General features: G+C 32.3%; 10 protein-coding genes and 2 long non-coding RNA genes across 15 annotated transcripts; 5 read left to right on the forward strand and 7 right to left on the reverse strand.

Moving 5' to 3' along the window:
* Positions 1-223: 223 nt before the first annotated feature.
* On the reverse strand, positions 224-22,890 carry LOC127732719 (serine/threonine-protein phosphatase 2A regulatory subunit B'' subunit gamma-like). 2 transcript variants are annotated; one of them, XR_007996407.1, is made up of 14 exons: positions 22,707-22,890; positions 15,404-15,519; positions 14,577-14,626; positions 12,846-12,900; positions 12,309-12,421; positions 11,192-11,360; positions 9,049-9,093; positions 8,368-8,511; positions 7,638-7,774; positions 6,904-6,979; positions 5,811-5,948; positions 5,096-5,223; positions 1,667-3,778; positions 224-1,636 (listed from the first exon to the last, which is right to left on the reverse strand). XR_007996407.1 is itself a non-coding variant. In XM_052241908.1 (13 exons), exons 1-13 carry the CDS (start codon positions 22,783-22,785, stop codon positions 3,670-3,672), a joined length of 1,359 nt encoding a protein of 452 aa, XP_052097868.1. In that variant the 5' UTR covers positions 22,786-22,890; the 3' UTR covers positions 224-3,669. The 2 variants fall into 2 exon arrangements, 1 of the variants encoding a protein (XP_052097868.1); XM_052241908.1 differs by having other exon boundaries at positions 224-3,778.
* Positions 22,891-29,468: 6,578 nt separating this feature from the next.
* On the forward strand, positions 29,469-51,272 carry LOC127732725 (uncharacterized protein C19orf47-like). Of its 2 annotated transcripts, none has more exons than XM_052241914.1 (9): positions 29,469-29,562; positions 42,472-42,680; positions 43,135-43,198; positions 44,446-44,571; positions 45,153-45,311; positions 47,018-47,112; positions 47,511-47,712; positions 48,454-48,609; positions 50,276-51,272. In XM_052241914.1, exons 1-9 carry the CDS (start codon positions 29,529-29,531, stop codon positions 50,383-50,385), a joined length of 1,155 nt encoding a protein of 384 aa, XP_052097874.1. In that variant the 5' UTR covers positions 29,469-29,528; the 3' UTR covers positions 50,386-51,272. The 2 variants fall into 2 exon arrangements, with proteins under 2 accessions (XP_052097874.1, XP_052097875.1); XM_052241915.1 differs by lacking the exon at positions 29,469-29,562 and adding an exon at positions 31,666-31,721.
* Positions 51,273-55,399: 4,127 nt separating this feature from the next.
* On the reverse strand, positions 55,400-70,255 carry LOC127732735 (synaptojanin-2-binding protein-like). The gene is made up of 4 exons (XM_052241933.1): positions 70,149-70,255; positions 64,923-65,059; positions 63,403-63,516; positions 55,400-59,856 (listed from the first exon to the last, which is right to left on the reverse strand). Exons 1-4 carry the CDS (start codon positions 70,192-70,194, stop codon positions 59,653-59,655), a joined length of 501 nt encoding a protein of 166 aa, XP_052097893.1. The 5' UTR covers positions 70,195-70,255; the 3' UTR covers positions 55,400-59,652.
* Positions 70,256-80,378: 10,123 nt separating this feature from the next.
* On the reverse strand, positions 80,379-142,121 carry LOC127732714 (C-1-tetrahydrofolate synthase, cytoplasmic-like). Of its 2 annotated transcripts, XM_052241897.1 has the most exons (25): positions 142,048-142,121; positions 131,876-131,960; positions 131,142-131,255; positions 130,656-130,715; positions 128,558-128,634; positions 127,960-128,060; positions 127,303-127,439; positions 126,706-126,817; positions 125,867-126,036; positions 118,623-118,678; positions 115,532-115,705; positions 114,686-114,822; positions 114,006-114,023; positions 113,698-113,909; positions 112,418-112,520; positions 110,826-110,902; positions 107,387-107,527; positions 103,048-103,116; positions 102,230-102,341; positions 98,832-99,013; positions 98,475-98,575; positions 97,807-97,984; positions 86,498-86,605; positions 85,259-85,411; positions 80,379-83,396 (listed from the first exon to the last, which is right to left on the reverse strand). In XM_052241897.1, the coding sequence occupies exons 1-25, from the start codon at positions 142,080-142,082 to the stop codon at positions 83,307-83,309; spliced, it is 2,802 nt and encodes a 933-aa protein (XP_052097857.1). In that variant the 5' UTR covers positions 142,083-142,121; the 3' UTR covers positions 80,379-83,306. The 2 variants fall into 2 exon arrangements, with proteins under 2 accessions (XP_052097857.1, XP_052097856.1); XM_052241896.1 differs by lacking the exon at positions 114,006-114,023 and having other exon boundaries at positions 113,698-113,927.
* Positions 142,122-151,850: 9,729 nt separating this feature from the next.
* LOC127732734 (peroxiredoxin-5, mitochondrial-like) lies at positions 151,851-166,279 on the reverse strand. The gene is made up of 6 exons (XM_052241932.1): positions 166,134-166,279; positions 161,129-161,263; positions 159,688-159,729; positions 156,525-156,614; positions 155,951-156,045; positions 151,851-153,789 (listed from the first exon to the last, which is right to left on the reverse strand). The coding sequence occupies exons 1-6, from the start codon at positions 166,221-166,223 to the stop codon at positions 153,651-153,653; spliced, it is 591 nt and encodes a 196-aa protein (XP_052097892.1). The 5' UTR covers positions 166,224-166,279; the 3' UTR covers positions 151,851-153,650.
* Positions 166,280-167,817: 1,538 nt separating this feature from the next.
* Positions 167,818-175,510, forward strand: LOC127732727 (uncharacterized). The gene is made up of 9 exons (XM_052241920.1): positions 167,818-168,008; positions 168,380-168,497; positions 169,392-169,492; positions 170,242-170,383; positions 172,059-172,153; positions 172,721-172,826; positions 174,127-174,211; positions 174,467-174,668; positions 175,008-175,510. Exons 1-9 carry the CDS (start codon positions 167,874-167,876, stop codon positions 175,140-175,142), a joined length of 1,119 nt encoding a protein of 372 aa, XP_052097880.1. The 5' UTR covers positions 167,818-167,873; the 3' UTR covers positions 175,143-175,510.
* Positions 175,511-175,666: 156 nt separating this feature from the next.
* On the forward strand, positions 175,667-177,954 carry LOC127732722 (neuronal acetylcholine receptor subunit alpha-6-like). Its single transcript, XM_052241910.1, has one exon. The coding sequence runs from the start codon at positions 175,740-175,742 to the stop codon at positions 176,961-176,963; it is 1,224 nt and encodes a 407-aa protein (XP_052097870.1). The 5' UTR covers positions 175,667-175,739; the 3' UTR covers positions 176,964-177,954.
* Positions 177,955-186,314: 8,360 nt separating this feature from the next.
* Positions 186,315-190,923, reverse strand: LOC127732724 (neuronal acetylcholine receptor subunit beta-2-like). The gene has a single exon (XM_052241913.1). It carries the CDS (start codon positions 190,803-190,805, stop codon positions 189,624-189,626), a length of 1,182 nt encoding a protein of 393 aa, XP_052097873.1. The 5' UTR covers positions 190,806-190,923; the 3' UTR covers positions 186,315-189,623.
* Positions 190,924-193,857: 2,934 nt separating this feature from the next.
* On the forward strand, positions 193,858-198,660 carry LOC127732751 (neuronal acetylcholine receptor subunit alpha-3-like). The gene is made up of 2 exons (XM_052241942.1): positions 193,858-194,482; positions 198,653-198,660. Exons 1-2 carry the CDS (start codon positions 193,858-193,860, stop codon positions 198,658-198,660), a joined length of 633 nt encoding a protein of 210 aa, XP_052097902.1.
* Positions 198,661-222,238: 23,578 nt separating this feature from the next.
* LOC127732752 (acetylcholine receptor subunit alpha-1-A-like) lies at positions 222,239-223,941 on the forward strand. The gene has a single exon (XM_052241943.1). It carries the CDS (start codon positions 222,239-222,241, stop codon positions 223,409-223,411), a length of 1,173 nt encoding a protein of 390 aa, XP_052097903.1. The 3' UTR covers positions 223,412-223,941.
* A 14,813-nt stretch (positions 223,942-238,754) lies between these two features.
* Positions 238,755-245,918, reverse strand: LOC127732740 (uncharacterized). Its single transcript, XR_007996412.1, has 2 exons — positions 245,826-245,918; positions 238,755-239,413 (listed from the first exon to the last, which is right to left on the reverse strand). It is a non-coding gene; the product is annotated as an uncharacterized LOC127732740 (long non-coding RNA).
* A 6,609-nt stretch (positions 245,919-252,527) lies between these two features.
* On the reverse strand, positions 252,528-256,663 carry LOC127732742 (uncharacterized). Its single transcript, XR_007996414.1, has 3 exons — positions 256,618-256,663; positions 254,048-254,153; positions 252,528-252,596 (listed from the first exon to the last, which is right to left on the reverse strand). It is a non-coding gene; the product is annotated as an uncharacterized LOC127732742 (long non-coding RNA).
* Positions 256,664-288,358: the final 31,695 nt, after the last annotated feature.

A 288,358-nucleotide genomic window follows, 5' to 3' on the forward strand; every position in this document is an offset into this window, starting at 1 on the left:
AATCATGCATCCAAGACTAAACTGAAGTCAGAGCGGATTAGAATTACAGATATAAAGATAATTGCAACTGTCTATGCCACTGATATTGGGTCAATCTTTCCATCTACAAAAAGACAAAAAGACAAAACAAATGCATGCTAATGAAATTACTAACTTTTCTACTATTTTCTATTGTCATTATTGATTTGTGTGAACAGGTTTCTATAGATTATGAAAGAAATACTATTATTCACAAATATTTTATTTACAATATAAACACACAATATTGTACAATATCAGGCAGTGATAACATAAAAAACAATTTACAGCTGCTGCCTTGTTCACTGCATTTAAAAATTCCATTGAAATTTCATTATCTGAGTAAAGATCAACAATATTGATTTTCAATTTTTAGCTTTTCACAAAGTATACTACACTTGTTTTTTTATGAAGTCTGTAATAAAATTACATATGTTCCACATGATATCAAGCTCAAGCTTGTCATGGTAACACTTAGCTAATTACAGTTGTGTGTGCTGATGTGTAGTCAGATAATAATCTCTCAATAAATATTTAACATGTATCAGATCATATAACAACTGGTCTTCAAAAGCAATTAAATCTGTATCATTCTTACACATGATAAAATAATCTTAATGTGCATTTTATGAAGAGTTCAATATGCAAAAGCCTGAAAGCAAAATAAAATAAATTTTAGGACATTAGTATTTAAGTATTTTCAAAGTTATTATTGGTTATAATATATCATCTTAGCATATTGTGCATTATACAGTGTAGGGTATTGATATTTCTATTATCCTTTTTAGAAATCAGTAACTATCAATATTGAGGCATTGTTCAATTTTCAGGTTTGCCCACTTTGTTGGGTCAACGAAAAATTTGACAATGTCACATATCATAGATGATAAAATATAAATACTAGCTATTGTACTTTATTTGTTTTTATTTTCAACAGGTTTAATTCTACATTTGTTCAACTTTGTAAATTTTCAGTAATTGATACAACATGTTTTTTCCTTCATGTATTAATATTCTTATTCTCAGCTGCTGGCAAAGTACAAAGAGTAAGAACCGAGAAGATCAATAAGCATAAACAACAGCATGCTTTCCACTTGATATCCCTTTGTTTTAGCAATTTTTTCAAGTACAAATTCATCATCATACATTAAAAAAAAAGGAATTTTGTAAAGATCTGTTAAAAACTGGTTAAACTGAAGTTAACCTGAGACATGCTGATACTTGTAAAAAAAAAATCATAATCAAAGTACCCAACACTGACACAACAAATCCCAAAATCTTCAAAATCAATTTCATGTTAACCCACATATTGTAAATAGGGATTGCAAGCACTCTTGAGTTTCATGAGACATGCTTAGAAATGACAAATTTTTAATGAAAGGCCAATAACTCTGGAAAGACATATCTAAATTTATTTCAAAATTTCAAGGGAGTTTATGGAACAAACATTGTGTAACATTTGATAAATATATGTGAAAGCAAAAATAAGATTATTGTAATATGATTTAATAATTGCTGAATTTTTCAACATTGAAAGTCCTATTAAAGATTGACAAATCTAAAAATCTTCTAAATGGAAGAGAGCATTGCTTCATGGAAACAAACATTTGCAGAAATTCTTTACAGATATATGCCTAAGCAAACATACAGTACTCCATGGAGTGCTCATTATTGCCCAATTATCTATGAATGTAGATTAAATTAAGCTACTTGAGGTATTGTGAGAGGTTTTGAAATAAACCAACAGAATAAAATATAATGTGTCAATAGTTGAACAAGTGTGTAATGTAGTGGAACATACAATCTATTGACAATAACAGAAGACATTGTAATAAGGATGACAAGAAATGACAATACATCACAATTTGAGACAAAACATAGTCTGTATTATATCACAAGTAATTTGTCTTAATTTTTTTTCAGCTATTTTGTGATACATGTATATATTTGTAGAAACAACTAAGAAAAAACACTTATCATTTTGATAATAATATATACCTAAAGTCTAACTTACTTTACTCTAAAAATGAGACTAATAATTTCTAAGTACAATAGAACTATGATGTGCTTGGAGCCTGAGAATACACAAATTTACAATCTCTCAGTACAAACAATGACAAAATACACAAACATTGAAAAAACAAACTTTAACAAGACAAACTATTCAGACAATAACAAAATATCTAAAAAACAATTTCTAATGGTTCATTAAAATTAGGGACACCTAAGAGTATATTGTCACTGTTAGTTTAAATCAGTACACTGCTATATCACAGTTGTAAGTCATTGGGCTTTCTTTATTTTTTAAATATAATTCCTTAAATAGTTTGAAGTAATAAAAGTAAATAGTTTATTTTTGTTTCTAATTTATGGTCAAAATTTGTGGTACGGGTATGTTTCCTTTCAAAATGTTCTCGACAATATGAAATTCTAGGTAAATACAGAATATAAGATCTCATTGCACCTCAGGTAAATAAGTGACTTTGTGATTGGTTTAACGCCGTCATGTGGTGACCCCTAAGAATCTGTAGGGGGTCAGTAGATTTCCTAGGGGTATCATGACGTCACTTCTACTAATATTGGTGATGCCATCTATTAATGTTATTGTATTTCATTGTTTATTTTTATACATAAGTCAGCAGGAAAAGTCATGTGTACGATAAATTTGTTCTACGGTTCACTACAGACAACCTATGATCCATAGAGGCTTAGTAAAATCCATGGGTGAGGCGGAAACAATAACATGTACAAATGTATATCTAATTAAAAAAATAAGAAACTGATGAATAGATCTTCAAAACTAACCTATCTAGGAAAAAACTTAATAACTAGATAAAGCTCTGAAAAACTCATATGATCAATTGCACTAAGAAGTTAGGCAGTGCACAGAAACATATACTGACAAGTTTTTTGTATGTTTTACTTGAAGTTAAGTATATCTTATATTCACGTTATGTTGGAAAATTTCTACTTTGAAACAAATCCATAAAGGTCTTATTTAAGATGATATACAATCAATAAATATTTGTAGTTAGAAATGTTTTATATAAAACATGGTGTTATGTAAGACTGGAAAAGAAATAAAGACATAAATCTTAACTAATACTTATCTGGCAATGTAATTTGGAGCATTAATGTATTTTAGGATTTACTAGTAATGGCACACATTTATATAAACATCACCTTATTATTTCTAAAAATGTTAGGATTTCTACTATATACATCACCATGAATTATTGTACAATTTTTCAGATGAGAAAACAGAAAGCTTAAACAAAATGTGTATTAATTCAAAACCATTGTCTGCAATTTCAACATTATGAAAAATTTAGCTATCCCTTTAAATACTCTATATCTAAATCTGACACGAGACAACTTATCCAATATCTTCAGAAAGTGGACGGTTTCAAGTATTAAATGACTAGTAATGCATGACTTGTATGGAGGAGGCTTATTGTAAAATGACTGAACTGCCCTTTACCATGAATAAATGAAATTGACAAAGTTTTTATGAAGTGATACATCATTATTTGATATTGCAATACTGGTTTTTGTCCTTTTTAAAATTCTAGTATTCTATCACAAATCTAAGGAAACTGCTACATGATGTATTAAGTTGCACAAGTTCCCGTTGATGAATTATAACTGCCATTAGATCTCGGATTCCTCAGCCGTATCTGGGACTAGATATTCTCTGTTTTCATATGTCCAGAAGTCATTCAAATCAGTTAAAATACTGACCACTGTATCACCTTTACCACTGAAATAAATCATTGTATTCAGGATTAATTTACAAGAACTTAAGATTTTACCCACTAAATCCTGAAGATTATTTTAGCATTTGTCTTTTGCTCTCTGTAATTTTTAGTTTATAATAAAATTTAACAACAAATGTTTTGAACAGATAAGGATAGGATTGAGTACCTAAACAGCAGTAAAATCAAAAATTCTGAAGAAGCTAAATCATTTCCATTTGTCTTTTTGTTGATTGCATGATTTGCAATTGACTTACGAAGCTTCATGTATTGTTAGAAGTAACTTTTTTATGGTGTGCAACATTTTTAACCATTTTTGTTTTTCTCATTTGATTGAAATCAATTTAGTAGTGTTAACATAGAACCTACAGGGGCGGATTCAGGTGGGGGCGTGGCGGGCATGCGCCCCCCTCCCCTAAAATTTTCAAAGCATGGGTTATCCTCAACTTAATAAAGAATATTTCTATAATTTTACCTCCAAAAAAATTTATGTTTGCACACCCCCCTTACCTAAAATCCTGGATCCGTCCCTGACTTAGATGTTAAACCAGAAATCAAACTATTCTTATGAATATCAAATACAAAAGCATTTACACAACACACACATCTAAGAGATTTTAGCTGGAGTTAGCAGACTACACAACCATTTACACAACACACATCTTAGAGATTTTAGCTGGAGTTAGCAGACTACACAACCATTTACACAACACACATCTTAGAGATTTTAGCTGGAGTTAGCAGACTACAAAACCATTTACACAACACTAATCTAAGAGATTTTAGCTGGAGTTAGCAGACTACAAAACCATTTACACAACACACATCTAAGAGATTTTAGCTGGAGTTAGCAGACTACAAAACCATTTACACAACACACATCTAAGAGATTTTAGCTGGAGTTAGCAGACTACAAAACCATTTACACAACACACATCTAAGAGATTTTAGCTGGAGTTAGCAGACTACAAAACCATTTACACAACACACATCTAAGATATTTTAGCTGGAGTTAGCAGACTACAAAACCATTTACACAACACACATCTAAGAGATTTTAGCTGGAGTTAGCAGACTACACAACCATTTACACAACACACATCTAAGAGATTTTAGCTGGAGTTAGCAGACTACAAAACCATTTACACAACACACATCTAAGAGATTTTAGCTGGAGTTAGCAGACTACACAACCATTTACACAACACACATCTAAGAGATTTTAGCTGGAGTTAGCAGACTACTTTATAAACATTGAACAAATAAAGTGAAAAGGCAACCTGCTAGAGAAGGAAAACAAAGTTGTACTTATCTCAACTTACCTCACAATTAAATCTTGTAGTGTTAATTTTAATGGATCCTTAGGTTTGACCATGTCAAATATTTCATCTTTCACATCTTGAAATGATATAGGTTCTTGTCCATGAAGCTTCATCTGTTCTTGAATAGCCTGAAACAAAATATATGGAAAATTTAAACAATTTCATGATAATAATTACTTTGGTAGCAAGAATGTATAGTTTCAAATATTGTCTACATCTGAATTCATGTTTCATGTAGAACATAAAAATGACTGAGTAATGGACATCTCATTCCATTAAATTTATTCACAACTTTTATAGACTCAGGACTATTTAGAGCTTGACATATTGATATGGACTCAAATGACTGAATGTTGCCTTTTAGGTGTCCTTTGGTTACTTTTGTTATTTGGTTGGTGTCTAACTGCGTTTTACCCCACATCTTCTTTTATTTATTTATTCCAATAAGAAAACAATCAAACAACACATGTTGACTTAACTATTTAGTTTATGTAATGAGTCCATCTTTTGTGTTATTCTAGTCTTAAAATTTTAAATGAAAAGCATTATTTATTTGATTTACTTTTTTACATATATTTTAGTAAAATGATTATAAATACTTCTAATTAATTTTCTTTTCAAATTCATGACAATCAGCTAAAATTCAATCTTAGAATAATAATCCTAACATTTAGACTCACAATGAACAGGAAAATTGTGGATATCAATCACTTACCCTAAAGAAATAATTAAGAGCAAACACATTCAGGTATCCTTTATGTTGGACATCTAATATTCTAAATAAGTATCTTAATGCTTGTGGTTCCTTCTTATTTTCTAACGCTAATACAAAGTCTAGGTAGGTTTTGTAGTCCTGTTATAAACAAATAAAAATAAACTATTATTGTAAGAAGTCAGTCATTTGTAACAGGAGAGACTCTGAACAAAACCTAAACATTGTAAATGTTTATATTATACTAAATTTCCTTTTTCGTTTCAGCTATCAACATAATGTACATGCAAAGCAATTACCATCTAAAGGCTTCATAATATGAAAAGGTAAGGAGTTGTGATGACAAAAGTGGGTACTGAGATTTAAGTTTAAAGAGGAATAACTCAGGAAAAATTTAATACAACTGAACACCATATGCTTATAGACATGAATAACGTGCTTCATTGAGTCTCACATTATATAAGCTCCATGTAAATATAATAAGCCATGCATGGGGTGGTATCAACAAAGGATGGAAACAGAAATAGGTAAAATAAATAAAAATGTTAAAATTCATAGGAAATGACATTGAAAAAATCTATCCACAAGTAGATTTGCATATAAAGAGAATCTGACAATATTCCAAGTTTCACATAAACATACTTATGCATTACTATGAAAAATTTCAACAAGGTAAGTAATAGATGGTGTCTGAATATCTGTTCATACTGGCATATCTATGTAGGATTACAATCCATACCATATGCACATCTGGATTTTAAATCTAACCATACAACAAGATTCAAGGGTTGCCATTACAATGAACCAGGATACAGGTGTGTGATGACAAGTCAAGTAATGAGCATAATAAAATTTTAAAATCTTAAAGGAGCATAATTCTTAAACATTAAAGGATAAATCTTGTTCACCATAGGTTTGCATATAAAGATCAATATGCATAGATTGAAGCAAATGGGAAAAGACAAATAAGTTGGTAGGGAGAGAAGAATAGACAGACACATTTTGAAATACATCTCCAAAAGAACTTTGATTACTGAAGGTTAACAAAACTTCAACTACTCCAAGATAGTAAATTGTACTACTAAATATATCTCACCATTTCTCCTTCATAAGTTAAACATTCCTGAAAAACTCTATCTAAAAATACATCAGTTAGGGTACCAGTACCATATCTAAAATGAAAAGACAGTAGCTGTACTATATTTTTTGTTTTGTTTGACAAATAGATTATACGAAATTGATTTAATATCTTTACGTTTTTGTCTTTTCTGCAAGAGACAAAAAAACTATTCTAATACAATAATTTGCTCCTTTTGAAATATCAAAATATTTTCACTAACAATCAACATTTATATCCAAAGTCAAAACTTACACTGAATTACATGTAAATGGTGAATTGCTAAAAAAATACCAAATCACAAAGTTCCTTAAAACTTAAATTTCAGGAGATGTTTATAAAAATTAAATATGTGTCTACTACCAAATATTTTTGTCATTCAAACTTCTGCAAATATGGTTTGATCTATAAAGATAACTGGTCAATATTTCAAATACAAATATTTGTTATATTATTGATAAATATTGTGAAGATACAAAATAAAAAAATTAGAGACGAATTTCAATTATATTTGCTATAAGCCCAATTTTATGACAAGCCTGTATGTTATAAACCAACTCTACTGTATATCCATGACATTCTTTCTTGACTATCAGCATCAAACAATTGGTTTTTTTTTATCTCAATTACATCAATAACACCAAAATCCACAAAAATTAATACCCCACAAATAGATATAAATCCACAGTAACATGAACTGTACAAGTACTAACCTTGCTAATTCTTCTTTACTTAACATGCCATTATGGTCTTTATCTAAATTTAAATATTGCCCATAAACTCGTAAAGCTGAAGGTGCAGAAAACCAATTAGACTCCTGCATTTCCTTTGACAAATCTTCATCTCTAAGCTAAAATACACAAGATAGTGTTACCAAATAGCTTTAGATACATAATGGAATGATTTGATGACAGTTAAAAATTATTGAAAATGACTCAAAGGTAGAAGTTATCAAACTGTTGGTGAGTAGTTAATGTTTCATGGATGTTTACTCTGCATTAACTTTATTAATATCAAAATTTATGATAAAATATAAAACTGAAAATTATAACAATTTTCCAAATTTAAAATTGATGTTTTGGAGTATTCCTTCTATACCCCTCTAAGTTTTTCAAACTGCTCACTTCAGAACCACTCAAGTCAAATGTGTCATGAACATTTAAAGGTAAATTGTTTGTGAATAAAGTACACATTCTATTATTTTATTTTTCAATTGTCATTTAAAAGTCCATTTCATGTTTTATAAATATACATTTTAGAAGGGATTTTTTTGATAGTGGCATCTGCAGTGATAGTGGGTGTGTTCTGAAAATTTTCATTCTAGATACAATTATACCAGGAACAAACACCAAAATTTGAAAATGTTATCATGTAAAATTAGTCCTCAATATAAGTCTTTCTAAATATATACTCTCATTTTCTTACAAAACCATTATGTCTTACCTCTAATAAATCATCTAGAAAACTACAAGCTAATATATCCTGAATTTTAATTCTACCAGTCCTCATTGGATCCAGAAAAAAGAAGAATTTTCTAACAGCTGTACATACATAGAATGAGTAGAAAGATCTCTCCAATCCATTTAACTGAAAAATAACCAGGCTTAATTATATTGTAGCTGTTTTAATTAGGTGTTATGCTAAAGGAAATTTTCAGCTGTGCAATAAGCACAAATTTTGTCATTTTAAAAAAGTTAAATCGTGTTTACGTAATTCTGTGTACAATGTGAAAAAAATATCTGCTTAACATGATTGAAAAAAATGTCTTTACTGGCAATCAGGAACATAGATCCTATTGTATCTGTGGTAGTGATAGCTGGTAAAAGGGTTTGATACTTGCAAAAAAAAAGTTTCTCTTAACAATTCAGTACTCTTTGTATATAATGACAGCTATATATACATACAAATTTTGTCACTTATGTATATTTTTCACTGCTTTAATGACAATGATATTTTTGCCATATTGATGTCTGAAGGATCAATCATATTCAAGACAGTTTCAGTAGAATTTTCTTCATGTAAGTGTTGAGAGAATAGGTCTTCTAACCAATCTAAAAAAAATTTCTAAGTCAAATTAAGCATAAATCAAATCACAGTAATGAGTTTAATCCCTGTGTAACCTACCTGTGGAAGAGTTGGAATCAATTCTAGTATGTAATTTTCTAAATCCTACAAAATATCAAATAATATCAATAACTATGACATGCATATTTTTTTTAGCTGCAACATGAGGGTACATTTGCAATTACCCCCAAACTCAATTCCAGCTTTCCCTTTGTGATATGGAACCTTGTAGTACAATTTCATAAAGATCCATACACTTACACACAAGTTATTGTCATGACACTAGAAAAACACTTGTTTTTTGCCCCTTTTATTTGGCCCCTTATTCCTAAAATTTTGAGGCAATTACCCCAAAATCAATCCAAGCATTCCCTTTGTGATATGGAACCTTGTGGTACAATGTCAGAGAGATCCATACACTAACACACAAGTTATGTCTGGAAGTTACAAAAATGCTTATTTTTGGCCCCTAATTCCTTCACTGTTGGTACCATAAACCCCAAAATCAATCCCCACCTTCCTTTTGTGGTATTGAACCTTATGGTAAAATTTCATAGAGATCCATTCACTAAAAGTAAAGTTAGAGTGCGAAAACCAATGTGTCTTCACTCGACGACGACAAATTCTTTGCAGTCGTATAAAAACTGCATTTCACCCCTATGTTCTATTTTTAGCCATGGCGGCCATGTTTGTTGATGGATCAAAATTTCGGATACAATTCATAAACTAGATTCCTAAAGGAACATTCTTCAAAGTAAAGAAGTATTAGGCACAATAGTTTCAGAAGAGAAGATTTTTAAATGTTAGCAAACTTGATGAACACATTTCGTAAAATTGTCTTTAAAGGGCAATAACTCCTTAAGGGGTCAATTGACAAATTTGGTCATTTAACTTTTCTGTAGATCTTACTTTGCTGAACATTATTGCTGTATACAGTTTATATCTATCTATAATAATATTCAAGATAATAACAAACAAGAGGCTCTGAAGAGCCAGAATCGCTCACCTGTATTACAGAGGAGAAGATTTTTAAATGTTAGCAAACTTGATGAACAAATTGTGTAAAATTGTCTTTAAAGGGCAATAACTCCTTAAGGGGTCAATTGACAATTATGGTCATATTTACTTTTTTGTAGATCTTACTTTGCTGAACATTATTGCTGTTTACAGTTTATATCTATCTATAATAATATTCAAGATAATAACAAAAAACTGCAAAATTTCCTTAAAACTACCAATTTAGTGGCAGCAACCCAACAGTTGTTCGATTCGTCTGAAAATTTCAGGGCTGATAGATCTTGACCAATTGAACAATTTTACCCTAAGTCAGATTTGCTCTAAAAGCTTTAGTTTTTGAGATATAAGCAAAAAATTGCATTTGACCCCTACGTTCTATTTTTAGCCATGGCGGCCATGTTTGTCGATGGATCAAAACTTTGGATACAATTTATAAACTAGATACCCTAAGGAACATTTAGATAAAGTTTGAAGGTATTTGGCCCAGTAGTTTCAGAGGAGAAGATTTTTTAAATAGTTTACGACGACAGACGATGACGACAGACGCCAAGTGATGGCATAAGCTCACATGGGGCCCTTCGGCCCCGGTGAGCTAAAAATCTAATTTATCGAAATCCAAAACAAGCTTATCCAGTGAATAGCTCATATTCTGTAAGGTAGAACAAGTCTAACTAGAAAATTGTTTCCAATAGTCATATTAGTCATATACTTACTTTAACAACATTGTTTTGGTTAGAAATGTGTTTAATGATAGGAAAAGAAATGATTCTTAAGTTTTTGATATTATCTGGCAATACTTTATTGCACATTCCATTATGTAAAAGACATAACAATCAGTCATATCAAACTTTATTTCGCACATATAGGCTAATATAAGATGGACGGACAATAGTATATCATGCTCCATTTTTTACCAACCTTTAGACATATGGTATGATCCCTAAAAATCATTTCCTTTTGTCATGGATTGCTGTTATCTAGTACATTTTGTTTATTTAAAATTTTTATTTTGCAGTGAAAAAATTAGTGAAATTTATGAATAAATGTAGCAAAAGATTTGTAAATAAAAAGATTTTATGCAATTATGGAACTTTAAAAAAAAATGAAAATATGACTGAAATTTATTTTACTTATTTAAGCAATTTGCTGAAAAGTCATGAATAAGTTAAATTTTGACAGAACTTACAGATTCTTTGAGATAGCCTTGTCCAGCAACATCATACAAAGACAGACCAATTCTAGTTTGATGTAACCAGACTTTTCTCATCACATAGTTAAAGAACTGCATGATAGATATTCTGCCATAGGGATCTGTTTGTAGAAGTTTACAGAACACTGATGCTGAGAAAAACTGTCTGTAAATAAAATAAACAAACTATGTTTCAAAGAAGAAATTTGTCAGTTGTTGATCAACCTGGACAAAACATAAACAAAAAGTATAACTCATTACTACACAAGTACATATTAAAGTTGGCTCAACATCTGAAAGAAGAGCAACAAAAGTAGCGATTAGCACAGTTTTCATGAAAAGTTCAAGGGCTATATTGATATCTTAAGAAATTAAACCAGAATAATTTAATTTTGGATGTAACGCTTCTTCTGATTGGCTGACGTTGTTATGTTTATCAGCTCATAGACATAATTTTGTCATGTGACCCTGACGTCATCAACGTTTTTTTATTGTTTACTCCGGTTTAAAATGGAATTTAGAATTAAATTATAGGAAATGACTGTAATATTTTTTCTGTCTATTCGAAATAACATAAAAAATGTGGTGCACACTTTAAATAACCCGCTACGCGGGTTATTCAGTGTGCACCACATTTTTGATGTTATTTCTTCATAGACAGAAAAAATATTACAGTCATTCCTTAAATAATAAAATAACTTGATCTGAAATTCATTGTTATCGTATTACAAAACAAAAAAAATTAGAGCAATATCTGAAAGCATTTCAATTATATCTGACAACAAAAGGCTAAACATCTATCACTTTATATATCAACAAATAATTTAACATTTTACAACTGTTAATTCATAAATGTTTGCAAAGTTTTTATTATTCAGACAATTCTGGTGGGATAGGATTTGCAAAAATAAAACCTTGCATTTAAAAATTTCATACCATTATTTGTATTCAGCATTGTATGAAATCGTAATAGCTAAATTAACAGTTTAGTTCAATGTCCAACAAATCACAATAATAAATGCATGCAAACATTTCTGAATTCACAGCATTTACAGTAGTTAAATAGTTATAACAATTCCCCCTTAAAAATGAATGTTATTTCTTAAACACATACTGGCATTTTGCTCCTGCTTCTGAGCCAACTTTCTGGAAATCTTCATAGTTAATCATCTGATCTTCTCCAACTATTGGCGGGGTGTGGTGTTGGTCTAACAGAAACCAGAGACGCTAAAAATATACCAGTTATCATAGAACGATGAAAAACTAATAAAGAATTCTTTGGGGTGATCAATGTTAACTTGGGTTCTATTAACAAATAGTTAATTTAAAATTTTACTTAGTTGACAGAAATTTAGTTTCTTTGAGAATGAGGTTAAAACTTTATGTTTGTATCACCTTAGTAGGAAAATGTCAACTGAAACTTAAAACAAAGCTACCTATAATCCATTTAATTTTACTGAACACATTTTACCCCTTTTCAAATAAGGCATTGTCCATCTATTGTCATTAAGTTAGACTATTTGAGAGAAACAAAATTATAAGCAAAATACTTGTATATAAAATCTGTTAAATTCCTTTTAGTTTTTATTTTATGAACATGTTCAACCCCTTATGTGAGTATGTATTTTAAATTGCTAGTCATACGTCATACCTGCAGTTCATCATTATCTAGAAGTTCTCTACTCCTTCTCTGTAAGAACACCGCTCTGAAATTATTTATAAGTGATATGTATTTTAGTGAAAGCATATGAAGGCTTAATTCGAGCAAAGTTTAATTACCAAAATGAAATACAAAGTTATATTAATTTTGTTCATTGCATTTCTATGACAGGACACAATAACTAACATTTTCTATAAAAAAGGATTAATATCAAGTTATTAATTTAAATGTCTACAAGTATAAACGAAATAGTTGGGATGATTTGATAGTGATTCCAATATAACACTCTTACTGCTTACTCCAGCCATAACTTGATAAGGTACCCTAGATCTGATGTATCAAAACTTAACTTAATATCAGTATACCAAATAAGAAATGTAGTGATTCCAATATAACACTCATATTGCTTACTCCAGCCATAACTTGATAAGGTACCCTAGATCTGATGTATCAAAACTAAACTTAATATCAGTAAACCAAATACAGAAATGCGTCACAAATGCATTGCATTCTATTTTTTTTTTAAATTGCATGCTCTATTTGTGAGATTAAAAATTAATAATCAGCAGCCCAAAGTCCTGATTAATAATATAAGTTAAAGGTTAAAACATTCATTGACTCATTCTCTCCATATCATGAATAATAAAATATGGTCAAAGCTTTGTAAAAAAAAATTACAAATATACATGGAACTTTTACTAACTAGATATCATTGAGATGAGAGCCATCTCTGTGGGCCCCGCTGTGAATAATGTGTGGTAAAAAATTTGTATCTTTATCATTGGACATGGGGTTGTCAAATGAAACCAAAGTTTTTGACCTTGACCTTTGACCTAGGAAGTTGTACATAAATTGTGACACACCCTCTGGTGTTGGTTTATATACATATCAAGTATAAACTTTGAAATCATAACGGTTCTCAAGATATATAGCGGACACGATCTTTACCATAGGACATGGGGTTATCAACTAAAATCAAAGTTTTTGACCTTGACCTTTGACCTAGGAAGTTGTACATAAATTATGACACACCCTCTGGTGTTGGTTTAAATACATATCAAGTATAAACTTTGAAATCATAACGGTTCTCAAGATATATAGCGGACACGATCTTTACCATAGGACATGGGGATGTCAACTAAAACCAAAGTTTTTGACCTTGACCTTTGACCTAGGAAGTTGAACATACATTATGACACACCCTCTGGTGTTGGTTAATATACATGTCAAGTATAAACTTTGAAATCATAACGGTTCTCTAGATATAGAGCGGACATGATTTGTTACGGACGGATGGATGGACAGACAGAGGGACAGACGGACAGACTGATCACTATAGGGCGGCCGCCATTCGGCAGGGCCCTAATAAAAAAGTGGTTCTCTTTATCAAATTTTTACAATTGCCACTTCTTGCCATATAGTTGAGGTAAATTGACATTTCATAGTGTATACAAATGCAACTATGAAAAAAATATTCATAACTATCAATACATGTTATTGAAGGCCTCACTGTGACTTTGAGATGAAGAACAGCAATAAAAATGCTGTTCTTTTGCTTTTTGTGAGTTTTTTTGCTGTGCATGTACTGATTTTGTGTCATGGGTAGATACCCCATATCCGTTGTTTTTCTATTGTCTATTGCTTTCATTTTTATGTGTCTACAAAGGCTCTAATTAAAGTTTCAAAATACCTGTAGTTACAAATCTACACATGTATACATACCTGGATTCTTCCCTGAGTTTAAGTAACAAAGGTTCTTCTTCGGTAGGTAGCTACAAAAGAACAAAAAAATATTTCACAAAAATTTATTTGTTTATCTAATCAACTTTTTAGAGCTATTTTCCTAACGCTTGTAATTTAAAGGTTTGGTTGACTTGCTTGCTTTGTTTGTATAAATGGTTGCTCAAGCATTGTAATTAAGATTGACATCTGCAATCAATAGATAGGCGGGGCTTCAGCTTATGGACAGAATTTCTAAGCCCCCTGCAACACATCGCGCTGGGAACAAAAACACATATTAATTTTTATTTAGAGAAAACAGGTAATCAGAAATTATATGATTACTTAATGCATTAAAGTGGTCACATAATTGCACATTTGTAAATATAATAAATTGCTTCGCTGAGCGCAGCTGGATACGACGGCAGTGTTAAAATTTTATTGATTTCTATTTACTTATACTAAAGTTATTATCCGGAAACCATCTGTCTTCGGACGACGCTGACGACTACACGTCTACGACAACGTGATACCAATATACGGCCAAAATTTTTTTAATTTTTGCGGTCATATAAAAATCAGTCATTAACTTCATTTCATATACATTGTACATATAACATGTAAAAAATGTCTAGGTTAATTGTTACCAGCATAGTTTCAATATGTATACAAACATTTCTTTTTCTATCAGACTGAATACCAGTACTCCTGATTATATAATTTGAACTTGAAAAGACAGGAACCACAGTGCAAATGGCTTTCTAATTTCAACTTTCCTTGTAATGATATTCATGGATAAATGATAGGTCAATATTATATATGTTACAAACCTTAACATAAAGACTAGGAATATTCTTATACTCTTCATTAATTCCACGCCAATTCTGATAGTACTCATTGAAGATTTCGAAATCCTCTGCTTTTATCTCTTCTGTATGTCTTTTTTCTATTATAAATAAAACATAAGATAAAAATCTTCAGAATAAGAAGCAATAGGAATGCATAAACATGATAAAGAGGTCAATTCATATTGAAAATCATTAGTCCAAGGGCTCTCCTCATCAGACACAGTTATTGAGGCTTTCTTAGGGATAATAAGGTTCTTGATTTCTTTTTAAAAACAGATAAAATATTAGTGTGATATTTCTGTAACTTTCACATAGACATTGCTGTATTACTATACATGATGAAACTAAGATCTTTATTGTCTCCAAAAATTAATCTTAAAAGGTTGTTTTGGGGGCATTTTGTATGTTGAAACATATACTATTTTTCTACTCTTAAGAATTTCTTATTGATTTTGAAAACAATTATCATGATTATATGACACTGAAGATTAAAAGTTGTAGAGTGTATTTAAATTCAATTCATAATTTAATATTTTTCAGAGGGCATTGAAAATGTACTTTTTCAACATAAACAAATAAAAAAACTTATTTTCATGAAATGGGGATTCATTCTTAATTGCAGATACACTTTGTGTATTCAAATGACTAAAATTGTGAGACATATGGGGAATAAACTAAAAAAAATAAATGGGGAATGTGTCCATGGGACACAGATGATGCTCCAGCTTGCATATAATGTTATAATGGGCCATAACTTAAGAACTGTAAAAGTGACACTACACAAATTTGAACTTGATCTGAGTTTTGTGGTAATAAGCATTGTTTATAAGTTTCATAACATTTAGTTGACATAAACTTAAATTAGGGAACAGAATGAAAAATTCAGCAATTTTTCCATTTGTAAAGGGGCATAACTCTAGAACAGTAGAAGTGATGCAATCAAAATTCAAACTTGATCTGTGTATTGTGGTAATTAGCATTGTGGATAAGTTTCATAACATTTGGTTGAGGCAAACTCGAGTTAGTGAACGGAAACTAAATAAACTGCTTCGCTGAGCGCAGCTGGATACGCCCGCAGAGGTCCAACCCTGAACAGTTGGGGCAAAAATGGACACAATATTCAAGCTTGATACAGGTCTGAATTTGGATTGTAATTAAATATTTGATATATTATAGGTTTCTGAATAAATGTAGACATAGAACTTAAAATTGGTTATATGAAAGATTTCTTGCTGTTGTGCAATACTTAGTAAATCTGTTGTCAGACTATTAACAAATAAAATCTTACAACTCTGAAATGTAAAATCGAAAATTTATAAAAATCAAAATGGAGCTTACAAAAATAGATATAAACAATTTACCAAAGTCTCATAAAAAATGCTGAAAGCATTTTTGAGTTATTGTCCAAATCCCCCTTTTTGTAATGAATAAAACCCCATAAATATATATTCTGAAATTTATAAAAATCAAAACGGAGCTCATGTCGATAGAAATAAACAATTCACCAAAGTTTCTTGCAAATTGGTGAAATTGTTTTTGAGTTATTGTCTGAAACCTGGAAATTCACCCCTTTTTTAATGAATAAAACCCCAAAACTCGGAAACGGTAAATCCAAAATTTATAAAAAACGAAAGGAGGCTCACGTCAATAGATAGGAACAATTCACAAAAGTTTCATGCAAATTGGTGAAATTTTTTTTGAGTTATTGTCAGAAAACTGGAAAATCCCCCCTTTTTTAATGAATAAAACCCCAAAACTTGAAAACGTTAAATCTGAAATTTATATAAAACGAAAAGGAGCTCACATCAAAAGATATGAACAATTCACAAAAGTTTCATGCAAATTGGTGAAATTGTTTTTGAGTTTTTGTCCGAAAACTGGAAAATCCCCCCTTTTTTAATGAACAAAACCCCAAAACTCGGAAATGGCAAATCTGAAATTTATAAAAAACGAAAGGGAGCTCACGTCAATAGATATAAACAATTCACCAAAGTTTCATGCATATTGGTTTAAGCATTTTTAAATTAATGTCCGACATGTTGACGACAGACGGACGGTCAGCGGTATACCATAATACGTCCCGTAAACGGGCGTATAAAAATCAGCATTTTTGTTCATTTGTAAAGGAGCATAACTCTAAAATGGTAAAAGTGACGACACCAAAATTCTAACTTGATCTGTGTTTTGTGGTAATAAACATTGTGGATAAGTTCATAACATTTGGTTGAGGCAAACTAAAGTTAGAGAACGGAAACAAAAAATTCAGCAATTTTTCTGTTTGTACAGGGGCATAACTCTCGAACAGTAAAAGTGATGCCACCAAAATTCAAACTCGATCTGTGTTTTGTGGTAATAAGCATTGTGGATAAGTTTCATAACATTTGGTTGAGGCAAACTTAAGTTAAAGAATGGAAACCAATTTTGGGACGTACAGACGTATGTACGCAAGTACAAACGGACAAGGGTAAAACTTAATACCCCCTCTGCTAGGGCGGGGGCATAAACATGGTTTGCTCGGGTTAAGAGTTTTGAAATTATACTTACTGTTTTAAGTCAATCACTGATAACCTGTATTATTGAATAAAATGCTCCGCTGGGTGCAGCTTGATACGACCGCAGATGTCGAACCCTGAACAGTTGGGGCAAGTATGGACACAACATTCAAGCTTGATACAGCACTGAATTTGGATTGTGATTAAATTTTTGACACAGCATAGGTTTCTGACACAGAATGAATGTGGTCTAAGAACTTAAAAAAATTTAATTTACCTATTCAAACCATATCATTATTATTTGCTTTTATATATAAATCAGAAATAACCAATTTAAAATGGAAAATTTTAAAGAAAAAAAAAAGGAAAAAAAAATCCCCCCCCCCCAAATTTTTTGAACCCCCTTATGATTCATCACCCCCAACTCAATCCCAGCCTTCCCTTTGTGGTATGGTACCTTGCAGTACAATTTCAGAGAGATTCATACACTTGAACACAAGTTATTGTCTGGAAACTAGAAAAATGCTTGTTTTTTGGCACCTTTTTGGGCCCAAATTCCTAAACATTTAGGGCAATTACCCAGGGCTTCCAAAATTTCCTGACGACAGCCGGACATTTTTCAAAGAAATATTTTTGACGGTCAATGATCAGCTGGATACTTAAATGTAACTGAGAGGATGCATAAATTGATATATGTGTCTAAATAATTAGTAGTGTTATATGCAATAAAATTATTTATAACTGTATTGTTTTTCTTCATTCTAAAAATAAATAAAATATTATCCTCGGTATTGTGTCATTTTTCTGTGTATCGTAATACAGTAACCATCATTGCATCAATCAGCTTCAGTACCTGACTGTTCTCATGTTTTTGTTTCTGTTTATATAATCTATCTTCTCTCTGTGAGTACTTAACACTTTGTAAATTAAGGGTATCTTATTTGAAACTGTTGATGTTGGTTTTAATTGCAGTTCAACTTGATCATCAATACACTTGATACTTTTCTTTTTGTGTATTGATTACCTGACCACGTGACTTTTACAACTGATGCGGTATTTATAGATAACATTGAGGAGGCCCAATGAAGGATATTGTTTTAAACCGTGTAAAATCTACTGAACAGTAATAACATTTTTCTTTGTACAATTTCCCAACCTGATTTAGAAAATAAGGAATAAATAAAAACATACTCAGTTGATAAATAATTTAAACTAATTTTCAGTTCACCAGCTTTGAGGTATGATAAGTACAAAATTAAATGTTTTTGCGTAGCAGATCAGTTGACTCGTCGATCATAATTCCCACGGCGGGTCTTAACTTTACGTCGGACATCACCTCTTTCTCTATAATATCGGAAATTGTCTGAATAAATTCGGAGCAGGCATTGTTCTCTTGATATAATTTAGAAGTGATCACGGCACCATTTAACTTAGTTAAATCATTTATTGACTGAAATTTGTCCATTGGTAAGTTTTCTTTAGCAATAAAGTAAGAAACAAGGAACAAGGTGCACATTGCGTTGTCAGTCTTTTCATGAACTTTCTCAAATACTGATACAATTGGATTACTCTTGGAAGCTGTCTCTAATTTAAGAGCTAGAACGTGGTCATTGCTATTAGCATGCTCTACAACGGCTGACTTTCGAAAAGTTATTTTTAAGTTTATGTTTTTGTCAAATGTCACAAAACATGGCATTTAGCATACTGTCAAATCTTAACCATAAAAACAGTTGTAACCATTTATGAATAAAGTTTCTAGCATTTTTAGCAGATTTCGAATTTTGATCGGAATCGTCACGTTTACGTTTGCCCATGATGGCAGATTTGTAAAGTTCAATTTGAGACAAAGTCTTTATAACAGTCGGAGATTGTCATGATTGGATATTCTTCTTTATGATTTCAATTATAAAAACAGTTTTTAATATGAAAACAAGAATAGAGAACGCCCCCCTTATTTATTGGACAACTCAGCTTGGTATACCCAAGCGAAGCTATTCTCGGTGTTTTTCCTATATATTTCAATAAATTTTCCCCTTTAAGGGTACCCCAGTATTTAACATGATGTACAGTGTTAAATAAAATAATATATATCATACTTATTCATTTATAAATATCCTTATTTGAAGAATAACTTTTAAATATCAGGATACTTTTTTAAACTGAATGCTCATTTAAAATAATATCTATAAAGCGTAATTAAAAAGGATGTTGTTCCATACACGCTTACATGTTTGACCTCGTTTACCTGATCATCTTTATGTACATTGTTATGCATCATTAATTCTATTGATAAAGACAAGCTAAGGACACCTCATCAAAGGTAACAAACCTGTAATCAGTGAATGATTTATGGCTTCAATATAACTTATTAAAAGGGATAATTGTTTGACAGCTTGTTGTTATTTAAATAAAAGAAAACGTGTTTTTTCTACTTTTTATTGATGTACACAAGCTAAAGACCAAGCGGTACATTTATGTACCCAGAGGATTAGACTAACTGAGACACTTCAAAGTATCTGAAATATGCTGCATCTGTTTTATTAAACCCAATTATGACCGAAATATCTTTGTGAAATAGATTGCCACAATTATAAACTAAAATGTCCAAACGGACATTTTTATCGATCGATAGTTGGTAAAAATTGAAATGACCGTTTTATGAAAATGTCTTGAATAACAAAAAGTGGCAAACCAATAATATTTGACCGTTTGAGGCTGAGAGCAGCCGGACTTTTTATGAAAGTTTCCGTCAAGTCCAGAATATATGACCGTTTTGGAAGCCCTGCAATTACCCCCAACCTCAAACCCAGCTTTCCCTTTGTGATATGGAACCTTGTAGTACAATTTCATAAAGATCCATACACTTACACACAAGTTATTGTCATGAAACTAGAAAAATGCTGTTTTGAGGCTGTTACCCCCAAAATCAATCCCAGCCTTCCCTTTGTAGTGTTGGTACCTTGCAGTACAATTTCAGAGAGATCCATACACTAACACACAAGTTATTGTCTGGAAACTAGAAAAATGCTTATTTTTGGCCCCTTATTCCTTAACTGTTGGTACCATAACCCCCAAAATCAATCCCAACCTTCCTTTTGTGGTATTGAACCTTATGGTAAAATTTCATAGAGATCCATTCACTTAAACTAAAGTTAGAGTGCGAAAAACCAATGTGTCTTCGGACGACGTTGACGACAACATCATACCAATATACGACCGCAAAATGTTTATGCTGTCGTATAAAAATTAGATGACTATTGCACAGATTTATCAAGTAAAATATTGACCTTACTTGAATTCCTTTTATTTATTTAGATTTCATATTTTGCTTTCTCTTTTGAAAAAAAAGATCTTGTTTATCCTTAATTGTTTATCTTTCAGATATAATTTATAGAATCACTGTATGTAGTGCATTTCAAAAATAATAGGCAATGAATAAATCTATTATTTTTATATACCAAATATCAAATATATACATTTGTGAATTCAATAATGAGGTCAAGTATTTGTGTATTGAGGTGTATAATGAAGGGTCTGTTTAATTATGTAAGACTGAAGTTGATTAGTAATTTGGTTAATATGATTGGCATTTAAGGAGGTGGGACATTGTAAATAAGGCCCCACCTTGTCTCTCTGATTGTTTGGTGATCATGGCAGTTGTCAATCATACTGGTATTGTATCATTACTCTTACCTAATTAGAATGACAAATTGACAAAACTTAAAGACATACATACTTAAATAAATGCTCCAAATATATATTACAAATTTTTTCAGTTCATATGTGCATATGTACACAGACAAGAAAAAAATATGGAAATATATTTGAGTGTGTATACATTTTCTAGATTTAGTAGCTAATCTATGCTACTTCTTATTTGGAAGGCTGGTGCCTTAGGAAAGACTTGGAACAATAGTTCCAATCTTTCTTAAAACCTTGCTAAACTTTTAATAACAGACAAGAACTGAACAAACTAGAAGCTGGACTAATACCACTGCATCCTGTATTAATGCTATAGTATGTTATCTTTTTTCTATTAAACATAAAAAAATTACAAACGGCTCACAATTTCAGAAGTTTACAAATTTCCTCCATTTATCCTTTAAGAATAAATGAGGTGCTGTATACAGTACATGTGTATTTACCTTTTATGTTATGCGAAAAATTTAAAAAAACATCACCAGACTTCATCTTTTCATCAGATCTGTCTGACATTATTCATGATTGTTCAGTTATTTGTTTAAGAATTGCTTCTTCTTTTTAAAATTTAATGCAATGTAAAAGCTTTAATCCAAGCACATTTTGTATGAAGAGCAGAAGAGCTTAAAAATATGTGCAAACGATCAACAATGAATTGATGTAAAGGTTGTCATGAAGACTGGCCTAGTTGTAAAAGGTACATTTAATTGGGAATAAATTATAATTTTGGAATGAATGGAAATTAGTCTCTGCCAATCAAAATATCACGCAAGATTCCAGCAGAGCCATAGGCAACATATGTCTTTTTAAGTTTTTTGTTAAAACCTTCTTGTCATAATAATGAAATATAAATATTCAAAGTATATCTACACTGACTACAGATTTAGAACAATGAAATATAAATATTCAAAGTATATCTACAGATTTAGAACAACGCTTTGAGTTTAACTATTTACAAAGTTTTATCATCCTTCAACCCATTTCTTCCCAAATAGTATCTAATATTTTCAAATCAAATCATTGATATTTCAGATCAGACGTTTATCGTTCAAGTTTTATCAAGTCCACCTGTGTGTTTTCTTGCAATATCTCACTTTTATTTCTTTCAACATATTTCTTTAAAATTTTGCACCACTCCATGCTTTTCCTTTTCTGTGTTGGTGTTTTGGTCATGTTTTATCAGTAATACATGGAGGCATGGGGCGAAATACCAACAAAATGTTTATAATATCTAGAAACATGTTCCATCTTCCCTCTCCATTTTCATAACAGATGAGCTGATTGGCTGTTATGCCTCATGCGACACCGTTATTGAAAGGGGGAATAATTCATTTCTTGTCTCGACATGCAAACTATTTAGATTTGTATAATTGATTTAAACTTGTATTAACCTGAACATTTTAAGATTTATATTTTTTTGGGGAAAAAGACAGATATCTTATAATAAAAATTATGTTGAAATGGTAGAGTTAGTGTTTCATGTGTCTGTTATTTAAAGGATACCATATTTTTGTTGAAATTAATTAAAATAAATATTTTAATTAATTAATCTGTCTTTTTTCCCAAAAATATTATAAATCTTTAATTAATTTCTAATTGTTGGCAAATTATTTTCAATTGTGGTTAACTCATTTCTAATTGTGGTCAACTCATTTCTAATTGTGGTCAACTCATTTCATGGTCTTTAGGCTTAGCTGTGGTTATGATATGACTGAACCGTTGTGTCCCACAAAATAAAGTTCAATTACAAAGTTTCAATGGTACTTTTTGGTCCTAAAGCTCTTTAACTTTTTCAGTTTGTATACATCCTCGGCTTTCAAATATTCGGCTTTGAGCGTTCTCGATGAAGGTAAATCCGGAAAAGCCGGCTTCGGACGCATGAAATTAATAACGTGTTATTTTGGCGATTTTCTTTTTTCAAAAGTTCCCAATTAAATTTTGTACAAGTTTAAAAATATTCCGTTTTCCTCATCACTGAGGAGTTCTTTACCAGCTAAAAATGTTTATATTAACATTAATTGGTAGAGTGTACATTGTGTGTGTCTTAATGAGCTATAAGCAGGTATAGTGCTTGCTGCTCTTAACCTGTCCACATATCATGTACAGAGGTTGGAATGAACAATACATTTTCTGAAAAAGATGTTCATTTAAGCCACTACAGTTCAACTAGAGTCTGGCGTTAAATTTATGGGCTTTTCTACAACCACTGTATGATAATATGAAGGGACTTTCCTTATATCACGATTTAAATCATTTTTAAGCTAGTGTAATTTTTGATGGATTACTTTTTGTGGAAGGCTGTTCCTTTGACGAATGACAGACAGACGGTAGAAGGAATTTTGAAGTTCTACAATTACTGTTGATGTTTTGCTTTCATAACTTTCTATCTTGTCATGAGTGTACATTCATGACTAGTGTACACATTACTAGCATTTACTACTAATTCATTCTAAAAAAAACCAAAAAAAAGACAGATGAACACTCTCGGCCTTAAATCTACTCCTGCCACTGCAATCTCTCCCGCTCCCACTCAAGTGTTCAACTACAAACAATTCTCATTCCTGCTGCTTTCTTCTTGAACATACATGAAATATTTGCCACTTGACTTTAAGAAACCAACAATCAATCAATCATTACTGCTGACTTATACTTTTACAACAGCTAAATGAAGGTCCTTTAGTCCGAAGGTCCTTTAGTCCGTCAGTTCTAAGCTCCATTAATCTAACTGTTTGCTTGTCCGATGCGTGTATAATGCAAAAATATAGCCATTTAACAAAATTTGGTCATATACAATGTACCTTGAATTGAGATCACCGTTTGGCGGACTGTTAGGGGACGACTATTTGATATTCTGGGGGTGGGGGGGGGGGGGGGGGGGGACAGGAGGATTTGTTTTGGATCCGTTATTTATTTTTGTAGACTAAAAGGACAGATTATTTATTTTCTGTACTGTTGAAGCATGCCTGATTTTTCATTTTCATTAAAACAAGGGACTGATTATTTATTTTCACAATTATATTTATAATATTTGAAAACACACAATTTTCAAATTCATTTTTTTATTCTTAAATAAATAATACATGTAAAGTCAGTCATTATGTACCATTAAATCAGAATTAATCCTCCTCCTCTGGAAGTGAATCTTCTGAATTCTGAACTGCATATATTGCATACGTACAAGGTATTAAAGTTGGGCTGTAACTCGTCTCTTTTAAAAGTAATGGCAAAAATATTTCGGCAAAGGGTTTGGGGGCCGCTGAAGGCCCCAAGAAAATATAGAAAAATGATGCAAAATTGTGCTTTTCTGCGTGTTTCCCAGACCCTTTCTTAATCTGAAACACAAGTTCTGTTTTAATTATTTTTTCAACAATAATTTGGTCTCAAAGCAAAATATATAGATTCAGTGTAAGAGTTTTAGTTTTTAGGGACAACATCAAATATGTAAGATAAATCAGTGGCGTAGCTATCTAAGGCTCGACTAGGCACGTGCCTATACATAAATTTGCCAATTAGAGGTTCCAGATCTAACACTTTAACATTCTGCACAGAAGACAGGCGCTATAGGTTTTGAATATGATGGGCATTTTTTTTCTAAACAATGTAAATATTAAACATATTTCATTAAACTGGTCACAGAATCTGACCTGCACACAAAATATGAATATGCGTTGATTAAAATGAAAAAAAAATAATTCTCAATTAATGTGCTGCTAAACTCTGCTTGTTATTTTCTTTAGAAATCCGTTTAGTTGCACATCTTTCTCAAACAACCATTATCATGATAAAAAAATAAAATTAGAAGAATGTCTATAGGGCCTTTTACGTCTTGCGTCTTCAATTATTTGTCCATTGTTATTGTCCAATAGACAACTGTGTGTGAATGCGTGTAGTTTATTTAACGTACATACAAAACTTGTTTAACCCCGCCACATTCTACACATATACCTGTCAAAAATAATTAATATTAAATAATTTTAAAAGATTTATTTAATGTCGGGTAAACATATAACCAAGGAATTGTATATTTAAAAGGAATGGAAACGCGACAGACTTCAAAGAGTATGATGCATCTCTGTTTCGGGCGATGTGTTAATTACACCCCGTACCTACTTGTCTTACATTAGTTATCGAACTTGGCAATTTATTCTGACGACATTTGTCAAACTTTACTAGCGGTCATTGGTATAATATATATATATGTTAGCGGCAATAAGTGAAATTAGGCAATAAGCTAACACCAAGGCAGTAAGTCTATTCCCTAAATGATGTTAGGCATTATTCCTAAATCCTAGGATTTAAGCTTAAGTCCTGAAAAATGTCTCTAGGCATTAATCTTAATGCCTAAAATGTAAATGCGAGTAAATAAAAAGACATTTTTCAAAGTTAAAATACATTTAAAATTACATGATAAGAACTGAAGTTTAGAATGTCAATCTGATTTTTTTTTCACTGGAATTATGTGGTGAAAAATTGATGAAAACATATATTTAAATATCCAATAGTTTCAGTAAAACATAGTTTCACCAACTGCATCATCAGTGACGTATTCATGATGTCATAATATAAGTGAATTCGTAAAAACCTGATTTTTTGCAGAATTCTTCAAAATTTATGACATTTTTCTTCTTTATAAACCATACTCTTTACTTTTCAACAAAAAGTTCAATGGGCGAGGGTCGGCGCCACATACGAAATCATGAAAAAAGCTGAAAAAGTTGACAAATATATAAAAAAATGGACGAATTTTTTTTTTCTATTTCAGGATATATATTTATGAATATGAAGCAGTTATACATTTTTTGACCATACTTTCAAATATCACACATTTAGCAATACATACACATTAGATTTCTTTAATAATTGCATGAAGTTTAAAAATAAACACATATACAGGGCCCTGGCTCTTCTCCTTTTTCTTCAGTAGACATGTCACTTCAATGCTAAAAATACAGATTATGAGCCTGTTGTTCAGTGCTTGTCGTTTGTTGGTGTGGTTCATATATTAGACCGTTAGTTTTCCATGTTTTCCTGTTTGAATTGTTTTACACTAGTCATGTTGGGGCCCTTTATAGCTTGCTGTTCGGTGTGAGCCAATGCTCCGTGTTGAAGGCCGTACTTTCACCTATAATTGTTAACTTTTTGTACATTGTGACTTAGATGGAGAGTTGTCTCATTGGCACTCATACCACATCTTCTTATTTATATGGAGTGAAAAAGATTGCCTGGGGTTTAACAGTAATTGTTTTACAAATCCAATAAAATCAATGGAAAGATGATGTGAGTAAAAATTTCATATCTACATTTAAAATTGAGAATGGAAATGGGGAATGTGTCAAAGAGACAACAACCCGACCATAGAGCAGACAACAGCCGAAGGCCACCAATGGGTCTTCAATGCAGCGAGAAACTCCCGCACCCGGAGGCGTCCTTCAGCTGGCCCCTAAACAAATATGCATACTAGTCCAGCGACAATGGACGTCATACTAAACTCCAAATTATACACAAGAAACTAAAATTTAAAATGATACAAGACTAACAAAGGCCAGAGGCTCCTGACTTGGGACAGGCGCAAAAATGCGGCGGGGTTAAACATGTTTTTTGAGATCTCAACCCTCCCCCTATACCTCTAGCCAATGTAGAAAAAACCAACGTACAACAGTACGCACAGTAAAACTCAGTTTAAGAGAAGTCCGAGTCCAATGTCAGAATAGGAAACATAAGAAAATAAACAAAATGACAATAATACATAAATAACAACAGACTACTAGCAGTTACTGACATGCCAGCTCCAGACCTCAATTAAACTGGTTGAAAGATTATGTCTTCATCATATGAATATCAGGCACAATCCCTCCTGTTAGGGGTTTAGTATTATACCGTCATAAAATATATGAGAAGAACATAACCCGTGTCATGCCAACAACTGGTTTTAGAATAAATATGTTTAATTCCGATGCAAAGACCCTATAAGTGAATCAATATTAAAGCCAAAATATGCATTTTTTAATGACCTGACAACAGTATCGTAACTATATCCCTTCTTAATAAGTCTGTTTAAAGGTTTTGTTAGCTTTTGAGGTGAATACTGACATTTTTGTGCTTTGTAAAGAATATTACCATAAAAGATTGGATGTGAAATACCCGAACGTATAAGATGTCTGCATGTTGAGTTATATTTACGAATGATGTCCTTATACCGATGATAAAATTTAGTAAATGTTTTGACTAGTTTATGATATCGGAAACCCTGGTGTAATAATTTTTCAGTAATATATAAATTTCTCTCGCTAAAATCTAATACGTTGTTACATACACGAGCGAATCGTACAAGTTGAGATATATAAACACCATAAGATGGTGACAAGGGAACATCACCATCTAAAAATGGATAGTTAACGATAGGAAATGAAAAATCATCTCTTTTATCATAAATTTTTGTATTAAGCTTCCCGTTAATGATATAGATATCAAGATCGAGGAAAGGACAGTGGTCATTGTTAGTATTAGCTTTATTTAAAGTAAGTTCAACAGGATAAATTTCTTTAGTATACATACTGAAGTTGTCATTATTGAGAGCCAATATATCATCCAAATATCTAAAAGTATTGTTAAATTTTTGTATCAGATGTTGTTTCGATGGGTCTTTGCTGATTTTAGTCATAAATTGTAACTCATAACAATACAAAACTGGTCCGCAATAAGTGTTGCACAGTTAGTCCCCATTGGAATTCCGATAACTTGACGATATACGGAATCTCCAAAGCGAACAAAAATGTTATCAAGTAAAAATTCAAGGGCAGATATAGTATCAAAGCATGTCCAATTGACATAGCTCTTTTGTTTGTTGCTACTAAACAATGACCTAAAAGAGTTCGAACATATGTATTCGCATTCCGACTTTTTAAATGCCCATTTAATTAGGTGTGTGAATTTTTTCTTAATAAGAATATGAGGCAAAGTGGTATATAGGGTAGAAAAATCAAAACTTTGAACAGATTCAAAATCACCAATATATGCATGCAATTTATCAAGTACTTCCAACGAGTTTTTGACACCCCAAAAGTAGTTAATTCCACTATTTTCAAAGGCCTTATTTGAACAATTTATTATCAGGTTTTTGATTGTACCAAGTGTACTAGTAAGTAGAATAGACAATTTAGTAGTGGAACAATGACTTGAAGACGAAATAAATCTATATTTGTAAGGTGATTTGTGTAGCTTCGGAAGCCAGTACATAGTTGGGACTTTCATTGTATTTGGTTCTGCTTGTAAAGAAGTAGCTAATAGTTTATGTTTGTTACAGATATCGTTTTCTGAAAATGAAGTCAGTTGGAATGTTGGTGAATTCGTGATTTCCTTTTGCAGAACCTCAATGTAAAATTTACGTCAAACTATAATGATATTTTGTCTATTTTTGACCAGACCAAAACCAGCTCAACCAGTGAAGTGCGTATTTTCTTAAAATCATTTTCAGATATAATCATCAATCCCCCTCTTTTTATTAGATACAATCACTTGTTTGAAAATCAATTTTTGTAATAAATACAAGTAATACTAAAATTTGAAGGTTTGTTAAATTAATATATATCAATATTTGGAATATAATACAAAAAACACTTTATCAAGAATATTTCACCGAATGTACATTTACATGAAAGATAAAGCAAAAATCCCAAAGTTAACTTATTGCCTGAAATTATGTTTGGCAATAGGTTGAATAATCATCATCTGATTTCAGGAAATAAGTTTACTTGATGACTAAAAAATTCAGGCAATAACTTTATGCCTAGGAGTTAGCTTATTGCCTAGGATTTAAACTTAATGCCTAATTTTACTTATTGCCGCTAACATATACACCAAAAGAGTGACCTACAAATGTATGCCTTCTGAGTGGTAGACTTTCAATTTGGGTAGAAATGTTTTTCCCCCAGAAAATGGCAATTGATGAAGGTAATTGCATTGTTTTCAAAAGGTCATATTGGGAACCCGTACGCAAAAACGCAGTTGCATACACATCGAAAATTATTTTCTTTTTATCTTTTATACCTGTCAATTATGTGTTTTTTTCAAATTAAGTTAAGAGGAGGCTGATTATCATTGATATAACTATGTCAGGTAAGTTTTTATAACACATTTCAATTACAACTTGATGTAGTTCCTAACTGGGATACAATTTAAAGAAGTTTGTAAAGTTAGATAAAAAGTCCTTAAATAAAACAAAATTCAATTTTAAAACAAAATTACTAAATTACTAAATTACAAATGGAATGCAACACTAAGAGAATAAAGAAGGGCTATCAATGAACAAAAGACAAACCCGGGAACAGATAAAACACAAAACGACAAACAATAGACAAATAACACTGAAAACTAAAAATAAATGAAAAACATGGATCCCGAAAAACGTGGGCTACGTCAGAGGGTGAACAGAACTTGCTTCTTGCAAGACACTCGCCGTGAATACAATTTGATATGAAGACAAGCTTTTGTTTTTGAAATTTCCTACATGAGGCATTTGCCTAAATGTAGTTACGGCCCTGTAATAAAAGGGAGGTAAATGTTCCTGAGACAATATACCTCAAGTTAAATGAAACCCATTTTCAGGCATTTCAAGTACATTAATATTTATACATTGAATTATTAAAAGATTTGGGAAGTTTTTCCCGAAAAAAAAATATGAAAAAAAAAGAAATTTGGAAGAATCTGGTGCCATCTCATACTAATAGCATTTATAAAATGGCTTAAAAGACCTGCCGAGTTATTTATTTTCAATACATTTTAAGTCAGGTTATTTATTTTCAAACTACCACAGAACAAACCATTCATTTTTGTTATTTTCAAGGCTGAGTTATTTATTTTCAAAATTCTCCCCCCCCCCCCCAGAATTACAAATGGTCGTCCCCTTAGTCCCAAACGGTATCCTCAGCTCAGTAATAGTATAACACCATATATCTAGTATGTCAGAGATGTCTCTGGTATTGCTAATAAATCATTCCGCAACGTTTACCGCGTAATACGAGTGCGGTATTTTTACGGATGCTTTGTGAATAAGGTCCCTGCTGTTCTTAACATAAATATTCTTTATTTGAAAGTTCGTTTGGAAATATCCTTTGCAGACAAATGCTTACACAAAGTTCATGTTATCATTACAGACTCGAACTCTTCTAAATCTTTCTATAAGTTACCTTTGAAAACTGGGTCGATATTACAACTTGAATTTTAGGGCAAACCGGCATTTCCTATAGTATCACTTGGCCATCTGGCGAGCTTTAACTGTGATGCTTCGGTTCAAGTTGATTTTTATATAAACCTTAATATGTTTGTCCGGTTTCCAAGGTATGTAGGCAGTACACTTTTACGGAGGTGCTCGGTCTTGAGCATATTTGATGCTGCTAACAAAATCGGAAACACTGATAGACTGAAAATACGTGCCATCATGAATAAAAAGAATTTCATTCGTCTTAATTATCATTCAGGTCATTTGGTCATATTAAACTCCCAAATTTTCAGCGTATTTACCCACCCCTGGCTTTCAAATATTTAGGTTTGAGCGTTCAACCTGGTGAAGGGCAAGCCAGAAAAGCGCTCAGTCGGACGCAATAGATTTATCTAGTCACGGTTCATTTTTTTCAGTCCAGACATTTTGACAACTTTTGCTGAAACAGATCAATCCAAGCAGGGGTTTAGGAACCGGTGCATGGGCAGAAATGTCCCACTCTCAAAAAGGGGGGACTATATTTATTGAAAGACAACACAAACTAACCTCCCGCACACTTTGACTATATAGAAGTCTTTTTGTTGTTCTCTTGTTTTGAATCCGATTTTGTATCAAATTATAAACCAGCGTATACGTTTCTTATATAAGATTAAAAATTGAATGAAAACTTACTCATAATAACTATTTAGGGAAAAAATCGTATGTTTTCTTCTTTGAATTATACATTAACTGGACTTACGATTTTTAGTACTAACAGAGCTTTGAATATTTTAGCGTTTAAGAGACGTTGATTTTAGAACAAAGATTTCTCGTCATATCAAACGCAAACATGACCTTAAATATTTTCCCAAATCTCGATATTCGACGATGGCTTCACAAGCCAAACCGTCAGGTATTTACACACTCACCTCTTTCAACTAAAACCACATTTCTTGTTGGTATAACTTCATTTCACCCCATTATCTGAACTTATATTTGCTATAAAAAGCGTGTAGTGTAGCCTTATGAAGTTATGTAGATATGCGTGTAAAAAGGGGGGGTGGTTGAAATTATTTGGAAAATAGCTAACAAAGTACAGTCACATGCCAGACGAAAGTATCACAAATTGCTACAATGTCCGGCGGAAACGTCCTAGTTCATTTTGTAAAAAGCAGCCCTTTTTCCAAATGGAACCATTTAAAGTTCGATAATCTGAAAAAAAAACATAAACCACAAGTACAATAATTTTCCTCATCGAACTTCAATTGATAAATGATAACTTCTTTACCTTTTTTGTAAGCCCACCTTGCCTAAAGCGCCAATATGATCTTTTCCCATTAATTGGTATCCGTCTCTGTCGTCTGTCGTTGTATCAATCTTCCATTGTCCGTTAACTTTAACAACAATCTTCTCCTCTGAAACTACTTAGCCAAACTTAACCTCAATCATCATTGGGATGATTAATGTAATAGATATGTCCGATGAACCTGTTTGCCAACCAACATGGCTAAAAATGGAACAAGGGGGTAAAATGCAAGTTTTGTCTATTTTCTTGAAAACCACTATCGATAGAGAAAATCTAATGTTTAGAATGTTGAGATCTTCCTACTGTCTATATCATATTATAGTTCTTGCCCTTGCAATGTAAAGAATGATTTTTGTCTCATGTGACGAAAGTCGCAGTATGCGAGACATAGGTATTACTATCTGGCGGTGGTGGCGTAAACTATTTGTATAAAGCTTTATATTTCAGAAGGTTGAATACATGGATGCTTCTTTATATTTCAGAAAGTTGAATACATGGATGCTTCTTTATAGTTCAGAAGGTTGAATACATGGATGCTTCATGCCTTGTATCATGTGTATGTAGATTCCTTATTTTACGAAGTTTCTGTTTGTAATATGTCCATTGTACAAATGTACATGTCATTGACCTCATTTTCATGGTTCAGTGCAAGGATCCGGAACTTTTTTCCCACAGTTTTTGTCATTTTGAGATGACTTAAAAGCTGGTACCCTTTTTTCAAATTGTTGATATCACACTGTCACTAGATTCATAGCATCAACGAGCTTGTATTGACTGTTTTATCGCATTTACTTCGTGATTTTACTTACCAATTTTCTAAAATCATTCAAGAACAGTTTAGGGAAGGCAACAGTTTAAAATTGAAATGATTTTAATGACTCAAAATGGTAAATTTCTCAGACATCGCTAACGTTTCTGTTGATTTTGAAGATGAAATTAAAACCGGAAGTTTTGCAACAATACAAAAGTTCGAGTAATTCCGGATTCATTTCCGGGATTCGTTTTGTTTATCAAATTGACAGGAAATCAACGGCTTTTTAATTTTATTACCTTTTAAAATGTTTGAATATAACAGATATTAGTTGCAATCGTTAAATTTAGCATGAAATTGTTTTGCATTTTACAATTAAATGTGTAATCTGCTGAAGACAATTTCATGCATGTGTATTACCTAGTAAATAAAGCACATGTGTTACTTGTGAAAAAATACTTTTTTATACGTAATTAAATTAAGTATTAATTTTTATACGACCGCAAAAAAATTTTGTGGTCGTATATTGGTATGACGTTGGCGTCGTCGTCGTCGTCGTCCGGCGTCGTCGTCGTCCGGCGTCGTCGTCCGAATACACAATAGTTTTCGCACTCTAACTTTAGTTTAAGTGAATGGATCTCTATGAAATTTTACCATAAGGTTCAATACCACAATAGGAAGGTGGGGATTGATTTTGGGGGTTATGGTACCAACAGTTAAATAATTAGGGGCCAAAAAGGGGCCGAAAATAAGCATTTTTGTAACTTCCAGACATAACTTGTGTGTTATTGTATGGATCTCTTTGACATTGTACTACAAGATTCCATATCACAAAGGGTCGATGATGGGATTGATTTTGGGGTTAATTTCCTCGAAATTTTAGGAATAAGGGGCCAAAAGGGGGCAAAAAACAAGCATTTTTCTAGTTTCATGACAATAACTTGTGTGTAAGTGTATGGATCTTTCTGAAATTTTACTACAAGGTTCCATTTCGCAAAGGGAAAGCTGGAAATGAGTTTTGTGGTAATTGCCCAAAACGTTTAGTAATAAGGGGCCTAAAAAGGGGTAAAAAATAAGCATTTTTTAGTTTCTAGACAATAACTTGTGTTCAAGTGTATGGATCTCTCTAAAATTGTATTACAAGGTACCATACCACAAAGGCAAGGCTGTTATTGAGCTTGGTTTGGGGGGGAAGGGGGGGTGATGAATCATAGGGGGGGGGGGTCAAAAAAGGGGTAATTATTTTTTTTCGTTTAAGGAATAAGGGGAAAAAAGGTTAAAAAACTAGGGTTTCCATTTTAATAGACAAATAATTGAGTAAAGAACATTATTTAAAAGCAGTGTAAGGTTGGTAATTCAAACTCATTTAAATATCTCACCTGCACTATGTTTGAATTATGTAAATTGGAAATTTGCCAATTATTTTAGTATAATAAACTTCATTGGAAATTTGCCAATTTTATATTGGAAATTTACCAATAGTTTGTTTATTTTTAGCTATGACTATGATGTCATTTTCTATTTAATTTTAAGGTTACAAATTAATTTCAGTTTTAAATATTATTGTAAAATGTTTGCCCAAAACATTTATTAATAAGTGGCCAAAAAAGGGGGCAAAAATAAGCATTTTTTTAGTTTCCAGACATTAACTTGTGTTCAAGTGTATGGATTTCTCTGAAATTGTACTTAAAGGTACCATACCACAAAGGGAAGTGGGTCAAAAAATTTGGGGGGGGGGGATTTTTTTTCCTTTTTTTTTCTTTAAAATTTTCCATTTTAAGTTGGTTAATTCTGATCACAAAGAGAAAGTTGGAATTGAGTTTGGGGGATAATTGCTCAAATGTTTAGGAATAAGGGGCTAAAAAAGGGGTTAAAAATAAGCATTTTTTTTTTTCCAACAATTAATTGTGTTTAAGTAATTGGATCTCTGTGAAATTGTACTGCAAGGTACCATACCACAAACTGAAGGCTGGGATTGAGTTTGGGGGGGCGTGATGTGTGAAAATTTTCCACTTAAAGTTGGTTAATTATTTCTGATTTAGATATAAAAGCAAATAATAATGATGTGGTTTGATTTTATCAAAAACTTAAATTGAAGTTATGTATATTGTAAATTTAGGTTACATTGGAATTTAAGAATTGGCTTTGGGGTAGGGTTATGGCTCAAACCTTTAAATAATAAGGGAAAAAAAGGTGAAAAAAACAAGGGTTTCCAGGTTAATAGACAAATAAGTACAAAACATTATTTAAAAGCAGTGTAAGGTTGGTAATTCAAACTCATTTAAATATCTCACTTACACTGCTTTTAAATTATGTAAATTGGAAATTTGCCAATAACTTTATTGTTAATAAATGCATTGGAAATTTGCCAACAATTTTAGTATAATAAACTTCATTGGAAATTTGCCAATATAAAATTTTGCTGATGAAGGTTTTTTGTTTACCTTTAGCCTTGACTATGAAGTCATTTTCTATTTTTATAGCCTTATGATGTAGTTGAATTATTTAATACTTTTATGATGTGTTTAAATGGGGTTTTATGGTTGCAAATTTATTGTTTTAGTTTAATAAACTCCATTTAAAATTTGGTAATAAAAAAAATTTTTGTTTATTTTTAGCTATGATTATGATGTCATTTTCTATTTTACTTTTATGGTTGCAAAGAAATTTTTATTTTTAGATAATACTGTTAAATGATGCTGATTAAGGTTTTTGCTATGTTTAGCCATGACTATGATGTCATTTTCTATTTTAATATCTGTCATGATGTATTTAAATGGGCTTTTATGGTTACAAAGGAATTTTATTTTTAGATATTACTGTAAAATGTTGCTGATTAAGGATTTTGTTTATTTTTAGCCATGACTATGATGTCATTTTCTATTTTAATACCTTTATTATGTAATTTCCATTTTTAGATATTACTGTTAAATGATGCTGATTGAGGGTTTGAATGCTGGGATTGATTTTGGGGGTAATTGCCTCCAAATTTTAGGAATTATGGGGGCAAAAAACAAGCATTTTTCTAGTTTCATGACAATAACTTGTGTGTAAGTGTATGGATATTTATGAAATTGTACTACAAGGTTCCATATCACAAAGGGAAAGCTGGAATTGAGTTTGGGGGTACTTGCCCAAAACGTTTAGGAATAAGGGGCCAAAAATAAGCATTTTTCTAGTTTCCAGACAATAACTTGTGTTCAAGTGTATGGATCTCTCTGAAATTGTACTGCAAGGTACCATACCACAAAGGGAAGGCTGGGATTGTTTTTGGGGGTAATTGTCTCAAAATGTTAGGAATTAGGGGCCATAAAGGGGCAAAAAAACAAGCATTTTTCTAGTTTCATGACAATAACTTGTGTGTAAGTGTATGGATCTTTATGAAATTGTACTGCAAGGTTCCATATCACAAAGGGAAAGCTTGGTTTGAGTTTGGGGGTAATTGCCCTAAACTTTTAGGAATTTGGGGCCAAAAAGGTGCAAAAAACCCATGCATTTTTCTAGTTTCCAGACAATAATTTGTGTTCTAGTGTATGGATCTCTCTGAAATTGTACTGCAAGGTACCATACCACAAAGGGAAGGCTGGGATTGAGTTTGGGGGTGATGAATCATAAGGGGGTTTCAAAAAATTTGGGGGGGGGATTTTTTTTTCCTTTTTTTTCTTTAAAATTTTCCATTTTAAATTGGTTATTTCTGATTTATATATAAAAGCAAATAATAATGATATGGTTTGAATAGGTAAATTAAAAAATTTTAAGTTCTTAGACTACTTTCATTCTGTGTGAGAAACCTATGCTGTGTCAAATATTTAATTACAATCCAAATTCAGTGCTGTATCAAGCTTGAATGTTGTGTCCATACTTGCCCCAACTGTTCAGGGTTCGACCTCTGCGGTCGTATCAAGCTGCGCCCCAGCGGAGCATTTTATTAAATCAGAATTGATGATTGTCTTTGCTGAAAAGTAATTAAATAATGAATACAGTTGTCATGTAATTTTAATTTCTTTATGATTCTATAGCTAGTTCTCAGCTTGTGATCAATGTCAGATGTGAATAAAAACACAGGTAAAAGTTGATTAGGGATCATTATCCAATATTTCCCGGAGGCATACCAATCATATTAATTATATTTTAAAAAATCAATTGGAACTGAACAGACACAACAAGATTGGCAGCATGCTAAATTTTGCACCCGTGTTCAAAAAGTGTGCCAAGCATAAAGGCTTTAAAGCTGTTAAGAACTGGCTGATTTCATCAACTTGCATCTGATAAATTCCGTGTTTCTGGAGTGCTTTTCTGGATTTTACATTCACCAGGAACACTCTAACCTAAAATTTTGAAAGCCAGAAGTGTTTAAATGCACTGAAAGTCTGAAACTTTAGGAGCAATATGAATAAAATGTTTTATTCATTATGTCATGGATTGTCAGTCTATTGTTTCAGAGTTTGGTATTTGGATTTACTTCAGACTGAGCACCTTTGCAATATTAAGGATGTTTATACATGTATAAAAGATCCCAACCGAAACATCAGAGTGAAGGCTCTCTCCTGAAATGCAAGTAATACTATACCTGGAGTAGTTAACTATAAAATGAATGGACAAAGTTTTTTTGTTATTTTCAGACATGGGGTAATTGAAATATGTAATTGTAATTGGCTGTAATTAATTACAATTTCTCAAATAATTGAATGTAATGTGTAATTGAGCATTTTTTCAATTACAAGTAATTAAAAGTAATGAATTACAAAGCCAAAATTGTCTGTTATTGACAATTACTTTTCAATTACATTTAAGATTTAGGATCAGAAGGATTGAATCTTTAATGAAAATTATGAATAGCCATGACCTTAGCAAATGTAGTTAGCTGACAAATCAAAACCTACACAGTATACCTTCTGTAATTACACAACCATCGAAGATTCTTTATTTTGTAATGAATGAACAAAAAATTAAAAAGAAAAAAAAATATTGAAGAAACATGCCATAATTTGTGTTTAAAAGAAACCATTAGTAAGTCACTGTCTTATACCTTAATTAGCTTGTTACCTACATAAAATTGAGAATGGAAATGGGGAATGTGTCAAAGAGACAACAACCCGACCATAGAGCAGACAACAGCCGAAGACCACCAATGGGTCTTCAATGCAGCGAGAAACTCCCGCACCCAGAGGCGTCCTTCAGCTGGCCCCTAAACAAATATGTATACTAGTTCATTGATAATGGACGTCATACTAAACTCCAAATTACACACAAGAAACTAAAATTAAAAATGATACAAGACTAACAAAGGCCAGAGGCTCCTGACTTGGGACAGGCGCAAAAATGCGGCGGGGTTAAACATGTTTTTTGAGATCTCAACCCTCCCCCTATACCTCTAGCCAATGTAGAAAAAACCAACGTACAACAGTACGCACAGTAAAACTCAGTTTAAGAGAAGTCCAAGTCCAATGTCAGAATAGGAAACAAAAGAAAATAAACAAAATGACAATAATACATAAATAACAACAGACTACTAGCAGTTACTGACATGCCAGCTCCAGACCTCAATTAAACTGAATGAAAGATTATGTCTTCATCATATGAATATCAGGCACAATCCCTCCTGTTAGGGGTTTAGTATTATACCATCATAAAATATATGAGAAGAACATAACCCGTGTCATGCCAACAACTGGTTTTAGAATAAATATGTTGTATATTCAGATGGATATTGTTAGACATTGATTTAACATAATCAATTTGAAAGGTCATAAGTCAATCAATAAATATAACCTCTAGCTATTTGTTTTATCATAAACTATATAATAACTGTTTTTACAACAGTTATGTCTGCATGTTAAACAGGTGTTAAGCCAATTAGAAAGAAATAAATATACCCCTAGGTACATGATTTTTTTTTTAAATTAATTAATTGTGATTAAATCTACATTATATTTTTAAAAAAGTCAGACTTTATAAATCATTTCTTTAAGCATGTTAGGAAAAATAAATTTAATAACATGGTTGTGATCAAAATAAAAAAATAAAATTTTTATCTATAGGGCTCTCTTCTTGTATCATTTTCAACGAAATACATGAAAACATAAAATTTCAATAGGTAATTAAACAAAATTTAATATTTTCCAAATATTGAATAAGGCTTTTTATCATTTTGCGCATTAAATTAAACCAGAAATCTAGTCCTAACGATTCCTGAAAGACAAAGTATTATGTGCACTTCAGATTTATGTTTGTTTTTTCTTTATTCTCGTAACACACCAGATGATTAACTTTTAATCTTCTTTGATACTGGCTGAATTTGAAAATAGTCACTGTAGATCTCATTTGTTATTACTATAAAGCAATGTATGATAATTATGTACATATGATAGAATAAATGCATGTTCTAAATTTTCCTTTCAAAAGTAATTGACTGCAAGTCAATCATGTTAATGTAACATTAAGTTACAAAACACATCATGAAGCAGCTTGTGAGTGATAGCATCCTGTATGACATCAAACACAGCTTTCAACAGTCATGGTCATTATTATGCAGTTAAACACAATTACTTTCTTTCATCCATGAACTATCAGCTGCAACTAACAATATCATACAAACTGATCTCGTTATTATGGACGTTGCTAAAGCATTCGATAATTTTTATACGACCGCAAAAAAGTCGTATATTGGTATGACGTTAGCGTCGTTGTCGCCGTCGTCGTCATCGTCCGAAGACACATTGGTTTTCGCACTCTAACTTTAATTTAAGTGAATGGATCTCTATGAAATTTTACCATAAGGTTCAATACCACAAAAGAAAGGTTGGGATTGCTTTTGAGGGTTATGGTACCAACTGTTAAGGAATTAGGGGCCAAAAATAAGCATTTTTGTAACTTCCAGACATAATTTGTGTGTTAGTGTATGAATCTCTGTGACATTGTACCACAAGGTTCCGTATCACAAAGGGAATGCTGGGATTGATTTTGGGGGTAATTGCCTCCAAATTTAAGGAATTAGGGGCCAAAAAAGGGACAAAAAACAAGCATTTTTCTTGTTTCATGACAATAACTTGTGTGTAAGTGTATGGATCTTTCTGAAATTGTACTACAAGGTTCCATATCACAAAGGGAAAGCTGGGTTTGAATTTGGGGGTAATTGTCCTAAACGTTTAGGAATTTTGGGCCAAAAAGGGGCCTAAAAACAAGCATTTTTCTAGTTTCAAGACAATGACTTGTGTTCAAGTGTATGGATCTCTCTGAAATTGTACTACAAGGTACCATACCACAAAGGGAAGGCTGGGATTGATTTTTGGGGTAATTGCCTTCAAATTTTAGGAATTAGGGGCCAAAAAGGGGCCAAAAATAAGCATTTTTCTAGTTTCCAGACAATAACTTGTGTTCAAGTGTATGGATCTCTCTGAAATTGTACTACAAGGTACCATACCACAAAGGGAAGGCTGGGATTGAGTTTGGGGTGATGAATCATAAGGGGGTTAAAAAAATTTGGGGGAGGGATATTTTTTCCTTTTTTTATACGACTGCAAACAAATTTTGCGGTCGTATATTGGTATGACGTTGGCGTCGTCGTCGTCCGAATACACATTGGTTTTCACACTCTAACTTTAGTTTAAGTAAATGGATCTCTATGAAATTTTACCATAAGGTTCAATACCACAAAAGGAAGGTGGGGATTGATTTTGTGGGTTATGGTACCAATAGTTAAGGAATTAGGGGCCAAAAAGGGGCCAAAAATAAGCATTTTTGTAACTTCCAGACATAACTTGTGTGTTAGTTTATGGATCTCTCTGACATTGTACCACAAGGTTCCATACCACAAAGGGAATGCTGGGATTGATTTTGGGGGTAATTGCCTCCAAATTTTAGGAATTAGGGGCCAAAAAGGGGCAAAAAACAAGCATTTTTCTAGTTTCATGACAATAACTTGTGTGTAAGTGTATGGATCTCTCTGACATTGTACCACAAGGTACCATATCACAAAGGGAATGCTGGGATTGATTTAGGGGGTAATTGCCTCCAAATTTTAGGAATTAGGGGCCAAAAAGGGGCAAAAACAAGCATTTTTCTAGTTTCATGACAATAACTTGTGTGTAAATGTATGGATCTTCATGAAATTGTACTACAAGGTTCCATATCACAAAGGGAAAGCTGGGTTTGAGTTTGGGGGTAATTGCCCAAAACGTTTAGGAATAAGGGGCCAAAAATAAGAATTTTTCTAGTTTCCAGACAATAACTTGTGTTCAAGTGTATGGATCTCTCTGAAATTGTACTGCAAGGTACCATATCACAAAGGGAAGGCTGGGATTAATTTTGGGGGTAATTCCCTCAAAATTTGAGGAATTAGGGGCCATAAAGGGGCAAAAAAAACAAGCATTTTTCTAGTTTCAGGACAATAACTTGTGTGTAAGTGTATGGATCTTTATTAAATTGTACTGCAAGGTTCCATATCACAAAGGGAAAGCTGGGTTTGAGTTTGGGGGTAATTGCCCTACACGTTTAGGAATTTGGGGCCAAAAAGGGGCATAAAAACAAGCATTTTTCTATTTTCCAGACAATAACTTGTGTTCAAGTGTATGGATCTCTCTGAAATTGTACTGCATACCACAAAGGGAAGGCTGGGATTGAGTTTGGGGGTGATGAATCATAAGGGGGTTCAAAAAATTTGGGGGGGGATTTTTTTTTTTCTTTAAAATTTTCCATTTTAAATTGGTTATTTCTGATTTATATATAAAAGCAAATAATAATGATATGGTTTGAATAGGTAAATTAAAAAATTTTAAGTTCTTAGACCACATTCATTCTGTGTCAGAAACCTATGCTGTGTCAAATATTTAATCACAATCCAAATTCAGTGCTGTATCAAGCTTGAATGTTGTGTCCATACTTGCCCCAACTGTTCACGGTTCGACCTCTGTGGTCGTATCAAGCTGCGCCTCAGCGGAGCATTTTATTTTCTTTAAAATTTTCCATTTTAAATTGGTTATTTCTGATTTATATATAAAAGCAAATAATAATGATATGGTTTGAATAGGTAAATTAAAAAATTTTAAGTTCTTAGACCACATTCAGTCTGTGTCAGAAACCTATGCTGTGTCAAATATTTAATCACAATCCAAATTCAGTACTGTATCAAGCTTGACTGTTGTGTCCATACTTGCCCCAACTGTTCAGTGTTCAACCTCTGCGGTCGTATCAAGCTGCGCTCAGCAGAGCATTTTATTTCAATTCAATTCTACAAAGTATTTTATTATTCAAATATCAAATGTGCATTTAAATAAAGGAATTGGACAAAAGGCAAAACCTATACAAATCCTTTCCCATACAACATGTACAAGATGGATTGAATAATTTACTTGTATTAGATAAGGTACCACATAGCTGACTTTTATACAGATTAAGCTGTTTAGGCATTGCCATTTCTGGACTAGTAAGTTATTAATTAAGTATTTAGCATATCTACAATTAACAATTGCAACCATATACAATGTACTGGTATTTAGTTTTATGGAAAAGTGATCGAGAAATTTAATATCATATGTAAGGTTCCTGATCCATTTTAGTACAGTTTAAATCAGGCTTTTACCGTTTTTTTCTGATTATTTTGTACAGGAGCTGATACCTCATACTGGATAAAGTTTTTTACAGAATGTGGAATTCCACCAAGTGAATCAACAAACTATGCTATCACATTTACAGACAACAGGATACAAAAAGACATGTTAATGGACCTGACTAAAGAGTATCTTACAGAAATGGGAATCTCCATTCTAGGAGATGTCATCGCTATCCTCAAACATGCAAAAACAGTACATTCACAGGTAAACTTTACTTGTAGGCAAGATATAATCGATATCTTACTTTTATCTAAGAATTAAGGGACATATTTTCAAATAAGTGAGAAAGCAGTTAAATGAGTTTTTCCAAAAACTATTCTATGCAAGCAGGAGTTAAACTGTATAATGAACTTTTACAATTGTTCAAGTCATAAATAATTATCCAATGTTGTGTTTTTTTGTGTTCAATAAAATAATGTTAACTGAAATGTAAATAATGTCAATAAACACACAAGGTGTTGCTTTAAAAAACTTCTGAGGGATTCTGCATCTCAATTTGAGTTAGATTAGAAATACAACTTTTTAACTTTACATGCAACTGCACATAAAATTTTAACTTTTAATAAAAAAACAATTATTTTAAGGTATGGTAAGTAACGTGTGATATCACAATGCTGTTCATAAATCGAACTGATTGTTTTGCAACTTTCTGTTTTAGTTAGCAAGAGAGAAAGCACTCCAGGGTACAAAAAACATATCATCCACACCCAGACGACAGACAGGTACACAGTAGATTTAATAAATTATATATGTAGTAAGATTCTGGCTTTGGTCATGTTGGTGCAAGATTGGAACCTATGAAAGAGGGATATTGCTTTTTCCTGGTTTGACTAATTGGAAAGAAATGATTGGATTCTTTCTTAATGCTGATTAAAATTTTCTTACTTTATATTCAAAATGAAAGAAATATTTATAACATATGCACACATTTCCCATTGTAATATAATAACTGAAGGAATTATTTCTTATAGTTTTTAAAGAAGAAAAAACTGGTTTTACCATTTCTCTTTTGTATGCCAGCTAAATAAAGGAGGTGGTATATATGATAAGAGTCATTATTGGCCCCTGATATTGCTAAAATGATTTACTTATTCAAACCTTTCAAAATTATGTTAATTTTTGTCTGGTCTCAAAAAAGTTGAAAAGGCAAGACTTAGGGAGTACTGTTTCAGGCAGTTTAAGGGAACTACTATTGGTAGGTCAATGGTATTCAGTAGGCAGTTGTATTTGCATTGGCACATCTCATTTCGATGGAGATTATTTGACCCTACCCTCTTAGTCATGGTCTATTGACTTTCAAACCTTTGCTTAGTTTACATGTTAAAGTTTGTGATTATGTCAGTTTAAGATAAACCATCAATGGTATTTGGTATGCAGTTGTATAATGATTGGCAGCAACCCATTTCCATGGAGATTATTTGGTCCTGCCCCTTTAATCATTATCTATTGACTTTGAAGCTTTTGCTTAGTTTACATGTTAAAGTTTGTGTTTAGGTCAGTTTAAAGGGAACCAAAAGTCAAATGTATCTCGTATGCAGGTGTATTAGCATTGGCAATTCTCATTTCCACAAAGGTCATTTGACCCAGCACTCTCATTCATGATTCATTTGACTGAATGCTTTGCATAGGTCATTTAGTTTACATGTTAAAGTACAACAATGTATTTGCCATTAAATTTCAAAATTTGCATTATACTATAAAATTTACTTAAAGCAAGACATATCTCTTTGTCAACAGTTTATTTACCAAAAATATGTGTTTGACGTTTACCACTCCAGATGTATGATATGAAAATCTATGATATTGATTGGTATTTGAATATATCTGGGATCTCGAGATAACTGCTTTGTAATTGTTATATGTTTTGAAAAGTTAAATGAATATCAATCCCTTTGAAAAACTAGAATTCGACTAGTTTAAAAACTGAATGAAAAAAGTGTATGCTTGATTTTGTTCAATATAATTTCAGCTGCTAGTAGGACTGTCAATCATTACCTAGGAAATGATCCAGACTCAGCCCCAATGAATCTCGCAGTAGTGCCTAAGCTCTCTAAAGAGTTATCTGCCCGTCTAGGTGGCACACCTCCTGTAGAAGGTTTGTACACATACTTTCACTGCAAGTAATTGAAGATAACACAATAAATGCAGTTGTGACGTCTGACATGGAAAAGGTTATTTTAAGAAAAGTAGAAAAAAAACATAGATTTTGGACTTGCAAATATAGACCACATGCAAGTACCAATTAAATAATTTTCCACAATGTTTTTCTATATGAGCATTTTTCATTAAAATGTTTGTGGTATACTTGCATGTACTCAATATTTCATAAAAATATGTGTGTAAATATGTGAATTTTGTCATTTTTTGTAGAAAAATCAGATATATGCTATCATTATACTGTTAAATTGTCATGAATATTCATATTTCAAAGATCTTCGACTTTCAACTTTGAATTCACTATCAATTATCTTCAAGCCAAAGTCATCTGCTTTTGTAATACATAAATTTGTTTTAGGCCAAGTTGGTCCTTAGCACACCTCCTACCTACATATGATAAGGCCATTATGTAGGTCCCATGAATTTGAAATAAAACCAACTGATTTTGTTAGTGTGATAAAATTCAATGACAGTTTTAGTAATAGTATTTGACTTGATTTGATCTTTATGTTGATCTAGAATCTGGCCTTAGAAGTACCACAGTTAAATTGTCCAAAAAACTGGAAGAAGTTGTACCAGTCCCAAAGAAAAGAAGAGTATTTCCAGAACATGAAGGAAAATATAAAATTACAATGCCGTCAGGGAAGACACAGAAAACAAAGAAACTTTTAGCCAAAGGTAAGAGGAAGAAGACATGTAAGAATAAGATAAAGGTAAATTTGTACTCTCTTATTTTAAGATACTGATAGAGATACCATCAGAAAAAATGTCTTTAGACAGGTTTTCATTCCTAATATCTTTTTTCTCTTGAACTATATACTGTGAAAGTATTTTTATTCGTGGGTATCAATTTTCGTGGTTTCAGCAAAAGTTACATTTTCGTGGGTTCTTAAATTCGTGGATTTTAGTTTTCTGAAGAAAAAAATTGAATGAAGAATTTGAAGACTTCAGAATCGAATATTCGTGATATTAATCATATGTTGTTTTATAATGATTTGTGGGGCATTGTTAAATTGGGTGTTCATTTTCACTCACTTGTTTGTCCTTCATTACTACCAAATTCATAACATTTTGAATTGTAGAATCAATTATTATGACATAAAAAAGCAAGCCCAAAATGAAATCAGTATTTTTTTTTCGTATGAGAATTATGTAAAAAGGAACATTTCATTATAGCATATCATCACTGGAAATCTGACTTTCATCGATCAAAAATTATTTCTCATGAGAAATAAAATGTTAACAGTCGAACATTTTAGATTTTTTAAAGATTAAATTGGTAAAATCCGGTCTGAAGTTGTACAAAAAAAATGTATATTTAGTTCATAGTACGTTGGTTTATATGACCGTATCCATGTAATCAAACCTACATGGGGATCTTTCCATGTCTGGAATTGGACAACAGTTATTATATTTCGTTGGACAGTTAAATTTGTGGATAAAGCCATCCACGAAAACCGCGAAAATTGGTACCCCACGAATAAAAGAACTATAACAGTATTTGAATCAGTAAAATTAAACTTACAAAAATGTGCAACAGCAGGGTTCTCACAAGGATATTCTTAGGGTGAGTCTTAGAACAACTTTTTGAAGTGGTGAGACCTAGCTGATTCTGATGAGTCCATTATACAGGAACTCAAATTTGGCCATTTTGGCTTCCTTGAATAATCATTTTTGCCTCAATTTGACCAAGTCGCTCACATTGTTTTTATCATAAATGCATCTAAATAGAACTTACATATTTTCCAGTGTGTAACAAAATGAAAATATAGATTTATCCTCGTATTACCAGATTTCGTGCTATTAAGAACGCTTTGTGACGTCGCAATTTCCATTGTAAAGGCAAGCATAGTTTGAATTCATATAACATACGAAAACATATGATCTGACCATACATATATTGGCTTGCAATTTTTGATAATTTATTGGCTTCTTTGACAAATTTATTGCAGGTAAAAAGGTAAAACATGTTCTAATGTTTATAACAAATTTCAATCTCCTGGGATTTTATCAAGGTAATCAAGCACGGTGAAGTCAATCACATGATCAGGACAAATATTTAGTTTTTGCTCTCTTAGGATTTACCCTGACTTAAAAGCAATCAATGAAGACATAATTAAATTAGAAAATATATACAGGAAGCATGTTTTCAGAATCTTTTTGTCAGCTGAAGGATAATTTTGATAATAGCAGAACTCGCCCCACAGGTTCATGACAATGTGTGCAACACATGTAACAAACATACACACTGTACAGTGTATTATTCAATATGAACACAATACTACCTAAAAATTGGTTAAGCATATGGTGTATGAAATTCATGAAAAATATTGTTTGAATTTTTGGAAAATTCAGAAATAAAACTCCCTTTTATTACTTTTCAGCCAAAAAGACTGATTCAGTATTTGATAGACTTGGTTCAGAAACAAGACAGACGACAGTAACAAATTCTGGTTTATTAATCAGTTCTACGTCTGAGGTAGTGTATAAATTATTTGGAACATAAAAATTTGTGATTTCTTTAATGATGAACAAAACACTCACATATTTCACCTGAAATATTCTTCTTGATTTCATTCTGAAGCTTATAAAAAGCTTGAAAACTTCTAAAAGTAACAGTAGGCTGTGTTCCTAACACAATATTCTGAATACCGTAAGCAGACTTATATTTGAAGTGAAGTTTATGTAATCTAAATATTTGAGCAGGATGAAGATAATTATTATCTCCCTAAAGGCTTGTTTATTATAATACGATGTATTGAAACTGAATATCTCAAGTTGATATCAAGCAATATCCAGTTCTCAGTTATTATGAAACCTTTAGATATAAGCAATGTTAAAATCTCAAAAAATTATTATAACAGTATATCTTTTCAGGGCTCAGTGTTCAGTAGGTTGGGTGGCAAGCAAGCTTTAAAACGGGAAGCAACATCAACATCTCTTGACCTGGACTCTGATGAGGATGACGAAGGAGGGGAACAGTTAGAATATGCAGGAATATTTAAAAATACTCCATCACCTGCTAAAAAACCTAAGGTTCCCGTGATGAAAAAGATAACTATTACAAAACAAGTCACTGGTAAGTTCATGTCTTCTTTTATATGATATTTTCATGCAGAATAGAATTTATTTGCATTTAGAATGATATCACTAATGCAAAATATGTTCTATAAGGGTTATGAATAAAAAATATATAAATTTCAATTGGACAGCAATAATACAATAATAAACATAATGTCTTTCTACAAGCTTAGAAAATAATTGAGGCTGAGAACCTTTTTCATGTTTTTAAATATTTATCTGCATTATAAGATATTCCTTTTTGTTATTTGACTGGTGAGATCAAAGTGTTTCATCATTTAAGTTTACCCAAAATTAAATTCAGAAGACATTAGAACGTATTTCCTGCAAAACTATTTGTCAACAGAAGTATAAGAAGTGATATATAATGAGCAGAAAAATTATTGACAGGAGAAATCCATTTGTACAGAAAACATCAGAAAAATGTATGGTTTTTTATTTGACAAAAAGCTTAAAATTGATTCAATGATAGAAAATATCGTGTTAAAAGACCCTAAATTTGTCTGTTAACTTTTGTTGTGGTTTGGAGCTTGTCATCAATGCAGGTTTTGCCTAGACTCTTTGAATGTAAATAGGTATCTTTGCTTTAGTGATCAACTGATAATTTAATTTCAGCCAAGCTTTCCTCTGAGTTTTACTATTTGCTATTGTTTTCTTGTGAGCATCTTTCTAATATCTCATTACTACTGTAAAAAGAAAATTGTTGAAAATTTGTCATTTCATTTATCTACTCTTTCAGCTAAAGTGCCTGCTAAGAAGTTAGTTGCAACTGCAGGAATTTTGTCAGAAGATGCAGAAATCCAGTTGAATAAGAGAATAAAGGAAAGATTGGGCAAAAAGACTAGTCTTCAAGAAGTGTCTAGTACAACTGATGAAATAGATGCTACTAGATCAGGTATCATTGTCATTCAAGTTTATGATACATATGTTAAGAATAGCATCATTACCAAAAAAATTGGAAAGTACAACAGATTGCACCAATCACCAACACCTGACTCCTATGAGAAAATATTTACACAAAGACCAAAAACATGAACAACAAATGTTCTACAAGAGATAACATCAGAAGCAAAATTTGGAAATATATTTTTTATTCTTCCCTATTTTCCTGAAAGATGAATTTAAGTTTTTTATTAACAATTTGAAAGTATTAAATGTTAAAGTGTTTAAAACATCAATGACCAAGAGATACCATCTAGAGAAACATTTTTATTTTATTCCCAATTTTAAAACGGATTTTCCAACAGAAATCTGGTTATTCATTTGGGTTGTACTGCAGGTGGTCAGGTTGGCAAATTAAATTTTAATGTGTTGTTACTGATGACAAAATGGAGGTTAAGTTCGATACTGATCATTTTTACTTTTGTTGTTCAGGATTGGAGATGGCCCATTATTGCTTTAACAATGACACTAATAAATATACAAAAAACCTGGTTTGCTGTCATATTGACATCCTCTTGTTCTGTATTTTACTAATAAATGCAGTCAACATTTTGGAACAGTCTGAGGTTAGAGAAATTTGAAATTTAAATAACTTTGTTATACCTTCATGGAATTTTACATATCTTGGTCAGAAGCTTTTTTCGTAATTTATAGATAGCATCCTGAGCAAAAGTTTGATTTTGGACTTAATTTTATGGCATCCAAATTACACTTTTGCACTATCTTCAGCAGTTGCAGGCAAACCGTCCCTAAAATGCAGAATCCCAGTGGTCATGGTAAAATGAGCATAAATATATTCTGTTTTACAAGGCTTAGTAAAATACATTATATTTAAACATATGATAATAGCCTTCTTGCCTAGGGGATCATACTTTTATATTTCTGCAAAAACATAGCTTTTATTGATATGAGGGAAATAAAAGTGGCTACAAATGATTATAAGATATATAAAAATATTCTTTTTAATTTATACTGTTGAATTAATAAATTTGAAAACATGGGGAGACGATTTGAATTAAGAGCCATTTTCCACCCATGTTTCTTTTAGAACTTTATCACATATGGAGAAATGAAATATCTTTGTATATAAATGGATAGAATCTAAATACCTTTTTTTTTATAACCTATTAATCTGTAACAGCAAGCATTATTCATTTTAAGGATGTTCGCTCCTCTGTTTCAAAATAACAAGCTTTTTGAAAGACGGTAATAAATTGATAGTATATAAGTAAAGGAACTCAAAAAGCAGAAAAAAATGAAAGGTCCGTGTCCTTGTTTTTGAGATATAATCTATTGAAAATTTGGCGGGAAATGATTCTCTCTAGATTTTTTATACATTTAACATTGACACCTTTTTACATTCAAAAACTATGAAAAAATAACAAGGACTTTATAAGATTTTCAAAAATGGCTTTTTAAACTATATGTAATAAAATTATGGAATGAAAAGTAGGGGTTAGCAGGCAAAATTTTTTATTGGCACTACATGGAAAAAACTAGAGGATTCCGAATATTTGACAAAAAGTCAGAAACAAGAGTAGCGGACATCCTTAACATCTTTAGAAACCTGTTCAATATCATATTATCTTTATTGTTAAAAAAATTAATTTTTCTTCAAGGTGCAGTTTACAATCGACTTGGGCCTAAAAAAGTTGCCACAGTATCCAAAAAGCCTGCCAGTCCAGTTGGTGTATTTGGTCGTTTAGGAAAACCAGTGACATCAACATGATCTTCATAATTTGGGAACAAAAAGGAAATGTGCAATGTATCAAAGCCAGTACAAGGAACAAGATGGAAAATGAAAAAAAATTACTTAAAGATCAATTGAAGGAATGAAATTGTTTTTCATTGGTACTTCGTGTATTTTTTAAAAGAAGAGAAAATGGTGTAGCTAGTTACATATAATTTATTTTTATAATAGCAAGATATTGACATAACTGGTGTAAGGAGCATTAATATGTTTTAGCAAGTCTTTGGGATGTACTTTTGGTTTTAATAAATGTGAATTCTAGGGCAGATATAAACTGTATTCATGTTAGTGTAATGCTTGACATAGTTTAGAATTTCCTTATTTGGGTGGAAGCTTCTGTTCTATATCAAAATCTATAAGTGTATGACAGGTAAAGATGACTTTATTATCAGTAACCTTATATAGAAGTCCAATTTTGAAACCAGAAAAATATTTTAGTTAAGCAGTTAAGAGCCTTTTGCATTCTGTTTTACAATTTATGAATCACAGAGCATAAAAAAATTACATTATTATATATTTAAGAATAATATGTATACAAAGGGACCTTGTAAAGCAATGTTGGTTCATATTACATTTGTTTATTTTGCAAAGGTAAGGTCTATATATTTAATATGTAATAGATGTATATGATACTGTTGACATATTTATTAAATATAAATGACAACTGTTGGGAAGAAGTTTTGAAAATAAGTGGTTACAGTTGAAATTTTGAGAATGAATATTGGATTCTAGGATGAAATCAGTTCAGCCATGCAAGTTATAAAGTATGTATAATTAATGCATTCTTGTATTTTAAGAAAATTGTACATATGATTACAGAGAACATTCAGGTTTAATTACTTATGAAATAAAAATATGTTTTGACTGATTTGTTTTGATTTCTGTTTAGTTTACTTAAACCTATAACATGTCCTGTTGTAGAGGTTCAAAGTTTTTTACATAAATTTATGAACATGATATCCAGTATCTAATAAGCACAATGCCATTACATATTGACGATTCTTTGATTTAATATGAATTTATGCAGATGAAATCATATGTTAAATAGATAGCAACCCAACAAGAAAAGAAAAACTAAAAATCATTAAAATTTTATCTGAAAAATAGTTACCCTTTCCATTTGAATTTGAAAAGTTCTCAATTTATTGCACTGAAATGACTTTAATGCTATTTTCAAATCAATCAAGGGCCTTAAATCCTGAACAGCAAGAGCGAAAATTGGCAATATCGCACTTGACCTCCATTTAGTCATCAGTAACAGCATATTAAAATTTGAAAGGCATTTATAATTGAATGGTTCATATGTTAAACACAATCAGCTTGAGACGCCCTTACTCCTGTCTATCAACCCAAATCAATATAGAATAGTATTCAATGCATCAAGAAAATTTAGCACCCTTAGGCGGGCTTCAGCTTGCCCATAAACAGTGATGTATACTAGTTCAGCAAAATGGACACCACACTAAACTCCGAAATAACCTGATTTCTGTCAGAAAATCTGGTTAAAAATTACATGAGTATTTTTGAAATTGCAGATCAGATTTGCCAAATTACCAACTCTTGATAACCTATTCATCAACATAAAAGTTCTGTTGGAAAATTTGTTAGAATGCTGTAATAACTGTTCCTGTTGGAACAACTTTTCTAATCCCTTTGTTCTGTTAGGAACAAGTACTCATGAATATATTTAACCCTGCCACAATCTTTATATTCCTTGCCAGAATCAGGAACCTGTAATTGAGCAGTTGTCATTAATTCATGTCTGTCATATTTGTTTTTTTGTAAATTGTATTGTTATAAATAAGCCACTAGTTTTCTTTTTTGAATTTTTTTTGCAGGCACTTTTATAGTTGACTTACAGTATGAGTTTTGCTCATTTTTGAAGGCCGTACAGTGACCTTTCATTGCCAACATCCACATCATTTCAACTCAAGTGGATAGTTGTCTCATTGGCAATCATTAATCATACCACTTCTCCTTATTTTTGTTCTGTAGTATTTTCTTCTTTCAGTTGAAATAGTATTTCAGAGTGTCCCTTACATTTGAAACTAATATTATGAAGTAACTTCAATTCCATGACACCATCCAACAACATTATTTGGTTTCAGATGGCTAGGTGGTCTAAAACAGTAAGGATATTTCAAGGAATAACAGAAAGTATATCTGAATTGATAGGCAAGGTTGTTAAAATATAACCAGTAAACAATACTGTCCTAGGGAATAACTGTATATACCAAATTTCATTCTACTGGTTCAACAGTTCTTGAAGTTTTCCACTGACTAATTTTGTTCATGGTAGCTAGATTTGAGATATCCTATAAATGTAACTATCAAGGCTAATAAACACTCCATCACTTTATTTGTTATAATTTTATTATCATTCATGAAAGTTGTTCCAGATAAATACATTGTAATAAAGAATAAAATGCTCCGCAGGGCGCAGCTTGATACGACCGCAGAGGTCGAACCCTGAACAGTTGGGGCAAGTATGGACACAACATTCAAGCTTGATACAGCTTTGCATTTGGATTGTGATTAAATATTTGACACAGCATAGGTTTCTGACACAGAATGAATGTGGTCTAAGAACTTAAAAATTTTAAATTGGACATTCACCTATTATGGTCCAATATCCAAAATCTTAATACATGGTTAGATTCAGCATATCAAAGAACCCCAAGAATTCAATTTTTGATGAAATCAAACAAAGTTTAATTTTGGACCCTTTTGACCTCAATGTGGACAAAGTTGATAACGGGGCCCAAAAATCAAAAATCTAAATACATGGTTAGATTTAGCATATCAAAGAACCCCATATATTCAATTTTTGTTGAAATCAAACAAAGTTTAATTTTGGACCCCGATTTGGACCAACTTGAAAACTGGGCCCATAATCAAAAATCTAAATACATGTTTAGATTCAGCATATCAAAGAACCCTAAGAATTCAATTTTTGTTAAAATCAAACTAAGTTTTATTTTGGACCCTTTGGACCTTAATGTAGACCAATTTGAAAACGGGGCCCAAAATCCAAAAACTAAATACACGGTTAGATTCAGCATATTAAAGAACCCCAAGAATTCAAGAATAAAACCCCATTGAAATTGGTCAAGAAATAAGCAATTTATACAAAGTATATTCTTTTGCACAATACTGTGCAATTAAATATTTCTTGCTATTGCGCAATACTGTACAATTGACAATTTCTTGCTATTGCGCAATATTGTGCTATTGGATATTTCTTGCTATTGCGCAATACTGTGCAAATGAAGATTTCTTGCTATTGCGCAATACTGTGCAATTGAAGATTTCTTGCTATTATGCAATACTGTGCAATTGAAAATTTCTTGCTTTTGCACAATACTTATTATATAATAATTTACACATCCTGTTTGGTGTGTATCTCCTACCATATCATTATTATTTGCTTTTAAATATAAATCAGAAATAACCAACTTAAAATGGAAAATTTTAAAAGGAAAAAAAGAAAAAAAAGGAAAAAAAAAAAAATCCCCCCCCTTTTTTGAACCCCCTTATGATTCAACACACCCAAACTCAATCCCAGCCTTCCCTTTGTGGTATGGTACCTTGCAGTACAATTTCAGAGAGATCCATACACTTGAACACAAGTTATTGTCTGGAAACTAGAAAAATGTGTTTTTTGGCCCCTTTTTGGCCCCAAATTCCTAAAAGTGTAGGGCAATTACCCCCAAACTCAAACCCAGCTTTCCCTTTGTGATATGGAACCTTGTAGTACAATTTCAGAAAGATCCATACACTTACACACAAGTTATTGTCCTGAAACTAGAAAAATGCTTGTTTTTTGCCCCTTTTTGGCCCCTAATTCCTAAACTATTGAGGCAATTACCCCCATCATCAATCCCAGCCTTCCCTTTGTGGTATGGTACCTTGCAGTACAATTTCAGAGAGATCCATACACTTGAACACAAGTTATTGTCTGGAAACTAGAAAAATGCTTATTTTTGGCCCCTTTTTGGCCCCCAATTCCTAAACGTTTCGGCAATTACCCCCAAACTTAATTCCAGCTTTCCCTTTGTGGTATGGAACCTTGTAGTACAATTTCAGAAAGATCCATACACTTACACACAAGTTATTGTCATGAAACTAGAAAAATGCTTGTTTTTTGCCCCTTTTTTGGCCCCTAATTCCTAAAATTTTGAGGCAATTACCCCCAAAATCAATCCCAGCATTCCTTTTGTGATATGGAACCTTGTGGTACAATGTCAGAGAGATCCATACACTAACACACAAGTTATGTCTGGAAGTTACAAAAATGCTTATTTTTGGCCCCTTTTTGGCCCCTAATTCCTTTACTGTTGGTACCATAACCCCCAAAATCAATCCCAACCTTCCATTTGTGGTATTGAACCTTGTGGTAAAATTTCATAGAGATCCATTCACTTAAACTAAAGTTAGAGTGCGAAAACCAATGTGTCTTCGGACGACGCCGGACGACGACGACGACGACGACGCCAACGTCATACCAATATACGACCACAAAAATTTTTTTGCGGCCGTATAAAAATTAACAATTGTTCATTGAAAAAATCATAAATGAAAAATCAAAATGAATTTTTGTCTACAGATTGTAAAAATTATCTACTTGTCTAAAAGTCAGGTCCTATTTTACATCTGTACATTCACCTTATCAATGGTCTATCTGTCACTCTATCATATCTACTAAGGGAATATACAAGTATTGTGCCTTCCTTAGCAATGGAGGAATATTGATTCCCCATATCGAAATTAAAGAAAAACACAAGTTTAAGTAGTCGACAAAATATGTATTTTCCATTGCAATGAAAATGTAAAATTAGTGACATTCAACAGATTTGGAATGAAACCTTTACCCCAAACCACCAAAACAAACTATGAAGGCAAAAAAACTTACAACTACAGGACTGATCAAAAACCTTATGAACTTTTGTGAAACTATGATTGACTTGATTCTTTGACTAATATAACAGATGTTATGGTATTGGTAAGTGCTTATCTTTATTGTACAATATATTTAAACAGAACAACCATGAGGCAAATACAGGTAAAACATAACGATATGATCCCTGGAGAACAAAATATTGCATAACAAACAAAACTGAACAGAATATAACTATTTATAATCAGTCTTTATATCTGAAATTTTCCATTAGAAACTAAGTTCACTATTGCAAACCTTTGAGTAAAAATGTATAATTAATATCGATTATAGTACAGTACTGAAAAATACTACTTCCTGACATCCCAGAATCACTACTCATTAACATATCCTGAATATACATTAAATCTTAAATACAATGCATTGCAATTAGTACTAATAAAAGAGATGTAACTAGGAAGGAACATAATGCTAAAATATTCCCCCAATTTTGAACCTTGTTGAATTTATTTGAATTTTGAATAAGCAATATCAATATTTTCAGGTGTGATATTTCGCAACTTGTGGCTAAAGCCATCCCAATAAGGCAAATTTTAATGATGGAAAGGTCTGAATTTCCAACATTTTTTAAAATCATCGCTACAACCTTGTTTTTTGAAAACTATTGGGTTAGAAGCAAAATTCATTTTCAGATGGCTATCAAAAGGAGACATTTTTCTTTCTGATGGAAATAAACCCCCAGATTTTTGTTAACATACTGGTTCTAACAGTAGAATGAACATTTACATCATCCAAATTAGCAAAGAAACGACAGGATTTTTTTTTTCACCTACATCTCTACAAAAATACAAACATTTCAGATATTAAGAACTATTATACCTTAAATGAAAATTACAATTAATCTTATTTTTACTCAATAATATACCTACAAATACATAAAACATATGGAAAGAAAACATGATGAATGTCATGGAATATTAATGAGACTTGAAGGAGAGAGACCCCCCTCAAGTTTGTGGATGTACAAATTTATCAATAAACTTTATAATGTAGGGTCCAAATTTTGTTTTACTGTCATATGAATTGATCATTGCTGAACTAGATTCACAACCTATAGTCAAAGGCTTATGGTTTTTATCAGTAGAAAAAAATGTAATTGTAATATAAGCTTATAACTGCTCATTAATTAGCTTTAAGTACTCACTGTAAAATCTGACTCAAAGGTTCTAAAATTTTAAAAGTCTCTTTTTTCATAGCCGTGATCTTTTAAAAATTTAACCTTAAGCAAAAAAGAAAACAAGCATTCTGAGAGTATTGCATGGCAATACATAGTCCCCTACTGGTTAAAAATTCATTGTATTGGAACAAAATGCTAACTTGATCTATAACTTGTCATGGTGTAAACTATATAACAAATATCAAGTTAATTTCTTCAAGCATGACGAAAAAAAGTGTTGAAAACTAATTATTTAAGTGAATTTTCTAAGTCCAAGGACCATTACTCTGCACAAATTCATCAGACCTGAACAAAATTCGAACTTGATCTGTAACTAGTCAAGATAAAACTATCTACCAATTATCAAATCAATATCTTCAAGCTTGACAAAAAAAGTGTGGAAAATTGATTATTTGAGTAATTTCCTAAGTCCAAGGACAATAACTCTGCACAAAATCATCAGATCGGAACAAAATTTGAACTTGATCTGTAACTTGTCATGATAAAACAATACACCAAATATCAAATCAATATCTTCAAGCACTAAGAAAAAAAAGTGTGGAAAACTGATTTGCCGGACTGACAGGCAGACAGACGTTTGGAGTACAAACCTAAAGTCACCTTTCGACTTCGTCCGTAGGGGAGTCATTAAATGGAAGAATCTGTTTAATACTTAAAAAATCTCTGTGTTTAATTGAAATATTTATTTTAAAGCCATTGAAAATGAAGATGCCTACTCTATTAGCAATAAAGTAATGTGGATTGACAACAAATACATAAAAAAAAATTGTATTAGCATTAGCAGATTATCAAATAGAGCATATGAAGTTCAAACAAAAAATATAATAATTCAATTTTTAAATACATATTTAACAAAAACAATGATATGTATTAGAGAAAGCTACCAATTATAGAAAAATATAAGCAAAATTGTGCTGACTTGTCTAAAATGAGTTTTTACAGTATTTTGTAAAATCTATATTGTATTTACATATTGTTATTTAGGTTGACGGTGAAGAAATAAACACGATATGCAATTGATACTAAGGATTATATGTAATTTAGATATTCATATATATATATATATATATATATAAATATAAGCACTTAAGAATGTACTTAGGTGAAATTAAAAAAAATTAGAATTTAAAATTGATACTATAAGTCAGAAGAGCATTAGTAAAGGAAAGGAACAAAATAAGCTAAAAATATTGATAGGTTTTGGAACTCCTTTTTTGGGATATTTGATTTTAAAAAAAATGGCGGGAAAAGGCTGACTCGGACTTTTACCTTATATTTAGCATAAGCATTATTTGGCTCTCAATTCGTAAGAAAAAAAATCTAGAATCTGCTTAAATTTTTGTAATGACCTATTTATGAGCTATTTAAGTCTTCTATGAAAAGAAAAGTGGGTGATATGGGGCAAAATATTTTACCCTGTATTGGAGTGAAAAAAACCAAGAAGTCCGAACATCTGACAAAAATTCATAAACCTGACCTGAGTACATCCTTAATAGATTACCATAATTATTTGAAGTTTTTATGGTAAACAAAATATCAAATACTTGTATATAAAGAACATTTATTTAAATAATTTGTTCCTTGTAATATAATTTTTTTTTTTCAATTTTCATTTTAACTTTCAAATTATTTCCCTGCTACAGGTCATTAGGTAAAACTTTTATTATTTTCCCTCATGAAATGTCATATTCAGTAAAAAGATATATCTTGAGGTAAACTTAAATTCAAGATGAAGAACTGTAAAATGATTTTCTGCCAAAAAAAGGATCTAACATTAGTTTTGATCCTAGGAGTCCATTCTCATTCTGTCTTCTATGTGTTCTTTTTCCATTTTATGACCACTTCACATTAATTAGACATACATAATTGTTACAAGATACATGCATGTTAAGGTTTTAATTATTAAAAACCCCAAATAGTGCTCATCCCTATGTACTCTATATTTATCTGAATGAAAATTGATATATAGAAAATCCTTTACTGTAAATATGGAAAATGTTTTGCCAATTTCGCAATTTAGATAGAATCTTGAAACTATCCCCTAGTGTAAAATTGATCTTTAAGAAATATTGAATATATCAGAATACGAGACAAGAAAAAAATGAACTGGTTTGAACTTTGAAATCAGGAAATTTAAACTGCCATGAAAAACCACTTTACAGTGTAAGTATAACTCCACAATAAAATATACACATATATCTATTTATTTCAAGTAATATGAAAAAAGTTAAGTTTTCTGAACAGCATGTTTTATAAGTAAATATTACTTTATTTATGTGTCTTGAATGGCATTTAAAGTATGGTATGCAGTTACCCCTTTCTTTACTACATTTTAATTAAAGTAATGACCTCTTAAAAAAATGCCTTAAATAAGCAAATCTGTATTGCAAAATCACAAAAAAATAAAAATAAAAGTCTTAAGACTTATTCAATCTGTATAAAAAATAATTGCTTTGAGCATAAAACAGACAGATCACAGTAATCAATGCATTCAATAACCTATATACAAATTAACTTTTTTCATTTGCAAACATGCATATGCTTCAATATTCTGCAAAAACTCTTACTGATAATGTGAAACTTAAGTCTAAATACATACATGTAAATGATATTAAAGAAGAATAGAGAAAACCTCTATGAACGATCTAACCTTTTTACATGATAATATTTGTACATACTATTCATTTCTTTTAAATAAAATTCAAAATACAAACTTATAAATATGCTATTGCTGTGTGGCAGTGGATACTCATGGATGGTAGTATAATCAGATATTCAAAAATAAAATGCTTGCAAAAATATCTAAATAAGAAGAACAAGAAATGAATTTGATCTTATGATTTGAATTTGTATATTAATGAGATCTTTTTTTTCTTGCTTTCTCTCTTTTTCATCAGAAAACTCAAAACACAATGCACTAAATACAATTTTACACCATCTACAGTATAAGTGTAGTTATAACTCAACTATTCACTGATTATTCATCAGGTAAACTGCATTCTTTGTAAAGACGTCAGTTCCATCCGAACTAACTTCATTAAACTTTTGAAATATTACTCTGCATTAACAACCATTAAGTTAGATACTGTTGAATTAAACAATCAAAAGTCTATTAAGATGACCAAGATGCTGGTAGTTTAATATTCCACAAATCAGGCAGTTTATTATATTTCTTGGCAAAGAACAAACTACCGGCTATTACAACCACAGAAACACCTAGAGCTGTCCATATCAGAGATGAACTACTGTTTTCAGTTACATCCTTTTCTTTTTGGTTTATTATTTTATCTAGACGTTCGAATTCCCTTAATTTATTCTGAAATACAAGAAAATTTTATTATTCAAAATTCTTATTCCATAAAAAAAAATTATAACAATTTTCATTTCTATTTCAAAGAGTTAAAAATATACTTATAAAAAAACCTAAAATCTCATAAACAGGACAGGGATGACATCTTGCACACTGAGCAAAATGAAACTAAAATGTACATCATATTCAAAAGCAGGGTGTATAATAGAAAATAATAAAAATATTATTTTATCATATAAATAAAAAGAGTATGTATAAAATATGGAGATGTGGTATGATTGCATATGCACATGATGAAACAACTATCCAACAGAGTCCAAAAGAAGCAGATTTACGCAACTAGATTTCACCATATGGCCTTCAACAATGAAAAAAAAACCATATAGTCAGCTATAACAGGCCCTGAACATGATAAATTTGTGAAACAATTCAAACAAGAAAACCAATGACCTAATTTATGACAAAACAATATACAAAAAAATCAAATATGACAGACGGCAACCAACAATAACCACTAAATCAATGATCCATGAAAATGAAGTCCCAGTCAGATGACAGACAGACATGTATACCTTACAATCATTCCATACACACCAAATATAGTGGTCCTATCGTTATAGTACCTGAGAAACAACTCCAACCACAAAATCTTAACATTGACCAATGAACCATGAAAATGAGGTCAAGGTAATGTGAACCTTGCCAGACAGAAATGTACACCTTACAATCATTCCATACACCAAATATAGTTGACCTAATGCTTATAGTAACTAATAAACTAACATAACCTATCATTGACCAATGAACCATGAAAATGAGGTCAAAGTCATATGAAACCTGTCAGACAAACATGTATACCTAACAATTATTTCATACACCAAATATAGTTGATCTTTTGCTTATAGTATGTGAGAAATAGACACAACCAAACAAACAAAACATTGTCTAATGAACCATGAAAATGAGGTCAAGGTTAGATGAAACCTGCCAGTCAGATATGTACACCATACAATCATATCATACATTAAATATAGTGGCCCTATTGCTTATAGTATCAGAGAAATAGACCAAACCACAAAAATTAAACATTGTCCAATGAACCCTGACATTGAGATCAAGGTCAGATGAAACCTGCCAGTCGGACATGTACACCTTACAATCATTCCATACACCAAATATAGTTGAACTACTGCTTATAGTATCTGACATAAGGACTTGACCACGTAACTTTCACCTTGATCACTGATCCATGGAATGAGGTCGAGGTCAGGTGAATCCTACCAGATGGACATGTAGACCTTGCAAGGAACCCATATACCAAATATAGGTATCCTCTTACCGGGTACCTACAATAAGTGAGTGTTTCACTTTTCTAAAAAACTGATTTTTTTTTCAAGCAGTCACTGAACCATGAAAATGAAGTCAAAGACAATGGACATATGACATATGACAGACAGAAACTTCGTAACGTAAGGTATCTGCATACAAGGTATGAAGCATCCAGGTCTTCAAGCTTCTGAAATATAAAGCTTTTATATAGTTTACGCCATAGCCGCTGATTGTAATACCTATGTCTCGCATTCATTGACATTTTTTTTTTTAATTTCGCCAACTACATTCCCCAATCTGTAAAACATCAACAGAAACACTGTTGTTCTCAGCCCAAGGCCACACCAATTTGATTAATAGTTCTTCCGACAAAAGCTCAAAAAAATATGGGGCGATTGAGCGAAATTTTTTTGTTTTTATATATTTCTTGAAAATGAGTTTTTTTTAGGCGAGTGCTCTACAAGTGAAGCGAACGGTATAATTTTTTTTTTTAAATTGTGTGATTTATAAGTTGTACAATTTATGTACATGTTATAACTGGGTTATTTCATAGAAATACGAGGAGCAACAGATACTCTTATGCATATAATTTGATATATTGGTGCCCGTACCATATCAGATTTTCGATCACTTTCTTGTCTCACAGTGGTTAAGTTAATTTTGTTTAATTTCTTTAAGTAAGCTTTGTCTGTGGGAATTTTCATTTAAATCCATATATATATATTAAGGAAGCAGATGCAGTTTTACAAGAGGATGTATGTTAGTTAGGTAAAAGAGAGGCAAAAGATACCAAAGGGACATTCAAACTCATAAGTCGAAAATAAACTGACAAGTCCATGGCTAAAAAAGAAAAAGACCAACAGACAAACAACAGTACACAAAACACAACATAGAAAACTAAAAACTGGGCAACACGAACCCCACCAAAAACTGGGGGTGATCTCAGGTACTCCGTAAGGGTAAATGACACATGTTGAATAAAATAAAATTATGTGTATGTATCCAAAAAAATGCCCCTGAAAGATATTTGATAGTTGTTTTCATTGTATGGTAATGATTGTTTATTGTTGTAGTTCAGTGTTTCTGTGATTCCGTTGTCTTCTTCTAATAGTGGATGTGTTTCCTTCGGTTTTAGTTTGTTACCCAGATTTATTTTTGCTTAATCGAATTATGACTATTGAACAGCAGTATAACTATTTATGCCTATTTAGGATCAAAATAATGAGTGAGGTGAATACTTCTTGCTTTGTACTAAAACAACATCCTGAGTAAGACAGTTATATTGCTATACATGAAGATCCAAATGTATTAAAATATTCCCTTAAAATACATATTACCCCATTCACATGCATTTTTTTTACATTTGTACAGAGTGAAATACTCTTTCCTTTTGCTCCTAAAAGCTGTAATGCATTTTAAACTCTTTAGCTTGACTAGAAGTGGTTGAACCAATTACACACCCCTAATTATTATGAGCATGCCAATCACTTTGGTCTCGTTGAAACTCTTTAAATTCCCTCCAATAAAAGAAGAGTTCTGCTTGCATGTCATTAGACTAGCAAGGGGATATGGGGTTTCATCAACATCAAATACTTCTGTGATTTTTTCAAAAGTTCATGGGAATTTACAATTCATTTCATCCAAAAGATAGATAGGTCTATGCCTGTTGAAACAAGGATCGGGGGTGACGATGGTTCTAACAAATATTGATGTGTTTGTTGTCATCTAACGAAAGATTTTCAATTTTTGCATCCTAGAACAGGTCTTTAAAAGTAAAACGAGAAGCATTTCAGATAACTGTGTGTTCAATAACTACTTGCCCACGGCAATGAACTGACACAACTCATGTTAACTGCATGTTGGCATCCAGATTTTTGACCTTTTATTTACAAATAAATTTATGACATGTGCGTTTAAAACGATAAGAGCATTATATGTGACAGAAAAGCGTCTGTGAAATAAAAATTCAAGGAGAAACTAATTTTGGAGCGGCATGCGAACCAAAAATTTGCGGAAGTGGTCATTTTTTTTTTTATTGAAAAGTCAATTTCTCCAAAACAGGAGCGGGAAAATCCAAAGAACTTTTAATCAAATTGGTGTGGCCCAAAGAATTAATTTTATTTGCAAAACAAAAAGATATGAAACCTTCTGCAGTAGGCAATATCATAAGTTTCACATGTGCTTTACATTGTCCAAAATGGGACCAAATTAAACCATATCTACCTTGTAAAATGCCTCAGCATTGTGTTGTACCAGCATTTTGACTTTTGCCCCTGCCTTCAGGAATACCTGCACAGCCTCATTATGACTAACATTTCTTAAATCCTCCCCATTTACCTAAAAATTTAAACAAAACAAATTCACAACAGATCTGATTTTTTTTTACTATTCAATACATACATTCTGAAAAGAAAAAAGAAAGTAAAGGCTAAGTCTTTTGCAAATCCATTTTATACATAACAAGTTAGACTAGAGGCTAACCTGGGCCTGTATTGATAACTTGGATCTAAGCCTTAAACTGATGAAAAATCTCTGTAGCTTTACATTTTGTGAGGCAATGCAACGTTTGCTCTTATTATAACAGTTCAGTAAAAGGGAATTTACCAAAATACCAATTACCTAAGTCATTATCATGATTATGAGGCTTTTTTAAAATGTTTTAAGCAATAGTTCTTAACAACACAAATTTTGAGTGTGATTTTTTTCTGTCTTTAATGGTTTTGAAGATGTTAGAAGATACTTGCATTTTACTCCTATGTTCTATTTTAGCCATGTTCATGATGTTGGCTGATTTGTAGAACAAAAACAACAAGTGTATTCTAGATACCCAAAGGATCATTTAGCTCAAGTATAAAGTAGTAATTGGTCAAGTGGTTTTAGAGAAGATTTTTTAAATAGTTTATGACAATGACAGATTCCAAGTGAATGCAATATCTCACATGGCCCATAGGACCACAAGATCTAATAACTATACTTGTTATGAAAAAGCATTTTATTCAGTATTGGTAAATCTTTGATCCCTTTTATAGCACACTTCAGTCACTTTTTCAACTCCATAAATATTCAAAGGATGTATTCTTAGATAATTCTTCTGAAAGTGTAAGACAAATCACTTCTTTTACTTGAAAAGCAATATGTGAAAGTTTTACCACTGTGTATTTTTGAGATATGGACAAGTAAGGTCAATGCAAAACTTATACATTATTCTATGTGCAATTTTTTGCCTCACAAATTAGTTCTTTTAATAAAATGAGTACTGTTTATCTATAGGTATCAAAGAGCACCACTTGTCAACCATTGAGACTGTCTTGTAAGGTGTGAGCTTTTAAGTTTATTGTAAAAGACCTTTGAGTAACTGTCCAGATGAAGAACAGCAATAAAACACTGTTCCATTGAAAATACTGGTTTATCTCCTGGATTTTTTTAAAGATTTCATCTTAGGTGCATCCATATCCTTTGCTTTCCTCATATAAAGAGTTGACCAAGTGTGAAATTAGATCATGTTTCAGATCTGAATAATAATTATAATTATAAAACATATTCACATTTGTAAACTTAAAGAACATACAATGTTGTCTCATCCATGTTTCTTCAAAACTAAATTTTATACACAGAGACGGCTGTGTATTGGACTAGCAACTCTATATGTCTTTATTTGTATACAGTTGCCACAATGCAGAAAAAAAACCCTTCATTTTTAATTAGCATAGTTCAATTCCACTGGAAAATTTCATACAACTAACCTCTAATATTTTATCTCCTTCTTTTAATCTTCCATCTTCATATGCTGTACCAATATCCCTGATCTTTGTCACAAATATTCCATGGTCATTCTTCAAATGAGGTACATCAATTCCACCTCTAATATTGAACCCAAGTCCTAAAATATGTACAAAATGTATGCCGGAACTGACTGTAATTTAAACACAAATAAGTTTCTCAACCTCTTTGTAATCAGATTAAAACCTGATTTACAATAGTAAAACCCTTCTTGGTTGATCCATTGCAAGAAATGGGACAGAATCATATGATCCAAAATGGAGCATAAATGGTAGAAGGGTGGATTTGGGTCATACTAGTATCACACTGAACATGCTGAAAGACCTAGCTTTCAACAACACGCATTTAGGAATTCTAGTCACTTTGGCACCTAGTTAAATCATCACCAGGTCAAACCAGCATCCGATCTAATCAATTTGGTTTTTAATCAAATTGGCACATGGTAAAATCAGCACCTGCAAGTAAATTATTCTGTTTTTTCCAAATATCTAAACTATTTCCACTCGAGGTCCACTTAGGATAATGCATATATATATACAAAATAATGGGGTGCTTAAATATAGAGAAAATAGAAAAATATTTTGGGGGTCGAAGGGTTTGAAACACTATATGCATCTTATCATGGTATAACTACTGTGTTACACTTTACATAGCTGTCGTCTGACAGTGTGATAGTGATGCAAGTAACTCAAAGTTTGGTCTTTAATACCTTCTCATTTTCACAAGATTAAACCACAGGGACTGGGTAAGTGGATATACACACTTATAATTAAAGTTGTTTTTTATATGTCCTTTATATTTGTATTACATAATTGCCAATGGCATCAAGATTTGTATGTTTACTAGCAAAGTGCAGCCAGTATACTATCCATGTCTGTATATTGAACAATCCTAAATACTCAGACATGGATATTATACTGCACATTGCTAGTAGACATACAAATGTTGGTGCCAACATTATTCATTTATACAAGAAGACAGGAGATGCCAATAAAAAAGAATTAAATTACAATTAATAAATTTGTTTATATCTGCTCACTAAGCATGCTAAGTCTCTGTGGATAAAACAACAATGGATTAAGAGACTTGAAACTTTAAAGTCCTTTTTTTATCTCCCAAAATTAACCTGTGAATGGTTGTTTTGGGGGCATGTCTGTGTTCAAACATGTATACTTAAGTATAGCGTATTGATTTTGATTGAAACAATAATGACATTGTAGATGCATGGTTGATAAAGGTAATTTTCAAATCAATCAACTTAAGAGGATGTTTTTATTCTATTGTCCAACTATGGAGAATTTTACTTTGTGAGGCAGATTATTCTAATATTTTAATTTTAGATGGTTCACTGATTTTTAAAATCTTAATTATGACATACTGGAAAGAAAGAGGAATGTTCAAAGGATGTTTTTATTGAATTTGATTTCATGTCTACCAGAAACTGTTTTCAAGATGAAAAATTTAAGACATTTATCTTATTTTTTGTTAAAATGAGGGTAAATATTTCATTGCAAAAATACATTTCCTGTACAAGAATATACAATACCTTCACTGATAAATGTAACCTAAATTATGGATTAATTGCAGATACTTGTTGCAGAGATTTTGCAAGAAAAATAGACCTGACTTGGATTTTTTACTCATGAATACAGATTTTCTTTTTGGTCTTTTCTTAAAAAAAAATACATTGTATTAATCCTTAAACAACTATCTTTCAGACAAAATTTACAGATATTTTATTCAATGCAGTGTAAATCATTAAAAGTTGTATAAAGGATTAAAACTATCATCCGTCTATAATTTTATCAAAGAAATGCACATTTAATATTAATGTTAACCATGTGCATGATGTGTACAAATGTATCAATCATACATGAAGACAGAGGTCACCTAATAATACTGACCTATATGGAATAAATTACATTTGATACTAATGAGATCAAAGTTTGTGTATTGAGTGGTCTGCCATGGTTAAAGAAAGAATTGGAACAACATGAACAAGTTCCAATCTTTCGAAAAAATGGCTGGATCCGCCCCTGCTATTACCAGCAAATTTGTATCCGAGAAGCATACAATTCCTCACAAATCTACATATCTATACACAAAGTACAAAAAATATATGATGATAAATAAAACCATAGATATAATAGCCATAGATAAAGTACTGAACCCACATCAAAAGCAGATGATATTTGCCGAAATTTTATCACCCTCTTATTAAATACATGTCACACTTGGTGTTAATTAGCCTTTATTGGCAATTGCCGGTGATAAAAATCTAATAAATTGTGAACCAGGAGAGTAATATGTCATTCTTCGGTAGTAATTGTAATCTTCCGGTACATCATTTACATGCATGGTAGTTCCTGAAAGTTGAAATTTATTATAAAGCAATGCGAGAAAGAAAAAAGAAGGAGATACATACGTACAAATGACAATTAACACCTTATCTCTTTGTATTTATACAAGACTACTCGATATGAGTGTAAAACTATTTTGTTAAAAATAGGTTATTTGATACAATTTTATTTTGTATAAACCTTTCATTATACAAGGTGTAATTCCTTGGCATTTTGTTTGGAATGTTTATATACGGGCTTAAAATGCAAGTAAAGATGACCGATGTTTACATGGTTCTTATTAGTCCTGAATATGCATCAAATGTTTGCCACTGAACATTGGGAATCAACGATCCTGTAATCAATCACTGTAATCGAAAATACACACAACTTGGTTGATACCAAACCAAAGAAGTGATATAAATAAAGTATACAAAAAGTACGTTGACAACTGAACGGGCAGACTTACAGAGGAATATATATATAGCTTATTTATGGTACGAATAATACCTCTAGCACAATTGTAAGAAGGAAGGGAAAATAAACCATGAATGACACAGGACAAAACTCCTATATTTTAATTTTCTCATAGCCATTATAACGCTTAATATATATATTGTTTACTTCAAAAATGAAATCGACAATCAGAATATACCACCAGCTACTTAATTGCAAAACAAGCACGAAAAATGGTAAGCGGAATAATATATAGAAGAAAAAAATTCAGAGACATGTGCCTGTACTATTTCCCAATTATTTAATGTATTTCAGTATGTCCACCACATACGTTTTCTTCACCAACGTTTAAAAGATTGAGATACGCGATGTTAAGATTTGAATAAGAGGAACTACATGGCAAAATATACAAGAAGATATATTAAAAGATGTTGTTGATAAATGTTTTACTGATATATTAAAAACAACATTATATATACACAAATGAAATATTTGCAAATTATTTTTTTTTATGTCAAGTCGAGTTTCTGTTTTATACCCTCTTCCACTGTAAATTTAAGCTGAAACTCGGTAAGAATAAATTTTTGCTGTGACATGACAATAATATCACTAATTTGAGATTTAAACAAATAACATTCAGTAAAATCAAGTGACATGGAAATTTCTCTAATGTAAGTATATTTAAGCAATTAGTCCAAGCTTTTATAATGTAAAAATCTTTTTTTTTCTAAAAAAAATTATAATTTCTTCCTTATGGCATAAAATAGGATTTCACTATTTTGAATCTCGATAAAAACTTTTTTCTTTAAACAGTCATGGGACTTATTGAAATAAGTGATTTTTAAATCACTTATTTAAGTAGCAAATTCTAAGTTTTGTCACAAATTGTGATTTTGTAGTTTTACCAAAATTTTTAACACATAGGTTTAGATAATATCTTTTCATTAGTAAAATTGAAAAAAATGGACTGTTTGCTTCTTTTAAGCAGCAAGGTTTATGCCTTTGATACAATCATTTAGCTGCAAATTCTATTTAAGTTGAAAAAATGCTACAAACATGGCTTTACATAATGTACTGATACTTTCTTAACAGATTTTTCCCAGCAGTGGGAGTATTTTTCCTGTAAAATTCAAGGTTTCATCTTATAGATTATGTAATAAAATTCTACTGTTCGCCATCAAAATTTCACTGTTCGGGGGTGTTGAAATTAGTGGGGGTTATTAAAATAATGATACTTAAAGAAGTGATTTTTTGGAAGGAAATTGAGGTATGATACTTAAACAAGTGATTTTTATGTCATTATCCTAGATTTAGTACAAGGTCATCACCTGACATGACCCAGTCATCCTATCAACACAGATGTTGGTTCTGATAATTTTAGCAACATAATAAGTCCCTGGATCATTAGTATTCTATATTTAAAGCTACAATAAAATTAAATCACTTAGTCTAGTGATTAATTTGTACTACTTATATAGGTGATTATTAAAGAAAGACAACTCTTACTTCCAACCTTTATGGACATAATGTTACTTGAATCAGTGATTTAAAAAAATCACTCATTTAAGTAAGTCCCCTGACTGTTAAATCGCCATAGAAAAATTCGACTCGGTTCGACCTTTTAACCACGAATACCATCAGTAAACGATACGTCTTCTCTTGTCAATCATACAGGTCTTATTTCCCGAGTGCAACCGATGCAAGTGCTATGACAATTTAATCTTATATACCTGTTAAGTACATGTACCATGATTTCTCTATTTTATTATTTCGACAACAGCATAACCTTTTCATTTGTTGACCGATTTTCTCCAAATAAATTACAATCCAAACAACTTTTACAATTAGACGCTTCTTATTGCTTCCGCCTCCTGACATATTTTTACTTGAGACAGGTAACGCACATTAATTATTGGCTGATAAGACAAGTCCCCGATAATTTAAATATAATTATGATAAGTAATTAGTCTATTGGGAGGATGTCGGCAAATATCATCTACATCACAGGCCACTACGCGCAGTGCCATGCTTTTGATATTTCAAAGGAAACTACATGGGGCTTAGTGGGTCATATTCTGAGTACTTTATCTATAGCTATTATATCTATGATAAAACAAACATGCACCAAATTTTTATAACATTTGGGAGTTCATCACTACATCAGTTATCCCCTGTCTCATTTTCATATTAACCCTGTTTGGTCAGTCCATAGGGTTATATATATATATAACTGCATAGGTACGTTGCAGTATCCATAGACTTTGATGTATACCTATAGTGGATCAGTAATCCAGTGGATCAACTGCTTTCAGTTTTAAAATATTATTATTTTTCATGTATACAATTAGTTAAATACCATGATGATTATTAAATTAAAACAAAATCATAATTTACCATTTGGACCACGAGGTAATTCGATTTTTTCTTCTATCAAGTCCATTCATTCAAAACTTGAAATGCAAAGTGACTTGAACCACCTTGGAACTCTTTTGTGTACAGAGGTAAGTTAGATACATAGTAAGACTATGAACCGAAAAAGAACGTACCTTATCCATTTCGATTTCTTAAAAATTACATTCATGGCGTTTTAATCTTGTAAAATATACATATTTATTTTGGACGATACCAATAAAATATATGTCTCTGATAATACCAACATTATGATGGTCTTATACGTCTCTAATATTGATAACTGAAATAATGAATACAGTAGTCTTACAAGTATTAGCATTTCAAAAAGCTTTTCTGACTTTAGAGCTATTTTCCTACTGCTTGTAGTTTAAAGGTTTGGTTGGCTTGCTTGCTTTATTTGTATAAATGTTTACTCAAGCATTGTAACTAAGATTGATATCTGCAATCAATAGATAGACAGGGCTTCAGCTTGTATACATTATACTCTGCATTATACTAAACATCCAATAAAATTTAAGTATAGATCAGTATAATGCATTGTTCACACATGCATGCAATAATTGTACCTTATAGGTATGTTTATATATGCTCTCTATAACTATGTAATTGTAGTTTTATGAGAAATCAAGTATTCGTATTCGTACAAGCTGAAGCCCTGCCTATCTATTGATTAAAGATGCCAATCTTAATTGCAATGCTTGAGCAAACATTTATACAAACAAAAATATCGAACTCCAAGGAAAATTCAAATCGGAAAGTCCTTTACTATGATCAAATGGCAAAACCAAACGCTCAAACACTTCAAACGAATTGAAAACAACTGTCATATTCCTGACTTGGTACTCCTTATGTAGAAAATGGTGGATTAAACCTGGTTTTATAGCTAGCTAAACCTCTCACTTGTATGACAGTCGCATAAAATTCCATTATATTGACACCAATGTGTGAACAAAACAAACAGACATAATGGGTAAAAATGTCAACAAAGAGGGACGAAAGATACCAGAGGGACAGTCAAACTAATAGATCGAAAACAAACTGACAACGCCATGGCCAAAAATAAAAAGACAAACAGACAAATAATAGTACAGATGACACAACATAGAAAACTAAAGAATAAGCAACACGAACCCCATCAAAAACTGGGGGTGATCTCAGGTGCTCCGGAAGGGTAAGCAGATCCTGCTCCACATGTGCCACCCGTCGTGTTGCTTATGTTATAACAAATCCGGTAAATAGTCTGATTCGGTAAGTCACATTCGTGAAAAGGGAAGGGTATTGTAGTTACGACATAAGGAACACATCCGATATCATCTGTGAAACGGTTATTCCATAACGGTCAACCAACTCGTGATGGCGTCCGTAAAATTTACGAAGGGATGATTTCAACTTCACCATTTGGAACTCTTGGTTTAATAGCTTCCTTGTGAGCAGCAATCCTCTATCAAGGAAATCATGTTAGGAAACACAAGCCCGGGAATATCGTATCAATTGGGAGATATATACTCCGTATGCAGGCGCTGCTGGAATGTTGCTACATAGAAATGGAAAGTTCACAACCTGGGCCCTCTCTAAATCCGCCTCTGATGTATTATTTGTGAAGTTGATGCGGAATATTTATCAACAAGGTCTTGGTATCGTCCGATGAACTTTTTTTTAGAAAAAGGACGAGACGTTATTTGACATAACCCTGGTTCGTCAACTTTCTGCTCAGACACTGGTGACGTTTTATAAAGTCTGGGTAGCAGCTGCAAGCTTTTGAATATCGAATGAGTTGGGAAATGTATTTTCCATATGCAGGTGAAGTTGGTATATTGCACCTAAGGTGCCGGGGGGGGGGGGGGGGGGGGGGGGGGGGGGGGGGGGGAATTAATAATTTCAAAATTAAAATCGTCTCGTTTGTCATAGATTCTGGTACTGAGATGACCGCTCATGTCAAATTCGAGGTATAAGTCTAAAAATGAAGCGGAGGGAGCCGTGTCTGTTGCTTCTTTAATTTCTAGTTCTGAAGGATATATTAATGAAACCCAATCAGAAAAGTTTGGATTGTTAATGGAAAGAACATCATCAATATATCTAACAGCTAGTAAAAAATGCGAAGAACGTAGGGTAAGAAAAGTTTTTACTAGTGCAATTGATAAAATTGACTGGTGTAATATTTATTGCCTGATTTAAAGATGGAGTCAGATATTCGGACTCCTTGGTTTTTTTCCTACGATACAGACTAAAATATTTTGCCCCATATCACCCACTTTTCTTTTCATAGAAGACTCCATTGCTCATAAAAGGTCATTACCAAAATTTAAGCAGATTCTAGATTTCTTTTCTTACGATTTGAGACCCAAATAATGCCCATGCTAAATTTAAGGTGAAAGTCAGAGTCAGCCTTTTCCCGCCATTTTTTAAAATCAAATATCTCGAAAAGGAGCCCATAACCTATCAATATTTTTAGTTTATTTTGTTCCTTAACTAATGCTCTTCTGCTTTATAGTATCAATTATATTATATATCAGTTTCACAGATGATAGCGGACATGTTCCAATTGTTGTAACTACAATCCCGTCCTACTTTCCCCAAATGTGACCTACCGAATTAGATTTATTACCGGGTATGTACTAACATGAGCAACACGACGGGTGCCACATGTGGAGCAGGATCTGCTTACCCTTCCGGAGCACCTGAGATCACCCCTAGTTTTTAGAGGGGTTCGTGTTGCTCAGTCTTTAGTTTTTTATGTTGTGTTCTGTTGTCTGTGTGTTTGTCTTTTTTCTTTTTTAGCCATGGTGTTGTCAGTTTATTTTTTGACTTATGAATCTGAATGTCTTTTTTGGTATCTTTAGCCTCTCTTTTAAATTCCAGAATTTTTTAATTTTACCTAACTATATATACATCCTCAAGCAAAGCATTCGACACTGTTAATCATAATGTTTTAATTTATAAATTAAATCAATTGGAATTTGTCAAAATAGTTATCAATGGTTTAAATCTTATCCATATTAAAAGTGAAATTACAAAAATACCGAACTCCAAGGAAACGGAAAGTCCCTTATCAAGTGGCAAAATCAACAGCTCAAACACATCAAATGAATGGAAAACAACTGTCATAATCCTGACTTGGTACAGGCATACTAGATAACATTGTGTCGAATGGAATGATATTTGATCTAAGCCACGACAGCCACGAGCTATTACAATTGGTGTTCTTCAAGGTTCAATACTCGGACCATTGTTTTTTTTCATTTTATTTGTAAATGACTATTATAAATGTTTAATACACTCTGATGGTACTATTTATGCAGATTAGACATCACAAGATGTGTCTGATTAATCGATTGATGTCATTGAAAGTAAACTGAAAAAAAGATTTACTTAATTCCCTACAACTGATGGAATGTAATACACTGAATATGAATTTAAAGAAGACTCAATGTATGTTAATTGACACGAAACAAAAACTGTCGAAATGTATAAATATTTGTATTGAAATAGGTAGGTGATGTTGCACTTAAAATTGTTAATGAAACTAAACATCTTGGTGTGTATATTGATCTGTTATTTGACATATGGTCATACCATATTGCTATTTTAACAAGGAAGATTTCAAAGTAATTTGGTGTATTGAAAAAGAGAGGCGAATGATACCAAAGGGATATTCAAAGTCATAAATGGAAAATAAAATGACCATTTCATGTTTAAAAATGAAAACCAATCAAAAGACAAACAGTATATAAAAGACAACATAGAAAATCAAGGACTGAGCAAAACCTGGGATGATCTCAGATGCTCCGGAAGGGTAAACAAGACCCTGCTCCACATGTGGCACACGTCTTGTTGCATATATGTAAATACACATCTGGTAATAAGTCTAACTAGGTAGGTCACATCGAAGAAAAATGAACGGGATTATGATTTCAGCAATTGGAACATATCCGTCGTCATCTGTGAAACATTCCATAACGGTCAACCAACTCATGATGGTGTCCGTCACATTTTCAAAGGGATGATTTAAAACTTCACCATTTGGAACTCTTGGATTAATAGCTTCCTTGTAAGCAGCAACCTTCTATCAAGGAAGTCATGATAGGAAATGCAAGCTATGGAATATGGTATTTATTTTTGATGTTTTTGTTATGGTTTCTGTTGAATAATGTGTTATGTCTTATCGTTTGTAGTCCAAATAATTATAAAATTGCCTTTCCATACCATCATTGGCATGTAAATTGTTTGGACGAATATTGTAAAAATAATTGTATAATGTTCGAGATTGCATGTTAGTTACGTAGACGCGTCACTGTTTTTGATATCCTATGGTGTTTTTCTTTGATGGAATATGTTAGTTGTTGTTCTGTGGTGTGCATGTTGTGTCAACTATTATATTATTTGTTTATGCGTTTCTCCGTTATGAATGTTGTTGCGTGTGTTTGTGCTGTATTTCTGTCACGTAGTGTTTTCGCTATATTTTTTTAACATTGTCATAAAGCGGGAGGTTTGGCATGCCATGAAACCAGGTTCAACCCACCATTTTTTCTTAAAATGTCCTGTACCAAGTCAGGAATATGGCAGTTGTTATCAAATAGTTCGTTTCTATGTGTGTTGTCGTTTGTTTTTGTTGCACTTCGGTGTTCCTGTTGTTCATTTGTTTTCCTCTTATAGTTGATGTGTTTCCCTCGGTTTTGGTTTGTAACCCGGATTTGTTTTCTCTAAATCGATTTATGACTTTTGAACACCGGTATAATACTGTTGCCTTTATTTATGTACCAAATGGGAGATTTTTACTCTATATGCAGGCGATGCTGAATGTTGCTACATAGAAATGGAAAGTTCTCAACTGAGAAGATGTTGAAATTAAAAGGATAATATTTTAACATGTTTACTATCCAGACATTCAAAGTCAATAAGCCATGATATGAGAATTGCATAAATCTGCATACCAAATACCACAATCTAATTAAAATACAGAACTCTGATTTCGTTATACTTCATATGAAGTATTACGAAATCAGAGTTCTATATCTAAACCAGATTGCAAATACCACCTTTGATCATGAGGCGCAGCCAGTATAATTTCTATGTTAATGAGACTTGCAAATGCTTATACAACTGCATACCAAATATGTATACAACTGACTTAACATTAGTGGTTCATCTTATACTGATCTAATCACAAACTTAAACATTCAAGTCCATAGACCATGTCTGAGGGGACAGGACCAAATACTCTCCGTTGAAATGAGATGTGCCAATGCTAAGCCATCTGCATATATCATTGACCGAACCACTATCGATTCCCCATAAACTGACCTGAACTAAGCAAATGTTTCAAAGTCAATAGACCATGACTGAGGAGGCGGTGCAAAATAATCTTCATGGAAATGAATTGTGACAATGCTCATACAACTGCATACTAAATATCATTGACCAAACATTTGTGGTTCCCCATAAAACACCCCTTATCACAAACTAATATATGAAGACTAGGCAAAAGTTTCAAAGTCAATAGACCATGACTGAGAGTGGGTGGGTCAAATGATCCCCAAGAAAATGAGTTACGCAAATGCTAATACAACTGCGTACCAAAGATCATTGACCTACCACTAGTGGTCCCATAAACTGACAGTCACCTAATAACAAACTAATACAGTTTTGACGCCGCCGGAAACAGCACATCCAAGTCTTGTTTTTTTTTAACTTTGTCGTAGCGAGACAAAAATTGACATTTCAGGGGCAATACCTTCAAAATGGTTTGTCCGATTTTTCCGAGAATTACAAAGGTAGTGAAATCCTGACCTGCTGATCATCTTAGTTCATATCATATATGCTCTTAATTACTGCATAGGTGGCCCGTTGCAAGACAAATTTGTTGCCTCTATACCATCATTTTCAATTTTGTCGGTTCACTCTGCAGAACCTAACTTTTGTATTTATTGTTAATTTGTTCTCGTCCTGAATATTTACGAATTATTTGCAATTAAGTGTTTCTCGTTTCTCGTTTTTTATATAGATTAGATCGTTGGTTTTTTCTGTTTGAATTGATTTACACTAGTCATTTTGGGGCCCTTTATAGCTTGCTGTTCGGTGTGAGCCAAGGCTCCGTGTTGAAGGCCGTGCTTTGACCTATAATTGTTTACTCGTTACACATTGTGACTTGGATGGCGAGTTGTCTCATTGGCACTTATACCACATCTTCTTATTTATATATACTTGTTTTATAAAAAATTTTGGTCGAAAATTTAGTCACAAAAAAAAAAAATAATCGGAAATATCTACAACTTCATGTTTGTCATGTCAGTGGGTTGTTGTCTGCTTGATGTATAATGCATACGTAGGAACCCCAAAAACGAACACAAACAGATTGGGTGAATTGAACAACAATGTCTAAACAAGAAATTGTCTTTTCAAGTATATAAAAACAGGAAGTTGCTGACTGACAGATCCTAAAAGCGCCCACACGTTACAACTCGTCACTTTCAATCTGCTGACCATATATGAAGTCATTTTGTTCAATAGTACTGGAGAAAGGTGTGATAAAAATATTAAGAAATCATTACACATATTGCAAAATCGAAATGTCGGAAAACATGAAGTTAATGTCTGACAAGAGTGCACAACTGATAGTACAATGTAGCTACCAAAAAGTGGGAGCTATCGATTCTGAATAGATTTAAGAATGTTCAATTTAATTAAAGTCACAGATGCGTATCCCTTTCTACTAAAAACAGACTGAACTGTAAATGAAATAAAAAAAAAAGAATTATGTTTCAACAAGGATTTGTATAGTAAGACTAGGGGGGGGGGGGGAAGGGGGGGGGGTTGATCTCGATCAGATGCTCCGGAAGGGTAAGCAGGTCTTGCTCCACATGTGACACCCATTGTATTGCTCATGTAATTACAAACACGATGATAAATAGAATTCAGCAGGTCACATTCTAGGAAAAGAGGACGGTATTGAGGTTCGATTGAAGCTAAGATCATCTCTTTTGTCGTAAAGATTTGTTCTCAACCAGTCCTCATTGTCAATTTCTAGGTGTAAGTGGGGCCTCGGTGACCGAGTGGTCTAAGTAGTCGAACTACTGTATCACTAGCCAGTCAACACTGAGGTTGTGAGTTCGAATCCCGCACAGGGCAGGTGCACTCGACTCCAATCTTAATTGACTAGGATTGTCAGTTTTCCTACCGAAGGTCGGTGGTTCTATCCGGGCACTCCGGCTTCCTCCACCAATAAAAACTGACTGCCACGAAATAGCACAATAGTGTAGGAAGTGGCGTTAAACAACAATCAATCAATCAATCTAGGTGTAAGTCAAGATATGAGGCTGACATAACTGTATTTGTTGTATCCTTAAATTCAAGTTCAATGGGATACATGCGTTCAACATACTAGTAGTCACCAAACTTTTATTCCGTGAATTATCATCTATAAAGCGGAACATGAAGTTATAGGATAATTTATCATCTTGACATTCTTTCTTAGGAGCTCCTGTATGAAGTCTGCCTCATATGAATACAGGAACAAGTCGGCAAGAAGAGGTGCACAGTTGGTTCCCATGGGAATGCTGATTGTTGAAAAAGACGTCCCAGGATGTAACAAAAATATGTTGTTAATCATGAAATCAAGCATCTTGATGTCAGTGGTAGTTAAACAATATGAAATGTACTACTTTTGCTGCATTCATTGGGTAACTTTGTAAAGTTTCAAACTTCAAAGTTAATTTATTCTGAAACATGATAATATCAAATTATTGTTTTTTAGCATTTTATAAATACTGTAAATAGTCAGCTTCAAACATTTATAGCAAAACATGAGATTACTGTTCCAAATATAGCTTGCAATTAAAATGTTATCTGGTTGCTAATAATTAAAAATAACATTAGCTTTAAATTCCTACTTGGATTGATAGTGTTTCTGCAATAGCCAATGCTTTTTATGAATAAGAATTTTGATTTGCCTTACATAGCATATGTTAATATTAATTTGTTGTTTAAAGTAGATTTTGTTTCTTAATGAAATGTTTAAAAACATATTCTTTACTTGAGTCAATTCTCAAATATTGGTTGTTTGCTAAATGTCCAGGGGCAAATATTTCGTGCATATTCAGGAAAATCAAATATTTGAACCAAAAATTTTGCCCTTATATTTGTTATTGTTTAATTGATACTAGTTTTAGGTATGTTGTTTTTCTTACATCAGATATTTATACTTCATTTTTAATCTGTCAAGCAGGTGGCTCATTACCCTGATGATGCATCAGGTCTTGCACCTTTTGGAGTTCATAGGATACCCTCAGTTTATCCTATTTGTAACGTCTTTTACTGTGACTTGATTACAAGTGTTTCACTCCACCTATTACAGTAAATTCACAATTCTGAACCAATTGCAATATGTTTTATCCTATCAAACTGTTCAACTGGTCAGAAATTTTAACCAACTACAAAGTCAAGTCATCAAAGTGCAAAGTGATAAAATAAAGCATACATACAGTACTATAATACTTGAATTCCACTTCAAAAATCATTTTCAAAATTTTGCTTCGGATATTATCTCTTAATTATAAAAAAGCTTCTATCAAAGTTTCATGTAATTCTATAAAGGTTTGTCAAGTTTATTTATGTTTAAAATCTTTAAACCCATACTGTATCCAAATGTTTACTACCAAAAAACCAACCAAAGTCCATTTATTAGGAAACACGTATGGCACAGCTTAACAAAAAGTAGGCATAGTTAATATTACAGATTCAAAGACTATCATTCCTTTTTTCCATTCATGCTTATGTTCAATTTTCCTAACACAAGTGTTTGTTGATAATTATCTGAAAAAAATCTTAAAAAAAAAAATCATCATTAGAAATTCAAAAATTTAGTCCCCATGACCCAGTGGTTAAGTGTTCAACAAGATGATTTTAAAAAATCAAACAAGATGTATTATGGTGATGTAAATGCCCTCGTGAATATTCAACATAGGACATTCTCCAACATTGTAGACGAGAATAGAATTCATGACAAAAATCTCTGTTTTGTTGATCTTGTATTGCTGATCTTTTAGTCTGTTTAGTTTCTATCTGCTTTAGTTTTTGCTCAAAAACACAGAAGAGGGTAAAAAAAATCCTCTTTTAAGGGCAATCACTCCTATAAAGAGTGACAGTCTACTTACTATATCGGCAAAATTTGACTTGTTAGTAGATCTTGCCTTGCTGATCATTTTTGTGATTTAAAGATTCTATTTATCTATTATAATTTTATCATATAAGGCAAAACACAAAAAAAAAAGGGTAAAAATCGTCATTAAAGGGCAATAACTCCAATAAGGAGTCTTCGGATGATTTCCTTTATATTGTCTTAATTGTAGATCTTGTCTTGCTATTCATTTTTGTTTATTAAAGTTTCTATCTATCTATTATAATTTTTAAGATTTAAGGCAAAAACGCAAAACATTGGTAAAAAATCATCATCAAAGGGCAATAACTCTAAAAAGGAGTTGACTGACAATTTCAACCATGTCGACTTATTTGTAGAACTTGGCTTACTGATCATTTTTGCAATTGTATACGAAAAATTGGGTAGAGCTCAACATTCTGAACAGTTGTGCTTCCCGTCAGATTTTCTCTTTTTATAACGGTTTTCATAATAGACAAAACTTACATTTTACCTCTATGTTCTATTTTTAGCCATGTCAGCCATCTTGGTTGGCAGACAGGGTCATCAGACATATTTTTTAAACTTTACAACCCCAATGATGATTGTGGCCTAGTTTGGTTAAATTTGGCCCAGTAGTTTCAGGAGAAGATTTTTGTAAAAATTAACAGACGATGACGGACATTAGACGCCAAGTGATGAGAAAAGCTCACCTTTGGGCCAGGTGAGCTAAAAATCAACTCATATATCTACAACAGTAATGAAAAAGGTCAGGCCAACTACAATTTTTTTAAGACCAAGGGCCATAATTCTGTTAAGTGAGGTCATGGGAAATGAAAGTATACTAATGAAACAAAAATCAGCTCAATATGTACTGGCAATAAAAACATATTGACAATTGTAGGATTTGTGAAGGACAGAATGATGGATATGGGTAACATTATATGTCTTATCATTAGCCACTGCGCCACAGGGGCATAAACTTTTTTTAGGGCAGATGGTGGAAGAGAAAAGAAATGTCAAAAACTTTTTTCGGACAGGTGACCTTTTAAATGACACATTTGACAGATTTAACTAAAACATTTTTAGTTTTAAATCTTTAATTGAATGATGGCACTTGTGTTGTAAACATAAATATATATAAGATTAATCAAAACTGATAACATACAAAAAAACATAATTGACAAACTATCAAAACAATGAATTAACATGTATTCTCTAATTTTCATGCTTTTTTCACATTTCTCGATCGGTGTGAGAAAAATATTTCTCCTCTCTAGAGAAAACATTGTTCTCGGCAAATGATTAGTCGAAATTCAATTGTCATGTCAATTTTTCTTGGTTTCTTCTGAATTTCCTATTGTGACGTCATGAAAAATGGTGACCATGCCTGATGACGTCACATATAAAGAACACAACTTTCTGCAAATCTTTGAAAAGGAAGCATAAGATTTCGTCTAAAAATCATTAGAGAAACAGAGTCCACTACTATAACTCCTGTGTTACAATATTTCTCCACACTTAAGGTGGTACCAAACACCTTGACAAAAATTAATTTGGCTCGTTTAATTTTCATAAAATTTTGACAAAATATTTACTTTGACCCTTTGACAAAAATATAATAATTTCAAAAAACTTGAACCACACACTTTATCGGAAAAATTTCATTGGAAATATAGCAGTTTGACAAACACTAATTTTGATCATTGAGAAGCTTAATATTTCATTAACAATAGAACGTGATTAAAACGTTCAGCTGATTTTTACAGAGTTATCTCCCTGTAGTGTTATGTACCACCTTAACAATTAAGTTTTGATTATTTAAAAAGCTCGGCAAGCCTTGAGCTTTTAATATTTAAATTTAAATGTCTCGAGTGGAGAAATATCGTAACACACTTGATGCAGTGGTGGAATCTATATTTACTGATTACAGCACATACATATTTCATAATACAGCATCCTACACCTTTCTAGAATATAAAAATAATATAAATAAGTTTTATATATGAAAAGAAACTGGCATTTCATTGTTTCAGTCATCAACGCTACCAAATGAAAATTTCCATATACAAATGTAATATTGATAATTATTTCAACTAGAAAGGATTAATTTGATGAATAAATTAAGAAAAAAATCAACATTATATACATATCATGATAAGACCAAATAAAAAAAATGTAGCTTCTTAGACCCTTCTGTCAAAGCCTGCTTCATGGACCATTTTTAGTTAGATATTCTGATATAATTCTTAGTGAAAAAAAAAATACTTCCCTGCCTCTTCTGAAATAGTGACAACTGGCCTGTGAAGCCAACAGGTTGTTCTGAGTGGCATAAGAGGCTAAAAGTTTATTCTTTAATGCCCAAGAAGCTAATGGTTTATTTTGTGGTCTATTTTGTGTTGCCAAAGAAGCTAATGGTTTATTTTGTGTGGCCTAAGAAGCTAATGGTTTACTTTGTGGTCTATTTTGTGTTGCCAAAGAAACTAATGGTTTATTTTGTGTGGCCTAAGAAGCTAATGGTTAATTTTGTGTGGCCTAAGAAGCTTATCATTTATTTTGTGTAGCATAAGAATCTTAAGGTTTATTTTGTGTTGTCTAAGAAGCAATAGGCTTATTTTGTGTGGTCTAAGAAGCAATAGGCTTATTTTGTGTGGCCTTAGAAGCTAAAGGCTTGTTTTGTTGAGCTAAAACATACAAATCAATAAATGTATGATCAATTGCATACTGGTAGTATTATAAAAATCTTGAAATGTTTCAAATTTGGTCAAAAACACTTCATTAATCACTGAAACTAATGAATTTCAAAATTTATATCCAACATTATTTGTAATCTTGATCTCCATATATTTTTTTAATTGTTGTTGGGTTTCTGTCTATATTATAATGATAAATCATCATTCTTTCTATTCATCCTAATTCATTACATATTTTCACCATTATTAAGAATAAAATGTAACCCTTGAAGTGGGTATTTTAGCATGATGTCAAACATGCCGGTAGCACTTCTGAAAAAAAATTCTCATATACATGATTAATAGGAATTAAAACAGATTCATGAAAAAAATACAACAATAGTTTTAACACAACACATTTGACATTATGTCATTTTTCTACTTTTTTTCCCTGTAATGTGTAAATTGTAGCACTTTCCATTGTGAATCACGAAGTTAGTTATGCCCATTTCCACATAGAGTTCAACAATAATTCATGTTAAATGTGCACTGTATTTCCTTCACCCATTTGAGAAATTGTCGAGTACTTTTATAGAACCCAAGTGAGTAAGCTTATTTATCCAACAATAAATCCAAAGAGTAATATTTTAGAAGGTGATTGTAATAGTATGATTGTATTTCATGCTTGACTTCATATTAAGAGATACTATCCAAAACACATATATTCTTCTTACCAAGTCTTATCTGCCTGGTCTGGACACAACTGTCCAATACAGCTGTTGAAAATATGTTTTTAATCTTTATATCTTTGAATAAATCCCTCTCTTGATAACAAATCTGCCAGTCATTCCATTTTATCCAATACCTAACTTCTATTACAATTTCAATCTTAGATTTTCTTTATACAACCCACATCTATGCCCCTCTGATAAATGAGTTTAAAGTACCACCCAGCAACAAGAAAGGGATAAAAAAAACTTGCTGGTAGGTTGATAACTATAAATTCATGACACATCAATAAGTAGATATCAACATTAAAACTGCTGCAGTTAAATCCAAATATGTTTTGCTTTACAAACTGTTAGCTTTATAGGTGTCAGAAGTGTAGATATAACTGTAAATCACTGTATCAGACACTAAAAAGCTTTCTTTTTAAATCAACAGATTTATATAAAAGGTACTTTTAACACTTGATTGATCTCAGCATGTAATATAAAAATAAAAAAATAAGTATTTTACATTTTTGCATACAGGTACTTCTATTTTTCATCATGATTTTTAATATTTCATAATTGAAGTAATGTCATGTCAATCATTTTCTCAGTTTTTTTTCTATTTTTATGAAAGACCAACTATCTCCTCTGTTTCTGGATCAAGATCAATATCGTAGAAACATGGTCTTGTGGGTAATCCTGGCATAGTAGTCATCTGGAAAGTAAAATACAATATTGCATTTAAAGCAAAATCACAACATCAGGAACTAAAGGCTACAATAAACTTGTGTTGCTCAACAGACAGCAAATTTACCTATTTCTTATGCCTATATGAATTCATAAAACAATACAAACCTGAAATTGCACAATAAAAGAATCAATTCACTTACTTTTTATTCAAATAAACCTATAAACCTTTTGTGCTAGGAGAACTAATCAAACTCAACTAGATATAAGAAGATGTGGTATGAGTGCCAATGAGACAACTCTCCATCCAAGTCACAATTTGTAAAAGTAAAACCATTTTATGTAAAAAGAACGGCCTTCAACACAGAGCCTAGGCTCACACCGAACAGCAAGCTATAAAGGGCCCCAAAAATAACTAGTGTAAAACCATTCAAACAGGAAAACCAACGGTCTAATCTATATAAAAAACGAGAAGCGAGAAACATTTATGAACCACATCAACAAACGACAACTACTGAACATCAGGTTCCTACACATTCAAATGAAACAATATTCAAGCAACCCAAAATATACAAAGATAGTATGACAAGAGACGTAAAACTTCTTATCTATACACAAAGAAACTGAAATCTTATCATCTATTCACTGGTCTCAGTCTATGTTACGGCAATTAACAAATGAACAATTCAAATTGTTAAATATTGGAAAATTTAACGAGTTGAACTGTGAGCTGCTGCTCACTTATGATAACTCCCCTATAAGTATTTGGTTAACTGACAGTTAAAAAGCATCACACAGTATAACATGATTACATGAATGTTGATACCAAATTTCATGACGCTCTGATTTGTACTTCCTGAGCCAAATGTGATGAAAATTTCATAAATTGTCATTATGTATAAGAATATATAAGAATTGGGTAATCAGGTAGTTCATAAGCAAGGAATGTGAAAATGTATCATACAGTATAGCATGTTCACATGAAGCATGTTAAAAAAATTCAGGAGGCTCTCATAACAATCCTTAAATAGGTATAGTGTTTGAAGGTAAATCGTAGATTAATTTATTTTACACCTCAGATCAACGAACAGTAAATGGGCTATGTCACAGATTTTGGTAAAATTTTGCATACAACTTTGGCTCGTTGAACTGTATCTGAAAATCGAAAAAATAATGCATTTATCTCTTTTATTAACTGAAATATTACTGAATGAATTCTCTCAAAATAGGTGAACATTTGTATGGAAAGCACATAAAATCGGCGAAAACGTTCTTAAAATCATCAAATCTCCAATTTCAAATCCACAGATTTTTCTGTAAAAAAACTATATGTTGTTGATACTTAAATTTCCATTTGATGATACAAAATTATCATATGGTCCGGACTTGCTTTTTGGTGAATAACCAATCTGTTACCGAGTTATTATTTTACATCATATAAACAGAAATTTATCTATCAACAACATATAGTTTTTAACAAAAAATCTATGGATTTAAAGATTTAAAGACAAATTTCAGAATCTTTTTCGCCTATTTTTTATGCTTTCTATACAAATGTTCACATAGTTTGAAAGAATTCATTCATGCATTATTTTTTTAATTTTTAGTTATAATTTAACGAGCCAAAACTTGTATTCCAAATTATACCAAATTATGTGACATAGCCCATTTACTGTAACTTGACCTTAAATCTTATGTACTTTTGATAAAATATCAAGTTCCACTTCAGTGTCAAAGTCAGGTTAGACAAAAACTATAACTATATTCACTTTTTATTTATTAGCACTATAGAAATGTATCATTTTTCTATAATGCATTCAGTGACATATGCTCAACATATCAAGTGTTCTGAATAAAAAAAAAAAAATTGTTAACACATGAACAACTCACTGTTCCCAACAAAGGATAGATAAATCCTGCACCAATACTTGCTCGGACTTCTCTGATAGGCACAGTGAAACCTTTAGGTTCTCCTTTCTTTGTAGGATCATGTGACAGTGACAGGTGAGTCTTTGCCATACAAATAGGAAAGTCATTAAATCCCTGTAATATAGAATTTCATTCAGTTTAACCATTAATATTTATAATGCAAACATTTTGAAAGATTTTTCAAAAAAATGTCCAACAAATCATTTTGCCAGTGAATAGATAAATATAAAATACACATCCTGTGTGAATATCCCTGTGGGCAAGGGTTGTGAGTTAAACAGTCAATATTTTGCATAATTTGGTCATTTTACTTTTAAAAATTACTATCCTTCTTTGGCTGTATAATCCATAATAAAAGAGTTGCAATGTCCCCTGCGTTGCACATATTTTATTTTAAGGTACAAGGGCAATAACTAAAAAAAGCACTTTTTTTTTGTTCTTTAAAACTTTTAATAAATATCTTAGAGAAATGAAGGCTTCAGAGCAAATGCAATGTGATTTCCATTATAATTAATATTTCCAAGGAGCATAACTCGTTAAAAATATTTGATCAGGACTTATTTTTGAAAGTGTCTAGACATTGCTGATATAAACCTATGATATAAGTTTCATAAAATTCTGGCAAGAATTGTACAAATGAGAGAGCTACTGATGCAATTTTCCATATAATGAATGTTTCCAAGGGGCATTACTCTTTTAAAAATAAATGATCGGCACTGATTTTCGAACTTGTCCAAGACATTGCTGGTACAAACCTATGATATAAGTTTTATAAAAATCTGGCAAGAATTGTATTCGTGAGAGCACTAACAAAACTGGACGGATGGCCAGATGGACGGACACCCGGTGTTTTACTATGTCCCCAGCAACGTGTTGCGCAGGGGACAAAAAGAGGACACTTTACACCAAAACTGTTATGTTTTATCCAAGTACATGGATTCAACATTTGATTCAGCAAATCAGAGGCAGTTTGAAGTACATTAAGGCCCTAAAATATACCTTCTCCTTTATGGTGAACTCTTTAATCATAAAATAAATTCAGGAATAATGAGTTTGATAAAAACAAATGTTACTGTTTATATCTCCCATTATCCTGTTTTATGTATAAGCAGTAAGTAACCAATAAAGATTCAATTAAGATAATAGTACATAATCATCTTCACCAGTATAAAAGTAAATCAACATAATAGATAAACATACCTGTTTCTTGTATCTATCAATCTGTTCTTGAGCTGCTGGTAATATTTCTATACCATCAGCACCATATATCTCTTTGGCTATAGTCTCTATCTTCTCTTCAATAGATTTCTAAAGTGGGATATATAATAGTGAGTCCTTTAGATTTCTATTTAACATCTGATTCAATGTTCAAAATAAAAGACTTATATCACTTAGCAAGAGGCTCTCAAGAGCCTGAATCGCTCACCTGTATTTCAGAGGAGAAGATTTTTAAATGTTAGCAAACTTGATGAACAAATTGTGTAAAATTGTCTTTAAAGGGCAATAACTCCTTAAGGGGTCAATTGACAATTTTGGTCATATTAACTTTTTTGTAGATCTTACTTTGCTGAACATTATTGCTACTTACAGTTTATATATATCTATAATAATATTCAAAATAATAACAAATAAAATGCTCCGCAGGGCGCAGCTTGATACGACCGCAGAGGTCGAACCCTGAACAGTTGGGGGAAGTATGGACACAACATTCAAGCTTGATACAGCTTTGGATTTGGATTGTGATTAAATATTTGACACAGCATAGGTTTGTAACACAGATTGAATGTGGTCTAAGAACTTAAAAATTTTAAATTGGACATTCACCTATTATGGTCCAATATCCAAAATCTAAATACATGGTTAGATTCAGCATATCAAAGAACCCCAAGAATTCAATTTTTGATGAAATCAAACAAAGTTTAATTTTGGACCCTTTTGACCTCAATGTGGACAAAGTTGATAACAGGGCCCAAAAATCAAAAATCTAAAAACATGGTTAGATTCAGCATATCAAAGAACCCCATATATTCAATTTTTGTTGAAATCAAACAAAGTTTAATTTTGGACCCCGATTTGGACCAACTTGAAAACTGGGCCCATAATCAAAAATCTAAATACATGTTTAGATTCAGCATATCAAAGAACCCTAAGAATTCAATTTTTGTTAAAATCAAACTAAGTTTAATTTTGGACCCTTTGGACCTTAATGTAGACCAATTTGAAAACGGAACCAAAAATTAAGAATCTAATTACACGGTTAGATTCGGCATATCAAAGAACCCCAATAATTCAATTTTTGATGAAATCAAACAAAGTTTAATTTTGGACCCTTTTGACCTCAATGTGGACAAAGTTGATAACGGGGCCCAAAAATCAAAAATCTAAATACATGGTTAGATTCAGCATATCAAAGAACCCCATATATTCAATTTTTGTTGAAATCAAACAAAGTTTAATTTTGGACCCCGATTTGGACCAACTTGAAAACTGGGCCCATAATCAAAAATCTAAATACATGTTTAGATTCATCATATCAAAGAACCCTAAGAATTCAATTTTTGTTAAAATCAAACTAAGTTTAATTTTGGACCCTTTGGACCTTAATGTAGACCAATTTGAAAACGGAACCAAAAATTAAAGATCTAAATAAACGGTTAGATTCGGCATATCAAAGAACCCCAATAATTCAATTTTTGATGAAATCAAACAAAGTTTAATTTTGGACCCTTTTGACCTCAATGTGGACAAAGTTGATAACGGGGCCCAAAAATCAAAAATCTAAATACATGGTTAGATTCAGCATATCAAAGAACCCCATATATTCAATTTTTGTTGAAATCAAACAAAGTTTAATTTTGGACCCAGATTTGGACCAACTTGAAAACTGGGCCCATAATCAAAAATCTAAATACATGTTTAGATTCAGCATATCAAAGAACCCGAAGAATTCAATTTTTGTTAAAATCAAACTAAGTTTAATTTTGGACCCTTTGGACCTTAATGTAGACCAATTTGAAAACGGAACCAAAAATTAAGAATCTAAATACACGGTTAGATTCGGCATATCAAAGAACCCCAATAATTCAATTTTTGATGAAATCAAACAAAGTTTAATTTTGGACCCTTTTGACCTCAATGTGGACAAAGTTGATAACGGGGCCCAAAAATCAAAAATCTAAATACATGGTTAGATTTAGCATATCAAAGAACCCCATATATTCAATTTTTGTTGAAATCAAACAAAGTTTAATTTTGGACCCCGATTTGGACCAACTTGAAAACTGGGCCCATAATCAAAAATCTAAATAAATGTTTAGATTCAGCATATCAAAGAACCCTAAGAATTCAATTTTTGTTAAAATCAAACTAAGTTTAATTTTGGGCCCTTTGGACCTTAATGTAGACCAATTTGAAAACGGAACCAAAATTTAAGAATCTAAATACACAGTTAGATTCGGCATATCAAAGAACCCCAATAATTCAATTTTTGATGAAATCAAACAAAGTTTAATTTTGGACCCTTTGGACCTCAATGTGGACCAATTTAAAAACGGGGCCCAAAATCCAAAAACTAAATACACGGTTAGATTCAGCATATTAAAGAACCCCATGAAATCAAGAATAAAACCCCATTGAAATTGGTCAAGAAATAAGCAATTTATAGGAAGTATCTTCTTTGCACAATCCTGTGCTATTAAATATTTCTTGCTATTGCGCAATACTGTACAATTGACAATTTCTTGCTATTGCGCAATATTGTGCTATTGGATATTTCTTGCTATTGCGCAATACTGTGCAATTGAAGATTTCTTGCTATTGCGCAATACTGTGCAATTGAAGATTTCTTGCTATTGTGCAATACTGTGCAATTGAAAATTTCTTGCTATTGCACAATACTTATTATATAATAATTTACACATCCTGTTTGGTGTGTATCTCCTACCATATCATTATTATTTGATTTTAAATATAAATCAGAAATAACCAACTTAAAATGGAAAATTTTAAAAGAAACAAAAAAGGAAAAAAAGAAAAAAAAGGAAAAAAAAATAAATCCCCCCCCAAAATTTTTTGAACCCCCATTATGATTCATCACCCCCAAACTCAATCCCAGCCTTCCCTTTGTGGTATGGTGCCTTGCAGTACAATTTCAGAGAGATCCATACACTTGAACAAAAGTTATTGTCTGGAAACTAGAAAAAAATGTGTTTTTTGGCCCCTTTTTGGCCCCAAATTCCTAAACGTTTAGGGCAATTACCCCCAAACTCAAACCCAGCTTTCCCTTTGTGATATGGAACCTTGTAGTACAATTTCAGAAAGATCCATACACTTACACACAAGTTATTGTCATGAAACTAGAAAAATGCTTGTTTTTTGCCCCTTTTTTGGCCCCTAATTCCTAAAATTTGGAGGCAATTACCCCCAAAATCAATCCCAGCATTCCTTTAGTGATATGGAACCTTGTGGTACAATGTCAGAGAGATCCATACACTAACACACAAGTTATGTCTGGAAGTTACAAAAATGCTTATTTTTGGCCCCTTTTTGGCCCCTAATTCCTTTACTGTTATTACCATAACCCCCAAAATCAATCCCAACCTTCCTTTTGTGGTATTGAACCTTGTGGTAAAATTTCATAAAGATCCATTCACTTAAACTAAAGTTAGAGTGCGAAAACCAATGTGTCTTCGGACGACGCCAGACGACGCCGGACGACGACGACGACGACGACGACGACGCCAACGTCATACCAATATACGACCACAAAAATTTTTTTGCGGTCGTATAAAAACTGCAAAATTTTGTTAAAACTACCAATTCGGTAGCAGCAACCCAACAATGGGTTGTTCGATTCGTCTGAAAATTTCAGAGCTGATAGATCTTGACCAATTGAAAGCTTTAGTTTTTGAGATATAAGCCAATAAAATGCTTCGCTGGGGCGCAGCTTGATACGACCGCAGAGGTCGAACCCTGAACAGTTGGGGCAAGTATGGACACAACATTCAAGCTTGATACAGCTCTGAATTTGGATTGTTATTAAATATTTGACACAGCATAGGTTTCTGACACAGAAAGAATGTAGTCTAAGAACTTGAATTTTTTTAATTTACCTATTATGGTCCAATGTCCAAAATCAAAATACATGGTTAGATTCAGCATATCAAAGAACCCCATATATTCAATTTTTGTTAAAATCAAACAAAGTTTAATTTTGGACCCCAACTTGGACAAACTTGAAAACTGGGCCCATAATCAAAAATCTAAACACATGTTTAGATTCAGCATATCAAAGAACCCCAAGAATTCAATTTTTGCTAAAATCAAACTAAGTTTAATTTTGGACCCTTTGGACTTTAATGTACTGACCAATTTAAAAAACGGGACTTAAAATTAAAAATCTAAATACACGGTTAGATTTGGAATATCAAAGAACCCCAATAATTCAATTTTTGATAAAATCAAACAAAGTTTAATTTTGGACCCTTTTGACCTCAATATGAACCAATTTGATAGCGGGGCCCACAAATAAAAAATCTAAATTCATGGTTAGATTCAGCATATCAAAGAACCCCATATATTCAATTTTTGTTGAAATCCAAAAATGTTTAATTTTGGGCCCCAACTTGGACAAACTTGAAAAACTGGGCCCATAATCAAAAATCTAAACACATGTTTAGATTCAGCATATCAAAGAACCCCAAGAATTCAATTTTTGCTAAAATCAAACTAAGTTTAATTTTGGACCCTTTAAACCTCAATGAAGACCAATTTAAAAAACGGGACCCAAATTAAAAATCTAAAAACACGGTTAGATTTGGCATATCAAAGAACCCCAATAATTCAATTTTTGATGAAATCAAACAAAGTTTAATTTTGGACCCTTTTGACCTCAATATGAACCAATTTGATAGCGGGGCCCACAAATAAAAAATCTAAATACATGGTTAGATTCAGCAAATCAAAGAACCTCATATATTCAATTTTTGTTGAAATCAAATAAAGTTAATTTTGGACCCCAATTTGGACCAACTTGAAAACTGGGCCCATAATCAAATATCTAAATACATGTTTAGATTCAGCATATCAAAGAACCCCATATATTCAATTTTTGTTGAAATCAAACAAAGTTTAAATACTGGACCCTATCTTGGACAAACTTGAAAACTGGGCCCATAATCAAAAATCTAAACACATGTTTAGATTCAGCATATCAAAGAACCCCAAGAATTCAATTTTTGTTAAAATCAAACTAAGTTTAATTTTGGACCCTTTGGACCTTAATGTAGACCAATTTAAAAAACAGGACCCAAAATTAAAAATCTAAATACACGGTTAGATTTGGAATATCAAAGAACCCCAATAATTCAATTTTAGATGAAATCAAACAAAGTTTAATTATGGACCCTTTTGACCTCAATATGAACCAATTTGATAACGGGGTCCACAAATAAAAAATCTAAATACATGGTTAGATTCAGCATATCAAAGAACCCCATATATTCAATTTTTGTTGAAATCAAACAAAGTTTAATTTTGGACCCCAATTTGGACCAACTTGAAAACTGGGCCAAAAATCAAAAATCTAAATACATGTTTAGATTCAGCATATCAAAGAACCTCATATATTCAATTTTTGCTAAAATCAAACAAAGTTTAATTTTGGACCCTTTGGACCTCAATGTAGACCAATTTGAAAACTGGACCCAAAATTAAAAATCTAAATACACTGTTAGATTCGGCATAACAAATAAATAAATGTGATCAAAGATTTTACAAATCTAATGCGCCATACTGTGCAATTAAAGATTACTTCTTGAAATTTTTCAATATTTGAAATTTGAAAAAAAAAAAATATTTGAAGAATAATTCTTTTTAATTTCCGAAATCTGAAATGAGAAAAAATTGACCCCCCACAATTTCTTTTTACCCCCCCCCCCCTTTTTTTCCTTAAAAAATTCTTTCCCTCAAGGTATGGTCATAATCTCAATTCAAATTTCCAATGGAGTTGGCAACCATAATTACCCATTTACCGTAGAAAGGCTTGTATAGTTCGCAGTGGTACATAGTCCGCACCCCCTTCTCCCCACGAAATTTTAGGTAAAAAAACTTTTTGTAACTGTTAGAAAAGGTCTAATGAAACTCCGGTAATTTCAAATCCTGTGCGGTCGTTTGCGGTATTTTCTTGGAAAAACCTGTTTTCCATCATCAAACAGAAGCTGAAACTGCTTGTTAATGATTCTAGAACGCTTCATGATTGTTAAAATAAGTTTAATTCACTTAAAAAACAATTTAGAAACTTGTGTATGTTTAAACAGGAAGTTTAAAAAGCACGTGTAAAAGAAGAAATTAACCGGTGAGAGTCGAAATCCGTACATAACAGATATCACTATAATACGACTTTGAAAGTAAAACAGTTCCATCCTTTTGTAAAACAGTCTTTAATATATCTATCACATTAATGTTTGAAGGGTCTTAAGCTAATACAAACCATATTAGTCAGTATGAAATACCAAAACGGAACGAACAATAACCGATTTCGTTTTGTAGTTTACAAATTCTAAGCTGGTTTACGGTTGTCTTTTTCACTATGTTTGTATCGTTTCAATCGAGCAGATACCAGTTTATTTCAACCAATGCATTGAAAAGAAACGAGAAATTTATAATGAAAGGTTTAGTTTTTATATTTATCAGTATTAATTTGATATTGAATAGAAATAACTTATTAATATGGATGAGTTAAAATTATTAGTTTGAAAAATGATAAGAGCGCCCTCTACAATAGAAATAACAAAGATGGCGGAACGTAAACAAACCACCTCGACCGCGAAATTGAAATTTTTCTCTTATTTCTTGCTTATTGTACTCTATAGTCCACACCCCGTCTGGAAGGTCCAATTTTGGAGAATAAAACCGCGGACTATACAAGCCTTTCTACGGTAAATTTACCATAGTGCTAACTTAATCTATTTTATAATAGAATTAAAAATATAGTGTCAAATCGTTCATATGGATTTTTGAGTAATACATTTGTGTAAACATTTGCAGATATTTTTACTGGTCTTCCTTTATAAATATGCATTTCTTTAAACATAATTTAAAAGCAGTGTAAGGGAAGTAACCAAAACGTTGTATTTGGATTACCTCCCTTACACTGTTTTAAATTATCTTTATTGTTCATTAACCATTACTTTATACATAATTTAAAAGCAGTGTAAGGGAGATAATTTCAATGATGTATTTGATTTATCTCCCTTACACTGCTTTAAATTATGTTTTGTATTAAAGTATTTGTCCATTAACCAGGACAACCTTGTTTTTCCCCTTTTTTGCCCCTAATTCCTAAATGGTTTGAGCCATAACCCCCCAAAGCAAATCCTAACCATCCCTTTGTGGTATGGAAACTTGTAGTATAATTTCAGAGAGATCCATACACCGTTCCACAGTTATTGTCTGGAAACTAGAAAATGCTTATTTTTGGCCCCTTTTTGGCCCCTAATTCCTTAACTGTTGGTACCATAACCCCCAAAATCAATCCCAACCTTCCTTTTGTGGTATTTAACCTTATGGTCAAATTTCAAAAAGATCCATTCACTTAAACTAAAGTTAGAGTGCGAAAACCAATGTGTCTTCGGACGACGACGCCGGACGACGACAACGACGACGCCAACGTCATACCAATATACGACCACAAAATTTTTTTGCGGTCGTATAAAAACTGCATTTGACCCCTATGTTCTATTTTTAGCCATGGCGGCCATGTTTGTCGATGGATCAAAACTTCAGATACAATTTATAAACTAGATACCCTAAGGAACATTTAGTTAAAGTTTGAAGGTATTTGGCCCAGTAGTTTCAGAGGAGAAGATTTTTTAAATAGTTTATGACGACAGACGACGGACGCCAAGTGATGGCATAAGCTCACATGGGGCCCTTCGGGCCGGGATGAGCTAAAAAGTAACCAATGATACAATTATGATTAAGGATTAAAAATACAATTAATCACACCCTAAACTTTCCTTCCTTTAAAAAAATCACTGTCACTAAACCAGAAAGTGGTAGCAGTGTTTTACTTTAACAGAGATTAATAAAGAGCTGTAAATGAGCGCATGATACGCCAGTTGCCCTTTAAGCTTGTCTTTATGCTTAAAATGAATGTATATGATCAACTAGAAATACTGTGAGCACTGCTCAAATAGACCCTCCCCCCCTAAAAAAAATGACATGCACACACAGTAGTACCCATTAACACAAAACAGGCTACCTCAAGTTTAACTAAAATTGTGGCCTCAATTTTTGAACGAATAAACTTCTATAACCATCCAAAGTGTGAAAAATGGACAGTTTTCAGCAAATAAAGTTCTATAACTATGCTATGATATATCAGAAATTTAAAAAAAACAAAAGGGAGCTTATTTCAATAGATATAAACAAGTCACCAATGTTTCATGAAAACTAATCAAAGCGTTTTTGAGTTAAAGTTCGAAAACTGGATAATCCCCCCTTTTTTATGGATAATGTCCTGATACTCCAAAACATAAAATCAGAAATTATTAAAAATCAAAGAGAACTTAAGTCAATATATATAAACAATTCACCAATGTTTCATGAAAATTGCTCTTAGCATTTTTGAGTGATAGTCAGAAAAGTGGAAAATCTCCCAAAACATAAAATCAGAAATTATTAATAATCGAAAGGGATTTTACGTCAATAGATATAAACTATTCACCAAAGTTTCATGAAAATTGGTGAAAGCGCTTTTTAGTTATTGTCAGAAGTGTTGACAACAGACGGACGGACAATGGTACACCATAATAAGTTGAGTAAACGGGAGTATAATAAAACTAGAGGCTCTCAAGAGCCTGTGTCGCTCACCTGATTCTACTTTGGTTTTGGAAATCATGTAAAAATAGATTAAAATCATAACAGGTACCCTAATAATGAGTGAGGCCAAATTTGGTTTAATATTGGCCCTGTAATTTAATAAAAAAATCCTGGTGGCCATCTTGAACAGTAAATCGGCAACAAAGTAGCAACACTTAATCAGCACCTCATAAGAAACATTTATGCCATGTTTTGGTTTCATTCCATTCAGTGCACCTCTAGAAGAAGCATTTGTATGTATTTCCCATAGGATCTTATGTTAAAGGAAGTCCCCCCATTGGCGGCCATCATGGATGAAGGATCAGCTTCAAAGTAACAAAACTTAGTCAGCACCTCATAAGGAACATTCATGCCATGTTTGGTTTCAATCCATTCAGTATGTGGTTCTCTAAAAGAAGACATTTGTATGTATTGTCCATAGGGTCCTTTGTTAAACATTGTCCCCATCTGGCAGCCATCATGGATGAAGGATCAGCTTCAAAGTAACAACACTTGGTCAGCACCTCAAAAGGAACATGCATGCCATGTTTGGTTTCATTCCATTCAATGGTTCTCTAAAAGAAAACATTTGTACGTATTTCTCATAGGGTCCTATGTTAAACTAAGTCCCCTGCAGGCAGCCATCTTGGATTATGGATCGGCTTCAAAGTAACAACACTTGGTCAGCACCTCATAAGGAACATTCTTGCCATGTTTGGTTTCATTCCATTCAGTGGTTCTCTAAAAGAAAACATTTGTACGTATTTCTCATAGGGTCCTATGTTAAACTAAGTCCCCTGCAGGCAGCCATCTTGGATTATGGATCGGCTTCAAAGTAACAACACTTGGTCAGCACCTCATAAGGAACATTCTTGCCATGTTTGGTTTCATTCCATTCAGTGGTTCTCTAAAAGAAGACGTTTGTATGTATTTCCCATAGGGTCCCATGTTAAACTAAGTCCCCCGCTGGCGGCCATCTTGGATTATGGATCGGCTTCAAAGTAACAACACTTGGTCAGCACCTCATAAGAAACATTCATGCCATGTTTGGTTTCATTCCATTCAGTGGTTCTCTAAAAGAAGACATTTGTATGTATTTCCCATAGGGTCCAATGTTAAACTAAGTCCCCTGCTGGCGGCCATCTTGGATTATGGATCAGCTTCATAGTAACAACACTTGGTCAGCACCTCATGAGGAACATTCATGCCATGTTTGGTTTCATTCCATTCAGTGGTTCTCTAAAAGAAGACATTTGTATGTATTTCCCATAGGGTCCCATGTTAAACTAAGTCCCCCGCTGGCGGCCATCTTGGATTATGGATCGGCTTCAAAGTAACAACACTCCGTCAGCACCTCATAAGAAACATTCATGCCATGTTTGGTTTCATTCCATTCAGTGGTTCTCTAAAAGAAAACATTTGTATGTATTTCCCATAGGGTCCTATGTTAAACTAAGTCCCCCGCTGGCGGCCATCTTGGATGATGGATCCGCTACAAAGTAACAACACTTGGTCAGCACCTCATAAGGAACATTCATGCCATGTTTGGTTTCATTCCATTCAGTGGTTCTCTAGAAGAAGTTCAAAATGTAAAAAGGTAACGCCGAGTGACACCAAGTGATGAGAAAAGCTCACTTGGCCCTTTGGGCCAGGTGAGCTAAAAAGGAAAAGAAAGATGTTATATCAATTAAAATTCAAAAAAAAAAAAAAACTACTCTGTTGTCATGTTTATGAAATTCAGTGTTTCTCATTAAAAAGATATATAAATTTAACAAGGTTAAGCTGGGACATAATATAATGATATTAGTACAATAGTCCCAGAGTTGAGCAACTATAATAAATAAATTTGAAACTATGCATATACATAAATCAAGTAGATCTAACCAAAAGTATGTTAATGCGTGTGGAATACATAATTTCATTTTTCTTTTTGGGATCAATATTCTTCTGTCAGCTTTGCCATTCATGAGTCCGTAATCATTATCCTACGAATCAGGATTTTGTTCAAGCTGGTCCGTTTCCGATGAATCCCGACTCCGATCTGTAGTTCATACAAATATTTCAATGGCAGACAAAGAAAATTTACAAAAATAAACGATGTTTGGCACGCAACTTGGAAAGGAATATGACGTTTTTAATGCAATAAATGGATTACAAATTTACTTCAGGCAACTTTCATCAAGTTCTTATATAATGAAGTAACAAACTTATTTTGCCGAAAGTTAGAATGATTTGATGTACAATGTACACTCTCGAGTCTCGCCGAAGTGATAAAAATTGTCTTCATGAAATAACATGCAACCAACTTTAGTCAATGCTTCATTGTGGTTGTCACCATTCGATCAGCAAAAAACCCAATTCCACGACCAGATCTCGATCCAGATAACGCAAAAGGGCACATGGAGTCAAATTTTTCGGAGGCGTGTCAGCTAGGGAGCTGCTTGCACATTTTTGAGTGAGACACAGAAACAAATAACATTGTTGATGGACAGACATACAAAGCCAAAACTATAGGACTTCCACATCCTCCATGAGGGTCCCTAATAATATTTTACATATTTCTTTCCGACTCCCTGTAGTGTAATTTTCTTCACACAGAACATTCTAATTTTGTATTCATACTAACATAGAATTTATATGACCCTTACCTCAACACTATACAGGAACTTAAAGTCACTAGGTTGCTGAGTAGCTTTACTAACAGCCTCTGCTAATTCTGCAGCTCCTAGACCTCCATGTGCAAAGTGGCTACACTTAATAGCATCAAAAGCTCCATTTTCTCTTGAAAACTTCTGAACTAAGGCTACCTCTGCAGGTGTATCTGTACTGAAATGGAAAATAAATCAGTCTTAAACAAATATTACTAAGTGTTTAGCCAATTGTTTCATGATATAATTTTGATCCAAATGTGTTATTTTTCTCTCACTGCACAGCTTGAATTTTAAACAGCTCATGAATGAGTTAAAATTATGTTCTGTAATGAAAATTTAATATATCTAAATTTAATTTCCAATAAAAAATATCCAGCTCAAACTGATCAATAGAGAGCAATTAGTTGCTTGCTGCCTTCAATAAAAAAGAGTTTTTGCAATTTTCATATAATATTTTGAGTCCTTGAAGCCTTCAATATAATCAAAGGAAAACAAAAAAAATATTTATAATGATTTCTTTTTAAGAAATTGCTAACACTACAAACTTTGTTTCAGAAATCCATTTGAGTTTTCATATGCAATATTTAAATGAACAGATTGGTGTCTTTCTTGTTTTACCCAAAGAAATCGCCCAAAACCTAATACTGCTTGAGCATATATCTTACGCAAATGAATTCACAGCTACAACAACTGGGACACCAAACTTGTTGGCATTTTCTATTTGTTTTCTCAAATTACTACAACCTTTCTCCAGGAGATCTAAGTTCTGAAATATATGATTTGTAGCATTGAAAAAGACCACAATAAAATATATATCAGTCAATATTCGTATGGATGCTCTCTGATGAAAAACACAGTCTAAAAAATAATTATCTATTATCACACAAGGTTATTTGGCCAAAATGACTTGCTATTAACATTAAGAATATCTAATGGTAAAAAGAACCCTTTGTATATAAAACCTTTGTCAACTGCACATAGAGTTTACACTGATTATATCTATCTATAAAACCCAACATTACCTCCTCTATATATTCCTTTGGTAAAGGTACTCCTGCTGTAACAGTAGGTCCACCTCCATGCATTTTCAGTGCTCTGATAGTAGCAACTAGCACCACAGCATTTGGAATTAAATTGGAGTATCGACATTTTATATTGAAGAACTTCTCCATACCAATATCTGCACCAAACCCGCATTCAGTGACTGCAGAGAAATGAATTATTATGAAATTTAGGAAATATACCAACCCAGATTCCCTTACTCAGAATTCTCAGTCCAATACTCAATACTGGGGTATATCTTCCCATATTATTAGTTACATAGTGTGCTAGTGACCTAATACGTTATATATGGGGTCAGTAAATTGCATATGGGGTGAGGGCAAAGTTCGAATCCCCATATGCAATTTACTGACCCCATATATATCGTATTATGTCACTAGCACACTGTGCAACAAATTTATCTTACCGACTATCTTAACATGTGGTATTTAGACTAGTGGCCTAGCAAAGTGATCAAGTCTTCAATATCAAGAACCTACTTCCATTTGTCTATACAAAAACAAATGCCAACAATAACAACTTGTAAGCTTTTAATGTGTTTTATGAATTTATTTCAATCGTTCATCATCAATTTCTTCATCTGTTGAAACCTTTCAGATTTTTCCTAAACACCGTGTTGTTTTTACAAAGGGTTATAACACCACTACTAACCGTGTATTGAAATAAACCACGCCTACTAACCCCATATGAAATATACACGGTCTCCATGCGGTTGCTTTTAACTAATCATATCACTAGAAATGTATAGGAGGTAAGATAACAAGGTATACACAGCTGCTGGAATGGATAATGTTTTTTATATACATTGTATTAATTATATTACTTGGGTGCAAATCACCAAGGTAATATATCAATAGGTTGTAATTGGCCAAATAAGTCACATGTGCATGGGTCATAAATTTTATATTCTGATGAAATGTCTGTGAATGCTGTGCAACACTTTTTTTACACTTTGTCCTAAACATAAATATCTCCTGGAAATTTTATTGACACAAGGTATGTTATCGATTTCTTCCAATCTAATAACAATGTAACAATGATGGAATACAAATAAAAAAAAAGGTCACAGATCCAAATTATTGCACTGACTTCTAGCGTTAGTTCTCACATCCTTTGTGTCAATTGTTTGATAAAATTTATGTTTTAATGAAAGAATAAGCGAAAAAAATTGAAAATTACTATGTGCAAAATGAAAGACATACGTAGTGTTGATTGCATAAAAAGGTAAGAATTGTAAAGAATGTTATGGCAAAATTACATTGTGACTGTTGTGAATGTGTGGCAGCAAATAACTAGAGGCTCTAAAGAGCCTGTATCGCTCACCTTGGCATGACAAAAATCTCTGTTTTGTTGATCTTGTATTGCTGATCATGTAGTTTCTCTCTATCTTCTTTAGTTTTTGCTTAAAACACAATAGAGGGTACAAAAATTCCTCATTTAAGGACAATCACTCCTATAAAGAGTCAGTCTACTAACTATATCGGCAAAATTTGACTTATTAGTAGATCTTGCCTTACTGATAATTTTTGTGATTGAAAGTGTCTATTTATCTATTATATAAGGCAAAACGCAAAAAAAATGGTAAAGATCATCATTAAAGGGCAATAACTCTAACAATGAGTCATCAGACGATTTCCTCCATTTGTCTTAATTGTAGATATTGTCTTGCTGATCATTTTTGCTTCTTTCAGTTTCTATCTATCTATTAGAATTTTAAGATATCAGGCAAAAATGCAAAATATTGGTAAAAATTGTCATCAAAAGGCAATAACTCTAATAAGGAGTCAACTGACGATTTTGACCATGTTAAGACTTATTTGTAGAACCTGTCTTGCTGATCATATATGTGTTTGAAGTTTCTCTCTATCTATTATAGTTTTCAAGATAATAGGCAAAAATGAAAAAAAAATGGTAAAATTTGTCATTTAAGTCGTCTGACAGTTTTGACGTATATGGACAATTTGTAGAGCTCAACATTCAAAAACATTTCTGCCCCTGTCAGATCTTCTCTATTTATAACAGTTTTCAAAATAATAGACAAAATTTGCATTTTACCCCTTTGTTCTATTTTTAGCCATGGCAGCCATGTTTTGGTTGGCAGGCGAGTCATTGGACACATTTCTTAAACTAAATTCCGGAATAATGATTGTGGTCAAGTTTGGTTAAATTTGGCCCAGTAGTTTCAGAGGAGAATATTTTTGTAAAAGTTAACAGATGACAATGACGATGGACGCCAAGTAATGAGAAAAGCTCATGGGCCAGGTGAGCTAAAAAATGCACGAAGGATATATACAAGGCTCTGAATGAGTTATAAAAAATAAATCATGTGCTGTCACCAAATAAAATTTTACAAAATAATTGTGTTAAACTTTTAAACATATAAACTACAGACCTGCCAACCTTCACGATTTATGGGGGATTTCCCCCATGAATGGTGTTGACCTGAATTTTGAAATTCCTTTAATACAAACTAAACACCCCAAAACAGGCATTCAAATGAGTAGGAAGGATATTTAAGCACAAACATAGTCATTTTAACAATAAAGTAGTAGATTAAAAACACTTATGACAATATAAGAGGAGCATTATGATATCTTGCTCTAAAAATCCCCCATGGAGATTTTGAAAAGTTGGCAGGTATGTAAACACTTTACAATTGCTCAGTGGATTGAAACTTGACTATTTTTTGAAATATACTTTAAGTGGATCTGGTAACAATCTTACTTAGGGTATGAAAGATTGCAGCCACAGTTACCTATGTCAAAGAAATAAAAAGTAAGAAAGAACACAAGAAAACAATTATAATCTAACTCATTTGAAATAGTTTCAATAAAAGAGATGTTATAAACCATGTTAACTTAACATGCAACTAAAATACATAATTGCTTTCTAATGAAGAATTTTCTGTCATCCAGGAAACCAAATACAAGATTTCAAATACAAATTGTGGAAAGACAAATGAAAGCAGAGGGCGGCAGCGTTCAGTTTCAAGAGTTCCATGTTGCAAAGAGTTTGAAAACTTTGATAGGGAGATTTGCAGAAGTCAAAGTTCCAATAAGATACAAAAGCAAATTCACTTTTGTTTCTTAAAAGATTAGTTATTTTATATTTTGAAAAGTTCAATCTGTTTCACATAAAATTCAATATATGAATGAGGGGTGTTTTTAAACCCTAGTCACATGTCTGTATGTGAGTTAATATTTTCTGCTTTTGAATTTGATAGATTGTAAACCCACACTACAATGGAATAAAGGAAATTGTCAAACACTACTACTAACTTCAATTCATCCATTTTTTTTGTAGAAAAAGACACACTGCCTTGTTTTGAAATAAAAATTAAAAACAATGCTACACTCACCAACAAAACCATCTTCTCCAACCAACTTTAATCCAATTTTATCTGCTATGATGGATGAATTTCCATGTGCAATGTTTGCAAATGGCCCTGCGTGCACAAATACTGGTGTTCCCTGGTAAAGTAATAGATTAAGTTACTTAAAATATATAACAATAACATGAATACAAAAAAATAGAATAAAAGAAGAATGTGTATGAGGACACAAATGCCCCTGCTCAAGCTTTGCAATTTTCCAAGTTAAAAGGGGCATAACTCTAGAACGGTAAATGACTCACGACCCAAATTCGAACTCTGTCTGCATGTTGTGGTTCTTAAAATTTGGATGGGACATTATTTAAGTTAGAGTGTGGAAACAAAAAAATGCAATTTTCCAAGTTATAAAGGGGCATAACTATAGAACTGTAAGTGACTCACTGCCCAAATATGAACTCTGTCTGCTAGTGTTGGTTCTTAGCATTGTGTATGAGTTTCATAAAATTTGCATTAGGCAAACTTAAGTTAGAGTGATGAAACAAAAATGAAACGGGCGGAAAGAGGGACAGACTGACAGTCAAGGGTAACACTGTTGCATACGGCAGGGGCATACAAATAAAACATATCAGTAAAACTTCAGCAGCATATGAAACATGATGGCTGACTTATTTTTATTTTACCTCGTTCATTAATTTTCAAAAGTAACCAAATATCAGTGTCTCAACTAGTAGCTGTAAGTGATCTTTGATGTTTAAGTCATTTAGCTCTACAGGAGTTTTAAGAAACAAACTTCCAATTAAAACAATTCTGACACAAAATTCTTGCTCTAAAATAATTTACATTACCTCAAGTGTCTGCATAAGATTAGGTCTGACAGCATCCTTCATCAGCACAGTCAAAGCACCACTGACACCCTTTAAACCAAAAAAAAAAATATCAATAAAACTAGATAATCAAAGCACTGTTGGAGCTGTGGGGCAGCCATTCTGAGGCCAAAATAAAAAAAAAATATTGGTGTTTAGGGTTTCCCTACCTACCTTTTTTCGTATACCTTAAAAAAAACATATGTCAAGTTTTTATTGTTTATTTAAGTAGTGAATGTGAAAAAAATGCAGGTCTCCCCATTAACTCAAAGTAAAAAATCCCCCCCCCCCCTCCAACGAAACAAAAAAAAGGATCAAAGACCCAAAAGGCTGGGTTGTCCAGATTGTTTCTAAAATAATGGAGAATGATCTATACTGAACATTTTAACATGATGTAATATAAAATGTAACAAGCATTCTGTGAGTATTGCATGGCAATACATAGTCCCCTACTGATTAAAAATTCATTGTATTCGAACAAAATTCTACATTGATCTATAACTTGTCATGGTGTAAACTATATAACAAATATCAAGTCAATATCTTCAAGCATGACGAAAAAAAGTGTTGAAAACTGATTATTTAAGTGAATTTTCTAAGTCCAAGTACCATAACTCTGCACAAAATCATCAGACCGGAACAAAATTCAAACTTGAACTGTAACTTGTCATGATAAAACTATAGACCAATTATCAAATAAATATCTTCAAGAATGACAAAAAAAAAACGGAAAACTGATTATTTTAGTGAATTTTCTAAGTCAAAGGACCATAACTCTGCTCAAAATCATCAAACAGGAACAAAATTCGAACTTGATCTGTACCTTGTCATGATAAAACAGTACACCAAATATCAAATCAATATCTTCAAGCATGAAGAAGAAAAGTGTGGAAAACTGATTTGCCGGACTGACGGATGGACAAGACAGACAGACAGGACGGAGTGCAAACCTAAAGTCCCCTTCGACTTCGTCGGTAGGGGACTAAAAATGAGGAAAAATATCTAATCAACTCCATAATGGAAGATGTGCAAACTTTAATAGATTGGCTTAAAAACTTAAATTTGTTACCTTTTTTTGAACATTTTTGCTGAAAAAGTTTCCAAGTCAGGAAAAAATTTTAAAATGAGATTAAATTATAGCAGGTGCATAATTTTAATGTATGTGAAATCATTCTGTTCAGTTTAAGAGATTAATAACTATAAAAGTTGAATGAACAAAATTAGTACCGCCTTTTATAACTTTGCTGAAAAATTACTAACTTCCCCAAACAACTCCATGAAAGCAGGTGCACAACTTCAGCATGTGTGCTTTCTGTCTGTGAAGTTTCAGGTATCTGGGTGGAAAACTGAAGGAGGAGCTGATTACATGTAAACACTTTTCCATGACCTCCAAACACCCAACATCAGCATAATTTATATATAACAGGGCTTCCAAAAAATATTTGTGCCAGCCAGACATTTTTTGTCTTATCCCAATTTTAATCCCTTAAGACTAGGTAACAAAAGGCAATCATGGTAATCAGTTGGGCATCATATAAACAATGATTGACATAAAAACAATATTTTTTAATTAAACTTGACTTTTGATACAAATTCGATGTTCTGACATAAACTGTTAGATTGACTGCATCATTTGAAGTGTGCAATATTAGCATACTACTATCTGCCTTAGAATCTTCATTTGTGCAAAATTACGTTGTCAAAAACTTTACTTTCATTTTTGAAGGTACATTTTCTTATACCGGATGTTGACTTGAAAATGGCAAAACACGAACCAGAGACAGATACGTAAAATCAGTGTACGTTTACAACGCAGGATTGAGTTTAAGTAGCTCTTTCCACATTATTTCTTCAAGAAAATACTTGTAATGAACGTTAGATAAAGGTTTCAATGATAATTTTAGCATTTTTGAAGAATTTGGATGCAGAGTTAAATCTCTCACCTGCCCACACGTGGTTCTGACCATTTTTCAGCTAAAACCTTCATAACTACCTTATTAAATTTTTCATCAAATCATATTTATAAACGTATTTTTGATAATTTAAATCAAATTAAAAAAAAGTTAAATATGTTTTATATACCTGAATGGCTAAGTTTTACTCTAAAAGAAGTGATACACCCGTCGCTTTTTCAAAGAATAAAGTTCCATACCTCCTCAGTGTCATATTAAAAATTTATAAAAAAACTAAAGGGAGGTTATTTTAATAGATATAAACCAGTCACCAAAGTTTCATGAAAACTGCTCATAACACTTTTGAGTTATTGTCTTAAAACTGGAAAATCACCCCTTTATACTGAATAAAATCCCTTAACTCAGAAACGAAAAATAAAAAATTTATACAAATCGAAAGGGAGCTTACGTCGATAGCTATAAACAATTCATCAAAGTTTCATGAAAACTGCTCAAAGCATTTTTGAGTTATTGTCCGAAAACTGGAAAATCCCCCTTTTTTAATGAATAAAATCCAAAATTCATAAAAATCGAAAGGGAGCTCACATCAATAAATATAAACAATTCGCCAAAGTTTCTTGCAAATTGGTGAAAGTATTTTTAGTTCTTGTCCAAAAACTGGAAAATCACACTTTTTTAAAGAATAAAACCCCATAACTCGGAAACGTAAAATCTAAAATTTAGAAAAATTAAAATGGAGCTCACGTCAATAGATATAAACAATTCACCAAAGTTTCATGCAAGTTGGTTAAAGCATTTTTGAGTTATTGTCTGACATGTTGACGACGCATGGACAGACAACATACAACAGTATACCATAATACATCCCATAAACAGGCGTATAAAAACAAATGTCAATTCACTTATCTGTCACGTTTTCCTTGTGGTCTGTTTTTATTGTGTATCAATGTCATGACGCAGAAAACTTTAGCAACAAACTAGAAAGTTAATAAGCTTGCAATCAACAATCAATGAATGAAATATCATTTGTCGATAATACTTCATAGATTCATAAATAAATGTAAATAAGAATGTGTCCATAGTACACGGATGCCCCACTCGCACTATCATTTTCTAAGTTCAGTGGACCGTGAAATTGGGGTCAAAACTCTAATTTGGCATTAAAATTAGAAAGATCATATCATAGGGAACATGTGTACTAAGTTTCAAGTTGATTGGACATCAACTTCATCAAAAACTACCTTGACCAAAAACTTTTACCAAAAACTTTAACCTGAAGCGGGACAGACGGACGAACGGACCGAAAAAACATAATGCCCCTAAGTGGGGCATAAAAACGTGCATACAAGACTTAGTTTAGTATATCTGCATGCATTGGTTCAATAATTTCGATAACATTAAAATTTCAAGAAACTCGTTTCATATTACTTTAATTCATTAGATGCAAACCGCTGAAATTTATGAAAATAACTTTAAATAGACCGATCAATGTCAATTCCAACTGTCAGTCAACTAATTAACCTTGATTGTAATGAAAAGGTATTAAAGTAGGGTTTGTTTTGATAGTACTTATTCACCATGTCACTTTTATGACCGGAAATGTGGCTGTTTAAGGCAAAAAGGTCAGGTAAAAAAAATCGCAAAAGCTTCAATTTTTTTCTGAATTATGTTAAAATGGCAAACCAATGCTAAATGTCTTTTTCAGGTTCAGCACAACAAGTCATAATTATAACTTATCGGTCAAGTCTGGACAATACGACTGCTTTGGCAGCCCAAATATATATAAGCCCATTTTGAACTTAGTCTAACTTGGTCAAAAATCTCTTCATTTGTCAAAACTAAATTTCTTTTGTATTATAGCAACATTCACATAAATACATCATATCCATGACAAAATTGAACAAGAGGTTACAATAGTTCTAAATACCAAATATAGCTGACCTATTGCTTATAGTATTTGAAAAGCAGACCTAATCATGAAAACTAAACAATGACCAATGGACCATGAGGTCAAGGCTAGATGAACCCTGCAAGACCAACATTTACAACTTTAAATTGTTCCATACACCATATATAGTTGTCCTATTGCTTATACTATCTGAGAAACAGACCTAAACACTAAAGCTAAGCTTTGATTAATGAGCCATGAAAATAAGGTCAAGATTCAGATGAACCTTGACAGACAGACATGTACACCTTACAATAAAATGGACCTAACCATGAAAACTTAATGTAGGTCACTTATCTTTGAAATCTGTTTTCAAGATATGAATAATTCGGGTCTACTACCTTCTGAAATATATAAAGCTTTATACAAATTATTTACGTCATCAACGTCTCAGTCGAGAGAAAAAAATCATGAAGCATTAACAGGGTGTCATATAAGAATCTGTTAAGCAAATACAAACCAGATCATCAGCTGTGACAGGGACACCACTAGTACTACTGGCTACTACCATTCTACCTAGCCTTTCTCTCATGTCTCGTAATCCAGTGGTCAAAGCCAATATAGCCATTATCTCACTTGCTACTGCTATATCAAACTGACACTAAAATATAAACAGAACAGATACAATCTGACTGGCTACTGCAATATCAAACTAACACTGAAATATAAACAATAGAGAGTCATTTCATGGCTGTGTTTTAAAGGGTAGCTATAGATGTATATTTTTAACCATTATTTTATGAAAGAATTTAATTCTGAAAATCCGAGATAATTTGAAATATATTTGATTTTAGGGCCAACATGACCCCAAAGCATATCTTGTCCTTACTTGTATTACTCTTTTGTTCTATTATATCTAAGAACAGCCATATTGGTTGAGAACAGATGTTACCTAATTAAAAACTCTGTGGCCAGGATAGTCCTACCTGCATATATATATATATATATATATGCATCTATGTATTAAGATCAAAATATGCACGAAATGTCATTTATAACCTACAGACCATGTAGAATGAATTTGATACAAATTGGAAACAGACTGTCTAGGTTCAAAGTAAATAAACAGCTGCGCTAAGAGCTCATGATACACCCTTATTGTGTATCTAGAAATTATTGCAAAAATAAAATGGGATATCTAGAAGGCATTTAATCAGAAGCAAATAAAATGGCACTGTAGAAAAACATGCATGAGGATACCTGTTAGCATATAAGTATTGTGTCAGTTATTACTATTAAAGTCCCATAACTCTGGAATGGCAAACCAGATAATATTCCAAATCAAGAATACATTCGCCAATCCCAACAACAGTGTTAATTTGATGCAAGCATACTATAGCTAGTGCATGACATTTAAATGCCTATTATTCATATGACAGTTAAAGTCCTATAACTCTGGAATGACATACCATAATTAGTTTATCTCGAACAGTGTGTTGAGTTTATCAATTCTAACAACTATACAAAGTTGTCAGTAAATCAATCTAAAGAAATGGTACAACGTGTGAAAAATTTACTTAAATTTGACAATTAAAGTCAGGTAACTCTGAAACAAAAAAGCAGAAAATTCAAAAAATCATAAGGGAGCTTCCTTGTATTAATCCCAACAATAATTTTAGGTTTTAAGGAAATCAATCCAGGTATAGTAAGAGTTGGTTGCGATATGTGAAAAATAAATGGGGAATGTGTCCATGGGACACAGATGGCCCCCGCTTGCATACAACATTATAAAGGGACATAACTCAAGAACAGTAAAAGCGACATAACCCAAATTTGTATTTGATCTGAGTTTTGTGGTAATAAACATTGAGTATAAGTTTCATAACATTTGGTTGAGGCAAACTAAAGTTAGAGAATGGAAACGAAAAATTCAGCAATTTTTCCATTTGTAAAGGGGCATAACTCTAGAACAGTGAAAGTTATGCCATCAAAATTCAAACTTGATCTGTGTTTTGTGGTAATAAGCATTGTGCATAAGTTTCATAACATTTGGTTGAGGCAAACTAAAGTAAGAAAATGGAAACGAAAAATTTAGCAATTTTTCCACTTGAAAAGGGGCATAACTCTAGAGCGATAAAAGTGACGCCAACAAAATTCAAACTTGATCTGAGTTTTGTGGTAATAAGCATTGTGTATAAGTTTCATAACATTTGGTTGAGTCAAACTAAAGTAAGAGAATGGAAACAAAAATTCAGCAATTTTTCCATTTGTAAAGGGGCATAACTCTAGAACAGTAAAAGTTATGCCACCAAAATTCAAACTTGATCTGTGTTTTGTGGTAATAAGCATTGTGCATAAGTTTCATAACATTTGGTTGAGGCAAACTAAAGTTAGAGAATGGAAACAAAAATTCAGCAATTTTTCCATTTGTAAAGGGGCATAACTCTAGAACAGTAAGAGTTATGCCACCAAAATTCAAACTTGATCTGTGTTTTGTGGTAATAAGCATTGTGCATAAGTTTCATAACATTTGGTTGAGGCAAACTAAAGTAAGAAAATGGAAACGAAAAATTCAGCAATTTTTCCACTTGAAAAGGGGCATAACTCTAGAGCGATAAAAGTGACGCCAACAAAATTCAAACTTGATCTGAGTTTTGTGGTAATAAGCATTGTGTATAGATTTCATAACATTTGGTTGAGTCAAACTAAAGTTAGAGAATGGAAACAAAAATTCAGCAATTTTTCCATTTGTAAAGGGGCATAACTCTAGAACATTAAAAGTTATGCCACCAAAATTCAAACTTGATCTGTGTTTTGTGGTAATAAGCATTGTGCATAAGTTTCATAACATTTGGTTGAGGCAAACTAAAGTAAGAAAATGGAAACGAAAAATTCAGCAATTTTTCCACTTGAAAAGGGGCATAACTCTAGAGCGATAAAAGTGACGCCAACAAAATTCAAACTTGATCTGAGTTTTGTGGTAATAAGCATTGTGTATAAGTTTCATAACATTTGGTTGAGTCAAACTAAAGTTAGAGAATGGAAACGAAAAATTCAGCAATTTTTCCATTTGTAAAGGGGCATAACTCTAGAACAGTAAAAGTTATGCCATCAAAATTCAAACTTGATCTGTGTTTTGTGGTAATAAGCATTGTGCATAAGTTTCATAACATTTGGTTGAGGCAAACTAAAGTAAGAAAATGGAAACAAAAATTCAGCAATTTTTCCACTTGAAAAGGGGCATAACTCTAGAGCGATAAAAGTGACGCCAACAAAATTCAAACTTGATCTGAGTTTTGAGGTAATAAGCATTGTGTATAAGTTTCATAACATTTGGTTGAGTCAAACTAAAGTTAGAGAATGGAAACGAAAAATTCAGCAATTTTTCCATTTGTAAAGGGGCATAACTCTAGAACAGTAAAAGTTATGCCATCAAAATTCAAACTTGATCTGTGTTTTGTGGTAATAAACATTGTGCATAAGTTTCATAACATTTGGTTGAGGCAAACTAAAGTAAGAAAATGGAAATGAAAAATTCAGCAAGTTATGCCCCTTGAAGCCAACAAAATTCAAACTTGATCTGAGTTTTGTGGTAATAAGCATTGTGTATAAGTTTCATAACATTTGGTTGAGGCAAACTAGAGTTAGAGACCAGACACGAAAAATTCAGCAATTTTTTTTTCTATTTGTAAAGAGTCAAACTAAAGTTAGAGAATGGAAACCAATTTTGGGACGTACAGACAGACGGATGGATGAACAGAAGGACAAGGGTAAAACTTAGTGCCCCCTCCGCTACGGCGGTATAAAATAAAACATACCGTTTTAAAGGGACATATAAAAACTATTGGAAAACTATAGCGAGAGGAACTATAATTATACAAAAGGATTCTTTACACCCCCAAAACATTACAATACTTTAAATCTGAGTGATACAAATTTCATAACATGTATTTTCCTACCTCTCTTGTATGGCCTTTTTCAAGAGGACCTTGACCAACTGTGATTTTTCTTAGGAAACGATCATTGGTATCTAATACTACAAAAAAGAGGATAATTAATACATTTAATATCAAGAGCAATAGAAAATTTGGGTCTTGTTAGATTTGCTGGGGCCAACAACAAATAACTGTATATGGTTATTATTATCTAAGTGACAATAGTTTCAATCTTTCTAATCAAAGAGCTTGAGAGTACTAAAGGGTAAAGATCATTCATTTTGCAGTGGGAACTAAAAAATAAACATTGCATTGTATTAAAAGGGCATTACCTACGAGAAATAAAAAAAAATAAAATATGATTTTTTTTGGTGATTTCATTTATGTAAGTTAAATAGTGAAATAATAAATCGCTTTCAGCAGTCATTTTGGTTCAATTTTGTCATAAGCTGAGAAACATTGCTGATGAATTATTCACTTGCAAGTGAATAATTAGACCTCATTCATTCCGTATTTATGTGACCTTCAGTTTAACCCCTTAGATAGAGATGGGTTACGCATGAACTAGGCGAGTTCAGCTATTTAAAAAAAAGAAAAGAATGTCAACATTGAAAGTGAAACAATGGTTAACCATTTGGTTGACTGATTCGATCCACAAAAGCTCATTTTTATACAGGTAAGAACGATGATTAACATATTTTTTTAACCTATAATATGAAATCAAACAGACCTAGAAAAATCCAATTTCACGTGTTCATTATCTGTTTATATCTATATTTATGTTTATATCGGATTACATGACCGTCAGCAGTCTTCCCAGGTCACCTCTATGGTTAATTAGATGGCGTCTAGACTAAAATCCACACAAAATGCTGATACATATTACCAAGTACATTCATCGTAAATTGTTTATTTTAGACTTTTTATAATTTGGATATACGCTTCAGTATGTTATAAATCAAATATCAGAATATGAGTCAAATCAGTGAACATGAAATTGACAGCTAATGCCCCTTTAAGCATTGGAAGGCACTGGCAATACTATGAATTAATGGACAATGGAAGATAACTTTAATTTTAATTATTACTTTTACAATGACATCATTTATATATTTTAGAACAGATACTAGATTCATGCACCATGCACAATTTATGTAATTTTCTTTTATTGACAAGTATGGTTAATCATCAGTTTGTAACTTGAGTATCTGAGTATATATTTCATTGATAAATTTCTTAAAATGTTCATGGATAGGATGTATAGAATGCCCAATGCACTCTGTATTGTTTATCTAATAAGTAGTGATAAAGTCTGGAAAATTTATACTATCAAGCCAGACACATAAGGGTTTTGATTGCATGAATGTAAACTTTACCCTAAATACAGATCTCACAAACTTCCCATACATTCTCTTCCTAATCAGGACTCTTTGGTTACTGTCATCTTTTATGACACCAACCACCAATGAATGAAGAATCAACATTTCACATGTCATATGTAAATTAAAGATCAGTGAAGATATGTCAAGGACTCAAGGTTAAAGCTACTTGTAATTATTACTATGTGAGCTTATCTGTAAAGCCATATATAGTACTGTTAACCTGCAAACAGATACCTCTTTGCCAGGTAATGGTTGTTGGGTCAATGTCCAATCTAACAAAGGATTTTACTTCTTCTGGTGTAAAACTATTTGCATCTGTTTTTTCTATTCCTAGTTTCTGTAATATAAATTCTAATTTAGAGATACATTTACACATTATTAAAGCTTCATGAAATCATGCAAAAACTTCTAAAATAATGAAAACATTATCAGCAGCTATTTCTAAGAGCAGTAAAAGAAGCATGACCAGACTTTTGAGGGAATCAATATACTTTTTAGCAATGGTTGACAAGTAATTGATGGTGAATGGGGTATCAGATCATGATTTCAACCGTACAAAAGTCCAAAGCAGGATATTTCCCTCTGACAAAAATGTTTTGTTAAGAACATTTACTGTGCAGTCACTTTTGCCCCATTGGTCACTTTATAGTCTTTATATAAAACAATATAAATGAAAGTTATATATTTCATTGTAGGAGCATGTGGCATTTTTGTCATGTATGCGCATTCTCTTTAAATACATGATAACTTAAAAGCAGATTTACAATTTTAAAACTTAAAAAAAAAGCTTTTCTATGAAGTGATCCTCAAAAGCACATGGTAAATATTGCTCAATGATTAAAAAAGGCAAATATTGTCTGATATTCTTTCTATAGCTAAGGATTTGGAAAAATAATTACTGATTGTGTCTGACCCCTTTTCCTGATAGTGATCTGCTTCTATATGATGCATGCAGCATTAATTGATGATTTTTCACTCTTCACTCACTTCTTAGTCTTTGATGCAGTAACATTAAAATAAAGAGATGTCTTTCCTCCCAGGTGCCTTTTCCAGCAATTATTTGTAAAGACCTTTTGTAAAGTGCTGGAGATATTGCACAGATATGAAATATTTCTAAAATTTTCAGTCTATTCTACAGACCTTGTTATTTGACCTACCGACCACAATAGTGGTCTTATTCTTTCCAAAGATGAATTTTCAAGATAACTTTGGTAAAGTAAGAATTTTAGTATACAAATCGTGACATTTGGCCAATGACCTAAAAATCAATAGGGTCCTCTACACCTCATGGGACCATTATAAACCAACTTTGGTAAAGATATTGTTTATGACTTAAATATATTATCCAAAAACCAAATCGTTGATCCCCAGACAGTAGTTTGATTACATCACAAATTTGCTAAAATATTTAAATATAAGTTATGAAGCACCTCTTTATAAATATTCTTACTTTAAAATAAAATTATTCATGTCAGGTGATGTGGAAAACTGAACACAGATCAAATTATTCATACCTTCAGTCTAGCAAGTTGTATTTTGGAGAATGTTCTCAGTCCTTTGACATCTGGTACTAATCTCTTGTACAAAGCTTCATCAGTTTGTGTACTTTCGTGAAACATGCGAGCCTCAATCTGAGCAGCTAGCAAATTATTGGCTGCTGTGATAGCATGGATATCACCAGTCAGATGAAGATTAAATTCCTCCATAGGGATGACCTGGGAATAACCTCCTCCTGCAGCACCACCTACAAATAAAAACATTTATTAATAGCATGGCTATCACCTTCAGATTTAGGCCTCCATAGAGATGACCATGGAATAACCTCCTCCAGCAGCACCACCTACAAAAATAAGGCATTTATTAATAGCATGGATATCATCTTCAGATGGAGGTTGAATTCCTCCATAGAGATACCCTGGGAATGACTTCTTTCAGTACCATCTGTACAAAATAATGGATTCAGTTGTTTGTATGATTTTAACATGCATTTGGAAATGTGAATTTTCATTCTTCTCAAAATGTGTTTGAAACATAAACTATCATCTGGCAAAATGGTCAATATATATTTAGTATTCTTGTTTCATTTATTTGATTTAAATTTGCAGGCTGAATGATGTATAACTATACCATTCCTACAAATAAACTATATAATTATAATTATAAGTAATGAATACATACTGTTTTGTGGTTGTAAAAGACTTTCCAAAAAGTATCAGTTTTAGAATTAAGTGAAAAGTATGCCATGGTCAATTAGTTACATACTTTTTCAACTAAATATTTAAAGTTTGATTTGCTAAAAAACTGTAATAGTTTATATTTCTTGCCAGATTTGAAACATTCAAATACCAACCAAATGAATTATTTACTATAACGGGTTATCAGTAACTTGAACTTCCAGATGTAAGCCTGTAAAATGCACTGCTCCTCTATTTGTCTTGTAAATTTACTTTTAATAACGTCACAAATATCAGTCCTTCAATTTAAGACCTCTAAAATAAGTACCTTTAATTCCAAAGGTAGGTCCTTGAGATGGCTGACGAACACACGCAAATACATTTTTCTTTGATTGAGCACCTAAAGCTTGAGCTAATCCTATGGTTGTAGTACTTTTACCCTCTCCTAGTGGTGTTGGTGTAATCCTGAAAATATCAAAAACTATATTTTGATTTTCAAAACTATATTCACTTATAATGCAGATTTTAAAGTGTCTAATATATGTAATTGCAGATGACAAAATTGACAACATTGTTGTCATTTTATTCACTATTTCATAAAATGAATTTCCTTTTGATTTAACATACCTCTTACCAAATCTCCTTATTTTTACATTGAAAAGGATCAAAGTGTATTTATATATTTTGTTGAACCCCATGTAGAACTGATTATTTTTAGGATGTTAAACACAGGATGATACTATAAATATAATATAGCTTTTCCTACATGTATAATCAAAATAAAAATGATCATAGATTCATCTATCTATTATCGTTCACACATATATAGTAGCTTAAATACATTTTTTTTTAAATACCCAGTGAATAACAGGACATAAAAGTGCACAATTTCATCATCTGCCATTTCACTAAATATACACAATCTATTTCAGAATCTATACTGAGTATCTTCAGGACAGCCATAGTCCTATGTAAAAGGTGTATGACACGAAGCAAAAAATTTAACTATTTGTCATTGAACAGAACAAACAAAGCCATACCAGCCATCTTCAATTATCATTTACATTTATCATTTGCACCTCATAATAGAAAATAATATTTCCAGCAACCAAATCCTTTTGAATTTTCATTATAACTATATCAAATTTTACATCGGAAAAATATGATATCTTACCCTGTTACTACAACATATTTGCCATTTTTATGGTTCTGTAATCTGTCTAGAACTTTCAATGAAACTTTGGCTTTCTTTTTGCCATAATAATCTACTTCCTCTTTCAGCAAGCTTATCTCATCTGCCAATATTTCAATGTTTTTAGGCGTCTGGGACTGGGCTATGACCAAGTCACTACCAATAATAAACAAGTATAAATATATGTACTATGTAAATATGTTGCAATATTTATACAATAACATAAACAGCCATCCAAATTTAAAATACATACAGTTGTGAAAATACGGAATTAAAATTTGCTTTATCTTACATAAATGGTTCCTTACTCCTCAACTTAAAACTGATAGAAGTAACTGGCAGTCTGATTTATTGGTGTTTGCTTTACAACCAGTGTCAAATAATTTATGAATATTTAGGAAGATAACAAGTGGAAACAATATATTAATCCTGTAGTATTCGAAGAGAAAAGTAATAACCAAATTGACATTAGAAGAATTTAAAATACACCATGTCTAGCTGACTAGGCTATTCTCCTTTCCCCAAGACTGATTATTCTAGCCTTCTATCAGATTTTTATTATTTTTATCCCTGCATGGAGCCTACTAATAGAGATGCTGTTAAGCAGAACTCACATTTTCCCATTCATAGTGGACCATTGTCATTATTTTAACTATTAAACAAGAAATGATTGTAACAGGATGCTGTTACGAAGTCTCCCAAACGAAGCTCCCATAATTCGTAATTCCCAGGGTCGCCTGACATTGGACAAAGTCCAGTGAAAATTGGTTTGGTCCAGTAAAGTTATATGCATTAGTGACCCCTGGGGACTAACCCTGTATATCATTCAAACTATCTTGGTATGACAAACCAGAATATATATGGTTTAGGGGTGGGGATCTTACAAGATATTAGAACTTTCTTAAATGGCAGGGGGTGGGGGTGACCCCTGGGGACTAACCCTGTATATCATTCAAACCATCTTTGCATGACAAACCAGAATATATATGGTTTAGGGGTGGGGATCTTGACCACTTACAAGATATTAGAACTTTCTTAAATGGCAGGGGGTGGGGGTGACCCCTGGGGACTAACCCTGTATATCATTCAAACCATCTTTGCATGACAAACCAGAATATATATGGTTTAGGGGTGGGGATCTTGACCACTTACAAGATATTAGAACTTTCTTAAATGGCAGGGGGTTGGGTGACCCCTGGGGAATAACCCTGTATTTCATTTGATGTGCTTTATCATGACAAACCAGAATTTATATGGTTTAGGGATGGATCTCGACCATTTACAAGATATCAGAACTTTCTCAAATGGCAGGGGGTCGGAATGACCCCTGGGGACTAACCCTGTATATCATTCAAACCATCTTAGCATGACAAACCAGAATATATATGGTTTAGGGGTAGGGATCTTGACCACTTACAAGATATTAGAACTTTCTTAAATGGCAGGGGGTGGGGGTGTCCCTGGGGACTAACCCTGTATATCATTCAAACCATCTTTGCATGACAAACCAGAATATATATGGTTTAGGGGTGGGGATCTTGACCACTTACAAGATATTAGAACTTTCTTAAATGGCAGGGGGTGGGGGTGACCCCAGGGGACTAACCCTGTATATCATTCAAACCATCTTTGCATGACAAACCAGAATATATATGGTTTAGGGGTGGGGATCTTGACCACTTACAAGATATTAGAACTTTCTTAAATGGCAGGGGGTTGGGTGACCCCTGGGGAATAACCCTGTATTTCATTTGATGTGCTTTATCATGACAAACCAGAATTTATATGGTTTAGGGGTGGGGATCTCGACCATTTACAAGATATCAGAACTTTCTCAAATGACAGGGGGTCGGAATGACCCCTGGGGACTAACCCTGTATATCATTCGAACCATCTTAGCATGACAAACCAGAATATATATGGTTTAGGGGTAGGGATCTTGACCACTTACAAGATATTAGAACTTTCTTAAATGGCAGGGGGTGGGGGTGTCCCTGGGGACTAACCCTGTATATCATTCAAACCATCTTTGCATGACAAACCAGAATATATATGGTTTAGGGGTGGGGATCTTGACCACTTACAAGATATTAGAACTTTCTTAAATGGCAGGGGGTGGGGGTGACCCCTGGGGAATAACCCTGTATTTCATTTGATGTGCTTGATCATGACAAACCAGAATATATATGGTTTAGGGGTGGGGATCTCGACCATTTACAAGATATTAGAACTTTCTCAAATGGCAGGGGGTTGGGATGACCCCTGGGGACTAACCCTGTATATCATTCAAACCATCTTAGCATGACAAACCAGAATATATATGGTTTAGGGTGGGGATCTTGACCACTTACAAGATATTAGAACTTTCTTAAATGGCAGGGGGGCTGGGGTGACCCCACGGGACTAACCCTGTATTTTATTTGATGTGCTTTATCATGACAAACCAGAATATATATGGTTTAGGGGTGGGGATCTCGACCATTTACAAGATATTAGAATTTTCTCAAATGGCAGGGAGTCGGGACGACCCCTGGGGACTAACCCTGTATATCATTCAAACCATCTTAGCATGACAAACCAGAATATATATGGTTTAGGGGTGGGGATCTCGACCATTTACAAGATATTAGAACTTTTTTAAATGGCAGGGGGTGGGGGTGACTCCTGGGGACTAACCTTTTATTTCATAAAATGTGCTTTATCATTTAGAACATTTTCAATTTAAAAGATTGTGTCTATCACAAACGGTTTTCAATTTATAATCATTTGAAAATTTAAAAAAATAAAATCCCATAGGGTTCTATAGTAAAACCCTCCTTTCTTTTTGCCCCTCAAAGTACCCCTTTATAAACCCCATTGCACAAACAAAACCCTGATTGCACCACTAGACATGTTAGTCTAACATATTGTGAAACCCTAAGTTAATCTGACAAGCGGTTTTGGAGAACGGGTGCGGACAAGTTAAAATTTAAAAGCGGCGGAAGAAGAATAATAATAATAATAAGAACTGAGCAAAAACAATAAGTCTTCCCAAACTTCGTTTGGGAGACTTAATTAAATACTTAATTCTTACCTAGGTACTGGAGTAACAAGCTTCAATGGGTTAAGATCAAGGTTCCATTTACCAGCCTGCAATGAAGGACTTAATTGTTTGATGTAATTTCAATGCACTGAAAAGAAAGACATCAAAACGGAAATGAAAATTTGTACCTGACCTGACCTTAGACAGTTCATATACAACAGTGCCCACCTTTCTTTTAATTAGTACTCACCGTCCTGCTATGAGGGTTTAACAAATGATTGTTAGATGGGCGTTAGCATATTAACTCACTTCTTCAATAAATCATTTACAGTGTAGTATTTTCAATAGATAAGACAGTATTTTGAAATTGATGTTCTTTGTTCAGTTATTTCAATCTTTCATGTAAAAGTAAAGACGGGTGCTAACATTTTTCTCTTGACCAAAATATAGCACTTCTGTCATGTAGAAAAATAATACTTGTTCCAATAATATCAAAATTGGATCTTTTTCTCAACAAAAATAGAATATCAGGAAAACAAATTGTCTCAAAGTCAACTAAAGACAGCTTAACATGAATAAAAAAACAGAGTTCCAATGTCCCTCGCGTTGCACATATTTTATCTGTCCAATCGTAATACAGTCGATTCCGGTTATTTGCATAGCCTATTTGTCAGACAAAATTATGCAATAAAGCGGAGTATGCTTATATCCGAAATGCCAAATTACAGGTAAAAAAACATCGATAGAACAGACGAGTAAAGGAAATCCCTGAAGAAAGATGAAAGTCTATAATCACTTACAACATATTTAATGTTGATTTATTCTAATAAAAGTTATATGTCTAGTGTCATACACGTTATTTTATTTTGTATACTTTCAATAAAGATTACAATAAAAATGAGAATGGAAATGGGGAATGTGTCAAAGAGACAACAACCCGACCATAGAGCAGACAACAGCCGAAGGCAACCAATAAACACATTTTGTTTTAGTTTATTTGAGTACCGACGTTTCCTTTACCTGGGATACGAAAATAAAACAAATTGTTCTAAAAATAGATTTGTTTCTATGACCTGTATGTACAATGTACATTGTTACGCTTTAATTAAAATAAACTGTTTAACATTACTACACAGTTTATAATCATTTTAACAATAGATGTGTAATGAACTGCCTTTGATATGCAGTATTTACAGCTTGCACAGTGATGTAACACTGTTTATCTAACCTTATTAGTTTCGTATATGCAAAGCAGTAATGGGGCCCTGTACAGGTAATTTGCTGGACATGAGTGTTTAAAGTGAGAAAATATAATAATTAGAAGTAAATGCTCTTTTCATAATTCATAAAAATATTAAAAATAAATGATTGATGTATAACATTCTTTAACGATATATAAATACCCTGTAATATTTAACATAAATGCAGATCACCCCAAGCCCAATTATGAGAGTTCACATTGGATAATGATCGATAATTAGCAGGCGTTATTGTTTTTAAAATTCACCCGAAATGTAATCTTGAGACAATGTTTGAAATCCAATCAATTATTAACAACTTTTGAGATAGAATGTTCAGTGTTTTTACAACAATTACCCGTTTGACATTTTTATGACCTCGAGGCTTAAAATAGAACATGGGAAACTTTACCTGTGTAGACATCGAGGTTTATTTTTAAATCAAATTCCATCATATAAACACAAAAGAAACTGTTTTAAAACTTTATTTAAATAACACAAAAGTAAATATGAAACAATAACGAAAATAATAATGCATTCAAGAAAATATACTCACCAAGTTGCCGTTTCCGGTCAAAAATCTTGGCAGTTTTAACTAAGCATATCTAGATGGCGATTATTTTCTATGCAATAAACCGAAAGGCCACTTGTAGAGCTATGCATATAACCGGATAATTTAACATTAGATGAATGGGAAATGGTTTTGTGCAGGAGAAAACTATGCAATTAACCGAATTATGCTATAAAGCGGTATGCAATTAAGTGGAGTCGACTGTAACTAAAAAAACTTTTATTTTTTTGCTCTTTAAAACTTTTTACAAATATCTTAGAGAAATGAAGGCTTGAAAGCAAATACAATGCAATTTCCTATATAATTAATATTTCCAAGGGGCAAAACTCTTTTAAAAATAATTGATTTGCACTGATTTTTCGAACTTCTACAAACCATTGCTGATATAAACTTATGATATAAGTTTCATAAAAATTTGGCAAGAATTGTACACATGAGAGCGCTAACAATGAAATTTTCAATGTAATTAATATTTCCAAGGGGCAACTCTTTAATAAAATGCTCCGCTGGGCGCAGCTTGATACGACCGCAGAGGTCGAGCCCTGAACAGTTGGGGCAAGTATGGACACAACATTCAAGCTTGATACAGCTCTGAATTTGGATTCTGATTAAATATTTGACACAGCATAGGTTTCTGACACAGAATGAATGTGGGCTTAGAACTTAAATTTTTTTAATTTACCTATTATGGTCCAATATCCACAATCTAAATACATGGTTAGATTCAGCATATCAAAGAATCCAAAGAATTCAATTTTTGATGAAATCAAAAAAAGTTTAATTTTGGACCCTTTTGACCTCAATGTGGACCAATTTGATAACGGGGCCCAAAAATCAAAATACATGGTTAGATTCAGGATATCAAAAAACCCCATATATTCAATTTTTGTTGAAATCAAACAAAGTTTAATTTTGGACCCCAACTTGGACCAACTTGAAAACTGGGCCCATAATCAAAAATCTAAACACATGTTTAGATTCAGCATATCAAAGAACCCCAAGAATTCAATTTTTGTTGAAATCAAACAAAATTTAATTTTGGACCACAATTTGGACCAACTTGAAAACTGGGCCTGAAATCAAAATTCTAAATACATGTTTAGATTCAGCATATCAAAGAATCCAAAGAATTCAATTTTTGATGAAATCAAACAAAGTTTAATTTTGGACCCTTTTGACCTCAATGTGGACCAATTTGATAAAGGGGCCCAAAAATCAAAATACATGGTTAGATTCAGCATATCAAAGAACCCCATATATGCAATTTTTGTTGAAATCAAACAAAGTTTAATTTTGGACCCTTTGGACGTTAATGTAGACCAATTTGAAAACTGGACCCAAAATTAAAAATCTAAATACACGGTTAGATTTGGAATATCAAAGAACCCCAATAATTCAATTTTTGATGAAATAAAACAAAGTTTAATTTTGGACCCTTTTGACCTCAATATGAACCAATTTGATAGCGGGGCCAACAAATAAAAAATCTAAATACATGGTTAGATTCAGCATATCAAAGAACCCCTTATATTCAATTTTTGTTGAAATCAAACAAAGTTTAATTTTGGACCCCAATTTGGACCAACTTGAAAACTGGGCCCGAAATCAAAATTCTAAATACATGTTTAGATTCAGCATATCAAAGAATCCAAAGAATTCAATTTTTGATGAAATCAAACAAAGTTTAATTTTGGACCCTTTTGACCTCAATGTGGACCAATTTGATAAAGGGGCCCAAAAATCAAAATACATGGTTAGATTCAGCATATCAAAGAACCCCATATATTCATTTTTGTTGAAATCAAACAAAGTTTAATTTTGGACCCCAACTTGGACCAACTTGAAAACTGGGCCCATAATCAAAAATCTAAACACATGTTTAGATTCAGCATATCAAATAACCCCATATATTCAATTTTTGTTGAAATCAAACAAAGTTTAATTTTGGACCCCAAACTGGACCAACTTCAAAACTGGGCCCATAATCAAAAATCTAAACACATGTTTAGATTCAGCATATCAAATAACCCCATGTATTCAATTTTTGTTGAAATCAAACAAAGTTTAATTTTGGACCCCAACTTGGACCAACTTGAAAACTGGGCCCATAATCAAAAATCTAAACACATGTTTAGATTCAGCATATCAAATAACCCCATATATTCAATTTTTGTTGAAATCAAACAAAGTTTAATTTTGGACCCCAACTTGGACCAACTTGAAAACTGGGCCCATAATCAAAAATCTAAACACATGTTTAGATTCAGCATATCAAAGAACCCCAAGAATTCAATTTTTGTTAAAATCAAACTAAGTTTAATTTTGAACCCTTTGGACCTTAATGTAGACCAATTTAAAAAACGGGACCCAAAATTTAAAATCTAAATACAGGGTTAGATTACCCATATCAAAGAACCCCAATTATTCAATTTTTGATGAAATAAAACAAAGTTTAATTTTGGACCCTTTTGACCTCAATATGAACCAATTTGATAGTGGGGCCCACAAATAAAAAAATCTAAATACATGGTTAGATTCAGCATATCAAAGAACCCCATATATTCAATTTTTGTTGAAATCAAACAAAATTTAATTTTGGACCACAATTTAGACCAACTTGAAAACTGGGCCCGAAATCAAAAATCTAAATACATGTTTAGATTCAGCATATCAAAGAACCCCATATATTCAATTCTTGTTAAAATAAAACAAAGTTTAATTTTGGACCCTTTGGACGTTAATATAGACCAATTTGAAAACTGGACCCAAAATTAAAAATCTAAATACACGGTTAGATTTGGAATATAAAAGAACCCCAATAATTCAATTTTTGATGAAATAAAACAAAGTTTAATTTTGGACCCTTTTGACCTCAATATGAACCAATTTGATAGTGGGGCCCACAAATAAAAAATCTAAATACATGGTTAGATTCAGCATATCAAAGAACCCCATATATTCAATTTTTGTTGAAATCAAACAAAGTTTAATTTTGGACCACAATTTGGACCAACTTGAAAACTGGGCCGAAATCAAAATTCTAAATACATGTTTAGATTCAGCATATCAAAGAATCCAAAGAATTCAATTTTTGATGAAATCAAACAAAGTTTAATTTTGGACCCTTTTGACCTCAATGTGGACCAATTTGATAAAGGGGCCCAAAAATCAAAATACATGGTTAGATTCAGCATATCAAAGAACCCCATATATTCAATTTTTGTTGAAATCAAACAAAGTTTAATTTTGGACCCCAACTTGGACCAACTTGAAAACTGGGCCCATAATCAAAAATCTAAACACATGTTTAGATTCAGCATATCAAATAACCCCATATATTCAATTTTTGTTGAAATCAAACAAAGTTTAATTTTGGACCCCAACTTTGACCAACTTGAAAACTGGGCCCATAATCAAAAATCTAAACACATGTTTAGATTCAGCATATCAAATAACCCCATATATTCAATTTTTGTTGAAATCAAACAAAGTTTAATTTTGGACCCCAACTTGGACCAACTTGAAAACTGGGCCCATAATCAAAAATCTAAATACACGGTCAGATTTGGCATAACAAATAAATAAATGTGGTCAAAGATTTTACAAATCTAATGCGCCATACTGTGCAATTAAAGATTACTTCTTGAAATATTTCAATATTTGAAATTTGAAAAAAAAAAAAATATTTGAAGAATAATTCTTTTTAATTTCTGAAATCTGAAATGAGAAAAAAATGACCCCCACAATTTCTTTTTACCCCCCTACCCTCCACCTTTTCCCCCAAAAAAAATTCTTTCCCTCAAGATATGGTCATAATCTCAATTCAAATTTCCAATGGAATTTGCAACTATAATTACCCATTTAAATTTACCATAGTGCTAACTTAATCTATTTTATAATAGAATTTAAAATATGGCGTCAAATCTTTCATATGGATTTTTTTGTAAAAAAAAAAAGATGCAACATTTACAGATATTTTTACTGTTCTTCCTTTATAAATATGCATTTCTTTAAACATAATTTAAAAGCAGTGTGAGGGAAGTAATCAAAACGTTGTATGTGGATTACCTCCCTTACACTGTTTTAAATTGTCTTAATTGTTCATTAACCATTACTTTATGCATAATTTAAAAGCAGTGTAAGGGAGGTAATACAAATGATGTATTTGATTTATCTCCCTTACACTGCTTTAAATTATGTTTTGTACTAAAGTATTTGTCCATATAAAAATGCTTGTTTTTTGCCCCTTTTTTGGCCCCTAATTCCTAAAATTTTGAGGCAATTACCCCCAAAATCAATCCCAGCATTCCCTTTGTGATATGGAACCTTGTGGTACAATGTCAGAGAGATCCATACACTAACACACAAGTTATGTATGGAAGTTACAAAAATGCTTATTTTGGCCCCTTTTTCCTTAACTGTTGGTACCATAACCCCCAAAATCAATCCCAACCTTCCTTTTGTGGTATTGAACCTTATGGTGAAATTTCATAGAGATCCATTCACTTAAACTAAAGTTAGAGTGCGAAAACCAATGTGTCTTCGGACAACGACGACGAAGACGCCGCCGCCAACGTCATACCAATATAAGATCGCAAAAATTTTTTTGCGGTCGTATGAAAATAGTTGATCAGCACTGATTTTCGAACTTGTCTGAAACATTGCTGATATAAACCTATGATATATTTTATAAAAATCTGGCAAGAATTGTACACATGAGAGCGCTAACAAGACCAGATGGACAGACAGATGGTATTTCTTTGTTCCTCACAATGCATCACATTAGATATATAACATGTGTAATCATGGATCTGCCATTTAAGGCCTGTTTAATGTATTGCTAATTTTGATTGCGGCAACAGAGAAACTATAAAATTCTGTCCCTATCCTTACTGTGGTGTTATCTTCTATTCCACACATTATTTCAAATTTGACCTTTCTTGCTGCTCTTTTTTTAGCTATTCTCTCTATTATAGTTTTCCAGAAAATAGGCCAAAAAAGGTAAAATTGGTAGATATAGTCATTTAAGGGTTTAAAATAGACAATATGTTACACTTTTGCCCCTGTCAGATCTCTCTATCACACTCAAAATAATAGACAATACTTGCATTTCCCCCAAAATTCTATTTTTAGCCTTCACTTCCATTTTGCTTGCTGGTGGGATCATTGGACACATTTTTTAAAGACTAAATACACCAAGGATGATTGATTCTATGTTTGGTTCAATTAGGCCCAATAGTTTCAGAGAAGTAGATTTTTGTAAAATATAACGGACATAAACCAGTGACAACAAGTCACTAATGGCAATAGATCACACTGGCGCTTTGGGTCAGTGTAGCAAGAAAAAGGGTTGTCTAAGATATCAACATATTTAGTTCATTTTCATTTTGCAGCCACAGTTAGTTTGTTCTGACATTTTTATTACACAATAGTCACATTAGTTTATTCTTCTAGCTGTCTTCCATATATATATAAGGTATATTTACCACACATTTTGCAGCCATTTTCCTCGCCTGTTCTACAGTATTCTGCAACAGCATGGCTACTGTCATTGGACCTACACCACCAGGAACAGGGGTGACCCATGATGCTACTTGTTTTACTTCATCAAAATCGACATCACCAACCAGCCTCTTTCCAGACTTCTTTGTTGCATCTAAATAACCAAATATAATACAGTACACTGCTGTGGTTACCTTCTTTATATTTACGTATTTAGAAAAAAAATAATGTTAACCTTCAATGTTCAAGTCCTTCAAAGTTTTTGATTATTATAAGATATGAGACATAAGAACAAAATTCTACATTTTAGAGGGGATACAAATTGATCTGAACTCATATACCTTGAATGTGATGCTATTGTTGCACTGGAATCTTATACATTATGCAATGCCATGAAAATGCCTTAAATTATTCATTTCACTCTTGTGTAACTTCAATCCTTAATGGAACTTCAACTATATAATTGGTTTCTATTACTTTATTCTCTTTATTTAGAATTTTGTATGCCTTTATACTACTTAAATCTTTGTCTGAATGTTTTTCTGGCTTGTTTTTTAATTTCAATATTTCGCTAAAAAATGTTATCAAAATTTTTAGTGAAAGGAAAGACCAGAAATTAATAATTAGCACAAATGTAGATGACATACAATTTTTTTATATACCAATTTTGTACTTTATAAGAAAGTCATAGTGATGAAATACTGCACTGCCATCATGAGTTTCTACAAAATGAACATAAACATAAAACAACCAAATTTGATTGCTTAAATGAATAAGTGCTAATCTATTATTATAAATATTGTTGAAATATTATATTCTATACCTGGAATAGAGTTGATACCACAGTCTATAACTACAGCTCCTTGTTTGATCCAATCACCTTTCACCATTTGTGGTCTGCCTATGCCTACTACTACAATATCTGCTGTCTTAACCTACAAAATATTTTGAATATGCATCAAACATATTTTGTAGATTCAACACAAGATCAACTACAACTACTATTCTTAAGTAAATGAAAAGAGAAGTATTCTCTGGCATTTGTTCAGAAATTTAATACATGTTTTTGTATTCTCAATTCTAAATGCTAACTGTGAAAATTATAATTGGGTTAAGTTTATCAATCAAACTGTCTTCCCCAAAAACAATTATTTAAGATGAATTCATTATATCTCACTCCAATACCAGTATGAGTTATATCATTATTTTTTAGCAAAGAACATTCCCATGCTATGGGAGACAACATTAGATCATTCAGAATTTGAATACAATTTTCCATGAAAATTCTGCTACTTTCCAAACATTAAATACCCTTCATATTAAAAACAAACTACATGATGCACATTTCATCTCATTAAATTTACATCAACTTCTGATATAAAAGTTACATTATAATAGTATTGAGAATTATCTAACTTACAATATCAGGTAAATTTTGTGTTTTAGAATGGCACACAGTTACAGTAGCATGGTTCCATTTCAACAAATCAGCCATAGGAGATCCTACAATTTTACTTCTACCAACTACAACAGCTGTGGCACCAGCAATTTTCACTCCTACAATTTTTTTTTTAACTCTGTCAAATTTCAATTATTAGATCCAAGAATGGATTAAATAAAAACATATATTCAAATTTTTTTAAAGTCATTCCAAAAAATATTGTGCATTTATCTTTTTAAAAATCATGGACTTAAAGAAAACAAAAAGTGATCTGTCCTTTGAACATGTTGATGCACAATTTAGCAGTTTAAGTTTCATAGACATATTTCTAAATATGAATTTTGAATAAAATGACCAGCAGAATTCTTAGCTTCGTTCTAATGTCCAAAATATTTGAAAAATTTGTCATTTGTGATTATGTTTTTGACTTTCTTCACTTCTCCAGTCTTTTACCAATATCTACATTTTTAGTATTGGGTAAAATTGAAGTGTTGGGATTTTCATCACTTGGATAATAAATTCCAAATGACTCTCGAGTTTGCAAGTATCTTAAATGAACTGGAGTTTAAACAAGAATAAAGTTTGATTGAGTGTCCTGAAAGATGCAACTTATTATCTTAAGATTTCTGATCTTACCTGATCTTCTGATGAGTTCCAAACATCCTTTAGGTGTACATGGTAAAATACAGCTATCTAAATCTCCTCTAGACAATTTACCAGCGTTAATCTGATGTAATCTGTCAAAATAAAATAAAACGTTTCTTTTATATTTACTTTTACATATTTGGTTTCTTCTATTAGATATACTTGCAGGTCCTTTTTTAGTACATATTTCTGGCTGAGTGTCAATCTTAACTAATGCTAGAAAAAAACACAAATTTCTTTGCTGTGAAATGATTTCAGTCAAAGTTCAATGGTAAAGTTCTTCTGATATAAAAATCCTTTACTTTTCTATATTAATCTAATCATATCATCTTTTTTCTATCCTACACAGTTGATTGTTTTAACACATGCCTACCATAATACATACTGTCATTTATATTCAAAATGGCTGAATATTTTGAATGATTTTTTGGTCTGATGTAATTTTTTATAAACATTTTGTGAAATTTCATTTCTTCCACATTTTTTAAAAGGTAGATGCAATACCTATGCATTACTGAAACCCTGTAGTCACTTATTATTTTAAGCATGCGTATGAGAAAGGGGATCCCATAATTATTTCAATTCTTACCCATCAACATCTTTTTCTGGTCTGACAGCATTAGTTACAAGGTGGGAATCTATTTCATTTTCACTATCTAAAGGGAGCTGAAAAATAATCACCAAAATGTTGGGATTTTCATCACTTGGATAATAAATTCCAAATGACTATCGAGTTTGCAAGTATCTTAAATGAACCGGAGTTTAAACAAGAATAAAGATTGATACATTAAATTATTAAAAACAAAAACAGAGATTTAATCAAATCAATAGGTGAACTCAAAATTATAACTGATCTTAATATTTATTTAAACAAAAAAATTGTGGTTATAGTGAAAAGGGGAAATCTGTTCAAGAAGCAAAACATTTGTCAATATTGTTTCAATGTAAGGACATCATACGTAACTACATAACTATTGACCAAACTTTATGTAAATATACTGATAAAATATCAATGAAATCAACATTTATAAGGAGGCTTTGTAAGATATGGTTGCCATGACAAGATCATTTAGGAGCTGAAAAAAAATGTGATAGAAAAATGTACCAGTGTCACTGATGTGTAAAATGTAGGTTATGAGATTCCTTTCTATATAAAGCCCTTGCAATCACTTCCTAAGTTCAACAATTGCAGAACTTTAGAAGGCAATTGAAATAAAAATGGTAACAAAAAACAGTGCAACATGAAATACAAGTTATGATAACATTTCCTTTACAAAGCCCTAACTTTATATCAACATGCAAAAGTTTCTCAGTATTCTAGCAGACATAGTGACCATTATTAGTTGAATGCTTAAGGACTTCATTTGATTCTCACACAAAGTTAATAAATTGCTTGCTGAGCACAGCTGGATACGACCGCAGATGTCCAACCCTGAAAAGTTGGAGCCAAAATGGACACAATATTCACGCTTGATACAGGTCTGAATTTGGATTGTAATTAAATTTTTGACACATAATAGGTTTCTGACACAGAATAACTGTAGTCAAAGAACTTCAAATTGGTTATATGATTTTGAATTTATATTCAATTTTTGCTTTTGTGCAATACACTATGCTGTTGAATATTAACCCCCAAAAACAAAATATTTGAAGAAATTTTCTTTTAATTTCTGAAATCTGAAATGAGAAAAATTGTCCACCCCTCCAATTTTTTTCACCTCCCCCCTTTCCCTTACTCCAAAAAAAATTCTTTCCCTCAGGATATGGTCAGTATCTCAATTCAAATTTCTAATGGAGTTTGCAACCATAACTACCTATTTAAATACATCATAAAAGTCTTAAAATATAAAATGACATACATAGTCATGGCTAAAATTAATATTAATTAATAGTAACTGTTAAAAATAAATTGACAGCTAATCACCTCAAGACAATCATCGTTTCTTAATACATAATTTACAAGCAGTGTAAGGGAGGTAACCAAACAATGTTCTTTAAAATTGATTTGGATTACCTCCCTTACACTACTTTTAAATTGTCTCAATTGTCTTTTAACCAGAAAAACCCTTGTTTTTCCCCTTTTTTTGCCCATAATTCCTAAATGGTTTGAGCCATAACCCCCCTAGGTCAATCATAACCATCCCTTTGTAGTATGGAAACTTGTGGTATAATTTCAGAGAGATTCATACACTTTAACACAAGTTATTGTCTGGAAACTACAAAAATGCTTATTTGGGCCCCTTTTTTGGCCCCTCATTCCTAAACAGTTGGGACCATAACCCCCAAAATCAATCCCAACCTTCCTTTAGTGGTTATAAACCTTGTGTTAAAATTTTATTGATTTCTATTTACTTATACTAAAGTTATTATCCAGAAACCATCTGTCTTTGGACGACGCTGACGACGACGAAGACAACGTGATACCAATATACGACCAAAAAATTTTTAATTTTTGCGGTCGTATAAAAACTGCAGGTAGGTTAAATTTTATGGAATTAACAAAGTGTGTTTTCTTAAATAAACATGATAAATCTACGTTATCTTAGTCAAATAAATACAACATGATTTTGAAAACTGGAAGAAAAGATCCTCCTCATTTTATGGTGACTTGCAACAAGTAAGGATTAAACTTAGCAAACAAAAAATGCTCAACTATATCATTGCAAGGATTGAATTTAGTAAAATACCTGAACAATCATTCCATGTACAGCAGGATCAGAATTCAGACTTTCAACAGCATCCAAAACCTACAAAAATAATAGTAGCAAAATAAAGATGAGTTTCTTATGGCCGGTCTAAAAACATACAGGGACCACTCTTCAAATCTCAATTATGGGTGGTGTCAACTTTGTTTTTGTACTTTGAAAATGTAAGTGAAATTCTAAAATTGAATTAATACATTAAATACATTAACTTATTTCTAATTCAAAATATTTTGATATACAAGTAATAATAACAAATAACAAATAATCCTTTTCTTTCTGCATTTCCTCATTTCAGCTTGATAATGTTATATTGGGAACAAGATGATTAACACAATATGATATTATTTTCTGAATCTCTACAGAAAAGAGAAAATCCTGTATGTTTCAAAATGAGCTGGTATGTTAAAATAATAGTATTATTATGTTAGCTTTATAATTCAAATAAATCTTGCTTATGCTTAACCCTACCTCAGACTGTGTTGATGTCCTTGGTAATTTGATATGACTTGCAGTAACCCCTATAGCTCCAGCATTCTTGACCTTTTGACCAATATACACATTAGAATCATCTCTGTCACCAACCTACAAACATCATAATCAAATGTCTGTTTCTGTTTTAGGTTAATTTTATATAATAAACATTGAATTGAAACATTTTCAGAGAAATTTTCTCTGGTTTGTGAACAAAATGTAAATCTAATAACTGATCATGTTAAGTATTTATAAAAAGTAATAGATTTTTTGGTTACCTTACATGAGCAACACGATGAGTACCACATGTGGAGAAGGATTTGCTTACTCTTATGGAGCACCTGAGATACCCCCCTTCCCCCTGTTTTTTTGTGGGGTTTGTTTTGCTCAGTCTTAAGTTTTTTATGTTGTGTTTTGTATACTGTTGTTTGTCTTCTGATGGTTTTTCTTTTTTTGCCATGGCATTTTTTAATCTGACAAACATATCTTTCAGATTCAACATTTTTGTTTCATCTGATTCCAGATAATCAGAAAAGAAAAAGGTTACATCAAAATGCATCTTCCATTGTTCCATTTTTATAAATGTAAGAACCGTTTCTTTAACCAATAATTCTTTTTACCAGATTATTCAGTATAACAATGTATGTTTGAATACAGTAACAAGTAACTAACAATCAACATAAATCTTTGACATGCTTAATTTTTGTCTTTCTATGAACTGATATTTTTACCTGAACAATGGCTAATCCAGGACAAAATCTAGGATAAGTAGTTTTTAATTCCTCTATCTCAGTCTTTAACCCCTGTCTAATTTCTCTGAAAGGTAAACATGGTAAAATGAAAAAGAGTAGTGGTAAACAAATGGCAAAAGGTATTGGTTTTCAAGAAGGATTACATTGTAAATAGTATTTTATGACGTCTTTCTTCATCGATTACCATGATTACGCCTGTTCATACCAGGACATATTTCTCGTGTTTCTAGACATCCTCTTTTTTATTACCGTATTACAATGATCAAACATATCTATTTGGTTACAGTGAGACACTAGATAATAATCTAAGACTATAACTTACCACATTTCCAAATCAATAAACTCCAATGTTCAAATACGCTTTATAGTATCACAAGTTCACAACTATTTTTTTAATGGTCTTATTTGCTGGTCATAACCATTCAATCACTGATCTGGGTATTAGCTATGGTTGTGCTTAAGTGATTTGAAACTTAATATTTCAAAAATATAATTCAGTCTGTTAATTTTAAATTGAAACTGTCAAAATAACATTAACTACAAAAACATTATAGAATAGTGTACAAGAGCAAAAAGGTGTGAATTTATTGATGCATCTTTAAAATTTCAAATAAAAGAAATTTCAGAACATAGGGATCATGAATTGCTTACTTGGCAAAAATATGCCATTTAGATATTCATTTTCATCTTTTCCAACCCAAAAATGCTGAAGAGAGAACTAATTTTTCAAATATACATCTTCTGTGAGTTATAGTGGAATCAAGGCTATCATAAATTATTTCTTTAGTTGAATCACATAAAAATAAGGATAATTAAATATGTAGAAATTTTGATAACCAAACCCAACAAAATCTAATGACTCTTCCCATAGCCATCAATATAATTTTTTTTTTTTCATTTGATAAAATTTTATTTACAAATATATATTTACAATAAAAAGTAAATAGGACAAAACCCATATTCACTAAAACATGATAAACATTGTTCATATCAATCACTTGTTTATAAATAGTAAATACATTTTCAGTAAACTGATGATGTAATTCAGTTCAAATATAACATGTATTCTTGCACACACCAAAACTGAAATCAAGAGTAACCCCTCTTTTGATGACAATAAAACGCTCATCAGCATAGTGTTAAAGTTTCTATACCTCTCAAAATAATATTTTAATTTGTGATCCATTACATTTTAAAATAGGGTTTCTATATAAAAAGTATTTCTCAAAAAGATCTAAGCTGTTTTTCATTGCATAATAAATAAAATGCTCCGCTGGGCGCAGCTTGATACGACCGCAGAGGTCGAACCCTGAACAGTTGGGGCAAGTATGGACACAACATTCAAGCTTGATACAGCATTGAATTTGGATTGTGATTAAATATTTGACACAGCATAGGTTTTTGACACAGAATGAATGTGGTCTAAGAACTTAAAAAATTTTAATTTACCTATACAAACCATATCATTATTATTTGCTTTTATATATAAATCAGAAATAACCAATTTAAAATGGAAAATTTTAAAGAAAAAAAAAGGAAAGAAAGGAAAAAAAAATCCCTCCCCCAAATTTTTTGAACCCCCTTATGATTCATCACCCCCAAACTCAATCCCAACCTTCCCTTTGTGGTATGGTACCTTGCAGTACAATTTCAGAGAGATCCATACACTTGAACACAAGTTATTGTCTTGAAACTAGAAAAATGCTTGTTTTAAGGCCCCTTTTTGGCCCCAAATTCCTAAACGTTTAGGGCAATTACCCCCAAACTCAAACCCAGCTTTCCCTTTGTGATATGGAACCTTGTAGTACAATTTCATAAAGATCCATACACTTACACACAAGTTATTGTCCTGAAACTAGAAAAATGCTTGTTTTGTGCCCCTTTTTTTGCCCCTAATTCCTAAAATTTTGAGGCAATTACCCCCAAAATCAATCCCAGCATTCCCTTTGTGATATGGAACCTTGTGGTACAATGTCAGAGAGATCCATACACTAACACACAAGTTATGTCTGGAAGTTACAATAAATATTTGACACAGCATAGGTTTCTGACACAGAAAGAATGTGGTCTAAGAACTTGAATTTTTTTAATTTACCTATTATGGTCCAATGTCCAAAATCAAAATACATGGTTAGATTCAGCATATCAAAGAACCCCATATATTCAATTTTTGTTAAAATCAAACAAAGTTTAATTTTGGACCCCAACTTGGACAAACTTGAAAACTTGGCCCATAATCAAAAATCTAAACACATGTTTAGATTCAGCATATCAAAGAACCCCAAGAATTCAATTTTTGCTAAAATCAAACTATGTTTAATTTTGGACCCTTTGGACCTTAATGTAGACCAATTTAAAAAACAGGACTTAAAATTAAAAATCTAAATACACGGTTAGATTTGGAATATCAAAGAACCCCAATAATTCAATTTTTGATGAAATCAAACAAAGTTTAATTTTGGACCCTTTTGACCTCAATATGAACCAATTTGATAGCGGGGCCCTCAAATAAAAAATCTAAATTCATGGTTAGATTCAGCATATCAAAGAACCCCATATATTCAATTTTTGTTGAAATAAAAAAAAGTTTAATTTTGGACCCCAACTTGGACCAACTTGAAAACTGGGCCCATAATCAAAAATCTAAACACATGTTTAGATTCAGCATATCAAAGAACCCCAAGAATTCAATTTTTGTTAAAATCAAACTAAGTTTAATTTTGGACCCTTTGGACCTCAATGAAGACCAATTTAAAAAAAAACGGGACCCAAATTAAAAATCTATAAACACGGTTAGATTTGGCATATCAAAGAACCCCAATAATTCAATTTTTGATGAAATCAAACAAAGTTTAATTTTGGACCCCAATTTGGACCAACTTGAAAACTGGGCCCATAATCAAAAATCTAAATACATGTTTAGATTCAGCATATCAAAGAACCCCATATATACAATTTTTGTTGAAATCAAACAAAGTTTAAATACTGGACCCTATCTTGGACCAACTTGAAAACTGGGCCCATAATCAAAAATCTAAACACATGTTTAGATTCAGCATATCAAAGAACCCCAAGAATTCAATTTTTGTTAAAATCAAACTAACTTTAATTTTGGACCCTTTGGACCTTAATGTAGACCAATTTAAAAAACAGGACCCAAAATTAAAAATCTAAATACACGGTTAGATTTGGAATATCAAAGAACCCTAATAATTCAATTTTAGATGAAATCAAACAAAGTTTAATTTTGGACCCTTTTGACCTCAATATGAACCAATTTGATAACGGGGTCCACAAATAAAAAATCTAAATACATGGTTAGATTCAGCATATCAAAGAACCCCACATATTCAATTTTTGTTGAAATCAAACAAAGTTTAATTTTGGACCCCAATTTGGACCAACTTGAAAACTGGGCCAAAAATCAAAAATCTAAATACATGTTTAGATTCAGCATATCAAAGAACCTCATATATTCAATTTTTGCTAAAATCAAACAAAGTTTAATTTTGGACCCTTTGGACCTTAATGTAGACCAATTTGAAAACTGGACCCAAAATTAAAAATCTAAATACACTGTTAGATTCGGCATAACAAATAAATAAATGTGATCAAAGATTTTACAAATCTAATGCGCCATACTGTGCAATTAAAGATTACTTCTTGAAATTTTTCAATATTTGAAATTTGAAAAAAAAATAATATTTGAAGAATAATTCTTTTTAATTTCTGAAATCTGAAATGAGAAAAAATTGACCCCCCACAATTTCTTTTTATCCCCCCCCCCTTTTTTCCCCCCCAAAAATTCTTTCCCTCAAGATATGGTCAAAATCTCAATTCAAATTTCCAATGGAGTTGGCAACCATAATTACCCATTTAAATTTACCATAGTGCTAACTTAATCTATTTTATAATACAATTAAAAATATAGTGTCAAATCTTTCATATGGATTTTTTTGTAAAAAAAAAAAGATGCAACATTTGCAGATATTTTTACTGGTCTTCCTTTATAAATATGCATTTCTTTAAACATAATTTAAAAGCAGTGTAAGGGAAGTAACCAAAACGTTGTATTTGGATTACCTCCCTTACACTGTTTTAAATTATCTTTATTGTTCATTAACCATTACTTTATACATAATTTAAAAGCAGTGTAAGGGAGATAATTTCAATGATGTATTTGATTTATCTCCCTTACACTGCTTTAAATTATGTTTTGTACTAAAGTATTTGTCCATTAACCAGGACAACCTTGTTTTTCCCCCTTTTTTGCCCCTAATTCCTAAACGGTTTGAGCCATAACCCCCCAAAGCAAATCCTAACCATCCCTTTGTGGTATGGAAACTTGTAGTATAATTTCAGAGAGATCCATACACCGTTCCACAGTTATTGTCTGGAAACTAGAAAATGCTTATTTTTGGCCCCTTTTTGGCCCCTAATTCCTTAACTGTTGGTACCATAACCCCCAAAATCAATCCCAACCTTCCTTTTGTGGTATTTAACCTTATGGTCAAATTTCAAAAAGATCCATTCACTTAAACTAAAGTTAGAGTGCGAAAACCAATGTGTATTCGGACGACGACGCCGGACGACGACGACGACGACGCCGGACGACGACGACGACGACGACGACGACGCCAACGTCATACCAATATACGACCACAAAATTTTTTTGCGGTCGTATAAAAAGCCCATATTCCATGTACTTTTGTAGTGTATATTTAAAGAGCCTTGTGCAATCAATAAACATTGAACATAGCAATGATAAATTGAAAGCATATTCATTATATTTAGATTTAATTTAGCATTTTATTTTGGTGGCATTTCCTACACATCCAGTATGTAGCCTAAGATGGCATTTTGAGGCCAACACATTTCAGGTGGTACCACTCCAAACACCAGTCCGCAAACTATGATCCATATATACAGAGACATATATATAATCTGTCTCTGATATATATGGATGTCTATACTGCACACTAAAGAGTTCCCTTCTGCTATGTCATTCTCAAGCAATATCTTTGGGTTTTTCTTAACATTTTCCAAGACACATTGAAAAAATATTTTTTATCCTAACGTTCTCTTTGAGCAATTACGTAGGAAATTTCTCAACTGGAACAAATTGTTTGCAAAAGTAAAATTTTGCTGGTAACAATTACTGCAGGCAGACCTGGGACATGATATATTGACGGGCTGTGACACTCGACAATCGTATCGATTACATTGTTGGGTCATCTAATTACCGATATGATATGGAAAAGAAGATGTGTCAAATTACGTATACGTGCTGGCTATTATTGACAATAATATACTGCTCCATGTCAGATTTGCTCTAAATGCTTTAGTTTTTGAAGTATAAGCCAAAAACTGCATTTTACCCCTATGTTCTATTTTTAGGCATGGTGGCCATGTTTTTTGCCGAAACAGAAAATAAAACACAAACTTTATTCTAGATACCCTAAGGATCATTCAGTTTAAGTTTGGTTGGAATTGGTTCAGTAGTTTCAAAGGAGAAGATGTTTGAAATAGTTTACACGGGACGGACGACGACGGCGGACGCCAAGTGATGGCAAAAGCTCACATTTCCTTCGGAAAGGTGAGTTAAAAGTGCTCAAATGTGTTTTTTTTTAAGAGAAAACAGTGTTATGCTTTAAATGTTTAAAACTAATAATTTCATTCAATATTATTTTTGTTGATCACAAACTGTTTTGACATCCTTTGTGCACAAAAGAGCACAATGTAGCACAAAGGACCCCAAAGGAGTGTAATAAGAGCACAAAGGACCTTTAATTGGAGTAATTTCTGAAAATATATAAAAAAAAATATTTTAAAAAACATGAAAATTGTGATTTTTATTATGTACGACATGGTGTAATCACCAGTACCAGATAGGAACCGACTTTATATCTGGTTTATGTCATAGTTTATATTTGTTAATTTATATATAGTAATCAAGTAATTAGTAGCTCAGAAATGTCAATATACACTTTGTTTTATCAAAATTTATTCTGGACAAAAATAAAGTATCTATCAAAATGTTCTAACTTGAATAATCTAGAATGAATCTATGAAGAAAATGTTTCACAAGATGCAAAAAGGATCGTTATGGATGTAATTCTTAAGCTAAGAAATTGTCATGAATTTTTTAATCCATATTTCAGAAATTTTCAATATGTACTATGTTTTACCAAATTTTATTCTCGACAAAAACAAAGAACATGTATCTACCAAAATTTTCTTACTTGACGAATCTTAAATTGCTATTAGGAAATGTAGGAACAAAAAGTACACACAGCGCAAAAAGGAATGGATTGTTCATACTGTCTTTTGGTTATTTGTGTTGTTATTGACAAATACCCATCATCTAAATTTGTTTTTTTTTATTAGCCTGATAACTGAAAAATTACAATTTGAAATAAAATTGGACATCAAACAAATATTTGATTATTTAAACAAGTAGTTTATGAAATTTATTTTCTGTTATTTGTGTCTTCACATATTTCACACATAAATAAATAACCTAAATAACCAAGTAAATATATAGATTGACAAAATCATAACTCATCTCAAAATGATAACCGTTGCAATTAAAAAATGTATTTTTTTTCTTTAAAAGAACTCTCTCATTTCATATTGCTTATAAAATTTTGAGTACAACGTTTTCTATTTTTTTAATTTAGTCTTCAACAGACGATGTCTTTGATCACGCCTTGTGTGGTCTATATTAATTTTGCATACGTCTGAAGTTTCCTTTTGTTTTATTTTCAATAATCAATTATGTAGTACAATAATTGTATTTGAAACAGTTTTCTAGTTTATAATAAACTGTTAACACAGAGATATGTCTCGCCTATTTGTTATTATGATAATGCAAATGTTGAAATTAAAATAGAAATACTTTAACATGTAAGTTATGCAAATATTCAAAGTCAATGAACCATGACTGAAGGTACAGGGCGGAACAATCTCCATGGAAATCAGATGTGCCAATGATAATACAACTGCATTCCAAATACCATTGACTTTTCATAAGTTGTTCCCTTTAAACAAACCTTAACACAAACATTAACTTGTAAACTATGCAAAAGTTTCAAAGTCAGTGAACTATAATGAGGGGGTGGGGTTATATAATCTCTGTGGAAATGAAACTTGCAAAGGCCAATACATTTGCATACCAAATATCAATGACTTAACATTAGTGGTTCATCTTAAACTGACATAATCACAAACTAATACATGTAAACTAAGCAAAAGTTTCAAAGTCAACAGACTGTGACTGAGGGGTAAGGACCAAATATACTCCATGGAAATGAGATGTGCTAATGCTTATACAACTGCATACCAATTATCATTGACCTACCACTAACAGTTCCCCTTAAACTGACCTAATCTTAAACTAATACATGAAAACTAAGCAAAAATTTCAAAGTCAATAGACCATGACTGAGGGTGTAGTGGCCAAATAATCTCCATAGAAATGAGATATGCCAATGCTTATACAGCTGCATACCAAATATAATTGACCTACCACTATTGGTTCACCAGAAACTAACCTAATCACAAACTAATACATGTAAACTAAGCAAAGTTTCAAAGTCAATAGACCATGACTGAGAGGGCGTGGCCAAATAATCTCCATGGTAATGAGATGTGCCAATGCTTATACAACTGCATACCAAATATCATTGACCTACCACTAGTGGTTCACCATAAACTAGACCTAATCACCAACTAATACAATGTTCACGCCGCCACCGGAAACAGCATGTCTATGTCTTGCTTTTTGACTCTGTCATGGCGAGACAAAAACTGCTTTTTAACACAATAATTAATTGTAAAGAATTCCTCTTAGTTAATGCCAAGTCCTCATTCATGTTATTATACAATTAGTTATTTGTAAAATTGAAATTTTGACAATGTTTGCTTTTTTTTTTTTTTTGTTAAATGTCAAGCCTTTATTTTTATGTTCTGACATGCTTTGCAAAATTTCAAAATATATAAGTATAATAAAATCTTTGATAATTGATAATAAAAACTATAGGCTATCAAGAGCCTGTTTTGCTCACCTGATTCTACTTTGATTTTGGAAATCATGTAAAAATAGATTAAAATCATAACAGATACCCTAATAATGATTGAGGCCAAATTTGGTCTAATATTGGCCCCGTAATTTAATCAAAAGAAGAAGACTTTTGTAAAGTTTACAGAAATTAGGCCACACTTAAAAATATTTTAGTTTGCCCAAACCCTACCCAAAGGTAGAGACAGTGGGTAGGTAGGTAGGCATTTTCTTTCTTTTTTCGGCAAAGAGAAGTTGAAGTATCAGATATGTTTTAGTATACATGACTATCTGATTTAAAAAAAAACCTTTTCAAATCAGGGCAATAAAAGATTTTGAGTAGGCAGCTATTTTCTGGGTAGGTAGGGTTAGGGCAAACAAACATATTCTTTTTTATGGCCTTACCAATAAATTCTTTGAAATTGTAGAAAATTACTTTATAAGGACAATGACCAATCTGCTACAAAGTAACAACACTTGGACAGCACCTCATAAGGAACATTCTTGTCATGTTTTATTTCATTCCATTTAGTAGTTTTCTAAAAGAAGACATTTATATGTATTTCCCATAGGGTCCTATGTTAAACTAAGTCCCCCGCTGGCTGCCATCTTGGATGATTGATCAGCATTCAAAGTAACAATACTTGGTCAGCACCTCATAAGGAACATTCAAACTATGTATGGTTTCATTCCATTCAGTGGTTCTATAAAAGAAGACATTTGTATGTATTGTTCATAGGGTCCTATGTTAAACAAAGTCCCCCGCTGGCGGCCATCTTGGATGATGGATCAGCTACATAGTAACAACACTTGGTCAGCACCTCATAAGGAATATTCATGCACTGTTTGGTTTCATTCCATTCAGTGGTTCTCTAGAAGAAGACATTTGTATGTATTGTCCATAGGGTCCTATGTTAAACGAAGTCCCCTGCTGGAGGCCATCTTGGATGATGGATCGGCTACAAAGTTACAACACTTGGTCAGCACCTCATAAGGAACATTCATGCCATGTTTTATTTCATTCCATTCAGTGGTTCTCTAGAAGAAGCATTTGTATGTATTTCCCTTAGGGTCCTATGTTAAACGAAGTCCCCTTGGATGATGGTTCGGCTACAAAGTAACAACACTTGGTCAGCACCTCAAAAGAAACATTCATACCATGTTTGTTTTCAATCCATTAAGCAGTTTTCTAGAAGAAGACATTTCTATATATTTCCCATAGGGTCCTTTCTTAAACTAAGTCCCCCGTTGGCAGCCATCTTGGTTGATTGATTGGCTAGAAAGTAACAACACTTGGCCAGCACCTCATTAGGAACATTCATGTAATGTTTGGTTTCACTCCATTCAGTGGTTCTCTAAAAGAAGACATTTGTATGTATTGTCCATATGGTCCTATGTTAAACGAAGTCCCCCGCTGGCGGCCATTTTGGATGATGGATCGTCTACAAAGTAACAACAGTTAGCCAGCACCTCATAAGGAACATTCATGCCATGTTTGGTTTCATTCCATTCAGTGGTTCTCTAGAAGAAGTTCAAAATGTAAAATGTTAAGGATGACGACGACAACGGACGACGGACGCCAAGTGATGAGAAAAGCTCACTTGGCCCTTTGGGCCAGGTGACCTAAAAATGATATTATTGTTACCTGCAATTTCAGTGTGAAATTAGGTCTCTACCGGAAATACATTTTGGCAATAAGTCTAGGAAGTATCAATAATTATTTCTTAATGTTATTTTTTTGTCAGTAATCGTAGCCAGTGGCAGTGCCTGATATATATATGTATGCTCAACACCTCCCCCTTATTCCAGAAATATAATAGCAAATTTCTAATACATTTATTAAATTTTCAGTATGAATCAACTCATATCCGTTCTTTCAACAAAACTTCTGGAGTCATTTCAGTCTTGAACAGTAAAAATTATAGAGTGTCAAGTCCCAGGCGCGGCCGTGACCAAGTGACCTGTCGAAAATTATCTCTTGGAAAGCACCTGTATTGGGCTGTAAAAAATGTTTGTGCAAACTTACTACGACGTGACAACCCTCAATATTGATTCATAACATTCTAATTTTATACTTTCAACGCTTCCTTACTCTGAAACATCTTTTCCACTTAATATTTGTGCCATTTTGCAATCTATATATTTTTCAATTTTTGCACGTGGGTCAACAAGTCAAAAGTATAATAAATTTGAGGACTGATGCGGACGAAGCTGTATTTCCGGTTACATTAAAATTATCAAAACTAGAATCAAATCATATAATAACTCTCACAAAAAAAAACATAAACACTAGGATTAGGTGTTATAGTGATCAAAGATAGCCACTCCCGCACACAGGTGCTAGGGGACTTAATTTGGCCCTTATTCCAAATTCAGTTAAATGACAGTAGAGACGGGGTACGTGCTCATATCCAAAACTCCAGTTTCTTTTGGGTACTTTTTTTCTGTATCACACATTGTGTCACCCTCCCTTTATATCATCAGTGACCGCTATGGATACAATTGAAATAAAACGAAAAAAAAATAAAAAAATAACAAATTAAAAAAAGGGGTAAACAAAAATGACAATTTAACTGCATCTGACTCTGTAAATAGGTATGGAACCTATTTGTTACACCACTAGAGGATACCAGAAGTAAATTAGACAAATTTCATTAACGGTACTAATTTCAAGGTACCGGATTAACATTATGTCTATGCCGGAATACATCTCTTCAGTGATGCTCGAGGCCGGCAAACAGAATATTTGAAAAACCTAATACATCAAGAAGAGCTGATAAAACCGAAATGACATAAAGCATGACCAAACCAAGACAAAGAATCGTAGCAATACATGATTCATTAAATCAAAATGATTTTCAAAATTCTATGACAACAAATTTCAATATATGTCTTTATTTCGTTCAAACAATATATCCGTATTTAGGCCAACATGCCAGTACCGAAATAATGGCAAGTTCCAACTGGGCTGGTACCCGGCCTCGGGAACTAACAGTCCACCAGAAGAGGTGTTAGAAATAAAATCAACGGTACCAATTTTACTGCACCAGATACGCATTTCTACAATAAATTCAATCTCTTCAGTGATGCTCAAGGCCGAAATATTTAAAAATCTAAAACCTAATGCAAACGTTGAAGAGATGATAAAAACCCAAAAGGGATATAGGACAATGACAGGGAATATGAGCTAACATTCCATGTGAATATTAAAATAACTTCGAAGATGTGGTATGATTGCCAATGAGACAACTCTCCGACAGGGACAAAATGACATAGAAGTTAACAACTATAGGTCACCTTCAACAATGATCAAAACCCATACAGCACAGTCAGCTAAAACAGGACCCGAAATAACAAATGTAAAACAATTCAAACGAGAAAACCAATTAACGGCCTGATTTATTTACAACACAATTAACGGGACTATTTAGCCATCAGAGGTATCGACCCAGTGGTAATAATTACAGAAGATGTACCAATTTGCCTGCATCAGGTCCGCATTTCGACAATTAACGTCTCTTCAGTGATATTCGAGGCCAAAGTGTTTTAAAATCTAAAACCTAATACAAACGTTGAAGAGCTGATAAAAACCAAAAGGGGATATAGGGCACTGACAGGAAATATGAGCTCACATCCCATTTGAATATAAAAATAAGAAGATGTGGTATGATTGCCAATGAGACAACTCTCCACAAATTGACAAAATGACAAAAATCATAGCCGAATTTGCATTCAAGTACCAAAGCACTGGCTACTGGGTTGGTGATACCTTAAGGGATTAACAGTATCGATCAAGTTGTAGAAATAACATTAACTGTACAATACTTACTGCACCAGTTACGCATTTCGACAACTATAATGTATATACAATTAATACAACCATTGAAGAAGCCACGGTGATAAAACCAATCAAAATGATGGAAATCACTCATGGAAAGATTGGAAGAGAAGTTTGAATAATTTCAAATCATATTTAGGTATGGTGTGTACAAAAACATGAATATAGCACTATTGCTGACAATTGCATTAACTGCAGGTCTTTAGGATAAGCACTTTCAGTAGATAAAAAGAGATTAATTGAATCACTGATAGCGGGTCCTTTAATCTGCACAACAATTTTGTTTAATCTTAACCAAATAATGTTCCCTAGCTGTTACATGTTTCACTTTAACGTTTTACCTTTTGAAACAGAAGAAATTACAAAAAGAAGATTCTTCTAATAAAGTTTATCAATTATCCTTGTATGACATGGGACAAACAGATAGACTGGAAGCTCAGAACTTTATTGTGTCAAAAAAAAAACATCTAAAAAGGTTGTTTTGGGGTACTTTGTAAGTTGAAACATAAGTATACTATTTTTCTCCTCTAAGAATTGCTATTTGATTATGAAAACAATTATCATGATTACATGACACTGAAAATAAAAGGTATCGGGTCCGTTTGCGCCCAATACACGTTCGCACCCTACACGTTCGCACCCCACACGTTCGCCCCCCTAGGTCCGTTCGCACCCTACACGTTCGCACCCTTTTTTATTCAAAAACCTGATAAATTTTTATATGTTTTGTAGATGTTTATATCAAAATATTTTTATTTTCATAAATAAAAATTCGGGAATTTTTAAATGAAATATTGTTTTAAATTGATTTGAGTGATTAATTATTAAATGTTAATTATGTATGATTACTGCTAATTGGTATTTATACACAGCCTAATGTGGTGTTATTGTTGAGTGTTTAAAAATCATGATTGTTGTCATGGTTGTTTTAACTTGCTTTAAATGTAAATACTGTATGTATTTAGCTTGGTATGAGTAAAACTTTGAAGATTTTAAATAAAAAACATGAAAGATAATTGTTTTTAACAGCTTGGCACCTTTGATCTCATGTGTGTCAGAATCTCACTTTATTCATAAACAATGAAAAAAAATATTTATAGCAATACACTATCCAAAACATGATAACGAATTATTCAACACATAAAAAAAAAAAAACGTTGTCAGAATCCCATTTCCTTTTGAAACAATAAAAAAGAAATATTTATAGCAATACACTAACCAAAACATGATTAAGATTTTATCAACACCTAAAAAACCGTTGTCAGAATCTCACTTTATTCAGAAACAATGAAAAAAAAAAATTATATATATATTTATATATATATATATAGATATATAGAGCAATACACTTACCTAAACATGATTAAAAATTATTCAACACAAAAATAAAATACTGGTCGTCAGAATCTCACTTTATTTAAAAACAATGAAAAAAAATGTTTATAGCAATACATTTACCATGACACAAAAAAAACCTTGTCAGAATCTCACTTTATTTAGAAACAATGAAAACATATATATTTATAGCAATACACTTACCAAAACTCGTTTACAAATTATTAAACACAAAACCAATAAAAATTGGGCGCGAACGTGTAGGGTGCGAACGGACTTTGGGTGCGAACGTGTAGGGTGCGAAAGTGAAAGGGGGGCGAACGTGCATGGGGGCGAACGTGATTGGGCGCGAACGGACCCAGATTCAAAATAAAAAGTTGTAGAGTGAATTTTGATTCTATTTATAATTTAATATTTTCCACAAAAGGGCATTGAAAATGTACTTTTTCAACATTAACAAATTAAAAAAACTTATTTTATTGAAATGAGGTCGGGTTGTTGTCTCTTTGACACATTCCCCATTTCCATTCTCAATTTTATTCATTCTTAATTGCAAAAATACACTTCTTGTATTCAAATGATTAAAATTTTAATAGACATTTGATGGGGAATAAACTGAAAAAATATTGGTTTGCTTGGGTTAGAGTTTAAAATTTTACTGATTGTATCAAGCAAATCACTGATAAGATTATTGATTAATTATAGATGATTATAGCACAGATATATCAAATAAAATATAGACCTTACTTGAATCCTTTTTTATGAATTATCTAGATTTCATATTTTGTCTTCTTGTTTGAAAAAAATATTCTTAATCCTTAATTAATCATTTATCTTTCAGACATAATTTACAGAATCCCTTTATGTGGTATAGATCAAAGTAATAGGCAATAAATGGATCTATCATTTCTATATATCAAACATCTAATATATACATTTGTGTATTCAATTATTAGGTTAAGTATTTGTGTATTGAGATGTATAATGAAAGGAATGTTTAATTACTAGTATGTAAGACTGTCAGAGGTTGATTAATAATGTGGTCAATATGATTGACATTTAAGGTTGTGGGGCCTTGTAGGTCAGAAGCTCAACAGTGATGAGTGGAAATGTGTATGTGGTTTGGTTCTTTTAAGACTCCTACTTTGTTTTTTGATACTTTGAATTGACAGTGGGTATGCAGACATACATACTTGAATGAACAGCTATAAAAATATAATCCACGTTTTTCACAGTTCATATGTGCATATGTACACAGACATGAAAATAATAGGGAACTATATTTCAGTGTGTATTCATTTTATAGATTTAGAAGCTAACCTGTGCTACTTCTTGTCAAGGAGGCAGTTGCCTTGGGAAAGATTTTGGAACTTTCAAAAAAGGGCCTGAAGGAGAGCAAAACCCGGACAAGAAATCGTAGCTTTGCGCGAGGAATGTATTTCTGAATTTAAACTTATTTTCATAATTTCACATAAGCAAATTTCAATCTAACAATATACGTATTAGAATAGAATATTTTTTTATTTCCCAAATTACAGGGCCCATAAAGGGCATACAATCAGATACAATTGATTTACATAATTGGTAACAACAACAATTATAGTCACTTTAAAATATATATTTAGTATATTAGCATTGGTCAGACTCAGAGCCAAAAACCACATATATATTGTGAATAAAAGAATAAAATTACATTATATGCATTCATTCTCAAATCATTTAAAAGGCTATTAACGAAGTGCTGGGTATAGGCCTAGTGGTACTCTCCCGGACTATAAAGCCACCAGCAGAGCTATCGACTCAGTGGTAGTAATAACGTTAGCGGTAACAATTTTACTGCATCAGATGCATATGCGCATTTCGACAATTAATGCCTCTTCAGTGATCTTCGAGGCCAAAATAGTTAAAAATCCAAAACCTAATACAAACGTTGAAGAAGTCATAAAACCCAAAAGAACTCACAGTAAAGCTAAATCCGAACAAGAAATCGTAGCTTTGAACAAGGGCGATACATTTCTTAATTCAAACTAATTTCCAAAATTTCACATCAGAAAATTTTAATGGCATTAGCAAAGTACTGGCTAATGGGCTTAATGATACTCGCCGGGACTATAAGCCCACCGGCAGAGGTATGGACCCAGTGGTAGTAATTACATTAGCGGTACCAATTTTACTGCACCAGATGCACATCTAGACAATTGATTTTCTTCAGGGGGGCACTGACTGCCTAAGAGGGGGCCACTCCAGTCATGTTTCAGTGATTCCCATAATATCAACCAAATTTGTCCCACAATTAGGGGGGGGGGGGGGGGGCACCTAAATCCGCCTCTGCTTTGCATGAGGTAGATATTATATTCCTTTATTTAAATATTTTATAACAGCAAGTATCAATCAAAATCTGTTTTTGCATGCCAGTACCGAAGAACTGGCTACAGGGCTGTTGATACCATCGACGACTTACAATTCGCTAGCAGAGATCAGCACTGCAGAGGTATCGACCCAGTGGTAACAATAACATTAACGGTACAAATATTACTGAACTTAAGATGCTTACTTCGACAACTAATATTATGCCTTTTCAATGATGCTCTAGGCCAAAACATTTGAAAATCTAAAACCTAATACATGTACAAGCTTTGAAGAGCTGATAAAACCAAAAAGGACCTAAAATATAGCCAAATTTGGATAAGGAATCAGGAGATATATTTCTTAATTCAATTGATTTTTTTAAACTGTATACTGACAGCAAATTTCAATCAATCAATAACCGTATATGCATGCCAGTTAGTAAGAACTAACTACGTGGATGGTGATACCCTCGGCGACTAACAGTCCACCAGCAGAGGTATCGACCCAGTGGTAGTAATAATAAGGCACTGGCTACGGTTACATGGAAATGTAACAATATAAAAATTATTGTTACATTGGAGACTAATTGCCGGAATCCAGGGCTGGGTAAGGAACCGACTAATTACGAATGTAACAATAAAATTTGGGCCAAACTAACTGCTTAAAACGACTTAGGGGGCAGGGCCTCAAAATAGTCGTCAAACTGATATGTAATGATAGTAATGCAACTTCATACAAAATATCATTGATCTATCACAAGTTGTTCCCATCAAACTAACTTAAGCAGAAAACTTAACATTGAAAATTGCTTATTAATTCAAAGTCACTGGACCATGTCCTAGGGGGCAGGGCCTCAAAATAGTCGTCAAACTGATATGTACTGATAGTAATGCAACTTCAATGTAAATATCAATGATCTATCACAAGTAGTTCCTATCAAACAAACTTAAGCAGAAAACTTAACAATTGTGGACGCCGGAGCCGGAAAAGCAATCCCTATGTCTTGCTTTCTGTGACTTTCGTCGCAGGCGAGACAAAAATAACGCTACCAGTTTTACTGCACCAGATGCCCATTCCGACAATAAATTTCTTTTCAGTGATGTTCGAGGCCAAAATGTTTGAAAATTCAAAGCCACATACAATCTTGAAGAGTTGATAACACCAAAATAAGGACTTAAAGTATAGCCAATTTTGGACAAGGAACCAAAGCTTTACATGAGATAGATATATTCCTTAGTTTAATTAATTTTTAAAATTGTATAACAGCAAATTTCAATCAATCAATATCCATTTTTTGCATGCCAGTACTGGTAAGGGAGCTACCATTTGATTTTTATGGGGGGGGGGCTAGGATGAAAAATTTTGTCCTGCCTATTTATTTTTCCCTCTATTCGGTCCTGCCTTTTTATTTTTCACTCTATTCGGTCCTGCCTTTTTTTTTTAGTTTATCCTGACTTTTTTTTTACATAAATTGTCATCCTACCTTTTTTTTTTTGCAAATAATCTCATCCTGCCTTTTTTTTTACTCAAAATTCCTGTCCTGCCTATTTTTTTCAAATTTCATCCTAGCCCCCCATAAAAATCAAATGGTAGCTCCCTAACCAGGCTGGTGATACCCTCGGGGACTTACAGTTTACTAGCAGAGGTATCAACCCAGTGATAGTAATAACATGAACGGTACCAGTTTTTCTGCACCATATGCTCTGGTATTAATAAAATCGGAATTTAGAAATAATATTTCGTTTTAAGCAGTTAGTTTGGCCCAAATTTGTCAAAATAAGCTTAAAACATCGCTGTTGTATTATTCACTTGTAAGAGAATAATTCAACCTCATGAAAATCCGTATTCATGTGAACTTCATTTTAACCCCTTAGCTGGAGATGGGTTACGCATGTAATGGGCGTGTTCAGTTATTAAAATGAAAAGAATGTCAACATTGAAAGTGAAACAAGGGTGAACCATTTCATTGACTTATCGATCCACAAAAAATCATTCTTATACAGGTAAAAACAATGATTAACATATTGTTTTAACCTGTAACAAGAAATCAAACAGACCTAGAAAAATCCAATTGCATGTGGTCACTATCTATCTATATTTATAATTATGTTTATATAGGGTTATATGGCTGTCGGCAGTCTTCATAGGTCATCTTGATGGTTAATTAGATGGTGTCTAGACTAAAACACACACGAAATGCTGATATATATTATCGCGTTAATGCATTGTTAATAGTTTGATTCAGACTTTTTGTAATTTGGATATACTTTTTAGTATGTTATACATCAAATAAAAAATTTGAGTCAAATCTGGGAACATGGATTTGACAGCTAATGCCCCTTTTAGCCTTTTTCAATTGAACTTAAGTTTGTTTTATGCTGTGTTCTTACATCACTAGCATGTTTAACCCCCCTACATTCTGTATGTACCTGTTCCAAGTCGGGAGCCTGTAATTTAGTGGTTGTCATTAGTTGCTGTCTGTCATATTTGTTTTTTAAATCGTTCTTAATTTTGTCTTGTCTGGGTATTTTTTAGCTTTCTCTATGAGTTTTGCGCATTGTTGAAGGCCATATAATGACCCATTGTTGCTTACATCTATGTCTTTTGGTCTCTGATGGATATTTGTCTTATTGGCAATCAAACCACATAATCTTATTTTTATTTTGAAAGTTTTAAAAACAACTGTCAGTTCTGATTCATTTCTAAACATATATTTGTAAACAATCTAAATTCAATGTGATCAAAACAGTGGTGGAAAGATTGTAAAAGCTGTGTGCATAATAATTTCTTACCATATTGTAGTAGTCCTTTGAGGTATGGTGGTAAACAATACATGTTATAGCACTATGGCATAAAGTAATTGTCATACTTGAGAAAGATCAGTATTTTTTTTCAGAAGTGTTTTGAAAATGTTTGAAAAATCCAGTAGACATGGTGCCTTATTAAAAAAGAGGCTCCAAGGAAACAGTATCCAATAACAAATTAATACAATCCAACAAGATCATTTAGGGAGTTACCATTTGATTTTTATGGGGGGGGGGGGGGCTAGGATGAATTTAAAAAAAAAAAGACAGGACAGGAGTTTTGAGTAAAAAAAAAGGCAGGATGAGCAACCTGGCAAAAAAAAAAAATGCAGGATGAGCAACTTGGCAAAAAAAAAAAGGCAGGATGAGCAACTTGGCAAAAAAAAAAGGCAGGATAAACTATTAAAAAAAAATGCAGGACAGAGATTACAACTAAAAAAAATGCAGGACAAAATTTTTCATCCTAGCCCCCCATAAAAATCAAATGGTAGCTCCCTTACTGAAAATAGGAGATAGATAGATCTTGACATTCTGCGAATAATTGCCCTCTTCAGATTTTTACTATCTATTATTAGATATATTATTATTAACAAAAAGAAACCCACAAACTTTATACTACATACACTAATAATCATTCTCCTCAAGTTTTGTTGAAATTGGTTTAAAGAAAAGATCTTTGAAAAGTATTGAGACAGACAAGTAAATTAGTAAAAAATTGTTATTTTAGTCTTTATCTCCTTAATTAATGAGTTATCCAATTGTTCCGGTTGTATCTACATTTTTTGTAGATCTTGAATTTCTGGTCACTTTTGCTGTTTACAGTTTCTATCAATATATTATAGTTTTTCGCGATAATAGTTAAAACACTAAAATTAGTGAAAAGTTGCCATTTAAGGGCTATTACTCCTTACTGAGTCATCAAAATGGTTTCTGTCATATTGACATTTTTGTTTATCTTGTATAGCTGATCATATTGGAACAGTTTCTACCTTTCTAATATATTATTAGAGATAAAAGGCAAAAACATGAAAATTAGCAAAAAATCTAAATTTAAGTCCAATAACTCCTCAAGGAGTCAACTGGTGAAAACAGGAAGAAGGTAGATTATTACATTCTGAGCATTTTTACAAATTAAATACTAGATACCCTAAAATGATTCACATCAAGTTTAATTGAAATTGGTTCAAAAGTTTCATGGAAGATCTTTGGAAAAGTTTACAACGGTCAACATCGACGCCAATTGATGGCCAAAGCTCACTTGGCCTCTAAGGCAAGGTTGTGCTAAAAATCTATCATACTACTGATGTTTGCTGGTTGCTATTTAACACCTCTTTCAGCAACCTTACCTATATCATGGTTGCTATTTTCATTGGTGAAGGGAGCTGGAGTGCTAAGAGAGAACAATGACCATCTGCAGGAAAACTGGCAATCCTTGTCCATTAAGATCACTTATATGCACACACCACAAGCAGATTTCAATCTCACAACCTGAGAGTTGACATGCTAGTGATCCCTGTAGATAAATAACTAAGACCTCTCTGGCCCCTCAAATACTATTGAGGTAAAGAATTAAGTAATAAGTGTTTATTTCAAGTAAATGATAATTATAATCAAGATGCTGTGTTACAGATTTTGAGAGATGATCAGGGGCGGATCCAGCCATTTTTAAAAGGGGGGGCTCCAACCATATGTCCCCATTCAAAAGCATTGATCGTCAAAAAAAGGGGGTTAAAACCCACAAGTCCCCCCACTTCCCACTTGATCCACCACTGGATGATGCCATAAAAAACTTTAAAAAATGTTCAGTTTATACATCTTCTGATAACAAGGAATTAATTGAATCTGGAATAATTTTGAATTATGGAAAATTGATAAGAAATGTATGATGAAAACTAACCCAATTAAGGAGGGTTAGTATGGCTAAGGCATTTTTGTTAGTTTATACTGAAATATCAGTGAAAGTAATTTGAACCTTAGCCATGCCTGCTCTCAAGTTGGGATAAGTTTTAACTGACATTTATTATCAATTTTCAAGAATTCAAAATTATTCAAGATTCAAATAATTCCTTGTTTGAAGTTTTTTTCATGATTAGCATCAGAAATGCTGAACACCAAAAGTTGGGACAGCCTAAGCAGGATAAGCATTAGTAATATTAATAAAACAATATCTTTAATGATTTTCTTGTAATTTGTTTGCATCATTTTATTACACTTTTTTATCAATACAAATGTCATTTGTTTACCATTGTCTTAAAACACAATTAACCTCTCACTTGACTTTTTAAACCAATAACACAACACCATATTCTCCCAGATTGTATATTGATAAACCAAGAGATGTTTGAAATCATTCAAAAATCTCTTCTCTAAAAAAGCTTTGATACAAGGGTAAAAATAATTATTGGATTATAAATATTCAAATGTCCTAAGGAAACTTCTACTATGAATTCTAGTATCAAAAAGTGACACATTATAATTTTGATCAATTAGAATAAACATTAACAGATTGTATAGTTTTTACCTGTATAATACACAAATTATTCCTAAAATTTAATTAAAAAATTCATTCATATGATACCTTTCCCTATATACATGATATACATTCAAGAAAATTGCTGACAAAATTTTTATCAAAAATTAATTTAAACTGATAACAAATCATAATTATTCTGTTAATATAACATTTATTGATTCAATGTAAAAAGACATTGTAAGCAATATTGCTTCAAAATCTTGACATTATTGTTAACCATACAACACTCCCCACTATTTATAATCCAACTTTTGCTTTCCAGACGAAAAGGAATACATATTCCAAATAATGTGGAAGCAGACAACAGAAAGTAGATAAGCACATGATTAAGCTTAGCAATATTAAATTTGGTAAAAAATATACGGAATTCATGTTTTGTAGCTGCCGAGCAAAATGCAACATTTCTTTTTTATATGTACAGACAGCAATGTGAAGAACATACATGTATATGGCAAATCACTAAAAATTTGGTGCAATGTAATTTTTCTACTTGCAATGTTCACCTACATTGTGCAATAACTCTATGGTATATAATAGTGTAAGACTAGCTAAGGAAAAAACTATTCAGAACGGGATCCAGGATTTTTAAAAGGGGCAACCTAGGGGTCAATAAAAAGAAGGATGGTAAAATTTTGCTATTTGTATAAACATATTGACTATTATGTAATGACAGTGTGTAGGAGATTATCCATTTATCTTAAAATGTTGTTAATCTGCAATGTAATTGCATATTAACCCAAAAAATACTGTCTTATATTCAATACTATGTAGCACCTAATATTCCTGCATAGTAAATCCCTGCATTGTTTTCCCATTTCTTTGGAAATATATTAATGTTATCTACTAGCACTATGTTCTGTATTTATCCTGGTTCCTTTACTAAAGTTTTTTATGCACAATAAACAAGCCAGTCCTGTATGGTTAGGTTCTGTCATTATACTTTTGATAATTCCATCTTCAATTACCAGACAGTACCTGTAAAAAACATTGTAGACTGATTATTAACCACAACATGATTGTACCTTAACTAAATATACAACTGAGGGGCCTCGGGGGCCGAGTGGTCTAAGTAGTTACTACTGTAATCACTAGCCAGTCAACAATGAGGTTATGTGTTCGAACCCCGCTCGTGCGGGTGCACTCGACTCCAATCTTAATTGACTAGGATTGTCAGTTTTCCTATCGAAGGTCAGTGGTTTTCTCCGGGCACTCCTGCTTCCTCCACCAATAAAAACTGGCCGCCATGAAATAGCCCAAAAGCGGTGCTTAAAAGTGGTGTTAAAACACAAAAAAACAAATCAAATCAAATATACAACTGAATATTAGATCTATTTAGATATCACATTTTCTCTTAAACTACATGAACAATTTAAACCAAAAATGGTAGAAATGGTGTTAGAAAGAACCATTATGAAAATTCACTCTGGTAATATATAACATAATATCATAGTAAAAATTTGTCAACTGGAAACCATTCTCCCCAAAAATTATGCATACATGTAGTTGTGATACTGCACAAGAACATAATTCTTTAACAAAACTGCAAATCAAGCTTTATAAGCCTGATAAAATTGTATACCTGCATTCAAGTTATCGTTAAACATTTGTGCTGGACATACCGATTTAGTAACAAAATAGAAAATACTTAAAAAACCATTAGATCCTACATCAAAACTAAAACACCTTTTCATCTATCAAGTCTTATCTATCTTACATCACTGTTAACAGAAGTAATTATCCTTAAAACAATTTATTTCATATACCCCAATTGAAAAAAATGCAAAACCTGTGAAAAGCAACTTGCATATAATGATAAGATCCTTGGTTAAAATTTATAAGAAGCAGCAAAACCAGGAACAAGGACCATAACAGTACATATGATTACAGTGGTAAATGAGCTTAAAACTGCACTTCATGGTAGATAGGAACATTACAAACCAGGAAGAGTTGAATAGACCAGTATACTTTTAAGTATAAAAACTGTTACAATTTTTACTTTAACCAGTCTAAATCAATCTGAAATTTACTTAAAATGTCTCAAACTTAATTTTAACTGCACTCATTGTAAAAACAGTAAAAATCAAACAGACTTGCAATTAAAACATGCAAAATATTTGTAAAAATCATAATTAGAGAGCAATAACTCCAATAAGAAATCAACTGACTGTTTCAACTATGTTGACTTATTTGTAGATATTGTCTTGCTGATCATTTTTGCCATTAAAGTTTCTCTTTATCTGTTATAGTTATTAAAATAGAGACAGAACACTAAAAATGGGTATTAATCCTCATTGAAGAGCAATAACTCCAATTAGTAGTGAACTGACTATTATGGCCATTTAAATAATTTGTAGATCTTGTTTTGCTGATCATTTCTGCTTATTCAAGTTCTATCTATCTATTATAGTTTTTCAGATATAAGGCAAAAACTCCAAAAATTGGTAAAATTTGTCATTAAAGGACAATAAATCCAAATAGGGTTTGTCAGACAATTTCAACTATTTGTAGATCTCATCTTGTTGATTATTTTTTTATTCTAAGTCTCTCTCTATCGATTATAATTTTCAATTAATAGGCAAACATGAAAAAAAAGGTGAAGTTCATCATTTCAGAGCAATAACTCCTACAAGGAGTCGTCTTACAGTTTTAATGTAAATAGACAATAGGTAATCTCATCATCTGAACATTTCTTCTCATGTCAGATTTTTCTATTTATAGCGGTTTTTAAGATAAGACAAAACTTGCATATTACCTCTAATCTATGTTCTATTTTAAGCCATGTTGGCCATGTTGGTTTGCAGGCCGCTTCATCAGATACATTTTTTAAACCGATACCCTAATGATGATAATGGCCAAGTCTGGTTAGATTTGGCTCTGTAGTTTCAGAAGATTTTTGTAAAAGTTAACAAAGACGACAGACACAGATGATGAACACCAAGTGATGAGAAATGCTCACTTGGCCCTTTGGAACAGGTGAGCTGAAAAAAGACATCTGGGCCTACAATTCTATCAATAAAATAGAGCTGAAAAGGTTTATTTAGGTGAAATATTGGCATTCTTAAAATTGGTTAATCAGCAATACAGGCTCAATTGAGCCTTTAGTTTTGTAATTATTACTTGTGAATTTAATTTCCACCTTTTAGATCTAACATTCCCTAGTAGTTTAGTACAATCCAAATCCATATTCATAGCTTTAGTAAACTCTGCTTTAGGATCTGCCAACATCGTAATCTAAAACAAAACAAAAAAGAACGTGGTGAGTCAGAGGTTCACCAATACTTAAATAACATTCCATTAAATAACAACTCCAAACAAATATTTCAAATATTTACAAACTACAACAGTTGAAATATAAACTTCAGTTGACACATATACTTACAGACAAAAGAAGTAGAAGTGCTAAGGCCTCTCTTTGGCTAAAATATTAGAAGCATTGCCAAAAGTGGTTTAATTTTTGTAAAAATAATTAAGATACATGCTAAGTATTTAGGTTTTTCGAAAATAGTGAATGAGGCAGATGATTTAACATTTGATCAGCTTGCTTGACTTCTTAAACAATTCATTATAGCCTTGAGTGTCAGATAACTGTTCTCAATGGTAAAAGTACAAGACTCTGAATTCCAGGGTATGAGGAACTATGATATAAAGCTGAAAATTACTGAAACTCTCTGAATAAAAAAGGACAATTACAAATTAGAAAGTTCATTTACCTTTCCCTCAGCGCTGACCTGTTTTCCCCAAGCTGACATTACAAAGGGGTCATTAACAGAAATACAGCATATCAAATCATAGCCTTCCTCCTACAAAATAGAAATCATACATTTTCTATAAAGTTTATCTTAACAAGAGTACACACACTGAAATGTCTCGCCTGTTTTACTTATGATTGAATTCATGTTGAAAGTCTGTAATACGAAGGTTTTACTACAAGTATCACATAAAATTAACATTATCAATGATTCATGAAAATGAAGTCACAGTCAGATGAGACATGCACACCTAATGATCTTTCCATACACCAAATATAGTGGTCCTATCGCTTATGGTACCTGAGAAACAGATCAAACCACAAAATTTTAAAATTGACCTATGAACCATGAAAATGAGATCAAGGTATTATGAACCTTGCCAGACAGACATGTACACCTTACAAGGTATGAAATAATTCTGTCAAGTTTCATTTGATTGTAAACTTTGAAATATGTTTAACATAATCAATCTAAAAGACAATAGAATAATGATCTGTCATCAAAATTGTATGCTGATCACATGCCATTCTTGTAGTTACAAGTCGTCTGAGAAATACCCTTTTTACATCGCATGACCGTGAGGGCATTCTGGTATATTGTTGCCACGTGACTTTCGTTTTTGACTGATAACTGAACGCAAAATAACATTCTTTATCGCTTGTTATATATCAATTTCATCAATAAATATTCATGAAAATAATTTTTAAGAACATAGATAAATGATATGAAAATGTTTTGTCGTGAGAAATATATATATCAATAACAAATCAAGAATACCGAAAATTTGTGTTAACGCATGTGGAAGAATATCTCAAAAACGTTTTGCGTGAAAATATGAACACCTACTCAAATCCAATCTATTAGAAAAATCGAAATTATTACAGAAGAGTGTCCACCATGCACTTGCACTGCACTATTATTAGAATAGTAGAATAGAATGATATACAAATGGATGAAAATTATATATACATGTAACTGTTATATACAAATATTAATATAATATATAACAACAAACCAGAGTATACTGATTTGTATCACTACAATATAATAGTTATTACAGTGAGGTTGAATTCCGTGTCATTTATTCATCATCCATGCACGAACTTGTCTCAGAAAAAATATATCTATGTACCTTAACCTCACTTTAAGGATTAGAGATCAGTGTTCCAGCTAGGATTTGAAAATAAAGGGGCGCGTTTTTAAAAAAGGGCACTTTAGCGCGTTCTCACTGAAAAAAATCAAATACTTTTAATATTACCACATAATGACATATTTTTAGCAAGCATGTAGCTATGTTAAATACTCTATACTATCATATACAAGTTTAAAAATCATTTATTTAGAACATATAAGTTAAAATCAAACTGAGAGCACTAACAGTCATTACTATATTCATTTCTCTTTCAGAACTACAGATTTTTTCAAAAGAAGAGTTCAAATGCAAATAAATATTAAACAACATTGACAAATATTCTGTTTTTCTCTTTGAAGAAGGTTGTCACACATTGATCAAGATTTTTTTCAAATTTAGTTTCATCACAGTTTAATTTTGCAGTTAATATTTTTGTTAATGTCTGTGTTTTCAAGTTTGCCCTGTGACTTGTCTTTATCAATTTGACCTGAGAGAATTTTCTCTCCACCTCTGCTGTACTGAGTGGTTGTATTATTGCAACACTGAATAGTTTTGCAACAAGAGGGTACATAGATAATAGATTTTTATCCTTATGACAAGGTGAATGAAATAGCTCTAGCAGACTAGGTAAGGAACGATCTGTAAGTTCTGCTGATGACACAAGAGCTATAAAGTCCTGCCATTGAATAAGGAGAGTTTCAGGGTCCATGTCAAATGTATTTGCCAGAGCTTCTATCTCTGTATAACCATACATTATTTCAATGTTGTCTGTTCCTGTAAGGTCTGAAATGGCCAACTGATCGATTGTGTCAGCCTCCCTAACTAACTTATATATTTCCAATTAATCCATTGAGAAAGCACGCTCTGACTTTAGTGTCAAAATCTACTGTATATTTCATGTTGAGCGTATCTAATAATATCAATAAGTTTGTCAAAATGGATTTCAATAAGAAAATTGATACAAAAATCGGACTTTCGAGGGCTCCATAATCAGGCACAATAATAAATTAATTCAACTTTGAAAGTTTATTATCAATTCAACAAGCATCTCCATATATTTCATGTTGAGCGTATCTAATAATATCAATATTAAAGTTAGTCAAAACGGATTTCAATTCAAGAAAAATGATATAAAAATCGGACTTTCGAGTGCTCCGTAATCGGCGGAATTTACAATAGAAGAACAATTGCGATATCTGATAGAAACCTTAATTTCTTCTTCTCGATTTTTCATAAAAGTAAAGAATTAAATTATTTTTTTACCGTTGATGGTCATTATTCTTGAAAAAAAGATGTAATAGACTGGCAAGTCTTTGATATTTTCTTCTTGTCATTTTCGAGTTGGTCAATTTTTCTTTTTTTCGTTGGCATTTTGCGTGTTGACGATTTACATTGGAATGATTCTTTTTTAATGAACGTTATTTTATAAATAACAAATACAATAGAAATGAACATCGTTCACATTTATTTTATAAATTCTATTTTGCATCGTCAGGTGTTAAAAAATCAATTCATTTAACTTTGCTGTTTTGGTGCTTCAGGGCAAAGGGATTAGACAGGGTCGTAAATTTCACCTGATTAAGTAATTGACTAATCAAATAGGTGATTATATACAGGTAACAAGTGTCAACAATTTTAATCTGTTGTCTTAATGAAGTGTGTGTATAAAGAACTCAACAAAATGGCGACGATATGAGGAAAAAAGATCGTTTTTAAACTTTTTTCAAAAGAGCACAGAGGGGTGCATTAGAAGGGCAGAAGGGCAGAGGGGCGCTTAAAAAAGGCAGAGGGGCGCAAAATTTCGGGGGCGGGGCGCGGCGCCCCTCCATTTCATGCTAGCTGGAACACTGGAGATGTGATTTTTTTTTCTGAGACAAGTGCTTGTGACCATCCACAAGAACTTGCGGTCATCCGAAGTTCAGTACTTCAGTACTTTGATTACTCCTATTATTCATGTGCATATTTTCTATGAATATCAAAAATGATAAATACCTTAAATCTGTCAAAGTTTTCAAGATATTCTGGAAGATGTGACTGCAAAGTAAACACAAAAATAGATTAAAAAACAAAGATTACTGTCAATAAATATCCAAATAGCAGAACTTGGTCATAGGTTGCTTATTAAAAAAAAGAATGAATACACTTAAAAATGTTCACCTGCTTAACATATGATGACTGCACAATAACATGAAATTATTTTAAGGACAAACTGTACTACAGGTATTATGAAAACTTACCACTGATCTATAATGGGATATTAACAAATATACATGTTTAACCCCGCCACATTCTTTGTGTGACTGTCCCAAGTCAGGAGCCTGTAGTTCAGTGGTTGTCGTTGGTTCATGTGTCATATTTGTTTTTTGTTAATTGTTTTATTATAAATTAGGCCGTTAGTTTTCTCAATTGAATTGTTTCACATTATTCATGTCAGGGCCTTTTATAGCCGACTATACGGTATGGGTTTTTCTCATTGTTGAAGGCTGTATGGTTGCCTATAATTGCTTACATCCACTTTATTTGAACTTTGGTGGATAGTTGTCTCATTGGCAATCATACCTCATCTCCTTATTTTTATATAGGTATAAAGGACAATGCTTTTGCAACTTCTTAAATTCAATTATAGATATTTTACTTTGTAAACTATATTGGTTATATATCATTTATATTTAATGAAAATTCATAGAACATGGATTCAAGAAATAAAGACTTAAAGTAAAGAACTTCTGAACTTTTTGCTATATTTAAATGCATATTCTAGATACATGTATATGTGCTACTATACTATAATATTTAATTTTCTATATCACAGAAGTATAAAAATAACAATTATCATTTCCAATTTTAATATGCAGTTCATCATGCTCTAGACAAACCAAGAATTTAATTGTAAAAAAATACAACTTATTTATGCAAAATTTGTAACTGAAACAATGAAATAAAATATCCTATGAAATAAAAATAAAAATTTTCCACAAACCATGAAAATTGGCATTGCCCAAAATCCATGACCCCACAGTAGCTCTAATCTCCTTTCATGTCTGTCATAAAAAGTTGATTTCTGACAAAACTTTTAGCATTGTTCCTATTGAAATTTGCATTTTTTTGGTTTAGTTATAGAATACACTTTAGAAGGCCTTAATTTTAACAATGTCATTTTCCAGTTTTTAATTGTTAAATACAAAAAGAAAAAGAAAAATTCAATAGGAACAATGTTTAAAATTTTGTCAGAAATCAACTTTTAATGTCTGAATCACTGTTTACATTGAACAGATTGAAAAAGTATATATTATTGATATTGAATAAATACAACATGTATCTCAATCTTCTTCATGTTTCCAATGAAGCCAATTAGCCTACCTGTAAATCTCCTTTGATTCATACGATGTACAAACCCAAGTGTAATTGCTACTGCTACGTTATGTGTTATTACCTTTGTACATCCAGGTGTAAATGCTCCAACTACCGAAAACAATACACCTCTTTTATTTTTAAACAATTCTTGGAGATTCACTTTTTTGTCTGGGGTATCTTCATACACAGAAACTATTGGTAACTTTTCTCCAATCTGGAAAAAAAATAATCATTTGGTATAGAACTAAATTTTTAAAATTACAGTTTACTACAGTTAAATCTGCCATAAAGATCACCTTTAGTAAGCAAATACATGTCTTGTCAATTCACCCTTTTTTTGTCCAACTCTAATAATGCCACCTCTATTCAAAGGTTACCTTTCTTATAAGGTCAATTTTCTCTTGTACCAAGGTTGACCTTTTTATACTAGTTTGACTGTACTTGTACATATTTTGCAATAGTCTGTGACTGCATAATGGTCATGATATACCTCCCCACCCCCCCCAAAAAAAAGGAAAGGAAAGAAAAAAAAAAGAGATCTGATATACTAGTTGGACCCTGCTTCATGTTTAAGTACTTGTGTCCTAAGACTGGACGACTTTCAGTGATTTTCTTATGTCATATATCTTAAAGGTTTTGTGTTATTTGGAAAATAATTTCAGATTTATCTAGTCATGTTAGTCACAACATTTTTAAACTGCATGTAACATTGTATAGACATCTCTCTATTGTTGAAGTCTGTATGTTGATCTCTGGATGTCATTTGGTCAGTCATGATGGCTTAATGTCTCAATGATGTACAAATGTATACATCACATCTCCTATTTTACATGTTAAATATTTATAAGGTCATACAAGTGGGGAAAGCTACACAATAGCCTTACTTGACCTCTTAACAATGCATTTGTCAAGCCAGGAATATGACAGTTGAATGATCTACATGTAAATATTGTATGAACCTTTGTTTAGATTTGTTTAGATTTTTTTAGAAATGTATTTTTGACAAACATCAAAAACTTTCACATATTTCATAAAATGTGATAATATTATTCTTATACATGTATGGAACTAAATATTTTCCAGAACTCTAATTTAAGATGACACAGAACTTTCACTTACAGTCATGACACTAGTAGCCAACAAACGAAGATAATAATCTATCTGTGCCATTGTAAACTTAAAAATGTATAGTTCATGCATGTACATGTAGTTAAGAAATATACATACCATTGCATTTTTCTAGCTTACATGTAAGAGTTGCTTCAACTTTGCCGTAAAAAGTATACAGTAAAGACCTGCAAAGTCCATCTTAATTTTCAATTTTTAACTTTTAGATTTATATTTAGATTTTGTTTTTAAACATTGTATCTAACTTTTGCTAAGAACCACATTTTGAAATAAAAATCCACATAAAAAGTTAAAATGAACATGAAATGCAATTGTAAGGGTATTATACAATGTAGTCTTGTACCTGAATTATACATTCATTTGACAAGTGTGATGGTTAAATTAGAGATAATACTTGCATAATGTCCCTTTGGTATCTTTCGCCTCTCTTTTGTACTAACATCTGAAGTTATTGTTTCAAATATCTATCTTATCATGTATAATTCATTTTGCCTTCCCCAAGTAACCCAATATTCCTTAGGCACTGGCTACGATTACGTTGAAATGTAACAATAATAAAAAAAGTTATTGTTACATTGGACACTAATTGCCGGAATGATTTGTTGGGTAAGGAACCTATTAATTACGAACGTAACAATAACATTTGTGTCTACGGTTACGTTGCGTTATTGTTACATTAGATTTATTAAACTTTTAACCTACTATAGTTTAAAATGATACTAAAAGACAACATAAAACAACATCTCATGTTTCCAACAAATATTTTGAATGAAAATATAAACATTTCAAGAATAAAAAAATATTTTTCACCTGAAGCATGGCAGACATTGAAAGTTGCTATAACTTCAAAAAGGGATATTGCACAGTGAAACTGTTTAGTCTGCAAAACCGACATGCACATTGCTGCATCACTCGTTTGTGATGGCTGCCTAGACTAGTTTCACCAAAAATCCTTCGGACTAAAACATGCTCCCAAAAGCACATACTGGATGTGTAGAAGCTGTCATTGTAAATAAAATTAAAAATATGTATGCAATATTGTAGCATTGCAGTGTTTGCAAATAAAAGTTTTCAAGTTGTATTTTAATACATATTACTAGTCCCAACAAACTCTGAAGTGCATTAACGTAACAATAACACAATGTAACTGTAGACACTAATTTTATTGTTAAGTTCGTAATTAATCGTTTTCTTACCAACATAGCATTCCGGCAATTAGTGTCAAATGTAACAATAACTTCTTTTATTATTGTTACATTTTAACGTAATCATAGCCAGTGCCTATTCCTTATCAAATTCGGAGTTGAGAAAAAACAGCAATTTACAGGTAACAACCAGTTACCTAAATGGGTTATCATAGCCCTTATGGGATATAAATATTCAGTGCAAAAATCTATGTCTTTTTTATTAAAGTTATCAAAAGATTCTGGTAGCAAATTTTGGATGGTAACACTTCCAGCAACTGAATTGATCCTTCTGAAAACCTACCACCTTCTGATGGATCAATCTAAATAACAAGACGGAATTCAGAAGAGTTGTTAAATTTTCATTAAAGGGCCTATGACTTAGCATTTACAGCACAGACACTTTGTCTCTGAAAAAAATTACCTATATACTTTTTTGGGTTCAAAACAAAAACTTACACAACTATCAGAATTATGTATTACCATCAATGAAACATGTATTGAAAATGTCCATTCTTTCAAATTACTTGGAATTGACATTGATGAAAATTTAAACTGGGAAGATCATGTTGATCGTATATGCAAGATTATCTCATCTAAAATATCACTTTTGTTTAAAATTAGAGTATGTTTGCCTATACACACAAGACAACTATTTTATAATGCATATATTCTACCATTTATAGACTATTGTAGTTCAGTTTGGGGAAATTTATTACAAACACATTCAGATAGAATCATGAAACTTCAAAAAAGAGTAGCAAGAATTATACTTGAATGCGATATTTCTGTTCCTGGACCATCTAATTTTATGTTTTCATCTTTAAAATGGCTATCTTTTACACAAAGAATAAAATACCAACAATCAATTCTAATGTATGGACTAACACCTGATTACTTAGCAATGCTAAATATTAATGATGTGCAACACCACAACTTACGATCTGTCTCTAATAATGATCTATTTGTTCCAAGACCAAATACAAATTTTTATAAAAAATCTTTTCATTATTCTGCAACAAAGGTATGGAATAATTTACCACTCAAAATAAAGAATTGTCGAAATGTGGAATTATTTAAGAAACATTGTTATAATCATTTTCTTGAAAATTCTATGCAAGTCGCATAATTTGTTTTCTTTCTTTTGTTGTAAGAATAAGAAAATTTAATCAAAACTTTACCAATTATTGCCATTTATTGCCATTTGTATGTTTGAATGATTGAATTGTGTATATACTAGTAATATATATTGTATTTTAATGTATGAATGTATGAATGTTAACTGTATACATGTATTTTGTTTGAGGGCCTCAATGAAAATTAGACTACTTCTTATTGAGTAACCCTCTTTAAATAAAGAATTTATTATCATTATTATTATAATATAACACAAGGTACATGTACATGTACCTAACTTGTATATTTGAGAAATGTCATCCGGTCGCGAAACTTCCATTATATTTAGATTCTGCCGTTGTCTATCCCACGCCTATTTCTATTGTGGGAATCATTTGTGTCAACCTCTTTCTCAAATATACGAGTTAGGTACCTTGTGTTACATTCAAGTATGTAGGTAGACAAGTGCCTGTGCTTTACAGTTATGGCTTTGCGACAAAAGAGGAATAATTATATTTTAGTTTTATTCATTACCAGTGACGGACAAATTCCTGGTTGTCATGCTTTCTCAGCACTAATTGATTTATTAATATCTTTTGAGTACGGAATATACACAGTTGTGACAAGGTTTAAATATCGTCTTGGTACCTGTTTTGACGCGGACCAGAAATGACGCACCGATTTAGTTAACGGTTTTACATTTCTAAACAAAAGCCGTGACGTCATCAACATTTGCTGTACATAACATGATGTTGAAGGTCATCTGACTACAACAAAGATGCCTAAAACTCTGCCCAGAAATGTTATTATTGCTTAAAATATTAAAGACAATGCAATTTCCGCCATTTTATTAAGGTCAAAAAAATTCTACCCTTCCCCGAAAGATTATCAGTCCTATCTCCACTTTGGTCAAGAAAAGTAGGTAACCGTATGCTTCCCCATTTTGTGTTTTTCAAATCACGTGACTGTCATGTGACATGGTTTTACATTTAAGCGGGAATCACTGTAGAACAAATGATCGTCGCTTATATAATTTTCTATGGTTTATTGATTTTTTTTCATTCAATGTATGAAGTATACATTGATAAATGTATTATTGTCAATGTTGTTTAATGAATGCAATTACTTTTTATTTTCAAATATATGGAATATGTATATCACTTTCTTAAATTTTGAACAATTATATACCAAAATATAGGTTACATTTAAATTGATTAAAAATTTGGTGTTACAATCATTATGATCATTAAAGTGAATGAAAATATCAAAAGTTGTTAATAAAATTGAATCTGTTGAACAGTTTTAATTTTAAAGAATCCGGATTGAAGCAATTTTTCGATTATCAGTTACGTGCAAGTGGTTTTTACTGGTTTGTTTACAGTGCGTCATTACTGGTACCCATCATTAGTTGGCAGTCCGTTTGTAATGTTAGCAAACATGAATTTTATTGCTATTACTGTTTCAAATATCAACTGTTTAATGATTGAAATATAATAACAAGTTACCAATCTTTTATTCCATTCCGTTTTTCTAATTCTTTTAAATGGTAGATTAAATGCAGAGACAAAACAACCTTAGGTGCGTCATTACTGGTTCCTCGGGGATATAAAATGGTAAGAGTAATTTTTCAGAGATGTACAGTGTACATTTTTCTACCTTGAACGACCGAAAAATATATTTTTGTGCACAGAATGTGAAGTGCTTTTGGAGAACTGAGTTGCAGCTTCTAAATATCCATGCTGTCATCTTTTCAAAACAGTAAATGCTCAGCTGTTCATTTTATTCGTTTGCAAAAGGGAGATAATCCATTTTAAAATCTAATTCAAGATCCTTTGTTGGAAAAGACGAAAGTCAGTTCCGTATCACCTGAGACTACTATATATATGTGTTATAGTAGTCTCAGGTGTCACTCGGAAATACTACAATCAGTTATTTCAAATACCACATGTAAGTCCGATTTGTGATTTGATTTTTTTCTGAAACAAAAAAGCAAATTACTAGTATTTGTGACATCCATTAGTCACTGCAATCTACATGATCTAGTGGTTCCAGGTATCTAAGATACAACAGTTACACCACATGCAGGCATGTACTTGTCAGTCTCAGAATTTTTTTCCCCATACCTTAATATTAAGGTATATAGGGAAAACAAATTCTGAGACAAGTGCCTGTGAGTTACACCTGGAAATCAACTGAGTTGGGTGTCTATAGCTATATATTTCATAACGACTTTGGGAAAGGACAATTTTTAAAAGTCAAAATCCCTTATTTTTTGTTTTCTTTAAATTTGAATAATTTTCGTGATTTTCTGTGAAATTGAAAAAAGAAATAAAAAATAACGGAATGTGGAAAAGGAGGAGCGCAAAAGAAAAAATGTCCTGTCATCAAGTACCCATGAAACCACTTACTAAGTTTAGTTTATTTTGTTTTCCCGTGAGTTAACATGAAGCGATTACATATTTCATAAACCATTACTTTTTCCGATACACACGTACTGCTACACCAAACTGACAGATAGGACCAAAACTGTTATCTACTACTACGTGTAATTAAAATAATAACACAGTTTAGCGTGTCACACGTTAACTTTATCAAAGTAAAATGATTTCTTAATTGTTGATTTTTTTTTTCTATTCGCATACGCTTTAAAACCTTCTAAATTCAATAACTTATGTCATTGAATGCTAGGATTAACAATTTTTAGAATATATGCGAAGACGGTAAACTAATGTTTAATGACGGCTTAGCTTATCAACCATGTATAGTGACCATCGAACTTGCGGTGGTCATGTTGTGTGTTGAACATTTCGGATGAACCGGCCTTCTTTTCACGGCAATTGAAATTTTGTCGACTCGTAAGCATAGTCATTCACATCGCCCCAATACTTATAGAGCTTCTCTTTCTACATTTGAAGTTTGCAAACCGGCCTTTGAAGTCTGAAACTGACTATGTTTATCAGTCTATTATTTTAAAAGGCTGTGACGTCAACAAAATATTGCATTCACGGTTAGCATCCCGTTATTCACAGTTTTAAAATTTAAGAGTATTTTTTTCAGCTTTTTATAAAAATCCGAAATGTATTTCACTATTCCACTGCTTACGTGAATAAAAAAGTATGATAGTTAAGATAATTTCACAATTAACATTCTTTTAGTATTTTTTATATGTAATACATATTTTTTTAGTTACTTATGCCAGCTGCAAGGGAGAATACACCTCTGTTTCTACCCTGAATTGTATAAACATTTTATCTCAATTTTAACAACTTTAAGTAACTTTATCAACTTGATTAAGATAACAGATAAATATTTGTCCTTGGCCACTGATAGAAGTATTACATGTATTATTAAGTAGGTCCTTTAACAACGACTTTGAGTAATACGTTCATATAGACCATGCCACCAACAGTCCCTCACGGATATACCGGGGAAACTTTTCCGGATTATTTCAATTCGAATGCAAGACCAAAAATTACAACTCAGAAACTGGGACAGCTCTCCGATGATGAAATTAAACAATTCTTTGAAGATGTAAGTACACAATGCATGAAAATAACATTTTATAAACATTACAAAGGAACTCAGTTTAGTTGTCAAAACATCTGATACGGCAAACATTTCATCATCCCAATTTTTTGAAAAAAGCACTGTACAAAAACTGTAATATTAAAGATGAGGTGACTATAACACGATATTTGTCAACATAGTAGTACACATTGTTGTTTCATGCTTGCTTTAATATTAATCATATTTATTAAATATAGTTATTTTATTTTCATATCCGATTAAAAATTTGAAAGAGGGAAAAAAATTAGACAACAGTCTCGAAATGATAGGATTTTTTTTTCATATTAACGTTATCGTTGTCATAGATCATTTTATTTATTTAATGAATTTTCTAGGGGTACGTCATCGTGGAGAAATTTTTCAATAGGGATGAAATAGATCCATGCAGAGATGCTGTTAATGAACTAGTTGAAGAGTTGGCACAAAAACTGTACAACACCAAGCGCATTAAAAGTATGTACTGGATATTGTTAAGTAGTCCTTCCATAATCATAGATGCCTTTCATGAAATTACGGATTTTGTGTGATTGAAATTGGTTTTTACAAAATTTTGAAAATTATTTTAAATTAAGGAACATATCTTCCTCTTGCAAAGCTCTGATTCCTTGCCCGGCTTTGGCTATCCTTTTTTGTCCTTTTTGGTTTATAGCTCTTCATCTTTTAAATATGCTTTGGATTTTCAAATATTTTGGCCTCGAGCATCACCGAATAGACATTTATTGTCGAAATGCGCATCAAGTGCAGAAAAACTGGTACCGTTAATGTTATTACTTAGTCTACCACTGGGTCGAAGCCTCTGCTGGTGGACTGCCCCGAGGGTATCACCAGCCCAGTAGCCAATACTTCGGTACTGACATGCAAATACGGATTTTGGGTTATTAAAATTTGCTGTTACAAAATTTTGGAAATTGTTTTGAATAAAGGAATATATCTCCCCCATGCAAAGCTCCGATTACTTGCCCGGCTTTGGCTATACTTATTTGTCCTTTTTGGTTTATAGCTCTTCATCTTTTTGATAAGCTATGGACGTTCATATATTTTGGCCTCGAGCATCACTGAAGAGACATTTATTGCCGAAATGCGCATCTGGTGCAGAAAATTTGCATGTTAATGTTATTTAAAATAAGTATGAAAATCCCGTTAACACAGTGTGCGAACCAAAATAACAGATATTTCATCAGCATAACCTAAGTACAAGCAATTAAGCTCCATTTATGTTATTTTTTTTATAAAATTTCATTTTAAATTGTCATTAGAGTATGTGTAAGCATATCCATGTGTGTGTGTGTGTGTGTGAGTGCCGGACAAGAAGATATGAATAGCAATGGTTATACTTATGTGTTACAGGTTTATATCGAGAACTGGGATTTTTTGAACGACTGACTGCCATAGAAAAAGATTTTCCAGGGGCCAATATTCTTCTTCACAAAGGAGACCAGTTAGCCCAAGTGAGTTTCAGTTTTGTGTGTTTTTATTTAAAGCTACGAAGAATGGAATACATTTCTTCTCAATTATCAAAATCAGCTGGGAATGTACTCGAGCTCAAAAACCTATCAAGGTTTCAAATACTAACTGAATTCGTTAAAAAAATCGACAAAAAATGCGAACGTTGTGTACATGGAACATAGTGATACAAAACGTAGAGGTTTCATAATCATCAGATACGATCAACTATTTCTCATCAAGTCGTTACCAAAGGGAAGTTATTGGCAATCAACTATCTACCATCTGCACCATATATGATAATTTTTATTATATAATAACTAAATTTGATATATATATAGAGTTTGTTTAGACTTTGTTAAGCAAGTCCCGAATGAGTAACAAGAGCAACATCTTACTAAAGGTTTCTGACTCCAAGTTCAGTAACAACATACAGGAAAATAACATACACATTTCTTATCAAAATAACTGTTAAACCTTATACATGTACATGTAACAAATGATGCAAATACAACTTTAGGAGTGCAGTATTGATTAATTTGCATTACAAGTAAGAAAAAGTTGTAATTGTAAATTGGTGTTACCATAAATCGAACCAATAAAGAACTGAACAATGTTTCCCTATGAACAACCTATAGAAAACTTTATCAATCTGATTAAAATTCAGATCTAACGGAACTCGCGTACTCGTATGAGCATAACGAAATCAGAGATCTATATTTTAATTAGATTGAAAACTTAATACTCTATGTAGGCATTTAAAGACTTGTGGAGTAATGAACGAATGTTAAATGTGGTGGAACAGTTAATTGGACCTGAAATTGCAGGACATCCTGTGTGGAATTTACGAACAAAGACTCCTCAAAATGAAGCTACAACAGTACCTTGGCACCAAGGTAAACAGTGCTACATTTAAGTTGTGTTTTATTCTGACAGACATAAAGTCATCTACTATAGGTTATGTTTAGTATTTGAAAGTTAACAAAAGTTCGGAAAAACACTTTGTTTTACCATTGTGTCATACTTTTTCCCATTCCTGCAGCTCAGAAAAAAAAACACACAGACGGAAATCAGCAGTATGTGTAATTTTTAAAGGTAAACACATATACATCCATCTGATTTCAAATATTTGATGAACTTCGACTTGTATAAAGGTTAAGATGTTTTTTTTTAATCTTGCCAAAATACTACAATTTTAACATAGACATAGAAATAGCGATATAACTAGTAATACAAAATCACTCCACTTTTGCATATCACCTTAAGTATAAACCACGAAGTAATGACCCCTGAAATATGCATTGTTTATGTTTTTACGTCTGTGTTGGTCAAATTTTTATAGTTCATAGTAACATTTTTTTCGCATAGATAATTTTTGCCCCCACCCTGATCTAGAAAATTGTTGTGTCTAGGGATTTAATATAAACATTTTCCAAAGTTTTGGTCAAAAGATCCCCTGTTTTTCCTTCGCTGTTATCCCGTCTGTGCGGGGCGTCAATCAGCTGCAGCCCGTTTACGTTTGACGTTGACCTCCGAAGGCACATGTTTTGCACTTATGACCATTTCTTTAATTACCCGTTGATTTGTAATATTCTAAATTGCTTTTTTTTGTAAAACTAACTTAATGGGTTTATTCTTCACAGTAGGCACACACAGCTGACCTAATAAAGAATTAAAGAAAACACAGTCATTGACACTATCAGCATTTTATTCCACGTCGCGAATGTATATTCGCCTTTAAGAATCATTTTGTTTGTCCGTTTTTACATCTGCACCATTCATGTCCCCTCAGATTGGTTGATTTCTATGTGAGTTTTTTTTATCAGAAACCTACAAGCATGACGACAGTTGCAGTCTTTGTATCTCAAGAAAATTTTGATTACCGCGATCTACTTTGCATGAGACATATATGTTTAAATTTTACCGCAAGAATCCATGAAGAGTTCTAGGCAATGTCCTAACATCGTATTTCCCTGTCGCATTATAATTTAAAATAATAAACACAGGATCCTGACCTACTTCACACTATTGACAAGTAAGTTTGAATAATTTTTGTCATTTGTTTCTCAGATATCATTAAAATTTACATTGATAAGTCTGCAACATTAAAATCACAATGAATACATTTTATACTAAAAGAAGAAGAAGAAGATGTTTTATTTCCATTAAATGGGCTCATAAAGAGCATAATACAGTATTAAGACATTATTTAGACAAAAAAAAAATCAAATTAATCAAGTATACATACAAAGAAAAGAAAAAGCAGTTTGAACATGAATGGACTACACATACATATAAATATCTATATATACGTTTAAAAGTGTTATACCTCCTTCAGCAACTAAGGTTTCAAGTCATTAAGTGGTGAGTCAATGATAGTTTACTTTTCTGATATCTGGAAACAAAAAAATATCAGTGTTATTATGATCTATATTTTGGGCTTAAAGGATGCTCTTAACAAACAACGGTCGTCTTGCAGTTGGATCACACAGAATATGACATATCTAAATTTCTGTAATTAATTTACAATTCATTCCATCAAAGCTACAGACCGACTCGATTGTCTTTCAGACTGTGGTTATTTAAATGTCGACTGTTATAAAACACTCCAGCCAACAGCTTGGATTCCTTTGCTTGATACAAACGAGAAAAATGGTTGCATGCAGGTTTGTTCAATTTTTTCATAACGGATTTCAAATTTTGAACTCGTTTAAATACACAGTTTAAATATATGAATACACAGTAATCTGAGGTCTGATTTGGGACGTTTTATTAATTATATATGCACGTGTGGGAGTCAATATTTGATATGCGGTCAGGACAACAATATTTGATATGATGTGTTACTTAAAAAGAGTATAATTTATGTTTGTTGGACATACATGTGACCTATCGTTGCTTTCATTCTTGTCATTTGACTCTGTTGGATAGTTGTCTCTCTCATTAGCATTCATACTACATCTCCTTATTTTTATATGACATATATTCAATATCTACCAGTGAAGTTAAAGTTCTAGATTCATTTTTGCTCAGAACTCTGCATGATAATTCAACAATATTGAGTTTGTGAATTCATTGTAGATATTACATCTGTATCTGAGTAAGGGCTTTTGACCTTGACTAAAGCTGCCAAGGTCATCAACGTTTAAAATAGTTTTTAAAGTTGTTTTAAGACTAGACATGTTTTGTGAGTCACTTTTGGATAATATTGACGTTAAGTATGATATTTATAGGTGGCCAACAAAGGGCACAAGAAAGGTCTTGTAGCGCCACACCAATGTTGCTATGGTGGCACCTGGTATGTCATGTTAGAAGAGAAGGAAATGATTAAGACATTGGGTAGGTAAATAATCCGAAATAAAAGAAAAACTTTCTTTCTAAAGATACTTTTGAATTGAGACAGGTTTATATATGAAAATAGATACAAGTACAAAAAAAATAAAAATGTATTAGTAGAGAACACGCTTCATTTATTATCGGTTATCGGCTTTGCACTAGCTTTCAGTAACTGCGAGTACTCTTGGATTGGTACTTTATGACTTTTGTCTTTATGTAATTTTTTTGTGCTTGGTGCCACTGTCAAAAGTCTAGCTATTTACAACTGATTTTACAGTTATTTTAGTGTGCTGTTAAACCACTGTCCAAGTTTAGGGGAGGATTGAACACTCACAAACATGTTTAACCTAGCCCTATTTTATATGTGCCTGTCCCGAAGCAGGACAATGTAATTCAGTAGTTGTCGTTCGTGGCTTTCTGTCATATTTGTTTTTCGTTTATTGTTTTGTTATAAATCAGGCCGGTTTGTTTTGTTTGAATTGTTTCACATTTTATCATGCTTTTTATAGCTGACTATACGGTATTGGGTTTGCTCATTGTTAAAGGCCATACGGTGACCTATAGTTGCTTAAATCCACTTCATTAGGACTCTGTTGGATATTTGTCTCAATGGCAATCATACTTCACCTCCTTATTTATATAAAAATAAACGAAGATTAATTTTGTATTTACATTGTGTCATAGATCAAATTTATTCGTTCAGTGTATGTTCACTTGTTTTTGTTAATATGTCTTTAGATTGAGTTAAGCCATTCCAATTGATATTTTATAGTGTGTCTTTCTATGTTGTGATGTTACACTATTGTTTCAGGTTAGGGTGAAGGTTTGCGCCTATTAAAACGTTTAAACCCGCTGCATTTGTTTGCACCTGTCATAAGTAAGGAACCTGATGTTCAGTGGTTGTCGTTTGTTGATGTAGTTCATATGTGTTTCTCGTTTCTCGTTTTTATATAGATAAGACCGTTAGTTTTCCTGTTTGAATGGTTTTACACTAGTCATTTTTTGGGACCCTTTATAGCTTGCTGTTCGGGGTGAGCCAAGGCTCCGTGTTGAAGGCCGTACTTTGACCTATAATGGTTTACTTTTACAAATTGTGACTTGGATGGAGAGTTGTCTCATTGGCACTCATACCACATCTTCTTATATCTATGCACACCATGTAACCACATTTATTGATATATAAACACAAGTGAAACATCTATTCGCAAATCTAAGATATTGCCATATAGAATATGCAACGCGCAACCAAAATAAGTCACATTTACAGTGTGATGAACTTACAGCATGGTGTTCTTATTTACAGATGTGGACGTGGATAAAGACATAATAACGTGTCCAGTACCATATGGTGGCATGTTATTGTTGAACAACTTAATACCACACAGAAGGTATGTTTATATGGTATATGGTTACCATTAACTTTTTTAAAGATAGATCTCCATTAGTTATTTTACTTACATAGGAAAATGATCAGACTAGCATTATACTTTTTATTCCTATATTATACTGTTTTGATTTGATCGCCACTGGTGAGTCTTATGTAGATGAAACGCGCGTTTTGCATACCAAATTACAAGCCTGGTATCTTTGTTAAGTTTTTATAAAGACAAAACTAGATATAGCTATAACTATTTCTTTTCAAGTCTTCCTAACATGACAAAACAAATCCGTTGGAGCTTGGATTTGAGATGGCAACGGCCAGACGAACCAGCAGGATTTTATGGAATGAAGGAACCATTGCTTATGAGAACAGGAAAGGATCCTAACTATAAGATTGATTGGACTCCATTTGATAACGTTGATAGACGTGAGAAGCAAAGAGAAGCAGTAAAAGATGTCTTGCCGGTATGTAGAATCTCAATACTGGTTAGCACGGTTTAATGAATAGTTCAATTTCTATTAATGTACCTTCCAAGAACTGTAGCTGTACTGAAGTGACTATCGTGCTTAATGCATTCTATTAAAAAATATAAACTTTATCAGGTGCTTCGAACGGCGGAATACGTTTATTTACAATGGTATTAGTTAGTGATCAAAGGAAGTTATCAGTCAATGATGATATATATGTAAACAAAATTGAAATAACACAAGTTTGTTGCGCCCGAAGCATTTTTCTGGGTTTACCTTAATTGGGGACCATTATTATCGAATAACCATGCATATTGTTTTTTTTTTAATTTTCAGTTACCCGATGATCCTGAATTTGACACAACCATTCAAGGACCATGGATGAAAAAGTGGGACATTGTCCATATGAATCAACATACTTCAAAGTTAACAGAGGATGTACTTAGTTCATGGCATGGTCATAAGTCTTAACAAATCATTATCTTGTGACACATTAGATATCAATGTTGCTAATTATAAGTATAATATACTACTTTAGTATTACTGAACTGTTAGTAGACTAACAACAGATGAGAGTTTTAAATGCTTACTACACATGAAAAAGTGGATTGGTTTTTCGCAATGCGAATTGGGAAATTCCTACAATAATAAATTCATAAACTTATATTTTCACTTTTTTTACATTAGTTAAAGCAATCAGTGACCTAACATTGTATTTCAGAATATAAATTAACTGTAATTAGAATTATAACACCATACTTTTGTACGTTTTATAAAATGTATTTGTTTTCTAACTATTATCTTTTCATCATATTTAAAATTATTTGTTCTACAAGAAGGATTTGCATAGCGTGAATGATTTCTATGCATTATTCATTTATAATTAAAAAATGTGAAAAAATATGTTTTTGAATGTGTACGAATTGCTTACGTGTTTATTGTTTGAAGTCCTTCGGTTAATTACCTGCCTGGTACAGCCCATCTAATGTTTTTACAAAACACAAACATTATTGAATACATTAAGATCGATAAGTCTTTTTCTTCATGTTTGTACATTTATAGTTGAAAATGGCAAGATTAATACTATCCGTAATTTTAATTTGGTTTTTTAACGCTTGTTCCCAAGCACAAACTGGTGACAATATGAAAGCTTTGATGACAAAATTGTTTACTACAGACGGTTATAACAAAGAAGTACGCCCAAGTCTTAACCAGTCAGAACCCTTACGAGTGGATTTAGACCTTTTCCTTGTAGCTGTCAATGGTATTGATGAGGTTGGACAAAAGCTGATAACAACTGGATTTGTCGACATATACTGGAAAGACGAATATTTACAATGGGCACCTGCTACGTATGGAGATTTGTCAACCATCTATGTATCACAAGATAAAATTTGGAAACCAGATATATCACTACAAAACGGATTCAAAAAGTTAGAGGAACTAGGAAACGGTTTTATCAAAGTGATCATTGAAAAAGATGGTATGTTGAGATGGTCACCCTTTGAAATATTCGAAACAAAGTGTGATATTAACATTGAAAAATTTCCATTCGATGAACAAACTTGTGACATTATTTTTGTTGTATGGTCATACAGTATTTCCGAGGTAAAAATTTCAAAAGGATCGAAAGGAATAAATTTTTACAATTTCAAAGGTAATGGGGAATGGAAAGTTGTGTCGACTTCAGCCACCGTAGATTCATCTGCAGAAACAAGAGTCAAGTTTTCCCTTACTGTACGCAGAATTCCTACATTTTATTTGATAAATGTTATCGCACCTATTGTATTATTGGCTGTATTAAACATATTTACATTTGCACTACCAGTAGACTGTGGTGAGAAGATGAGTTACTCTATTACTGTGTTTCTGTCGTTTGCCGTATTTTTGTCAATTGTCAGTTCAACGCTACCAAAAACCGCGGGGTCTATTTTGGAATTTTACTTAATGTTTCAACTTGGAATGGGAACTATCGTTGTTATTGTCACTGCTGTGGAACTCCGATTACACTTCCGAGCAAAGCCTGTCCCTAAATGGCTACAAGTTGTCTTTACTCTATCGTTCATTAAATACATGCGAAGTAAAAAGAATGTTGGATGTTCTGACGTCAATACTCAAAATGATAGTGCTACCATGAATGGTGAAGTCATTAAGACGGAACGAACCCACACCGACTCTACAGAATTGACTTGGCCAGATATAATTGCAAGAGTTGACATGATTCTATTTTGGGTTTTATTAGTTACAGTCATTATCATGACATTAATTATATATCTTCTGCTAACTAATTAGTTAGATGTTATATTTTTCGTTTTAGCGAAGTTGCATTATCTTTGTGGTTTTATAACTTTTCTATTACACTAAAATGTTAGAGGAGCACACTTTTTTATCGATAAGACTAGAATTCATGACATTCCATTATATTTAGACTGTGCCATGGTGGGTAATGTATGCATAGCAGGAATCGCTTACGCTGTCGACGAACAAAATCTCGATCTGTTTGGAGTTCGTGTGATTCCCTAAGTTTTTATTTTTGGGTGGTAAACTAGTATTCCGTATGGATTTATGAGCTTTGAGCATTGTACAGTTGTCTCTTATTTACATTGACAAGACAACCTACTTAGAAAGAATTAACATAATATGATTAAAATATGACTATTGTAAGTCTTCCAAACTATCTTGGCATAAGGAATACGGAAAAAACGTTCTATAGGGTGTAATTTTAATTGCTGATGAGAAGAGTGAAACCTTTTGCTGAAATTTTGTTCGGAATGACCATCCGGCAAAGGGAGTGTGTTGAGGAAAATATATCATTTCATGTTGATAAAGGAAAATATATTTTGAAAACTCAGCGTGTTTTTATATTCAATTAAAGATTATTGATTTGAAGTACCGGGGTTGACCTCTGAGGTAAGAGCGTTTAACTTAAGTAAGTTCATTTGAGTTCTCTAAGGGAAGGTAATATGTTGCAGTCGATGCTTCTTGTCAAGATGAATAAGAATATATGTTGTTTAAGGGTGGGGATCTCTGTGGTTTATGAACTTTTTTTAACTATATTGAAGAGGGGACGGGATCACATTCGTTGGTAACTGTTCAATATATTTCAAACACTTTTTGTCAAAAGGGTTAGAATCATATATCTATGATATATATAATTGGTACTAGTTTATAAAAAAAAAAAATTAAAAACTTTTTTTTTAATAAGACAATGAAGTAAGTCGTCCCTTCTTTATGTCCAAAATAGAAATACCCTTCACTTGATCTCACCCGTATCAATGAAGAATCAAAATAGTACCATACAAAACTGTAATAATAATAATAATAATAATAATAATAATAATAATAATATATTTATACATTCAAGATATAAATATGAAAATGATTAGATATTAAATATTTGAGAAAGTTTCTCTCGTTAAATTTATTTCTTCAATATAAATTTTGAGTAACATCACGTATAATGCTTGTCTTTTAAGCATGGTACGTCGATCAGCAAATTTGTACTGTTTACTTAAAGACAAAACTTATTGTATTTTCTATCACGAGAATTTAGAAAATATCATTATGAGTAAGCGTTTAACTAAATCATATTATTTCTGTAGTATTCAAGTCCAAATACTTCAGAATATAAAAAAAAATTAATTAGACTATTGCTTTTGTATGGCTATAAGTATGTTTTTTTCATTTTGTGAAACTGATTTGTTCTACATTAAGTATTTTTTTTCGACAATGCGATACAACAAATGAAGCGTGATATATTGAATGCATTTTCATCTATGATTTCAAGAAATATCAACATCTGTTTATTTGTGCATTCATTGTTTATGTATTAATTGATTGAAGTCATTCAGTGAAGAAAACTCTTGGTCCAACCCACATAATCCTGTCTCTGAACACAAACATATTATTAAAACACAAAGAACGATCAAGCTTTTCTTGTGTTATACATTAAAAGAAGAGTTGGCGATATTTTGTCTACCAAAAACTTCTTTTTTGTTTTCTGACAGACATATAACAAGCAAAAAGAGATGAAAGCTTCGGTGTCTTATTTTTTTTAATACATTCTTCTTCCATATAATGCCCATATTCAGCATGTTGAATATTTTAGCAAGATGCACATGATTAAAAACTGGTTAAAAGCGAAATTATTGAATTGGTTAGTTAGTGGTGTTGTCACTTGAAACTGGAATATCTCAAGTCACACTGCTGTGAAAATGTCCGGAGGCAGTTAGTTGACTGTATTTATGTAGAAGGACCACTTCCTACAATCTTTTGTAGCTGGCTGTAATAGGTATTTGTGATGTCCTGTACGACTGGAGCTTCTTGATTATTTTTGAAGGTATTTTTTTTCTAGTCGAGAGCGACCCGGTCATTCGTTATTTTGTAGCCAATGATAAGTCGTGCTTCTTTACTCCTTTGGTATTTCGAGCAGAGGAAGTGTAAGAAATCACGGCTTCGACTGGTCACACATTTAACCCTGCATCATTCACAAACCAGGAGATTTGTTTTAGAAAATTCATAAATCCATCCTTCACTCCTTTTACATTAAGGTAACTGGGGTGTCTTCCTCCATCTTGGATTTTGAAATAGCAGATAACAAATGGTCAGGATCTAAAATGAAATGTGCAAATTTCGAGAGTAGTATGTAATTCATGTGTAAGAATTTTCATGTTAATATAGAAAATTATGTGTTTTATCGTAATTATGGCTGGTTTTTTTTACAAAAAACAGAATATTTTTGTTTGATTCATTTTTTTTCCAACTATTTCAACTTTGCCACATAAGGGGAGATAACTCAGATAAAATAACTTTTATAGTAGAATGTGTTGTGAATTTACCTATTTTAATTATGTAGTAAGAAAACGAATCCGATTACCCCTTTTTTTCTTTTTCTTATCTGAAAGAATATAATTAGAGCTATATTTTCATATTTTATCTTAAAATTCTATGGTGTAGTTTTCTTTTTATCACACAAAATTGGGTTTTCCATTTATAATCTATACGAAATCTGATAATTTTGCACAACTTGCAGCGTAAAAAAAAACCGGTGACCCATACTTTTTATTATATATTTGAAAAAAGTATGATATAAACTACATTTTTTGACAAATTATTAAAAAATTCTATGGATTTTAATTTAGTCCCCCCATCTACCTTAATATAAAAAAAATCTACCGTATTTATACTTGGTATATAAATACACAAAATTCCTTTTAGAAACGGTATATAGATGTATCATCAGGATGTTCGACTAAATATCTTTTTAAAGTTCTTACCACCATTCTTTCTACAGTAAAAAATGACCTTCAGAAATATTGTGATGAGGAATGTTCAACCAGCGGTATCAATCAGATGTGGATTATAAAAAAAAAATCCATAGATTTACTTCAATAGTTTCAATCTAAATCCTTACAATTTTACAGTAATATCAAAACTTTTGATTTTTCTACATTTTACACTAATATTCCCAAAGCTCAGTTGAAAGATCGAATTCGTCGTCCCATTTAACAGACTTTTTTTTTTTTAACAAAATGGGATTCGTAGATATACACTTCTTTTTTTAAGTCAAAATTCTGGACTTTTTGATCAACAACATATTTGTTGAGTTCGGTGGATTGATATTTCAACAGATAGGTGTGATTCAAATGGGAACTAATTGTGCAAACCTACTGGTCGACTTATTTTTGTACTCAGAAGCAGAATTTATACAAAACCTTCTCAAAGACAAAAACAGTCTTTCAAAGTTATTTATTTTTACATCCAGATATATTGATGATGTCAGGTCGCTCAAATTTCAGTGAGTACTTGCATCTAATATATCCAAGTGATCTTAAGATTAAGGATACTACCAAAACTAGAAGGTATCTTGATATTTTCCTCGATATTGACTATAGAATCTATGACATTTATGTAGAAAATAAGATTACAGTGGCACCACAAATAAACTACTGTTATGGTAAATTCGTATAAATAGGAGCAAAAACACACGAATTAAGTGAAAAAAGGAGACATTGAAAGATATTAAAAACAAGAATGTGTCCATAGTACACGAATGCCCCACTCGCACTATCATTTTCTATGTTCAGTGGACCGGGGTCAAAACTCTAATTTGGCATTAAAATAAGAAAGATCATATCATAGGAAACATGTGTACTAAGTTTCAAGTTGATTGGACTTCAACTTCATCAAAAACTACCTTGACCAAAAACTTTAACCTGAAGCGGGACAGACGGACGAACGGACGAACGGACGGACGGACGGACGCACAGACCGAAAAATATAATGCCCCACCTAGGGGCATAAAAAAATTGAAGCTCCGTGTTCCACACGTCTGTGGTTTCACTGACGAACGAAAAGGTCGACAGGAAATAAGCGCTTTGAATTGACTCTGGCGAAGTCTATGATAGCAGATACACCAAGATTCAGTCAGTATGTCCGAAATGAAGGATTACAGTTATTAACTTGTGCCGATTTTGTTCAGAGAACGAGCTGTGTGTTCCTGCAAACTTATTCGAAAAACAACTATATGGTCTTAATACAAATATGGTCCGTCCCCTTACTATCCAAAGTAGATATATACTCACATGGTCCGACAAACGCGTATGGTCGGACCATATGAGTATACGCGTATGGTCCAAATACTCGCATAGTCCGAAACATATGAATGGGTGTATATATAGTCTATTGTTGACGACTGTGTGTAGACATGGTCTATTTTTGAAGGCGGTGTGTAGACTATTATATTCTAGAATCATGTGCAAAACAGTGTAGCCGAGACCATTGATTGGCGCGCTAAAATATCTCATTGACTGGGTCAGATTAAGTGAACGTTCGTCTGTAACGCCCACAACTCACGACGTATTTATTACAAACATTTAAACTGTGGAGTCACCAAAGGGTCTCAACGCCTCAATAAAATAATTCGAAAAACTAATCAGGAATAACCTTTGTGTTTTGATTTATGTTGAATACTTAAACGTTCTTTACTTTACGTGTTTTTGTTATGTTTTGATAATGAATTTTTATGATATCGGACGTTCTTTCAGCAAAAAAGGATTTAACTGGCTTTAAAAGTCACAATGGATGTGTTGATTATTATCTTTTTTTCGGACGTCAAAGCGATTTAACAATTGCGGTTGTCTAATTATGTCATCTTTTAACTTTTATCTGGTCAAAATTTTATTTTAGAACGAATGCATGACCAACTTTAAAAAGTGTGCAAACACAAAACATATAGACAAAATATACTTCTTTCCTGTCTTTTTCGTACTTGCAAGTTATTAGACAGTAAAAAGGCTATTTGGATCAAGCCTTGTGAAATTTGCATTTACGTTTTTGAATAGGTAAAATGTATAGTTTGGTGATCTTTTCTGCTAACTACTATACTTGTGAAAAACCCTTGGCAACAGAAACATATTCAGCTTTTTTTTTAATCGACCCAATTTACATAGTAATGGACGACTTTGTACATTTTATGATCGCAAATAAAATATGTATATAATATACTGTGCACTGTAGTTCGTATATATACTGAGACCCTTTGGCAACCCCACAGTTTAAATGTTTATAATAAATACGTCGTGAGTTGTGGGCGTTACAGACGAACGTTGAACCTAATCTGACCCAGTCAATGGGATATTTTAGCGCGCCAATCAATGGTCTCGGCTACACTGTTTTGCACATGATTCTATATATTATACTAAACTACATGTAATTTGAAAAGATAAATAATGCCCCATATTTTTTATATAATTACTCAAACATCATGATAACAGTGCACAATTGTTTTATGTATTAAAAATTTCATTGAAATCCAGTCAACGCAGAATGGATTAGTTTTTTTTTTCGACGGAGTTCAACCACTATCATTTATTGATTTTGAACAAAAAAATTGAAGAGGGTACCTTTGCCTTGGTAGGCAGAAGAGAGAGGCGAAAGATACCAAAGGGATATTCAAACTCATAAGTAGAAAATAATCTGACAATGCCATGGCAAAACTATCAAGTCAGAGACTTGTAAAGCTACAGTAAAAGAGAGGCGAAAGAAACCAAAGGGATATTCAAATTCATAAGTAGAAAATGAACTGACAATACCATGGCAAAAACAAAAAAGTATCAAGAGACTAACATCGGTAAATAAATCACAACATAGAAAACTAAAGACTGAGCAACAAGAACCCCTTTAAAAACCGGGGGGTGATCTCAGATGCTACGGAATGGTAACTTGATCCTTCTCCTCTTGTGGAATCCGTAATGTTGCCCATGTAAGAACAAACTCGGCGATAAGTCTTATTTGGTGGGTCACATTCGAGGAAAAGAGTATATATATAACTGTTTTTAGTCAGGTTATTCAAAGGAGAACTGTATGATTTAGATACATTGTATCCAATGTCTCTGGCACTAAGAACTGAAAATGTGATGGATGTACTTATATTACTCCTAAAATCGTTAACAATATAGAAACCAGTAAAAGGTTATATAGAGCACCCGTGGTTTGGTTCTATAAGAATGCAAGTAAGATTGTATAAGGATAAAACATTATTTAAACAACGGTTAGTTCGATCATTAAATCAAATACTTAGATTTCACGAAATAATCATGCATTGTCTGCCATTTAATATCCATACAATTGAATAGCTAAAAATAGTGAAAAGAAACTAGTTGCTAGACGACAAAACAAACAAACAAGAATCTTCAAGACTGTTTATTAAAAAAGTGATATTTAAGTATGTGACCATAAGTTTAAAACCCCTGGTATATTCTCCAAATTAGCAATTATACAGTTTCAGTTTCCATGAGATTATAGTTGATAAAATTTTAGCTTTCATCGGAGTTAATATTTTTTTTTTAATTTTAAAGGACTTATTTTCAATGACCAGATAGATACCTATAACATTATTCACACTTCTAAGTTTTCATAATATTTGTTTTTATTTTCGGGTTTTACGGAAAAAAATAATCTTATTCACAAATCACTTTTCGCCAAATAAGATGACTCATATTACCACTGGTTACACACACAGGCGGTTAGCATGTAACTATAGAAGACTACTAATTCTTCTTTATTAAACAGATATTTTGAAAACATTTCCCAATCTTTATCGACTATCCTACAATTAAAATTCTTTAAAGTCTCGGGCAAAAGTACGTAATCTTAACGAAATGGTAGGTTTTAGACGTAAATAGTCTTTGTTTATTACAAACATGACGAAATAGGACAGGTGTTTGTCTTGGGATACAGAATTTACACATTTTGATGCTACGGAGAAATGGTGACTTCCGAAGAAGTGGACCACATGATTCTGCAATCGATACAAAATGCAAAGAAAAAAAGGAGAACATTTTAAAAACATCAACCCGATGTCTTATGACTTGGTGGGTGGAACTTAAATTAAGCATTGTCATCAGCATCATGAAAGCGTGTCCGATACCTGATGCCTCAATGGAGACTTAGCCCGTCAAACTTTGAATTGAGAAACAGAAATGTTAACTAAATAAGGCTAAACACTTATATTGTAATGCCTGTAAAAAGAGAAGACAGCTTGTATTCACCTCTCCTCCTAAATTTGAATGAAACTTAGACAAAATTCTCAATCCCAAATATTATTGTTAATCTTTTGTTTCCTAATCCGAATAAATTTTGTTCAGTTCCAATAGCAAATTGTGGACTATGTGGCCATATTTATAAAACGAAAGCGCATCGGTGCTATCGTTATAGCGCGCTGCCGTCTAGAGTCCATTGGATATATCCCCGGCCGGATCAAACCAATGACATACACATTGGTATCTGCTCTCAAATTAGCATGAAGTAATTAGGAGGAGAGCAAACACTGGTTCTTTCGATGTCAGTTTAATGTGTCAGGGTAGGTTGACATGTCGTCATGTTGACTGTTAAGATATGAACCAGTAAGATAAAATCCGGATCGGCGTGTCTGCTGAATACATTCTCGTACTTATGTGTATATAATAATTGCCAATGGATTTAAAAACTAATCCATCATCATTCTTTTTCTCCATAAAACAGGATAGGCATCTCGTATTCGCAACTTCTTACATAGCATAAGTCTAACTGTACATGAGAAATCTAAAGACATGTTCAAAATCTAAAGTAGGCAAAGCCATAAAATGCTTTAAGTACAGGTGTTCTTTTGGAAAAAGAAAATCTCCATCCGATTTAAGGATAAGGCCAGGTTTATTTCGGAACTGAATGCTTCTTTTTGGAATTTTTGGGGATGTAAAAGCGTTGACAGAAGCACAATTTATATGAATCCGCGTGGAGCGCTTTATATAAAATATCATTTGCTCAAGGCTTTTTAAAATACTCTTAAAAAATTACAAAAAGAAGCTTTTAAATCTTAAATATAATTACATGTTTATGGTATAACCATGAAATTAAGAGTTAAAACAAGCATTTCGTCTGCTTTTCCATGCCTTATTTAATGTTGTCATGGAGGGCATGTACATTCAAAGATTTTGCATGCTATAGGGAAATAAAATCTAAAATTTGGAATTTCTTGACTTATCAAAATAACGAAAAAAGTAATTAAGATAATTATACGGACCGATATATTGTTAGACATAGTGTTCTTGAATAATTCCATTCTTGTTTTCTACGTCACTTTACAAACTACAAACTATAATTAAGGTTTACCATACAATTTTCAAAATCGAAAGAAATGCAACCTGTTTTTCAACTATTATTGTTGATATGCGTATCCGTTCTTATCATTGTTAATATGCGTATCTGTTCTTATCATTGTTAATATGAGTTTCTGTTCTTATTATTGTTGATATGCGTTTCTGTTCTTATTATGTTAACATGCGTTTCTGTTCTTATTATTGCTGATATGCGTTTCTGTTCTTATAATTGCTGATATGCGTTTCTGTTCCTATTATTGTTAACATGCGTTTCTGTTCCTATTATTGTTGATAGGCGTTTCTGTTTTTATTATTGTTGATATGCGTTTCTGTTCTCATTATTGTTGACAAACGTTTTAAAGGGTGTGACGCAAGGGTCGACCTTCCAAAGAAATTACAATCTTCTGGAATTTCAGCTGCACTGTTGGCTGAAGGATTTTTTAGATACCATTTTCATGTAAATAGTGAAATATCTATACTTTTTTCCGGGCTGTGTTTTTCGGGGTTTTGTTTTTGTTTCTTCTGCTATTTTTTTAATAACTGATAACCTATAAAAAAATTGGTTGACTTTTTGCAGACGATTTGTTGCTGACGTACTCTGAATCTGAGGACAATTATGAAGAATAGCTGGTTGATTTGAATCCAAAGAGATCAAAGCCCTGTCTCAACAGTTATTGTCTCTAAGTTGATCGTAACATTCAATGATAATTGAATGTCGAAATTGTAAATGATCACATAGGTATAACAATAATTTTTTTTTATACCAATGCGTGCGCATAGTATAAATTTCGAGAATTTAAATATGTTGCTCGAAAAAAGAAACATGTCAAATGTTTAAACATATATCAATAGTTTTGAGGCGGGTTCACCGTTTAGGCGACAAAAATGTTAAGATATGTGATTTTTCATTTTTCTTAACTCCAACATTAATAGGCAAAGCATGATATTTTTACTGCTATGGTGGTTGTAATCTAAGATTCAAGGTTACAAATAGAAAACATTGAAATATAAATGAAAAAAGCTGAATGCCTTTATTTCCATAAATAATGTGAATAAAAGTTACACGTTTAGAATAGTCTTCATGTAATGTTGATGCAGATAGCTATACTCTATTGAATTAAGTCTCTTTGCTATTCATTGTTGAAATATATAACATTAAATTCGAATGCCATATACATACACACGTTGGTATAACTTATCTAAATGGGAACTCGCCAACAAGTTTAGACAATACCAAAAACTTAAAAAGTAATGCATTTCAAAAATTGAATTTAACCATAATAAAACGACCTCATTTTCCCTGTACACTGAATTATATGTTCTATAATGTATCTTTTATTTGTTGATTGATCGACATCTAAAATGAAGGCCGTTTGAGATAAATAAAACTATTTTAATCTCGCAAATATGTATCTTCAGTGGTTGTACTATGCCATAGCTTAAGGGTTTCATTTTGCTATCTGCTGATATGAGGTCTTCAAATGCTTCTGGATAAATTTATTCATTGACATATTGTATAGACACTTGTCTATTAAGGAAGACTGTATATTTACCCCTAGATATCTTTTGGTTGTTTGGGTAGCTGTCTCATAAATCTTTACCCCAAATATCCTTAAATACATTCTGACCGGACGTCAAAATTTATACGTCCCGAACAGCCAAATGGACGCCCCATATAGTCAAGGTGTTACTGCCGGATGGACAAAAACAAAAGGATGACCAAATTTCTATACGCCAATATATCCTTGTGGTTCCAGTTATATTAGATATACTCATTATATCATATAATCTCCGGATTAATATTTTCTCGACAATCCCTTGTACCGAAACCAAATAAAAAATTCATTATCAGATATTAACGAATATGATTTTGAAGTTTTTGGGAGTGATAATTAACATCGAATTTAAATTTCTAGAGTCAGGGTATATATATTACAAACCAAACAGTTCTAGTGTACAAATCATGTAAAAAATTCTCCCAATTTTTGTATATTAACTATTACATAGAAATAAGAAGATGTGGTATGAGTGCCAATGAGACAACCCTCCATCCAAGTCACAATGTGTAAAATGTAAAACATTATAGGTCAAAGTACGGCTATGGGCAGAGATACGATATTTACATATATAATGTTTATATATTTGATTAACAGGTCTATCTCAATAAAATTGCAATATATCTGTGTCATATATATATATATATATCTATAAAGTTTACATTTAGATGAATTGTTAAAAAACGCATTAACATCAGTGATAAAGGTATCTTTCATTCGTTGTTTAAGCTCATGTGTAAATATATCAACATTATTTACGCTTTGGTTTAGCCATACATCATAAAACCATATTTACATAAAATATCTCAGACTGAACATGCCCAATTAAATTTGTCTTTGGGTTTTTTAAATGAACTCTCCAACATCTATTCATAACATGCTTTTAATATACAGTTATCAGTATTTAATAATTTAAACCAAAACTGAATCATTTTTCTTTGTCTTTCATAATACATTGGGTAACGTCCCAATTCACAGTAAACCATGTAAATAACAGCAGTTTTTCGAACCTTTCAGAATTCGTTTTAAAAAATACAAATGTACTTTTTCTATATCATCAGCTTTATGATTACCCCACACTTCACAGCTATAATTAAGAATACTAGATACATAAGTATCAAATAAGGACAGTAACGTTTCACAGTTATAATAATCATCTACAATTTTACTACATAAAGCAAAAACAGCCTTTCTACCTTGATTGGCTAACATTTTTTTGTGTATGTAAAAAGCTACCATTATAATTAATAAGGATACCTAAATATACAAAATTGTCACATATATCAAGTTGGTTATTATTTAAAAACCATTTTTCTTGACTTTTTACACTACCTCTATTTCGAAACACGACTACTTTAGTTTTAGACGTTTTGATATATAAACCATATTCCTTTGAAGAAGAGTTTACAGCATTTATCATATTTTGCAAATCATCTATGTTCTCGCTAAATAAAAGTGCGTACATAAGTAAGAATAAATTTAAAGATTTCAATTCATATGACCGACAGCCATTATTAATTAGCTCTACTTCCATATCATTAACATACACTGAGTATAATAATGGAGGTCAAGATTCCCCTTGCATCAAGCCAGTATTACATCGAAAAAATCTGAAAGTTTTCCATTACACTTTATACAAGTTTTTAATTTTGAATACATAGATTTAATTACAGTAAGAAGTTTACCATTAACTCCACATCTAACTAGTCTAAACCATAACTTTACATGAAAAACACTATCAAAGGCTTTAATATAATCGATGAAACAACAGTACAAGCGTTTACCCTTTCTTAACGACTTAGAAATCAAAGAATGAAGACAGAAGATGGCATCAGAAGTGCCGTATCCAGGACGGAATCCAAACTGTGCATCTGTCAGAGTGTTGTTAATCTTGCACGGTGTTATAAGTCTTGAATGAATCAACGACGTAAATAGTTTTCCTTGATGTGACACCAATGAAATACCTCTGTAGTTTTTAGGATCGTCAGGATTTCCTTTCTTAAATATTGGAATTAAAGAGAAGATTAATTTTAGCTAAATTTTTGTCCATATTTTTTATTTGCAATGAAATAATACTTAACTAAGACTTACATGTAATAAATAGGAAGTTGTTTTTTTAAAGAAAGTAGCCGTTTTCAAATTATCATCTAAATGAACAGGCAACATGAGATGCACAATGACATTATGTAAGAAATATTGTAAATCATTGATAATAGGTAGTTACTGATACAATACAGTTCCGTATTGGAATCTAGGATTATTAAAAAAAAATCAGGGTCTTTATTTAGACTCAATATTTTGTATCAGCCTCTTAATTTCTATGCAATAAGGATATATGTAAACCATAATTATACTATCTAAAACGATATATAACTAAAACTAAATACAGAAATTGAATCCAAATATGTAATTTCTTTTCTGATTAGTGAAATCAAAAATGAAAAACGAAAACAATTTTGTTTTTCATTTTGGTTTTTGAGAAATCAAAAACGAAAAACGAAAACACTTTTGTTTTCCGTTTTGGTTTTTGAGAAATCGAAAACGAAAAACGAAAACAATTTTGTTTTTCATTTTGGTTTTTCAAAAATCAATAACGAAAAATGAAAACACTTTCGTTTTTTTGTTTTTGATACCTCAAAACGAAAAACGAATGGACGCAAATATACACGGACCTAATTGACTACCCTCTAAATACTTAATAGGTAAATTCAGAATAAACGGATTTATGACGGTGTTCTCGGTAGTAAAGTAAATCACTTTTATTTATATTTCGATGAAAGTAATCCCAAGATGGTCACAGTAACTATGAACGTGGAAACTAATGATACCCAGAACAATACAAAATCTGTTGTTGATGTTATATCACTCCAAGTCTTTTCTCCGTCCTCATTTTCCTTATCTTTTTCTGGATTGTCAAATTTTTTATCTGAACTTTTTACTCGAGTTTTACATTTACTTCTGAAAATTCTTTGAATTTTATGTGGGACTTTGTCTTTCCGATGATGAATTCTTAATTCAAAGGCTGTCACAGCTACAACGAACGTTCCCATGCCCATTTGGAACATTAGATAATACCCCAGTAATGATCCCGATGTCTTCGGAAGTTCAGAACTTATAATTGTTAAGAAGACGGCAAATGCCAGAAAAACTGTGATGGAGTATCCCATTTTCTCCCCACTGTCTGCTGGGATTACAAACGTAAAAACATTTAGTATGCCAAGTAATATAACAGGGACAATGACATTCATGACGTAGTACGCTGAACTACGCTCGAGAGTTATTGTAAATACAACTCTTGACTCCGACGACAACACATCGTCCCCGGCTGATGTCGATACAACACTCCACACACCATTAGGATCTAATGCTTCCAGAAGTATGCCTCTACTTCCTTTTGTCACATTTACGTCCAATATGCTACTGGACCAGACAACAAAAACTATTTCGCATGTTTGACGGTCAAAAGGAAAATATTTGATATCAATATTACACTTTGTTTCAAACACTTCAGTTGGCAACCAAGTAATTTCGCCTGTTGGCAAAATCTGAACATTTATAAAACTATCACCAAGTTCCTTAAGTTTTGAAAATCCATTTTGAAGTGTTATGTCTGGTTTCCATATATCACTTTGAGAAACATATATATATTCTACGTTACCGTGTGAAGCTGAGTTCCATGTAAGGTACTCGTCTGTCCAACTTATAAACAGAAAACCTGTTGTCGTTAGTTTTTGTGTTATTTCGTCTATTCCATTGATGCCGACAAGATAGAAGTCCAAGTCCACCTGCATTGGCTTTGTTTGATCAGCGTTTGGGCGGACATTCTTTTTATAAGTGTTGGTAGTGAACAATTGAGTAACCAAGCTTTTCACGTCATCCCCTGTTTGTCCATTGCAGGCTGACAAGCACCAATAATAAAGAAAAATAGTTCTAAGAATCATTACGAATCGTATTCAGTGTCAGAATTATTATCAACTATTATACGTATTCTCCTACCAACTATTAATGTACTGGAAAATAAACCTTTGTTTAGTTTAACGCCTTAACATATTCTACAAATAAAGAAAAATATTTAAATTCAACTGTCTCTAAAAAGACCTTATTATCCCTGGGTTCATGTAGTTCTTATTGTTGTATTGAATTATAGTTCGTATTATGTTTCTTATTTATATACATTTGTCAAAATATCATTTATTCTTTTATTTCTGCTTTTTAAAAATCCCAATCATTCATTCATGTGATTTAGAATTTGATAGAGCCAGACAAAAGGTAAGAATAAAGTTTCATGTAATAATTAGGCATAGTTAGATTGAGACATACGTATTCTATAAAAAGAGGATATTTTCTTTCAACGAGAAAAATAAAAGTTTAAAGTTCATTAAATGGAATGAGTTTATTTTTTCTCGTTTGATACCACCACTATGATTGAATATAGAATAATAGAGTACAGTTTATACCAGGTAAAACTCAAATTGTATGTTCTTCGGGGTCTTCACGGGTGATAGGGGCTTATCGTCTCTGTCTGTACTTCATATCCCCTGAGGCGTCATTCGAATGTGATAAACAGCACTGACAGCAAATATGAGCCTATATATCTTTTGAAACCCGAATAACATTCAAATAATATTGGAGGGTAATGATTTCAAAATTAATTACCATTCTGATCTTCGTTTTTGTACACACGGCTCATATACCCTGTCGAGGAAACCAATCAATTTACATGATTAGCCGGGATATTTTACTTCTGTATAATAAAAAATAATACATATTTAGTTCCCTTGTTTAAGGGAGGTAGGAAAGATTGTTTTTTAACTCAATAAAATTCATATTTCCCGAATGCAGCACACGATTTTCTAGGGCGAACAAATGTCTCCTTGCAGTGTTTATTCACTTCTTTCTTTGATATCTAGAATGATCAAGTGCACACGATTAATCTCAGTATGTTAATTTTATACTTTCATGACTTAAATTGTATATCAATCATTAAATAATGAAAACATTCGATACGTTTTTTCTTCAGGTTTGATTATACGCCTGCAATAAGCTTAAACATGATATTTACAATGATTTTGATATTTTATACCCGTTGAAACAATTTAAAATGCGCGTTTCGTCGCGCGAAGTTTTCACGATGTTCAGATGGGAATATGATGTTTCGTTCAATATCACCTAGGATTGTCTCAACCAATCAAATGTATTAAATAAACTCATCATAGATACCAGGATTGAAATTTTATATTTGCGCCAGACGCGCGTTTCGTCTACAAAAGACTCATCAGTGACGCTCGAATCAAAAAATGTTAAAACGGCCAAATAAAGTTGAAGAGCATTGAGGACAAAAAATTCCTGAAAGTTTTGCCAAATACAGCTAAGGTAATCTATTCCTGAGGTAGACATTAGTATTTCAAAAATTCAAAATTTTGTAAACAGTTAATTTAAACCGTCTATATTTAATGCGTACATATGACAAGCAGAAACGTGTCGTTTAATACCGCTTCTTTATTACATGTATCAGTCAATGGACTAAAACACAATGAAAGCACAAGGGCTTGATTATTATGTTTTATAATTGTACCTGTCTTCTTCTTTTATGTCTATTCATGTCATATTATTTCTGTAGGAACCAAAAGTAGTATGTTTGTAATATAAACTATGCACGCACGTATCTTAAAAAAATCCACAGTTGAAATATGTAGACTGGAAATAATACAAAAAAAAAAAAAAAAAAAAACTGTACAAGGATTAAGCATATATGCATCACGATAAAAACCCTTTTAAATGTCAGTTGATAAAATATTTGGAGCGCTAGAAGAGGAATTTATAGGATGAAAAATAATCACGTTTTATTTCAAAGTAAAAACCTGATCGAATAAATGATAAAATTTTATTTTCCATTCTTGTTTTCCTGATTTACAGTATGGAATAAATCACTACAGCGCAAACTAATCCGTGTTAACGTACTGTGATTTTTTTATTCGCGCAAAATGTTTGTAGTTTATAAAACAATAACACATCAGGATAGCCAATGGTCATAGATAAAGCGCCATTTCGTTAACAGATATATACATCCACATCTAGTATTAAGTACATCCTGCTCTAACTACTATTTTGTTCAGTGTTCAATGTCACTTGACCAAAACTAGGGTATAACGCTTCTTTGTAAATTTGAAACCAACGATTAATATTCCCAAATTAACCGAAAACTTATAACGTGTAGATATAATAGAATCTCAAGTAAGCTCAACCAACAAAGAACTATCAAAGACATATTTTGCTATCCTCTACATATATGTTCCTCTTCCATAAAATCCTGCTCTACATTTGAAGACTAGCTTGCATGAAAAGTAAAGGCGTTTTTGATACTTAACGAAAATATGGTAATTATCAATGGGTAACGGTGCTTACTCTCGTCTTTGTGAACTATTATAATTATTTAGGGTTATAACTCTTATATTGAGGAAAATTGTCCCGAGCATTATATCTTATTGCAAGAGTACATGAAATATTTGATACTGTATTTTAACATAAAATATTGATTCATGCTAACCATCTGAAATGTAATATTGGAGAACAAATCAAATTGCTTTATTTAAGTGCTTTCGTCATTGATCATATTTAGTCGGTTTAAAAAGCACTTACTTGGTACTCTTTAATTACTCTTATATGGAATCGTTTGCATACAAACTGAACGAAAAGATCAGTTTGAGATTGCTGAAAATGTTCTACATTATTTTTGCAATATGCATTTACTTCCCGAGCGTTAATGCGGGATCAACACTTGGTACTGACATCGCAAGTTTATATGAGAATTTATTTGAAACCAGTAACTATATGAAGGTTGTGCGCCCGAGTATCGACCAGACTTTGTCTACGTTGGTGTCCATTGACTTGCACGTAATAGGAATAAACGGAATAGATGAACTGTCACAAAAGCTTGCAACGACGGCTTATTTGTCTGTACACTGGTTGGACGAATACTTGACATGGACACCAATGTTCTACGGTAATGCAGATTACATTAAAGTCCCTCAAGATGATGTGTGGAAACCAGACCTTACTTTGAAAAACGGATTCACAAAACTGACAGAACTAGGAAGCTCAGTGATATATGTTGACGTACAGAGTACCGGAAATGTGTCTTGGTATCCATTTGAAGTATTTGAAAGCAAATGTGAAATAGATATAACATATTTTCCATTTGACAGACAGGCATGTCAGTTAATATTTGTGGCATGGTCAACTAAAGATCTCTCGATTGAAGTAAAATTGGGAGGCGAAGGCGTTGTTTTATTGGATTATGCTGATGACAATGCCGAATGGACAATTGTATCGACTTCAGCATCTCAATATTCTTCAGATTTGGTACCAAAAGTTACATTTACATTAAATCTCCAACGAAATGCTGGATTCTATGTCACAAACATTATCGTTCCTGTTATTCTCCTTGGTATTCTGAACTTTTTCACATTTGTACTTCCGGCAGACAGTGGTGAGAAGATGGGATATTCTATAACCGTATTTTTAGCGTTTACTGTTTTCCTTACAATTGTGAGTTCGGAGCTACCGAAAACATCTGGTTCGATGTTAGGATACTATCTGATTTTTCAGCTAGGAATGGGTATATTTGTAGTATGTGCGACTGCCGTAGAATTGAGACTTCATCACAAGAAAAGCCCTGTCCCAAATAGAATCAGACAAATAGTTAAATGGCATTGCAAGTTTAAAGGCGTGGAGGTGTGTAAAACGGGGAACTGCAAAGCAAACAGAAATGAAGTCGAAACTTTTGACGAGGAACGAATGTCGGAAGACGACATTAACTGGATTGATGTTACTTCTCTCTTAGATTTTATTCTATTTTGGTTTTCATTTGCACTGAATCTGATTGTAACTACGGCAATAATATCCATCCTTGCATCAAAATAATCAAGAAAAGAAATTAAGAATGTATTTTACATGCTTATGGATATACAACATGTTAGTTCTCTTCTTCTGTTCTATTCAATGTGATATCTATATGATATATATAAGTGATTAGACGTGTGATTTCTTCATTTTTAATTTCTTCATTATATGATACACATTTTGATAAAAAATGTTTTAAAATAATGACAGTTTCTATATTTGTTTTATTCCCTGATTTGATGTGTATGTTATATGAAGAAACCAAAGTGATTTTTATGAATGAAAATTATTCACTAGATAGTAATTGTGACGTTCTCAATGTGACGTTCCTATATCACATAAGTTTCTAAACAGTATTTATAAGATTTTCAAAATTCTTATGTTGTGCTGTTACACCACTGTCCCAGGTTAGGGGTAGGCTTGAGCGCTCCCCTATTCTTTATGTGACTGTAAGCCAAGCCAGGATACTGTAGTTCAGTTGTTGTCGTTGGTTCATGTCTGTCATATTTGTTTCTCGTAAATTGTTTTGTTTTAAATTAGGCCGTTAGTTTTCTCAATTTAATTGTTTCTTATTTTTCATGTCGGGGTCTTTTATAGCCGACTATACGGTATGGTTGTTTCTCATTGTTGAAGGCCGCATGACTGCCTGTATTTACTTGCATCGTCTTCATTTGAATTTTGGTGAATAGTTGTCTCATTGGCAATCATACCACATCTCCTTATTTTTATATTAAAAGTTCAGCGATCGAAACTGAATGGCGACAGGGTTTTATAATTATTCCTTCGATTAAAGGATCTGTTAGTACTAAAAGAATTGCTCATATAAGTATGTGCGTGATCTAAGTGGTTGTGTTTGTCTTATTATGCTCAGGCTTGTCTATTTAGAAATTCAGAGCTACCTTTCTTTTGAATTTATGGACAAAAAAGATATATCAATTCGTGATACAAAATTACTACAAGTACATGAAAAAAAAACCCAAAAAGGAACAGCGCTTTCAGTACTGTTGTTCACTTCGTTGGGTCTTCAACATTGAGGAAAAAATCTTACCTTTAACGCAATTTCTATATACAACCTCTGGCAACAGTTTGAGAGGAATTTATCAACTAGATGTTGACCAAGATACAGCTGTGCATTGAAGAACACATGTGCTGGATAATATTTACCAATTATGATTTATATGTTGCATTGAAATAAAAAGTAAAATAACAAAAATACCGAACTCCAAGGAAAATTCAAATCGGAAAGTCCCTTTTCAAATGGTAAATTCAAAAGCTCAGACATATCAAACGAATGGAAAACAACTGTCATATTCCTGACTTGGTACTGGCATTTCCTTATGTAGAAAATGGTGGATTAAACCTGGTATTATAGCTAGCTAAACCTCTAACTTTTATGATAGTTGCATAGAAATCCATTTAATTGACAACAATTTGGGAACAAAACCAACAGACATAATAGGTAAAAATGTCAAAATAGGGTTACAGCAGTCAAAATTGTGTTATAATCTTTATCACTATAAAAACTAAAAGATATGTTAACAAAGAAAAACAAAATGGCTATAGATAAAGCACATAAGCAAAGACAAATACTGTCAAAAATTGCCCAACAATCTTTTTTTAAAATGCAGACTCAATGCAAACATTTAGACAACTACGGGGTACATCAATATATATCGTAACGGAGTGAAAAGTAAAATTACAAAAATACTGAACTCCAAAACGGAAAGCGCTTTATAAAATGGCAAAATCAAAGTCTCAAACACATTTAACGAATGGAATACAATTGTTATATTTCTGACTTGGTACAGGTATTTCCTTATGTAGAAAATGGTGGATTAAACCTGGTTTTATAGCTAGCTAAACCTCTCAACTGTATGACAGTCACATAGAATTCCATTATATTGACAACAATGTGTGAGTAAAACAAACAGCCATAGTAGGTAAAAACGTCAAAAATTGGGGTAAAGCAGTCAATATTGTAATATAATCTTAATCACTATAAAACAAATAACCGTTTCAACAAAGAAAAAAAAAATGCATATAGACAAAGTACATTAGCAAAAAATGAAAGACAGGAACTCATAATTGACCATAGCACAATGGCGGGATGTATAAGTACAGTAAATAGTAAAGGTTTAAAATTTACAATGACAAAAAAGTGGGAACAAGATGATAAACAACGTCAGTACATAGGATCTATACTTCAAGACCATCATGTATTATTTGTGAAGTTGATACGTAATATTTATCAACAAGGTCTTGGTATCTTCCAATGAACATTTTAGAAACATGACGAGTGAAATATCCCGGCTAATCAGAAATGTTGATTTGGTTACCTTTACAAGGGATATGAGCCCATACTCCCTGTTTAACAAAAAAGAAGATCAATATGGTATTTAATGTTGACATCAAGACATTCCAGTTTAAATAATTTACATGTGGGCTTCACACGGGGATATTGGCTAATATTCCTAGTCGATGCCAGAAAACACTGACATGAAATATGCAACCATATCCCCTTTAAAGATCCCGAATAACATATACAACGTGGGATAATTTTGCAGACAGTTGCGTATGAATCGACAAGATTAGTCGGGAACTACCATATATAAAGGAGTAATCTCAAAAATTAATATGCCAAAAAATATAGGATCACACATCTCAAACACGAGGAAGGTTTTTATGGCCTCCACACAGCTCGAGAGACAATATATTTTATTCAAATATAATAAAAAGAAAGGATATTGGGTATCGATTATTGAAACAGAACCAATTCACGCACATAACAAAAAGCAAAGGAACAGTGTTTTCATTGCAGTTCTTCATCTAATATGTAAAATAACAAAAATACCGAACTCCAATGAAAATTCAAAACGGAAAGTCCCTTATCAAATGTCAAAATGAACGCCCAAACACATCAAACTAATGGAAAACAACTGTCATATTCCTGACTTGGTAAGGCATTAAGACCTTCAACATTAACTATATATGTCTACACTTCAGATTGTTCCTTGCCAAGTATTTAATACTCTCACTATCAATATCCACTTTCGCTTGTCAATATTCCCCTTTTCAGAAATACGTGCAACTTAAAAAAAGAAAGAAATTGGAACGAGACAATAATAATCATATATCTGAATTTATAAAGTAGTTTTATATGAGGTATCTTATAAATAGAATTGAGAATTGAAACTGGGAATATGTCAAAGAGACAACAACCCGACCATAGAGCAGAAAACAGCACAAGGCCATCAATGGGTCTTCAACACAACCATAGAATCCCACACCCGGAAGCGGTCTTCAGCTGGCCTCCAAGCAAAAATGTGTACTAATTCAGCGAAAATATATTTTATGAATTCAATGAAGATTCAATATATAAGTATCTATATGACTATATGATTTTGGTTAGAATCGTTAAAACTCAACTTCTTACAGTCAATTTGCAATAAAACAAGTATCGATAAAAGAATTTTGCGTACTTTTATACATTTAAGAGTAAAAGGAAATATAAGTTGGAGAATCAACTAAAGATATAGAATCACTTATGAGGGCTCGATCAGAAGAAGTATATATTTTACACATATTAGTTCCAAAGAATATCTAAAACTTTGTAAATAAGTAAAATATGTGGGTAGTTTCGGTATCAAATGAAAGATTAACGACTTTGAATCAGCACAGATACCTTGTTGAAAGTTTAATTAAATAAAAAAAAAATGCTAAATTGAAATAGGAGGGCATATTTTGCCTGTTTTTTATTTCACAAGTATCTGTTTTTTGGAAATAGCGAAAACATATATACATTGTAAAGCATGTTACATTTTTCTGCACAAATAAGAATAAGGTATAGTTTTGACATGAAATGACTGTCAATGTTTTTTTAACCTAGCAAAATAGTAATGTTGTAAATTACTTTCTTTTATTATAGTTTTTTTTTATTTGGTAAACGTCTTAACGTCGTTTAGCGCGGTAATTACCTAACAGTATATTCGACGTCGCTACTTAGCCACGATATTGTGATCATATGTAGTTTAGATAAAGATTTCGTTATGTGAAGACGTTCTTCATTATTTCTTTAGAATATAAGTCACAGTAATGACTGCTTTAAATATAGAATTTAACACAAGTAGAAATAAAGCAATGAATGAGTGGTTTAATTTCTAAAGTTCCTTTTTTAGTTGCAATAACATGTACTTTAGAAAGCGTACTTTAGAGAACTTATAAAAAATTGTAAAATCGGTATTTAACTGTTTACTTATTAGACTAGTACTAGATATGTATATGGTGTTTATTTTACACATTGAACCTAATGGGCTAATTTGATTCTAATTTGTTTAACACTTACAAGTATTTATGACAAACTGTTGTTTTAATGGGCGTTGAAGTAGTACAATTTGATGTTAATTTGTTTAACACTTGCATGTATTTATGACAATCTGTTCTAATGGGTATCAAAGAAAACTGTTATAATATCGTTAGCTATTTCCGATTTGTATTTACCTTTTTAATAGGTAATAGACATAGTATTGTTTTAGTGATTGTGAACTTGTATAGTTTTAATAGTGTGTTGATACAGTTTGGATAACATAACATTGATTATGAGTATCTATCTGAATTATTTGCACACTTAATACATCATTTCCTAGCAAGGTAACCAACACATGTCTTGAACTGCTCCACGATTGCCTCGTTGTTTGCGTTGTAACAATGAAATTGTTCAGGAAAATAATAACAGTATTTATTTTATTCCCTTATACCCTCTGTAGTCTTTGATTTGTTAATATTGCCAAGCATATGCGTTTTTGCAGAGATCAAGCATGCTCAAAATATAGCAAAGTTCCGCTCAATGCGGTAGTAGGAACCAACATGAACATAAAATGGCGCGAGAGGGATCTTTTCAGAGTTGAAATGGCCGCAATATTACTTTAAGATGATGAACAGAAATAGTAGCACTATTCGATTGCTTTTGGTTTTCCATGTCCGTATAGGGATTTTGTGCCATTAGCTAATACACAATATTCCTTCTTTGTCATATTGTTTGGTTTGTTATATGTTCAACCCCCACCACCGTTATTTTATACTTATATGTTACGGTATAAGACAATGTTGGTTGAGTCAGGAGTATCTAGATAAGTGTTACGGCCTTGAACTTGCAAAAGCAGCTTATCTCTAACCTGATGATCATTTATAGACATTTTAAATCATTAAAGCTGAGATAAAATAAAAGTATTGGCACAACCTGCTACCCCTTACTATTACAGTTCGCATTATTTGGTTATATTTTAAATTATTCAACTGCATCAGCAATTTTGAAATTATTGGCGCATAATAAATACTTTGTTGTTTGTTGACATTTAAATCAGCACCTGATTCAGTACCCAAAACACTACTATAGTACATATTGACACATAACTTGTGGTTCTATTCTTTAGGTTTTTGTTGCTTTCATGAAATCAACTATTCAGAAATGATTCTTTAGTTTTTAGTTACTTTTAAAATATACAACTATTTACAAATATATACGATATTGTTATTTTATATTTCTGCTGGAATGAAAATAATATAGAAAATAGGATAAAGTGTTTAAAGGTGGCCAAAGGATTCTATCAATGATAATGGTAATCTAATTGATACAAATTGTTAAAAGTTATTTTATCACAGATAGTAACTAGAGCCATCACTGATGAATCGTCATAATCTTAATCTCTTTTTGCACGTTTTATTGCATACCACGCAGTGTCGGATCGCGGTTTTGAGTTTACGGGAAGGTACAACCTAAATGATATTGCCTGGTGGACCTAGGTATTATTTTTGAATTTTTTCATGCCACAAATGATGTTTTTTTTCTAATTTCAGGGACAAATTCCCACTTTATCATCCTTGAATCCGACCCTGCTATGTACTTTCATTTCCTTTAGTAATTTGTTAAACTGAGCTCACTATTTTGAATAAACACTAGAACACACACCGCGAATCCGCGGGTCCGTGATTGAAGTACCGACGCCTTATTTTCGCACTGGATTTTTTAGTTTTTGTAAATGTCATCTGATATAAGGTGCACAGTTTTCTCTGCTTTCAAAATCTTTTCTGTTCGAACCTGTCTTGGTTTTCTTAGCTGTTCCACTAATGGATCGGTAGTTTTTTTTCCAATATGCTTATCGTAGAATTTTCGGCTTTCCTCTACCAGCTGGACATTTAGCGGTATCGGTTTTGAATCCAAGTACAAAAAATGTTTGTCCTTACTGATTTTCCGTTCGTTGCCATGGTATTTATGTAACATCCGGGGTAACCTTATCCCATATTTTATATTAAAATTGTTTTTTTTCATATTTTGCTTTTTTTTTTATTTTGAGGATAAGCGAATCAAGTGAGTGAGCATTATACTTATTGTATTAGGGATGATTAACTTTCTGGTAGTAAGACTTGTCACGGCCATGCTGGGGAACTGGGAAGGCAAATGCTCACATCATATCTGTTTCGACACAGTGTTTAAATGTCCTCTTTTACACCATAACCCATGGTGTTGCTCCTATTAAAGGAGGAAGATACAGAATATACCTACAACCGAAAACTACACGTGACATATACTATTGGTATCGTTATCGGATTCGACCCGGAACTTGTTAATTATTGATAATAATGATTATGTAGAACGCAAAAGGACCTGGAATGCTGTCATTTTAATCAACAGCATTGTCCTATATTAGTTATATATAAAGTTGAATTCTTTGATTCGTTATTTTTACCTCATGCCGGCTAACAAATTGGACCTCGTTATTTTAGTATTATAGATGTACCCTTAGAGTGCAAGATGCGATCGTCGTATGCATATTGAAACTATTGCACTAGAAAAGAATATTATAGAAGGCATTGAAATCTTTCAACATGTTTAACTCTGTCACATTTTGGTGTTCCTGTCCCATGTAATTCAGTGGTTGTCTTTGGTTTGCTGACGTCTGTCATATTTTTTTTAAGTAAAATGTTTAATTTTAAATCAGGCCGATATTTGCATCGTTTAATATTTTTTTTTTACATTTAGTCATGTCGGGAACTAATTACATGTGTATATACGGAATAGACTTTTCTCTTTGTAGAAAGTTGAATGGTAAAATTTATCTCATTGGCGATCATACAATGCGTCCTTTTTAAGGAATTTTATAACAGTCAGTAAATTGGCTTTGTAGTAAAATTCTTCCACTGATTTACCGTCAATATTCCATTAAATTTCACAATTCCGTATCATCCCTTCATTCTTTCATTCGTACAAATCTGTTTAATATTTTATTGTCTCTTTCATTATTTATGGTAAAAGACATAAACGTTGGTATTCAATGAGTATATAACAATTTCTTATATCAGAATAATTAATCTCAGAAAGTAAATTGGAAATGCATTTGTAACGAAAATAAAACTACTAGTTTACAGGCTTTCAGAACTGCATGTAGATGTTTTTGGTATAACGTGTTTCAATCAGTATTAAAATTAAAACTTTCATGACTTTCTACCTTTTTTCATTTTGTGAACGAACTCACAAAGTGTTTAAAAACAGGATGAAAACACCGAAGAGAAATAAAAGAAACTGAACAGAGAACTGCCCAGAAAAAAAATGATAGCGCCAACATTTAATCTTGAAAATCGGTGTAAATGTGATGTAAATATGGTGCACTTGATTCAATAAGTATATATGAGAGTTACTTTATATGTTACTTTTTGTCTTGAACATTTATTCGCAGTAACATTTCTGGCTTCTAGTTGTGTTTGCTGTTCTTAAAACTGAATGGAGTGGTCCAACATAAACTTGACAAGTTAAATTATGGAAGAAGGTTGTGTAGGATATTTTTTGAAAACAATGATTAAAAGCACGCCATTATAAGAGTTATTAACCAATCAAACAATGGTAAATGTATCCATATAACTTTTATACGACTGGCAAAATTACTTAATGGTTTTATGAATTTGTCTATTACAACATTTCCTTTGTAAATACAATACTATGTAAAACTTAAATAATCTTCTAATTTCAACTGGTTCAGCGTTTATTTTTCTATATTAAACAAACAACTATTAACGACGATACGTAGTTTTCACATGGTATAGTTTTATCATGTAGAAACGCTGTACCCTATATGTTTTGTTCGGTTATTAGTGAGTTTAATGAAATCATAATCTCATTGGTAGTTAATGAACCTTTAATTCTGACGTCACGATCTTTTTTGAATTTGGATCCAAGAAGGAAGGCAGAAGACAATTTAACTAAAATATAAAACAAAAAATCATCCCTCCCTCCCAGTTAATTGATTATGCTTGTAAATATAACAAGTGTGGACACAGACTTGAGTTGTCTAATGGGCCAATTGTTATAATAACTTTTGCGAGGGTTGGTTAATTTTGCAGCAAGCCTGCAGGTGGAGATGGATTCAAGAAGGAAGGCAGAAGACAATTGACCTAAAATATAAAACCAAAACATTCGCCCTCCCTCCCAGTAAATTGATTATGCTTGTAAATATAAAAAGTGTGGACACAGAATTTTGTCATCTAATGGGCTAATTTTTATAATTACTTTTGCAGGGGGTTGATTTTGCAGAGTGCCTGCAGGTGCAGATTGATCCAAGAAGGAAGGCAGAAGACAATTGAACTAAAATATAAAACCAAAAAACTCGCCCTCCCTCCCAGTACATCGATTATGCTTGTAAATGTAATAAGTCTGAACACAAACTTGTGTTGTCTAATGGGTTTAGCTTTGTTATTACAGGTGCAGGGGTTGATTTTGCAGAGTGCCTGCTGGTACAGATGCCATTCACAAATCAAAATTATGTTGTATTGTTTGATTGGCGAATGTGGACACGTTTTATAAGGAAAAACTAAAACAGATACTTAAGGAAGTAAAAAAATAATAACAATGAAGACCGTTCTGGTTACCGGAACTTTGGATATACAAAATCAGGTACTTCATATCTAAGAAACAGGCAATATATGCCCTCTATTGTAGAATTCATTCATTTTTGTATTATTAAAAATTATCAGTCAATATGAATTTTACAAGGATTATCAGTCCTTAATCTTTCATTTAGTACCTTAATAACTAAAAAATATTCTACATAGTTTTATATTTACACCTATGTGTAGGAACTATTTTATTTCAAATATGCATCACTTTCCAGTATGATCTCTTTTGACCGTGCCCCATTTGCTTGTGATGCATATTACAAAGTCTATCCAAATCATTTCTAAAACTGGTGCTAGGGGCTACTGAAATTTGCAGTGAGGTGAAAGTTTGTTTTTGCTCCGTGTTGAAGATTTCACTTTGACTTTGAGATGAAAGACAGCAATAAAAGCGCTGTTCCTTTGCTTTTTATTTGCTGTACATTTACTGATTTTGTGTCATGGATGGATACTCTTTATCTTTTGTTTTTCTATTTAATCTCAGAATAAACACTTGAACATTACCATGACTGATATTGTTCTGCAAATATATGTTAAATATTCAATTGTGTCAGTTCTAGACTTACTTTTACAAATTGTGACTTAGATGGAGAGTTGTCTCATTGGCACTCATACCACATCTTCTTATATCTATTTCTAAGACCAAATTGAAATTTGAAGGATTCAAATAAAATAAATTTGATCGAATCTTTGAAATATGAATTTAGTGAAATAAAAAAGTGTCAATTCTTCAGAATATTAGTGAAAATTTTGATAACGATGCTGAAAATGCAATAAAAAAAAAATCTCTTCTTTCTTGTTAATATAATTAGAATTTGTTACTGCTTTGGTTTCTGTTATAATTTCAAGTGAAATGTCAACTGAAACATCACCTGAAATTTAGCTGTATACACTCAGCTCCAAAACCATACCACTTTTAAAACTTTTCAACAACTTGTGGATCTTTTGTATTTGTTGCTGAGTGAGCAACAACTTTTATTCCCCAGCCAGATTAGCTTGCGATACGCGGATGTTGACTGGACATCTATTCTTTGATGCTTTCTGTAGTTTGTTCACTTGACCGTTTGTCAATTTTAAACCATATGTGTGATAGGTATGTCTCATTTATTTATACCTCACGAAGAAACACCATTAGGTTTTTTAGGGAAATGGATTTGGTCCTATTCATAAAAAACAAACAGTTTACTTATTTCCAATCCATAATCTCTTCTTGTCGTTCATCCACAGTTCCAAGAACTACCTCACCTTGAGCAAGGCGTAATGCGACAGCTTTGTATATAGTAAGTATGTTTTTTGTATAGGTTTTTAAATTCAAAATAATTCATATCACCCCCAAAATATCGTCAATTTACTTCTATGCGTTGTACAACAAGGTTCAGGTTTATCGTTTCCATGTGTCTTTTTAAACATTTCCATTAACAACTGAGTAGATTTTACATATTTGTTATCATGTAAATTTTTCTCTGATGAAGGCTAAACAACATTCAAACGAACAAAATGATTCGGCTGCTATATAATTACATGTGTCAAGGGCTTCATAGCGAATCTTTAAACCTGACCAACGTGTGAGATAATTAAATTGGTACTTCTTATCAATGGAACACCATATCACATGTTCTGAAGCAATTTTTGGAACACACCAAAAGCATCTCATGACTAGGCAAGCATTCAATTTGTCTATATTTTGATTTGATTCCATATTACTTCTATCAACACATCCCTTTAATGTGTTTATACCTCACGAAGAGGAAAAGGTATGGTTAAAAGTTCACCTCTCAGATCGATTGAAGTACCATCTTGATCCATCAGAATAGTACTCACGCGTTGATGGTTTTCAGTGTGACTGGTATATAGACCAAGTTTTAAGGGTTCTGAATGATTTTCATACATGAGATACATGATATAGACAAAGGGTCTTTTGTATCAGCAAATGTCAATTTAATTAATTAAAATACAACACACTAGCATCATAGTTTTCTGACCACTACGCTATCGACACAAAGTCTTAAAACATCTCTCTGCAATATTCACTTACAAATATAAATTGTATAAACGGCAAAATTTGTTATTTGAACAGCGTGACAAATATATAATTGGAAGTTTTCATCAGGATTAAAAAAAAAAAACCTACATAGAGAAAAAAACTAAACATTGAATATGATGCCTTTGTTGAACTTACTTATCTTGTAAAAGTGAATAGGCAGTTAATAGTACACAATGGCATGTTTTAAATATACTGTTTTTAATTTCCCGTTCTTTTTTGTTTTTTGTTGTCAATGTTGACTTTCTTAAAAATCAAAATTTTATCGTTTATAAAAGTTGCGAGTTTTTTTCATATAGTAGAGGGCACAAGAATATTTGTCCCGGTTCCTACTCCCTTGACGACTTAAAGTTTAAGTTGAGTTAAATATCGAAAGACCGATATGTCGGGATTTTGGAAGACGTTTTTTGTTGTTGTTTTTTTTTTATTATATCATTTTTAGTTCAGTGGTTGTCGTTGGTTCATGTCTGTCATATATGTTTTTTGTAACTTGTTTTGTTTTCAATTACGCCATTAGTTTTCTCTGTTTCAAATTTTTCATCTCAGAGCCTTTTATAGCCGATTATATGCTATTGTTTATCTCATTGTTGAAGGCCATACGGTTGCCTATAATAACTTAAATCCACTTTATTTGAATTTTGGTGAGTAGTTTTCTCATTGGCATTCATACCACATCTCCTTATTTTGATTTCAAAAGTTCAACAATGTAAACTAAATGGCGATATGATTTTATCATTATTCGTGTGATAAAGGGATACCCTAAGTACTTACAGAACTGCTCATATAAGTATGTGCAAGCTCTTAGTGGTTGTTTCTGTCTTATTATGCTTATGCATGTCCATTTAGAAATTCAGAGCTACCTTTCTTTTGAAATGACGGACAAAATGGATATATCAATTCAAGATACAAAATTACTAAACGTAAATGAAAAAACCCAAAGGAACAGCGCTTTCGTTACTGTTGTTCATATTATTGGGCCTTGATCATTGAGGAAAAAATCTAGCCTTATCTGCATCCAACACGACCTTTGACAATGATTTGAGCGGAGTTCATTGACTAGAAGTCGATACCGCTACAGCTGTGCATTGAAGAACACAGGTGCTAGATAATATTTACAACTATTAAAGTAAACAAATAGTGCCAAAAATTGCCCGACTTTCTTCCTGTAAAAAACAGACACAATGCAAACATTTAGACAACCACGGGGTGCATCAATATATATTGTAAAGGTCTGAAATATCCCGGCAAATGAGAAATTTTGATTTTGTTGAACTTACCAATAATTGTAAAATCAGCATTTAACTGTCTAATTATTAGACAATTACTAGATATGTATATGTTTATTTTACACATTGAACCTTATAGGAGTTGAAGTAGTGTAATTTGATGTTAATTTGTTTAATACTTACATTTATTTATGACAAACTGTTCTAATGGGTATCAACGAAAATTGTTATAATATCGTTAGCTATTTCCGATTTGTATTTACCTTTTTAATAGCTAAAAGACATAGACTTGTTTTAGTCATTGTGAACTTGAATAGTTTTAATGGTGTGTTGATACAGTTTGGATGACATTTCATTGATTATTAGTATCTAAATTATTTGTACACTTAATACATAATTTCCTAGCGAGGTAACAAACACATGTCTTGAACTGCTCTATGGTTGTCACGTTGTTTGCGTTGTAACAATGACATTGTTCAGCCAAATGATAACAGTATTTATCTTATCCCCTGAAACCCTCTGTAGTCTTTGATTTTTTAATACTGCCCTGCATCTGTGTTTTTCAATGCACAGATAAAGCATGATCAAAACATAGCAAGGAGATCCACTCAATCTGATAGTAGGAACCAACTTGAACATAAAATGGCGATAAATAAAGACAACAGTAGTATACCGCTGTTCGAAACTCATAAATCGATAGAGATAAAAACAAATCCGGGTTACAAACTAAAACTGAGGGAAACGCATCAAATATAAGAGGAGAACAACAACACAACAAAAACACAACATTAAAATGTAACACACACAGAAACGAACTATAATATAACAATGGCCATTTTCCTGACTTGGTACAGGACATTTTAAGAAAAAAAAAATGGTGGGTTGAACCTGGTTTTGTGGCATGCCAAACCTCCCGCTTTTATGGCAACGTCAAACACAACACCAAAACGACAACATCACATGACAGGACCACAATACAAATAAATGGGAGAACATATAGGACAAAGAAACACACGAATAATAGCTAACAAAAGGTACTAGGCTTAAAATTCAAAACGCCAGACGTGCGTCTCGTCCACACAAGACCAACCGGTGACGCTCAGATGAAAAAAGTTTGAAAGCCAAAACAAGTACAAAGCTGAAGAGCACCGAGGACCAAAACTTCCAAAAAGTTGCGCCTAACACGGCCAGGGTTTTCTGCCTGGGACAAGAACATCCTTATTATTTAGAATAATTTATAATTTTGCAAACAGTAAATTTATAAAATGACTATATAATAGATATACATGATAAAACCGAAGTGGGGACTAACTACAGAATAAAAACGGATACATTACATAAAACAACTTAATCCAACACATAAAAATACACAGCCGAGTTAGCCAAAGCCTCAACGCACAAAGTGACGTCACATTTGAAATTCTAAAAAAACACACAAAGTGACGTCACATTTGAATTTGTAAAAATATTTCCCAAAAATAAGATAGGATTAGGATTGATTCAAGATTAGATTTGTAATACTGACATTACATTTATTAATAACAATGAAAATTACAATACTTATTAATATCAAATTGTGGTAGTAATTAGATAATTAATTGTATTATCTAGCTATGTCGGTGTTTCTTCTGAATCAAACTTTAAACCAAATATCGTATAAATTTCGTTTAACCAAACTAAAATCTAATAAATGAAGGGGCGAGAGGAATCTTTTCCAAGTTGAAATGGCCGTACTATGACTGAACAGAAATAATAGCGCTATTCCATTGCTTTTGGTTTTTCATGTCCGTGTATGGATTTGTGTTATAAACTAATACATAGTATCTCTTCTTTGTCATATTGTTTGGTTTTTTATATGTTCAACCCCCACCACCGTTATTTGATAGAAGTATGTTATGGTATAAAGGAATATTGATTGAGTCAGGAGTATCTTGAATTTCTAGATAAGTGTTACGGCCTTGAAATTGCAAATTCAGATAGTCTCTATCATTTATAGACATTTTAAATCTTTAAAGAGGAGGATGAAATAAAAGTATGAACCCAACCTGTTACCATTTTCTGTTACAGTCTGCATTATTTGGTTATATTTTAAATTTTTCAACTGCATAAGCAATTTTGAAATTATTGGCGCATAACAAATATTTTGTTATTCGTTGACATGTCTATCGAATTATCAGAATACATCGTCAATAAGAAACTCCCTCAAATGGCTCTGAGTACTTTCGTTTTTTAATCCATTTTGTTTCTAACAAAATTTGACATCTCTTTTAAAACCAGAATATCATTTTGTCTATTATTTATTGCGTTGAAGAGGCATTTGGTTTATTTTTATCTTTTAATCTTCTGCGAAGTGATCAACGTCTTACGTATTGAGTAATCAATCTTTGAATGCTGACGTAAATAGTGAATTGTAGACTTTATGTAACCCAGTAAATTATTTTTAAAATTATCTGTAAATCAGCACCTGATTCAGTATCCAGTACACTACTATCGTACATATTGACACATTAATTGTGGTTCTACTCATAAGGTTTTAGTTGCTTTCAGAAAATCAACTATTTAGAAATGATTCTTTAGTTCTTAGCTGATTTTAAAAAACACAACTATTTACAAATGAAAACGATATCGTTTTTTTTATCTTTCTGCTGGAATGACAATGATATAAAAATAGGACAAAGTGTTTAAAGGTAGCCAAAGAATCAAAAAGAAACGACACTATCAATGATTTTTGAAATCTAATTGATAAAAATTGTTAAAATTTATTCTATTACAGATAGTATTTTTCTTAAAATATAGTTGCCGCCAAGGAGTTTTAGAGGTAGTGTCATAATCTCAATCTCTTTTGTACGTTGTATTGCATACCACGCAGTTTCGGACTGAGGTTTTGATTTTAGGGGAAGGTACAGCCTAAAGAATGTTGCCTAGTGGACCGAGGGTTTATTTTTGTACTTTTTCATGCCAAATATGATGGTTTTTTTCTGATTTAAGGGAGCAAATGCCTACTTTACCAACCTTGAATCGGCCCTGCTATGTGATTTCAATTGATTTTTTAGTAATTTGTTCAACAAAGCTCACTATGTACAATAAACATGTACGCCAAGAGCGCAATATGCGGTCGTTTTATGCATATTGAAACTATTGCAAGAATAAAATAGAATATTATAGAAGGGATTTAGAGCTTGTAAACATGTTTAACCCTGTCTTGTTCTGTGTGGGTATGTCCCATGTAATTCAGTGGCTGTCGTTGCTTTGTTGTCTGTCATACTTATTTTTAGTTTAATGTTTAATTCTAAATCAGGCCGTTATTTTCATCGTATGCATTGTTTTACATTTCGTCATGTCGAGAGATTATTACTTAATAAAGGCAACAGTAGTATACCGGTGTTCAAAAGTCATAAATCGATTGAGAGAAAACAAATCCGGGTTACAAACTAAAACCGAGGGAAACACATCAACTATAAGAGGAAAACAAAGGAACAACAGGAACACTGAAGTGCAACAAAAACAAACGCCAACATACATAGAAACGAACTATTTGATAACAACTGCCATATTCCTGACTTGGTATATACGGAATACATTTTTCTCATTGTAGAAGTTTGAATGGTGAAAGTTATCGCATTGGCGATCACACAATAGCTGCTTTTTATTTTATAACAGTCAGTAAATTGGCTTTGTAGTTAAATTCTTCCACTGATTTTAAATATTCAATAAAGTTTTGAAATTCCGTATCATCCCCTCTTTCTTTTTTTTTCGTACGAATCTATTTAATATTTAATTGTCGTCTTTATTATTTATAGTAAAAGACATTTAGGTTGGCATTCAATGAGTATATAACAATTTCTTATATCAGAATGAGAAATCTCAGGAAAAGAATGGAAATGCATGTGTAACAAAAATAAAACTACTAGTTTACAGGCTTTCAGAACCGCATGCAGATTTTTTTGGTGTTACGTGATTCAATCAGTATTGAAATGAAAACTTTCATGACTTTCTAGTTTTCTTCAATTTGTGAACGAACTCACAAGGTGTTTCAAAACAGGATAAGAAACCGAGAGAAATAAGAGAAAGTACACAGAGGACTGCTCAGAAAAAAAAAAGAAGCGCCAACATTTATTCTAGGAAAACGGAGTATATGTGATGTATATATGGTGTACATGATTCAATCAGTATACATATGAGAGTAACTTTATATGTAACTTATTGTCTTGGACATTTATTCCCAGTAAAATTTATTGCTGCTAGTTATTTTTGCTGTTCATAAAACTGAATGAAGAGGTCCAACATAAACAGTTGTTATCCATTCGTTTGAAGTGTTTGAGCTTTTGATTTTAATTTTGCCATTTGATTATGGACTTTCCCTTTTGAATTTTTTCCCGGAGTTCGGTATTTTTGTTATTTTACTATGACCAGTATCTAGGTTAAATTTATGGAAGAAGGTGGTGTATGGTATTATTGAAAACATTACGTAGTTTCGATATGGTATAGTTATATCATGTAGAAACCATTTTGGATATCTAAACCAAAAACATGCCTGTGAGAAATTATTAGAACTTTTAAAAGTCTTGTACTTAAACTCAGTTATCACGGTGCGCTGTACCATATATGTTTTGATCGGTTATAAGTTTAAGGAGACCATAATCATATTGGTTGTTACTGAACCTTTAACGTAACGATCCTCGATCCTTTTTAAATTTGGATCTAAGAAGGAAGGCAGAAAACAATTGAACTAAAACATAAAGCAAAAAATAAAAAAAAAAAAAAATCCACCCTCCCTCCCAGTAAATGGATTATGCTTGTAAATATAACAAGTGTGAACACAGACTTGTGATGTCTAATGGGCTAATTTTTATAATAACTTGTGCAGGGGTTGATTTTGTAGAGTGCCTGCAATTGCAGATGTCATTCAAAACTTTATTGTGTTGTTTGGTTGGCGAATGTTGACACTGTTTTATAAGGGAAAAGTAAAACAGATACTTTAGGTTTTAACAAAATAATAACAATGAAGGACCTACTGGCTACCGGAACTTTGGATACACCAAACTTCATATCTGAGAAAATTAGGAAATATAAAAGTTTATGAAATATTCACGGTAAATTAGTGAAAGAATTTGACTACAAAGCAAATTTACTGACTGTTATAAAATGAAAAAAGAGGTATTGCATGATCGCCCATGAGATAACTTTCACCATTCAAACTTCTACAATGAGAAAAAACTCGTTCCGTATATACACATGTAATAAATCACCGACATGACTAAATGTAAAACAATTCAAACGATGGAAAAAAAACCGGTCTGAATTAAAATTAAACATTAAACTACAATTCAATATGACAGACTGCAAACCAACGGGAACAACTGAATTTCATTGGACAGGCACTCACAGAATATGATAGGATTAAACATGTTCATGCGCGCAATGACTTCTATAATAATCTATTTTGGTTCTTGCAATAGTTCCAATATGTAAACGACGACTGCATCTTGCGCTCTTGGCGTACATGTTTATCTAAAATAGTAAGCTCAGTTTAACAAATTACTACGAAGCAAATGAAATCACATAGCAGAGTAGGATTCAAAGATGGTAAAGTGGGCGGGTTCCTCCTTAAATTAAAAAAATAAACATCATTTGTGACATGAATAAAAATAATCCCTTGGTCTACTAAGCAACATTCTTTACGTTGTACTTTCCCCTGAACTTTAAACCTCGGTCTGACACTATGTGGTTTGAAATACAACGTGCAAAAAGAGATTAAGATTATGACGATACCTTTAAACCACCTAAAAGTCGCATTTAGATTACAACAAATTTTGATAGAGTCGTTTCTTTCCTATCCTTTGGCCGCCTTTAAACACTTATTTTTATTTTTATATCATGTTCATTCCAGCAGAAAGATACAATAAAAATATCGTTTTCATTTGTAAATAGTCGTATATTTAAAAAGCAACTAAGAACTAAACAGTTGATTATTCAGATTGTTACTACAACTAAAGAATAGAACAAGTAATGTGTCAATATGAGCTACAGTAGTGTCTTAAGTAATGAATCAGGTGCTGGTTTACAGATAATTGTGAAAGTAATTTTACATCGAGTCTACAGTTTACTATTTACAACAGCATTCAAAGATCGATTTTTCTATAAGTAATACGTTGATCCCTTAAAAGAAGAGTATAAACAAAATAATAAACCAAATGGTTCTTCAACGTACATTAACAGACAAAATGATATTCTGGTTATACAAGAGAAATCAAATTTTGTGAGATAGAAATGGGATTGAAAAAAGAAAGCACTCAGACCCATACATCTATTATATGGGAGTTTCTTATTGATAATATGTTCTTATAATTCGATATACATGTCAACAAACAACAAAGTTTTTATTATGCGCCAAAAATTTCAAAATTGCTTATGCAATTGAATAGTGTAAAATTTAACCAAATAGTGCGGACTGTAACAGAAAAGGGTAACAAGTTCGGTCCATACTTTTATTTTATTCTCCGCTTTAAAGATTTAAAATGTCTACAAATGATCATCAGGTTAGAGATTAGCTCAATTTGCAAGTCCAAGGCCGTGATACTTATCCAGGAATTAATGATACTCCTGACTCAACCAAGATTGCTATAAACCGTAACATATATGTATCTAATAACGGTAGTGGAAGTTGAACATATAACAAACCAAACGATATGACCAAGAAGGAATACTGTGTATTAGTGTATGGTACACAATCTTTACACGGACATGGAAAACCAAAAGAAATTGAATAGGCTACTATTTTTGTTCTTCATCTAAAAGTCATTGTGAGGCCATTTCAACTCAGAAAAGATTCCTCTAACGACATTTTAAGCTCAAGTTGGTTCCTACAACCGGATTGAGCTGGACCTTTGGTAGGTTTTGATCATCCTTTATCTGTACACTGAAAAACACAGATGCGGGTCAGTATTAACAAATCACAGATAACAGAGGGTATAAGGGAATAAAATAAATGCTGTTATTATTTGCATGAACAATGTCATTGTAATTACGCAAACAACGAGGCAACCGCGGAGCAGTTCAAGGCACGTGTTGGTTACCTTACTAGGAAATGATGTATTAAGTGTACAAATAATTTAGATACTTATAATCAATGTTATGTTATTCAAACTATATCAACACATCATTAAAACTATACAAGTTCACAATCACTTATTAATAAACAATACCATGTATATTAGCAATCAAAAAGGAAAATCGGATATAGCTTAACGATATTATAACCATTTTCTTTAATAACCATTAGAACAGTTTGTCATAAATACATGTAAGTGTTAAACAAATTAGAATGAAATATATACTACTTTATTGCACATTAGAACAGTTTGTCATAAATACATGTAAGTGTTCAACAAATTAGAATAAAATGAGCCCATTAGGTTCAATGTGTTAAATAAACACCATTTACCTATCTAGTACAAGACTAATAATTAGACAGTTAAACACCAATTTTTAAATTTTTGATAAGTTCTCTAAAGTCCATGTTATTGCAACATAAAACAGAAACTTTAGAATTAAAACCACCCATTTATTGCCTTATTGCTATCTGTGTTAAATTCTGTATTTCAAGCAGCCATTAATATTTTGTTTGAGTCAAAAAAGAAAGTGACAGTCATTTCATGTCAAAACTATACCTTATCATAACTTTTCCTGAAAAATGCAACACACTTTCAATTGTATATATGATTTCACTAGTACCCAGAAGTTCGGAAGTACAAAAACAAATACTTCTGAGATGAATAACAGGCAATACTTATCCTCCTATTTCAATTTAGTATTTCTTTATTCAAATAAAGATTCAACAAGGGTTCTATTGTGATTACAATTATTTGACACGAAAATTACCAAAATATTTTACTTATTTACAAAGTTTTAGATATGCTTTGGAACTTTTTTGTTTGAAATATATACCTCTTTTGTATGTTATTTTTGATCAGGCCCTTATAAGGGATTTTATACCTTTAGTTGATTCTTATCCTCTAACTTGGATTTCATTTTAACCTTAAATGTGTAAAAGTATACAAAATAGTTTTATCGATACTTGTTTTATAAAGATACTGTATATATTAAATCGTCATTGAATTTGTAAAGTATTTTAATATACCTCGAATTAAACAACTTTATAAATTTAGAGATATGATTATTATTGTCTCGTTTCAATTTCTTTCTTGTTGTTTTTTAAGTTGCACGTATTTCTGAAAAGGGGTATTTCGACAAGTGAAAGAGGATATTGTTAGTTAGGGTATAAAAAACGTGTTTAGGCCGGCTTGCCCTTCGGAGTGTTATTGAAAAATGGCCCCAAAAATTTCAATGAATTGCCAAAAAAACTAGATATATAAAGTTAATGTTGAAGGTCTAAATGCCTGTACCAAACCAGGAATATGACATTTCTTTTTCATTCGTTTAATGTGTTTGAGCTTTTGATTCTGCCATTTGATAGGTACTTTCCGAATCTAATTTTCCTTGGGGTTCGGTATTTTTGTTATTTACTTTTTAGATAAAGAACTGCAACGAAGACGCTGTTCCTTTGCTGTTTGTCATGTATGTGAATTGATTCTGTTTCAATAATAGATACCCAATATCCTTTCTTTTCATTATAATACTTAAAGATATTGTCTATCGAGCTGTGTAGATGCCATAAAAACTTTCTTCGTGGTTGAGATGTATGCACTTATATCTTTACAGTTTTTGGCATATTAATTTTTTAGATTACTCTTTTATATATGGTATTTCATCTAATGATTTCAGTCATTTCGTTTATTGAAATTGCTATGCAGTCCTCCCGACTAATCTGGTCGATGTGTAATAGGATCTCAGTTACGGCAACCAGTCCGGTATCCACGAAGGTAGTTCTTGAAAAAATATATAACTTTTATGTAAAATGGTGTAGTGTTATTATTACAAAAGTTCTGTAACTGAATGTAGATTTATTTGAAAGGGTAGGCTTTCTAGTTTGAATTTCTTTAAAAATTTTGATTGATTTAAATGTAATCTGGCGTCAGTACATAGAGTAAATCGCCTAAATTCTAGCCTTTATTTTTCCCCGGAAGTAGACTGAGTGACCCTGTTGTCAATCAAAACAAAATTTTGCAACGGAATGCCGGTCATGAGGCACTGAGATTGTACTAAGAAACTTCGAAACAAATGTCTAACATGAAACAGAAGTCCCAAATTGGCTATCAATATTATTTATTGAACAGCAACCCATTTATTTGCTATGGTTTTCAATGCGTTTCAATGGGACAAATATCTGGGTCCCCGTTCCATATATACATAACTGTCAAATTATCCAACATTGTATGTGTTATTCGGGATTTAAACAGTGGATATGGTCTCATATTTCAGGTCAGTTTTTTATGGCTTTGACTAGGAATATTAGACAATATCCCCTGTGAAGCCTGGATATAAATTCTATTATACTGGAGAGTCCTGATGTCAACAACAAATACCACATTGATGTTCTTTTTTGTTAAACATGTTTTGAGGTAGTATGGGCACATAACCCCTGTCAAGGTAACCAAATCAATGTGTCTGTACTTTAATAATTTTTGACATTATTTGTTTACTTCAATGCCAAATATAAATCATAATTTGAAAATATTATCCAGCACCTGCTTTCTTCAATGCACAGCTGAAGTGTGATCGACATCTAGTCAATAAATTCCGCTCAAACCATTGCCAGAGGTCGTGTTGGATGCAGTAAAGGTAAGATTTGTTCCCCAATGTTGAAAGCTCAACGATCAACAGTAATAAAAGCGCTGTTCCTTTGGGGTTTTTTCATGTATGTGTATTAATTTTGTATCAAGAGTTGATTTATCCTTTTTGTCCATTAATTCAAAAGAAAGGTAACTCTGAATTTCTAAATCGTCAAGCCTGAGCATAATAAAAGACAGAATCAGCCTATTAGAGCTTGCACATACTTATATGAGCAGTTATGTAAGTACTTACGGTATCCCTTAATCACACGAACAATGATAAAACCCTATCGCCATTCAGTTTCGAACGTGAACTTTCAATATAAATATAATGAGATGTTGTATGATTGCCATTGAGACAACTATTCACCAAAATTCAAATGAAGTGAATGTAATTATAGGCAACCGTACGGCCTTCAACAAGGAGAAAATCCATACCGTATATTCGGGTATAAAAAGTTTCGACATAAAAAATAAAGCGAAATTTGAAGACTTTCTTTAATTTGGTAATTAAATCACAATTAATGTTTGAAAAGACGAAAAATTAAATTTTTCTTATTGACCAAACTCCTACTGGTAGAAAAAAAAGTAATCTTTTATGACAGTTTGTTTTTTGAACTTTATACGCTTTAAAAAGAGAACAGTGATAAAAAATAAGTTGATCGAATTAATCTTTTTTTTTTGTGTACTTTGCACATAATTGTGTACGGACTGTCAAAATTTTCAAGAAAGTAGAAGTTTATCACTGGAATTGTTGAAACTTCTACTGCTTTGATATGATCAAATTGCTGGAAATACCGTTAGCTTTTGATGCTAGCCGTAGTTTAATATCATATCTCAACTTTAAAAAAATATATGCACAAATTGTCTTTTTCATTCTTTTGTGTTGTTCGGGTGCTGTCTCGCCGTTTTAATCATAACACTAATAAAAATGAATGAAAAACATCGCGATTATATTGTATCGAAAGGAAATATAGAGACAAAAGTATTCGGGATTCAAGCGAGCCCATTTCGTTATCCAGTCGTAGACTTCAACACCACTTTCTACCAGCGCAAGTTTCCTAGGATGTAGAAGGAAGCCGCCGACTTTCGTAAGAAGTTCTTCATCATGGATCATCTCATTAGCAATAGTAACATCAACCTTTAAGACTGAATTTACTTTGTCTCGAATTTGCAGAATTCGCTGTGTACCCACGACGATCCAAATTGTATTTAATCTATCTTCAGTTACCACGATCTTTAATAGTCATTTATATATATATATATATATATATATATGTAACACTCCCAAACGTGTCCTTCCCCCCAAACGTGTCCGATTCCCCCAAACGTGTCTATTCTCCCCAAACGTGTCCGTAATATTCAATATTCCCCAAACGTGTCCGATTTCATAACCCCAAAACGTGTCCAATAATTGTTATTCGCCGAAACGTGTCCACTATTTAACGCCAGAACGTCTCACGTCTTTTAGCGCTAATACATGTATGTCCTGAATGAATTCAATAACGCGTTTACGGCAATTCTATGATTGGGGGAAACAGTTGATGAGGTAGTAATTTATTAGCATTAGTTTGTTCAATGTCGGTTGTTAAAGATTATCATAATTGCAAATTTAATAAGTAACATATGAATTAACTTTTGACTGAATTTGCTTATTGTCCAGTTGCAAGTATTTCATGCTCATTTAGAGCGAACATACAATTAAATCTAGTGCAGTTGAATTTTAAAATCGTTTACTATGTAAATTATGTGTTACTAATAAACTCCGACGATGCCTTTTATATTGATCATACGGCGGGCTTCTAGCTGAATTGACTTCCTCTTTTTTCAACAGTTCTGATATTTTAAAAGCTCTTCAAATCATAAACTGGTTTTCAGGTTTTTTAATAAATTTTAGGTTTCGAGCATCACTAAAGACACACGAACAAGAGAAATAACGTCCAGTGCCAAATATTTCATGCATTATTTTAACGACATCATGTTAACAATAAATACTGTATATAGGTTATATTATCATACCGGGAATTTAGGATTGGGCCTAAATTTTGACGGTTATTCGGGATTAACACTAATTGGGATTTTAATCTAAAAAAGGTTATGCCGGTTTAAAAAAGACCTAAAGTAATTTATTTCTAGTTTTTAATAAAATAGTAAAATGAGTAGATGTTAATGAAAAAACAATAACCAAATAACCTACGTATTTATAATATGGACACGAATGATAGTTCCAGTAAAAGAAAAAAAAAATTAAGCTTGATATAGACACGGTTGGGGGAATGGACACGTTTGGGCGTTTAGACAAATGACACGCTTTGCCACCCTTTTACATTTAGACATGTTTTGCAGTTCAGTGACGTCATGTGGACACGTTTGGGGGAATCGGACACGTTTATCAGTAACACATAATTTACATAGTAAACGATTTTAAAATTCAACTGCACTAGATTTATTTGTATGTTCGCTCTAAATGAGCATGAAATACTTGCAACTGGACAATAAGCAAATTCAGTCAAAAGTTAATTCATATGTTACATATTAAATTTGCAATTATGATAATCGTTAACAACCGACATTGAACAAACTAATGCTAATAAATTACTACCTCATCAACTGTTTCCCCCCATCAAAGAATTGCCGTAAACGCGTTATTGATTTCATTCAGGGCATACATGTATTAGCGCTAAAAGACGCGAGACGTTCTGGCGTTAAATAGTGGACACGTTTCGGCGAATAACAATTTAGTTATATTCAATATTGCCCAAACGTGTCCGATTTCATAACCCCCAAACGTGTCCGATAATTGTTTTTCGCCAAAACGTGTCCACTTTTAAACGCCAGAACGTCTCAAGTCTTTTAGCGCTAATACATGTACAAATGACATCAATAACGTTTACGGCAATTCTATGATGGGGGACACAGTTGATGAAGTGGTCATTTATTATCATTAGTTTGTTCAATGCCGGTTGTTAATGATTATCATAATTGCAAATTTAATCTGTAACATATGAATTAACTTTTGACTGAAATGCAAGTGGCAAGTATTGCATTCTGATTTAGAGCGAACATACAAATAATTTTAGTACAGTTGAATTAATCGTTTACCAAGTGAATTATTTTGTACTAATAAATTCTGATGATGCCTTTTATATTAAACCGAATATTGCACGGCGGGCTTTCCGCAGAATTGACTTCCTTTTTTTCAACAGTTCTGGTATTTTAAAAACTCTTCAAATCAAAAGTTTACTGTTTATCAGGTTTTTTAATAAATTTTAGGTTTCGAGCATCACTAAAGACACACAAACAAGAGACATAACGTCCAGTGCCAAATATTTCATGCATTATTTGAACGACATCATGTTAACAATAAATACTGTACATAGGTTTTATTATCATACCGGGAATTTAGGATTAGGCCTAAATTTTTACGGTTATTCGGGATTAATACTAGTTGGGGTTTTAATCTAAAAAAATTAAGAGCCAGTAACAACCAATTTTTTTATGACTTCAGTAAGAAACTACTTCAATCTCCGTTATGTAAGAGGCCGTTTTAAATAAAAGTTGCGGAAATTAAAAAAAAAAAAGAATGTTGCCTTCCAAAATACAACTGATGGCACCATGAAAGAGTGAATTGCTACACAGGTTTTAATGCGCAGAAAGAGTGACACTCTCCCTACACGAGGTATTTGATTTAATATCTACAAATTAACTGAGCATGGCTGCTTACATTTACATCCAACATAGCCGAACATATTGGCACTTTTACCCAGATTATACTGCCGGTTAAAAAAAGACCTAAAGTAATTTATTTCTATTTTTTTAATGAAAGAGTAAAATGAGTATACGTTAATGAAAAAGCAATAACCAAATAACCTACGAATTTATAATATGGACACGAATGATAGTTCCAGTAAAGGAAAAAAATTAAGCTTGATATGGACACGTTTGGGGGATTGGACACGTTTGGGGTATTGGGCACGTTTGGGTGTTTATACAAATGACACGCTTTGGCGCCCTTTTACATTAGGACATGTTTTGCAGTTCAGTGACGTCATGTGGACACGTTTGGGGGAATCGGACACGTTTGGGGGAAGGACACGTTTCTGAGTGTTACATATATAAACAAGTCTAAATTGAAAACAACGTTCAAACCTATGATTGCGTTGGATAAAAACCGCAATTTTTATACGTGTGCTTGCAAAACAAATTTCTTGGTAGAGGGGTCTAAATACAGCACAAACAAAATTTTCCAAAAGACCAAAAAAGTGAAAAAGTATATTTTAACAAAACGCATTTGACTAGCAGGTCGAACAACAGATGTTCTTAAACCCTGCTTGCTGACTGCCATGGCGATTGCCAAATAAACGGATCACCAGATGTAACAAAATGGATCTTATTTATATTTGACAGTACGGTTGCCATAGTCAGCGATCTGCCGGTAACGTCATAATTTCAGCTATATCAGTGACAATTCAATGGCTAGTCTGCTGTACATACATATATTGAGATTTCTTGTATACAATATGCATAAGTTTGGAAATAATAATATAAAAGGCTGTGGCCGAATTCTGCCAATTTGTTGGTGGGTTTTAACAAGCAGTTGTGAGTATCAATGTGACATGTGTGTATTCTAACTGCATACGACACTAAAATTAGGTTTGAGCAGAGACGACTGCCATAATAGGTTGTGATATGATATGCTCCGGTAGAGTATAAATATCATGATACCAATGCTGCATCTATCATATTGTCCTATAATCAAATTAGATAACTTATCTGATGTCTAGTTAAAGAGTAACACAAGACATCGCACATACAGTAGAAGATTTAATTATATGCATGGAACTAATTTTCCCTTTAATTGTTCGAAGTGAGCCCGTAAAAATGAGCTTATTTAGTTGGCATTTGCTAATTGTAGTTTTGACAAAAAAAAATCTATATATTACCATTGAACGGATATATTTTGATTATTCTTATATATATTTGAAAGAACATTAAACACATAGTTAAAGCCTGCAATGTTTGATGGGTGGGTGGATGGATGAATGTTATTTGTGTCTCGAAAACCGCAAGCCTTTTTAATATCCTGAAATAATCAGTTAATTAATTTAGTAACGGAAACCCTTAACGATTACACCAAAAAGATGGATCAGAACATACATGACGGAAACCCATCAACGATAACACCCAATAGATGGATCAAAACATACATGAGACGTAACTTATGCAGCCGAGGAATCTAAAATCTCACTGAGAAAGAATATCCCCCCTTTCAACAAATCCTTAAAAAAATGAAATAGGTCATGTATCAACAGACGCAATAAAAAAAAAGTGTACTCCTTATTTGGATCAAACTTGTTCTTGAAATTTACGACTAAGTTACGAGTTTTATTAAAGTAGTTGTTATGGTCTGTTACAGCCAGTCTGATTATATTAACATTTATTGTATTTGTATTAGATCATTGATTTTAAGTATCATATAAATAGGATTGCTATTCACACAAAACCATTTAACATTGAATAGACTCATAATAGCAATGCCGGCAACAGTCTTGCTAGTCGCTATTATTTTTATTGGGGCTACCTGTGCACAAACAGGTGAAAATGCTAAAACATTAGTCATAGATTTGTTCACTACAAATAGTTATCAAAAGAAAGTTCGCCCAGTCAGAGATCAGGATGATATGATTGTGCTTTTGGTCGATTTTTATTTAGTTGGGATAAACGGAGTAGACGAAGCCGCACAAAGACTCACTACTACTGGTTATTTGAGCACACTATGGAAAGATCAATATCTGGAATGGGATCCAGCACTTTATGGTGGAGTGATAAGTATAAATGTCCCACAGAGTTACGTGTGGAAACCAGCACTTGCATTGCAAAATGGATTTACCAAGCTGCAGGAATTGGGCAGTAGTGTAATCAATGTTAATATCAATATATCCGGACATGTGATATGGGAACCTTATGAAGTTTTTGAATCAAAATGCAACATTGACGTAAAATATTTTCCGTTTGATCACCAAACATGCAATATATCGTTTATTGACTGGTCCAATAATGCATTCGAGGTAGAAATTCGTGAGGGAACTTACGGAATAATTACAGCTGAGTTAGAAGACGATGCTGTATGGACTGTAATCTCAACAAAGTTGTATCATGACACATTTGACTTGGAATCTAGGTTAACATACTCTGTAACGATTAAGCGAACTCCAGGATTTTATGTTTTAAACATAATCGTACCTGTTATATTACTTGGCGTTCTAAATCTCTTCACCTTTGTTCTCCCAGCAGACAGCGGAGAGAAGATGGGATATTCCATCACCGTTTTTCTGTCATTTGCGGTATTTTTGATAATAGTTAATTCTGAACTTCCAAAGACGACAGGATCCATTTTTGGACAGTACATGATATTTCAGTTAGGAATTGCGTTGTTTACGGTGTGCGTTACTGCAATACAACTACGCTTTCATTACAGAACTGATCCAGTCCCTCGTTTAATATCAGGTTTAATGGCGTGTCGGTGCAAAAGTAAAAGAAAAATCACCGATAGGAATGAAAACGGAAAACTGGATAGAGATACAGACGAGAGTAAATTAGAAGAAACATGGAAGGACGTTATTTCTATTTTAGATTTCATTCTCTTTTGGATCTCTTTTTTGGTTGTTCTTTCTTTTACAATAGTTGTATTTGTTAAATTGAGCTAAAATAATGTTCTCTCAAATCAACTTATGCTTGTTTTGAAATTAATTTACTGATATTTATACTTTCTTATGTTTTGTAAATTCTCATGTGCCTTAAATCTTAAGTAGAAAGTGTAATAGAACAGAAAGTAAAATAAAAAACTTCTTAAAAGTGCTTCAGTAATACATGTATCTCTTATTTTTTCCCGATGTAGCCTATGTTAAAACTTCAAAAGTTGAAAAAAAAACATATAAAATGAGGTCTATAACGCCATCTCTTTCACAGTATTTGGAAATTTGGACTTGTAGTTATTCACAGTGTAATATTTCAAAAGTTCGAATCCCAGCTATCTGAAATCCAGTATTGTAAAATAAAAAAAAACAATGTTTTTGTAATGTGATAATTCACATATTGAATTACACACTTGAATGACGAGAATCAAGAGCACCAATTCCAAAAGCAACGTCTTTATACAAGATTGGACTTATACATTTCCTGCTAATAATTGTTTTGTTGTTTATTTGTATTTGATTAAAATAAAATTGCCAGTTTAGTCGTTTGTGAAATGATTTTTCTTGTGCATGCTATTTTGATTTTCATGTCAATATGTACCAAATGTACAAAAACGAAGTCACGAATTTGTTTTATCAAAAGTTGTGCACCTCGTAGCTGAAATGTCTTTGTCGAACTTCTTTCTTCGGATTTTCTCATGCGTTCAACGTCGGCAAGTCAGAAACAGATTTTTTTTAAATGAAAGGAAACACATTAGTTGTTATTGGATTTGAACGAGCTTTCAGTAACTGCGAGTACTTTCAAAATTAAATTGGTATTATCTTTCGCCTTTTTATTATTTAAATTTTATGCTTCTTATCGGTCTGGTCAACTCCTTTTGAATCGATATTTACAGTTTGTTCATAATATGTTTTGCTGTAACACCAATGTCCCGTGTAAATGAGGGTAGGTCTAAATCCTGACGATACTATGTAGTTGTATTTTAGCATTGCACACGGTCAGGCTTTTCTTAGACAGTTTATGACGTCTTCACACTAAATCTGCTAGATTTGTACTAATTGATACTTAAGTCTTTGAAAACATCATTTATTTATTAGTTGGCATATGGCTTTGAACTATATTTCAGTAACTGTACTCATAGATCGGTACGTCATTTCTTTTCTCTTAATGTTGGTTTTTGTGCATCCTGCTTATATGATGAGAGAAGGAGCCATTTGCAATTGATTTTTTTGTGACTGACTGTACTGTATCTACTGTTCCACGTTAAGAGAGGGTTTCAGGCACACAAACGTGTTTAACGCCAACACATTATCTATGTGCCTGTCCCAAGTCAGGAGCCTATAGTTCAGTGGTTTCCGCTGGTTTCTGTCTGTTATATTTGTTTTTCGTTATTTTTTTTGTCATAAATCTGACTGTTGGTTTTTCTCGTTTGAATTATTTTACATACCTTGCCTTTAATAGCTGACTATGCTTATACGGTCTTGGTTTTGTTTAATATTGAAAGCCTAATGATGATATATATAGTTGCTTGCATCCAAGTCATTTGATATTCGGTAAATAACTGTCCCATTGCCATTCATACCACACCTCCTCATGTTATGCAGTGTTTTCGAAAACTGTATGTTGACCTCAATTGATTGATTTTAATGTATCATTGGGTTTCTGTCTTGTTGGCGTAATCCATAAATTCACTATATTTCGTTGCAGGGAGCTGTGCAGACGCCATACACACTTCTCATTTAGTGCAATTTCTATTTGTATAGCTATTAATATACCAACTGACTACAAGTCACCACAGGAACTATTGTTATCTAATATTTAAAGAGCAATCTTGGAGATTATTGATTCATTTATGAACATGACAGTTTTAAAAATACACCACACGTTTTCCCACGGTGTAAACTTCTAGTTAGAAAAAAAGCCATCCCCTAGGGTATGTGTTTGTTGTTTTTCTTTCATTCCCCTTTTCATTCAGAAATCAACGATATAGAGTCGATAATATGAAGAACTTTGCTAAGGAGCAATTTGAAAATAATGTATACGATATAATTATCGAATACTCTGCAAATCCAAAAATGTACTGAAAATTATGAGAATGGTCATAAAAAATAATAAAAGGTCAACTGACATACCGCCTCTGAAAAGATAATCAAAAAGGTATATTGGTGAAATGACATATGACGACCTTGATAAATGCGAAATGCAGACTTAAATTTTTTGTTGTTTCTCACCTAAACCACGAGCATGCACTACTCTCAGACTTAAAAAAAACCAAAACAAAAAAACATATAAAAAACTTAAATTATATTGAAATAAACGCATTTGAAATTATAGATATCCTGATAATCTTATATACGAGAAAGCTACTTTACCTGATTTGAATAGTCACAAGCTACTGATCGTCTGTAAAGAAGAAATAACAGTATCTTCAATTCCCTATAACTATCGTCCGATTTCACTTATCAGTTGTGTATGTTAGGTCATGGGAAGGGTTAAATATAAACAGTATAATAATTTTATGTTTGAACATGACCTTTTTTACCTTTACCAGTCTGGATTTTTAGCAAAACATTCAACTACACATCAACTCTTGGAAATTTATAATTCGATTTTAAAAGCACTTGAAAATAAGGGAGAAATATGCTTTGTTTTTGCCGATTTCTCAAAAGCATTTCATGAAGTATGGCACAAGGGTCTGCGTCTCAAATTAAAAGCCTGTTGGATATCTGGGGTGGTGTTCTCGAAGCTATCTTAGGATTAGGACGTATCCTAAGACCATCTTATGACACGTCTTTGTCCTAAGTCGTGTTCTCGAAGCTCTCTTAACTTAGTATGTATCGCATGTTTCGTCCTAACTTTAAGAAACCTAATTAGATGTCTTAAGATCATCCTATCTTTATCCTAACTTTAGGACACGTCTCAGACAATAATTTGTGAACAAAAGTTTGGATTTCGCATTATTTTAACTGAGGATGAACATGAAATGAAACGCACCATCGATTATTTACTCGTATTAAAAGAAATTGTGCATGATTTTAAACTTTGAACTTCGTGTTTCACGATACGATGACACTACAAATTCAATTCTCATATCAAAACAAATTGTTTTCCAGTTAAATTACAATCGTTTTTGATATTATTTTATGATTACACGCTTTGAAATCATGCATTTCGTCATTAATGAATGTTTTATCAAAAAATCACTTTAACGATTTAAAATTTCGCACTTAGGATATGTTAGGGCGTCCTAACATAAGATGCGTCTGAGATAGCTTCGAGACACAACTTAAAGAGTGTCCTAAGATGATCCTAAGTCCATCCTAAAATTGGTCTTAGGATGTGTCTTAGGACGAATCTTAGGATACTTTCGAGAACACCACCCCTGGTAATTTATTAAAATGGTTTTCCAGTTATTTAGAAAATCGAGAGCAGAAGGTTATCAATAAAAACAATGCGTCTTCTGTGGGTAAAGTGTCTGCAGGTTGGCCCAGGGTTCAGTTTACGGGCCCTCAATTTTTGATTTACATAAATGGTATTAGCGAAAATTTAACGTCGCTATGTAGATTATTTGCGGATGATAACTCCTTTGGGTATTCTAGACGAAATCCAACTTAAACACAAGAACATGTTTCAAATGATTTAACTGAACTTGATAACTGGTAAAAACTTGGTTAATAGATATAAGAAGATGTGGTAAGAGTGCCAATGAGACAACTCTCAAACCATGTCACAATTTGTAAAAAGTAAACCATTATAGGTCAGAGTACGGCCTTCAACACGGAGCATTGGCTCACACTGAACAAAAAGCTATAAAGGGCCACACAATGACTAGTGTAAAACAATTCACAAAGAAAACCAACGGTCTAATCTATATAAAAAAACGAGAAACGAGAAACACTTATGATCCACATCAACAAACGACAACCACTAAAAAACAGGGGCCACTTTCACGAAGCTATCCTAAGACCTGTCATAAGATGTATCTTAGGACATGTCTTATGATCCTCTTGTGACTATCTCAGGACATATCTCAGACATATCTCAGACCTCGCCTCGAAGCTGTCTTGTGATGATCATAGCAAAGATATCCTGAACGTGTCGCAAGTTCATTAAACATATTAACATTATTCATGTAATGAGTATGTGTTTCCCATAAATAACTAAACCGTATTGATTAATATTCCATAATTAGATAATTTGCAAAATTAATATAAAAAGTAACTGTAATTTAAATAAATAATCTATTAATAATACACCAATATATAAATTCAAATACAAAATTGAAAAAAAAAAAATAAAAAAATTATGACATTTTTTTTGGTACAAGTGAGTTGAATTCAATTTGTCACTGTTTCGGTTATAATAAGGTTAAAGGATAAACTCGTGCATTCTTGCTACAAATACATCGAATGTTCAATGTTGATAAATCAGTTTGATAATCCGTCATCCTATAAAGATTTAGTTAAGAACATGAAAAGGAGATTAGATATTTAGATAATGATTAGATAATTTACAAAATTAATATAAAAAATCAGTGTAATTTATATATGTATTTTAACTTATGGCTATCCTAAGACCATCATAAGACATCTCTCGTGTAGTCCTAACTTTATGACCAAGTTAAAGAGATGTCCTAAGTTAGGACCACTTTGTGAAACCCACTTATGACTAAGATATGTCGTAAGACCATCATAAGACATATCAGCTTTGTGAAACTGGCCCCAGGTTTCTGACTTAGTATAAGTGCCTTTAAATGTCTTTAAATCCAAAAAAAAAAGACAGACATTCTATATTTTACAAACACTGTTTATCGAAGTGCTCTTAGGACTTGGACATGTCCTTAGATCATCTTTGCTTAGGACGTATCTTTGTCCTAAGTGCGTTTGTCAAACATGTCGTAACTTAGGAAAAGTGATAGGAATCGTACTAACTTTAGGACACCTAAGTAGGTGTCTTAAGATGGTCTTATGGTGTTCCTAACTTTAGGATATTTTTGTGATGGTTAATTTGTAAACAAATACGACCGCCATCTATATATGGATCCCCTTTTTCTAAATATCTTTCTATTTTCACTTATTTAATGTGTTCTTGCTCTTATCCAAAATATATTACAAAAACACTAGTACTAGTATATATAAGACACATCTTTATTCGTATTTTCCAAGTGGAAAATGAAAAAAGAGAGGCATAGTTTATACCGGTATATAAAACACATAAAATAAATGGACATAAGTAAAAATATTAAAGAATATTTTCATACAAAAAAGTTTAGAAAAAGTTGATCCATTACCCAAGCGCATGTGATCCGTATTGACCTAGTATTAGATACAATACAAAGGTAACAAAGAAACAGGCCGGTAACAACCGTTGCCGGATAGTTTTTTTTGCACGAGTAGTCAGGTGAAGGTCCGAGGCGATAGACGTTTCAAGAAAAAAGTAGAAGAGGTAGCAAAATTAAACAGATTAGAAACTTAAATGGCCATATACCAGTTAATGTAAGTTACAGTTTAAACAAACTAATTTTTTTCGCTTCCCTTCAGTCGAGAGTTTTTTTTTCTCAAGAAATTCAAGAATCTAATAATTTTATAAAAAAGAACCATGTCAAGTAAAAGATGAATGTCGTACACATTTGAGAATTTTTAAAATGCAACTTCGCAAGTAAGTTATGCATGAAAAAGGTTTCAGAGGTAAGCAAGCTAACATTTGATTTTTATTGCGGGAAAAACGAAAAAAAGGGGGGGGGGGGGGTAAAATAAATTTAAAATAAACAGGCTTGATCCTTTTTTTTTGTTGAAAAAATACAGGATGTGCCATTCCATCCCCCCATTCCCCCTTAAAAAATAATAAAATCGTACGTTTTCTCCCAAATATATGAATTCAATAACAATATAAATGTATCAAAAGAATGAATTCCCTATTTCATTAGTAAATGAAATGTTATGAAAAAAAATGGATTTTGTCTTGTTATTAGATATGTATAGGCATATATTTTGGATTTTTTATTTTTTTTTTCATGCTTATAGGTTTTTATGTCTCTGATAGTGTTGATCAGAATTAAACACGTATCACAATATGATCCAATCACAGCTTACCGTCCAAAATTGGTGACATAAGTTGAATGATTTTCTTCAAGATTTTTTGCCTATTTGAACATGTATTACACGGACACTTTTTATTTATAGGATCAATCGTGCATTGGTGAGTTGATAGGGATTTTATCTTTTGATTAGATTTGATATTTTTATATATAGTTCCTGTCTTTTTTATTGAAATATAAACGTCGGTAACAGCATTTCTTCACTTTCAGTATTGTCCAGAATACTATTCATGTCCATATATTGAAAGAAAAAAAAAAACATTTACGGACCGACCATTTAGCTTCAAAAGGGGGGTATGTTTTTTTCTCAGTAAGAAGATTATTTGGTTTTTCAACGCTATCATCTAAATATTTTTTTTTTCGAAATTAGCACTATCATATACGGTATTCGTAAAATCAGGAATCATAACATTATTTTGTTATCTGCTTGACCACAATATATTTTTTCTCATAAAATTGGGGATCAGAATATTTTTTAGGAATAAACCATAACCCCCCTTTTGAAGTTAAATGGTCAATCCCTTAGTATACTGATATGAATATTAATATACTGGGTCTTTGCATCGGCACTAAACACATTTATTTAAAAACCAGTTGTTGGCATGACACGGGTTATGTTCTTCTCAAATATGTTATGATGGTATGATACTAAACCCCTAACGGGAAGGATTGTGCCTGATATTCATATGATAAAGACATAATCTTTCAATCAGTTTAATTGAAGTCTGGAGCTGGCATGTCAGTTAACTGCTAGTAGTCTGTCGTTATTTATGTATTATTGTCATTTTGTTTATTTTCTTTGGTTACATCTTCTGACATCAGACTCGGACTTCTCTTGAACTGAATTTTAATGTGCATATTGTTATGCGTTTATTTTTCTACATTGGCTAGAGGTATAGGGGGAGGGTTGAGATCTCATAAACATGTTTAACCCGCCACATTTTTGCGCCTGTCCCAATTCAGGAGCCTCTAGCCTTTGTTAGTCTTGTATTATTTTTAATTTTAGTTTCTTGTGTACAATTTGGAGTTTAGTATGGCGTTCATTATCACTGAACTAGTATATATATTTGTTTGGGGGCCAGCTGAAGGACGCCTCCGGGTGCGGGAATTTCTCGCTGCATTGAAGACCTGTTGGTGACCTTCTGCTGTTGTCTGTTCTATGGTCGGGTTGTTGTCTCTTTGACACATTCCCCATTTCCATTCTCAATTTTATGGAATTGTTTGAAAAAAATATAGTTATTGATCAAATAAAAAGTGTGCGTGTATCATCTAAAAAGTGTCCGTGTAACATCCGTTAATGTACTGTTTTTCTATAGCTCTGTTGGGGGGGGGGGGGGGGCAAAGTCGTACAAATGTATGTATTCCGTATTTTATGAATGATGCACGAAATGTGCCTTTGAACACTGTAAAGTATAAATAAAACCGTGACACTTCGAATTAAACTCACTATTTACAAATAATTTGATCAATTATTATATAAAACGTTGTTACATTTTTTGTGTTTTTTTTCATAAAGTTTGAATGCATTCTTAGACATTTAAGTTTTGTAATTCCTATTTTTCTTTACGCTAACACTTAGTACAGCGATTTGACATCCTAGCTAAGATAGTCCGAAGATAGTTTTGATGTGCATGCTGAGACATGTCGTAAGTCGGTCCTAACGTTATCCTAATTTATTCCTAAGAGAGGTCTTAGGAAAAATCCTAGGACAGCCTCGATAAATAGCCCCCTGATGACCTTTCATATCGAATAGACAATCAAGAAATTCTGATAGTACCTAATCACAATTCAAAAAAGCTTTATTTAGCTTATATGAGACCAGTATTTGAGTATAGTTGCGAAGTATGGGATAATTGTGGTGTTGCTAATACTGAACTATTGGACAACCTACGGCGTGAAGCTGCAAGAATTGTTATAAGCCTAGCTTATTATTGTAACAGTGAAATTTTATACTCTTAAACGGGTTGGGATACTTTGTCTGATAGAAGAAACCGAAGAAAACTTCAGTTATTTTACAATATCTATAATGGACAAGCTCCGAATTATTTACGAATACTATATCACCTCCTGTATCAACTATTTCTGGATACACCCTGACTTCATAGTACCATATTGTAGATTGGAACTAACAAAAAAAACATATGTTCCCAATACTATAAGCCTTGAAGGCAAATGAATAAAATCGATAGCAAAGTTACAAGAAAAATACCAGAGGGACATTCAAACTCATATTTGAAAATACATTGTTAACAGACAACGCCATGGCTAAAACAGAAAAAAGACCAATAGACAAACAATAGTACACAAAACACAACATAGAAAACTAAAGACTGAGCAACACGAACTCCACCAAAAACTGGGGGTGATCTCAGGTGCTCCGGAAGGGTAGGCAGATCCTGCTCCACATGTGGCACCCGTCGTGTTGCTCATGTTATTACAAACCCGGTTATAAGTCTAATTAGGTAAGTCACATTCGGGAAAGGGTATGGGATAGTAGTTAACGACATTAGGAACATATCCGTTATCATCGGATATTCCATAACGGTCAACCGACTCGTGATGGCGTCCGTAAAACTTACGAAGGAATGACTTTAACTTTACCACTTGGAACTCTTGGTTTAATAGCTTCATTGTGAGCAGCAACCCTCTGTCAAGGAAATCATGATAGGAAATGCAAGCCCTGGAATATCGTATCAACTGGGAGATATATACTTTGTATGCAGGCGCTGCTGGAATGTTACTACATAGAAATGGAAAGTTCACAATTGGGAAGCTGTATTATAGTTTTAGGACAAAGTTAGATCAACATTAAAAGGTATTGTACTTTATTGAAGAAGCTGTGGACTACTGGTTCAAAACAAAATTAATTTCGACAAGTTGCTTTGTAACCACGGTCATGAAGTGTCACTACGGTGTCATAAACACTATTACAATTCATGAATGTCGTTCACACAGCATTTAAATCTTTAGCCAATAGGAAAGCTGGATGGATACAAATGGCAGTTTGTCTCGTCCCACTATTTTTAATATATACCACCTTTGATAAGTATTTAGTATGAAGATAAATTTTCACTTCTGTTCTCGTACTTTGATTTTGTAAAAAATATTTCCGTACTCCATGTACTCCTTACAACAAAATTATTTTTATTTACCTGTATACTTTATTTTATTTAACTGCATTTTGTCCAAGGTTATAATTGTGTTTTTGATATTGTTTTACATCCCACTCTCTTCTTTTAATAATTTTATATTTACATTGTGTCATAAATATAATTTATTCGTTCAGTGTATGTTTACTTGTTTTTGTTAATATGTCTTTAGAATGAGTTAAGCCATTTCAGTTGATATTTTATAGTGTGTCTTTCTATGTTCTATTTTTTCAGGTTAGGGTGAAGGTTGGCGCCTGTTAAAACGTTTAGACCCGCTGCATTTGTTTGCACATGTCCTAAGTCAGGAACCCGTTGTTCAGTGGTTTTTGTTGATGTGGTTCTTAAGTGGTTCTCGTTTCTCGTTTTTTATATAGATTAGGCCGTTGGTTTTCTTTGTGAATTGTTTTACACTAGTCATTTTTTGGCCCTTTATAGCTTTTTGTTCAGTGTGAGCCAAGGCTCCGTGTTGAAGGCCGTACTCTGACCTATGATGGTTTACTCTTCCAAATTGTGACTTGGATGAAGAGTTGTCTCATTGGCACTCATACCTCATCTTCTCATATCTAATTATAGATTGTCAATTAAAAATTTATAAAACAAGAAATACTGTCGCAAAAATATCACCAAGTCACTGCTTAATAATATAAATAACATATTACTATGACAATACGATTTTTAACCTATTCCATTCCATATGATGGCGAAGTTTAGAGTGCAAGACGGTTATAGATATAATTTAAAATCAATTGTTTAGAGAACAATCGAAGGTCTTTCCACTCAAAATGTACATATTTTGATTTGAAAAATTAGCCGTTTTAATCGATAGCTTACTTGAATGTGATTCCAAATATATATGGTTTCTATACACTTTTGGTAAAAATAATGGAGATAATTTGCTACTTCTGGTTTAAAACAATCACTTTCAGTATCATATATGATAGGTAACTTGACACTCCTCAAAATATGGTTTTAGATACTTTTTTGTTAAATTAATGCAAAACAATGGTTACTTCCGGTTTATCTAAGGTCTCTTCCAGTTAACTTTTTCAAGGTCATGTGTATTTCATCAAAATACAAAAGACCCTTTGCCTTTATTGACTTTATCATGTATCGAAATGAAGTTGTAGCATATGACATGTACAAAATCTAGGATGTTTTAAACAACAATACGGAAACGTGGAAAGACTTAAAAATGCAACCTTCCCACCGCAACGCTTGATAAAGTCATAATAAACAGTAAAATATATCGGGAACTTTTTGTATCGAAAAATAAAATGCGAGCTGATGAAAACATCCTAGATTTTGAACATGTCCTATGCTATAACTTCATTTCGATACATGATAAAGTCGATAAAGGCAAGAACGGGAAATTAAAAACGCCAAAAGTATACTTAAAACATGCCATTATATACTATCAGATGCCTATACACTTTTACCAGTTAAGTAAGGTCAACAAAAGCATCATATGCAATTTTTTTTTTCTTTTCTTGATGCACGTTTTTTTTAGAAAATCATTATGAGAACTTCTAATAATATAAAACCGTCACGCTGTTTGAAAAACAAATTTTGACGTTAATACAATTTATATCTATTTTTTATTGAATACTGCAGAGAGATGGTTTAAGATCTTTGTGTCAGTAGCGTAGGGGTCGGATAACTAGCATTTTGTATTTAAATAAAATTGACATTTGCTTATATAAAAGACCTTTTATCAAGTTATAGGAAAGGTAAAAACTAGGACATGAAAGTTACATCTAAACTTGAGATATTAAGCAATGACACATTGAAAGACCTTAGTTCTCTACTATATATTGTTAATAAGTTATACTACCATACATCTTATTTTCAACATTCTAGGGGAGAAAACTCTTAGTTAAAGTAATCGTATCACTTCGAAGAAAAACTTTCCCGTTACTATATATCGCAACTAACAATTTAGTTGAAATCGTTTGTCGATACATATTACAGTTTCTTAGTAGTAGCATGCACAAGCAAAAAAAAAAAAAAAAACCAAAAGATGACCTTGACCTTTGACGTTGACCTCATTTTCATTTTGATAGACTCTGGACCTTATTTTATAGTAAAGCGAAATTTCAATCCTTTATTTAATTTGAAAATAAAATCAGAATTTCGTTTGAATAGACGAAAATTTAAAATTTTACTTATTGACCAAATTCGTAACTCCTGCATGTAGAAAAAAATCATCTTTCATGACAGTTTTTAGAGACGTTTTATACACTCTTATAAGAGAACAGTAATTAAAAATAAGTTGATCTTATTAAACTTTTTAATGTACACTGCACACAATTATGTACGGACTGTCAAATTTTCAAGAAAGTGGAAATTTTACACTGGAATTGTTAAATTCTACTGCTTTGATATGATCAAAAATGTTGGAAATACAGTAAGTTTTTGATGCTAGCCGTAGTTTAATATTATATCTCAACGTAAAAAAAATGTATGAACAAATTGTCTTTTTAAGTATTTTGTTTTGTTCGGATGCTGTCTCATATCATATCATTTATCACATCATATCGTATTAAACTATCACTCATATAAGTGAATGAAAAACATCGCGATCACATTGTGTCGAAAGGAAAATTAGAGACAAAAGTTATCGAAATTTAAGCAAGCCTATTTTGAAGAAGCGATACAACTGTATATGAATTGTGTTGTTATAAAAGTTTATAACCAATTTTAGAAGGAAAAAAAAAATACATGTAAAAAACATCTCCTTATTTCACATGGCTCAACAATTCAGTATTTTTTTTCTTAAATTGTCTCAGAAATATACAAATGATGTTTAATAAATGACAAAGTCGAATGATTTGTATCGAATAACTGCCAGTATTATCCAATCAACTATCCAATGAAACAAAGATTGAAGTGTGGTGGTGCTTGACCATGCTTATACATCTGTACTTGTATATTTACTTTCTCCATTTGAACTGTACACGTATACCTAACAACAAAATTATTTCCATTTACCTGTGTTTCAAGTATTTGCAAATGGCTGATATTTTTCTTCAAGCATATTGTTTTTCTTAAATTGTTTAACATTTCACAGCGGTATAACATGTTACTTTAATTATTCTTCCCTTAGTTTATTTATTTTGTATTTACATTGTATCATAGATCAAATTTATTTGTTCAGTGTATGTTCACTGGTGTTAATATGTCTTTTGATTGAATTAAGCCATTTCAATTGATATTTTATGGTGTGTCTTTCTATGTTATGATGTTACACTATTGTTTCAGATAAGGGTGAAGTTTAGTACCATTAAAACGTTTAACCACGCTGCAATTGTTTGCACCTGTCCTAAGTCAGGAATCTGATGTTCATTAGTTGTCATTTGTTGATGTGGTTCATAAGTGTTTCTCGTTTCTCGTTTTTTTATATAGATTAGACCGTTGGTTTTCCCGTTTGAATGGTTTAACACTAGTAATTTTTGGAGCCCTTTATAGCTTGCTGTTCGGTGTGAGCCAAGGCTCCGTGTTGAAGACCGTACTTTGACCTATAATGGTTTACTTTTATAAATTTTGACTTGGATGGAGAGTTGTCTCATTGGCACTCATACCACATCTTCTTATATCTACTGAAAAAGGTTTTTACATGACAGACGACACAAATGATTTATGAATATGCATATGAAGCTTTGCTTATTATAAAGATATTGACGCGGAAAGAACTGGTATTACCAAAGGACCTTGCAGAGAAGGACTGTATCGCTCGGATCAAGAAATGTTGGTTAGTGAAATAAAACCAAACTTGTTTTCGCTATATCAAAACCGCATCGCATTTTAAGATTTTAACTCTGACAGACTGATATTTTAATCACAATTTGTAGAGGTATATTTTGTATTTACTAGTAAATTAACAATGATAAGAACATATATCAAAATAAGTGCTAATTTCATTAGACTGCAATCATAATTTACCGCTTCTTCTAAATATGAATGTGTAACAATTCGAATATATATATATTATTTATAATTCGGTCGTTGATGGAAATATATGAACTTTGGTTTGGACTAAGAGAGCGCTAATTTTTTATTTTCGAATTCAAGTTTTGAAATTTCTATGGCCATTTCCAACACAAATTTCGATGCCACAGTCGGGAATTCAGAGAACGAAGTGTCGAGCAGAACGTTTGCCTAGTTACAACATACAGAACATACAGAAGTGGCATCGCAAAATCCTCTGGTAAATGTCCTTCTAATGTCAATGTCTAAAACTTCAACACTACTTTCATGTGCCTAAAGATATAGAAACTAATGTTGTCGTCTGCCATCAACAACATTAGCCGTCTCCGAAGAACGACATTAAAACCCCGTGCGACAAATGTCGCACTGACATGAACACTCACACGACATACATGTCGAATGAGCTTAGTTTCCGCAAACTTCACAGAAGAATGACAACCTGGTTGTCGGTCTAGTTCAAAACAGGGTTTAACAACCAAAACATCAGGATCATTTCAGTGTGTCCACTCTTGTTTTTTTTTATAATCATTCACTGTGGATGTATTTTTATTCGTGGGACACCAATTCTTGTGAACCTTGTGGGTATCTGGGTAACACAAATTTTGATGTTTAACAATGTTCCAATTTTTTATTGATTTACATAAAATTGAGAATGGAAACGGGAAATGCATCAAAGAGTCAGCAACCCGACCAAAGAGCAGAAAATGCAGTCTTTGGCAAAACAAGAAATCAAATATCAACAAAAACAATCTTCCCTTAAAACACGAAATTGATAACAACGTAAAAAAATGAATTCACAGTAAATCATCATTTCTGATTTCTAAAATGTATTTGCAGAAATCTATTCTTTCTAAGAAGAATAGATGTTCTATAAAACTTCTTTGATACCATAAATATCAATATTTGATTCGTGCCTAGTATACTAATATATATATTTATTTATTTGCTTTGCCGATGAGATCATGGAATCGTTCTTTAGAAACAAGAAAACCAACGGCCTGTTTATGACAAATCAAGCACAAATAAGACAACAGAAACCAACGACAACCACTGAATTGAAAGCTGACTCGGGACAGATACGGACAAAAAGATTTTTTCCAGCGCTCAATCCTCCAATAACTCGGAAAGTGATGTAACAACAATACATATGAACAAATTATAATATTAGGTTGTAAGGGACTCATCTCACCAGAAATGCACACAGTACAAAAATCAACTAACAAAAAGACCCAAATCCCGATCTAAGAATACTCGCAGTTACTGAAATATTGTTCAAAGCCAATGAGAGCAAGAATATTTTCCTTCATTTTCTACAAATTTTGCGAGGTTAAACTCATGAGAAATTGCAATGAAAGACGTTTTGAGATCGAAATTTCAGGTACGAAGTGCACAACTATTGATATTAAAAACTTCTTTTGGTACATGCTGACATGACAGATTAAAACAGCGTTCACCAGCAAAACGTTAAAACTCAGCAATTTGATTTATTTTTTAAACAAACACTGACAACACATCAAATAACAGGAGTTGTAGTAGTCCAAATAACCCCTCAAAACATCACAAACAAAGCTTTCAATTTTGCGCTTTTTGTACACATTTCCAATTTCGTATGCCTTTTTTCCAAATATCTCATTTTTTGAATACTGTATTCTCATCGAAAAAAACATTTGCTAATATTTAACATTATCGATTTTAGAATATTTTTCAATAAAACAAATGTTAAAAATCAAAAGACTCATATAGGTATGAGGTATATCGGACAAACTGAAAGTGCTGTTTCTTTGCTTTTTGTGTGTGTTTTTTTGCTGTGCAAGTACTGAATTTGTGCCATGGATGGATACCCCATATATTTGTTAAGTCTATTAACCTGTTTTAATGCGCCATGTTTAATCAAAAGTGCAAGTACACAGTCAGTATTATGAAAGCAATTTTTTCCATGAGGTAATTTTAAAGAGATTTTCCAGTTATACTTGCACCCATAAAAATATCAAGTTTTAAGTTAAAAGTTATACGGGATCTTTGAAAAAATCGGAGAAGACTGAATTAATTTTTCACCGGGTCAATATGTTGTTAAGAAATTAACTTCTCTAGGGGAAGTTTAAGACACATTAACAAAAATATATATACAATAAAAAAATAACTTTACAGAACATGAATTGAACACAGTATGAAACCAAGTTCGTGATGTTATACTTGTTGGTTTTAAACAAAAGACTAAAATTTATTACTTTCAGAGGATTCCATCTCAGATTTGATGTTTTCGTTTCTCAAGTCTTTGTACTCATGACTCTCGGGCATACCATGTTTCAACAGAGAGTTGTATGGGTGTAAATATTCATCGGCTTGTTTATTTGTTGTAATTTCAACACCAATTGCTTTATATTCATGTTTATAAATGTTCGCCACTTGTATAGGTTGATAAGGATTTAGATACCCTTCATCCTCCACTCTAAAACAATTTTTAGCATCAATTGAATCTCTGTGATTGTTTTCTGAAGTTTCATTTAATTGATTTTGTTCAACATTTCTTGGAACTGGCAAACTAGGAGGAACAGAGCATGGGTTTTGATCTGTTATCTGTTGTTCATCAATATATTCATAACTGTACATTTCTAGTGACGCTTCTGCTGGCTCGTGCCTGTCGTCATCTTTCTGTTCAGATACTATTTGTCGAGAGCAATATTTATTCTTAACTCCATTTAGTAGCATTCCAATAAGAATGGCCATTACTAATAAACCAACTGCTCCAGCATAGAATACGATCTTATCGTCATCTTCTTTTCCTGGAAGAAGCAAATAAAAAAATTTAATGAGTTAAATGATCAGGAAAATCAAAAGTGTTAGGATTAACAAGTAAGTATATTATCTTATATGATTGACAACAAAATGGTGACTTTTTTTTTTTTATAAAAAAATGAAACAACACTTAATTTTTCCGAAGCGTTTTCTGGATTTTTCTTCCCCAGGAATACTCAAAGCCGAATTTTTGAGCCAATGATGTATAAGAACCGAAAGAGTTAGAGAACTAAATGACAAAAAAACAGGACATGAACAGAATAGCCAAATCAATCTAAGGTCAACTTTGCCTGAGAGCTTAGTTTAAACAAACAAAAAAATTTTTGAATACAAATTGTTTTGTTATGCTTATTATGTAAATAATTTATTGTACTAGGTTTTGTCAAACTGAGCACAAGAGTTTTTAACCCATTCAAGAACCCGGAGGTTATGGATGCTTCATCTTTTTTGCATGACAAATATGTCGTTGTTCCAGCAGATAAAGCCTCCAACAATTTTGTCTTCATATGTAAAAAGCATTACGTGGAATGACCCACAAAAGAGCTTGGAATAAACAGCTAAACTGGTAATCCTACATATTCTTTAACATCATTTACAAAGGATGAAATTTTAGAAAATCACAAATCTGTTCTTCTTTCTTTTGGTATTAACATCAAACAAAACGAAAAAGTCTACCGTTATTATACTGGATATCAAAACTTCACAAATCTCCTTATAAAGAACGATACATAGCTGGGTCATCAAGATCTTCGACTAAACATCTTTCTAAAGTGCTGACTACTATTCTTTCATCAGTAAAAGATGGCCTTAAAAATATTGTGATGAGATATATTCAACCAGTGGTGTCAATCAGATGTGGATACTTAAAAATTCTAAAGATCTACTGCGAAATCTTAGATCACAATCTAGCAATTTTGACTTTTGATTTTCTTACGCTTAACACAACTTTGGCACAACTTTTGTGAACTTTTGGTCCTCTATGCTCTTCAACTTTGTACTTGTTTTGGCTTTCGAACTTTTTTGATCTGAACGTCACTGGTTAGTCTTGTGTGGACGAAACGCGCGTCTTGCGTATTAAATTTTAAACCTGGTACCTTTTGTTAGCTATTATTCGTATGTTTCTCTGTCCTATATGTTCTCCCATTTATTTGTATTGTAGTCCTGTCATGTAATGTTGTCATTTTAATGTTATATTTAACATTGCCATAAAAGCGGGAGGTTTGGCTAGCCACAAAATGAGGTTCAACCCAACATTTTTTTCTAAAAATGGCCATTGTTATATTATTGTTCGTTTCTGTGTGTGTTACATTTTAATGTTGTGTTTCTGTTGTGTGGTAGTTCTCTTCTTATATTTGATGTGTTTCCCTCAGTTTTAGTTTGTAACCCGGATTTGTTTTTTTCTCAATCGATTTATGAATTTCGAACAGCGGTATACTACTGTTGCCTTTATTTACACTACTATTCCCCTTGCTCAACTGAAAGATCGACTTCATTACTCATTAAACAGAGCTTTATCTATAAAAATAGGAATCGTAGATATAAATTTCTTGTTTTGGGTTATAAAAATTCTTATTTTGTGAAGAACCACACTGATTCTATCAGAAAATACACTGAAGATGATATTATCAAAATGCTGGACTTTTTGATCTACAAAAATTTGTTTAGTTTGGAGGATTGATATTTCAACAGACAGTCGGTATTTCAATGGGTACTAATTGTGCACCCTACTGTCCGATTTGTTTTTGTGCTCGTATGAAGCAGAATTCATATAGAACCTTTTTAAAAAAAAAAAGCACCTTGCGAAATCCTTTAATTTTACTATCAGATATATTGATGATGTCCTATCACTGAATGACCCATATTTCAGTCAGTACTTAACTCTCGTATATCCCAATGAACTTGAAATTAAGGATACTACTGATTCTAGAAGGACTGCTTCATACATTGATCTTTTCCTCAATATTGACACATATGGATGACTTTACACTAAAATCTATGACAAACGGGATGATTTCAACTTCCCAATTACCAATTTCCCATTTCTCAGCAGTAACATTTTCGTGGGTACCAATTTTCGTGGATTGAGAAAAACTTGTTGTTCTGTGAGTTACATGTTGTAATGTACTATTATATATAATCATTTATGTATTTCTCTGTTCTGAGTGTTCTTGTGTTTATCTGTACTGTATTCCTGTCACGTAATGTTGCCATTTTAGCGATATTTTTAACATTGCCATATAAGCGGGATGTTTGGCTAGCCATAAAACCAGGTTCAACTCACCATTTTTTTTAAATATGGAATATGGCAGTTGTTATCTTATAGTCAGTTTCCATGTATGTTGGCGTTTGTTTTTGGTAGCAATAAACAGTTAGGAAAAAATATTAAAATTTTCCCTCATAAATTTTACCATCCCCTTTTCATTGCCTTCTTGCAATATTAAGCTTACTGTTTGTGTCATATATGTGCATATGTATGTAATCAGAATCTTCCATAGATTTCAAATCTAGTATATAAAATGGTAAAATATAATTTCTTTTTGGTGTATCCATGGCAACAATCTGCATTTTTTTGTTATAAAATATAACAAAAAGGGGGGAAAAGATGTCACATATTTCCTCAAAATTTGATCAAAAGTCGAATTTCAATCGCTTCAAGTAATACCTTTTCTGAAACTGTTTACATATATCTTTCAATAAATCCAATGAAAATTATATGTCTTTCATTTCATTTTTTTGTAAAATTGCGTCAAAAACTTCGTGTAGAAAAAAAGTGTTTGTAAACATTACATTAATTTCTGGACCGATGACCGGTCTAGCTATGAAAATACGGAGAGTCAAACAGAAAATAGCCCATAAAACATGTAAAAAATAATCTTGATGTTCTTATAAACCACCTTTGAAGGCTAAATTAGTACTCAGCTGTCTAAAAATGAATTTTATTACACAATAACTTTCATATTTGAAAAATCCACCGGGGCCAAAATGCGAAACCAAACTCCTAACTGTGTATTGCTACCTTAATAGTAAATATTTTTTTCCAATTCTCCCTTTTAACTAATTTTCTGTGTTCTGCTAGCTAAAAGGAGTAAAATGGCCTTTTATTTTTGAAAATTGGTTGAGTAATGAATATTTTACGAAGGTTAGCAGTTGACACTGAAACGCGACAAAAACTGATTTAAAGAAAGGTGCCAAGTCAAAGAGTAAAATCTTGTTTCTACCTCAATTTTTGGCAAAATCTTAAAAACTATACCTCTTTTGTCAGTTTTTTAATGTTGAAAATCTTTATAAGACCTCTGATGATGCAAAATTGTTCAAAATTTAACAATTTCAAGCATGAAAATGTTAATCTTTATGTTTAATGTATACCAAAGACTTGATTAAAGTACTTGGTAATGGGGAATCAATTTCTTACAGCTGAATCAACTATACATTTAATATATGTCAAAATGTAACATGAAATCTTGATAAAAATAATAATTTGATATATTCGCAAGAAAAAATACAAAACATTCAATACTTAGGCTACTACATACTGCGCAATCCTCCAGACGCAAGGGTTAAGCAAATAGAGTACAATTATAAGCCTTGTCCCAAAATGTCTAATTTTGGTTGCTAAGGACTGTAAACAATAAAATTGACATGTATTGTCATTCTTAAACACTTAATCCCTTCAGAAGTTGATTTAGAATCTAAATATCAATAGTTTTGTGGTATGAAAAGTCTTAAATTATACAATTCTGAGCTTGGTAAGTATGCCATAAGGTAGCAATAAACAGTTAGGAAAAAATATTAAAATTTTCCCTCATAAATTTTACCATCCCCTTTTCATTGCCTTCTTGCAATATTAAGCTTACTGTTTGTGTCATATATGTGCATATGTATGTAATCAGAATCTTCCATAGATTTCAAATCTAGTATATAAAATGGTAAAATATAATTTCTTTTTGGTGTATCCATGGCAACAATCTGCATTTGTTTGTTATAAAATATAACAAAAAGGGGGGAAAAGATGTCACATATTTCCTCAAAATTTGACCAAAAGTCGAATTTCAATCGCTTCAAGTAATACCTTTTCTGAAACTGTTTACATATATCTTTCAATAAATCCAATGAAAATTATATGTCTTTCATTTCATTTTTTTGTAAAATTGCGTCAAAAACTTCGTGTAGAAAAAAAGTGTTTGTAAACATTACATTAATTTCTGGACCGATGACCGGTCTAGCTATGAAAATACGGAGAGTCAAACAGAAAATAGCCCATAAAACATGTAAAAAATAATCTTGATGTTCTTATAAACCACCTTTGAAGGCTAAATTAGTACTCAGCTGTCTAAAAATGAATTTTATTACACAATAACTTTCATATTTGAAAAATCCACCGGGGCCAAAATGCGAAACCAAACTCCTAACTGTGTATTGCTACCTTTTGTTGCAGTTCATTGTTTCTGTTGTTCCGTTGTTTTCCTCTTATAGTTGATGGGTTCCCTTGGTTTTGGTTTGTGACCCGGATTTGTTTTCGCTTAGTCGATTCATGACCATTGAACAGCGGTATACTACTGCTGCCTTTATAAATCTGCTATTGTACTAGGTTTTGTCAAGCTTGTATTGACATTTTCTTCTATATGTGAATGTAGTTATGTGTAGTTTGTAATACATGCTGACCCTGGTCATGTCAACTACATTAAATATGTAAAACTAGTAAAACGTAATTATAATTACTAATATCTGAGAGTTTAATGTCTTGTGAACATAGGTAGAGTGTTCTGTAAAAATATTTGTCATACTATTTTGTTTTCAGAATCTTAATACTAAGAAGTGGCTTAATCTTCTTGCAATGTCGGTTTATAGATCCGCTTATTATCTTGATCCTTTCCTCGATACTCATACAGATTAACTACCTAAATCTGAAATCTATGACACATTTAATGATTTTAACTCAACAATTGTCAAGTTTCCGTTTCTCAGCAGTAACATAACTTCTGTACCGTTGCTTGACATTTACATATCTCAATTGATATGATACGCTCGTGCATGTTCACGGACTTTAGTAACTGGAATGTGCTCCTTACACAAAAACTGCTCAAACAGAGTTATGAGAAAGAACGATTGAAATCGACCATTATTAAGTTTAGCCGTCATTATCACGAATTCGCTGAATGATACGATATGATAGTGCTTCAACTCCTTAACGACAGGTTTTCCCAGTCTTAGGTCAAAAGATAACAGAATAGTCCTCTAATTTGTAATTTTACTGAATATGTCCTATTTCCAATTGTGACATTTTGACTGAGTGTGGATTCGATTTGATTAATTCTGTAAATCTCCAGAAAGTAATGTTATTGCACAAAAATTATGGTTGCATTCCTTAAAGGCAAACTTGATCTTTGAAGGATGTCAACCTTGGTTTTTTCTGATGTTCGGCGTATTTTGTTTTTGGTTTTCCAGAATTTTGGTCTCGAACGTATCCGGCAATGGCTACTCGAGAAATAATGTAGAACACTAAGTTCGATATCATACGTTTTCATTACATTTATGGAACTTTCAATGGAGTGGCATATACCCTGTAGTGAGTGCTTCTGTTTTGTCCTGGTTTCAATAATCCATTTTCCGTAAATTTTATGTTTCTTAATTATGATTTTGTAATAAACATAAGGTAGCAGCTGATATGGAATGAGCTACAGAGGAAAATGTTACCATTACCGCCTATGGGAAATCAATTACGCAAACTGATCTAGCTCTAAGGCAAATCAGATCTTATGCGGTTTTATCCTTTATGAGTTTATATAGCTGTTTTATTAAGGTCTTTTTCTTTTACTCTACATTATTTCTTAGTTTCAATCTACCTTTCGGTCTAGCTTAAGCTAAGAAGGTTATTCTAAAAAAGTTCAATGTAGATGCTGGAGGTCTATTAGTCCCCTTAAGTACCATCATTCTGAGGCAAATTCTGCAGTTTTCGGAAGATGTTCTTTATAGGATTGGATATTATAAATAATACAGTAAACATTGATATCTTTCAGTTTTCATGTCAAAGGTGTAATCCGGTTTGTTAAGTGTATTTCAGTAGCATAAGAATACTGTAAATACTGCATGATTCATAAGCTCTAATAAAAAAATCTGTGAAGTAGTTTATTACAGACACATCGCTTATGTTTTTATTGTTTCTACGTATTCATATATCCCTTAGTCTAAAATGTTGAGTTTGATCATATCCTGATGGAGGTATATCTGGAATAGCACTTCGGACGGATGAAATTTTTTAAACAGTTTTAATCCTGAAAAATGGTAATGATCTGTATATACAGTTACGTGGTACAATAACTGTAAAGTGAGAAATTTTTGCTAGGTTTTTATTTTTGCTCATTTTCCGATTAAATTCAAGAGTTTTAGATTTATTCATACCTGTTTTTTCATCCGATGGTTTATTTGTATGGCTTCTATCCGGATACGTAACAGTTCCTTTCAATATATTAGTAGTCCCTTTTTATAAATAAATAAATTATAAATGAACATTAATGATGGCTCTTCTGTTAAGCTCTTTAAGGTTTAGAAGTTCTTATTTGACTTACCAAACCTTTGATTTCGGGGGCATTACAATCTGTATCATACGTTTGCATTGTTTTCCCCTCTATACTAAGATGGTGTAACCCTATTTGATATGACTGTAAACATTATTTCAGATGTATAACACTATATCGGCGTTTTGTAAGCGACGAAAAATATTTAAAAAAAAGTATGTACATTAACGGCTATGTGAGAAAAATTCCAAATATAGATACATTTTGTAAGTAAAACAAATGGAAATAATTATTTATGTGTTTTCTTTAAAGAATCAACATTTTTCTTTCTTTAAAATATGAAATAGATTTTGTAATTCTTTAAATACATGTGTATATCTGTATTTGGTTTAAATGACTACTTTATAGGTTTTATGGATCGAGTTATTTGACGAATCAGCTATATTCACCAGGAAGCTTTAACATTGCTTGATGAGGAGAAACCTAGCGAAAATCATTTGTGCACAAAACATCTTGAGGATGTAAAACTGATTTTTCTTTGTGAAAAACACCATGCGTAGAAATATTATTTGCTTTCTTCCAATTACACATTAATTCAATGTAAGTTTGTTAATTTTCCATTTAGATATTGGATGAAGACAGGAACAATTGTTTGATAAAACTTGCATTTATGTTGAAATAATGAATTTTAAGCCATTGTGTTTGTTCCTCTTTTGAACTTTCTTAACTTAGTTTCTATTTTTATAAACGAATTATAGCAGTACGGCTCATTCCAATCGATATATTGCGTCAAAGAATGTATGACATTATAAGTTATATGGTTCGCTACTGGCCCCCTACGGATCCATATAGGGTTAGTAAAATCCATAGGGGGTGAGGCCGAAGGCCGAATCTCCTATGGATTTTACTCATCCTCTATGGTTCGTAGGGGGTCAGTAGTGAACCGTATAACAAATTTATCGCACACGGGACTTTTCCTGCCGCGTTTTGTAGAAAAATAAAAAAAAAAAAAATGAATTACAACAACATCAGCCGTAAATATGATAAAACATATAATTTTCTATATTAACATGAAAAGTCTTACACATGAATTACATACTACTCTCGAAATTTGCACATTTCATTATTATCTAGACCGATTGTTATCTGCTTTTTCAAAATTCAAGACGGAGGAAGACACTCCAGCCACCTTAACAGTAGACGTGACGTCATGAACCCCTATGAAATTTACTACCCCCCCCCCCCTAACGGATCCATAGGGGGTCACCACGTGTTTAACCAATCACAACGTCATAATTTACCTGCGGTGCGATAAAATGCTTTTGTTAGGAATAAAATCTACGGCAGTACGTTTGACCATAGATGTAATAGATATTATATCTATCGTTTGACAACGGGATAAATATCTTCATTGGAATTATTTCAAAGATAAAATAAATGAGATAAACGATAAAATTGAAATACTTTTGAAGGTAAAGTTTAATATTGTACATTATATAAATAACACATAGCTGAGAGGGTGATAGAGCAGATTGTTATCCCGAGAAAACATTATCAACTGAAGCGAAAAATTTATTATACTGAATGATCTTTTATTATTGTCTTTTACTGTCCAATTTTAAATTGAAAGTATTTATCTATGACGTCATGTACATAATAACGTTACGTTGCCACAAATTACTTAAAACCTTTACTAAATTCTTCCGCAGATATAAAGATTTGGTTTTAAAGTTTGAATGTACCTGTAGAAAACTTATTTCAAACGGGATTGCACATCCTCATTTTTACGGCAATATTGTTTACCGTGCCCGGAAATTTAGAAACGATCCTGGTAAACTTATCGATCCTTTAAATAAACTTATTCTAAAAGGTTACCAATTCAACACTGTAATTAGATCATTAAATATTGTTTTTATTGGTACTGATATTGATTTTGTTATAAGTAAATTAAAAGCAAACTAAATATTATTGTTATAACGATATACACATTCATGGATCTACAACCTGTCGATACCTGTATCTTGGCATTGCACAAGGTCATGTTTTTCTCTGACTGTTTATGACGTCTGTACACTAAATCGATTGGATGTTGGATGCGTACGGATTGATAATTTAGTCTTAGATGCATGATTTTTTTTATTAGTTGTTAGTGGCTTTGAACTAGCTGTCAGTAACTGCGAGTACTCTCAGATCTGTACTTAGTGTCTTTTTTGTTGTTTGGATGTACAAGTACCCAGCCACGTCCATGCACTTGTATTTGTATATTTGTATTTTTATCCATCTGATGAGTTTAGCCTCTTTCAATTGATTTTTATAATTCGTTCTTATGTTGTACTGTTACACCACTGTTCCAGGTTAGGGGGAGGGTTGGGATCCCGCTAACATGTTTAACCCCGCCACATTCTATATGTGCCTGTCCCAAGTCAGGAGCCTGTAATTCAGTGGTTGTTGCTGTTGATTATATGCGTTATTTGTTTATTGTTTTGTACAGTTCTTGTAGTGTCCTGTTGCACCACTGACCCAGGATAAGGGGGGGGGGGATCCCGCTAACATGTTTAACCCCGCCACAGTCTGTATGTATGTGCCTGTCCCAAGTCAGGAGCCTGTAATTCAGTGGTTGTCGTTTGTTTATGTGTTACATATTTGTTTTTCGTTCATTTTTTGTACATAAATTAGGCCGTTAGTTTTCTCGTTTGAATTGTTTTACATTGTCATTTCGGGGCCTTTTATAGCTAACTGTGCGATATGGGCTTTGCTCATTGTTGAAGGCCGTACGGTGACCTATAGTTGTTAAATTCTGTGTCATTTGGTCTCTTGTGGAGAGTTGTCTCATTGGCAATCATACCACATCTTCTTTTTTATATTTACAGTTATAAGACAATAACAGAAGTGAAAGAAGATTTTTTTTTTATTTTGACAGTCAATGATAAAGCTCTGAGGCCAAATCGTAGACATTGTTTTTAATTGATTGATGTAAATTCAATTCATTGTACTTTGAATTATCGATTTTTGATTGGTCTGCACGAGAGGGTGACATTCAAAAAATTGTCTCCAGCTGTTCCATGGGATAGAGTAAATTATCTCACTCGTATTATCCAATCAAAATCTGGTATTTTGACGTGAAGTATAATAAAAAAATACAGATATGCTTTTATCAGCCAAAATGACATTGTTACTTTCAAAGATGCAGCACTCCTGTTTACCCATCAAACGCAAAGATGTGACATAAAAAATCAGCATATAATGAACGAATTTTTCTGGTAATGGATATGACATGAAGCAAGCGTGTTCAGTATAAGATAGATAAACTATAAGGTAAGGGATACAATTGCTTTTTGATATATATATCTGAAATAATGTTATTATATATAACAGAAGTATTTCTAACTATATATATAGAGGCTCTAAAGAGCCTGTGTCACTCGCATGCATCTATGTGCATCTCTCGGTGCATCTTAAACAATGACCACTCTCTAACATTGTGGAATAAAATAAAATTCAGGACTAAAATTTTGATCATATCTTCGTAACGTTTCTACGTATCTATATAATCTATATTCAAATATTTGGGTGTGGGCGTTCCTTAGGAAGATAGTAAAAACAGCGCTTCGGCCATAAGTTTATAAATAATTATTTTCATTTACTAACAATGGGTCGATACCACTACTGGTGGACTGTTAGTTTCCGATGGTATCAAGTTCAATAGTCAGTACCATAAAAATGAATGTTTTTGTTAGCCCTAACCCTACCTACCTACTTTTACTGTCCTGATGTGTTCTATTTCTTTTTGCCGAAAAAACAAGAAAATGCCTACCTACCTACCCACTGTCTCTACCTTTGGTACAACCAAAATATTTGTAAGTGTGGCCCTGTGCTTCGGTAATGACATGATTTTCATAATTTTCAAAAATTCCCCGTTTATAAATTAAGAAATTGATAAGAAAATAATGTTCCAACTCGCTCTGGCAAAGTTGATCGTAGACGAATTTAACCATTCTTTTTATGTGCCTTTTAGTCATAAATTTCCTTATGTAACCACAAATTTATGCAACCCTTGCTTTAAAATGTTTGGGTATGAGCGTTCCTGATCCTGTTTAACGGTAAACCCGTCGCACAAACGCATTTACATGTATTATGTTTCAAGTGCATTTGCAGTCATCTTTTCAAAACGTTTGCACAAGCTATAATAATTTATTTGATCTAACGGACTGTTTGTGTAAAAGATGGCAACACATACCTTTTACTTTGAGAAGCAATAACTCAGACGTATTTACATTTGATAACAGAATGCGCCTCCAATGAGCAACACGACGAGTTCCTTATTTTACACCTAGATTTTTGAAAATCGTGTATCTTTTGTTCATTTATCATTACTGTATCGTTTCTAATTTATTTTCTAAGAAAACACGTATAGCTATATCGGCTTATAGAGTGTCTATATGCCATTTTATTTTGTTTTCTTTATTGACATAGTTTTGTTGTTTTTATAGTGACTATAATGTTATATGTGTCTGAGTTTTTGATTTTGCCATCTGACAAGGGACTTTCCGTTTTGAATTTTACTTTGAATTCGGTATTTTTATTATTTTACTTTTGACTGCTGTACCCCATTTTTTAAAAACATTTTTTCCTATTATATCTGTTTGTTTTGCTCATTGTTGTCAGTAGACATTTTCGAAAACTATTCGAAACCGACGCATACCCGTACGAATACGCCTACAGTAACCTTTTTGAGAAGGCGTCATCTAAATATGTACAACGACCACAGGCATTTATATTATATTTTTTTCTTCTTATTTACATTTTAAAACTGTATAAAACTTGTATTTCGAATGATTTGCTACTTAACTAGCTCTGTTTAGTTGCTGATAATTGCCCGATCTTAATATTGTACTATGTACAAAAAGGGGGGTTGATTTGTGTGAATTAGTAAAATTCTAATCAGAAACAGGAACATGTAAAGTCTTTAATAGATCGAAACAGAACGTATAAATATATAGATGATAGTATGCATTATCTTGATGTAATCAGTGGTGTACGGAAATTTATACCGGTGTTGGAAATGCATTGTAAAATTCCGTACACCCCAGAAAACACTGAGAAAATCCAATTTATTTCTTATGAAACTTTCCTTTACTAATTTTTATACGTGTGTATACAATTTAAAAATTCTTATGAAGAACTTCCACTTCACAATTCAATACTAACGTTGCTGCGCGTTGTCAAATATAGCTTTAATATGCATATATTTTTTTTGTAAAGGTTGGGGTGGGGGTCAAATTCGATTTGTGTTTAGTGTTTGGAAATTGTATTTTGGAGAATTCCGGCAAACAAAGCTTTTTTTATTTTGCAAATTTTTTTTTTTCAGTTTTTGAATTTTTTATTACTTTTTTTTCCTTTTACTTTTTGTAGTTATTTTTTACTTTTGGCATTAAATATTTAGCGGAATTTTACAATACAACCATTTTTATTTTATACTTGAATCACTGAAACGTCCATTACAAATCCTAATACCTGTTGATTTACATTGATTTAATATACGTTAGGTTAATAAGAAATAAGATACTTTATTTATGATCCGAATGCTTTCTATAGCAATTCAATTCAATTCGCAAATTGTATATCTACCGCAACACTGTATTCCGTGTGAATGGTTGCAAACGGAGACAATTAAAAAAAAAAAAACAGATGGAATATCACAAATTCATTAATTAAATAATCAATAACTAATGAGAGCATTCGGTGTTTCTACCTCCGATTACGAATAAAGAATAATATAAGAAAAAATACAGAATGTATTTTTGATATCTGCAAGTTTTACGAGGTCCTTCATTCAGTATGTTTCGACATTTTGATACGGTCCTTATATTTTTGTAGTCTGTGTAGGTATCGGTGTCGGTGTAAGTGTGTGTTTTAGTGTAGACAACATTTTGAAAATGTCTGTTATAATAGTATTCTATACGACTGTCATACAAGTGAGATGTTTAGCTAGCTATAAAACCAGGTTTAATCCACCATTTTCTACATAAGGAAATGCCTGTACCAAGTCAGGAATAAGACAATTGTGTCCCATTCGTTTTATGTGTTTGAGCTTTTGATGTAGCCATTTGATAAGGGACATTCCGTTTTGAATTTTCCTTCGAGTTCAGTATTTTTGTTATTTTCCCTTTTTCAGTAACAGTCTGGGATATCCTATGCAATGAAATGCTTTTTTATTCCACACATTCGATAATGTACTAGGATATAGAATTTGCATGTGCCGAAGGTTTCTGAATTTTATTAAGTCTTAAAATTTGAGAAGAGACATTTTTCAAAACGCTTATCTGTTTCATCTTCTTATCTATTAACATCACGCAAGGTCTGTGATCATCGTCAGTCTCCGTGCGTCATTAACTTTTATAAGGACCTTTGCCTCTGAAACAGTTAACCAATTTAAGTAAAGTTTTTAACCGGTATTCTGTATGTGATTCTATGAACCAGACCACCGATTGTCTGTGGTATTCTTTATTTCAAGTTCAACAAAATATTATTTTGCGCAGTCGACAGTTCTAACTCAAATCAATACGACTAGCACGTTTCATGCTTACCTTTTCGTTGTGCAGATAGTTGTTTTGTAGTTCTTGTAAAAGACTTACAACCTTGTTTAAAATCGCAGCTGCAAAATTAAAAAAATATAAATAACTATTTGCAATCAACTCATTTTTCACAACAAAGAGGTAATCATAAAGACTAAAAGGGGCATTGGCTGTCAAATCCATGTTCACCGATTTGATTCAAATTCTCATTTTTGATTTATAACATACTAAAACATATACCCTAATTATAAAAGGTCTACAAGGCATAGGCTCGATAATATGTATCATCGTTTCGTGTGTATTTTAGTCTAGATACCATCTAATTAACTATTGAGTTGACCTCCAAAGACTGTCGACGGTAATATAAGCGACATAAACATAAATATAGATATAAATAGATAGTGAACTCGTGCAATTGGTCTGTTTAATTTCATATTAAAGGTTAAAAATATATGTTAATCATCGTTTTTACCTGTATAAGAATGAGTTTTTGTGGATCGAATCAGTCAATCAAATGATTTTCCTTTGTTTTACTGTCAATGTTGACATTCTTTTCCTTTTAATAACTGAACATGCATATAGTTCATGCGCAATCCATCTCTAGCTAAGGGGTTAAATTGAAGGTCACATGAATACGGATTCAATGAGGTCGAATCATTCACTTGCAAGTGCAAGTGCAAGTGAATAATTCATCATCGATGTTTCTTAGCTTATTTTGACAAAATTGAACCATACTGGGTGCTAAAAGCGAATTATTATTTCACTATTTCACTTTCATTATTAAATGATTGAACAAAAAAAATCATATCTTAATTTCTTTTTATATTTCGTCGCTAGTGCCCCTTTAAGTTTTATAAAACTATATTGTAGAGATAGATACCATTCTTATTGTTTCAAAATATTGTTATTGTTCTAATTAAATTGTTTCGTAAGACAGTACACCTGTACACAATTGAAAGTCCAAACATGTTAAATCACTTAACATTATACAAATGTTTCTAAACATTTAAAAAGGACAAATCCTTAAGGATGACTAAGATGTGTACACCAGAGGACTATCTTGATTTGTAAATCTGTAAGACGTGGACCAAATGATTCACAGACGTAAACCTTCAGCGACGTTCAAGACAAAAACGCCAATTAGTTTTGTTTTATTATGTTAAATAGATAGTTAGATTCTTGTGCCCCAACCAACACTCAAAATTATGAAATAATGAAAAAATCAGACCGTGTTCTTTTTCTTTTCTCTTCCAGTGGCAGTCCACATTTTTCATCTTACATCGGTCGACCTCTATTACAGGACCTACCTATTGTATGTACTGTTAATTTGTTCTCGTTCTGAACATGTATGGAATACTTGCCACCGGACGCTGATCAACCAACCATCAATCAATCTTTTTTTCTCTCACTTACATCTAAATAATATAAAAGTTCTAAAAAATGTTGTTCGTACCTGTACACACTACTGTAATTCGTTATTTTTTAATGTAATACCAAAAACGCTATATTATAGGAATATTATCTTACTTACAACTCGAAATTGCATTGACATTTGTAAGCGCAACGATTTCCGTAATATGGATACTGGCAGTGATAGCAAGCTACACCTTTGGTTGATGTGTAACCAATGGGACACTCTGCAACAAATGTATCATATGCACAAATCAAATGAAATAATAGATAAAGGAGATATTGGATAACGGACTTCATATTATCAGAATATAGGTCAGCTGCATATAAAAAGCCATCCAAATACCCTAATGATAGCTTTCAACAGTCATCAAGCATATTATATTTTATATACGGGAGGCGAAATATGCAAAAGGAATAATCAAACTTATAAGTCGAAAACAAAATGACAACACCATGGGTAAAAAAGACAAAGGATAACGACAAACACTATTCTAGAAAACACAACACAGAAAACGAAAGTCAAGGCATAACGAACCCAACCAAAATCCGGGGGTGATTTTCGGTGCTCCGGAAAGGTAGACAGATCTTGCTCTACACGTTGCACCCGTCGTGCTGTTGGTATAAGATTATAGATTAAAGATAAACCTTGTTCGGTGATGTCATATTCGGACGGAATTATGGTTAATATAATTGGAACATATCTATCATCATCTGTGAAACAGATATGTCAAAACGGTCAACTAAATCGTGATTGCGAGTGTGAACAGTTCGAAAAGATGACTGCAACTTTTCAACAAAATCGTTGTTTTAACAGCTATTCATGAAAGGGAAACGTAATTTTATATTTAAACAGCGACATGAACTGAAACTATTTATTCATAACTTGACTCTTCCAAATTACATTCGCCAATTGTGAAAGAATGATTAAACAAAAATACACCAAACAAATAAAATACCCTTTATTAATACCAAGCGATATCAAAATAACATAAAGAGAAAGATTAAGAGTCACAATTCAAGTTGACAATCAAATCAGGCCCCTGATAATTCTAAAATATTGCACATTTCACCAATTTAGATAAACAGGTAATGTGCAAGTGCAAGTAGTGCAAGTTTTTAATATTTTTTTTTTTAATAGAGATCTTTATTCTTATGATTTAGACATGTTAGATCCATAAAGATGCAGATATTTTGCATGGCTGCGTATTTATATATCCCGATAATCCAAACAAATAAAAGATGGTCTCTACTGTGGAACATAGTTAAACAGAGAACAATATCGGAGAAAAAATCCAAGCAAAGAGCTTCTTTAATTCCGAAACCGTCGCAAACAATTTAACCAATCCTTGAAATAATGACAATGGATTATTCTGATCTAATGTAGAATTTGTGGGCCTAATCTTAAACCCAGAATGACCGTCGACGTGGAACACATATTTACACAGAACCATATGAGAAAAACATAAAAAACAGATTTTTCTCAAAAAATCATCACACATTTAAATCGAATATTTCACAAATGATCCTATAGTGGTAAACACCCCCCACTTGTGCACTACAGTTAAACTAACAATATTTTTTGAAATACAAGCAAGTCCTTTCCGAAAGGGGTACAACTATCTCAATAAGAAACTGCACCTTCATAACATTACAATTTATATCATGACAGAAAAAATATGATAGTTTAAATGTACCATGACTCAAACAACTATCAATACTGATCCGTGTCAACAATTTTAGTCTTAATGAACAAAAATGGTTCACCTCCAAAAGGAATCAAATAATTATACCAGTTCGTGAATCAGAATTAAACATAAGATTAAATACTTGTATGTACGATATCATCCATATTACAAAATTATAATCAGTACTTACACGTAGTCTTGACCTCAGCGAAAATAAAATAATGAACATTGCTATAAAAACAATCTGTTTGAAACCAATTTAATTGCCCAGTGTGAATATCAATTATATGGTCATTTTTATAAATTTCCTGTTACAAAACTTAGAATTTTTCGAAAAACTAAGGATTTTCTTATTCCAGGAATAGATTACCTTAGCCGTATTTGGCATAACTTTTTGGAATTTTGAATCCTCAATGCTCTTCAACTTTGTACTTGTTTGGCTTTATAACTATTTTGATCTGAGCGTCACTGATGAGTCTTTTGTAGACGAAACGCGCGTCTGGCGTATTAAATTCTAATCCTGATAACTATTGCGAAGGATGTCACATGTAGAGCAGGATCTGCTTTCCCTTCTGGGGCAGCTGAGATCACCCCCAGTTTTTGATAGGGTTTGTGTTGCCCAATCTTTAGTTTCTATGTTGTCTTTTGTATACTGTTGTTTGTCTATTTTTTGCAATGGCGTTGTCAGTTTATTTTCGATTTATAAATCAAAACGTCCCTTTGGTATCTTTAACCTCTCTTGTATATTATGTAGGAATATAAAAAATGTAGAAAAACAAAATATTATAGAAAATGACAACCAAAGTCGAATATATGTAGTTAGATGACTGTGGCAGATAGTTGGTGAATAATACACATATACAGTATCTTTCAAATGATGTAATGTGCTGGAACATATCAGATAATGATGAGTGTTAATTGTCTAAAATCATTTAAAAGATTTTCGTTTCAAGATTGATTACATCATTTCACATTAGTTTGTTCTAATGCAGTTATGTTTTACCTATGCAGGTCTGATTAGCAGCTTCATAAAAATGTGTACAACATACTTTGCTGAAACGAAAGACTTGATTTTAAAATTACTAGCATAAAAACAACAAACTTCTATATATTCTAAGCTAATATCAATCATATATAGTTTTATTTTCTTAAAGCTACTCAGACAATTGTGCAATTCAAAAACACATTATTGTCTTTCTTGTAATTATATTTTACCACCATTTTCCCCCGGGACATGACTTATATTACGTTTTTGCAAATAAGGAAAGAAAAGTGGTAACCTGGGAAGAAGATATTTTTTTTAGTAGTATATTAAAACAATTCTAAGAGAACGAATGATAAATATAGGATCTTATATTTTAGAAATATGCAATTTAGCATGAAAAATCAAATTTAACATTTTTTATTAGAGATTATGATAGTGTTTAATATTTTTTTAGTCAAAATAAAAAAAGGTAAAACACGGGATGAAGATACTAAGGAGGACAATATAATGATAGACAACATGGTTAAACAGACTTAAGAAGTCATTGATACATTTCTCAAAAATTAAAGACTGAGCAGCACGAACCAAACCAACAATTTATGTGTGAACTAAGGTGACCAGAAGGGCAATCATTTCTTGCTCTATAAATGTCGTTCGTCGTGTTACTTTAGTTAAAATCCGTCCGTTTGCTGATAAAACATTATGCTGGAGCTTTTCATCTCAAAGACATAACCATATTTATAAACCATCGTTAAATTTAACTCTTTAACACAATACAGAACCGAATAAGTTTGGAATGAAAACATTCCCACTATACAAAGTAAAGATAAAACCACAAACACAGATATCTTCAACGAAACAGCCTTAATAATAAAAGAAAGGTAAGCAATTCCTTCTCCAGAAAAGGCACCAAATGTGTAATGGCAGGTACATGCCTAGTGATAAGATAATATTGGGTTATCTCACAAACGAAAAAAAAGGACTTAATTTTGGTAAAGACAGTGGAACATACCCGTGGTCATCTGTGACAGATCTATAACACTGAACAGTTTAACAAATTATGATGGCGTTCTTAAACGTTCAAAGAGCAGACTTTGACATTGGTGAGCTTGGTAACGGTAGTATATATTTTCCATTTAACAAGTTTGGACAAACACTAGTTCTGTATTTCGGTTGAAAGTATATAAGTCTACTTTTCCATGGCAATGACGGAAACTCAAAACACTGGAAGAATGCCATGACTGATGAGGTTCCGCAGATATGCTAAATTTGGTGCTTTTATTGGTTTGTAGACATAGTAATGTCCCGACTCGATAGACTATGTTGACATTTTGAGTAAAATAATGTTGATAAAATTGAGAATGGAAACGGGAAATGTGACAAAGAGACAACAACTCGACCTAAAGAGCAGAAAACAGCCCAAGACCACCAATGGGTCTTCAACACTGCGAGAAAATCCCGCATCCGGAGGAAGGCTTCAGCTGACCCCTAAACAAAACTGTGTACTAGTTCAGCGAAAATGGACATCATACTAAACTCCGAAACATATAAACGAACGAAAATAAAAAAAAAATAAATGGGGAATGTGTATATGGGACACAGATGATGCCCCCGCTTGCATATCATACAAAGTTATAAAGGGACATAACTGAAGACCGGTAAATGTGAGGCTACCCAAATTTGTACTTGATCTGAGTTTGTGGTTGTATAAGTTTCATAACATTTGTTTGAGGCAAACTAAAGTTAGAGAACGGAAACGAAAAATTCAGCAATGTTTCCATTTGGAAAGGAGCATAACTGTAGAACTGTTAAAGTGGCGCCACCAAAATTCAACCTTGAGCTGTGTTTTGTGGTACTAAGCATTGTGTATATAAGTTTCATAACATTTTGTTCAGGCAAACTTAAGTTAGAGAACGGAAACCAACTTTGGGACGTACGGACGGACGAACGTATGGATGTACAGACGGACAAGGGTAAAACTTAATGCCACCTCCGCTACGACGGGGACATAAAAAAAAAACAAAACATAGAAGTCAATCAAAGTTCAGAATAAGATTTTTTTAAATATAAAATTAAGAAAGAAAACAAAAATGAGTTAGGCAATCAAAAACAATAAGGCAATGAAACAGATGGTAGAAATAGAATAATAGGAGATAAAAATCTTCAGGTTTATGTTCTTCTAAATTACTAAATAAGTTAGATCGGGTTTTCCTCTGCCAACTTGGATTGTTCCTCTGATGTAACAGTGTTCAAAAAAGAAAATCTAAAGGATTCATACATGTTGCATTTGGTGTTTGATTATATTGTTGACATCATAATGTACAGACTAAACTAACATGTAAAGTAAAGTTATACAATGTTGACTGATCAAATCGTTTGAAATCTGAAATTAAGGCAAATTAACAGTACATTGAGACTTAAATATTTTTAGGAATTTTGTCAAGATAAGGTTGAATTCACACGACAGAGTTTTAGTGTTGTAGTATTTTGATTGAGATTACAGTCTGAAATGTTTCTATCTGTTGTTGTATCATTAAGATGCATGATTAAGATTTTGTTCTTCTTTTCTGTAAATCACGGACACAACTAGGTGTTTGAATCTTGCAATATTTTGCTTTTTTGGCGACAAAAAGGATTTGTCATATGTGAAAATGCAAAGTAAAACATATGACTTTTCAATAGTATTTCATGGTAGATACATCACGTAAATGACGGAAATTGTATTGATATTAAACGATGATGATAATAAATAAGTAAATGAGAATTGAGTTTTCAATATAAGTACACCTTTTGATAATATTTACTTACCTTCCTTCATATTGACATGTTCTTCCAGTCAAAGTAGCAATTGTAATTAGTGACAGCGTGCTGAAAAATAATATACGCAGAAGAGTTAATCTCATAGCTATATAAAGTACATCTGCAATACTTGAAAAAGTACGTTTTTGTTTTATATAGTTCAAATGATATGAAATATTTAAGGAAATATTGCAAAATTATGATGAATCTAATTTCTAAATGCAGTTTGATAAATTCCGCTTCCTCTTCTACTTGATATTACATTGTATATTGTTATGACCCATTGGGTATATAAGGATTCATGACAGAACACGATCTAATAATATATGAAGGGAAATAAGTCCAAGCAAGTTTTAAAAAAACAAATATAAAATTAAAAAAATATAAAAACAATATGTCGAGAATTAACAATAACAATAACAAAAGCATTAAAAAAAAAATGCAAATTGAAGAAAAAAGGAATCAAAACAAACTAATTCCCTCTTTAATAATTGTTTTTCGTTTATAGGTTTTTAGCTATAGATGGTGAGTAAAATTCTTCTGTCCGTTAATTTTCTCAGCGTTTTCTATCTTTTAAATCGCGATTTTTTAGAACTTTATTTCAAATGGAATCCATAGTTCCTTTAATTTCATCATATCAAAGCAAAAATGTTCAACAATTTAGGAATGAAATGAGAATGTAGATGGGTGCGTGTAGCCTGTAGAAATATTAACTTTAGAAATTTTTAAGCAGACACGGAAGTTCAGCATATTAAATTATCGGTAGCAGACTATACCTAGATCTGCTTTTTAGGACTGTTCCGGTCATATTGACATCCGTATGAAGACCCGACCTGTGAACTGGTCTCGTCCAGACTAGTCCTTGAGAGAGGTCTCGTCCAGACCAAACCAAACCAGACCCATGGACAGGTATATTCTTAACCATTCATGAGGACAGGTCTGCTGCAGACCAGGTCATTTGACAGGTCAGCTTTTGACATGTTTAGCACTTTTCATACCAGACATGGTCTTTTGGTAATATAAGCGATAACCCTCTTTTTCTATTTGCCAGTACAGAAAAATATTAAACTCTATATACACACATATTGTACTTCTTTGTCTTTCATGAACACTCTTTTAACATATGGCATGGTTAAAATCTCTTTGTTCTTGCTGTTCGGTTAACTAGGACAATGCACAGGTTAGATGTGCATTAACTTCCAAGATAACTGCACAGCACGATCAAGTTCAACTCTATTAAGAATATTGAGATGAATTCAAAAAGTACATCGAGACGACAATGTCAATAAAATACCTCAGCTACAAGAAAAACATGTTTTAATGATTTTTATTGTTTGACTTTAAACGGTATATTAATCATTAAAACAACGTTCTTAACTGAGGGTCAGAAGTGTCTTTTTTTTCTAACAAATATTCATATTTAAAAAAAAGTTCAATCACCACGAAATTGTTAATTCATAAACATATTAAACACGCAGTTTTAAAATTAACCATGCACTCTTCCTCCTTGTGATACATGCGAGGCAACACAATCTTCGAATAAAAAGGACCACTTTTTTCAATGGCATCCAAATACTTTCTGTAATTATATAAAAACAACATGGTGTTGAGGAAAAATCTTAAAAATTTCAACAAACGAAGAAATCGATGATAAACGATTGAAATAGATTCATAAAACATATTTAAAGCTAACAAGTTGTTATTGTTGGCATTTTGTTTTTGTATAGACCAATGGAAGTAGGTTCTTAATACTAATGGTATTGAAGACTTGATCACTTGATAGGCCACTAGTCAAAATACCACGTTAAGATAGTCTGTAAGATAAATTCCTTACATAATGTGCTAGTAACCTAATACGATATATATGGGGTCAGTAAATTCCATATGGTGATTCAAGCTTCGCTCTCACCCCATATGGAATTTACTGACCTCATATATATTGTATTAGGTCACTAGCACACTATGTAACTAATAATTCTCACTCGTTATGAAACCTTTAAGTATCAAATATAAATACTAAGTTTCAACTTAATTACAATACATACCTTGAGGTATTATTTTCAGTTTAAATGAAGATGTCTTTGCTTCTCCTTTATCATATATCAAAAATGCAAATATATTTTCCTGCATTTTCCACTCTTGTGATCTTTAAAGTCAGAGATGGAACATCAGTGACACCTCCACTGTACTGTTCATTTAAGTTAAGATGATAGGTAATAAATATCTTAATTATCTGAAATTAATATGTACAATTAAGAGTGAAAACAATATAGATTTATGAGTAAAATATCTACATCCAATCATTAGTTAATTATTTTATTTAAAGTATATTTAGTTGTTTTGTTCTGTATCCGTTTTTTATGCATCTTTAATTAATATGAAATGTTCTTTTACAAAAGCCTTATGGGGCTAGTGTCAGTAACACACGATTTGCATTTCCAACTTTCTTCTCACGATTGATTTGACATGTGTATTAATTTGATCAGATGATGGTCTACAGGTGTTACCTAGACAAGTCGACTCCTGGTCAATTTTCCGTGCAATACACATGCCATGTTAGGGGATGCATTTATATAGCATTTGTAAATTTAACTTATCAGTATAGTTCGATATCTTCACATACCATGCCGAAGTTTAAGCTTACACATCACGACAACCTAGAAATCATCGCTTTGTATAGACAGAGCTGGCCAGTTCATGCCATTGTAAATAAATTAGCTGCCCGAGGCATAGATGTTACCTGGGGTACCGTTAAACATGTCATCAAAAGATACCAAAGCGGCAAGATAGGCTACGAAAATTTGAGCAAGGAAGAAGAAAAACTACCAACTTTCAAATATATCACTGATCATGACGTCAACTTTGTAAAGAATGCACTAGCAAAAAAACCTACTCAAACGTCTACCGATATTCAGCGTCTTTTAGCAGACAAGGGTATACACACAAGCAAATCAACTGTCAAAAAAGTCATCAAAGCAGCCGGTTATACAGCTTCTTCACCTAGATATGGACAGATGGTTCGAGAACCAAACAAGTTAAAACGGGTTATGTTTTCTAAGGCCGTCATTGCCGACAACGATAACTTCGACAATATAATCTTCACTGACGAATGTACCGAGAAAAAGACTCCGTTGCTCTAGTTTTACCTAAACCTAAGCACCAACTGAAGGTACACGTTTGGGCTGGTATAAGTCGTCGGGGGACCACGAGTAATCTGATATTTGAAAACATCATGACATCAGCATTCTATATTAACTCTATACTGGCGACAGGCCTAATACCATTCATCAACCGAGTATACCCTGACACTCATCGATTTCAACAAGATAATGATCCTTAGCACACTGCAAATGCAACAAAAGACTTCATGAAGCAGCAGAATATTAACTGGTGTGATGTTTGGCCAGCAGAGAGTCCCGATTTTAATCCAATCGAGATGGTGTGGAGCATGATGAAGTCTAGATTGTCCAAAAAAGAACCAAGGACAAAAGAAGATCTCATCAATGGTATCAAGTCTGTTTGGAGAGAAGATGTGACCATAAATATTTGTAACAATTTCATCGACCATATCTACATATAGCAGTTCTAGTAGACGGGCGAGCTACAGGAGATCTACCTAAGAAGATTTTCCCAGAGAGATCTAGTGGCAAGTCTCTCAAGTATTTTGATGATAAGCTGAAGACACCAGAGTACCAACTGAAAGTCGTGAGCATGAAGCTGAAATGAAGATGAATGCAAGGTTACATCAATTCAAAACAGTCCTTTTAAGGGCTACTTATGTTGTACGAAAAGAGTCTAACAATTGTTGTTTAATAAGTATCAATTACCAATTTTATTTAATTAATTCTCATATCCACGATCCAGTCTTTATTCGGACACCTCATTTTAAGTTAAGTTCGGAAATACCCATCAGCAAGAAATTTAGCACCAAATATTATGATTGAATACCCCTCCCCCGCTTCCGTTTCTCTTAAATTTTACGAGTTATTTTAGTTTTAATGAATAATTTAAATACATTTTTTTTTAAATCGGCAAATCATGATTTATTTGAATTCCAACAAATAACCATCAAAACTGAAAACATTCGTGTATTGATTGGCACAATTCGTAAAAATTGTTTATAAAAACACGATTCACGTGTCAGCAAATTTGTTAATGCCATTATATGTAAATTTATAAATTTTTACAAAATTTCTAATATAATACTGGAAAATCATATAAAAGTTTGTTTATTTTGTTTATAAATACTAGGATCCGAAACATGTTCACGGCTTTAAGATATTGTAATAAAAAAAATAATTGTTTAAAAGATTGACGGAAATATGTTTAAATAGTAAGCACGCGTGATCTGGCTGACCAAAATGTTTAACTTGCGAGTAATGATTGACAGGTATGAACATTGATAAATAGATGTGGAGGCTCCGGCGGGGAACGTAATGTCGAATGGAAAATGATAGTTTAATTAATTTGTTTGTTTATAAACTTTAGAATACTACAATCAGCTATTGAAACTTTTTTATAAATACTAGGATCCGAAACATGTTCACGGCTTTATAAATATTGTAATAAAAAAAAGTAATTGTTTTAAAGATTGACGGGAAATATGTTTAAATAGTAAGCACGCCTGATCTGGCTGACCAAAATGTTTAACTTGCGTGTAATGATTGACAGGTATGAACATTGATGAATAGATGTAAAGGCTATGGCGGGGAACTAATGTCGAATGGAAAATAATAGTTTAATTAATTTGTTAACAAACTTTAGACATACTACAGAATAGAATAGAATAGAATATTTTTATTTCCCAAATTACAGGGCCCATAAAGGGCATAAAATCAGATACAATAAACTATTAAAACTATAATACGGGATCAGTTTTTATTTGTGATTGATGGCTCAACATTTTTATGAAAACTTCAATTGAAAATCGTCCTGGTTGTTGTTATGTTGAATAATATGAAATATTTACGATTAGCAATACATTGTTAAAAAATCGTCTTTTTTTCATTTGTATAACAACTTCACGTACATGTAAAAGTTGATCTCTTATTAAATTTTCAATAGTTTATTAAAGTTTTATTCAATATTTAACATGTATCTATCCTCTATAAAAAAAAAAAATATATGTACAGGTAAAATTTAATTCTTATCAAGCTGGGACATATTTACGACCTTCCACTGATATTGCACAGGTAATATCACAGCAGGTGTTAATTACACTCAGACAACTGTCAGACCAGTCGGACATCTAGACGGATTAAGGCATCCATAAAAATAAGTCTCTACCTGTACTGTAGATATCTGGACATTGACAAAACAAAAGCTTTACAAAAATCTTTTAAAAATTTTAATGCTCATATGTCTTTGTCGGTGGAGAGTAAAAATGAGATTTTATGGTGGATTCAAAATATTAAAAAATAAAATGGTTGTCCAATTCGACAAGAGCCTCCAAAAGTTTATTTACAAACTGATGCGTCGTTGATAGGTTGGGGTGCAGTATTTGAGAAAGATTGTACCCAAGGTAGATGGAATATAAATAAATGTCAGAATCAAATTAATGTGTTAGAATGAAAAGCAATAATTTTGGCATTGTAGGCTCTTTGTAGATCTGTTAAAGATTGTCATATTTGTGTTAGAACAGACAACGCAGTAGCGGTTGCATACATCAATAATCAAGGGGGATCAATATTATCGCTTTTAAAACTTGCAAAAGAAATTTGGTTTTGGAGTACTGAAAGAAAAGTATTTATATCTGCGGTACATATCCCAGGAAAACAAAATATACAACCAGATAATTTATCTAGACAATTTAATGATTCTTCAGAGTGGAAACTAAACAGTTCAGTTTTTGAAAAAGTTACTTTAAGTTTATTTAACCCAGAGATTGATTTGTTTGCGTCTCGTTTAAACAAACAACTGCCAAAGTATGTTAGTTGGTTTCCTGATCCAGAAGCTTAAGCTTCAGATGCATTTTCTCTCTCTTGGAGTAATTTATTACCATATATTTTTGCTCCTTTCAGTCAGTTGCCAAGAGTCCTACAGAAAATAGAAGAGGACAAGGTAAGGAAGGCATTAATTATAGCTCCTGTTTGGACCACACAAACATGGTTTCCAAAATTATTAGAATTATTAATTTCTACTCCACTAAAATTACCAAATTGGTCAGATCTATTAACTTTGGCTCACAATGGTCAAAGACATTCAATGAACAAACGAAGATTTTTCCTTATCGCTTGTATTGTATCCGGCGATATCTCATTGATAAAGGCTTTTCAAAAAGAGCTGTTAGAATTCTCTCCGAATCATGGAGAGATTCAACCAATAAACAGTATGAATATGCTTGGAGGAAGTAGATTTTGTGGTGTAGTAAAGAACAAATTTATTTCACTTCTCAATCTGTGATACAAATTTTGAATTATCTATCTTTTTTGTATGAAAACAAAAAATCTTACAGCTGTATTAATTCTCATAAATCAGATATTTGTCAGACTTTGACATCAATGGGTATGGCTGAATTGGCAAAAGGTAAACACATAACTAGATTTATGAAAGACATTTTTAATTTAAGGCCGTCTTTACCTAGATATACATTTACATGGAATGTTGGTACAGTTTTGAAGTACTTATCACAATTATATCCAAATGAGAATTTATCTCTAAAAATGTTAACTCTGAAATGCATTGCTTTATTTGCATTGTCATCAGCTCAAAGATCACAAACACTTGTTAATTTAGATCTGAGATTTGTATCTGTAACAGACAATTCTTTGATTTTTAAGATACCAGTTTTACTAAAAACAACTAAACCAAACAAATCTAATTTGGATGTTATCATACATAAATATCAAAAACAGGAAATTTGTCCTGTTAGATGTATTAAACATTATATTTTACGGACAAAGGATGTTCGAAAAAGTAAAAATTTATTCATTTCTTTTAGAACATTCAAACATGTTACAACTTCAACTATTGCTCGTTGGTTGAAAATAGTGTTAGGTAATGCAGGAATTGATATAAACAAATTTAAAGCACACTCATATCGTAGTGCTTCAACTTCAGCTGCTAAACAAGCTGGAATTTCACTGAATGATATATTAAAAACTGCTAACTGGAGGTCAGCTTACACTTTTCAAAAGTTTTATTTCAAAGATATTGAAACTCCATTGCCATCATATACTGAAACAGTATTTAATTCTTATTTATAGCTAGTGGTTTACAGGAACTGTATGGTGGACCAGGATGATCAGCTATGGTTTTTCTACGTACATGGTATGATGTATCTAGCATTTCTGCGAGATGAATGGTTTTTGGACATTCCATTTGGTTTTTTGCAACAGGAGTTTGCTGACATTTGGAGTGGAATTGAACAGTTTTAGTCAATAGCATTAAATTTCGAGAACGTTTGAGAAGAAGCATAGAGAAAATGTGATAATTTAAGAACAATGAGAAAACAACAGTGTTATTTTGTTTTACTTGTTACATGTGAGAGACATTTAAAAGTGGACTTTAGAGTATTAATTGTTTTCTGAAGATTGTAACAGATTTTTGTTTTTGAATATAATAAAAGTTATTATGAAGCTTATGTCTTTATTCCACAAAACAAAGAAATATTCTATTATTTCATGGTAGTCATTGCAATTCTGGGTAGTTTTGGAGTAATGTTGTTGAGACAAAATGTGATAATTTATGATCTACTACATGTACATTTTATGTAGAGTGGTAGTTAGGTTTTCTACTAGAGGATGTTTTATATTTGGTATTAATAGAGACCGTTTATGATTTTGGTATGAAAACAGAAACATCTAACACATGGAATAAAAGGATAGTAGATAGACATATTGGTGATTGTGTATTCTCTTTCGTACAAGTGATATACATGTATGGAGACAGATTAATTTTCTTTTTATCTGCAGTTAAATACTTTGATATGATTTAGGCTCATACATAGATACTTGTTAAGGTATGAGAGACCAATTTTTATTTCAATAGTGCTTCATTTTGTAGTTTCTATCTTTTATTATATCAGGCATATATAAAATTTTTCATTTTCTACTGTTTAAAAGGACTTTTGTTGGAAATTAATACTCCAAAGGGACATAATTCAGCTTTTTCATAGATTAAAACAGGCAACAAAGGCAACTTTACAGCTGAGTATTTTGCATATTTAATGTTTAAAGTGTCTAATATCTTTGTTTTCATCATCTCAAGACAGAATAATGGATTTTATAACAAGCTCTGAAATTTTGAACCACAATATGGCATATACTAAATCATGGAATGGAGATTAGTATGAAAAATCATGAGTTTGTGCTTATGTTGTAAATTTTGGATAAAATGAATACAAATTGAATGGAACTGTCATTTTTATCTATTTAAATGGAACTGTTTATTATTCTTTTTAAATAAGATAAGATATGATTGGATACAGGTTGTTTATTAAGCCTTATCTGAAAGAAGCAAAGAAAGAGGTAAACCAGCATGTAGGGGTGGGGACATTAAATGATCCATGTTTCTTTAAGTAATGGGAACATACAAGTATTTATTATAGCCAAGGTTTTCACAATAACCAAGTATTGCATTAATGGTGTCATAAGAATTCTTTATATCTTGATGTCACAGTATACTGAAGATAGCAAGGGAAATCAAAATCAATCAGACTTCAGTTAAAGTATACTATTTTGAAGCTTTTGATTAGTACATTTGATTTTTATCACAAAGAATAGAATTTTTTCACTGAGAACAATACTGTGTTGAGAAAAGTGCTGAGTCATCATAATAAGTCAAATAAATGGGTACTGATATAAAACTTTATTCTAGGATTTCAATATTAACTATATTGTATAAAATGCACCAAACTATAGTTCTTTTGTATTTGTTTTCACCTTTCGCAATGATTAATTCAATTGGAAACACCAGAATTCAAGTCACGACAAATATTTTTAACTGAAATATTTGCCTTTTTTTGCTGTGTAATTCCCTAAATGTATCACTTGGGTATTTCTGTAGACATAATCTATTAAAATGGGAAATTGTCTGGTTAAGTTTGTACTGTTTATGGAGTAAGGCAATATTTGGTCATACTAGAAGCATTTTCAGTGTTAAAATAGTCCATCTAAGTAAAAAAGAGGCCCACTTGAGGCTAAATTTAGATAGAATTTATACTCTCCTGTGTAAAGAATTGGTCACATTCTTGGCAATTCATGCAGCAAATATTTCAATAGTGCTTCATTTTGTAGTTTCTATCTTTTATTATATCAGGCATATATAATTTTTCATTTTCTACTGTTTAAAAGGACTTTTGTTGGAAATTAATACTCCAAAGGGACATAATTCAGCTTTTTCATAGATTAATACAGGCAACAAAGGCAACTTTACAGCTAAGTATTTTGCATATTTAATGTTTAAAGTGTCTAATATCTTTGTTTTCATCATCTCAAGACAGAATAATGGATTTTATAACAAGCTCTGAAATTTTGAACCACAATATGGCATAAACTAAAGCATGGAATGTAGATTAGTATGAAAAATCATGGGTTTGTGCTTATGTTGTAAATTTTGGATAAAATGAATACAAATTGAATGGAACTGTCATTTTTATCTATTTAAATGGAACTGTTTATTATTCTTTTTAAATAAGATAAGATATGATTGGATACAGGTTGTTTATTAAGCCTTATCTGAAAGAAGCAAAGAAAGAGGTAAACCAGCATTTAGGGGTGGGGACATTAAATGATCCATGTTTCTTTAAGTAATGGGAACATAGAAGTATTTATTATAGCCAAGGTTTTCACAATAAACCAGTATTGCATTAATGGTGTCATAAGAATTCTTTATATCTTGATGTCACAGTATACTGAAGATAGCAAGGGAAATCAAAATCAATCAGACTTCAGTTAAAGTATACTATTATATATCATAACCCGGGCTTGACTCGGGTTAATAGTGAATCTTTTATGATGTGCCAGCCACACGCCTATTTTACAGTTGAGTGATTTTTTGTATGTCCAGGTAGTATATAAGGCCAGGTGACCTGAGTAGTATCCTCTCACCGACCGTGCGAGGGATGTATATCCAGTCAAGGTCGTTAAAAACTTCCATTTGTTGTAGTATCCTTCAAGGCCGCACGCATTTAAGTACGTATCAAGCAGACCCTGTTTGATCGATACACGTGTCTATACTATAGATTTTCAAATGGCAAGGTCTCGTAGACCATCTTCTTCAGCATCTGAAGATGAAAGAAACTATGAGGAAGTTATGAAGCTTTTTGCTTCCGAGGATGAGTTTGACGCAAGTTTCTCCGGGTTTTCTGAAAATATAGGTGTGAATCACGCTTCAAATACACCGGAGTGCATTCAGGTTTTAGATAAACCGGATATAGATTCTATTTCACAAACTGTGAGTACAAACGTAAAAACTAATAAGAAAACAGTGGTTGTGCCTACAGAAATAGGACCTGGAAAAGGTCCAGCCAAAAATAAGAAAGGCAAAGCACCTTTGAAAAGAAGTATTCAAATTACGCAGGACGAACCGTCCGCTAGCTGTAGTAAGCCAAAGGCTCCCAGAAAAACTTCTAAAAGTAAACAAGCATCAAGCCGAGCAAAATGAGTTACTGAAAATATTATTTGCTGACTTATCTAGTAATATTGTGTCTGCAATAAATGTCAATAGTAGTGGTACTGCAGGTCCAAGTAGTGACCCCCATAGTTTTATACAGGAACTTGAAGATAATGACATTAATGAGGTCGAAAAAGACCAAAATGTTTTAAATTTTTTTGAAACCGATGATTTGTCTGAACATGAGAGTAATGTTGATCCCACACAACTTGTCGTTGAAAGTGAAGACGAGGAGTTTGATTATGAAATGCCAAAATTTTTTGAGGACGATGAACGGTTTGATTCTGAGGTCAGCCCTTCGATAGCATAAGTCATAGAAAAAAATTGTAAGAAAAAGTCGGATGTTACATCTTTGACTAAGGATAGCAAGATACCTAGCAATTGTAAAGCTTTAGTACCACCACCTGTCAACCCAGAAATTTAGCAATTTTTAGCCCGTAGAGCTAAGACTGAGGATTTGATTTCTCAGAATATTCAAAAGCTAACAGGGGCAGGCATGGTCCCTTTGATTAAGGTGGCGGAATTATTACGAGGGAAAAATCCTTGTATTAAGACAATGAGAGAGTTAATTTCAAGAGCTATTTCTATACAGTGTAATTTGCATTTTGAGTTATCTATTAAAAGGAGAATGAATTTGAAACCTCATATTGAACGTAAATTCCATCAACTGTGTAACAGAAATGAGGTCGTGGGTGAAAAACTCTTTGAAGATGATATTAGTAAAAGACTTCGGGAGATTAATGATGCACAAAAGATAAACAAAACTTTCAGTTCAAAAAACTACAGAGGCCGATCCTATCGGCGAGGGTACCGGTTTGGTATGTCAAACCCAAGAGGCAATTTCAGAGGGCAGAGCCGCTACCCAAGAGGGTCATACAGGCAACCCATGATGAATTCTCAATACAGAAGAACAAATTGAAGGTTGGTATTACATGTAAACATGTTGAAAAAGTTAGCTTAAACATTGGTAAATTAAAATATCATATTAGAAATTGGAAAAAATTAACATCAGATAGTTGGGTATTAGAAACAATTACTGGTTACAAAATAGAATTTGATGAGATACCAGTTCAGAAAATAATTCCAAGACCTATAAAATTTAATAAAAATGAGGAAAGATTAGTTGATACAGAGGTATCTGATATGTTAAAAAAGGGAGCAATTAAAATTTCACACCATGAGAAAGGTGAATTTCTTTCAAATCTCTTTCTTGTGAAAAAGAAAAATGGAACATTTAAACCAGTTATTAACCTGAAAAAATTAAACAGTTATATTCAGTATTATCATTTTAAACAAGAAACTCTAGAAGTTATTTTGAAAAGCATCTCTGGAAATGCATTTTTTACAAGCCTGGATTTGTCCGAGGCATATTGGTCTGTAGCGATACACGAAGACAGTAAAAAGTATTTGAAATTTATGTGGAATAACAAATTATATAATTTTGAATGTCTCCCATTCGGAATAGCTTCGGCTCCAAGAATATTTACAAAAATCATGAAAGTGGTATTTTCACATGTGAGACAGTTAGGAATTAGTTCTTTCTTTTATATTGATGATTCCCTATTACAAGCACTTTGTTTCGAACAAGCAAAAAGAAACACACATTTTGTAAATGATTTAATAGAATCACTAGGTTTTTTCAATAAATATAGAGAAATCAAATTTTATATCTTCACAAAGAACAATGTTTCTGGGATTCATTATTGATTCAGTTTTGTTCAAGGTATTTTTACCAGAAGATAAAATACAAAAAATTATAGAAATTTCATACAAAGTGTTTGAACGGAAGATTACACAAATTCGTACGGTTGCCCAATTAATTGGGTTATATTCTTCATCTTATCATGCAATTACACTTGCACATTTACAGCATACATGTAGATATCTGGACATTGACAAATCAAAAGCTTAACAAAAATCTTTTAAAGATTTTAATGCTCATATGTCTTTGTCGGTGGAGAGTAAAAATGAGATTTTATGGTGGATTCAAAATATTAAAAAATAAAATGGTTGTCCAATTCGACAAGAGCCTCCAAAAGTTTATTTACAAACTGATGCGTCGTTGATAGGTTGGGGTGCAATATTTGAGAAAGATTGTACCCAAGGTAGATGGAATATAGATGAATGTCAGAATCATATTAATGTGTTAGAATTAAAAGCAATAATTTTGGCATTGCAGGCTCTTTGTAGATCTGTTAAAGATTGTCATATTTGTGTTAGAACAGACAACGCAGTAGCAGTTGCATACATCAATAATCAAGGGGGATCAATATTATCGCTTTTAAAACTTGCAAAAGAAATTTGGTTTTGGAGTACTGAAAGAAAAGTATTTATATCTGCGGTACATATCCCAGGAAAACAAAATATACAACCAGATAATTTATCTAGACAATTTAATGATTCTTCAGAGTGGAAACTAAACAGTTCAGTTTTTGAAAAAGTGACTTATGTTTATTTAATCCAGAGATTGATTTGTTTGCGTCTCGTTTAAACAAACAACTGCCAACGTATGTTAGTTGGTTTCCTGATCCAGAAGCTTATTCTTCAGATGCATTTTCTCTCTCTTGGAGTAATTTATTACCATATATTTTTGCTCCTTTCAGTCAGTTGCCAAGAGTCCTACAGAAAATAGAAGAGGACAAGGTAAGGAAGGCATTAATTATAGCTCCTGTTTGGACCACACAAACATGGTTTCCAAAATTATTAGAATTATTAATTTCTACTCCACTGAAATTACCAAATTGGTCAGATCTATTAACTTTGGCTCACAATGGTCAAAGACATTCAATGAACAAACGAAGATTATTCCTTATCGCTTGTATTGTATCCGGCGATATCTCATTGATTAAGGCTTTTCAAAAAGAGCTGTTAGAATTCTCTCCGAATCATGGAGAGATTCAACCAATAAACAGTATGAATATGCTTGGAGGAAGTAGATTTTGTGGTGTAGTAAAGAACAAATTAATTTCACTTCTCCATCTGTGATACAAATTTTGAATTATCTATCTTTTTTGTATGAAAACAAAAAATCTTACAGCTGTATTAATTCTCATAAATCAGCTATTTGTCAGACTTTGACATCAATGGGTATGGCTGAATTGGCAAAAGATAAACACATAACTAGATTTATGAAAGGCATTTTTAATTTAAGGCCGTCTTTACCTAGATATACATTTACATGGAATGTTGGTACAGTTTTGAAGTACTTATCACAATTATATCCAAATGAGAATTTATCTCTAAAATGTTAACTCTGAAATGCATTGCTTTATTTGCATTGTCATCAGCTCAAAGATCACAAACACTTGTTAATTTAGATCTGAGATTTGTATCTGTAACAGACAATTCTTTGATTTTTAAGATACCAGTTTTACTAAAAACAACTAAACCAAACAAATCTAATTTGGATGTTATCATACATAAATATCAAAAACAGGAAATTTGTCCTGTTAGATGTATTAAACATTATATTTTACGGACAAAGGATGTTCGAAAAAGTAAAAATTTATTCATTTCTTTTAGAACATTCAAACATGTTACAACTTCAACTATTGCTCGTTGGTTGAAAATAGTGTTAGGTAATGCAGGAATTGATATAAACAAATTTAAAGCACACTCATATCGTAGTGCTTTAACTTCAGCTGCTAAACAAGCTGGAATTTCACTGAATGATATATTAAAAACTGCTAACTGGAGGTCAGCTTACACTTTTCAAAAGTTTTATTTTAAAGATATTGAAACTCCATTGCCATCATATACTGAAACAGTATTTAATTCTTATTTATAGCTAGTGGTTTACAGGAACTGTATGGTGGACCAGGAGGATCAGCTATGGTTTTTCTACGTACATGGTATGATGTATCTAGCATTTCTGCGAGATGAATGGTTTTTGGACATTCCATTTGGTTTTTTGCAACAGGAGTTTGCTGACATTTGGAGTGGAATTGAACAGTTTTAGTCAATAGCATTAAATTTCGAGAACGTTTGAGAAGAAGCATAGAGAAAATGTGATAATTTAAGAACAATGAGAAAACAACAGTGTTATTTTGTTATACTTGTTACATGTGAGAGACATTTAAAAGTGGACTTTAGAGTATTAATTGTTTTCTGAAGATTGTAACAGATTTTTGTTTTTGAATATAATGAAAGTTATTATGAAGCTTATGTCTTTATTCCACAAAACAAAGAAATATTCTATTATTTCATGGTAGTCATTGCAATTCTGGGTAGTTTTGGTGTAATGTTGTTGAGACAAAATGTGATAATTTATGATCTACTACATGTACATTTTATGTAGAGTGGTAGTTAGGTTTTCTACTAGAGGATGTTTTATATTTGGTATTAATAGAGACCGTTTATGATTTTGGTATGAAAACAGAAACATCTAACACATGGAATAAAAGGATAGTAGAAAGACATATTGGTGATTGTGTATTCTCTTTCGTACAAGTGATATACATGTATGGAGACAGATTAATTTTCTTTATATCTGCAGTTAAATACTTTGATATGATTTAGGCTCATACATAGATACTTGTTAAGGTATGAGAGACCAATTTTTTGGTTATGGTGATTGATGTTCTTGTTGTTCTTGTTGGTATTTGCATTTTGGGCTGTAAAGAGTTCACTATTAACCCGAGTCAAGCCCGGGTTATGATATATAATGGACCATCATCCAAACATCTGTGATGTGATGGATGAAGGTCATTATATGAGGAAGCCAAGGTCTTCCGAGGGTTAATAGTACCCTCCCTAGTGAATACCCATTCCCGATAAGGTTTGATATAAATGCAAATACTGGTCGTGTTACTACCTATTTGCACTGGAGATTTTACTGTTTGCCTCAAAATAAAAGAGGATACTACTCAGGTCACCTGGCCTTATATACTAACTGGACATACAAAAAATCAACCAACTGTAAAATAGGCGTGTGGCTGGCACATAATAAAAAGGTTCACTATTAACCCTCGGAAGCCCTTGGCTTCCTCATATAATGACCATCATCCATCACATCACAGATGTTTGGATGATGGTCCATTTTGAAGCTTTTGATTAGTACATTTGATTTGTATCACAAAGAATAGAATTTTTTCACTGAGAACAATACTGTGTTGAGAAAAGTGCTGAGTCATCATAATAAGTCAAATAAATGGGTACTGATATAAAACTTTATTCTAGGATTTCAATATTAACTATATTGTATAAAATGCACCAAACTATAGTTCTTTTGTATTTGTTTTCACCTTTCGCAATGATTAAATCAATTGGAAACACCAGAATTCAAGTCACGACAAATTAACAGAAATATTTGCCTTTTTTTGCTGTGTAATTCCCTAAATGTATCATTTGGGTATTTCTGTAGACATAATCTATTAAAATGGGAAATTGTCTGGTTAAGTTTGTACTGTTTATGGAGTAAGGCAATATTTGGTCATACTAGAAGCATTTTCAGTGTTAAAATAGTCCATCTAAGAAAAAAAGAGGCCCACTTGAGGCTAAATTTAGATAGAATTTATACTCTCCTGTGTAAAGAATTGGTCACATTCTTGGCAATTCATGCAGCAAATATTTCAATAGTGCTTCATTTTGTAGTTTTTATCTTTTATTATATCAGGCATATATAATTTTTCATTTTCTACTGTTTAAAAGGATTTTTGTTGGAAATTAATACTCCAAAGGGACATAATTCAGCTTTTTCATAGATTAATACAGGCAACAAAGGCAACTTTACAGCTGAGTATTTTGCATATTTAATGTTTAAAGTGTCTAATATCTTTGTTTTCATCATCTCAAGACAGAATAATGGATTTTATAACAAGCTCTGAAATTTTGAACCACAATATGGCATATACTAAAGCATGGAATGGAGATTAGTATGAAAAATCACGAGTTTGTGCTTATGTTGTAAATTTTGGATAAAAGGAATACAAATTGAATGAAACTGTCATTTTTATCTATCTAAATGGAACTGTTTATCATTTTTTTTAAATAAGATAAGGTATGATTGGATACAGATTGTTTATTAAGCCTTATCTGAAAGAAGCAAAGAAAGAGGTAAACCAGCATGTAGGGGTGGAGACATTAAATGATCCATGTTTCTTTAAGTAATGGGAACATACAAGTATCTATTATAGCCAAGGTTTTCACAATAACCCAGTATTGCATTAATGGTGTCATAAGAATTCTTTATATCTTTATGTCACAGTATACTGAAGATAGCAAGGGAAATCAAAATCAATCAGACTTCAGTTAAAGTATACTATTTTGAAGCTTTTGATTAGTACATTTGATTTTTATCACAAAGAATAGATTTTTTCACTGAGAACAATACTGTGTTGAGAAAAGTGCTGAGTCATTATAATAAGTCAAATAAATGGGTACTGATATAAAACTTTATTCTAGGATTTCAATATTAACTATATTGTATAAAATGCACCAAACTATAGTTCTTTTGTATTTGTTTTCACCTTTCGCAATGATTAATTCAATTGGAAACACCAGAATTCATATCAAGACAAATTAACTGAAATATTTGCCTTTTATTGCTGTGTAATTCCCTAAATGTATCACTTGGGTATTTATGTAGACATAATATATTAAAATGGGAAATTGTCTGGTTAAGTTTGTACTGTGTATGGAGTAAGGCAATATTTGGTCTAACTAGAAGCATTTTCAGTGTTAAAATAGTCCATCGAAGAAAAAAAGAGGCCCACTTGAGGCTAAATTTAGATAGAATTTATACTCTCCTGTGTAAAGAATTGGTCACATTCTTGGCAATTCATGCAGCAAATATTTCAATAGTGCTTCATTTTGTAGTTTCTATCTTTTATTATATCAGGCATATATAATTTTTCATTTTCTACTGTTTAAAAGGAATTTTGTTGGAAATTAATACTCCAAAGGGACATAATTCAGCTTTTTCATAGATTAATACAGGCAACCAAGGCAACTTTACAGCTGAGTATTTTGCATATTTAATGTTTAAAGTGTCTAATATCTTTGTTTTCATCATCTCAAAACAGAATAATGGATTTTATAACAAGCTCTGAAATTTTGAACCACAATATAGCATATACTAAAGCATGGAATGGAGATTAGTATGAAAAATCATGAGTTTGTGCTTATGTTGTAAATTTTGGATAAAATGAATACAAATTGAATGGAACTGTCATTTTTATCTATTTAAATGGAACTGTTTATTATTCTTTTTAAATAAGATAAGATATGATTGGATACAGGTTGTTTATTAAGCCTTATCTGAAAGAAGCAAAAAAAGAGGTAAACCAGCATGTAGGGGTGGGGACATTAAATGATCCATGTTTCTTTAAGTAATGGGAACATACAAGTATTTATTATAGCCAAGGTTTTCACAATAACCCAGTATTGTATTAATGGTGTCATAAGAATTCTTTATATCTTTATGTCACAGTATACTGAAGACAGCAAGGGAAATCAAAATCAATCAGACTTCAGTTAAAGTATACTTTTTTGAAGCTTTTGATTAGTACATTTGATTTTTATCACAAAGAATAGAATTTTTTCACTGAGAACGATACTGTGTTGAGAAAAGTGCTGAGTCATCATAATAAGTCAAATAAATGGGTACTGATATAAAACTTTATTCTAGGATTTCAATATTAACTATATTGTATAAAATGCACCAAACTATAGTTCTTTTGTATTTGTTTTCACCTTTCGCAATGATTAAATCAATTGGAAACACCAGAATTCAAGTCACGACAAATTAACTGAAATATTTGCCTTTTTTTGCTGTGTAATTCCCTAAATGTATCAATTGGGTATTTCTGTAGACATAATCTATTAAAATGGGAAATTGTCTGGTTAAGTTTGTACTGTTTATGGAGTAAGGCAATATTTGGTCATACTAGAAGCATTTTCAGTGTTAAAATAGTCCATCTAAGAAAAAAAGAGGCCCACTTGAGGCTAAATTTAGATAGAATTTATACTCTCCTGTGTAAAGAATTGGTCACATTCTTGGCAATTCATGCAGCAAATATTTCAATAGTGCTTCATTTTGTAGTTTTTATCTTTTATTATATCAGGCATATATAATTTTTCATTTTCTACTGTTTAAAAGGATTTTTGTTGGAAATTAATACTCCAAAGGGACATAATTCAGCTTTTTCATAGATTAATACAGGCAACCAAGGCAACTTTACAGCTGAGTATTTTGCATATTTAATGTTTAAAGTGTCTAATATCTTTGTTTTCATCATCTCAAGACAGAATAATGGATTTTATAAGAAGCTCTGAAATTTTGAACCACAATATGGCATATACTAAAGCATGGAATGGAGATTAGTATGAAAAATCACGAGTTTGTGCTTATGTTGTAAATTTTGGATAAAATGAATACAAATTGAATGAAACTGTCATTTTTATCTATCTAAATGGAACTGTTTATCATTTTTTTTAAATAAGATAAGGTATGATTGGATACAGATTGTTTATTAAGCCTTATCTGAAAGAAGCAAAGAAAGAGGTAAACCAGCATGTAGGGGTGGAGACATTAAATGATCCATGTTTCTTTAAGTAATGGGAACATACAAGTATTTATTATAGCCAAGGTTTTCACAATAACCCAGTATTGTATTAATGGTGTCATAAGAATTCTTTATATCTTTATGTCACAGTATACTGAAGATAGCAAGGGAAATCAAAATCAATCAGACTTCAGTTAAAGTATACTTTTTTGAAGCTTTTGATTAGTACATTTGATTTTTATCACAAAGAATAGAATTTTTTCACTGAGAACGATACTGTGTTGAGAAAAGTGCTGAGTCATCATAATAAGTCAAATAAATGGGTACTGATATAAAACTTTATTCTAGGATTTCAATATTAACTATATTGTATAAAATGCACCAAACTATAGTTCTTTTGTATTTGTTTTCACCTTTCGCAATGATTAAATCAATTGGAAACACCAGAATTCAAGTCACGACAAATTAACTGAAATATTTGCCTTTTTTTGCTGTGTAATTCCCTAAATGTATCAATTGGGTATTTCTGTAGACATAATCTATTAAAATGGGAAATTGTCTGGTTAAGTTTGTACTGTTTATGGAGTAAGGCAATATTTGGTCATACTAGAAGCATTTTCAGTGTTAAAATAGTCCATCTAAGAAAAAAAGAGGCCCACTTGAGGCTAAATTTAGATAGAATTTATACTCTCCTGTGTAAAGAATTGGTCACATTCTTGGCAATTCATGCAGCAAATATTTCAATAGTGCTTCATTTTGTAGTTTTTATCTTTTATTATATCAGGCATATATAATTTTTCATTTTCTACTGTTTAAAAGGATTTTTGTTGGAAATTAATACTCCAAAGGGACATAATTCAGCTTTTTCATAGATTAATACAGGCAACAAAGGCAACTTTACAGCTGAGTATTTTGCATATTTAATGTTTAAAGTGTCTAATATCTTTGTTTTCATCATCTCAAGACAGAATAATGGATTTTATAACAAGCTCTGAAATTTTGAACCACAATATGGCATATACTAAAGCATGGAATGGAGATTAGTATGAAAAATCACGAGTTTGTGCTTATGTTGTAAATTTTGGATAAAATGAATACAAATTGAATGAAACTGTCATTTTTATCTATCTAAATGGAACTGTTTATCATTTTTTTTAAATAAGATAAGGTATGATTGGATACAGATTGTTTATTAAGCCTTATCTGAAAGAAGCAAAGAAAGAGGTAAACCAGCATGTAGGGGTGGAGACATTAAATGATCCATGTTTCTTTAAGTAATGGGAACATACAAGTATTTATTATAGCCAAGGTTTTCACAATAACCCAGTATTGCATTAATGGTGTCATAAGAATTCTTTATATCTTTATGTCACAGTATACTGAAGATAGCAAGGGAAATCAAAATCAATCAGACTTCAGTTAAAGTATACTATTTTGAAGCTTTTGATTAGTACATTTGATTTTTATCACAAAGAATAGATTTTTTTCACTGAGAACAATACTGTGTTGAGAAAAGTGCTGAGTCATTATAATAAGTCAAATAAATGGGTACTGATATAAAACTTTATTCTAGGATTTCAATATTAACTATATTGTATAAAATGCACCAAACTATAGTTCTTTTGTATTTGTTTTCACCTTTCGCAATGATTAATTCAATTGGAAACACCAGAATTCATATCAAGACAAATTAACTGAAATATTTGCCTTTTATTGCTGTGTAATTCCCTAAATGTATCACTTGGGTATTTATGTAGACATAATCTATTAAAATGGGAAATTGTCTGGTTAAGTTTGTACTGTGTATGGAGTAAGGCAATATTTGGTCTAACTAGAAGCATTTTCAGTGTTAAAATAGTCCATCGAAGAAAAAAAGAGGCCCACTTGAGGCTAAATTTAGATAGAATTTATACTCTCCTGTGTAAAGAATTGGTCACATTCTTGGCAATTCATGCAGCAAATATTTCAATAGTGCTTCATTTTGTAGTTTCTATCTTTTATTATATCAGGCATATATAATTTTTCATTTTCTACTGTTTAAAAGGAATTTTGTTGGAAATTAATACTCCAAAGGGACATAATTCAGCTTTTTCATAGATTAATACAGGCAACCAAGGCAACTTTACAGCTGAGTATTTTGCATATTTAATGTTTAAAGTGTCTAATATCTTTGTTTTCATCATCTCAAAACAGAATAATGGATTTTATAACAAGCTCTGAAATTTTGAACCACAATATAGCATATACTAAAGCATGGAATGGAGATTAGTATGAAAAATCATGAGTTTGTGCTTATGTTGTAAATTTTGGATAAAATGAATACAAATTGAATGGAACTGTCATTTTTATCTATTTAAATGGAACTGTTTATTATTCTTTTTAAATAAGATAAGATATGATTGGATACAGGTTGTTTATTAAGCCTTATCTGAAAGAAGCAAAAAAAGAGGTAAACCAGCATGTAGGGGTGGGGACATTAAATGATCCATGTTTCTTTAAGTAATGGGAACATACAAGTATTTATTATAGCCAAGGTTTTCACAATAACCCAGTATTGTATTAATGGTGTCATAAGAATTCTTTATATCTTTATGTCACAGTATACTGAAGATAGCAAGGGAAATCAAAATCAATCAGACTTCAGTTAAAGTATACTTTTTTGAAGCTTTTGATTAGTACATTTGATTTTTATCACAAAGAATAGAATTTTTTCACTGAGAACGATACTGTGTTGAGAAAAGTGCTGAGTCATCATAATAAGTCAAATAAATGGGTACTGATATAAAACTTTATTCTAGGATTTCAATATTAACTATATTGAATAAAATGCACCAAACTATAGTTCTTTTGTATTTGTTTTCACCTTTCGCAATGATTAATTCAATTGGAAACACCAGAATTCAAGTCCCGAGAAATATTTTTAACTGAAATATTTGCCTTTTTTGGCTGTGTAATTCCCTAAATGTATCACTTACGTATTTCTGTAGACATAATCTATCAAAATGGGAAATTGTCTGGTTAAGTTTGCACTGTTTATGGAGTAAGGCAATATTTGGTCATACTAGAAGCATTTTCAGTGTTAAAATAGTCCATCTAAGAAAAAAAGAGGCCCACTTGAGGCTAAATTTAGATAGAATTTATACTCTACTGTGTAAAGAATTGGTCACATTCTTGGCAATTCATGCAGCGAATATTTCAATAGTGCTTCATTTTGTAGTTTCTATCTTTTATTATATCAGGCATATATAATTTTTCATTTTCTACTGTTTAAAAGGACTTTTATTGGGAATTAATACTCCAAAGGGACATAATTCAGCTTTTTCATAGATTAATACAGGCAACAAAGGCAACTTTACAGCTGAGTATTTTGCATATTTGATGTTTTAAGTGTCTAATATCTTTGTTTTCATCATCTCAAGACAGAATAATGGATTTTATAACAAGCTCTGAAATTTTGAACCACAATATGGCATATACTAAAGCATGGAATGGAGATTAGTATGAAAAATCATGAGTTTGTGCTTATGTTGCAAGTTTTGAATAAAATGAATACAAATTGAATGCAACTGTCATTTTTATCTATTTAAATGGAACTGTGTATTATTCTTTTTAAATAAGATAAGATATGATTGGATACAGGTTGTTTATTCAGCCTTATCTGAAAGAAGTAAAGAAAGAGGTAAACCAGCATGGAGGGGTGGGGACATTAAATGATCCATGTTTCTTTAAGTAATGGGAACATACAACTATTTATTATAGCCAAGGTTTTCACAATAACCCAGTATTGCATTAATGGTGTCATAAGAATTCTTTATATCTTTATGTCACAGTATAGGGAAAACGATACTATTACATTTTCCCAGCATTAGTTTGGCCTTTTGTGTACCCAAGGCAGGTGAAGGATCTCAAATTAGGAGCGCTGTGATTGGATGTTAGGGTACAATATATTTTTTTATTTATCTATGAATAACTGCAGTGTGTATATTTACAATATAAATTTTGAAATCTATTGAAATATTTTCTAGAGAATTATTCGAAAAGACTTCAAAAATTTCATAAATTTGGTGTAAGATGACGATGGGCATGGATAACATTAACAAGCTCCGTTGGAAGTTGGTCATGATACTATTTGGCTTAAATTTTTAAAACAGAATAATAAAGTACTAACACCGCACATAACTGTTGTATCCGGGTTTTTATTATAAAAAGTGGTAAATTTAGAAAATGTTAGTATTGTCGCCTATGGCAGAATAAATAGTACCGTTTTCCCCAAAAGACACTCCTCCCGGCAAATAAAAATAACAAATTGTCTCCCTTGGACATTATTACACTTAAAGTTACTACGGATACAATATGAAATATTTCCGGACTTTAAATAAGCCTTGGAAAATAACTATTATAAAATCAACTATATGATTCTAAACATAGAACAGATTTATATAAAATAAATTCTTGAAATGTTTATCAATTGTTTACAAAAATAAAAAGCGTCGCGTCCTAAGAGTAACCAACACAAAAATAATTAATCACAATGAAAACCAAAGAAAATCTATACAAAATATACACATTTAATTAAAGTGAATTTCATAAAATGAATTTTAACTTTAGTTTAAAGCTTTTCCCAAAAATATAAAGTAATTAAAACTCTTTAATTCAAATAAACAAAATACAAAAATATAATTCAACTTACCTGGTGTAAAACAGAGAAAAATTCTAGTAAATAAAGATGTTTATTTGTTGAAATCAGTAATCAAAGTGACCGTTGAAAGCTTAAACTGTTCCCATGCAAACTTGGTCACATGATCACTGATTTCTTAACTTTCTCCTGTTTTCACCAATCAAAAGGTATCTTGTATCGCTCCCTTGACCACAACCTATTTTCACTGGTTCGGTCAATAATCAAGTCATGGGTGACAGGTGTTATAAATAATTTCACACATGAGTAGTACAAAAGGTTGTTTAACAAAAGCTTTCATTAACATGTAAGGTATAAAACCCAAATTCAATGATTTAGCGCCATTCTCAGTGAAGTGTAACTGTGCACGATTACAAGCCTCACTTTCGATTTTGCTACAGGAGAGGACACATCGCCTACCTCCAAGGTAAATATAATTTTATTTCTTTTGATCGGAAAATGATGTGTTCCCCTTTTTTAGGACTTGATTAGTTCTCGTTTATGATGTGATTTTTCTTAAGGCTTTGATGAAGTCTTGGTTATATTTAGCCTGATTGGCACTTGAGATTGGCATTTCTTTGTTTGGCTGTCACTTGAGGTCATTTTTATTTAAAATGTTGGCTTTTATTTTTGAATACCGTTATATTTTTTACTAGTTACTATATTATCTCTATAATATAGTTGGGATTAATATGTTCCTTAGAGGACGCTTTTCTAATTTTCTTGTGACTATATTGCTATCCCTTTTGTTTCAGATGCCACCTGCCACGGTCCTAAAAAGGAGGCATGATTTGAAGTCGGTTAATAATATGGGTCTGAAGCTCCTTAAGAAGTTTAAGGATATTAGAATTCCCCCCAGGACAGAGCTAGGGAGAGTAAAGTCTCTAGTTCGTACAGAGGACTTATCAGACGATGACTGCAAACGTCATTTCACGAGTATTACTGGGGAGGATGCAGCGCAGATACTAGAGCTCGCGGCTGCACCTGTTAACGGGAATAACTTAAAGAAACTTCTACATGTAATGGTCATCCTAGCTAATGAGATAGGGCAACCGGCGGGGGAGGACCTGCGTCATGTAGAAAACGAGGTATATATATATATTTTATCTAGAGTTTAGTAGAAACCTTCTTCGATGGTACGACCTTGTAGAGCGTCTCCGGTTAGTGACCTCCTTCATCAGCTAAAAATTTGCTTACACGTGAAGCACCCCCTTTAGATTTATCTGTTGTTTTCGTTCTACAGTTATGTACGTGTGCATAAAATAAAACAGATGTAATTTCGATGTGTTTTCAAGGTTACATTCCCGGTTTTGTTTTTCATGTTTTAACATTTATGACTTTTCCCCCTAAGGTTTATTATGATTAAGCACGCTTAATATATTTTTCAAATGAAAATGATAGTAATTAATGTTTTAATGGGACATTAAATACAGATTATAATTGATTGTAGGATTCGGGAGATGAAGACCCTCCTAAGAAGAAAAAGAAGATCATGATCTTCTGCAAAGAGTAGCAGATCTAGAAAAGTCAAAAGAAGATAACGTTAAAGAGTTGAAAGATAAGGTGAGGAGTTTAGCTTTACAGGCAAACCCCAGCGAGCCTCTAATTCTCCTTAGTCTTGACGAGTTGGCAAAAAAGGCCAGAATGCAAAACGACGATGATGCAGAAACATTCGATGAATTAGCGCGACAAGCGCAGAGACATCAGGGGTCGATAAATGTTGCCACTCTAACGTTGAATGTTCTAGGGGGAAAGCTTCTGATTTAGTGGAAAAAGCAATGGCAAAATGTCTCAAAGAGAAGGAAGTGGAACAAAAGATCACAGGGAATAAACCTAATCATATGGAAAAAATGGAAACCACTTCTCCCTTGGCTAATGCTTACCCTCCTGCTACCAGTACGCCTAACTATTTCATGCCTCAGATGCCTACTGGATGGCAGCAGGGAATGTTTCACTTTAGTACTAGTATGTACCATAATCATTGCCCTAGAAGATTTAGCCCAAGAAATGGCCAGTGGAGGCCAAGAGGAAATTGTTTCTTCTGCAATTCGAATGATCACGTTGTGAAGGACTGTGAGAAGATGAAATACGCTAAGGGAAAATAATTGTATCGAGTTTTGTATCTAGTTTGTAACATCTTTTATATCTAGTTTTTCATTAATTAGTGCTTTAAATCATAATTTGTAGTTTTTATACGACCGCAAAAATTAAATTTTTTTTGGTCGTATATTAGTATGACGTTGGCGTCGTCGTCGTCGTCGTTGTCGTCGTCGTCCGGCGTCGTCGTCGTCGTCGTCCGAAGACACATTGGAATTTTTTTTGGTCGTATATTAGTATGACGTTGGCGTCGTCGTCGTCGTCGTTGTCGTCGTCGTCCGGCGTCGTCGTCGTCGTCGTCCGAAGACACATTGGTTTTCGCACTTTAACTTTAGTTTATGTGAATGGATCTCCATGAAATTTTACCATAAGGTTCAATACCACAAAAGGAAGATTGGGATTGATTTTGGGGGTTATGGTACCAACAGTTAAGGAATTAGGGACCAAAAAGGGGCCAACAATAAGCATTTTTGTAACTTCCAGACATAACTTGTGTGTTAGTGTATGGATCTCTCTGACATTGTACCACAAGGTTCCATATCACAAAGGGAATGCTGGGATTGATTTTGGGGGTAATTGCCGCAAAATTTTAGGAATTAGGCGCCAAAAAAGGGGCAAAAAACAAGCATTTTTCTAGTTTCATGATAATAACTTGTGTGTAAGTATATGATTTTTTCTGAAATTGAACTACAAGGTTCCATATCACAAAGGGAAAGCTGGAATTGAGTTTGGGGGTAATTGCCCAAAACGTTTAGGAATAAGGGGCCAAAAAGGGACCAAAAATAGCATTTTTCTAGTTTCCAGACAATAACTTGTGTTCAAGTGTATGGATCTCTCTGAAATTGTACTGCAAGGTACCATACCACAAAGGGAAGGCTGGGATTGATTTTGGGGGTAATTCCCTCAAAATGTTAGGAATTAGGGGCCAAAAAGGGGCAAAAAACAAGCATTTTTCTAGTTTCAGGACAATAACTTGTGTGTAAGTGTATGGATCTTTATGAAATTGTACTACAAGGTTCCATATTATAAAAGGAAAGCTGGGTTTGAGTTTGTGGGTAATTGCCCTAAACGTTTAGGAATTTGGGGCCAAAAAAGGGCCTAAAAACAAGCATTTTTCTACTTTCCAGACAATAACTTGTGTTCAAGTGTATGGATCTCTCTGAAATTGTACTGCAAGGTACCATACCACAAAGGGAAGGCTGGGATTGAGTTTGGGGGTGATGAATTATAAGGGGGTTCCAAAAATTTAGTGGAGGGATTTTGTTTTCTTTAAAATTTTCCATTTTAAATTGGTTATTTCTGATTTATATATAAACGCAAATAATAATGATATGGTTTGAATAGGTAAATTAAAAATTTTTAAGTTCTTAGACCACATTCATTCTGTGTCAGAAACCTATGCTGTGTCAAATATTTAATCATAATCCAAATTCAGTACTGTATCAAGCTTGAGTGTTGTGTCCATACTTGCCCCAACTGATCAGGGTTCGACCTCTGCGGTCGTATCAAGCTGCGCCCCAGCGGAGCATTTTATTAAAGATTAGTATATTTTTGCATAAATTTTGCCTATGCATTTTTTATGATTTTATTTTCAAGCCAGCAACTCTGTCCGGGGACACTGATTCCCTAGTGATCTTCAGACCACGTGGACTGCAGGTGCTAAGCTTGTCCCTTTTCTTTTTACCAAAGTTGGTTGCTTCCATTATATTTGTATACCTTGCATTTTGGTATAGAAATTTATTCTGTATTCCAGGATGTGAATACAAAGAATTGTGGTTTTCCGCACCTTTCTACTCCGGAATGGGAGAAAAAGGTTCAGTTTGATCCTCGTAGTGCCTTGCAACATATAAGGAAGCACCCAACATGGGTAACGTTGGATGGGGACAAGCCAGCAAATGCAGTTCACCATATAACGTTTGATATTTTGAATTCATATATTGTTCATGATATAAACATATTTCATATTCGAGATCCTGACAGTTTTGAATCAGGTGGAATTGATCAAAATAGCGATGAATGGTTGAAACATTTCGGCGACGATCTTCCGATACAAATAAAAGTTTGGGTAACCAATGGTGTAGACGTAAACGATTTCTTTAAACCTTTTAAAGGCAATTTTAAAGGAAAATCTTATGAAGGAAAGATACCACCAAAAGCTTATTTTCATAACTCTTCTTCATGCCGATTATTTATACCTTTTATTGAGAAAGAGATTACGGAAAGGTTAAAATCAGGTTCGATACGACTTTGGGGGAAGCTGGGAGAATGTGTGTTGCATCGTATAATCATGCCTTTGACAATAGAGCCAAGTAAACCTCGACTCTGTCACGATGAACGCTTTCTTAACCTATGGATCAAAGATAATCCATTTCAATTAGAAAATCTAAAACATGTACCCCGAATGGTTTCGAAAAGAGTCGAGATGATAGCGTTGGATGACAAATCAGGCTACGATCATGTAAAGATTACTAGGGAATCCGAAACTTTTTGCGGTTTTCAGTTTGGTAGCTGGGTTTTTTCGTATACAGTACTCCCTTTCGGCTGAAAAGCTTCCGCTTTTATTTATCAATCCATTGGTATGCAAGTTACGTCATTCATCAGGAAGCTTGATATTTTGACTTTACAATACATTGATGATCGGCTATTAATTGCATCTGACAAGCCTCACCTTCCTCATGGAAATATAAACACAATCAGTTTAGTGGAATTACTTACTAGACTAGGTTACACACTATCCATTAAAAAAAGTAGATTTAACCCTTCCCAGAAAATAAAATTTTTAGGTTTCTTTATTGACTCAGAACAAAAATGTTTTCATTTGTCAATGAACTTAGCTATACCGGCAGCAAAATTATTTTGCAGAGAGGTCAACGCAGCTATTTCAAGCGGCATTAAAAATTCACGTGATGTAAACATTAGTGGTGACATGAAAAGGGAGATCGAACACTAGAATTTTTTAGATAATTGGAAGGGCTTAACGCCTTGGAGACTCGAATTACACAAGCAGCTGACTATTGCAACAGACGCTTCATTATACAAATATGGGGTTTCAGTTATTACGGGGGAAAAA

Source organism: Mytilus californianus, unplaced genomic scaffold, assembly GCF_021869535.1.
Source record: "Mytilus californianus isolate M0D057914Y unplaced genomic scaffold, xbMytCali1.0.p SCAF_26, whole genome shotgun sequence".
Taxonomy (NCBI): Eukaryota; Metazoa; Mollusca; class Bivalvia; order Mytilida; family Mytilidae; genus Mytilus; species Mytilus californianus.

Excerpts from the sequence above, each read along its gene's own strand:
- LOC127732719 (XM_052241908.1), bottom strand. The coding sequence starts at position 22,785 with ATGACCAAAACACCAACACAGAAAAGGAAAAGCATGGAGTGGTGCAAA. Across the intron at positions 14,627-15,403 it reads TTCCTAGTCTTTATGTTAAG|CTACCTACCGAAGAAGAACC; the intron begins GTTTGTAACATA and ends GTTCTTTTGTAG. Across the intron at positions 7,775-8,367 it reads TTCTAGATGATTTATTAGAG|CTTAGAGATGAAGATTTGTC; the intron begins GTAAGACATAAT and ends TGTGTATTTTAG.
- LOC127732725 (XM_052241914.1), top strand. The coding sequence starts at position 29,529 with ATGTTTTTCCCCCAGAAAATGGCAATTGATGAAG. Across the intron at positions 43,199-44,445 it reads CACACCCAGACGACAGACAG|CTGCTAGTAGGACTGTCAAT; the intron begins GTACACAGTAGA and ends ATATAATTTCAG. Across the intron at positions 47,113-47,510 it reads TAATCAGTTCTACGTCTGAG|GGCTCAGTGTTCAGTAGGTT; the intron begins GTAGTGTATAAA and ends ATATCTTTTCAG.
- LOC127732735 (XM_052241933.1), bottom strand. The coding sequence starts at position 70,194 with ATGGACTTGATAGAAGAAAAAATCGAATTACCTCGTGGTCCAAATG. Across the intron at positions 65,060-70,148 it reads ATTACCTCGTGGTCCAAATG|GACTTGGGTTCAATATTAGA; the intron begins GTAAATTATGAT and ends TACATATTTTAG. Across the intron at positions 63,517-64,922 it reads AAGGAGATAAAATATTAGAG|GTAAATGGGGAGGATTTAAG; the intron begins GTTAGTTGTATG and ends TTAAATTTTTAG.
- LOC127732714 (XM_052241896.1), bottom strand. The coding sequence starts at position 142,082 with ATGGCACAAATATTAAGTGGAAAAGATGTTTCAGA. Across the intron at positions 126,037-126,705 it reads TGGTATCAACTCTATTCCAG|ATGCAACAAAGAAGTCTGGA; the intron begins GTATAGAATATA and ends TTGGTTATTTAG. Across the intron at positions 86,606-97,806 it reads AGTTCCTGTATAGTGTTGAG|AAATCTATTGAAGAGAAGAT; the intron begins GTAAGGGTCATA and ends ATCCCACTTTAG.
- LOC127732734 (XM_052241932.1), bottom strand. The coding sequence starts at position 166,223 with ATGACAGCATGGATATTTAGAAGCTGCAACTCAGTTCTCCAAAAGCAC. Across the intron at positions 159,730-161,128 it reads TTACACCTGGATGTACAAAG|TCACATCTTCCAGAATATCT; the intron begins GTAATAACACAT and ends TTTACTTTGCAG. Across the intron at positions 156,046-156,524 it reads AGGTCAGCGCTGAGGGAAAG|ATTACGATGTTGGCAGATCC; the intron begins GTAAATGAACTT and ends GTTTTGTTTTAG.
- LOC127732727 (XM_052241920.1), top strand. The coding sequence starts at position 167,874 with ATGCCACCAACAGTCCCTCACGGATATACCGGGGAAACTTTTCCGGAT. Across the intron at positions 170,384-172,058 it reads AACAGTACCTTGGCACCAAG|ACTGTGGTTATTTAAATGTC; the intron begins GTAAACAGTGCT and ends ATTGTCTTTCAG. Across the intron at positions 172,154-172,720 it reads AGAAAAATGGTTGCATGCAG|GTGGCCAACAAAGGGCACAA; the intron begins GTTTGTTCAATT and ends TGATATTTATAG.
- LOC127732722 (XM_052241910.1), top strand. The coding sequence starts at position 175,740 with ATGGCAAGATTAATACTATCCGTAATTTTAATTTGGTTTTTTAACGCT.
- LOC127732724 (XM_052241913.1), bottom strand. The coding sequence starts at position 190,805 with ATGATTCTTAGAACTATTTTTCTTTATTATTGGTGCTTGTCAGCCTGC.
- LOC127732751 (XM_052241942.1), top strand. The coding sequence starts at position 193,858 with ATGTTCTACGGTAATGCAGATTACATTAAAGTCCCTCAAGATGATGTG.
- LOC127732752 (XM_052241943.1), top strand. The coding sequence starts at position 222,239 with ATGCCGGCAACAGTCTTGCTAGTCGCTATTATTTTTATTGGGGCTACC.